Raw genomic sequence first — 271,987 nt, forward strand, 5'->3', positions numbered from 1 at the left:
TTAAGTTGTTCATTATCTGACTGATACAATCAGGTTTTCCCTTATCACTTGAAGTCCCCCTGTAGTCAGGAGGGATTAGGGCTTTGTGACATCACAAATAGTTTTGAGCCAATCATGGTTCAGTAGGCAACCTACACAAGAGCAGTGTTTCTGTTTTATAATATCTGCTATTGCAACATTATTATTACCACAGCTACTTCAAAACTGTATTGTCATGAAGTCACAATAACAGGACTGTGCCATAGATGGTTAAATCAGTGCTTTACATCCAAAACAAATCGCTTCTAAAATAAATAAAGACTTGATGACATCATGTCACATTAAGTCAAAGGTTAGATCTAGGGTCAAGGTCAAATCTATTAAAGTTTTAATGAAATGTAATGTTTCATTAATTTATATATATATATATATATATATATATATATATATATATATATATATATATATATATATAAACCATTTAAAGTGGTTTAGTATATTTCATAATAATTCAAGTATTTAAATACTTTTTAAATGTAGGAAAAAATCTTATGACATGATGGAATATTGACGTGTATATGTGAAATATCAAATTGTGAGTTGAGTCGTTACATTGATTTAAATCAGGCGAATATTGTGTTTTCTAAAAGTCTTTTTTTTTTGCCTTCAAAGCAAATTGGCACATAATTAACTATGTTTACTGGAGTCAAACTACTGGTCTGTTGCTCTCTGTCAGCTTTAAGGCAGAGCAGTTGGAGCAGTGACAGGATGTCATAACAACCACAACAAAAACAAAAGGTTAAATCCTTTATGTCTGAGCTAAAAAAGAAAAATAAGTTTGTACATCTTGTAATAGCTAAATAAATACACAGTGCATGAGTGTATATTCAGAGTTTATCCATTAACATCAGATGTAGACCTGCCCTCTTTAACTGAATATGTTGCAGAGGATTAATTATTTATGAATTATTGCTCTTTTTTATGTTTTCCCCAATGATTATGGAACTGGGGTTGTACTGTAATTTGATTATCAGGTGTAAATAATAAGAGCATTCAATTTTACATATAGTTTTATTCCACACTAACAGTGTATTCAGTGGTGGTGGAATGTAACTAAGTACATTTACTCAAGTACTGTACTTAAGTATAGTTTTGAGGTATGTGTACTTAACTTGAGTATTTCCATTTTATGTGACTCTATACTTCTACTTCAATACATTTTGAGGTAAGTACTGCACTTTTTACTCCACTACATTTAGCTGACAGCTTTAGTTACTTTTCAGGTCGAGATTTAACATAAAACATGATACATTTAAATTAAACCGCATACCAGTATATTAAGTTGTTAAAATGAGCCCTGTCTACTAAATAAAAACACTGTTTATATGTTTATATACATGCATCAAAACAAATCTGATAATATATTTGGAATAGCCTATAAAACAATCTAAGCGGTGACATGCAGCACAGCGTGTACTTTTACTTTTGACACTAAGTAGTTAACTACATTTTGATGCAGATACTTTTGTACTTTTACTTCAGTAAGTTTTGAATGACAAAAGACTTTTACCTACTTGTAGTGGAGTAATTTCACAGTGTGGCATTAGTACTTTTACTGAAGTAAAGGATCTGAATACTTCTTCCACCACTGAGTATTGGTAGTATTGATCAATATGAAACTCATTAAACCCCTTAACTGTTAACTCAAAATGCACATGATGAAGCAGCTGGTGGGATTGTGTTTCCCCGGAGAGGTGTCTTGTTCGATTTCATATGACAAACAAAATTGATTGATTGATTGATTGATTGATTGATTAAGTCTATTTGTGGAGGGTGGGGGGCTTGGACCAGCCATGAACACACATAATTCCACGTCTTAATACGCACAGAAAATGCCAAGACTGCAACAAAAATCACGAATTTGCTTTGAAGACAAACGTGAGTTAGAGCAGGAAGACTACTGCAAAGTGTTTTATTTTGAAACAGCCTGGCGACGTGTTGGCTACGTAGTCTTGTTTGTGTTGCAGGCACAGCGTGACACTTTAACACTTAAAGCAAAAAAATAGTTTTTCTATAGCAATGTTCTCGTGACACACCGTTGTGTGTCGGGAGGCTACCGCAGTATAATATCTAGATATCTAGCAGGACAGCCGGCCGGACCGCAGGCCGCACATGGAGCACCACACGTCGCGTGAAATTGCCAGCGGCGCGAGGCTCCCTGCAGCGGCCGGTGAGCGCGAGGAGACCCCGGGGGAAGAGGCGACGGGAGCAGAGGGCAGCACCGGGATGCTGAGGCGGAGAGGAGAGGACGGAGGCACCGCGGAGGAGGAGGAGGAGGAGGAGGCGCAGTGTGGAGATGAACCGGAGGACCAGATCACCATCCGAGGGGAAGGAGACGCCGGCAAGCACGAGGAGGAATTGGACCCACGAATTCAGGAATGTTACAAATATATTATTATTATTGTAATTATTATTATTATTATTATTATTATTATTCTTATTCTTATTATAACCGACGAAGCCGAATAGACCTGATATGTGGTTTTACACAAATAGGTTAATATGGTTTTATATAAATATGTATAAGGTATTTACTAAGCGATATGACGTCACTCGGCACCAGGCTCCTTCCCAGACCAGTACCAGGCACGGCCAGCCCCGTGCTGCCAGCACCGCTGGGCTGCTATAGTCACCCTGCAGGGCCGGCTCTAGCCCATTTGGTGCCCTCGGCGAGATCCACCCACCACACTTCAGCACCTTTGTGTTGAACAGCTCCGCTTGCTGTTTCACGGAGGGGGGAACTCTGTGCCAACCAGGCTATATAATATAATAACTGTCTGTTTATATAATTATTAACTTACAAATAAATTTGCAAAGAAGCTCAGCTGGAGACCGCTAACAAAGTTAGAGACAAGAGAGACAATAAAAGTGCAAACTGCACGAAAAATGTGCGTTACTGTGTTAAGCTAGCGTTGCTTTATTTCAACCTAGCTAGCAAGCTAATACAAATGAAACGTCTTCACACAAAACGGCATTTAAAAAAAAATTGGGACTTCTCCTCCTCCTCTTTTCTTCTCTTCCGATACTGCGCACCGGAGAGATTTGACGGCTGTTTCATCTTGCAAGAAAAAATAAAATATCAAAACATAACGTGTCTGTCGCTTGACGTGACCTGACCTCTGTGACAGCGGTCTGACTGTCTAAAGGGGGGCAAGGCAATGACCACACGTCACGTGACTCAGCACCACGAGTGACAAAATGTCATTGTTTATCTGTTTCTTTATTTTTTCAATATTTATTATATTAATAATAATAATAATAATAATAATTATTATTATTATTATTATAATAATGCATTTTATTCATAGGTGCCTTTCAGGACTCTCAAGGTCACCTTACAATAAACAATTAAAAACAAAACAATAATAATACTAAAACAGCAATGGCAGTAATAATAAACAACAATAAAACAATTACAAATTAGAACAATAAACAACAATGACAGTAATAATGAACAACACTAAAACAGTACAGAGAAAAAATTGTAATTTTAAATTATGAATATATTAGGGGTAGGCATGTCTAAACAGGTGCGTTTTGAGATGTGACTTGAAGGTTGACAGTGTTGTTAGAGAGCTGATGTACTGAGGGAGTTTGTTCCAGAGTCGGGGGGAAGACTCTTCATGTTCAAGACAGAACACGAAGGTAGGGCGACAATGGGCATCGAAAATTATTATTGTTTTGTTTTTTTCTCCCTCGATGGTGACTGGCGGCGCCCCTCCAGCAGATGGCGCTCTATGCCTCAAGCCGGCCCTGAGTCACCCACTGACACTTGATCAGTGCTTTCCCAGCTTCTCTCCAGCATTCCTGTTCCTAATCTGCTTTTAATACCGATCATCTCCCCTCTGTGTCTCCAGGAGGAGCTGGAGCAGCTCAACCAGGCCAGCGATGAGATCAACAAGCTGGAGCTGCAGCTGGATGTGAGTAGCTCTCACAATGAATGACAGTCACGCCACAGCTCACTGATGGTGACATGCGATCTGTGGTCGTGTGTGCTCCCCTCAGGACGCCAGGTCCAGCTACAGGAGGATCCTTACGGATTCTGCCAGGAAGCTGAACGCTCAGGGCTCCCAGCTCGGTGCCTGCATTGAGAAAGCAAGGCCCTACTATGAAGCGCGCAGACTCGCCAAAGAGGTGTGTGTTGTAGCTGCAGGACTCCACAGTGAATGTGCATGGATACACTCAGTCTAAACAGTGATGCAATAGATCCTCCATTTATGAAGGTTCTCATGTTTGGTTTGTGTCTAAGCAGAGAGCCAGTGGTGGAAGAAGTATTCAAATCCCTTATTTAAGTAAAAGTACTTATAATACACTGCAGAATTACTCCACTACAGTAAAAGTACATTGTTCAGAACTTACTTGAGTAAAAGTACAAAAGTATCGGCATCAAAATGTACTTAAAGTATCAAAAGTAAAAGTACTCGTTATGCAGAATGGCCCCACTCAGATTGTTTTATATATTCTAAATATATTATTAGATTGTTATTATTGATATTGATTATGTTAGCAGCATTTTACTATTGCTAAGGTACGGCTAATTGTTACTGCTTAACCCTTAATAGGGCAAAGATTCTTTAAGTCAATAAAATGTACAGTTTGGATAGTAGGTAACATCATGGTGATAGGCCCTGGTGCCCCACCCTGCCCTAAACACACACACACACACACACACACACACACACGCACAGCCACTACAGAGAACTGCTATTGGCACCATCAGGGGTTAAAATGCACCTCAGATAAATTAATAAATAAAAAGAATCATTCACATCAACAATTGCATGATGCTGATAAAAACAAAAGTGTATACTGTCAAATTTCGGACTCTCCTCTCTCTTCATTGCATTTTTCATCAAATCAAAACGTAGTGTCATATGATCTTGTGGCCCTTGGCTATCTGACTTCCGTTGTGTTTGCAGTGCTGCTCCTCATATCTGAGTCTGTGTTGATGCCGGTGCTTGGTGGTTGTGTTCCATAGCAGCCATCAGCATTTCCTTTACAACAGGCCCCGAGCTATTCCTACACTAAACAGACCCGTGGCAATTCTGGTTGCTGCTTTTTTTCTTCCTTCATGGGCCCCTGACGATGCCTGGATCCCGGTTGCACCCTCGATATTTACGCACTGGTTTGGATAGTAGTTCTGGGTCGCAGCCTGATACTGAAAGAAATATTTCTACTCTGTTTGCACCGTTTTAATCTTTTTTTTTTTGCAGTAATTATTGTGATTGCTTAGAGTGTTGTTTTAAGCTGCCTCTGTCTGTTCCCCCAGGCACAGCAGGAGACCCAGAAGGCAGCTCTGAGATATGAGAGGGCCGTGTCCATGCACACTGCTGCCAGAGAGATGGTTTATGTGGCAGAACAGGGTCTTCTGGCTGACAGGAACACCATGGACCCAACCTGGCAGGAGATGCTGAACCATGCCACTGCTAAGGTACACAGCCAGACTTCTCCCTGACCCAACACATTGTATGTATTCTACTCAGGCCAAAATTAGTGCAACCTGTGAGAACATTAGCTTCAAGTTTACCTTCAAGACAAGAATGTATTTTCCAACTCGTTTAACCATCAATTTCAAAAGGTGGTGACTTGATTCCAGTTGGCATGGACACTTCTTCTTGTTCACTAGAGATACAGGTGAAAACCTCAAGGGTAGAGTAAGAAGTGAAACCAGAACTTAAGTTTCATTAGAATAAAAGTAATGCAGAACCTGACCAACTGAAGCAAGCCCAGATCCTAACTTTGCACAGCGCCCGCTGCAAATTGTAAACAAAGCCGCATGCTAACGGTACATGTGGTGTCCACCGCTAATCGTAAACAAACCGGTATCACTAACTGTGCACTCAGTGTCTGTCCAACACATGCTGCTGCAGCACTTACATTCTTTAGCCTGTAGCCTGTTAGCACTGTGCTACTCTGCAGCACTGCTGCTGCTCTTACGATCGTCTCCTTCCACCTCGTTTCGTGATGCCGGACTGCACTATGAAAGGGCAGAATATCACGCCTCCGCAGGATCACTGTGAGCGCCCGATGGTGAAAAGCCGGCACAGATCTTTCCGGCAATATATATATATATATATATATATATATATATATATATATATATATATATATATCTACTTGCACTAATGTACAGTTAAATCTGCATTTATTAATCTTATTTATTATATAATCTATACATATATATATATATACTGCATTTTTATACAATTCATTCCTGTATATATTGCAATATGATTCACAATTACTGCTTAATGCACTTCTGGTTAGATGCTATCTGCATTTCGTTGCTTTGTACTTGTGACATGTGCAATGACAATAAAGTTGAATCTAATCTAATCTAATCAATATAGCGGGACATTTACGGGATGGCACTATGAAAGGGGCTTCTGTTTTATTTAGACAGCATCTGAACGTGTGTGTGTGTGTGTGTGTGTGTGTGTGCGTGCATGCTGTGGGACACTTGAATAGAACAGAGCCATCGTTATGTTAATACTGAGAGTGGTGGTGGGGGATGCTTTACTTCCTGTGCTGCTCAGGTGAACGAGGCAGAGGAGGAGCGCCTCCGCAGTGAGCGGGAGCACCAGCACGTCACACAGCTCTGCCAGGAAGCCGAGGCTCGAGTCCAGACCCTCCAGAAAGCCCTAAAGAAGGTCATCCTCAAATCCAAACCTTACTTTGAACTCAAGGCTCAATTCAATCACATTCTGGAGGTGTGTACCAGCAGTTAACCTTTTTTTCTGTTTTTACAATATCACAAATAGACTTTTCTGACCATGATCAATCTCATGATACTCCACATGATTTAGCGGCTTTTGGGCTGATGTACTTTACCTGTGGCTAGTTTTAGCTGCAGTGTTTGTGTGTGTGTGTGTTGTCATGTATGTGAATTACCAAACATACACACAGAGATATGGGGCTGGATTCACAAAGCATTCTTAAGAAAAAAATGCTTCTTAAGTGCCACTTTTTTCTTAACTTGGTTCTTAAGCCAAAATTGAAGAAGATTTGGTATTCATGAAGAAATTATTTTCTTGTTTTGAGTTTTTTCTTAACTTTCTTCTAAGTATTTTCCTAAGATAGAACTTGAGAACAAATGAGATTCTCGAAAAAAAAGTTCTTAGATTCCTTCTCATATTTCTTCACAACTTTAAGAGAAACCATCACCAGTCTTAAAACAGCTACACTGAAAATATGTATTTACTTGAACAAATTTGTATGAAATTTATTTGATTTATTTAATTTTTTTTGTGAATGTATCACATAAAGCTTGTTTTGGCAGTTGATATATAATTGAAATGTCCTTTCAGTCTGTGTGACATGTTGACCTATTCCTAGATTATATTACAATGTTCTCTTAGTAAATCACGGGGGCAGTTCTTGTATTTGATACCACTTAATTAATCACTATGAATCACGCAAATGATCTGAAGTTAAAAATCTAAGAACGTCCTAAGTGAAAAAAATAAGAAGTTCCTAAGACATACGACAGTTCTTAAGAAAAAAAATGGTGAAATAGCATTTAAGAACAATCTTAGGAACATCCTATTTTTTTCTTAAGAATTTTCATACCCTGAGGGAGATGCCTAACAGAGTAGATCAGTGATTTTTGGAGAGATTTAATGTTGTTATGTGCTGATGTATAGTTTGCTGTGGTAGTTCTGTGGAGGCCTGTGACATCATCAGTCAAATTGATGCAATTTGTGTCACAGCTGCTATTCGTTAACTTCCTGGCTGCTAGTGTTTCCTTACACCAACCTGCTCCTGATCGTGGATCATGGTTAGGAGTAGCAGTTGGGATAAAGTCGTGACTGATGATAATGCTTTGACTTTATGAATTTTTCTGAAAAATTTTTTTTTTCAAGTTGTGTGTACTTAATTTGATTACTCAAACCAAACCATAATTATTAGAAATGCTGTGGAGAGAAATTTGAATGTGTCACTGTGAGCTTTTCTAACTTGCTGTGAACTTTTTTTTTCAGGAACATAAGTCTAGAGTAGTACAGCTGGAGGAGCGGGTGGCCAAAGTAAAAACCCGTTACTCCGTGGCCCTGCGGAACCTGGAGCAGATCAGCGAGCAGATCCACGCACAGAGGGGACGAATCAGGGCCAGTAGGGGGTGTCCTGCAGTCTGCGGGGGGCGGAGCTCCCCAGTAGGGGCCGAGGCTGAGGTCAGGGCCACCGTTGGGATTAATATCGGGAGTAGCCTCAGGAGCAGCTGTGCGGGAGTCGGTGGAATAGAGAGCAACTGGGTGGACAGTGAGAAAACACGGCTGTGGGTGGAGAGGCACAGAGAGAGCGGCTGGGGCCAGAGGGACCAGCTGGAGGTGGAGCAGGCCGGCTCAGACTGCATGTCAGTCATCAGCCTGCAGACCATCGCCTCCGACCTGGAAAAGTGTGACTCGGTGGAGCACCTGGGGGACCTGAGCGACACTGGGAGCGTGCTGGGTCAGGAGTGGGAACGTGGCAGGAAAGCTAACGAGAGGCCAGTCAGCAAGGAGGTGGTGACCGAGGGCCCCCAGCAGAAGAGGGCCCACCAGGAGAAGGCAGCAGTTACTAAAGAGAAGCAGGAGAGCTTCATCAAGCAGCACCACAGAAGTGTTAGTCTATGATAGTCAGCAGGAGGAGGAAGCTGGTGAGTGATGAGGAGGAAGGATCATGGCAGGCTTATGAGAGGAGAGAGACAGCACTCTGACTGACAAGCTGGCAGGAATCAGAGAGGCTGACACACACTGCAGCTAGGAACAGCAGGCAGGGTCAGCAGGTACATCTGACACACTGAGGAATCACTACATGACAGCAATGAAGAGACAGAGCAGTCCTGCAGAGAGCACTGACACCCCCGCACACTCTCACCCAGTCTGTTGCTACACACACGAAGACACGAATGAAAGTGCATGAAACAGCTGGCAGAAAGAAAATCCCTGAGTGTAGAAACAATTAGAGCTGTGCATTGGCACTTCCCTCACAATTCGATTCAATTCGATTCTACGATGCATTGCGATGCATCACAATTATACTGCACACAACAAGGGACATTTTTCGTCAGTCATGAGGCAATACAAGCAGTCAGATAGGCCTAATAACAGTAGATTTTATTGGCTATATTTTGAAAAGATGGCAAAATGAATCTCCTGCCTGAGTTCATCTTAAAGTAAGGAAAGAGAAATGCCTCCTCCTGCCATAAAAAAATCGATTATGGCACTTTGCCGCATCGATGCTGAATCGTGCATGCTCCGCATTGCGATGCATCGCCAAATCGATTATTGTTGACACCACTAGAAACAATGCAAACACACGCTAGTATTCAATGAATATATCTGGTGTTTAATGACCCGCCGGCCATTTGATTCCAGTCTGTTTGATCATGTGTCTTAATCTGTCAGACTGCATTTTAGTGATGTCACCGAATCTCAGTATTAGCATCATCTTGATAGTGGTATAAAAAGGTACACACCTTATCTCCTATCAAAGTATTTCTATTTATCATAATATGGTCAAATACTGCTTTTCCATTGCCTTATAAAGTGACGTGGCCTCAGCTTTACTGATATGTAAATATTACAGTAGCTGATTAGATCATTAACTAAGTGCAGTTTGATGGAGGGTTATTAACCATCAGCAGAAGTTGACACAAAGTGAATTTTAACGGTTGTTGTTCGGCCTTAAAATATACACACAGCTTTATTGTTGCTCTTGATTGATTTGGTTTTGTGCTTCAGTACCAGTGTTGGACAGAGTTCATAACTCTGTTACTTGACACAAAGTCTAAATAATCAATACAGTTAAATATTACTCCACTACAAATTAAACTTGTTCAGTTGGAGTTAAAGAAAAGAATATTTGCTCGTCAGAGTATATTTCTGTTTAATGTTAACGCATGGCTGTATTGTTGCCACCATACACTCACAGAACCTAATGACTCTGAACCCACCTAGTAAACACACTTGTTGCTTGTAGAAACTGTAAAATGACTTTTACTCACAAAGGTTTTGTTGTATTTGTAATGAGCACTGTTGTCATCAAGTAATGTTTGACTTATCTTCACTTCACTGTCTCCATCACGGCCTCTCTGCTTCTTGCTCTGTGTGTAGATGTGGAGCTCAGTCCCAAAACAGAACAGAGGAGATGCTGCAGTGTGATAATGAATTACACCAAAACTTAAAAATGTACCATAAAAAAGAACTAGTAATGTCAGAGCCTATCAATACTATAAAGCAGGGGTGTCAAACTCAAATACACAATGGGCCAAAATTTAAAACTTGAATAAAATCGCAGGCCAACATTGAACAAATAAACCTTTTAATATATACCAAACATGTTTTGCTTTAACATTAAATATGGAACCAGCAACGCTTATAAACATACAATATATAACTAAATAGTGCAGACATGCAAAATCAAATTTCAAATAAAAAACACATCAATGTCATTCATTTATTAAATAAAAATTAAATAAAAATCGTATGCCTCTTTTCTATTTGCATCCTTGTGATTTAAATATCAAAATAAACTTTTACAACAGGTTAATAAATTCTGCCTTTCTTTTCGCCATTTTTGGGAAGGGGTAGCTTGGAGACAGCTCTAGCTTGAGGTTGCTATGACGACTGTCACAGAGGAGCGCGTTTCTGGGTCCTGTCCTGATTGACGCGCCAAAACAAGAGCAGGGCATTGTGGGATTTGTAATATTAGCTGTAAATGAGCCGTATAATACCGGCGGGTCAGCTTTTATAGTACAATAATAATATAATAATTTGGTATTGCCTCGCGGGCCAAATAAAATTAAACTGCGGGCCAAATTTGGCCCGCGGGCCAGAGTTTGACACCCCTGCTATAAAGCATAATATGGCCAGAAATGAAAGAACACACCATATTTTGGGCTGTCCAAAAATTACCCCTCAAAAAAAAAAAAGTCATACAATAGCATGTCAATTTTGGTCAAAAATGGTCAAATTTTAAAAGACTTAAAATTGCCTAAAATGGGTCCATTTTAGTATGTTGATACATATTATTGTTTTAGGTGCGGGGACAGTTTGATACCAGCTTTCATGCCTTTTAGAAAAGAAATGAAAATTAATCTGCTTTGCCTCAAAGTACCATATACTGTGGAACCTTCATAGAACTATAGTGGAGCCAGAATTACAACATTTGTCTTCCAAATGTCATGGACATAAGTCCCCCAGAAGTTTTCCAAAATGTAATACTCATGTAAAGTTCTGATACTCTAAAGCTGCTTAGATGAGAATGTAACTAATAATCTTAATGCGAGATATTTGTATGAAAAAATATTTTGCTAGTTTCATGACAGCAGTGTGTTTTGGCAGAAAAAAACAGTGGTATGCATGTGTCAAGCTGTCGGTAAAGACAATATTAATTATAGTGAGCTGTGTGGGCGGTCATAATTTACCACAAGTGTACCTTTGAAATGTCAGTTCACCACTGAGATCCATCAGCCTCCAGACAAACTTATACTGACATATTGTGATTCAATATTATGATTTTTTTGCTGTTATGTTTGAGACCATGGAACAAGTTGAATTATACACTTCTAGAGACTTTATATGAGGCGTGTTTCCAAAACCAATGCAAATCGCGTATTTCACCAGAAAACTAGAGGCCTACATTTCTGGTTATTATAGGTATTTTTAGCTATCTCTTATAATTGGTATTGCACAGATGGCCATATCTTAATATCTGAGGTTATGCCTAGGGAAATAGCCAAATGTTTGATAAGATGGTGATTGATTGTGTTTAAGTGTCTGTGAACCCTAGAATGGTTTGGTTTTCCATAATGATCCTACTTAATACATCCAAGAGATGGATGCTATGGTTACATTGAATTTGAATATAAAATGATTTAACGGAGTGATTAAGTGAAACTAATATTAATGTTCTTCAATTGGAGAGAGCTAATAGTCTTTCTTAAAAGTTTACAGTGGATTTAAGCTCTATGCTCTATTGCCCTCAGGTTAGTCCTTGTCTACTTAGGAAATTCTTAAAGAGTTCAGTGTTTGTTATTGAAGATTGATATGACTTTCATTTCTGAAGTTGTTCCATCACATAACTTCCTGTTAAGCCACAAGTTTTTACATTTTTGTTTGTGTATGAATTACTTCTGTACACCATGTCATATGGTATTTGGTGTTTTGAAGTTCGAGTTTGACTTTTAACTAGAGTCTATTATCAGCCTGTCATAATGGGGAACTCATGTATGATTTAAATTCTAATTTAATTACATTTGTACTAATACATTCTTAGTAACATACTTTGTTTTAGCAACATCATATTTGTTCTAATTCAAAAAAAGAAAAAACATTTGTATTGTGTCTTTCTCTCATGTCCATTATGTAGAGCATGCAGAGGCAATGATCCATACAGTGTTGTTTCTATACTTGGTTTTGAAAAGCTGTGCTGTGATTTCCTGCACATTTGCACTTGATTTCTTTGTTACATTATATTTGAGGACTTCATTCTAAAGCCTGGTTTACAACTCTCCTGTAGAAAAAATGTATTAACTGTTGAGTGAACTTCCGAGAATAAGACATGTATAAAAGTGGTGCAACTTATATGTATGTACTTTATTCAACATGCACATTTAGATGTATGTAACTTGATTATTAAAAGGCTTTATTGTAAAGTCATAGAAGGGGTATTGGGTTATTTATAGGATACCAACAACACTTTCATTATTGGGTATATAAGTTAATTCATGAGGTTGGACATTTCCATTTGACAAATAATTAATAAAAACTCAAAAACTTTCATGTGACTTTTCACTGATGATTTTTCGTGTTCTAAAGAAATGTGTTTTTGGTCTAAAAAGCTGCTCAAACAAGAACAGAACCAGTTCCATGTTGGTGGAGAAGAGAGGAGACTTAAGGCCTGCTGGCAGCAGAACTATTTGTAGTTTTAATGGTATTAACAGAATATAATTCTGGATTAAGTTTAAGGTCAGTGGATGAATGAAATCATTTTGAAATGGTGTTTTAATTGCACCTTTATGCGGGGATAGCCCCACCCACTGTCACTCACTGTCAAGTGCCCCAAGTGGGAAAACTGCATTAGCTCTTGACAACGAGAGTGAATTTGATATTTTGCATTTGAAGATAATTTGTAAACATAAAAATGTGGATTATATTCTACACATTAAACATCTTGGTGCCCACCAGCTGTGGGATATTTTTAAGGTAAAACAGACATTGTTGCTGGTAAAAAATAATTGAAGATTTCGGGTGGAGTGGTTCTTTAGTAATAAACTGACTGCTAACCGAGCGTCAAACGTCCTTTGTTTGCTTATCAGTTCCATCTCTTAACAATTCTGGATTTCAATTATTTTAGGCATTTACTCAAGTACTGTACTTAAGTACAATTTTGAGGTACTTGTACTTTACTTAAGTATGTCCATTTGGTTATGTTCATATTCACCTAAAGCACTTCAAACTATAGGCATAGTCAAAACATTTCCTTCATTTATTTATTTAGTCTTTACAAGTACTAAATCTAGACAGGCACTGACTTTCAAGCATGACGGGAAACAAGCCTGATAAGATCAATGTATTGAACTATGTATGAACTACACCGTGGCTTTTTTTTTTTTTTAATAGAGCCCTTTCTTTTCGGGGGGGGGGGGGGCACGCGACGTTACTGTACACATGCACACTCATGCATTAATATGCCTGAAACAGAAAAATCATTCAACATTTGCAGTTGTTAATGCAAATCGGACCACGGGGAGAAAACAAAGTATATTAGTGCTACATTACTTCTACAGCTACAAACAAGTATTATTATGTTACATTAGGTGGAAAGTCATCCACAGAAGATTATTTCATTAATCACTTCTCCAAAACAAACAAACAAAAAATAAGAATTCTACAAGTCATTCCATGACTTTTCCAAGATCATGGGAACACTGAAAGATCAAGATTGAGATTAAACTTGACTGAGGTTCAATTATCATCACTGTTATCAGTCTCAGGTTCAGAAAAGTTTTTAGTCTTGTCATCAGTATCAGGTTGTAAATGTTGATCTGGATCTGAGTTCCTGTCTGGTCCTGGTCCTCAACAGTCCTCTCCACCAGCTTCTGTTTCCATTGGTTCAGTCCGTGTTTGATGAAGCTGTGAGGACTGAGGACAGACACGCCGATGGTTTTTGAGACTGGTGTACCAGGTGAATCTTCTGTCACAAACACTGCAGCTGAATCGTTTGTCTCCTGTGTGGTTGCTCAAATGTTGTGCCAGACTTCCTGCTTGTGTGAAAGCTTTACTACAAAATGAGCAGCTGAATGGTTTCTCTCCTGTGTGCGTTATCATGTGTCTCTTCAGATTTGACTTTTTCAATATCCGTTTACCACACACTGAGCAATTGAATGGTTTTTCTCCTGTATGAGTTATCATATGACTCTTCAGATCATCCTTCCGTGAAAAACATTTTTCACAAACTGAGCAGGTGAAAGGTTTCTCCCCTGTGTGGATTCTCATGTGTCTCTGTAAAAGTCCCCTCAGTGCAAAAGATTTCTCACAGACGGAGCAGCTGAATGGTTTCTCTCCTGTGTGATGTGCCATGTGTAACTGTAAATGTGCTCTCTGTGTAAAAGATTTCTCACAAACAGAGCAGATGAAAGGTCTCATTCCTGTGTGGATTCTCATGTGTGTCTGTAAACTTCCACTCTGTGCAAAAGACTTCTTACAAACAGAGCAGCTGAATGGTTTCTCTCCTGTATGAGATCTCATGTGTATTTTAAGATCTGCCATGCACAACAATCTTTTATCACAAACTGAACAATTGAAAAGTTTTTCTCCTGTGTGCATTCTCATGTGCCTCTTCAGATGTCCGATGGTGCCAAACCTTTTCCCACACTCAGAGCAGCGGAATGGTTTCACACCAGCACCACATCTGGAATCACTGAGAGGGACTTCATCATTTTTTAGTGGTTCTAAACTTGAGTCCTTCCAATCATCATCACTGACGTCAAACTCAGCTTCATTAGAGTCTCCAGTCTCATCGTCAGTATCAGGTTCTGGATCTGAGATCCAGGTTGGTTCTGATCTTCCACAATCCTTGCCATTAATTTCTGTTTCTATCTGTTCAGTTTGTGTTTGATGAAGCAGTGAGGACTGAGGTTCCTCTTCATCTTCTTCACTCTTCACAGGGACAGGAGTGAATGTGAGCCCTTGAAGCTGCTCTCCCTCCTGACTGCTCCAGAGTTCCTCCTGTTCTTCTTTAATGTGTGGGGGCTCTGGCTCTGGCTCCTCCTGGTCCTGGTCCAGACTGCAGCTCCACTCCTGCTGCTCAGAGAGAACCTCCTCTTTCACCACCAACAGCTGCTGGACGTCTGCAGGAAACACAGAAACACAAACTCATGCTAACCAGGGGTGTAACAGTCTGTGTGTTGATTTCTGTTTGATTTACGCCTGTTAGGTTGACTGCAGGATCAAATTTGTGTTTATGTTCAACACTGGTGAAGATGCAAACAACATTATTTCTTTCTGTCATCAGCCATGGCCAAAATAACCACCACTGTTTGCCAGAAGTGTAAGTCCCAGGAAAATCAAATGCCTTAATGTCTGGATTCATGCTATCATCTGGAGGTGTACATGGCTCATATAACCACGGATACTGTGCTACTAAAGTGGTGTAAACCCAAATTAAACAAATTTGCACTTAAATTTGATTTTATGCCATCCGGCTTTGGTCATTAGCACCATTAGCAACATTCATACCTGAGTGGGCCACTGGAACATTATTTATTTAGTTTTTTTTAAATCTGTCAATGATATCCTCAATGCACTATTAAGACACTGACACATAAAAAGTATTTGCCACAAATCAACTACACAAATAATGTGTCTACTTGTTTGAAAATAAAACTATAAATTTAACTAACCTGCTCTGTGTAACTGATGTAAAGTAACTAACCTGCTCTGTGTAACTGAAGTAAAGTAACTAACCTGCTCTGTGTAACAGAAGTAAAGTAACTAACCTGCTCTGTGTAACTGATGTAAAGGAACTAACCTGCTCTGTGTAACTGAAGTAAAGTAACTAACCTGCTCTGTGTAACTGAAGTAAAGTAACTAACCTGCTCAGTGTAACTGATGTAAAGTAACTAACCTGCTTTGTGTAACTGAAGTAAAGTAACTAACCTGCTCTGTGTAACTGATGTAAAGTAACTAACCTGCTCTGTGTAACTGAAGTAAAGTAACTAACCTGCTCTGTGTAACTGATGTAAAGTAACTAACCTGCTCTGTGTAACTGATGTAAAGTAACTAACCTGCTCTGTGTAACTGAAGTAAAGTAACTAACCTGCTCTGTGTAACTGAAGTAAAGTAACTAACCTGCTCTGTGTAACTGAAGTAAAGTAACTAACCTGCTCTGTGTAACTGAAGTGAAGTAACTAACCTGCTCTGTGTAACTGAAGTAAAGTAACTAACCTGCTCTGTGTAACTGAAGTAAAGTAACTAACCTGCTCTGTGTAACTGATGTAAAGTAACTAACCTGCTCTGTGTAACTAATGTAAAGTAACTAACCTGCTCTGTGTAACTGATGTAAAGTAACTAACCTGCTCTGTGTAACTGAAGTAAAGTAACTAACCTGCTCTGTGTAACTGATGTAAAGTAACTAACCTGCTCTGTGTAACTGATGTAAAGTAACTAACCTGCTCTGTGTAACTGAAGTAAAGTAACTAACTTACTCTGTGTAACTGAAGTAGTGTACCTGCTCTGTGTAACTGAAGCTGAGGGTTGTAAACAGCGTCCAGTAGTTTCTGTTGTCGCTCGTTCTTCTCTTTTGAACGACAAAGTTGCTCCTCGTACTCTGCTATCGTTCTTTCAAACAGACCAAATATCTCTTCAGCAGCCGCAGTCAGTCGCTGCTCCACCAGCGCTCTCACCGTTTCGACTTTGGTCATTTTTTTTACACAGTGACAATAACTTTTTCTCCACACAAACACAGTTTGCTCTCCACCAAACAGTCAGTTTGTTTCTGACTAGCGCCGCGGTGCTAACCAGCTAACATGAATGTATTTGTATTCTACCGGGAGATGAGTCAGAAGTAAAACATCCAGAAAGAAAAGGTGAACAGCACAAGGTCCATTCAGACAGGTTTATCTGGACATACAGAGGCTCCGATGGAGCACAACACACACTTTCTTAACACAAAGAAAGAGACTCCGCTGCGTCTACGGACTTCAGACGCCATTTTGGTAAAAGAACAACATCCGGTTCTTCTTCGTCTTCTTCTTCTGAGCAGTTTAAGGGCAGCTGCCATCAGTTATGTCGCATTGCTGCCACCGTGTGGTATTTTCCTATGTCATTGTCTTTCCTTTTCATATTATAACACAACCATTATTTACTTAAATCAGTCAATTATGAATAAAATGAATTACAGCCATGAGCTTCTTACACCTCAGTCCTACCTGTTTGAAATATGTTCTTATATTTCATTTTCAGCTGATCCACGTCTGTCTTTCGCCGGCAAGAACACAACTAAATGAAATAAAGTTTAGGTTCAATATAATTTCACAAGTTTTCACCTATACTATTATACTATTAAATCATATTCTTTGTCTTTGTACAATTTAGACAACATCCCAACAGAAGAGAGCAGGCAAAAATAACGGAACCTTTCCAAATAATAATGAGTCCAAACAGGCAGAAAACTGAAGGAACTGCAGAAGAAAAGGAGAAGCAGCAACCACATGGTAACATTTCTAGTCAACCTTTAATATGACAAGTCTGAATAATATGTTGTCACATAATCATAATAACTACCATAAAACAATTTCACACAAGCAGAGGCAAATTTTAGATTTTGATTGATATAAATAAAATTAAACTCCACTGGAGTTACACTCAGCAGAAAACACTTTTTCACAAGTACTTCATCTAGAATCACTTCCTGGGACTTTATTCAATCACTACTGTCATCAGTCTCAGGTTCAGAAATGTCTCCAGTACCAGGTTGTAAATGTGGATCTGGATGAGAGGTCCTGTCTTTTTCTGGTCCGCCACTGTCCTCTCCATCAGCTTCTGTTTCTATCTGTTCAGTTTGTGTTTGATGAAGCTGTGAGGACTGAGGTTTCTCCTCATCTTCTTCACCCTCCACAGAGACAGGAGTGAGAGTGAGCCCTTGAAGCTGCTCTCCCTCCTGATGATGGCCGACACACTTATGTGTTTTGACCTGAAGATGCCAGGCAAATTTTTTGTGACAAACACTACACCCAAAACGTTTCTCCCCTGTGTGGACCGTCATGTGGTACGACAGGTTTGTTCTGTTTGCAAACATTTTAGTGCAAAACAAACAACTAAAGGGTTTGTCTCCTGTGTGAGTTATCATGTGTCTCTTTAGGTGTGTCTTAGATGAAAAGCTTTTCTCACACTCTGAGCAGCTGAATGGTTTCTCTCCTGTGTGAATCCTCATGTGTTTCTGCAAATTTCCACTCCGTGCAAAAGATTTATCACAAAATGAGCAGATGAATGGTTTCTCTCCTGTGTGGATTCTCATATGTGTGAGTAAACTTCCACCCTGTGCAAAATATTTCTTACAAACAGAGCAACTAAACGGTTTCTCTCCTGTGTGGATTCTCATATGCAACTGTAACCCTCCACTCTGTGTGAAAGATTTTTTGCAAACTGAGCAGCTGAAAGGTTTCTCTCCTGTATGAGATCTCAAGTGTCTCTTCAGATGTGCCTTGCGACCAAAACTTTTCCCACATTCAGAGCAGCTAAATGGTTTCTCTGCAACAGAACAACTCAAATCACTGACAGAAACTTTATTGTTCAGAGAGTTTAAACCTGACTGAGATTCTCTGGTTCCCTTCCAATCAGCACTGTCATCAGTCTCAGCTTCAGAAGAGTCTCCGGTCTGGTCTTCACTAACAGGTTGTAAATGTGGATCTGAGCTCCTGTCTGGTCCTGGTCCTTCACAGTCCTCTCCATCAGCTTCTGTTTCTATCTGTTCAGTTTGTGTTTGATGAGGCTGTGAGGACTGAGGTTTCTCTTCATCTTCTTCAATCTTCACAGGGACAGGAGTGAATGTGAGCCCTTGAAGCTGCTCTCCCTCCTGACTGCTCCAGAGCTCCTCCTGTTCCTCTTTAATGTGTACGGGCTCTGGCTGCTCCTGGTCCTGGTCCAGACTCGAGCTCCTCTCCTGCTGCTCAGAAGGAACCTCTTCTTTTCTCACCAACAGCAGCTGGACGTCTGCAGGAAACAGGAAAAAACACACAGAGAAAAACTGTGATTTCATCCTAACTGGGAGTGTAACAGTATGTATATTAGGGATGCAGCAGAACGCTGTAAAATACCGAACCGCTCTGTCTGCTCTGCAGACATATTTGACTGGAGAAAACCAGGTTGATATGACTGTTTTTACTAACAGGTGTCGCACTTGACTCAGTGAAGTGACCCGAGTTCACTTTGTGTCGTTAATGCTACTGAGCTGTTTGCCAACGGAAAATAAACAGAAAAAGAAAAGAGCAAGGCTCATCTTTCATCCAAAATGTTTCCAAGACAGCAGTTTTAGTTCCGTCCTCACCTCTCTGTCCTCTCTCTCCTCACCTTTGTCCTCACCCCTCTGTCCTAACCTCTCTGTCCTCACCTCTCTCTCCTCTCTGTCCTTGTGGAGAAATAAAAAATAAACTAGCAACAGAACAGCGTTTCCTTGTAAATCCGTTTTTACCTCAGACTGGTTCATAAAAACAAAGCAGAATGAGATGTTTAAATAGAATATTAATAAAAGTTTTAGCGCTGTGAATCTAGAAACGATTTAAACGTTTGAAGGAAGCAGCAGCGGGCTGAAGAGTGGTGACCTCTGACCCGGCGCTCTCAGGTTACTGTTTACAGATATAATAATATATATAATCAGAAGAAGAATTTAGCTGTGAAAAACAGAATAATCATAACAAACCTGCTCTGTGAGACTGAAGCTCAGCGGAGCTTCTGCTCGACGCCATCTTGCTTTGTGTAAAGTGAACTTTACTGAGGAACAGCTTCCGGGGCAGATGGGTTTCAGAATAAAAGTCCGAAGTGTAACCGAAAGACGGGCTTCTTCGGGAAAACACGGGAAGATAAATGATCAAAAGGAATTTTTTTTTTTTTTTTAACAGAATAACAATTATTTCAAGTTTCAAAACATTTCTCAACACAAGGTCCAGGTCAGTGTTCTCTGAAGCTTTCTACTCCTCAGACTGTTGAATGTAATTAGTGTTGTTGTGGCACATTGTAGTGTGAAAAAATAAACCTAAATGAAATTAATAAAGCAGCTCTTTCACTTCTTGTGATGCCTTCATCGATTCACTGCATCAGTGTGGAGAAAGACACTTTCACATTTTCAGAGCTCAGGAAAAAACAATGGACCACATTTTTGAAACGAGTAAGATGTCTGTTGCAGTTTGTAGGCACAAAGCTGAGCTCCCTGACTCACCTGACCACAGATGCCAGCAGGTGAAATGCAGCCCAGGTTTCATTCGTTTTTTAACAACCTTTGTCCTTTTTTAGGCTGTTTTTTCCATTTTCATCACTTCCTCTTGGATGCATGGTGACAATCTGACACCTGTTCCATGAAGCCAGTTTTTTTTACCAAATAATCCAGGCTTGTCGGATAGTCTGACTGATTTTTACTTGATTCACTTCCATTAAATTAACACATTTCCCAGTAAAAGCTGCCAAAGTCACTAAGCTCTATTTGCTTATGGAATGCAAAGACTAACAGATTTAAGCCATGCTTATTTAATAAACTCACTTTATGAAACAAGCACTTGGCGGCTCTGTTTTAATGGAGTCCAGCTGCTGGCTGGGAGCTCCACACCCACATCCCCACATTATTATGTGAACCAAACACATGTAGACATATTATCAATAAAACGGCAGTAAATAAAAGTATTAAAATCAAACAATTTATGTATCAAGTCTGGTTATTGAGGTGTGACAACAATATGACGCATCCACAAACAGCACACGTACAAAGTCACTATAAGGGATGAAAATGAATATACATGCAAAGATATATATATAGACATAAAGTATAAACATGTGCAGATACATTACATACTGTACACAGCCACACAGCTCAGTGTCTGAAGGTCAAGTTATGTATGTTTATTTTCTTTAGACAGTCTAATAATGTTGAAAAAGAGGAGATCTATACAGACAGGGTTGTTAGTATCTCAACACATTTCAATAAACATTATAACTATATATATATATATATATATATATATATATATGTATATATATATATATATATATATATATATATATATATATAAATATATGTGTGTGTGCGTCTGTATATCTGTGTTGTAATTATTATATATGGTTATGTTAGGTTGAACATCATGACGACTTTTGAACTAGAACTACTTCTGGCACCGATTGTTTGAGAAGTATTTGCAAACCTGCCGAACAATTCCTCACACAGACTGCTGTCCCTTGGCTCCACAGGAACGATCCCACCTGCTGGTCTCCCAGAGGACGTGAAAGTTCAACTGTCAAGGTTTTTTCTCTCACACAGGCGGACAGAGCAGAACTGTTGAGGAAGTGCCGGAGCAGCAGGATCCATCACACCGCCATTAAGGTGATGAGGAGAAATAAATATCAGCCTCTCCAGTGTGTTCTTAGACCATCGCTGTCGGGTAGCGACTGACCATCACACATCTTCCACACAGAAGATGACCCTCTGCCCTCTGACAGATGACAGAGTCCTTCACTATGGACTCAACTGTTTTTTTTAAAAAACACTTTGTTCCTACTTCCATCAAACTTTTAATCAATGCTGCTTGAGGCTGTTGAGATTGTGCAATAGTTTCATGGTGTTTTACTACGGGATATGTGCAATACTTTTGTTATGTGAAATGTATTGTTGCTGGAAAGGTTTTCTCCTGTGTGGATTCTCATGTGTGTCACAGCATGGTCACTCCGTGTGAAAAGTTTGTTACAAAACAGACAGCTGAAAGGTTTCTCTCCTGAATGAAATCTCATGTGACGAACTAAGGTTTCTTTCCGAGGGAATCTTTTACCACAGACTGAGCAGCTGAACGGTTTCTCTCCTGTGTGGCATCTCATGTGTCTCTTCAAATGCGTCATGCGGACAAAGTTTTTATTACAAATCGAGCAGTGAGGCTCTGGATCAGAGCTCCTGTCTGGTTCTGGTCCTCCACAGTCCTCTCCATCAGCTTCTGTTACCATCTGTTGAGTTAAGCTGCTGGCTGGAGGCCCTGCCTCTCTGTTTTCCGCAGCTTGACTCTTATGAAGCTGTGAGGACTGACTACTAACACATTTATGGATTTTAAGCTGTTTAGACCAAGTGAATCTTTGCTCACAGATGCTGCAGCTGAATCGTTTGTCTCCTGTGTGGATTCTCATGTGTTGTGTCAGATTTCCAGCTTGTGTGAAACTTTTACTACAAACTGAACAACTGAAAGGTTTTTCTCCAGTGTGTGTTATCACGTGTCTCTTCAAATCTTCCTTCTTCAAAAATCTTTTCCCACAAACGGAGCAGCTGAAAGGTTTTTCTCCCATGTGGATTATCATGTGTCTCTGTAAATGTTGTCTACACGCAAAAGCTTTGTTACAGACCGAGCAGCTGAAAGGTTTTTCTCCTGTGTGATGTGTCATGTGTTGTGTAAGTTGCACCTTTCGTATAAATCTTTTACCACACAATGAGCAATGGAAGGTTTTTTCTCCAGTGTGATTAATCATGTGTCTGTTCAGATTTCCTCTGCCAATGAAACTTTTACCACAAACTGAACAGCTGAATGGTTTCTCTCCTGTATGGATTCTCATGTGTTTCTTCAGGTTTCCACTTCCAATGAAAGCTTTTCCACACACCGAACATGTGAAAGGTTTTTCTCCTGTATGGATTTTCAAGTGTGATTGTAAACTTCCACTCTGCGTAAAAGATTTCATACAGACTGAACAACTAAATGGTTTCTCTCCTGTGTGGATTTTTATGTGCAACTGTAAATATCCACTCTGTCGAAACGATTTCTTGCAAACTGAACAACTAAACGGTTTCTCTCCTGTGTGGACTCTCATGTGTCTCTTCAGATGTTCCTTACGGTTAAATCTTTTCCAACACTCAGAGCAGCTGAATGGTTTCTCTTTTTTACCACTTGTTGAATCACTGAAGGGAACTTCATCGTTACTCAGAGAGTTTAAACCTGACTGAGGTTCTCTGGTCTCCTTCCAATCAGCACTGTCATCAGTCTCAGCTTCAGAAGAGTCTGCAGGCTCCTCGCCTGTATCAGGCTGTAAACGAGAGTTCCTGTCTGGATCTGGTCCTTCACAGTCCTCTCCATCAGCTTCTGTTTCTTTCTGTTCAGTTTGTGTTTGATGAAGCTGTGAGGACTGAGGTTTCTCTTCATCTTCTTCACTCTTCACAGGGACAGGAGTGAATGTGACCCCTTGAAGCTGCTCTCCCTCCTTACTGCTCCAGAGTTCCTCCTGTTCTTCTTTAATGTGTGGGGGCTCTGGCTGCTCCTGGTCCTGGTCCAGACTGGTGCTCCTCTCCTGCTGCTCCTCTTTAATAGTCCATGTGTTGGCTCCTGAAGTGACATCTGAAAGACAAAAAGCCATTTACCATCTATACATTCTGAAATGTTGTTTTTGACTGAAATACCTTTAACAATAACAATACAGTATGCAATAATTCTGGGTTATGATTTTTCTCATGTTGTTTATTTTATACATTTAATATTAAACACAGTCAGCAAATAGGCTGCATTAAATACAGTTGCCTTGCTGTAACATCTGACAATTGAATGGCATTTTTAATAAAGTGGGGAAAGCTTGACTTGGTTAAAAATGTGAAGACACAAAACATCTGTAATTATCATTTTCAACTGAGATTAGTAAAACCACATTTGGAAAGTTAAAAAAAAGCTGTTTTATGTCTATTCTTCTTCTCTCATCCAATATTAACTATTTTACTGGCATAAATGTGTGAAAGCCATCCACCCTCTGAATGATTCAAGCTTAATATAACAGCCACTTCTTTTGATTTGCTTTTCCAGTCCAGGAAAGTTTCAGTGACCCTTGATTATCACTGAACCACAGTGTTGCAAACTGAGTTCTAGAGAATCACCAAATCACTGTTTAGGTTAGAATAAATGCAGTCCAATATGCCACCAGAGAGCAGTCCAGTCTGTAAGATTAATCTGTGTATGGGTCAAAGTTTCTAACAAATAATAATAATCTAAGGGATCCATATGAATGTGTATGAATGAATATGTTTGTTATTTGTGTTTTTAAACATTTAATTCCATTGCATTATTCTTAATGCCTGTCACAGTGTCTGATTCAGACAAAACCATGCAGGTTATTCAGCTCAGTCTCCAGATCAAGATCCAGCCTCACTGCAGTGTTTGACCTGCAGTCTGACTCCAGCGGGAGGCAGAACACTCTAAGGCCAGCAGAGCTGTCCCTTTATTGCTTCCTGTGCTGGAGGGAAGGGGGGCATGGGAGAACCTGAATCAGGACTGAGCTGGACAGACTCGAAGAGTCTGCTTTAGTAAAATTAGAGGATTTCTAAAAGTAGTCTGGTGCTGTTTTAACATCAGTGCACAAATGTAAAAATTTTCACTGTTCAGTGTTCATTTTGCACTAAAGCTTTAAACCCTTAAAGATCAAGACAGCCATCCATGGCTAAAATAGCGCTTGTTCTTAAATGTGTCATAACTTTTGAATCGCTAATCTCATCCACATGCAAGAAATGTATGTTAAAGTTGACATATTCAGCTTTTTAGAGGTCCTTCAGGGGCTCTGTAGTGACCCGAGTTCTTCAGTGAAAAAGCTGTCAAACAGATCTGTAAAAAAAAAAAAAAACAATGCAGAAAAGGGGAAGAGCTGATGGTGTGCTCATGGACATAATTTTTTTCCCCTCTATAACCGTATCATCAAAATTGATGATTGTTACACCGCAAATTGGCACACTGTTCATGTTATGCATCAATATAATTTTGTCGGGCGACGGATAGTAGAGATGCAGAAGGAGATACAGGAGGAGAGGCTGGAGGAGGTAGAGGAGGAGAAGTAGGAGTAGGAGAGGCTGGAGGAGGTAGAGGAGGAGAAGTAGGAGGAGGAGAGGCTGGAGGAGGTAGAGGAGGAGAAGTAGGAGGAGGAGAGGCTGGAGGAGGTAGAGGAGGAGAAGTTGGAGGAGGAGAGGCTGGAGGCTACATGCTTTACAAAAGGTAAAACCAAAAATGGAACAATAACCTTAAAAGTAACAATAGAAAACTAGAATAACTACTAGAAAACACAGTGAACTGATATAGTTTGAGTTTTATTAAAGATACTTGTGTGTCCCCCACCTCTGAAATCAAAATTTCGTCCGTGGGTGTGCCAGACGGTTTATATGGCTGAAAGTGAAAGAATAAAAGACAAAGACAGGTCCGAGTCAATCAGTAGAACCGCTACATGACACACATGACAGAGAGAGAGTTCCTCCTCTGAGGCAGGCTGCCATCAGCTAGCAGCTAGCTGCGGCTAACACGCTAACATTAGCTTAGCACGGACTTCCGGAGACTTGAAAATGTTTGAGCGGAAAAAACAAACAAACCTGCGGCTTTGAAAAGCTCCATCTCTCCTTTGCTCACCACAACAACAAACAGCGACTTTAACGACTCTTAACTGGCGGAAACATAATCACATCCGGGATCACGTTTCACAATAAAAGTTTTTTCGATTACACCGGAAGTACAAACTTTAAACAGCAGAGTAAACATTTCTTTCCTTTAAAATGTTTAAAGATACATATTTAAAGATGTATTTATATGTCACTGAAAACCTAAAACTCAATCATTGTTAATTGACAAAACATTAAGATTAGTTAGACTTTTTCAATGTATTTCAACCCAAGTTTTATTTTGTTGACATTGTTGTATTGTTTTTGTCTGTTAATTCATAGTAGGGATTGATAATAAAGTAATAATAATAAAAATAATTACCCGGCTGAGAAGTTTTTTCCCCCCTTTATCAATGTATTATGATTATTATTGTATTATTAGGAACCCACATAAACACATTAAACATGGAGCACAAGTTAAACGTTTTTACAGCTTTCTTAATTTTAGTTTCAGAAATGGATTTAATGTTTGGTTTCCTTTTCAAAAACTAAGAAAAGAGGTTTGGAGTGGCTTAATTTAGATATGTGGACATTTAAACTTCCCAGAATGATCAGCAATTTACTAAATATAATTCCTTATTTCTCCTATTATTATCGTTGTGGAAACCAAACAGTACATGTTTCCAGTGTAAAGAAAAAATGTTGCCAATGCAGTCAATCAGAAAACGGGATACATCTTTCCAAAAGTTCTTGGTGTAAGGACAATGTCAAAACAGGCGAAGCACAAATGTCTTTTTTAAATTTGAGAAGGTTTTGGCTGGTTGGGTAGCATCTATGTATAACTTTAAATGACACATCCCTTGCTTTATTTGTTATCATGTATTTTTATGGAAATTTCCAGGTGTTTCCCCAGTTTAAATTGTCAACAAACTAAGACCAGTATAAAATGAAAGAAAGGGTAATGGTAATTTCTTTTTTAAATAAAGCCCATATGCAGAGGTTATTGTTTCTTGATGAAGTAAACAGAAAGGTATTACCCAGTGAGGTCATCAAGAGACAGCAAAAAATCTTGTTTACAGCTTTTTAAAGGGTTAAAATCTCAAAAGAGATGACATTCATAACTGTGGTAACCTCTCACAGACTGACACTTCCCCTCTGAGCAGTCTGAAGCAGGCATTAGGCTGTTCATACGTCTTGCATTACACTGTGTACCTGCATGCATTGTGATTGGAACTTCCTGCCTCGTATATGAATGACTGTTTTTGACTATTTATGACTATTTATTACCATCCATTCGTATACCTGCACTGCTGCTTTACTGTACATTCTTTACTGTATATATTTCTATAACATATTCATTCACTGTATATGTCCTATAGCATATTCAATTCATACCTGCACTATATTTATACTCTGTGTTCATATGTAAATACCTTGCACTTTACTACTCTGCACTTCTGGTTAGATGCTAAACTACATTTTGTTGTCCTACTTGTACTCTGTTCAATGACAATAAAGTTGAATCTAATCTTATCTAATCTAATCTAATAAACAGAGAATAAACAATAGATGCGACATAAAGGAATATCTGCAGTAATATCATACACAAACATGAATTCTGGTACATTTTATGAACCTGAAACCATAAGGTAATCGTCTACCGGTGGTCCCTGCAATGTCCGACCATTTTTACACTGTGATTGGAGAAATAGGAACGTTTGATGAATCACATGTGAACCCTGTCGTAATACCAAATATATGCTCAGATCTGCGGTGGTTTCTATGTTCATTTTATAAATGAGGGCTTGAGTCTACGCCTGTCATATGAAATGTGCTATATAAATAACTTGACTTGACTACCAATTATAGAAAAAAGTGTATTGTTAGATGAAGTCAAAGTCAGAAAAACAATAAACAATTGTTTATTGCCTAAGACTTTTGCACAGTATTGTATATTGACACTTTTTTCTCTTCATAGGTACCATATAATCAGAACTATACACTGTTTTACTGGATGTTGGTACATGTGGTTTCTTTGATGTCAGTAGCAGAAACTAAATAATTTGTTTGTAATGGAACCTAATTGATAACGAAAAATATAACCCTTGAAGGATTGGGACTGAGTGGCAGTCATGTTTAATCAACATGCTGAGGTGTGATTTGAAACTGTAATTGAACTAATGAAAATTGTGTGGGGAAAAAGAGCAGAGGTCTTATTGAAGGCAATTAGACATATAATGGATTGCTAATCTGAATTGTTAAGCACCGTCATTTGTAGTTTAAAAAAATGCAAATTAGAAACAGAGGAATGAATGAATGCATTTTGTTAGTATCACATCAAACATGTTCACATGTAGGTTTCAGTACATAGCCGTAGCATTTTAAAAACTTAGATAGATAGATAGATAGATAGATAGATAGATAGATAGATAGATAGATAGATAGATAGATAGATAGATAGATAGATAGATAGATAGATAGATAGATAGATAGATAGATAGATAGATAGATAGATAGATAGATAGATAGATAGATAGATAGATAGATAGATAGATAGATAGATTACTTTATTCATCCCCGAAGGGAAATTTGGTTGTCACAGCAGTCCGGTATTCAAGTACAATAAAATACAACAGAATAAAATACTGAGGTAGCATAAATAAAAACAACAATAGAAAAAAAACACAGAATAGAACAAGAACACTTAAGAAGTTAAAAAAAGAACATCAGTTGGTAGGATGGTTGGTAAGATGATGGTAATAATTAAACTGGTGATATGATGCAACAATGCTATAGTGACTAGACGGTATATAATAATAATAGTACAGTATATAATATATATAATATAATATGTAATAATAGATAATAAACAATATAAAAATAAAATGAAAAATATAGATAAAGTTTAATCCAAAACATGGCTGTTATGTAGAGATTTCATTTGATTAAAAAAAAAAAAAAACATCATCACAGATGTCCCTCTTCCCAGCAATGTTTTCCAGCTCTTCCTGGGGGACTCCGAGGTGTTCCAAGGCGAGGCGAGATATATAATCTCTCCAGCGTGATCTAGGTCTTTCCTGGGACCTCTAACCAGTTGGACATGCCTGGAACACCTCTTATGGGAGAGGCCCAGGAGGCATCCTGATCAGATGCCTGAACCACCTCAACTGTAAGATGTAAAGGAGCAGTGGCTCTACTCTGAGCCCCCTAACCCTTCCCCAATGGGTGGGCCCAGCCACCCAACGGAGAAAGCTAATTTCAGCTGCTTGTATCCACAATCTCATAATTTCAGTCACTACCCAAAGCTCATGGTAATAGGTGAGAGTTGGAATAAGGGATGGAAATAATCTTAGATGACCGATTAATGGCTGTTAAGAATTTGATTGATCACATAGAATTTTATCGATGTTGACATTAATAATGAGACAAAACACGTCGTAGTCTGCTCTGCACAACAATATCAACCGGCATGACATTGTGAGTGGATTTTACAAAGCACAAGGCATAATCTCATATCATTTTGTAGTGGTGGGAACGGCAGTTCTTTTCAGTGTACTGAATCACTAGAATCTGTTCTTTAAAAAGATAAGTACAAAAGATTTGTTCTCTGAATCATTCAGTGCTTTACCGGAGCTCTGACTGTGTATCAGTACTCACTGGACTGAAACACGGCCGAGTGCTCCGTTCTGCTCGCTAAGTGAACTGACAACTGCCGTATGTGAATAAGCCAATGAGCTGAGAATTATGTTGGATAAAGCTACAGTTTGCAAACGGAGAGGCATGACCAGATATTCATAGTGTCCAGTGGGAGTCTTCCACTCATCCCCCTCCCTGATTCTAACCAGGTGGTAAGCATTGTGGAGACCGAGTTTGGTAAAAAACCCTGGCCCCCTCCAACAACCCGAAAACTGTGGAGATGAGTGGAAGAGGATACCTGTTCTTAACAGTCATTGATACCATGGAAGTCGATGCAGAGTCTGAGAGTCTTGTCCTTTTTCTCCACGAAGAAGAATCCTGCTCCTGTGGGTGAGGAGTGAAGGATGATACTGGAGGCGAAGGAATCCCTTATGCAGTCCTCCATAGCTTGATGTTCTGGAGCAGAGAGAGAAACAGACTACCCTGTGGAGGGGTGCTACCTGGCAACAAGTCAATGGCACAACCATAAGGACGGTGATGGGGAAAGGTGGCTCGTGCATGTTTTTTTAATTTATTTTATTTGATAGGGACAATGCAGTTAGCATAGATACAGGGCATGCATCTGTGCGGGGAAAAGAGCTGATGAGTCATCAAATCGAAAACTTGGAAACTTAACTGTTCTGAGTGAGAGTCTGGGAACAGGGGCTTAACAGACTATACAGAATGTGGTGAGTAATTCTGCCGGGGGACTTGCCATCTATGGCACTCACCTCAAGGGGACATTGAAGGGTGAATTTTTTCAGTCCCAATCTCCTGACAAGAGAAGAGTTCAAGGGGTTACTCTTCCTTTTTACCCTGGGTTATTTAACATCAAATTGAGGACGTAAAATATTGACTTGTCCCGGATATTTATAAAAAGGTCATCAGTCATCAGAGTCATTGTGTACCTTCTTCGTAAATATTAATATTATAAATATATAAGATATTATTTAAATTTGGTTGTCAGTTGTCCAGCCTTGGTCTGATTAAAAGCTGCCTTGGTCTAGACAGGTGAATGTCCTGCTCGGCTGTTTTCAGCCTCCCACATTCTATCTATTGGGGTGCATCTGATGCTGTTGTACTCTGTAGAGACTGGAAAGCCCTTTGGGACAAATTAGTAATTTGTTATTTTGGACTATATACATATGAGTCTTGAATCTTGCTTGTTTGTGTGAAACATGGTCTGCCCTTCAAGTGCAATAGTTTGATCAGGGATGTCGTGGTGGAGCCAGGTCAGTAAAGATTTGGAGAAAACTGTCTTTAAATGAGCCATTGCTAAGTTAGCTTGGATGTTATTTTTATCATATTTTTTTCCTACAATGGCACATTACCTAGAAGTAATTATTTAATTAGGTTCAAGCTGGAACATGCTTGCTCTTCAAATGTTGATACATTTTTTTTGTCATAGGTAATAAATGCTTCAATAATGAAAGCAAAAAATAACAAATTATAACATAAATGTACCAAGGCTGGCTTAACTTACACTGTAAAAAAAAATCTGTTTAATTTACGGTAAAATACCGGCAGCTGTGGTTGCCAGAACTTCACCGTAAAAAAATACAGTGAGCGTATGGAAATGTTAATATCAGCAAAAACTGTAATTTATACTGAATAATCCCATTACTTTTAGGATAATTGTTTCATCGTGGTATTTCTCCATTAACTTTACATGAAAAATGTATAGTTTTACAGCAAAACTGTGTTTTCTACAGTTTATGACGGTAGAATTTAAAGTTTTATGCTATTCTTTGATTTACAGTAATTTAAAGTATCTACTACGGTGATGTACAATGTTTAATTTTATGACCTATTTCTGATGCAATTTGACAGTTTTTTACTGTAATTTCTACAAACGTTTTTCACAGTGTAGCATTAAAACTGCAAGCAGGTGGAGACAAATAGCCTGGCTCTGAAAAGGGTATTTACAAAATGTTGAACTATTTCTGACATGAGTCTTTTCCAGCTTCAACTCAACTTCCGCTAAATGTTTTGGATAAACAATCCTGAGAGAGCTGTGATGTACAAATTACAGTGAAGCCATTACATCAGTGTTGTTTAGTCAGCAGAGGAAAGGTTATAAGTCAGAAATCAGAGAGGCAACAAACAATTATCTTCAATGAGCTTCAGCTATTCAGCAGTGATATAAATACATCCAGACAGCCCAGAGAGAGATGAGGGCTGAAAAGTGAAAGGGGAGGGCAAATGTGATAATTGATTGTGATAATGAGAGAGCTGAAAAGCGATAGTGTGAGGGCAAGTCAAGATGGGAAATACTGCCCATGGACTGTCATTTAGTGACTATAGAGGATGAAGGTGACACATGATGAGGGTCACACAGGAACTGATGGAAAATGGAGCGGAGACTGATGACAGCTCTGAAGATATAGAATCGCTAGGATGTCCTCTGTCAAGCTCACCTCCTCAGTCATTTTACACTTCAACAAGGTGGAAAAGCAGCTTCTATTGGCATAACAACGAAACTGCTCATTTATAATCTGTTTATAATCGCAGCATGAAAATGGAAATCTTGGGGAGCCTGATAGTGAAACATTGCAGAGCGAAGAGGAACCAGCAGCAACTCCATGCTGTGTGTTTAGTGTGTCAGTGTATGTACATTCAACTTTAGAAATGTCCAACTCATTTAGAATATATGTGCTTTGTGATCCAGCTTTCTGAATGTCTCTATACTGTTGTCTTTGTCTATTATATTCCACTGTAATGAATGTTTTAGTAATATAGACCTATGTGTCTGAAGTTAAGCTTGCATGTTGTCCGCGACCCCCGCTCACTGAACAGAATCTCACAGTTCAGATCATACAAAAAAGAAACAAAATGACCAAAAGAAGACACAAAATGACTAAAAAAAGACACAAAATGACCAAAAAAAGGAAACAAAATGACCAAAAAAGACACAAATTGACCATAAAATGATCAAAAAGACACAAAATGACTAAAAGAGACACAAATTGACCACAAATTGATCAAAAAAAGACACAAAATGACCAAAAAAGACACAAAATGACCATAAAGCACACAAAATGACCAAAAAAAGACACAAAATTACCAAAAAAAGACACAAAATGACTTAAAAAAAAGACACAAAATTACAAAAAAAAGGAAACAAAATGACCAAAAAAGACACAAACTGACCACAAAATGATAAAAAAAAAAAAGACATTAAATGGCCAAAAAGTCTAAAACACATTAACACATGAACACTTTAACACAGTGGAGACAGAGCTGACTTCCAAAATGATTTGACGACCCCCAGAAATCATCTTGCGACCCCAACTGGGGTCAGGACCCCAAGTTTGAGAATAGCTGAGCTAGAATATGCTATTCTACACGGTTAAGAATAAAGATTGTGTCAACACTATGCATGTATCTAATTTTCTATCTGTAAGTATTGATAGCTCCTCTCTGGCTCAGTCAGGTGATTTTAGCTGGCATGTTAAGTGACTATTGACACAATGGTGAGATGCAGCAGAACAAAATGAGCAGCATTTGATGATGAATTGGACTTTGGACTCATGAATATGACTGTGTGCCTGTAAAAGAACAAATGTTAAACAAATGATGAACCTGATCATCCCATCATACAGACTGGCTGCTGCTGCTGCTGTCACAGTGGAGCTGCAGAGGTTACAGTAGTCTTGCAGCAGAATCACTGTATGACGGCTATGAGGAGACAACAGACATCATAGTGGGACAAGTAGCTGACAGGTCAGCTGTTAGATGTCTGAGGAGCCACACAGAAAAGTCAGAAAGTATTGAGAGATGGACTAACACATTGGTGGGTTTTGTGTGAGTTGTTGATGATGAGGAAAATATGGGTTAACCCTTTATCAGGTAAAGAACTATATTTGGTAACTTCAGGTAATATTTCGAGAAAAAAGTAGCAAATTTACTAGATTCAAGTGGCAAATCTACAAGAAAAAAGTCGCAGATTTAAGAGATTTAAAGTGGCAAATCTTTGTGAAAAAATTAGCAGATTTACGGGGAAAAAGTGGAAAAAAAACTACTTTTTTTCTCCCAGATTCACCACTTTAAATCTCACAAATCTACGCATTTTTTCTCATAGATTTGCCACTTTAATCTCGTAAACTTTTTTCTCAAAATATTATTTTCGTATGTTGTTTTTTTTTTTACACATTCTGACTGTATGTAATATTCTCCAATATTCTCTAGGGTTGAAATTTGGAGTTTGCAAGTATTTCAATGAGTGTCCTATTAAGGGTTAAAGTGGTGAATCTGGGAGAAAAAAGTTGCTTTTTTCCCCACTTTTTTCCTCGTAAATCTGCGAATTTTTTCTTGTAGATTTGCCACTTTTATCTAGTAAATTTACAACTTTTTTTCTCAAAATATTACCTGAAGTTACCAAATATAGCTCTTTGCCTGATAAAGGGTTAATGCCGGCCTTATCTTTTCAGAAAGACATTTGTACTTTTTGTACAATTGGTAACATTTTTAAGAAAATAAATAAAAAGCTAAAGATGAGCCCTTTCAGTGCAAAGGAAAAGTAAGACGTAGTAGTAGTAGTAATAGATACATGCATCGTTTCTGGAGGCTCTTGAGGGATCCTGTGGAATAGGAGACGTTTTTACTATTTATCACTGGACTGGGACAGGATGGGAAAAATTGTCAGTGGGAGCAGGAAGGACAGAAATGATAATAGCAACAGGTCAGTTTTTAAAAATATAAATATAGACCCTCTCCAAGAATCGCCACTTTAACACGCTGGAGGGGTTTATGGTCCTGGTTAAGCGGATGTAAGTAGATGGATGGATGGATGGATGGATGGAAAGATAAATATAGACTCCAGCCCTCCAAAAGTATTAGAAACAGGGATCGTGATCCAGCAAAGGGATCCGAGGATAGAAACCCATGTCCAATTTGTTTTTTATGTTTTTGTGCTCTTTGGTGAAGGCATTTTGGGTCTCAATGCGGCAACGAGCTGGGACTGGAGTGATTCTTTCGGGATTGCGACAGAACAGTGTTTTTCGTCTCTTTCTTGGGAGTGAGATAGGACAGGATTGATAATTCACTCTCCTGCATAAGCAGTCCAGCACACACCTTCACTGTGGAAGTAAAGTCAGTCACCTGACTCATGTCCTGCACATTATAGTGGTTTGTCAACAATATCCTACATTGTTTTCCTTCACCTGCAGTGCAACATGCCAACCTAACTTTCATGTTAGAACCAGCACTATATGCTACAGGCAGTATCAAGATAATGACAATGATTAATAGAAGGTGTAAATGCAAATGTCAGATTAAATGTTAGTTCAAATTCCACGTCATCACAGTAAATACAGAGAACACACGCACATGCAAGAATGTATTAAGAAACCTTTGATATGGAAAATTGCATTTTCAGCTTTTGCTGTGACTACAACAATGCAAACAATCATACTGAATTACTAAAAATGTAATTTTATGTTGCGTACAAAAGGTTTTATTCATAAGCTACAATTCCTTAGAGCTGAAATGAAATTTCATGTATTTTAAATTAACCTCAAACTCTCAGTACAATTTATTTGAGCAATTGGACACAACACACAATAGATTCTTCACAAATTTGCAAGACTGGAATCTCTCAATTAATGGATGAATTGCCACAAAACTTTGTACAAACATCTGTGGTAATCATGGGATAAACTGGAAAAACTTTGGCTGTCTGATTTTTCACATCACGCCATCATCAAGTCAAATTTGACATTTATTCAGCACCGGTTTATCATTAAATACATGCAAAACTAATAACATGGCCTCATCTGCACCTTGTGTTTAGTGTTAATTAGCAAATGTCATAATACTTCAGCTCCACAGAGCCTCTAGTGTGTTTTTATTTACTCATGATGAAGTTTTATTCCCACGGGAACAGACCCTTTTGCAGAGTTGATATTATGTTCTATATTGCCTTTTGTTTTTTCATTATTCATTACAAATAGATAAAATCAATTACCATCTCACAGCCTGGTATGTATTAATATTTACCATCTGACATCCAAGACAAAGTGTAAAATTAAAATAATGTTGAAGTCCTATACAAATGAAGTGAATGCAGCACCTCAAACGGCATCTCTCAGTGACGTCACTAGAGAGCGAGTGAGTGTGGCGAAAGAGGGAGGGAGCTACACCGTGAAAAGCCGCTAGTGTGTGTTAAGTGTGTGTGCGTGGTTGTGTGTGCGTGTATGTGTGTGCGTGCTCGCGCGCGCGTGTGTGTGTGTGTGTGTAAGAGAGAGAGAGTACATAGTGCCGTGCTTTTCGAAACAGCTCTACAATCAGCACTGAGCTGACAGGATTTAATTTGGGCCACGGAACAGGCGTGTTATAAGCCTAGTGGATCGCTTTCTGGACTAATTGTCTACAGAAATCACTTTTCCAGCCATTGCTGCAGACAGGAGCTTTATTTCCTGCCCTAGCAGCAGTCGATGGGAACCTGCGTGTTGCCTACAGCTGTGTGAGTATGATGTGATTCATGTGTAACATGTTGAACTTTGCTTTCAGTGGTGTAGTTTAAATGAAGTGACATGCCAGGGTTATTGTGGCTCCAAACGGACTTCACAACACGCAACTGTACACATTGGAGCATAATTCGCAGCTGGTCAGAATTGAATATTGCTACACTGTTTGCTCATCATAGGACAGTGTCAGGCTGCCATGTTTTCATGCTTCCCATATCGCTGTTAAGGGATTTTAATTCAATTTAACACCATACATTGGCTAGCAGGGTAGCCTTGCCTTTGCAGCAGTTGCTCGTGGTTATAATTCTGCGCTTGCACGTGCGCTCTCATCAACCGCGCACGCAAACTCCGGCGCGCAGTCACGCACGCACGCAGCATCTTGTATCTGTGTGTGTGTGTGTGTGTGTGATCCTGAGACTTCAAAGCTCCACAGTACAGTAGGTGCAAACGGCGCGGTGTTGCTCCACCGTGATGCAGTGTGGTGATCAGTAACAGGCTGGAGGTGTGCAGCTCGCGGCTCTGATGCCAGCAGTTTTGCGGATGAGGTGAAGCAATGAGTGCCGAGGTATGGCTGTGTCAGTGTGGTAGATTAGCGGATAAACAGCCAGGCTGCCAGGGTAACCTAATGATTCACTGCTAGAAATAAAAATGGATGTCACCTGGTGATGTCACATTGGCATTAATCAACAGATAGCCTATTCCACTTTTGATGACAGCATCTGTGAATTACGCATTGATAATCCCCAGTCTGAACACAGAATGCTCGGTGGTAGGCTGTGCATTTTAAAATGTTCTCCTTCCTCACATAGAGGAGGGTATCTTTTAGATCTGATTAATACTGCTTATGAAATTCCCGTTTTGATTCTCAGCATGGGAAGTAAAAAGAAACAAACAAACAAAAAAAAAGGAGCCAAGCTTTGTTCCCAGGTGGTTCATTCATTGTACACTAGCCAGTTTCCAGTTTATGATCATAACAGGCACACAGAACCATTTTAGGAAATGAGGAACCTCACCTGGACTCCAACTGAGGGACAAGATCTTAATTATGTCACTTTGTCATAGCTCCTGCTGTGAAGATGCTTCTAAATGGCTCAGGAACTATTGGTGCATAGTTTGCAGAGCTGATTGTCTCAAACACAAACCTCAACCATAACTTGTATAGCAGCCAAAATGATGCTATGAACCAATAGAACCATTATAAGGATACGCCGTTGACATGTCATGTCTATTTATTGTTAAAACAACATATTTGACTAGACCTAAAAAAGAGAGATGGAGACATAGTGTGAATGTGGCTGTAATGTTCAAAAGCAGAAATAATGAACCATCAAGCACTCAGCTGGTGGTTTACTCTGAAGACAGTCTCATTCAAACAATGTGCTCAATCCAGCATTCTGCACAGGCTGCATGGATGCAACCCAAAGCATCGTTTTATTCTTCAAGTCTATGTAGGTACCGATTTAGCTCCTGACTTTAGTTCTTCTGCTTCCTTACTCCCTGCAGCCTTTTGTTTGAAAACAGGTATTATCTTCTTATTTGTGCCTGTGCAAATTGAATGGTGTTTGTTTTAAATGTTGTGTTACTTGCTCAGAAATGGTTTGGTCTCACTTTGAACTGGAGAATCTGCAGGAAGTTTAACATGAGATGCAGCTCAGCACTGTATGTCAAGTTGTTCTTGTAATAAAACTGTAACATTATTTAATTAATTATTATTAGATTATCCCATGCTCAATTATGTCTCATAAGTTGTTGCAGCAAATTTTGTGTTAAGACCATTTGCTACACAGATTTAGTGCAAAATGTTTTTTTTTTTACTCAAGAACTGATGAACATTGTTAAGAAATCCATCCAAAATACCTCATTAAGACCTTGAGGAACAACTTTGAAAAATCCATTGTGATTTGGTATCAAAAGGTAGAGACGTTTTGGAGATTTGGGAGAGCTGGCGGTCCGCCCCCAAGAAAATTCAACATCATTTGTTGTCTAGGGTTGTGCTGGTAAAAATGTTTGAACTACTTTTCTCCTGGGTGGATGAAAAAGGAAACACTAGTCTCTGTGTGGAAAACTGTGAATACAGTTAGATTGAGTGCTGTGATGCTGTCGGCACTAGTTGCTGATGTAATTTGCCAGAATGTGTCATAATGACTAGAGGTTTACAAAATTTACAGTTTCATCCGATTCACGGTTTGGTACGTTTTCCATACAGCCAAAAAGTAGAAATGCCAGAAAAATGTACTATATTTTTTAATGATTAATTTTATTTAAAGTTAAAAGTTGAAGCCTGACCATCTTCTTGGCTATCCTCTGAGCAGCTTTCATAGATAAAACAAAAACTATAAAACAAAAAACAGCTTCTTATAAATGGTATTACAGCAGCTAACAATCTTGATGTCAACCTTTATATAATTAATAACTAACTTTCAAGTTTTTTTCAGAAAGATGAGTATGTAGAAAGCACAGATGTGCTTGATGTGGTGCTGACATGGCAACATGAGAGTATCAGTGCTCAAGGGTTCACTACTTCAGTTTAACAGACTCTAGTGGAATGTAATCCACTTCCCTGAACAGGTTGGGCCCCTTTATAGCCATTTTGGCTACAGATTGGTGCCTGCCTCTATGGTGCCTGTGGCTTGGCCCTTAAGAAATATATAAAACAATATTTTTATTTCATATTATATATTTTTTGTCACATCAGTTGATTTGAAAAATCTTACTCTAGTAAAATAAAATGACCAGATATGCAAACAATTGATAAAAAGTATAGTAACTAGGGGTGGGCGATATGCCTCTAGACAATATTAGGAAATCCTTAAAAAGATATAGAAAATATGATTTTTTTTTTAGTCTGTATAAATAAATACAAATCTAAAATGTAGTTTGAAGTGCAAATCTCAACAGTTGCCAAATAAAAAAAAATACTCTTGACTCTTAATAATAATATAATTTTATATTTATAATAAAAATAACCATTTAGGTGTTCCGGGGGCATATTTTAATGCAATTTTGTAAATGAGAATAAAGGTTCTTGTATGTTTTATTTAAGGCATCTTATTTTGACAGTCTTCTTGTAAATTATGTGGTGGATTCTCTTAACACACTGTGCTCTTATTTTGAAAGCTTGACTGACTGGTGACAGAAACTCAACCTTATGCCGCTACACTGTCAAAAATGTTTGTAGAAAATACAGTAAAACACTGTCAAATTGCATCAGAAATACGGTGTAAAAATAAAAACTGAACATCACCGTAGTAGACGGTTTTAATTACCGTTAATTTAAGGAACAGTGCAATTTTTTTCATGTAAAATTAAAAGAGTAATACCATAATGTCACAAGGTCCCTAAAAATTAAGGTACTTTTCAGTCTAAATTAAAGTTTTTGCTAATATTTAGATTTAAATTTACAGTTGAAAACCCACTCACTGTATTTTTTACGGTGAAGTTCTGGCAACCACAGTTGCCGGTATTTTACCGTAAATTAAACAGATTTTTTTTTACAGTGTACATCAAAAAGTAGGAACGTTGCCAATATCATGATATGGATTTTTTTTAACCATTAAAAAATAAAATACCGATATTATCATGAACGATACGATATGGCACACCCCTAATAGTAACCATCAAAATGGTAAATCATTTGTGTTGTCCAGTGCTCACAATCTGTGCAGTGACAGCATCATAAAGTGTCAGCGAGTGGCAGCACTGTGGATCCAAATGGGAGCTATTGTATCTGTAATCCTGTGTATCACTTCTCCAGGTTGGTGGTTTAACATCCCTTACTGCTGGGCTGTCAGCATTAGACAGCACCATAGTTTTCAGGTAATGTCTGGCTCTCATTTATCAAAGGAACGTAGAAACCAGCGCAGATCTGATCTCATATATCGTCTTACGACAGGGTTCACGTGTCATTCATCAAACGTTCGTAGAGGATTTTTTTTCCTTCTATTTTTTTAAGTCACCTTTTTTAGCAAAGCGCATCGTTACAAATAACAACACAGAAGAGCAAAACAGATGTTTAAAGCAAGTACAGGAATTTGCAGCGAAGGGAGTTTATGTAATAAAAAGTATTTATTCAAGTTCAGTGAATATTTTAAGTTTTCACAGCTTTTTGGTTGAAGGAGGTAAATAGTGTTTTAAAGTAAGTTTTAATCCCAAAAGAAGAAGAATTTCTCAGAGTCAGAAAGTGAAACACTGACGTCCAACAGCTGCAACAACAAACTGGTTTTGTTTGGCAGCATAAAAAGTGAAAAGGAAGGAAATCAGTGGTGCTGTCAGCAGAGTAGCAGTGGAGCATTAAACTCCTAGTGAGGTTGGAATATTTCATTTTTACATTGTGATATATAAAGCCTAATAGCCTATATAATATCCAAATATTGTTATTATTATGATGGAGAGATATTATTCACTTCTTTACATTTAATAGAATTATGTCCCAGTCAGAGGAGCGTGTGGCAGCGCTGATTGGGAATGTTTCTATTCAGGCAGAACCGCTGGTGAAGGAGACGCTGATGCTCCGGTGTCCAGCCGAATAACGATAAATGGCAGAAAACAACAACATTTAATAGCCTCGCCTAGTATTCTGGTTAAAGAATTTCATGGTTGCAGGGTGTATTTATCATTAATGAGGTTTTAGTGATAAATGATGCAGCCTAAACATGCTTTGGTTTGTCACCATTAAAAACAAAACACCACAGAGTTTTATCAGCTCCAGGCATCGATACAATAGTCTAAGATCAATTCTCAGACTTGTGTGGACTTCACACTGACTCAAATTTGCGTGCACGAGCAGAGAGCAGACGTGAGATCTGATCGTACCCTCCGCTCACGTCCAGACTGATAAATGCAGAGCCTTGTAGAAATGATCGTACGCCCACTTTATACTCACTTTATGGCGTATGCTGGTTTGATAAAGGAGGGCCAGTGTGTCAGAGGAAACAGCCTCCAAACCTTCTTGGCCACTGTCACATTTTACTCATCATCATCCAGATGCTGTCTTAATGGCTTTTATGTTCATATGGATTATGGTACATGCCTACATGACCAAAGTAGGGACAAGATTGGCTCCCATTTGCTTTTTTATTATATGGAAAGAAATAATTGATTTGCCGATTGGATGGAAAGCACTATTTTCTAGAAAAAAACTGCTGAGAAACCCCCTTATTGTCAATATACATATGGAAGCCATCCATCCTCTGACTGCTCCAGGTCTCTAGTTTGTGGTTGTGAAGTTTCACGAGGCTGTTATTATCCTAGAGGTCACAGCAGCTCATTTTATACAGTTTTAAAATAATAAAATCGGGCTTATTGAATCTACAACTGTATCAGCTCTTACTATCCAATATATGCAAATCCAACGCCAAGCGTTTAGGGACCCCAGTGTGCAGAAATATTCAGATAAAATAGGCGAAAAATAAAACAATCTACTGCATGAGAAAAACTGGATCGTTGACTCCATGTTTTTTGCCTTAAACTACATGGATTATATGGATATATGTACACACATTCTGAGGTTTTCAATCTATATTGAAAATAGCTTCTAATATTAGTTAGGTTTCAATCTTTAAGAAGAGACTGAAGACCCACACTGACACTTGATCTATACAAATGACAATGATAAGTATCGCACTGCCGACCCCCGAGAGATAAAGAGAACCTCTTGCCCAGCAACAGCTAATCTCTCAATCCCCTGACACTTAGTGTCATATAGTGTTAGTACCAATGTAACAAAAATGCTACTACTACTACACTACTCAATGAACTTCAAGACAAAGCTTATCCGCACTCTGGTCGTGGGGGGCTGAAGCCGATCCCAGCTGACATTGGGTGAGAGGCGGGGTACACCCTGGACAGGTCACCAGACTATCACAGGACTTACACATAGGGCATAGGACAGACTATAATGCTTTCATTCGCTCCTACAGGCAATTTAGAGTCACCAGTTAAACCTAAGTGCATGTTTTAGTACCTGGTGAGAACCCACGCTGACACAGGGAGAACATGCAAACTCCACACAGAAGAGCTGCAGGCCGGAGTTGAACCGACGACCCTCTTGCGAGAGTGCTATCCACTACACCACCGTGTAACCCATTAGAACCTTTTCTGTGGAAGTCACACAAAGTACAGCTTACCAATGTGACGTAACCATCTGGTAAACACAGAAAAACAAACCAAAAGTTAAATAAAATACCATACCATTTGGCTCTAATCCCAATTTCATCCAAGTTCTTGCCATGAAACACAGCCAATCTTTCTTGCTCTAATGCCATTAGAACTTTGCTCATCTTTGCAAGCGGTATAGGGTCTTCTCAGGGAGTCGCTAGAACTCCTGATGGATTCTTATGTCATTGTAAATGGCAAATGGACTGCACTTACAGTACAGGCCAAAAGTTTGGACACACCTTCTCATTCAATGCGTTTCCTTTATTTTCATGACTATTGACATTGTAAATTCATCAAAACTATTAATGAACACATGTGGAATTATGTACTTAACAAAAAAGTGTGAAATAACTGAAAACATGTCTTATATTCTAGTAAGCAAAGGGTGGTTACTTTGAGGAATCTAAAATACAAGACATGTTTTCAGTTATTTCACACTTTTTTTGTTAAGTACATAATTACATATGTGTTCATTCATAGTTTTGATGACTTCAGTGAGAATCTACAATGTAAATAGTCATGAAAATAAAGAAAAATGCATTGAATGAGAAGGTGTGTGTCCAAACTTTTGGCCTGTACTGTATATAGCACACACATTCATACTGGTGGCCGAGGCTGTCCTAAACGGTGCTACCTGCCACCATTGGGAATTCATTAACACACTGATGAAAGCAGTATCAGTATGTGAATGAATTCCCAACTGAGCCACAGCTGCCCCATACCCAAGAAACTTTGCCAGCTGGTCTATCTCTGTGTCTGTCATGTTCAGCACCAGTGAAAGGGTTGCGTCAGGCTTTAGCAGTCTGCTATATGACAGTGACTAAGGATACTTGGCACCACAGCCCTCAGGAATGTGCCAGAGCTCCTCGTTTAGCAAGCATATACCATCGTCTTTGAGAACCCCACAAGCCTCTGTCTGCTTAACAAGGAGTTCTAACACACACAGCATTTTTTGAGACAGAAGAACTGGAATCAGCTGACCACGTTTTCCCCTGATGACAATCCTTGAGAAGTGTCTGCAGATTTTTTTTTCTTCGACTTAGCAGTGCCCAGTCCACAGCCTCATGTGGATCAGTGGAGTCCCTTAATGAAAAAAAATAGCTTCCCTGGTGTTCCTTTAACCTCCTGAGACCCAAGCTTTAGTTTGGTAAGTATTGTTAGTTTCTCCTAGATATTTAGGATTAGTAGGACATGATAAGTACAAAAACAAAGCATTATTAAAAACTAAGCGTTATTTTACTGTAGAACACAATTAATTCAAACCTGGTCTCACAGAAATCCGTGAAATAGCCACGGATTTCGCTTAACTCAAAATCCGTGGAATAGCCACGGAATCGCTCAAATTTCCGTGAAACTGACACGGATTTCGCTACAATGCAAGTTAAAGACAGTTAATAAGTTTTCCTATTGGTTTGTTCCAAGTCACGTGACTTTCAAGGTTCCGGCGGTCAGAACAAAAAACATGGCGGACGGTTCTCGCATTTTTAGTGAAAAAATTATGACTTTGTTTCTGCATAAAAATGGATTTTGATCACATTTCTAGCGAGAAATATGTTTTATTTTCTAAATATTCACTCAGTGAATGTACATAATCACTTTGTGGTGAAGATCTCGCCAGAAAAATATGACTGTCATTAACTTGCATTGTAGCGAAATCTGTGTCAGTTTCACGGAAATTTGAGCGATTCCGTGGCTATTCCACGGATTTTGAGTTAAGCGAAATCCGTGGCTATTTCACGGATTTCTGTGAGACCACGTTGATTAATTCATCAGTGTGTAAATATGTTCATTTCCATACATTTACAGCTTCTCTTTGAAAGAACGATAGCAAAATCTATTTGTTGTCAAATGAATACTTCCTGATTAGCAGTCGTAGCTTGTTGCTATTGCTAAAAATAGTCAAATTTGTACAGAATCTCAAACTACAAACATTATTAAGCACAAATAAACACGTTTTAACCATAAAATCTGATCAGGTTTTGTACCTGGTCCACTTTTTTCTGGGGATAAGCTGTTGATTGACTTTACCAAGATGCTGCCATCTGATTTTTACACTCCTTGATGTATTTTCTAGAGTGTGTACTACTGAGAACAACATGTCATAGTTAAGCAGAATGAAGTATAAAGGTCCAGCAAACCTAAAATGTAATGTCCACATATGAGGACGCAGGTTCTCAGGAGGTTAAAGCTGTAGCTGAGATCATCTTATTCCACTTTTCATGATTGGCGTCTTTAAACCCAGTAGCATTCTTTACAAGGTCTTTGTTGTTTGAGATTAAACCCTGAGCTTTTAATAGTTTGCTTTAACCAGGGCATTCTCAAGTTTATTTGCAAGTGATGGAATAAAGAACTTGTTTATGTCACTTTCATACCCACATGTAAACTTGACAGCTTTGACAGTCTCCATGTACTTCTTTGGATAAATGAGATCCTCCGTTGTTTTTAAGTTGGTGACTCTCCCAGCATTGTGATTCAGCCTTCCAAATTCTCACATCTTCTCTCACACATTCTGTTTGTACTTGTCGGATGAGCCACCTTTATTTAACAAATGCTGCCCAATATCAATCATGTTTTTATGATGTCAGTGATTAGGTCAGGATTCATGCCACAGATTACTCCCCAAAGTTCTTTTTTATTGTGCAAAGGCACAGGCCCTGTGTATTTACACATGGACTTGGCACGGTTCTTTCCTGGTTTAAGGGCGACTGATACAGGTCTAAGTTTACAACTACTCATATGTCACCACCAAGGTTATAATAGTTTTGGATTTTTCATTAGTTTTAGTTTTAATTTCGTTGTGAATTTTTGTTTTCAAATTCAGTTAGTTTTAGTTAGTTTTTAGAGTGAGTTTGCTAGTTTTAGTTTAGTTTATATTTTTTGAAAATGCTTAGTTTTAGTTTAGTTTTTATTAGTTTTAGTGTTAGTTTTCGTTTTTTTTGTAATGGGCTATATGTTGGGTGTGACATTCAAAGTGGTCATAATAAATTTTGCCTTTATTTCCTTTGGTTTATCCATCTTAGCCCCAATAAGGTTATTAACTCTTACAGTTCTGGGTGTTTTGAATTTTGGTTCTAGTGTAGACATCCCAGTCTCAGTAAACATATTTACCATGTGTTGCATGTTCAAATAGAAACACTGAATTATGAATGAAAAAAAGTTGACAAAAACGAAAACTAAGGACATTTTCACTATAATTTTAGTTAGTTTTAGTTAGTTTTGTAACCACGCAATACAGTTTCAGTTAGTTATCGTTTTTTTTTAAAAACTCTAGTTTTTATTTTTATTTCAGTTAACGAAAATGTTTTTTCAATTCTAGTTTTCGTTATTTCGTTAGTTTTCGTTAACTATAATAACCTTGGTCACAACAGGACCTTTCTTGTGAAAAGTATTGACAACATGCACAGTGCATGAACTCCTTTTACCTGTGCTTCTTCAATTGGCCGTTTGGATGCCACTAGTTTCCCGGTTCCAGACTCCATAAGAGCATTATGTGCAATGTTTCTTTTGTTGTGAATATAATCTAGTTGTATTTTTCTCTCCTTGGAACCTCTGGAAGGCATAGAGCTTTATCCACATCAAGTTTGTTTTCATGTGCACTTCGTCTTACACTGTTTTTTTGTACACTCTCTTAGTAATGAAGATGAATGTACCCGTTGAGGAGTGTTGTTTGGACCAGTGGCATCATCCATCTGAGTCTGGCTGTCAGTAAACACACATTTTATAATGACACATTTCTGATAAATATTTGGCTCTATTTTCTCGTTTAAAGTGTATGAAATTGAACATTTGATGAGAACTTTTCACTGGGTGCCTAGTTCTACACAGTGTACCTTCTGGTGAGTTTTTCTGTTGTGCTTATATCCATCTGAGCCTTAAAATGAAGGGACTGGCAGGATTTTCCATGAATAATTATTTTTCTTTAAGAAGTCTTTTTATTGTTTTTTGATTGCATTAACTTCATTGTATACCTCACATGATTTAGGCTGAAAACGGCCTTAGATGACATCTTCTAAGAGATTTAAAAACAGATTCAGATACGTTCTGAATCACCATGAGCCTTTCTAAGTGCAACATACTTTTGTTCTCCATTGGGAGGCATCACTTCCATGGTCATAGGTCATTTCTTCTCCTTCTTTAATGTCGTACAGCGCAAACAAACCAAGATGTGAGTTTCCATTCACCTCAACCTTACAGTGAGGAGATCTTTGTATATCACTGATTTTTCGCCCAAATGATCATTTCTTGACTTAAAAAAACATAAAACAAGGGGAAAAACAAATATCACCTCAAATTCAAAGCCTCACTGAGATAGTATAGTAATATAGTAAAGTATAGCCACCTGAATTAAACATAAATGCAACAAATGATGGGTGGTACATTTTCCTTCTGCTCTGATATTGTGCATCAGTTGTCAGATCTCCCCATAAATTTCAGGCTTTTGCAAATACCACCATTGTATGATATTAGTCTAGACCTCAATAGGGCTGGGCGATATATCGATATAAAAAATGTATCGATACATTTTTAAATGTGATGTGGAATTAGACCATTTCGCATATATCGATATAGTTCAAATTTGCGCTGTGATCCTTGCTCCAGGCAGTAGAAATATGAAATAGCAATAAAAAATAGTATAAATACTAAGACCTACAACAAAAATGAAACATGAGTAAATGTACATACCGTATAGTCATCATTTGACTCATAAAATCAACAAATATAATATTTGATATTTATGATTGGGACTGGTGTTGATTAAAAAAATAAACCATGAAACGAGAAAATAATACAAATGTAGAATATTTCTAAAGCTTGATTTTGGAAAGCACTTGGTTTTATGAGTGTGTTTAAGTGAAACCAGAGTCAAATTTATTTTTATTTAATATATTTTTACTATTTCAATGTGCACTTTACGGAGCTTTGATTTTGCTTTGATTTATTTACAGTAGGCATGTGTATTTAAACAAACGGTTTCAATAAAACTACTTGTGACATGTCATATTTGGCTTTGACTTTGACTGAACATTTGCTCTCACTTTGCGATAAAAATATCAAAATATATATCTTACATCAATATTCAGCGTAAATATATGGGGATATGACTTTTGGTCCATATCGCCCAGCCCTAGACCTCAACAGATAGTAGCTGATTTGAGATTAACTGCAGTTTACAGTGTAGAAGTTGTCCGTTATTTGCCACAGTCCACTTCCATTTAGGTGGGGTCACTTTCCTTTGAAGTTCCTTCCTTAGGACATTAGAGAGACATGAACTCTGAGCAAGTAGTCGGCTGAACTTATTTATCCTTCCATCGTTGGGAAAGGTCCACTGACAGAGGATTGGATTTTCAGCTTGCCAAGTTTGTTAAAAAGTCATTTTTCATTTTGTAAATATTTTTTCAAAACTTGTGATTCTCCTTTCCCTGTGTCAATGAGGGCAATAGTTTGATCCCAGGATGGTTTGACCATGGTGCTTGGATAGCTGCATGTGATGATCCTTTCATTGTTTACATCACTGATAGCACTTTCTCTCCTTCACATCTGGCACAGATTATTTGTCCCTCTGTGCCTTGTGCTTCTTCTGTATCCAAGTGTTAATTTCATGTTTCTCCTCGTGAAAAACACTTTTTTTACTCCTTGTTTGCTGTTTAATAAATTGTTTTCCAGCTCTTTCACACTTAGTTCAGGCAGTGATTGATATTTATTTTTTTAACCATATACCCGGTGATGGTGTATTTCTTACAGGGGGTCCAGAAGTTGTTGCTGATCCTGCTCCGTTTTGGTTCAGCACCAAGTTTTTACCAGATGTCAGCGTTATTAGCCTGTTTAGGTGCTTCTTTAACAAGTCTTGGGAAAGATACTGTAGCCACAATATTTTATCCTGTTAAATATTACATATTGCTTCTGCCAGTATTAAAATAACAGCACAGTTTTAAAGGGACAAACCAGTAGTTTTGCACAATCATCCCAGAAATTCCTTTGTTTGCAACTTACATTAGATAGATAGATAGATAGATAGATAGATAGATAGATAGATAGATAGATAGATAGATAGATAGACTGACTTTATTTATCCCAAGCTGGGAAATTACAGAAAATATTTCCCCATTTGTGCAATTCCCCAGTTCTGTAATTATTACATTTGTTTTGATGGTGGTTTCACTTTATTTTAGAATGCTTTTATATCAAATGACTGTTGTACCGTATCAGTCTGAACCAGAGCTGGATCAGCTGTAACACATATTTTACTGCTATAAATAGGACTTTATGGTACTGCTGTTAAGTCAGAGCAAGGCAGATAAGCATTGGACAAATCCACACGTGTGACAAGCCCGACTGATTTCTGTGCTTTCTCGTAGGTTCACAGTAAAGCTGATAAAGTTGTTCATTCTCCTAGATCAATGTTTTGACTGGAATGAATCTCCACCATGGAAATTAGTTTCATAGGCAAAATGACAGTGAGTTATAAATGGTCTGAATTTTAGACACAGATATTTGAAAGGCTCAAATATGGCTGCTGTTGGGAAATAGGATTGAGGAAACCTTTAGAATTAATTTATCTGACTCCAACACAAAAACCTTTCACTTATTTCACTTATCTGGGTTTAATTTACGTTTCCCTGACAACACATAGGCTGGTCAGTTTGCGAAGTCTGTATGCAGTTTATTTTCCCTAAACCCAGTTTTATAGCCTAACAAAAGTTTACGAAGAATGTCATCATCATCATCTGCCTTACACCCTACTGGGGTATAGGCCGTCGACAAGGGACCTCCAGAGTTCACGGTCACTGGCGTTCTTTTCTATCTGCGACCAGGTGCCTCCCAGTCTCTTTGTGTCTGCCTGTAGGTCCCGGCGCCAGGTGTTTTTAGGACGTCCTCTGCTTCTCTTCCCTTGAGGGTTCCAGGTCAGAGCCTGTCTGGTGGTGTTTGGCACTGGTTTGCGTAATGTGTGCCCGATCCATCTCCATCTTCTTCGTCCAATTTCGTCTGCTGCTGGGGGTTGTTTTGTTCTTGTCCACAGATCGTTGTTGCTGATCTTGTTCGGCCAGTAGATTTTCAGGATTCTTCTGAGACATTTGTTTAGGAAGGTTTGCACTTTATTTATTGTGATCTTATTGATTCTCCATGTCTCTGCCCCATAGAGCAGGACGGATTTTACATTGGAGTTAAAGATTCTGATTTTAGTCATTTCCCGTATCTCTCTAGAGTTCCAGATGTTCTTGAGAAGTAGAAATGATGTCCTTGCCTTACCTAGCCTAGCTTTTACATCTGCATCTGTACCACCCTGACTGCTGATGATACTCCCCAAGTAGGTGAAGGACTCTACCTCTTCTAACATGATGTCACCAAGGGTGATCGGTTCCGTACTAGTTCTATTTATCCTTATGTTTTTCTTTTGTTTTTTTTTTTACTAAGAATGTAGGTTGATCTTTATGCAGACGTTGCCTCCTTAAGATCTGCTGATTTGTCAGTTTATTCAATACGTGTACACAAGTCATGCCGCTGGGTAGAGCTGTCTTGTATCCCTCTGCTCAACAGACATGTCCCGCAACTTTGGTTTGCAACAAACTGTCAAATCACCAACTCCTGCCTTGAGATAAACCACCTGCAGGGAAGATAACTGGAAACACAGATTTTGCGACAGACACATACAAAATATATCTTTTTGTGGTAATAGAATCTTACTCTAAATAAGGCAGAGGAATTTTCTCACACAGCATTTCATTGTTTGCATGCAGTAAGCAGAGGGAGTAAATGCATTTTGTTTAACCATAGTTTAACAACTCATTTTAATATTAGCACATGAGCATTGTAGCAAAGCAGCTTACGTGATTAATCTATCACCACAGAGAGAGGGAGTACACACACACACACACACACACAGACACACATACAGAGAGAGGGAACACACACACATCACACAGAGACGCACACACACACACCCACACACACACACACAGACAGAGACACAGACATACATGGTTATTCTAACACTGCCTGAATTAATTAAGTGAAGTAAAATGATAATTCTGTGATTTAATTTTGGACAGCCTCACCAACAGCAAATTTCAATAAAAGTTGTTCAGCGCAAAGGGAGACATCTAACTTGAAAATTAGTATAAAGATATACTTCAGAAAACATACGACATTAGAAATGAAACCCTGACTTTCATTTATTTTAACTCTATTTTAACTAGCTTTACTAACTTATGCTATTCTAATTTTATATTTTACTTCCTACTGCTGCTGAACAGATTCACCCAAATCAATCTATGTATTGTCTGTTATTGTAATGAAATGCCAGTCCTGTGCATAACTGGTCAAGCCTGGTGCTTCCCTTTCCATTGGACTACACAGGGCTGATTGCCTTGCAGGACTCAGAGACAATTGTTAATGGGCTGGTTATTTACACTCACTGGCCACTACATTAGGTACACCTTGCTAGAACCGGCTTGGAACCTTTTTTGCTTTCAGAACTGCCTTAATTCTTTGTGGCATAGATTCAACAAGGTGCTGGAAACATTCCTCTTTTTTTCCAATTTTTTTTCAATTCAATTCAATTCAATTGGCTTTATTGGCATGACGTAACAATGTATATATTGCCAAAGCAAGCATCAGAAAAAAAAAGATAACAAGATAAGGAAAGTAATATTTACAATAAATTATTATAATTCTATTTTTCATTTTAAAAGAAAAGAAAAACTAATAACAATAAAAGAAAGCAATATTTACAATCAACATATAATTTATACAATCTAACTGTCCCAGCAAAAAAAAGAAAAAAGAAAATAAAATAAAAACTAAAAACAAAACAACTAACAGCTGTGTGTCACTCGCTGTCCCTCAGTGTGTGACAGGCAGAAACATAGACTGCTGCTAATCTACAGCTCTGTGACTCTTCCCCGAGGAGGAGCGGCAGTTTTTCCTCATCTGACCATTTTAAAAAACCTTTTTTGACGGATTCAAATTTTTGGAAATATGTTTCTCTAATTAGTTCATATTTTTTACATTTGGTGAGGAAGTGTAACTCTGTTTCTCAGCTTTTTTCTTTATGTTTATGCCAAATTCTAACCCTACCAGCTAAATGTTGCAGAAATCGAGATTCATCAGACCAGGCAATGTTTTTCCAATCTGCTATTGTCAAAATTTTGGTGAGCCTGTGTGAACTGTAGCCTCCGTTTCCTGTTCTTGTGTGGTCTTGTGCTGCTGTAGCCCATATGCTTCAAGGTTGGGACTGCATACGGTATGTGGCTACTAAAGAGGCTGGACTAATATGAGTCACACAATGACCAAACAAGTGTCTTATTCCCACCTGAGTCCATACCTTCCACTCTGTCTCTGTGAAGCCCAGAGTCACAAATGTAAACACCATCTAAACCTTTCAAGCCCTCGTAGGTATGGCTTCTCTCTTTAGAGAGGAAACGTTGAGCCCTTTCTTCCTGCTGTTTAAAAAAACCCGCTGCATCCACTCAATGCTGCTGTTTTACCACCATGAAGGTTCTTATCTCTTGTCCCAGTTCTGTGTGTAGGGACAGCACTGGTTTTGTTGGACCTTGCCTGCTCAGGCCCAGTGACCTGCAGAGACTGCCGTGGCTTTAAAGTCCATATAAATGATTATATTCAAGCCCTTTAGCAGCCACAAAGCTTGTTCCTGTGTCTGTTTTACTCATTCAGTAACAGTGTGAATGAACAGCTGTTCATTGAATAGCTTGTCATTCAAAAATAGTGTCTGCTTTCTTCTACACACACCCTCTTGTCATACTTTTGTCAACTGCTAATTTGCCTTATAATGTTTGATTAGGTGGCAAAATTTACTTCATCATATGCACACACTGGTTATTCTTGTTGAGATGTTGGGGGAACAGAGTCTGAGGGAGAACAAAGAAATATTAATAAGGCTAGTGAGTTTCTCTGTTTTTGATATAGACTGTATATAAATAATGGACGTAGTCACCGTGACGTCACCCATTTGTGGCCCGTTGAAAGCATCGAGTTTAGCGTTTCACTAGTCGCCATCTTGTTTCCGATACGGGGAGCAGACCATATTTGGACTGTGGAGGAGGAGAGGGATCTGATCACTGACTACAGCCTCTCTACACCTCAACCTGACTGAGAGAAGTCACTGCTAATTCATGTTAGCATTAACTGGAGCATTAGCTGGGATGTTCGCTTTGGCTAGCAAAAAACAAAAACAAACTGTATGTTACTTACCGAAGAAAACTGAACAGTGACTCCTTGGAGTGTCTGTTAGTCCAACCAAATGCCGAACAAGATATTTTTACTGAACAAAATGTTCAAATAAAGTCATTAAGTGAAAATACAGTGAAAGGGTCAAAGTTATGAGACCAAACCGCTAAACGTCCTTTTTTATACCTATATAACGTTATATATAACTTTAACACTTTACCGCGGATACACATTGTTCTGCTCACCTTGTTTGCCACCTGTCAATCAAAGGAAGCCACGCCCCAAATCATACGATTCTTTATCTTCTATTTTCTTCTAAATGGGGCCATTATTTGAACTATTAACATCAAATTGTCTTGAAGATTTTTTTCTAGCGATTGAGACCATATTGTTGTCATAAAAAATAATTCTGAGTTAATAAATCAAGTGAGAAGTTTTCTCATTTTGCATTGAAATGAATGGACAGAAATCTTTCTGCAGCCAAACTTAGCATCCCCTGTTGGAATTTTTGGTAGAATGCAGCTTAAGGCACTTCCTGGTTTGCCTCCCTGCTCAGGTTGCCGCCTGGTTTTTGACAAATGTCTGCTGCACAGAGAGGCTGAGATCAGAGATCTGATCAGGACGTTCATGTGATTAACTGGCATCAGAATAGTTTTTCAGCCCACTAGCTCTCATTCAGTCCATGTAAAACAGCATCTTTTTCTTTCTGCTCTTTATCTTTTTAATTTCCCAGCATCCTCTCTTTTTTTGGAGTCCTCTCTCTTGCTGTTTCCCTGTCTGCCTGCCATCCTCTGATGTGTACTAGAGTTGATGGCAGCAGCCTTAATGTGAGATCTCCTGCTATCGGTCATAATTGACGAGCCTCCCTCCAACTACAACCTGCACTCTTCTTTTCCTCTGTGCAGTGGGACAAGCACTCATTTATTTTCCATACTGCTCAGTATTATTACTGTGTCTCCATCATTTCCTTCCTTTTCTTCTCTCTATCTCTCTGGCAACCCTCTCCTTTTCCCTTTCTTTCACTTGCTCTCATTTGCATAACATTGTTGCACAGGATGTCTTTCATCTTTTCAGTATCAGATTGGAAGGAGGGAAAATGACTTTACCTTCCCTGCCGTATAATAAAGTACTCTATCTTAGAGTTCAGATCAGGAGTGCTGAGCCCCCATACAGCAGTGTGAAGGGATATGGAAACCATTTAAAAGTCGGGAAGTTAATTGTAGAAACGTCAAGGGTCAATGATAACATATTTAGTCACATTTATCAGCTGTTATGCAGATTTCTATGAGTGGGAGCAAAGAATCTCTTTCAAAGGGCTTGTCTGTGGTTCAGAATGCAGTGTACAAGTCTGGTGTGGGTGGACAGTGAGAGCTGAATCTGTGTGAACACGTTATCGTCTGGCAAATGTGTGGAGTCTTATTGGATTCATGTTGAGGCCTTTTCCCCGTCAATGCCTAATGTCTAGTCACGTCCTGAAGCTGCTCCTTCCCTCCAAATTCAGACATCCCTGTGGATTTTTGGCAGAATGAAAACTGGCATTTTGGATTTTTCCTCAGAATCCAGAGATCTATCGTCAGTGAAAAAGGATGGAAGCTTTTTCAACAGGGATCCAGATAAATGGCGTGTTGATAAGGAAGGCGAGGTGTTGCCTGCTCTGAATATTTAAAGCTGTTCAGGGCTCTGTATGCAGGTCAGCTCTCCATGTGGCTTCTTTTTAAGACGAGAGTCAACACAGAACTCTATTTAATGGTCAATTAATTCATATTTTTTTTATATTTATGCATTGTAATGGAGATACTTGTTTCAGGGTTTAAAGACACAATACATATTTTAAAGAAAGAGTCTTAAATCATGGCTATAGCCAGCATACAAATAAAAAGCTGGTCACTAATAAAACTTGTTAACATTGGGGGGGAGAAGATTACCTGAAATAAATAACAGCTCACTTGATAAATTCAGCATGATTTAGTACATTCAACAGCCATATCATACTCACCCTACAGATAGTTTTATGCCTCTCTCTTTTATCTCTCTTTATATATAAATATATATATATACACTACTGGTCAAAAGTTTTAGAACACACCAACTTTTCCAGAATTTAATTGAAAATGATGCAGTTTAATGTCTCAGTCTACTCTGAAATTAATGCACATTTGCAACATTTAAAATTCTTTATTGAGCATGATAGTGTTTTGAAAATAAAAAAAAGATTCAAAATCACATTTTATGTTGAACTAAAGGACTAAAAAAAGACACAAAATGACTTACAAAGACACCAAAAGACACAAAATGACCAAAAAAAGACACAAAATGACTTACAAAGACATGAAAAGAATTCAAAAAATGGACAAAATAGCCCAAGACTCCATAGAGTTAAGTTGTTAACCCATTTCTTGTTCCCTGAAAAAGGCCTACTTGCATAATTCTGAAATGTACATTATTTTTCAGTTTTGGTTAAGCTTACCTTTTTTTATTTACCTCTGGCAGTTCACCACTTACCTTCGTACCCTTTCAAGCTGTTCATTTGACTTGAACTGCATTTGAATTTCAATAAAAAATGGAAAAATTGGGGTGTTCTAAAACTTTTGACCGGTAGTGTATATATATATATATATATATATATATATATATATATATATATATATATATATATATATATATATATATATATATATATATTTCTAAGCTTATGTTACCAGCACCAGACCTGGACTAGCAGCAAAGGTTACACAGGCTGGTGAGCCTTAAGTTATGATTTCTTTTACTAAGATAAAGTTAAAGTAAGAAAAGTAAGATAAGTTAAAGTGTTTAACATTAATGCTTAAAGTGTTGAGTTGTATCGATAACTTAACAGCAATCAAAGAAACATGAAGACAGTAATTCAAGCCTCCAGCACCACCTATTCCAATTTTGCTCAGCCACTTTCTGGTTCGATCAGCGGCTTCATGTAAATGCTGCGTAAAAACATTGCTTGTGCTGTTTGTCACGCCACATGTATGAAAAGTGAACTTGTTGTGAGGATGTGAGGATGTGCGGACTGCGGACCAAGTGCTAAATGCCTTATTTAAATACATAAATCAAAAATACACCCAGGAAAAAAAAAACGTTTTTCCACCTTCCAAAACCTCTTTTAAATATGAGGGGGGTAGATAATATTTCTTAGGATTAATATGGAGAGCAATATAAACCGAGCGAAACAAATTTTCCACAGATAACCTGCCTTAATCACTGTGTCTAATCGCCGACTGTTTATTCTTTTTGTTTAACTTGGAGATGTTGACGATAGATGTACACAGCAATCCATGGCGCACAGGTGGCAAATCGCACAGATCCCTCTCTCCGCAGAGAAAAAAAAATCAGCGTGGGTGGAAAAATGCATTTGTAAATAAGTCAGGAGTGGTGCATAATTAGTCCATATGTGCTGATAAATTAGGTCAATAAGGTGTAGACAGAAGGTGTAGGCCGCCCTCGGGCACATTGAGCAGTCAAGGTGGACGCAGCCGATCCCTCACAGTCACCCCCTCTCTGTAATGTCCACCTTGAAGGGGTTAAGCAAGAGATCACATGAATGTAAAACTTCTTAATACTTAATGTAAGACCACGCTCAAGTTCACATTGATTGGGACTCCACAGGGTTAAAATATTTGCATTTGCATTTTCTCAGAATTTCTGTAATTGTCTAAAGGAAGAAATCCCCCAACCCATGTCAGTGTCAGTCAGTGTCAGATTTTGGATTGGGAGGTGATCCACAAAAGCCTGTAGCTTGGTTGGACCAATGGGATGTCGAAGCAAAGAGTTTATTTGTTTCTAAACAAAGAAACGTCCAACTAGTGGGCTGTAGGATCAAAGGGAATTATTATTATTATTATTATTATTATTGAGAGGTCGGAAAAATGGAGCGTTGGAGGAATGGGCAGTCCCCCCAAGCACACGGATAGGAAAAACATCCAGTAATCTGTTGTGATATACAGCTGGCCAAACATAAATTACATTGGTATAGACAGCCATCTTGCTGCCATAGCGATCTGTTCTGATGTCACCTAATATGCTTTCATTTTAATTGATCAACTGCTGAAAAGGCTTTGAAGCCCTTACTTGTATACTCTGTATTCTATAAGGATGTGATGCCATCCAGAAAGGACTTCTGTAACATCCTTTTTGCTGAGGTTGTCATGGTCTATTCTTTTTGAAAAGACCTGTTTACACCTTAAACTTAAACTGCGTAATCCACAGATCACACCTGTTTCTCTTGGCATATCAAACCAAAATCCCATAATACCTTGCCGTTGGTTCTTAATAATCTCTAATGGCATGTTAATGTTTCCACAAATAGTGTTACTAACAGGTCACCCACTGACAGTGTGTGTCAGCAAGTGATGCAAGCAGACTGGATTTAAGGACATCTGCTGTTTTAACCATCAGTGGTTATGGTAGCTGAAGATGTCTTTACATGGATATTATATAGAATCCCATAGGAAACCATCAAAGATGATGCAGGCAGGATTTATAACCAAATAAAATGATAGTATTCAGATATGAACAGATGATGCGCTCTGAACAAACGCAAACAGAAAAAAAACTGAGCTTAGCTGCCACCTGACTGACACTGTAGACCAGGGGTCTCAAACTCGCGGCCCGCGGGCCAATTGCGGCCCTCGTGGCGATATTTTGTGGCCCCCACCTTGACATGAAAGTTTAATGTGAGTTTTATGTGAATGTCACTTTACCGTGTTGTGTGTGTGGAAGGTCCCTTTAACTACTTTTTTTGGTAATATTGTGTCTTTTTTTAATAAGTTTGTGTCTTTTTTTGGTAATTTTGTGTCTTTTTAAAATAATTTTGTCTTTTTTTTAAATAAAAAAAACTTTAAAAAAAATGTTTTAAGTAATTTAGTTTTTTTCTGTCATTTTGTGTCTTTTTTTAAATAATTTTGTGTCTTTTCTGGTCATTTTTGTGTCTTTTTTTAGTAATTGTGTCTTTTTTTTTGTCATTTTGATACTGCCTCCAGCGGCCCCCAGGTAATTTGAGTTTGAGACACCTGCTGTAGACGCTAAGTCTGGCGCTTAGTAACTGAGTGAGACCTAATTGACATGCTTCATACTGGTTATGATGGTCCTCATTGCGATGTTTCGTGCAGTAATGTAGTTAGAGGAATAGACTGTTGTTCTTTGTATGATGCTCCATTTATTGTTCTTATTGTTCTTATGATGCTCCATTTATTGTTCTTAGAAGGTTTTTTTCATGATCATATACAGCATGCTACTGTTTGATTCAGCACAAGCATAATACTTAGCCATGTGTGTATTTCAGGGACAGACTTGAGTAAGTGGTTACTCACACAGTAACGTTGTGTTGTAACGAGTGTGAATCTCTGAATATCACAACTGTGTATCACAACTGTGTGCAGCAATCCGGCACTGGGAGCGAATAATAACGAGCGCGCAGAGCCGACCACTGTGTTAGCTGAAGCCGGCCAGCTGGACAACAAGGTTTTGCACATGAGATCAAGACAGGACTACACAATAGATAATTAATATGCACATTAATGTGCACCTTGTCGGGAGCCGCTCCACTGAAAGCAAAACCCAAAGACATATGCATGGTTGCATTTTGGAAACCACAAATCTTGGCATACTATTGTTAATGCAAAAATGTATATATTTGATAATGCAGAGGGTTCCTTTCCACAGTTAATAGATTTAAAGTTCTGCAAATCTCTTTCATATACAAGAAAAATTGGTATTGTCACTGATATATATATGACATTGAATTGATGTCAAATGAAATCATAAAATCAAATCGAATCTGGACCTTCACAATCGGAATTGAATCGATGAAAAAAAAAAAACAATACTCAGCAATAGCCCCAAGATGATAAGAGTTTATACTAACATTAGTACTAGTAATATTGACCATGAGTGCCTGAAAAAATCCCCAGGCAGTATGATAGTTTTTGAGAAATTCCAATATGGACCAAAGCGTCAACATTACAAAGCGTCAGCCGTGCTTCAAGGTGTGTGTGTGTGTGTGTGTGTGTGTGTGTGTGTGCGCATGTTGGACTGTGCCCTCTGATATTCAGTTCTGTTATCGAACAAGCAGTAAGGAAGTGGTGACTGTTGTTTTTTTCAGCCTGTCAGTGCAGAGAGACAGTGATGTGATGGTAACCAGAGGAGACATCCCATCATCGGTGCTTAGATGTGGAGAGGCGTCCACGTACAGGAGCGATTGTGTGAATGGTTGCTAGGCAACACAATCCTCCAGCTTGATGGAGGAGGAGACCGCCTCCTGCTGTATGTATGCACATCCATGTGTGATTTTTACAAGTCAGCCGTGCAGACACACATGCATGCATACGTATGTGCACAACCTGCAACTGCAAATGACTCCATACATTTCCGATTACAGCACAAAACAGTTGGTAGACTGTCCCTTAAACATTAATAAAGGGAGCAATCATTTGCTAGATCATTTTTTAACATGTATTCAACTGAAAACTGTATAAAGACAATATATGTAATGTTCAAACTGATCAACTTTATAGTTTATTGTAAAAATACATGTGTTTAGGTACTGAGGAACTTCATCAACTGTTGTAAGTTTTTTACTGTTCCTTTAAGTCAAACAATGGCTGTGTAAAAATTCTTTACAGCTAAATCCAGATAAAACTGAAACCCTGGTTGTTGCCCCAGAGGACCTAATTTCAGGAATAAACAAGTACTTGGGTGATTTAAGCCAGTCAACTAAACCCACCCTGAGAAATCTGGGCGTCATATTTGACAAAGAAATGTCCTTAGTGCAGCATTGCAAACAGCTCTCGAGAAATTGCTTTTTTCAACTGAGAAAAATCTCCAAGCTCAGGAAAATGGTGTCGCATAATGACTTAGAAACCATTATTCATGCATTTGTGTCTTCTCGGCTAGACTACTGCAATAGTTTGTTTTCATGTCTTAACAAAAAAGAGCTGTCGCGTCTGCAATTAGTACAGAACAGAACTCTGCAGCAAGAATTCTGACCTGCACACATAGGTGGTCTCACATATCCCCTGTTCTTAAAGCCTTACATTGGCTCCCTGTCTCCTTTAGAATCAATTTTAAAATTCTGGTTTTAACATTCAGAGCCTTACATGGCCAGGCTCCACCCTACATATGCAACCTGTTACAGCCCTACACCCCCACTCTGGCTCTGAGGTCTGCAGATCAGAATCTGCTCCTGGTTCCACGCACCCGTTTTCAAACCAGAGGTGATTGAGCTTTCCAGGCTTTTGCTCCCATGCTTTGGAACAGTCTCCCTCCCTCACTGCGCTCAGTAGATTCTGTTGTCACTTTTAGAAGCCAACTGAAGACATTTTTATTTGTTCAGGCTTTTGATTAATTGTTTTGGGACTGCTATGGTTGTTTAAATTGCTGTTGCTTTTAAAACTTGTATGTATATTTTTATGTTATGTGTATGATTTTTATGTGAAGCACTTTGTGACTTCTGTCTGTGAAACGTGCTATATAAATAAAGTTTACTTACTTACTTACTTACTTACTTACTAAAACAAATAATTTCCCATTCTTGCTTGATATACAACTTCAGATGCTCAAGAGTCCAGGGTCTGCGTTGTTGTATTTTGCACTTCAAAATACATGTTGTACTCTGCACCACCAGAGTTCAGTGGGAGAAAGGTCTGAACTGCAGTTAGGCCAGTCTAGTATCCACTCTCTTTTCCTTTGAAGCCATGCTGTTGGAACACGTGCAGAATGTGGCTTTGCATTGTCTTGTTGTAATAAGAAGGGACGTCCCTGGAAAAGATGTTGTCTGGATGGCAGCAATTGTTGCCCTAAAATCTGTATGTAACTTTTAGCATTAATGGCGCCTCCACAGATGTGCAAGTTACCTCTGCCAAGGACACTAACAGACCCCCATATTGCCACAGATGTTGCTTTTGAACTGCACCTGTATCAATTTGGATAGTCCTTTTTCTATTCAGCCTCAACAGTTCAGAAAATTCGCAATTCGGTTCACATCACATTATGGGGTAATTCAGTTTGATACAGTATGTTATTGGCACATAATATGCTTTCATTCATGTATTTAAGAACATAAGGGCAAATTGTCCTTTCATTGTTAAAAGAATAGCTCTTCTAATTTACTACAAGCAAAAAAAGCAGCTTTGTTATTTTTTAATAAAAATTGCCAGATAGACAGACAACTCCCTGTCATGTCTCATTTTGGTTTAGGAATTACTGTGTTGCTGAAGTGACAGCAGGAGAGGATATGATAATGGTGCTCAAGTACTATCATTTAAAATCCCTTATCTGCCACGGCTGCTGTCCTGGAAACCAGATGATTCTGCCGAACTCATTAGTATTTGCTTTGGCAGACATGTCTGGTCACTCTCCCATTCAGAATGATTTCCAGCTGAAGCTACAGGAGAGCAGGTGTTAGGAATTTAGGATGCCTCTTTTATGAATTAATGATACCTTGCAAATATGCAAAAAGAAGGGCGTTATCATAATGCTATACCTCCCATAAGGATATCAAATATGTAGGGATGAACCTGAGCAACACTTAGATGGTGTAGATCTCAACATTCAAAAGTGTGGTTAGATGGCTATCAGAATTATTATTAATTATAATAAATTATATCACCTCGAAAAGGGGGCACCACTATGTAAAACAGAGAAAAATATAGCCAATTAACATAAATCAGTCCCATAAAGTTACTAAACTATCAATTTGGAACACTGATTAATAATGAACTTAATAAATATGATCAAATTACCATATTTATATTTAATAATGGTTGAAGGAACTTGAAATTATTTTTCATAGAAGAGGCTGACATATTGCACAGTATAAAACATTAAATGGACAGCACGTGTATTCCAAAAAGGTATTTATACTTAAACAAAGCAAAGCTATCTATGGAGTATAGAGAGCCACAAGGTTCTCACAAAATTGAAAAAAGTGTGTGTGTGTGTGTGTGTGTGTGTGTGTGGCTACGTCTCAAGTCATAGTCATAAAATCCACAAGATAGTGGTTTGGGTAAAAATTGGCCTTTTCCTGCCTTGGAGGACAATGGCAATGTGCTGCTGTGTGAGCTGCTACAGACTGTTTGTTTAAAGCCAATTGAAAGTATATTGTATGTAAATCAATTTCTTCTAATTATAATGATTATGGCTTACATTTTATGAAGACCTAAAATTCAGTGTTTCAAAAAATGTGAATATTACAAAGGACCAATTTTAAAGAATATATACACTCAAGATTTTGGTTGGGGCTGTTTGTCTTGACCTACTGGAAATACACTTTTCCATTATATTCTAATGTAATGAGATCCACCTGTATTAGCAAGGTGTAGGATGCAAGCTGGCTCTTTCTAAAACCTTCTAAAACGGAAAGGTGTCAAAAACATATCAGTAGTCTAGGAGGACTCTCTGAGGGAGGATCTACAGGATCTAAGGGAGTAGAACAAAGATTAGACCTAATGGATAGGATCTTGTTGATAAAAATGTGGGATATATACATATTTTTCTCATAGAGTAGGTGATGGCACAATATCTGGAGATTCTCTGGAATTTACAAAATAATCACAAGTGTTTACGACAACATAGGGCCTGTGACTGTTGCTGGACACAAGGTTGGAAACATACTGTGATTTAGCAGATTTAACAGCCTTCTGCTACTTTTAAAATCCATAATGAAACTTTGAGCTTGTCCTGTTTCCTCTACATGCACGCCTGAGAGTGCAAGTGATGTCAGACACAGGTTTAGGGCATCTGACCGTGAAGGGAGCAACCCAGTCCAATATCTCAGAGCAAGTCTAGAAAATCTCCTCAGTGCTGATTTTGCAACAGTTTTTCAAGTTGGGGTACACACAAGGTCATTAACCCTTTATCAGGCAAAGAGCTATATTTGGTAACTTCAGGTAATATTTTGAGAAAAAAGTTGCAAATTTACTAGATTAAAGTGACAAATCTACAAGAAAAAAATTGCAGATTTAAGAGTTTTAAAGTGGCAAATCTGTGCGAAAAAAGTCGCAGATTTACGAGAAAAAAGTGGGGAAAAAGCAACTTTTTTCTCCCAGAGTCACCACTTTAAGAGGGCACTCACTGAAATACTTGCAAATTCCAAATTTCAACCCCAGAGAATTTTGGAGGATATTACATACAGCCAGAATGTGTAAAAACAAACATACGAAAATAATATTTTGAGAAAAAGTTGGCAAGATTAAAGTGGCAAATCTACGAGAAAAAAATGTGCAGATTTATGAGATTTAAAGTGGTGAATCTGGGAGAAAAAAGTTGCTTTTTTCTCACTTTTTTCTTGTGAATCTGCGACTCTTTTCGTGCAGATTTGCCACTTTAAATCGTTTAAATCTGCCACTTTTTTTTCTCGTAGGTTTGCCACTTTAATCTAGTAAATTTGCAACTTTTTCTAGAAATATTCCCTGACTCTAACTACCAAATATAGTTCTTTGCCTGATAAAGGGTTAAAAGCAACTGTGACGTATGGTTAATTGCAGTCGCTGCTCCAGAGCGCTAGATTTCACCTGAGAGATTTCACCAATAGATATATCCAAACCATGAGGCAACACAAGGTCCAGCGTGTGACCCTTCTCAAGCATTGGACCAACTGAGTAAAGTTAAGAGTCAATAAGGTTCAAGAAGTCTTTAGCTAACCCAAATGGTCTGGTTTCACAGTAGACATGGACATTAAAATCACCAAAAGTCAGAAAAATGGTGAAACAAATATAATCCCTGCCACAAAGTCTGCAAAATCCTGAATAAAATCCTTATTAAAATGGCTTTCCAGTTGCTGGAGCTCAAAGCTGGAGAAAGCAAACCAGTGTGCAATATTCTTGACCGCTTGGGCTGTCACGATAAATACTATTTTGACATATCATTCTATATATAAAATGGACACTATGTCAGTCTGTGGGAGGCGGCCCCCCCCCCACACATACACACACTAGCCAGCTGAAGCATAGTGAGTGTGTTACTCGAAGTTGAGTTTCCCGACGGCTGCACAACTCCAGAAAGTTTGGTGGAATAAATGGAATTGGTGCCAAAGCCAGAGTGGTGTGGGAACATTTTCAGATTACAGCGGTATGAGTGAGGAGAACTCTACCTGTTGCTATGACAACAGTGACATCACACACTGGCAATACAACCAACCTGGAAGTGCTTTTATGATGACCATCCCTCCCAGTTTACTCAGCCCCACACTGCATTTACTGTCAATCTTCCTGCCCGTCCACACACACTCATCAGATGCGCAAGTGGACACGTTGTGGTTGTAATGCAGACTTTATGTACGTTTTTGTGTTGTGTTTAAAGTAATGCTGCAAATGTTAGATTGGCAGTATGAATGAATGAAAAAAACTATATTTGCCAAACAGCCATTCCAGCTGTTTATATATTATTTACAATGTAAAATAATATAATTCAAAATATTTATCTCAGTGCATTTTTTTGTTAACAGAGCCTGAGAGACTATTTGATTTGTTTTGATTGTAATTTTTTAATTTATGTTTTATTTATCTAGGATTTTTTAATGTTTCTTTTCCACAATTCAATTCCAATGTGTAATATTCTTGAGATTAAAAATGAATTGCTGTTGAAAAGGATGTACTTGGATTTATATGCTCTAATATCATTATATCAGGGGCATAAAATGGTCCTTAAACGACATCAATGATACTGTCGTTTATCATGATAGTTCGTGGGAAAATATATCGTCCTAAAAATGTGTTATGGTGACAGGCCTATTGGCCGATGCTTTTATTTATTTTATCTTGCTATACTTCAAGTGCATTTATGTTTTACTATTATAGCTGCATGCATGTCGTGTTTTTATTTAAGCTTTCTATTCTTTTCTTTGATAAATTTATAATAGAACATTTTTCTTTCTTTTTTTGCTTGGGATATACGGACTATGAATTACAATATACATTATTATATATGTGTTATTCTTCTTACCTGAAAAAACGGCTGCTGAAGAGATTATTCCTTTTAGTTCATGCTACTGCTGGCAGATCTTTCTGGTTACTGTAATTCCACCAGTCAGAGGGCCGGCTGGTATAAAAGTCACTCACTGCTGCTTGTAAAGCTTCTTTACTGTGAACTCAAAGCATCAACATGTTTTCAACTTCGGAGGATTTTTAAGCATTTGCGGGAAAATCAAAGTTAACTTTAAAATAAAAAAGGATTTTTAATAATACCTTGAAACAGAAACTGAAACTCCATGTAAATGTAGACATCCAAGTGTGTCAGTAAACAAAATAAACATTCAGCAACTAAAATTGGCTTGTATATTACATCCAACAGTGTTTTAGGGACTATTTTCCCTCGAGCAGATAGCTGTCTTCTTACCTGTCAGCCTCCTCTTCTCAGTGTCCTCTCCTCTGTGTTTTGTTTTCAGGTGGAGGGATGGCGCGGCCCTTTCTTCTCTTCCTGTCTGCCGTGTTGCCTTTACTCAGAGCGTCTGCCTATAACACATCGGCTGGTAATGGCTTTGCTGTCTCAAACGTTTTCTCTGATGCAATGTCTCCAAATGACTGCTGTCTTTTTTGTGTCTTATTTCGTGAATGTATGATGGCGTGCACACAATTTGACAAGTGACAACAAAATGTCTCCTTATGTTTATCCAAGAGCCATACTCTTTCTCCTATTTAAGAGAACTAATGGCCTCAGTATTATTTCATAGGAATGTTTGTTTTGTCCTTTAAAAATAAGTTTTTACAGTTTGGTTCTAAACCTTTGAAACACCCCACAAATCTTAGATTTGTTCAGTGATACACCTAACCAGGAAGTTTTAAACATAACCACTTTGCCCTCACTGAACAACCACTGAACGGTGGAACGGGCTGATAACAACCTCCTCAACTTGCCATCAGAAACCACGATCACAGTCACCATCCAACGTGAATATTAAGTAGCCATGTGGAACACGCAGTCTCTTCACAATATGATTCCATCAGACTTTATATCTACACTGTTTAACCCAAGTCGGCACGTATGCATGCTCCCATTATGTTTTACAGACATTTGTAGATTACTAATAAGGTAAAACATTTAACATTTATGCTGCATTTTGCTGAACTTTCATTCCCTTTGTATAATGCATCAGGCACTTTCCCCAGAACGCCTAATTAAGCCTCAAAGTTATTCCTGCAAAAACCTAAGTTTATCCTGTGAGATACAAAGCCCTGAAAGGCAAGGTGAAAGAATTTTTTTTGTTATCGTGTACGAGATATTATCTTGTATGTACGAGATAATAACACACTACACTTTTGGTCTACACTGCCCCCCCCAAAAAAACATTTTCACCATGTATTTCAGGGCTTCTGTAGAATGTTAATCAAGAAGAAACCAACTGCTCCAGATGCTGCGTTCATCGGTGTGTGAATGAATTCCCGATGGTGGAAGGTGGCATAGTTTAGGGTAGCCGCTGCCACCAGCATGAATGTGTGTGTGAATGGGTGAATGAGCGCAGTCTGTAGTGTAACACGCTTTGAGTGGTCGCAAATCGACTAGAAAAGCGCTATATAAGTGCAGGTCCATTTACCATCCATTTTGGTCGGTACTGAGGCTACGTTTACACGAGGACGGTCTGAACAGAAGACGCAAAAGTGACGTCGCGTCTTCACTTTTTATTCCTCGTTTAGACGAGCGTTTTCGGGAGGAAATCTGCTGCATACGGTGACGCAAAAGTGTGTGAAATTCGATTGTATGCATGCCAGGCGGCATCACTTAAAGCGATAAGAGCATCTTTGGGCATGCAGAAGTTTTCACACCACACATTTTCATCAGCTACTCCTTCCACAAAGTTATCCACCATCACTAGATCTCCCAGGTCTCGTTCACAGCCGTCTGGCTCTCCTCCGACGAATTGCTGCATCCAGAATGTGATGGAGGTAATTCCAGATCCTTCTCTGTTCACTAATACTATCTGTACATATCCTGTACATTTGGTGGAAAGACTCCTGTAAGTTTATTAGAGCTGCCAGAGCAGCTTGAAGGTCCGGCGCATGGAAATAATCCCATGTTTATTTATTTTCCTGTACTGGAGCATGTATGTGACGTAAACACATACGTGACGTGAGCAGATCTGAGCAGAGTTTTGCGTCTTGGCCGTGTAGACGACACGCTACGGAGGAGAGGATTTAACTTTTCCACTTTGGAAGGTGGTTTCAGATTTTTGCGTCTTTAAGCCCCAAAAACGCCGTCACCGTCTAAACGAAAGGCACTTCCGATAAAATATTTTGTCGTTTTTACCCGCGAGCGTCCTCGTGTAAACGGGGCCTCAATCAGCATTTTTTTTAGGTTTTCACTACAGTTATGTCTCCGTCCCTTTTCCCCATGCCACAGCGGACAGGCTCTGAGCATGAAAATGCTGTCACAGCTCATACTTGACAAGCACCATTTTCCACCTCTAACAGCCCAGCTTGGCAGGCAGGCCGAGCCCCTCATTTATAAAACAGTCTGCAACCAGTAGGAACTGAAACCACTAGTGAATAGTTGCTGTAAACATGTAGTGCTTATTAAAGTCCTTTTTTATACGAGCTCCTGCTTTGACACTAATGCTCTGTGGCAGATGTCAGATCTCTGTAATACAGACATAAAGCTGTCGTCACATTAGTGAGCTGTCATTTCCTCTTTTTGCTGAGTGCTGGGGGTGGTGGGGGTGTTTGCTATGGGAGTCACGTCTGGTGGTCTTTCCTGGCCCCTAGTGACAAATTTCAATGATTGTTTAGTAATTCTGGTATGACACTGTGGGTGAACCTGAGTTGAACAGAAGACTCCAGATTAATTATTCCCAGTGAAGGAAAGACCGTAAGAGATGGAGAGACTGAGAAAAGTCAGATACACAGAAAATACTTGGTGTTGCTTGGGAGAAACCAAGCTTGCAGGAAATACAGAATGCCAGCACACCCAGGAGGCTCCGAAGAGCTGGTTTCCCTACACTGATTGATTTCTTGTGCTTTAATGGCCACAGTGTGAAGTAAAATGGTGGGAGGTGTGTATCAAGGGCACTTCCCATCTACATCAAAGCTAGGCTGACATCTTCATCAAAGAGGCTATTACCATTCTTCCCGTTTATTTCTCCCCCTCTGTTGTGTGTCATCTTTTTTTCAGCCCTTTTCTCCCACACCAACCTGAGAGGCTGATGTCTCCTCAGTGGAGTTAGTCTAATGTGTTGGTCTAATCTGCCCATAACTATTTAATTGTTTGTTGTTTAAAGCAGTAGTTCTCAACCTTTTTGAGTCCAGACCCCCAATTTAACATGCATGTTGCCCGCGAACCCCGCTCACTGAACAGAATCTCACACGCACAGTTCAGATCATGCAAAAAAAGAAACAAAATGACCAAAAAACACTCAAAATGACCACAAAATGACCAAAAAAGACAAAATGACCAGAAAAGACACAAAATGACCAAGAAGACACTAAATGACCAAAAAAAAGACACAAAATGACACAAAAAAGAAAAAAAATTACCAAAAAAGACACAAAATGACTAAAAAATGACACAAAATGACAAAAAAAAAGACACAAAATGACACAAAAAAGGAAAAAAATTACCAAAAAAGACACAAAATGACTAAAAAAAAAGACACAACTATTAATAATTATTTAAGCAACAGCTTTTCTTTTTTACAATAGATTTTTTGTTAAAGTTACCTTTAATGCCAAACATTACCCAGTTATACACTTTCTGATTTTCAGTGCTCCAGAACTGGGTAAGTTTCCCAATTCTGGAGCACTGAATATCAGAAATTGCAATTAGAATATATCAAATTGGGCTTTAGATTCATTTAAAATTAAGGAACCATTTAAAAAAAATGTTCCGACATTCTCCCAATAACACACCAGGTTTTACTGCATAAAGCTCAATGCCAGGGCTTTTTATAGAAGTCTGTTTGTCCCACAACAGCTACTCACATACCAAACAACTATATAGAACTTTCTAGTACCTATAAAAAGTACCTATAACTTGCAGTTTAGCCAAAATGCAGGTGGAGAAGAGCTGGAACAAATTTAGGTTAAATAAGATAAAATAACATAAAAATATGTTATTTGAATAAACTAAAACTTTAAAATTCTCAATAAGTCTAGAAGTTTAAAGCTCTGTTTGTAATGTTGGTCAGAATGGGCTTATAGCATGAGATTCTGATACCTCTTGTATAGAAATGACATATTGTCATAGTAATGGTGCAACAGTCCCAAACAGCAGTAATTCTTGAGGAATTATTCTTTGAGGAACATGCATTTTTGCGAAGAATATCACGAAGGCAGTGGTTAGTTAACATCTTGCTTGAAAAATGACTAATTTGAATTTTGTGGGTTGAATTAAGATGAGCAAGTCACTGAAATCATTAGAGCCATGATTTATCATCACACAGAAACTGAACCAGTTGATTTAGCTCAGAATTTATCAGAGAAAAGTGCAAGCCGCTTTAAAACAACCAGAAGCACAAGGAGAGTTTTTGCTTTTTTTTTTGCTTGTGACCTTATAATTAAATATTCTCTGATAAAAGCACATTGAAAAACACAAAGCATGTAAACATTTTTTAAAGCAGAAAGTATTGAGCGGCTTCTATATCGCTATAAAAACACACCCTAGTCTAAAACAGTCTAAACATGCAAATTGTGTCCTCCCCACTATGCAGGCCCCAAATGTAGATTAATTCTCTTATCAAAATATATGGTAACACTTTACAATAACCAACTAAATTATGTTTATAGATGGTTTTTAAACCAATTATTAACCATTTACAAAGTGCTATACATATTTAATCTTTAAATGTTTGCAACCAATTTCTTAAAGGGATATGAATCATTAACATACTTAATATGGTGTTAAAAATGTTATAATGAGTGCAACCAAAACTATTAATAAACTATTAATTATAATTTAATTGTTTGTTAATGGTAAAGTAACTATAAACTTATATTAAAATACCATCTATTTGTCATTTATAAATGGTGTACTTAGATAAACATTAATACATTATGTATTTACCATTCTAAATGGCCTATATAATTTACCAAATATACCAAATACATTAGTTATTCAGGAATTTCTTATACTACTTTACCTCATCACCACTAACTTAAGTTGCCCTCTTTTCTGCTAAAGATGTATATCTGTAAAACCATAAATCTAAAAAAAAACATATTAAGAAACTGTATAGTTAAATAGTTTTAAACAGTAATTTCCCAAAGGTTACACAGGTTTAATTCCACATAGCCCAAACAGCATTAAATAGTGCATTTCTTTCTAAGTATTTTCAGTGCTTAATTAATCCACGTTGGTGCTTTAGTGAGTATTTTGGGAAAGCTATGTGGGATTGAGTCAAGATAAACTCCAGTGTGTTCCAGAGAATATGTCACCTCATGCAACAGTGTGATCATTGATGTGTTTTTGGACAAAAATGGAGCTGGTTGGCGTTCTCAGTGGATACACACACACAATGTTTGCTAGAAGATCACTTCATTGTTGGTTTGCCCTTTTCATGGTATTTTTTGGTCATAAGAAAAATACCTTGATCATTTTTAAAATGTTGGGTTCAAACTCTTTAATTTAGCTGAAATCAGTGAAGCTATCATTATCCAACATCAGGAGTGATTTGCAGAGCAGTCTGTCTTTCAGCTTATTAAGAGCCTGCATATTGAAACAGATTGAAACGGGGCTGGAGGGAGGGCTGTGTGTTTCCCTGCTCCACCTGATGGTGTGTCTCTCTTTCAGGTTGTGCTATCATCCGTCCTCCCAGAGATGGAGGTATAAGGTACAGAGGTCTGACACAGGAGCAGGTAGGAATGACTGCTGCCACATTGTAATTACGAGACATTTCATGCTAGTATGCTTGAAAAAGCACACTATATGTTATCCACCGGGCTTAATCCTAGATTTTATTCTTCAGTTTCTTCCGTGGTTTTTTTTTGGTCAGAGTTTTGGTCACACATACACTAAAAAGGTATCAAATCGACTGGCTCAGCCATTACAAGTCCCTTTTCTAAGGGTTTCGGCAAATGGTTTTCAAATTATTCAGCAAAAACATACCAAAAAATCCCCCCAATGTTACCCTATGGAGAGGCTAGAGTGGATGACATCATCGCTAGAGTGTAGAGGGAGACTAAATTTGTTAAAAAATACATTTGGAAACTGCGCTTGAGCCAGCAGATACCACTCTACAGAAATAATTTATACATTGAAACGTAGGATAATTCGTCTTCTCACTCACATTCGTTTGCTAAAGCTGTCAGAGTTATAGTTTGAGCGTAGGACGCACAGATGATCCACCAACACGTCCACAGCCTCAATGACTGCCATGTGAAAAAGGAGGGAACATTTCTAGAAGACAGCAGAGGTACCAGTTTCTTCTGATCGCTCTAAAAAGCCAATTTCTTCATTTTTCTTCACAAAACACACATGTAGACGTTCAGAAAGAACTCAGGATGCTCAAAGTGAAGTTCAATCATAGGAGCTACGGTTTGGCCAAAAATGCTTTTTGTTCGAGGGGACCTGTTTTTGTCTCTCTCTCAGTGGCGTCAAATGTCACAGGAGCAGTTTGATTGCTCTGCTCTGATTGGTGGCCACCACCTGGCCCTGGTTGCTTGGCTACCAAAGCTTGCAACGGTAGAGATAATATACTGTAAACTACTCGGCAGTGTCAATAATGTATGGGTGAGAGTCACGGGCCAGTCAAGCTCACTCTAAATTTCTTTAGAAATTTGAATATAATACCTTATAATACCTATTTGCATTGTCATGATTCCTCTTTTTTTCCTTTGTTTTATATTATTGTCTGAGAATTTTAGAATCTAAAAAATATGCTTTCACTCATGTTAATATAATTGATAAAGAGAGTTTGTCAGTCTGATCAGTAAATACATCAAATCAATGTTATGGGATGTTTCAACTGGTGTAATGATTCTGATTCTTTGTGTGTGTGTGTGTGTGTGTGTGTGTGTGTGTGTGTGTGTGTGTGTGTGTGTGTGTTTAGATCCGCAGTGTGCAGGTGCTCCCTGTAGACTATGAGATAGAGTACATCTGCAGGGGACACAGGGTGATTGTGGGGCCCAAGGTCAGGAAGTGTTTGCCCAACGGCACGTGGACTGATCTAAGCCAGCGCAGCAGATGCTGTGAGTTTGACCTCATCCGACTCTCCACTCTATCATCGATCACTTTCACTCAAGACACCTGAATTTCATGTTGAAGAGGGCTCACCTCAACTCCCTCTGTCATCTGTGTTTCACTTTAGCGGCACAGGAAATTACAACTCTGATTCCAAAAAAAGTTAGGGAGCTGTGAAAAGCTCTGCCTCCACCTATCAAACAAGTTGCAGTTTGTGTCTGAATTTATGTCTGATGCATACAAAGCCATGACATGATTTTAATCTTGATTTTAATCTCATAGGATGGATCTCACATTTTTTGACAGACATATCACAATGTATGAGAGTAAATGGAGTCCTTTCAAAGAAGCTTCACACTTCTCCAGGGTCACCTCAGTTACATACACACAAATAATTGTCAAAGTCATTTGCAGATAACTCTAAGTAAGCAGGTGATGGGCCAGTAGCTGATGACTTTACATCATGGTGCAGGCAGTCTTTTCTTGAACTTAACATGCTTAATACAAAGGACATGATAATTGATTTTAGGAAGTCGGGTCCGGGTGCCGTTATTTGGTTTTTGCAATTTCCTTTTTTCCTTTCTCATTTATTGATATGACGTCGGACACATCGGAAGCGGGAAAATAAAAGTCCCGTCAAAATAAAAGTCCCGTATTCATAAGTACTTATTATCAAGCATAAAAAAGAAAAAAAAAGTATCATCATACACAGTATAGGCTACTGTTCTCTGAACCATGCATGGTTCAAATTTATAAGCATAATTATTATTGATTATTAATTCTAATCATAACTAATGCCGGCGGGTGAGCCTGATGTTTGGGAAGGCTATCTGACCACATGTTATACAGCCCGGTTTTCTAAATTTTTCATTTTTACGTTGGAGGTCAAAGTCAATAAAGTTGATATCCACTGAAGTTACCAAATATAGTTATTCGCCCGATAAAGGGTTAAAGTTCCCGAAAAACATTTAAACTAACCCATGTCAGTTTAAAATGAAAGATTCAGACTCTTTATGGCTTATGTTTTCAGACACACATTTCAGAGAATCATTTTTATAATATAAGGGAAAGTTTTTTAACGAACCCCCACATTGGTCCGGTGAAATCTGTAAAGCAGAGCCCACACAGTCCTGATGAATATTAGTGGGGGCTGTCTAAATCAAACAAACAGGTCATGGTTGAGGTTCCAATGTTGCCTTTATATTGTGTGATATGGTTTGAGAAAAGAAAAGAAAGAAAGATCAGTGAACACACACCATTCTTAGGAGCAGTGGGCAGCACATTAATGAGCAGTGGGTGGTGATGTGCCTTGCTCAAGGGCCTGTCAGTCCTGGGATTTGAGACTTTGTTATCGTATAGGGCATTGAGGGCGTTGAACATTTAATCTTGACACTCATACCTTTCTGCTGTATGTCTCTAAGTTGTAACAAACTACAGATTTACTGTTAAGTTGGTATTTAATGTTTTTTTCAAGAAATGCTTTTGTGATTCTAAATCAAATGTCCTATTCATTTTAAATTGCGAAGCATAGGACTTTTGATGTGAATTTTTTAAATATATATATGACATAATTAGGGCTTCACTCTTGACACTTTTGTTCTCCCCGTGTCAGCGTGGGTCTCTTCAGGTACTCCAGCCTCCTCCCACAGTCCAAAAACATGCAGTTTGATGACTCTAAATTGCCCGTAGGAGTGAATGAGAGCATGATTGTCTGTCTCTATGTGTCAGCCCTGTGATAGTCTGGAGACCTGTCCAGGGTGTACCCCGCCTCTCACCCAATGTCACTTCTTGTTACTTAAACTTAATGTTACTTCACACACATCATACAATTTATTATTTTAATGATCTGTGCACATCTTTAAAAATATGTACTAAAATGCCCTTTCATAGTGACTTTAAAGAAAAGAAAAGGCAGAATAGGGATGAGGATATGGCGCATTTATGTAATATTTTTAATCAATACACAAACATACACACACACATATATATATATATCCCGTGGCAGGGGAAATGGAGAACTACGCTACCGCTATGAAGTAGATTAGATTCTTGTCCAGTTGAACAGCCATTCTGTGGGCATGCCTGAACACAACAAAGAAATCTTTCAGGCTACCCTGAATTACCTCAAGATGTCACTGTTGTTCTTTTATATGAACTTGACTCTTCAGTCTCATCATGACACTGTTCAAAAATTCCAAGCTGGTAGCTGGCAGTACAGTTGTAAAGTGGAACAAAACAGTTGTATTTATTTATTTACACTAGAAGTCACTCAAAGCTAGCTTTGATTGCATTCTTTAATTTGAATTAAAGCCCTATTTTAGAGTGTAAAAATGTTTGCACTGGCTGTATTAAATCAATCTTCAGAAAGTATATAAAGTAAAGCCTCTTGTGTCTTTCTGTTCTAGTGTTGTTGTGCCCTCGGGTGTGGACGTCTTTGGAAAATGGCCGGGTGTCTTCTTGGCCCCTGGGGCCCCCGGTGGAGGGGACTGTGCTACATTACAGCTGCCTGCCTGCCTTCATCCTCATGGGCCGAAACTCAACACAATGCAATAAGATGGGCAAGTGGGACACACCTAAACCTGTGTGCCACTGTGAGTCACTTGCATTGGTTACCTTTACATTGGCTGATTAACACAGTCTTCAGGGACAAACACCTTTTAACAGTAGAATGTCTCTACATGACTATAGTAACGTTTATACAGCCTTTTAGTTTGGCTCTCGTGTATTTTAACATTGTACGTGTGATAAACTACTAATGCTGCCTCCAAATAAGGTCTCATTATATTTTCTAATTATCACCATTCTCCAGAAGATAAGTTACTACTGTACACATCTCAGACTGGACTTAGTTGTTCTTACGCTTATTCAGATAATCTTTAACCCTTTATCGGGCGAAGAACCGTATTTGGTTACTTCAGTGGGGGGAGGTAATATTTCGAGAAAAAAGTAGCAAATTTACTAGATTAAAGTGGCAAATCTACAAGAAAAAAAGTTGCAGATTTAAGAGATTTAAAGTGGGAAAAAGCATTTTTTTTCCTGGCAAATTCACCACTTTAAATCACGTAAATCTGCAACTTTTTTTGTTGTAGATTTGCCACTTTAATCTCGTAAAAAATGTTCTCAAAATATGACCCCCCTCCCCTGGGTCCGTAGGTTTTTTTTTTTTTTTTTTTTTTTTACATATTCTTGCAGTATGTAATATTCTCTAGGGTTGAAATTTGGAATTTGCAAGTATTTCAATGAGTGGGGTTAAAACTAAACTGTGCTTTGTCTCCTCTTTTGTGTTCCCAAAGATGATCGTCACTACAAAGGTAAGAACACTTTCTCTCTTCTCACTCTTCTTCTTTACATCTTTAAACTTGTCTGACTTTTGCTGTGCAGTAGTATTTGTAACTACCCCTACATATTATGGTGCATTTGAGCATTAATACACCTTCAAAGAATTTAAACACAGCTGCTGTGAGGAATAGATTTAAAGCATGATGTGCTATGGTCACATATGATTCACTTGTTAAGTGGTGTGGTTGGGAGGAATGGGAGGAAAAAAGACCTTGAACTGGAAATAAAAACCAATGTCGTACATGCCTAAGTGGAGATGTTCTAAATTTACTGTGATTTTAGAAATCCTTAGTTTTCACTTCCAGACAGTGTTTACTTGCTGAGCACATTGCTCAGACCATTGAAGCCTCATATTAGCTTCTTGCTGGAGTTACACACTGTCTGTAAGATACAACACAGTGTTAATTGATGACCTGCCATGAGAACAGGCTTGTTTTGTGTATTTTTACGTGCTTTTGTACAGACTGTGAAGCCATTCGAGGCAAATTTGTGATTCAGGGCTACATAAATAAAATCACATGAGATTGAATTGAATTAAGTGTTTTCCAGGCTCTTTTGATGCTGTGTGCTTTAGTTGAATGAATTCACATAAAATCAAGCAATTTGGTACCTTCCCGCAATATTGTGATTAGTTACCCTGCAGGATTGTGATTAGTAGGTGAGTCATCCTTCAGTGACAGTACTCCAATTTTACCTCATGGTGGCGTTATTGTGCTGCTTCAACATGCTAAAGCTGTTTCCAACCCAGAAGAAGAGTGGGTGGTAGTTTTTAAGCCTTTCAAACCTCACAAGTCTTTGTTCAGAGTAGAGGTCATTGAGCCACCATTGTGGCTGTGTGCGGGTGGTAATATCCTGTGAATAAGCAAACAGTAAACAGCTGCTGTGGTAATAGTATTATTTTTTGACAGGCATGTTCTAAAATTAGGACTTTATATCCCCAGAGCCGGATAACAGCAAGACTGCTTGTCTGTGGAAAAACAAACAGGATTAAAAACATCCTTGTAGCTCATTGGTCCTTACTGTAGTTTTCTCATCTATTCTGGTTTAAATATACAGTTAGTCTTTCTATTCCAATACTATTTTTTTTTTAATTCAGCAAATATTGTAAAAATATCATCTTCGTGATATCAGTGTGCAAAATGCTGTTCATGATGTAAGTTTAAAGTGTTTCTGACTGCTCAACACTTTCAAGAAATCCTTGATTTCCATTTATGTGTGTGTGATTTGCTGATAAATGTAACCTTCACCGCTCTAAAGGACTTCACTTTTAAATTATCATTAACTTCATTATCATGAAGTTAATGTTAATTGAAGAATGTGTTTTATAAAAATGAAACAGTCAGCATTTAGTTTGTTACATATGTTTCCTATGGACAGCAGCCAGGCTGGCAGCCTCTTCTCTTATTCGCCTCCTCTAACAACGTCCTCTCCGGTTTCATTGCCTCTGCCTGGATGTCTGTAGAGGCGTCTGGTTCAGAAACTAACATTGATGCATCTTCACATAATCTGGAATCAAATGAAGTGTGTCCTGTGTTGTGTCTAGGCTATAGGCTCTGAGGAAAGATGGCCAAAGGTGCCAATAACATTACTGCTTGTGTGCTTCTGTGTGCATGCTTTCTGCTCAAAGGAGAAACTGAGGATGTAGCTTTTCATCTTTGAAATCACCGTGGACATCTTGCCCATGGAGATGCGAGTTGAGGAGACAAGGAGGAGACATGAGGAGGGAGGAGTCGAGGCAACAGACATTTAACAAAAACACAAGTAGTTGTGTCAGAGTTGTCATTTCAAAGCAACATCAATTAAATATGATGTGGGGCACAGCTGCATTAGATTGATTGTTTTGTTGAAACCTACTATATTAGAGCAATGCTCATGACAACTTATCTGTAACTCAAACATCTCTAACACTCTGTAACATCTGTAACTGTAACATCTTAAATAACTAATACAACATATACTCCAGCTGTAGTTTTGTATATTGTAGCCTCTTGTATACATCATGACTCTTATCATTCACAAATCCAATTTCTAACGCCTTAAAAGGAATTTAAAATTTCCAGGTCAAAATCCGGAGGAGAGAGGAGCCACAAATTTGGAAATTTGAAACTAAACTGGTCAAAAAATGTTTAGTGCTGTGTTTAACAGTGGAGGTTAATAATAAAGTCCTTAAAGGTCAGAAAAGGGCTTTTAAATATTTTCTACCAGAATTTCATGGCCTTGTTTTGTGTAACAGCACTAACAGCGGAAAATAGGAACAAGACAAGACTAGTTGTTTGACCCCTGATTCATTTGAAAAGGTTTTAGAGAAAAGAAGTGAGAGTTCAAACCAGACTTTAGTTTGAGGATCACATCTATCTATCTATCTATCTATCTATCTATCTATCCATCTATCCATCTATCCATCTATCCATCTATCCATCCATCCATCCATCCATCTATCTATCTATCTATCTATCTATCTATCTATCTATCGATCTATCGATCTATCGATCTATCGATCTATCTATCTATCTATCTATCTATCTATCTATCTATCTATCTATCCATCTATCCATCTATCCATCCATCCATCCATCCATCTATCCATCTATCCATCTATCCATCCATCCATCCATCCATCCATCCATCTATCTATCTATCTATCTAAAATAATGTATCAAATATAAAATATGTATAAAACACTCCAGCTAGAATTGATGCACTAGTACCAGTAGGTGGTAATGGACACTGCCTTCACTAGTAGTACTAGAATACTGTAGAATAAGACGAGGATATATGACAATAGCATCAGTTGGATATGATTTCCTTTTAAATCCGTGTCAGATCTGCCAGAGTGCCTGAGTGCTGGTGCTAATGTGTTAGGATGTGAATGAGCTCCCCCTAGACATCCCTCTGCAGGATTATCCCACAGTGTGCTGTGCAGTGATAAATGGCATGTCAATGCCTCAATCTGCCCTCCAACTGTAGAAGAGGGCTGGTGAGACACCGAGACAAACAGTGTGGACAGAGGAGATAGGAAAAGGAGGCGATAGTAATTATATAGGTTGAAGTAAAGCAGAGGGAGAACAGTGAGATCAGGGAAAGAGACAGGAGAGAACAGGAGATTTATGTTTCGTATCTCTTCAGCAAATGGTATTGTGTAGATGTTTCGAATAAGGAGGGAGAAAGCTTTTTGCACTTTTATTACAGTCCAACTGACTCCAGCTGGGTCCTCTCTGCTCCAGGCTTTGGGGACACACTGTCCTCCATTCTCCTCTTGAACAGCCCGAGAAAGGCAGGGCCATATTTATGAGAGAAAAAGTGGAATTGAGTAGCCAAGGCCCCAACATAGCCTGAAAAAACAGTGCAATTTTGACGTTAAAAAAGGCGGCAACCTCTGGGTCTGAGCAGGGAGGCAAACCAGGAAATGCCTTAAGCTGCATTCTACCGAAAAAAAATCCAGCAGGGGGCGCTAAGTTTGGCTCCAAAAACATTTCTGTCAATTCATTTAGGACAACACTATGGTCTCAATCACTAGTAAAAAAAATCTTCAAGACAATTTGATGTTAAAAGTTCAAATAATGGTCCCATTTAAAAGATAATAGAAGATAAAGAATCGTATGATTTGGACCGTGGCTACCTTTGATTGACAGGTCACTAACAAGGTGAGTCATCATCAGGAGACAAGCAGAACAATGCGTATCCATGGCAACATGTCAATAAAGTTATATATATAAGGACGTTTACCGGTTTGGTCTCATAACTTTGACCCTTTCACACTATATTTTCACTTAATGACAGTTTATTTGAACGTTTTGTTCAGTACAAATGTCTTGTTCAGCGTTTGGTTGGACTAACAGACACTCCAAGGAGTCGCTGTTCAATTTTCTGAGGTCAGTAACGTACATTTTGTTTTTGTTTTTTGCTAGCCAAAATGAACATCCCAGTTAATGGTCCAGTTAATGCTAACATGAATTAGCAGTAACTTCTCTCAGGCAGGTTGAGGTGTAGAGAGGCTGTAGTCAGTGATCAGATCCCTCTCCTCCTCCACAGTCCAAATATGGTCTGCTTCCTGTATCAGAAACAAGATGGCGACGAGTGTAACGCTGAACTCGATGCTTCCAACGGGCCACAAACCAATGGGTGACGTCACAGTGACTACGTCCATTATTTATACAGTCTATGGTATAAAAACAACAAATGAATAGTTTGACAGAATATTTCCTGTATCAAACCCCCCTCTCAGAAAGGACCACTCCTGCGGTAGGGTCGGGCCGTAGGGGCAAAAATGGTATTTCACTCAGGAAGACTCTCGTCATAGATTTAACCATTTATTGCAAGAACGGTTTGTACAGTTGTATATGGCGGTATTGGTTCATCTGTTGACAGCTCTCAGCAGTAATGGTGTAGCATGCTATAGATCCCCCAGGACATGCAGATTACAACCTGAATGTACATGTAATGATACTGACATCTTGCAGACATTACAGCAAATATTTCATCCTAGAGCTAGGGACGTAATGCTGTAAATTGCACAAGGAACTCTCTGCATTATAAAACATTTTTGCATTACAGTTTTTCTCAGTCGCGTTGGTGCATTTCTCACATCACTATTAACATTTGCACAACAGTTAATGCATTTCTCAAAACAATTAGGACAAACTGCAAAACCTGCATGATAACCTGCAAAAGTGTGTCACTTGCTCAAAATGGATCATAGCTCATTCCTCAAAAGCAAGTATTCATGTCAATGAAAGTGTCATCAAGATGAAAAGGCCTGACACCATGTTTATGAACAAGATAGTCAAATGTCTCTGTCATGTTTTCATTATGACAGTTTACTCTGGAAATGTTTTCCAATGCAAAAAAAGTCATATCTTGATGACGCTACCTGAAAATGCTCCAGACAGCAATATATACTATTTACACAGCCATTTGAAAACTACAGTAAAGTTACACATTACTGTATTTAGTGAGGTAACTGAGTACAACACATTGAATATTTATGTTTCATATTTGTACTGCATATGCTCTTTGCAATTGTAATTTGTTCACAGCATTGTGCAATAGAAAAAATACACCCTTGTTTACAACAAATATAAAGTCCCTTTGGGTAGAGCTGTGCAAAACTGTAAACAATATTGTAGCACATAACGGAACTGAACATACAACAAACATAGTACTGTAAAAATCATTCATGCACATCCAGATATTCCTCTCTGTCTGGCCACATAGTTTCATCTACATCACAGCCAATATCATCTCTGGCACTGCAGCGAGGAAAGTATCTCCTCGATTTACGAATCCACCCTCTGCAGGAATCAGCTGTGATGTCATCAAATCAAAATCAAATCAAATCAAATGGTCTTTATTGTCATTATAAAGTTCACTATACAACGAAATTGAAAGTGCCACTGCATAAGGTGCATAGTTATGATAATCATAACACAAAACAACATGAGTAAAAAACATTTTAAGAAATACCGAGCTAAACAAGGACAAGAACAAGGACATGTGATGTAATAAATAAGTATAAAAATAAATAAATGGCTACTTAAAATGCTATAATTTATACATGAGGTAAATTGAGTGTTTTGCACATGTCATCTACTTCCTCCCAGCACCATCACCCCTCTTCCACGAGGCTGACCTTCCATTTCTGTGTCACAGTATTGTAGAAATGGTCCACACTATGTCCTGCTTGGTTCATATATGTTGTAAAGTGTTTATGGGTTTATGGCATTCAGCTCTGAGTGATTGTAGAGAAGTGGCTTATCATCGGCTGCAACTACTGTAATGCTTCACACAGCCTTTCTTATCAGTGAAAGCTGAGGTTCACCTGAGAGACATTTTCAGGAAAAAAAAAAGATTTTAAAAAATGTATAAAATTTGCTTGACAGATTTTGACAACTAGTTCAACATTTTTGTGTGTAATGACTCAAGCAATGTAATGAGGACTATTCGTTTTATATGGAATGACTATCCAGCATTCACAAGTATAGTTAATTTTGACTGACATGACATAAGCAAATAATACAGTTATAAAACAGCAGAGTTGTATGAAAACAATTGAGGCATGTCCAAAAGCATTTGCAATTTGTTGTAAGGAATGAGAAACTGCTACATTTACTAGACAGCTCAGCAGCTTGTCAATCCATGTCTACTACAGCTACGTACTGATACTCTGATGTTGTTATTAATGCTGTGATTTATTGGCCTGTCAGATGTGTCTTCCTCATTTAGATCAGTTTGGAGCGGGTCAGTGCAGGTGAGGTGCCCTGTGGGACGTTATGTGAGCTGATGGTAGCTGCCCTGTTGAACCGGGATGGACACACTGTGTCTTTGCCCTGTGGAAGAATAACACATGCTGCTGTTAGATCAAGTGTGAGTGCTGATTAGCAGCAGGTGAAGAATAATTTACTGTTGTGTACACTAGGGCTGGATTTAAAAATAATGATATTTTATATTATTTTTTATATATTAATAACTTTGATATCAATTAATAAATTCCAAGCTCAATCTTTATATTCACCATATATATACTGTATATGTATTTTCCCATTGTTTGTGTGAAGCTTGAATCTGGCTTGTTAGTCTTTTCTAACCTTTATTCCCCTAGATGCATGACCTTTAACCCTGCTAGTCCTCGTTAGTCTTGTGTGACTCTCCAGGCCGACATCATTTAAATCATACAGTTTAAAGGGCACAGACAGAAAAGACAAACAGATAGGGACCGATAACAGATAACTTTTTGGTATCGCTTTATAATAAGGTCCCTAATAACCATTAATTAACAAGTAATAAGGCATTGTTCTCGCTTTAGATCCGGTAGTTGCAAAAAGCATAGTTAACTTATAGTTAACTTATAATAGATGAGCAATAAAGTATATTTTAATATCAATAAGCAAACAAAATAAGACTAATAAAGGCATGGCAAAGACATAATGGGTGGGTCATGGGTGTTTGTAATGCCATTATTAACACTTATATAAGCTTATAAACACACAATAATGTCAATAAGCATCTTGTAAGGACTTACAAGGGCCTTATTACTTGCTAATTAATGGTTATAACAAGGACCTTAATATAAAGCGTTACCAACTTTTTTAACGTCAACATCACAATGCTGTCATCACAATACCAAACAGAAAACAGTTGAAACAGGCTTATCCTTCATAGGCCACTGTACCAATCCCAAAGGAAAAATTAGTTGCTCATGTGTTGCTTAATCTCGTCTCTTGAGGTCAGTTTGAGCTTCTCATATTCGTATCATTCTGTGATCATTTGTTTCTGAATGAGGAACTGAGGAGATCTCATAGGTGTATGCCCCTGGTCTCAATTATGTCTCAGTTCAATTCTCCTTCAAAATGATAATGACATCATTGAGATCAGGGGCATAAACCTATGAGATCTCCTCAGTTCATCCCACTTCTCGAGTATTGCTCAAATGGTTTTCTCAAATCAAACTTCTTTATCTTAGTTGTCTCTTTTTAGCTTATCTCTTGCTCCTAAGGGTCCCTTAGGAGAAGTAATTCAGAAACAAATGATCACAGAATGATACGAATATGAGAAGCTAAAACTGATCTCAAGAGACGAGATTAAGCAAAACATGAGCAACTCATTTTTCCTATGGGATCCCTCGTTTATCAGCGCCATCACAATTACTGTGCTGTTAAAGACACTCAGCTGCCAGGACATTTAGCTATTGTATGCTACCAACTAAAGGTAGTTAGCTTCAGTTCCAGCAGTATATTTTAATCTCTGCTGCTCCAGCTGCTCAGACAGAGAGCCCACAGTAACGTGTGGAGCTCTGAATTTCACAACAGTGTATTCACAGTCACAGTTCAACAGTGTTAGCTGAAGCCGGCCAGCTGGACAACAAGGTTTTTGCACATGAGATCAAGAGAAGACTACACAATGGATAATTAACATACACATGCCACCTGCTGGAAAGGGGTGTGAATCATTTTAATGATGGTAGCTCACCTCAGTTTTTCTAATTTGTCAAAATGACGGACGGCCTTCAGAAGTTTCTGCCATTATTAAAAATAATGGTGGAAAACATGTGGTAAAGGCAACCCCTGGTCAGGAGCTGCTCTACTGAAAGCACCACAAAACCCAAAGGCATTTTGGATACCACAGATCTCTGAATACTATTGTTAATGCAAAAATGCAACATGGTCTCACAGGAATCCGTGAAATAGCCACGGATTTGCTTGATTCAAAATCCGTGGAATAGCCACGGAATCACTCAAATTTCCGTGAAACTGACACGGATTTCGCTACAATGCAAGTTAATGACAGTCATATCCCGTGGCTATTCCAACATACAAAGTGATTATGTACATTCACTGAGTGAATATTTAGAAAATAAAACATATATTTCTCGCTAGAAATGTAATCAAAATCCATTTTTATGCAGAAACAAAGTCAAAATATTGTTTTTTTTCACTAAAAATGAGAGAACTGTCCGCCATGTTTTTTATTCTGACTGCCGGGACCTTGAAAGTCACATGACTTGGAACAAACCAATAGGAAAAAATATCCATGGAATAGCCACGGGATATGACTGTCATTAACTAGTTTCACAGAAATTTGAGTGATTCCGTGGCTATTCCACGGATTTTGAGTTAAGCAAATCCGTGGCTATTTCACGGATTTCTGTGAGACCAGGTTCCAAAAATGTTATATGATGCAGATTTTATAATCTCTTTCATTTACAAGAAAAGTTGGTATTGTAACTGAAATATATGCAATCAAATTGGATCGGATCGTAAATCAAATGGAATCGAGACCTTGTGAATCTGAATTGGATTGTTTCAAAGAGTCAGTGAGATAAACAGGCCTAGTGTCCATGCATATTAGAGACAGACTGGTATTGTGTTTACTGCTGTAAGGAATTGCCAAATAATGTTCGAGACGACTACTCAGATGATTCTGTGTAACAAACCATCTGTCAGCATCAGATTAGCAGATCATTGCTTCCTCAGTTAATATTCTGCTAATCTGAGTGAAATGACTTGTGTCATATTGGTGGTATTGTTCCATAACAGACTAGAGTTGAAATGTGCACTGAATCAGTTTTTGGCATGTTAGAATCACTGTGTTTATTGATGGGCTGAATTGCTGCGGGTATGGTTATATTAAAGGTCAAATACTCATGATCTTCCAGTAAAAAAGTGCTGGTAATTTGTTTATTTCACATATAGAATATAAAGACATCATAATAGCCTAGATTTTGCAATTCAAGGTACCAATTTATTTATTTACACACTATCAAAATGAAGGCAGGCACTGGCATGTAAATGTGTACTTCCATCTAATAAGTTAGTCTAAGAATACTAAACACTATTTGCTTGCTCTCCATAGCAACAGTGGCATTCAAAGCGATGCATGCTACAGCAGAGAAATAAGCTCTTCAGTGATAACACAGTCACGATAACTATGAGAAATAGAGGAGCCAAAAATAGCTGAACAGGTTCAGCCGCGTGCCCCTAGACAGCCAGGGAGATTAGAGTGTGTTTTATGGATGCACTCTAGATCACATTAACGTTATTACATTCAAAGGGAATGAGCAGAGAGAACAATGGAAGAGAATCGAGCTGAAGGGAAGGAATGGAGATGGAAATGGGCGAGTGGGCAAACAGGACAGAGGATGGATAGGGAAATTGGAGGAGTGAAATAGAGCAGAATGAGCAATGCACAAGTGTGAAAAAAAGAAGGGGAAAATCAGCGTAAAGGGTAATGTTTGACTGTCTGAGATGTTGATCAAAGAAGTGGAATACTAGGAGGAAGTGGAGGATGGCACATTCTGTTTCTGGACTGATCCCAAGTACCTGGAGACCAAGTGCAGAAGGCTGAGTGTGCAGAGAGGCTGGCCATCATCCAGAGCAGTCAGCTGGTGGTCAGCGAGGAAATGAGCCGCATGGATGGACTTCTGACTCTTATTATACTTAACTAGCCATAATGGCTAAGTTAAAGGTTCAGCGTTTATATACAGTACAGGCCAAAAGTTTGGACACACACCTACTCATTCAATGCGTTTTTCTTTATTTTCATGACTATTTACATTGTAGATTCTCACTGAAGGCATCAAAACTATGAATGAACACATATGGAATTATGTACTTAACAAAAAAAGTGTGAAATAACTGAAAACATGTCTTGTATTTTAGATTCCTCAAAGTAACCACCCTTTGCTTACTAGAATATAACACATGTTTTCAGTTATTTCACACTTTTTTGTTAAGTACATAATTCCACATGTGTTCATTAATAGTTTTGATGAATCACAATGTCAATAGTCATGAAAATAAAGGAAACACATTGAATGTGAAGGCGTGTCCAAACTTTTGGCCTGTACTGTATACATAAAAGAACTGATAAAGTGATCAAAATCTCTGATGCATTCAATTTGAAGAAGTTCGACTTATGAGTGTGGATAAGACCATAATATATGCACTCTGAGACATATTTTTTTTATTTAATTTATTCACACATACTGAATTACTTTTTTTCTAAGTAAATAAAAGCACATGGCTATTAATGCACGATGATCGTCCGGTGCAGGAAGTGGCCTTTAGATATTTGATATTTTATTCAAATATACCTTTGCATGCATAAATGTAATTTATTTCATTCGTTTATCACACACTGAATCACCATTGTTTCATAGGGTGTGTGTGTGTGTGTGTGTGTGTGTGTGTGTGTGTGTGTATGTCCAGCATTAGTGAATGTTCCCAGAGGAAGTGAACAGCTATATACTGTTGTAACAGGCAATGTTTGAGTTATTCATCATTAGTGTTTCATGCAGCATTAATATTGCGATATTAATTTGATGCTTGAGAACAAGCTGCTGTAATTGGTGTAATTGGATGTGTTCATGCTTTAATGCAATTTTGCAAAGTTTTAAATGAGAATCGTACTGTTTGTCATGAGTATTATAGATTTTTTTTTTAATTGTGTTTGGCATTTGTAAATAAAAAACAAGTGTTCCAGTGTCTATACTCTAGTTACCATGCAGAGATACTGTAGAAGTGAAGACATGGTTGTTTTAAAAGGCTTGGGGCTTGAATTAATTCACAGAAATCTTTAAATGCATTGTTGCTCTCCAACTCTCTGGAGCCGCATTGCTAAATTGACAATTTCACATGGTGTTATCCTTCAAAATTAAATCTTGCGTCACCAATATGGGTAGCAGACCATATCTGGACTGTGGAGGAGGAGAGGGATCTGATGACACTGACTACAGCCTCTCTAAACCTCAACCTGACTGAGCGAAGCTGCTGCTAATTCATGTTAGCATTAACTTTAGCTTTAACTGGGATGTTAATGTTGGCTAGCAAAAAACAAAAACAAAATGTTACATACCTCAGAAAAATGAACAGTGACTCTTTGGAGTGTCTGTTAGTCCAACCAAACACTGATCAAGACATTTTGTGTGAAAATATAGTTAAGGGTCAAAGTTATGAGACCAAATCGGTAAACATACTTTTTTCTATCTATATAACGTTACATATAACTTTATTCACACGTTGCCGTGGATGCGCATTGTTCTGCTTCTCTCCTGATGACAGCTTGCCTTGTTAGCCACCTGTCAATCAAAGGTAGCCCCACCCCAAATCATATGATTCTTTATCTTCTATTTTCTTCTAACTGGGGCCATTATTTACACTATTAACAACAAATGTCTTGAAGAAGATTTTTACTCATGATTGAGACCATAGTGTTGTCTTAAAAAAATTCTGAGGGAATAAATCAAGTGAGAAGTTTTCTCATTTTGCATTGAAATGAATGGACAGAAATGTTTTTGTAGTCAAACTTAGCGCCCCCTGCTGGAATTTTTGGTAGAATGCAGTTTAAGGCACTTCTAATGCTATCTTATATCTTACACTAAATATGTTAAACTTTCAGTAAGTTCCACACAAATTAATTTTCTCACTTTATTCAAAATTGAAATACGGAATAAAAGCATTTCATCCACTGGATTTGCCAGCTCTTGGTTTTTAAAAATGTTTAAATCTGACTTCACTCTAAATTAAAATTGACATAGTGTTATCTTTTATTATATATTCACTTGACTTTTCTGGTTTTGTAAAATTCCCTTGGGTGATTCGAAATTGACTTAATGTTATGAAATGTATAATTATTATTAAATCCTGTGGGGAAATCCTGAAATGAGAGCATGGGAATGTGTTGGCTGATGTGTGCTTGAGGACGATGAGAGGGAGGAGATGATAGGAGACAAAGAGGGAACTGAGGAGCTGATCAGGATTTGGAGGGACAGACGGTTTAAACAGCAGGTGTGTTAGAAAGCAGCGGCTGTTCATATTTCACACTCTAGTTCAACAGAGCAGATTGGGGGTGGGGTGATGCTGAGGGGGGTAGCAGCCATGATTCCATCAGTGACTGTGTTATTTTAAAATCTGCAACAAGAACACAGCTATAATCTTTCTCAAGGGAATCAGCTGACTGATGACATAGAGCAGGGATGGGCAACTGGAGGCCCGGGGGCCGCATACGGCCCGCACCCTCACTTGAAGTGGCCCTCAGTACAACTACATGCATTTGAGCATGAAATCTTAAAAGTGCAGTGTAAAAATTACTTCTTGCAATTAATGTTAGTCTGCTGTTCTTGCACTGAAAAAAAAAGAAATCACAGTAAGTGGTTATTTTTTATTTGCTTCAAAGCTTTTGAATTTGAGTATTTGAGCATGAAATATATTAAGTTACTGCACTGTAAACAAATAGACACAAAATAAACAAAAAAGACACAAAATGAACAAAAAAAGACACAAAATGAACAAAAAAACACAAAATGAACAAAAAAAGACACAAAATTAAGAAAAAAAGACACAAAATTAAGAAAAAAAGACACAAAATGAACAAAAAAAAGACACAAAATGAACAAAAAAGAGACAAAATGAACAAAAAAAGACAAAATGAACAAAAGCATGAAATGTTAAAAGTGCAGTGTAAAAATGCACAAATATGCACAGTGTAAAAATGCACAAATGCACTGTTCTTGCACTGAAAAAATAAAGAGATCACAGTAAGTGGTTATTTATTATTTGCTTCAAACCTTTTGTATTCCTATGTATACTGTTAATTATGCATTTGAGCATGAAATATGTTACGTTACTGCACTGTAAACATATTTAAAATTGCAGTTTCATCATATCTGGTTGTGCACGGTCCTATATGTGGCCCTGTGGTAGTGAACATGAAACATTGTGGCCCCCTGCAGCATTTAAGTTGCCCATCCCTGACATCGAGTGTTGTCTCAGGCTTTTACTTTGCCTCCCACCACAGTGGATGTGATTAAACAGGTTCTGCTTGCCATTGGGAGAGATGGAGACTGGTGCTGATGTAATTGTGTTCTGAAATATATGAACAAATCAATTGGTGTCAAATTGACCAGGAGTGTCTTGGGACTGGGCTCCATGGTGGAGTGATAAAAGGATTACTGCGCTGATGAAATGAGAAGGCTGAATTCACCACAGAAATGATGAGGGAGGTGGGGACAAGCTTCATGGGGATTATTGTTTCTTGTCTTCCATACCTTTTGATATTTTTGATAAACAAATCTATCCATTATATAAAGTTTCCATGGGAATTAACAGTCATTTATGGAAATTAATGTGAATAAACCAGGAATTTACAAAATTGAAGGTTGGCTCTTAACGGGAAACTTGGGAAAATATATTTTAGCATAATCTTGACTAAGGACGCTTTCACAACCCAATGTTTAGACTGTTTAATCCAACTCTGGTGCAGTTAAATCTGGTGCTTGTGAATGCTCCAATCATATTCTGGTGCAGACCAAAACCAGAGGTCCCAGACCACTTGCAGAGAGGTCTCAGTCCGTTTCCAAATGGACCAGACAAAACATACATAACGAACCAAATGCATCAATTTAATTCTGATTCAGAATAACTAAACAGACTTGGGTTGTTCAATAAAATATAAATGGCTGCTTATGACAAAACAAAATGTTTATATTTGATATTTGTGTTTGGATATGATAAAGTTTGTTTAAATTACCCCCATTTTCAATGAATTCCCATACATTCTCATACATTTCCATAATTCTCATGGAAAGTTTCTGATTTGGAATATTTTCGAAATTCCTTGGAAAGTTTCCCTTTGCTGCCCTATGCAGAATACACATCGCTGCCTGAAAATGTTTAGCTTTACGCTGTTGGCAACAGGTTCTGAGGTTAGCATAACAAGTGGTAAAAGAAGGTAAATGTTGCATTGCTAAACTGAATATCAAGCTTTAAGAGTTGTCTGTGTCTTTTAACGCTGACATCTTTTTGTTCCTGGGGTGAAATCTGTAGAGGTTATACAGTATTTGTAGAGGGATCATTTTTAGCTCACCCTCTCTGCCATCAGGGTGTCTTTGCCTGCAGTAATCTTGGCAGCCTGTTGAGCCAATTGTAGTCTGTGCAGTGATCTAGCAACTTGTGCAGCCAAACATGCTCCCTTGTGTGACCTGGCAACCAGCGCAGCCAATCGCAGCATTGTGAGGAATCGATTGCTGAAGTCCTGCCTTCAAAGACGCCCGCAGTGCCTTTCAGCAGCACAATGCCTGTGAAAAATATGTCTTAAGACCAGATTTGTCTGCGTTAATATGATGCAGATGGTGCAAAATGGCAATGAGTCATGCTGGGCATTTTTGGCTGCCAAAAAAAAGAGACGTGCTGACATCAGTAAAGGACACAACTGGTTCTTCCTGGTTCAATTCATACTTATTTGGATTGCGTTTTTCCTGCAGGGTAGTTCTCTTACGACAATGTTATTGTGTAATGATAATTAACAGCTGTTTTAATTAAGTGCAGTTCATTAAGTGAGGTTGGTGATAAATGTGATGATGTATTATCTGACTGGAAATGAAACTCCATGCCCTGGATGTTTCCCTCTCATCTCATCTGCACTTTGAGCCTGTTTTATTTTAGAACTACCCTTAAGGCTTACTGCTGAGCCAGGGACAGAAAGCCCATGAATATCAGATGTAGCCTGCAGCTCCCAGAGTCCTATCAGGACCATCGCACAAGCAAGCACTTAAACATCTATTCTCTTCTATTCACCCTCAACACACTGACTGCGTCTGTTTAAAATCCTCGGTCGTAACAATCCCAGCCACTTTCATTATTGTCATTAACAGATGTCAGCCACAGCCAGCATATGTGAGGCTTGAGGCTCCATCAGAAGGATAAAAAACACCTCCTGTCCTCAGGAAGTCGCTGTGTAAAGCCATCACACTCCAGTGATTAAGGCTTACCTTAAATTCACATCCCTGGTTAGAGTTGCTAAGTTTAATGGCTGTGTCACTGGAACATGTCCCACTTGGAAGAGGACAGACTCCAGTAACATTTACTGCATATTATCACCTGATTCTAATAGTATCAGTCAATTAAATGGGCATTATCAGTGGTATGGGTGAGTAGGGCCTGCTCCACCTGCTGGTAGGCCAGCAGACCATTATCATCCCATTGAATATTTATGCATAAACTCTGCCAACTGTACGTACACACTCTGTTTTCTGTTTGTCTGTTATATTCAGATTTTAATCATGGGATGTCAACCTGTAAGTAGAACCCCTGGCACACCCCTATAAACTAGGGGTGTGCCATATCGTATCGTTCACCATTATACCGGTATTTTTTTTTTTTATGGGTAAAAAAAATGCATATCATGAAATTGGCAACATTCCTACTTCTTGACGTAGTGGCGTAAGGCTCCCGATTAATAACCTAGACTGTGGCGACCCGCCAGAGTCTCATGTGCTGCGCTAACGTCACATTTCAAGCTACTGAAAGTATATCTACAATATTCATAATATAAAGTTATTTTGCGTTGTGTTGCTCAGCAGAGTGGCTGTCACCTGTCAGTCAGTCTAAACCCCGCCCCACCTGTCCGTCCTCCGAGACATGCGCGCGCATTTACACACATGCACTGAATTTACCGAGCTGCCCTCCCACTGCGCTTCAAAACAAGAACCTGTCTGTATCAGTCCTGTCCCCACATGCTCTCTTTATGCGCGTCTGCGTGTAGTATCAAACTAAATACTATCAACCTGTCCGGGCCTGTCAGAGGTCTAAATGGTCCAAACACATTATGCCGTTTGTTAGCGGTGAGCTAACATTAGCTAACAACAGTTGTGTTAATCACAAAAAGCTACTATTACTGCCTGTCGCTAAACAAATGCAGTTTTCAAAATAGGAGCACAGAATCCACCACGGAATTTACAAGACTGTCAAAATAAGATGCCTTAAATAAAACATACAAGAACCCTTATTCTCCTTTACTGGAAACGGGAGGAATAATTGACAGTGAATGAGCAAAAAGTTAGGTATTCCTGCTTAAACTTTCTCTGAGCTGAATTTGGAACAAGAGCCCAAGGCTAAAATGATCTTTCCTTCAGTTAGACTTCAGTTATGTTCTCCTTCTTTAAAAGACTCCCCTCCAGTCTGAGTAGAATTACAGACTCTGTTCAATCAGACAGTACATGTTCTCATCCAAAGTGAAAGCTCGAAAAAAGATGCAAGTAACCTTACTGTACTGAATATAATATATATGTGTGGTACGGCATTCACATAAAAAAAAAAAAAAGAATTCCCAGCCTTTGTAATTTTTCAGTCCCATCTGGGGCAAAACTGAGTTTAAACCATTTATATACAGTCTATGGTTTAAACCTGGAGGAGCAGATGGGGCGTCCACACAGCAGCAGAAGGGGGCTGCGGAACATTGGAGATCTATACAAAGAGTGAAAGCTTATGTCGTTGCAGCAGATAACAGAACATTTTGAACAACCAAGAAAAAAGTCCTTTTGATATTTGCAATTATGCAGCTTTATCCAAGCAAATGACATTTGTCATTCCAGCCCTCTCCTCATTGGACGGACAGATCACAAGAGACTTTTACAGTCAAGGCTTGATTTCTTCTTTCTGTGTTTCAATCATTTCTGGTTCCCAAATATCCTGGGAAATTATAAGCATGGAGTTAATAAGGAAATATAGTTGAGAAATTGGAACATAGTTTCTGAAGATGCTCAGAAATGATCAGTAATTGCCTAAGAATATAGCAGTATGACTGGCTCATGTGTGTATACGTTGTATGTGACACCAGTAAAAAGACATAATTTTGACATTAATGTATTACAGATACTTGTACTAAGTGTAATGAATGTAAAAGAAACCTGTATCATTGTATAGGAATGCAGGTCCCTCTAAAGATTTACATTATAAACTTGTACTGTTCAAATTTAAAACTACAAGGAAAGAAAGAATAAACTTACAGACATGAATACATTGTTAGCTTATTGCAGGCCAAAGCTCATTAGTCTTTATGGAATAGAATAAATATTATAAAATAAACGTGTATGGCATTAGAAGACAACGTACACATTGAGAAATAGACATAATGTGTTTGAGGAAATCTGGAAAGCTTTATTACTTTCCTGAGTAATGCAAGCCTTAGGGACATTCTAACATAAGGCAATAATCTTAAAAATTCCTAATAACAACTACTCTGTAGGCAAGAATACCAATGAACCGACAGTCTAGAGTACAAGAGGACCTTTTTATGTAGTTTTACTTTTGAAAAAAAAATTTTTTGTTTGTATACTTATTTTGGAACTGCTGGGTTGTTGCGTCCCTTTTCTTTTTACTCATCTTTTGTTAACATGTTTTTGTTAGTGCACTGTCTTTGTCAGGCGTTGTTGTGAAGGGACTGGGGACGTGTGGTGAAGGCTTTGGGAACATTGTTTGTCCTTATAATTTGTACTGATAAAGGAAATAAAAAAAAAAAAACAGTACTACAGACCGATCTCTGTTGAAGATAGTTTTCATACATTCTTTGTGTATTCAGCAAGGCTAGAACAGCCACCAGGCAGAGCAGCCACTGCAGCGTGGCCCCAGACCCTCAGGGGCCCCAGGTGGACTGTGTGTGGGACATTTCATAAATGTCAATAAAAAAATATCGCCTAAAATAAGTATTCCAAAAATTAAAGGTACAAAAGTGAAATTCCAACATGGTCTCACAGGAATCCGTGAAATAGCCACGGATTTTATTAACTCAAAATCCGTGGAATAGCCACGGAATCACTCAAATTTCCGTGAAACTGACACGGATTTCGCTACAATGCAAGTTAATGCCAGTCATATCCCGTGGCTATTCCAACATACAAAGTGATTATGTACATTCACTGAGTGAATATTTAGAAAATAAAACATATATTTCTCGCTAGAAATGTGATCAAAATCCTTTTTTATGCAGAAACTCAAAAGTCAAAATATTGATTTTTTCACTAAAAATGAGAGAACTGTCCGCCATGTTTTTTGTTCTGACCGCCGGGACCTTGAAAGTCACGTGATTTGGAACAAACCAATAGCCACGGGATATGACTGTCATTAACTTGCATTGTAGCGAAATCCGTGTCAGTTTCACGGAAATTTGAGTAATTCCGTGCTATTCCACGGATTTTGAGTTAAGCGAATCCGTGGCTATTTCACGGATTCCTGTGAGACCAGGTTCTGAAATTCAAACATGTCTTGCATGTTTATGTGATCTTCATTGTGTGTCTTGAAGATGGGTCATGAGCATCTTAATATTTTCATTACTTTAGAAACAGTCATTTTTTAAAAACCTCATTAAGGTGATAGGAGACATACACATGGCCAATAGAGATAATGGTGATGATTGGAACGATCCACAGCTAATTTTTGCCCCTAGGGCCCCCTAGTGGGTAAATGTGGCCATGCTGCCGTGGACCTTTTTACCCTGGAATCAGTCTTGACTCGCTCTTCTTTGGACCTTATGTTGACTCTCATTCAGCTGACCTGTCATGGATTTGAGATGAGAGAGTTAGATATGTGCGATCCTTATTGCTGCCATGCATATATGCTGTGTATGTTACATTACAACGACTAGAATGTAGCTTCAAATGCACTGAAAAGAAACTGGAACACAGCAGCAGCACAACTAACAACATGTCCCATTTGATATTGTATGAAGCTACCCTGCAGGGCTTTGGTGGTTGGGAGAACGTAGTTAGAGAGGAGAGAAATAAGAAATAGAGACAGTGAGGAGAAGACAGCCGAAGAGAACAAAACAAATAAAGGATTAAGGGTGGGAGAGAACTAAATGAAGCATCACAGCAGCTCTCTGTTTGATCCATTGTTCTACTTAACAAGTAGAGTAGAGGGATTTATGGAAAATATTATTTGTTAGTTTTACATTAATCAGGAGGTAAAAGGGGTTATACTGTCAAGCTTACCTTTATCATAAACATTATGATTAATGTAGAACAAAGCTGAACTGCTAACCTGGTAAAGTGAGCCTCTACTTAAGGCCCTAAAGTGGCTCCTGCAATTTTTACAAACCTTTCTTCTAGAGATTACCTTGATGCTTCTGATATGTTCTGCCTCATGCATTTTGGAATAATTAATTAAAGTAATGAATAAATATTGGAAAAGATTATTGCTGTCTGGATTATGGTCACGTTGTCACATCATCTTGCTTTGTTTTAGTTACTCAAGGATGAGCCATGTTCATGAACTGCACAGAAAATGTAGAAAGGAAGTGATAGGGAGTGCAAAGCTCAAACCTGAGACACTATGGAGACTGGGGTTCACATCCTGCCGCTTCTGTCTCTTTGATTTTTTTAAAATTCAACTAAGATGAGTTGCTAGGTCAGCCAGCTAGCTGAGTTGCAGAAAAGGGCACCCAGCAAATACAACAAGCTGTCCATACCAGAGGCACTCAGTACTGCCAAACAAAGCTCTGGCGACCTGACTGAACAGATTCACTAAAGAAGTAGAAGCTAGGATAGTTAAGAGAATTCTCCTCTGAACCATCCATCCATCAGAGTGTACTTTCAGTGGCAGGGAAGTAACACCAGGTCAAATCCACCAAGAACTGAGATGGAAGAACACTGGAAGAACATATGGAAGAAAAGAACATCACATAACATCGATGCTCAATGGCTAGTGGACCTAAGAGCTCACCACAGGAACAATGAACCATCTCAGACATCCAAGAAGAGGATGATCCGAGTATTTCAAGATGGCCTCGAATATCTTGATGGTGCATCTCTCCACCACCTCCTCCAGTGTGTCCAACCTGGCTCCAACCACAGAACCAGCTCTTTAGACCAGTCTGATCATCTCTGTGTGTGATGCTGCCTCCCCAGCAGACTGCAGCATAAAACAACACACTACCACCACAGACTGATAAAACATCTGCAACATCTCACTACAGATGTCCAGAGATCTGAGCTTCAAGAAGAAAAAGAGCCTGCAGAAATCCATGATCATTTCCTTAGTCTTTGAGGTGTTCAGTAGGAGATAGTTCTTGTGACTCCAGTCACTGAAGGCTTTCATCAGATCCCTTTATTCAGATTCCTGTCCATCCCTGAAACACACCACAATAGCAGTGTCGTCCGAGTACTTCTGGATGTGGAAGCTCTTTTCAGGCATCATAGCGGCAAAGATGAGTATGCACATACACACGTGGACAAAATTGTTGGTACCCCTCGGTTAATAAAAGAAAAACTGGTCACAGAAATAACTTGATTCTGACAAAAGTAATAATAAATAAAAATTCTATGAAAATTACCCAATGAAAGTCAGACATTGCTTTTGAACCATGCTTCAACAGAATTATTTAAAAAAATAAACTCATGAAACAGGCTTGGACAAAAATGATGGTACCCTTAACTTAATATTTTGTTGCACAATCTTTTGAGGCAATCACTGCAATCAAATGATCCCTGTAACTGTCAATGAGACTTCTGCACCTCTCGGCAGGTATTTTGGCCCACTCCTCATGAGCAAACTGCTCCAGTTGTCTCAGATTTGAAGGATGCCTTTTCCAGACGGCATGTTTCAGCTCCTTCCAAAGATGCTCAATAGGATTTAGGTCGGGGCTCATAGAAGGCCACTTTAGAATGGTCCAATGTTTTCCTCTTAGCCATTCTTGGGTGTTTCTAGCTGTGTTTTGGGTCATTATCCTGTTGCAAGACCCATGACCTGTGACTGAGACCAAGCTTTCCGACACTGGCCAGCACATTTCTCTCTAGAATCCCTTGATTGTCTTGAGATTTCCTACCCTGTGCAGATTCAAGACATCCTATGCCAGATGCAGCAAAGCAGCCCCAGGCCAGAACATAACAGAGCCTCCACTATGTTTCACAGTAGGGACAGTGTTCTTTTCTTAACATGCTTCATTTTTTCGTCTGTGAACATAGAGCTGATGTGCCTTGGCAAAAATTGCCATTTTTGTCTCATCTTTCCATAGAAAATTCTTCCAGAAGCTTTGTGGCTTGTCAACAAATTCCAGTCTGGCTTTTTTAGGATTTGTTTTCAACAATGGTGTCCTCCATGGTCGTCGCCCATCAAGTCCACTTCGGCTCAAACAATGACGGATGGTGCGATCTGACACTGATGTTCCTTGAGCTTGAAGTTCACCTTTAATCCCTTTATAAGTTTTTCTGGGCTCTTTTGTTACCATTCATATTATCCGTCTCTTTGATTTGTCATCAATTTTCCTCCTGCGGCCACGTCCAGGGAGGTTGGCTACAGTCCCATGGATCTTAAATTTCTGAATATTATGTGCAACTGTAGTCACATGAACATCAAGCTGCTTGGAGATGGTCTTATAGCCTTTACCTTTAACATGATTGTCTATATATATTTTTTAAATCTACTGAGACAACTCTTTCCTTCGCTTCTTCTGGTCCATGTTGAGTGTGGTACACACCATGTCACCAAACAGCACAGTGACTACCTGTACCCCTATATATAGGCCCACTGACTGATTACAATATTGTAGAGATGTCTGATGCTAATAAGTGGACACACCTTGATTTAACATGTCCCTTTGGTCACATTATTTTCAGTCTTTTCTAGGGGTGCCATCATTTTTGTCCAAGCCTGTTAAAATAATTCTGTTGAACCGCGGTTCAAAATCAGTGTTGGATTTTCATTGGTTAATTGTCATAGAATTTTTATTTATTATTACTATTGTCAGATTCAAGTTATTTCTGTGACCATTGTGGGTTTTTCTTTCATTAACTAAGGGGGACCAACAATTTTGTCCACGTGTGTAGGTCAATACATGAATGGGGCACAGATTGGAATTGGCAGTAACACCAGAGGAGCCAAGCACCAGCTAACGGTCAACAGAGCAGTCAGTCGAGACTATAAGAACAGAAAGACCAACCTGTGCACCACCTGGACAGACTACAGAAAGCCTATGACTCAATGTCACACACAAGGATACTGGAATGCCTGTATAACATCAACAAGACACAAAGGACCTTCATCAAGAACTCGATGGGACTGTGGAAGACGAACATGGAGGCCAACTGAAAGCCAAGTGCACAAGTCAACATCAGGTGTTGAATATACCAATGAGATCTCTGTCCCCACTGCTGTTCTGAATAGGCCTGAACCCCCCCAGCCAGATCGTCCCAAAGAGTGGATAAGGATACCGATTCCAATAAATGGGAAAACGATAAGCCACCTGCTCTACATGGATGATATCAAGCTGTGTGCCAGGAATGAATGAGAAATCATCTCCCTGATCCCACAGGCAAAAGGCAATCATGAGGAGAAGAAGAAGTCAACCACAGTGAAATACCTCCTGAGGGTCTGGCAAGTCCTGAAAAGTCAGTTAAAGGGCAAGAACAAGATCCGAGCCATCAACATGTACGATCTACCAGGCATCAGACACCCCGCTGGTATCATAAACTGGCCAAAGGAGGAGATAGAAGCCACAGACATCAAGACAAGGAAGCTCCTCACCATACATGGAGGGTTTCACCTAAAGTCCAGCACCCTGAGGCTATACACTAAGCAGAAAGTTGGGAGAGTTGGTTGGCCCCCAACCGAAGGGTTGGTGGTTCGATCCCTGACCGTCGCAGCCTACATGTCGAAGTATCCTTGAGCAAGATACTGAACCCCAAATTGCTCCCGATGTGCTGTGTTCATCGGTGTGTGAATGAATTCCCAATGGTGGCAGGTGGGACCATTTAGGGTAGCCTCTGCCACCAGTATGAATGTGTGTGTGAAAGGGTGAATGAGCGCAGTCTGTATTGTAAAGCAATTTGAGTGGTCGCAAAGCGACTAGAAAAGCGCTATATAAGTGCAGGTCCATTTACCATCTACCAGAGCCACTATGCAGGATGAGACATCGAAGATCCATGAATATATCAAGAAATGGCCCCAAATGATAAGCTGCTCTGTGAATGCCTCAGACAGCAGAAACCCGACAAAGATGAAGACGATGAGGAACAAACAACATGGAGGGACAAGCCCTACATGGCAGTACCAGCGCCAGAAAGAGGCTCTGCTTTTATCCACTTCATTATGAGTGTTCCATTTTACAAAATTAGACTATTACTTTTAAAGCAGAATCACTCACCATCTCTCCTCAAAGTGTTATTCAAATTTTTGGGGGTTACTCCAAAAAGATCAGGAGACATAACTGCACCACTTCTTCTTTCCAATTTCATGTCCATGGAAACTGGTTTAATAGGTTGTCTGTGCTGAGCTTTCTGCTCTGAAGTCACAGTAAATGACAGCACAGTTTGTTGACAGAAATGAGCTGAAGCTTAGGGATGTGGGAGGCAGAGATACATGCCGCTCTTCTCTAGCAGCATGGATAATCCCAGAGAGATGACGAGGCAGATAGGAGAGAGATACGTATCAACCAACCCAAGAAAATGAGAGCTGGTCAGGTAGAGAGCTATGCCGGGAAACAGAAATAGGATGGAGCAGAGAGAGATAGACGATAATACGCTGTAGCACCAGATATCAGGGCAAGAACAGCAACGGCTCTGCAGCTGCTTGAAATGAGAAGAAAGAATGAAAATAAATGAGAATGAAGAGAGAGGGATCGGTGTCATCCCATCACTGTGCTGATACATTATTAAAGATACACACACACACACACACACACTCACACACACACAGGGACAAAATGGAAGGCATCACTGCTCCCAGGAAGATTCAGTTATAAAGAAATGTGCAAATGTAGGAGTGTGTGGGGGAGAGGCAGAGCATGATTCATTGTGCTCAATAAGATCTCTGAAATGTGCTTTACTAAATTAAAAGATTTTATTGGTTTATGAGCAAGACAACAATTAATTCAATAGATGAACTGAAATGGAACAGATACAAATTTTAGAAAGTGGAGGTTTTTGACATAATAATATATGAATAAAAACATTAACGTACCTATTTTCAGAATTATCATGTTCCACCTTTTTAGGATGACATCCATATTTTGCAAAAACCAAAGGCTACATCAAAAATATACATAAACATACCATACACAGTTTAGTATATAATTTAGTATATTTAAAATGTTTAAACTCATGTTAGTTGTAATAGCATAAATATTTTAGTAATACTTTGATGTAAAATTTAATAACATATGATATTTTTTCCTCTTTTTGGCATCTCTTTACCTTGGAAAAAGTAGTTTGAATAGAATAACATGACTAATAAAAAAGTAATTAATTTTACTAATAAAAAAATATTGATAACAGTAGTGCTTTTACTAATAGTAGTAGTAAAATTAGTCAATTAAGAAAACTCCATTCTTTGATGGAGATCTTAAGATGCACTTGCAAGCTCTGTAAAAAGTGGACTTTGAGTTTTTTTAAATTTTATTTGTGTTCATTGGAGGTCAATGGTTACTTCAAAATACTGTTATCAGCCTTACTGAGTTTTTAAAAAATCACTTCACAAATTATCGGCCAGCCTATTTTTTTTTAAATGGAAACACATCACATAAACAAACATTTTTACAAGGATCCCCTTCCCAGGAGCATTCACGTGGTGACAGGAACAACACACTGATAGCTGCTTTCCAACTATGTGAGACGGTTTGAAGCTTTGCTTGTTCCTGCGGCCACTAAAACCCCTAAAATGTTGCTTTACCTGACTTGTGATCAGGATTAATGCTAATAATTAACATTTCTAAATAATCCAGGTCACTCTACAGGGAGAGCAAAAAACAGTTTGAACCTAATACTATTCAAACTACATGTGAGCAAAAATATTAATAGAACTTGTATTACAGTCAACATCAAATTTACTTTCTTTTGCCATGTTTCTACTTAATATGTCAACTCAGCAAGTTGTTATTTTCTCCCTGAGTTCAGACTTGAGGGGGCGTTCATGTTAATTCTCCCAGTTGGGAACTGATTTTGCCAACTATTTCAACACTACATGAATGCATCATGGGTATATATGCAAATGGTGCATATTCCTAATTTAAATCTGTAGCATGGTTGTTGTTTTTTTCTTGGATTCTGAGGTAAAAAAAAAAAAAAATGAAGCTTCCATGTGTGTGCTGTGTGCATTGCACCTAATGTGAAAAGACAGCTTATGTAGCTCAAGCAGCCCCTGGCCTTAAGTGACCATTAACAGGATAATGGTAATTGCTAAACATAGTGTCACATTAGCACAAGAGCAGCAGAAAAGTCAGCAAGCGGACTCAATAATGTCACAGCAATATCAAACTAAAGTGTGCCAATGTTAGCTAATGATAGCCAGTAACTATTGGCCATACCAGAACAAGTAAGACTGTAGCAGCAAAACCTGAAGAGCAATATGCTTTATTTCTTAAAAAGTGTAATTATGTATGTGTAAGAGGCACATGTTCACAAGTGACAGTGTCCCTTTAAAGGCAACAGGTTGGGTACAATGCCAGAGGAGTTGGGGGAACCAGGGGGATCAATAGACCTTTTTTAACAGCAGACATTTACTCATTTAGCTGAAAAAACAACCATCACTCAGTTCCATCAAGTGGTTTAGAAAGTTATGCCAGCATGCACATACTATAGAACCATAGCTAGCTCACATAATGGAACGGGGCCGTTTTAAATGTTACAAATCACACCTGTGCTTTTCCTACAACTAGTGCAGTGCCCGTAGGAAGTATGTATTCGTAAAGTGGGAGATTAAGTAGATTTTTCAATTATGGCCAAATGAGGTTGTGTGTGAAAGTGGGATGTACAATGAGGTGTAAAACTCTTGCATAGTGTTAATATACAAAGTGTATATTGGGTCATACATGGATGTACATTGAGTTATAAAGAGAAATAGTTATTTTAAAAAAAAGAAACTTAATCATTCAACATGGGTTGACATGTATACAGACACAGATATAGGAGGGAATAAGTTTACATGCAGCACAAACAGATGGATGTGAATAATGTGAGTAAGGGTTATTAGGTGTGTTGTGGAATGTGTAGATTGATTGATAACTATTGTGTTTCATATATTGTGGCTATGCAGACCACTACAACGTCTGCAACTCCATAAAACACTTACTTTTCATAAGGTATGCACACCATCCAGCACATACACATTGAACATTGATATTAGCTGGAAACTATTAGAATATTATTAGAAAATCGAACCTTGTAGCCACTTTAAAACTCCTAAAGATAGGTAGGCTAAATAGACTAACAGATGAGATGAGTCAGGGTGGAAATCCAGAGTGAGTTGTGTTACTGACCAGGTGTACGCCTATCACACAATGGGGCGGAGCTCCCCTAAAAAGGGGGCGGAGCTCCACTAAAAGGCGTCCGATCGGAAACAGTGCAATGCTGCAACACGTCCTACATAAATTTTCTAATATATATATATAATATTTTGACAAATGCATTAAAAAATCGAGGATGCACACCTTCGTGCCATGCGCAAGCCAAATACAAAATCTGAGGTCAGTCTGACTAACGGTCAGAGAGATATGCCCTAGACACACACACACACACACACACAGATGCTTCTTGCTTTTATAGATAGATGACAAGCCAAATTGTCTGCTGTGACAAAGGCCTATCAAGGCCTCGGGCAAATGTTTGCCTTGGGGCTCCATAATCTGACCCTGCTCTCTGCACAATGATTTGATTGAAAACAATAAATTTTTCAGTTCTAGTCTCCCATAATGACCTTAATGAGGTTATTCCACGCTGGCAAAAATATAATTTGCTGCATCAGAATTGTTATGGTTGATAAATAATGATTAAATTGTGATCTTGAAGGAACATCAGACAAATACAAGAAGTCAAAACTCTGAGGAAGGGACAGGTGTTGAGCAGCAGAAAGTCCATCAGGTGTATTTAACATGTGTCCGTGTCAGCTGGAGGAGCTCTGAGAGATGGAGAGGAGCAGGGGGGAGGAAAGCTGGTTGTCGGAGGAGGAGGAGAAGCGGCGGAGGGAGGGGAGATAGATGTGCGGGGCTGTGTTCAGGGATTGTAAATTCAAAGTGGTTTGTGAAACGGAGACTGAACATCCCTCCTCCTTCCCCTCCTCCTCCTCCTCCTCCTCTTCCTCCTCCTCCTCTCTCTCTCTCTCCCTCACACGCTGCTGCAGTCAGTCACAATGTAACGCGCAGACCTGCGAGCTGATCACTGCTCCGTCATTTTCCTCTTCCTCCACCTGAGGGGCTAACCGCATTCCAGCAACGCTGTGGCGACATTTCTTCTTGAGATCGACCTTGCTTCCATTAGACTCCACTGGATTATTAAAAACAGACATTTCTCGTGCTTTGTGGCGTTCCGATACAGCATGCAGTAATGAGCTTTTTGCACAGAAGAAGCGTGAGTAGCCTTGTATAGATAGAAGAGGACGAGCAGATACATAACGAGAGGATCCGGACAGACTAAAGCCCTTCGCGTGTTTCCTCGTCAGCTCAGTGTAGACTTTATCATTACCGAGGAAAGGAAAGATTTTTTTTTTCTGCGGCTGAACCTCACAGAGCCTCTGTGAGTTTAGTTTCAGCGTCTTGGACGACGGAAGAAGCTTAACACCGGATTTATTCACGAATGTCGGATTCATATTCTAGTTCAGTTAACAAACAGCGTCACCCTGCTCTGATGTGAATCACCTGTCTGGTTATAATTGCTTGCATGGTTTGGTAGAATTAATTTCCACAGTGTTCATTTAGTTGGTGAAGAGCAGGGGTTCAACTTGTTTTATATGCATTGCATTTGTCAGCTGTTCGAGGCTATTTTGCAGTTGCAGCAACAACAAAAGCAATCCAAATAAAACTGTGTCTTTCATGTAAATTAATATTCTAAATGTGGTCCCATCTCTGAGGAAAATCAACTTGTGCCGCTGATGGGAAGTGATTCCTCCTGACCCACAGTCAAGGCACAGTAAACCCTGCAGACTCAAAGTTGCACAATACTGGAGGAACCAGCTGACTAGACTGACTGAGCCTTGAGCATCCAGCAGTTATGGCTGGGCTCTGCCAAAGCCTCCTCAGCAGGACTGTACTCCGCTACTCTCTGACCGTTACCTTCACTGTCCTCCTCTCCTGCTCCTGCTCGGCTCTAGGCAAGAAGAAGCTCTACATTGGAGCCCTCTTCCCCATGAGTGGAGGCTGGCCTGGCGGACAAGCCTGCCTCCCTGCTGCTCAGATGGCTCTGGACCTGGTGAATAAGAGGACCGACATACTGCCGGACTACGAGCTGGAGCTGATATACTATGACAGTATGGTGAGTAACTTACAACCAGTGGGATACTACACAGTCTATTTCACTTACAGCATAGACACATTTCTTTGCAGCTGTGACTACATTGCAATATATGTTAATCATAATAATAATTGGTTGGATTTGTTGCATGAGACTGACTGCATGTGGTACAGCAGGAATTTAATTTAATTCAACAGAAAAAGAAGACACCAAATTCTTGTAGACTATTATTATTATTAGTTTATTTAAAAGGGGACAGTGCAATTTCATAAAACACATGATTATACATAGTTAAAAAAGCCAGAGTTAGCCAGAAGGCTAGTTTTCATCTGTAGTACCCTGGCCATGATGTAAAAAAGCAGAGAATTACGAAACAAAAAACAAACAAACAAAAAAAACAAAAAACAAACAAAAAATAAAAATAAAAAATACGTACAATATACAAAATACATATACAAACACTTACGATACGATTAAGAAAAAAACTATGCAACATTCATGCCGTTATTAACCTTTTATTAATTACATTAAAGGATAAAAACCCGCCAGTTGGATTGGATAACACCAAATTTGTATCTCTGAAGGACTTATAACTTATCAACAAGAAGTTTGTGAATTATTAATTGTTTGTTGTTAAACCATAAGTTACAACAAAAGGTGCAGAAAAAGCTCATCTTTTATATATCTTTGAAGTAAACAGAGCAGACTGTTTTTTTACACTGGGTGTTTTATTTATATCTCCACACTGTGATTACTTTCCCTACATCATGTTAAGCCATCATTAGGATAATTGGAAGTCCTCTGTGTGTTGTATGTTTTAAAATGCAGCATTCAGGTCATAAAATAGGTCGCAGCCCCAGAGAAATGTTCTACCTACTGTATGATGGCATAACAACTGCGTCTGTATGTTTGTTTAGCAGCTATACAACCTGCACACATTCACACAGCACCACTCTGCTAATGGCTTCCTATTTCTGTTTGCTTTCGCTCAACCTGAACTCCAAAGGTTATGAAAGTAACACAACATATACAATTCTGATGTGATCTGTGCAGGAAAAAGGTTTGAGGAAACACAATTGGAAACAAAGTAAAATAAAGGAGGAGGGAAATAAAAATGTTAAGGTTCAGACAATTGATAATGAAAAAAGAATAGTGTTTTAAGTACCTTCACATTATTTATAAGTCCACAGCCTGATATCTAAATGTTTTCCCATATGTGCCAAAGTCTTCTGCATGTTGGTTATAAACAACATTAAATATACATGTGACACTTGATAGGCTTTCCATTATTTTTCTTTGCTCACACTGTTACATTTCAAAATCTAGAAGTGCACTTGGGGAATACAGGTGTCTTCTATATCTGCATTCATTAAGTGCATTGAAATAGAAAGTATATGACATAATTAATAGACATAAAATGCATTGACTGAAATACCACAACTCATTATACAGCACAACCTAATAACAAATGTAGGATGACAAATAGCAGACCTGTGCAGGGTCCTTCACAATTCACACAATAATAGGTGACAAGGAAAGTCTGATTCAAGGTTCTCCAGGCTTTGACTTTATTTTAAAAAAGCAGTAAGATCACAACAGCTTTAGTTTGAAGGCCAAAAAATATGAAATCTGACAAAATAATAATTATTACCAGATGAAACAGTAGTCAGGAACACTATAAAACCGATGGTGCATAACTGATACATGACTTGCTAAGGCTATAAAAAAATACAACATGATAATCAATCACACAAACAATAACACCATCTGAACTTTGCCTGTGTGTCCTGGGCTGCAGCTACAAATGATGGCACAACAGAGGGAGACATTGCATGGCTTGGCAGCATTTGATCTAATCCAGGAAGTGTGTTATCCTTACACAGAAGCCTATGGACCTACAAATCACAGGACTTTGACACCCAAGAAAAGGGTTTGTGTCCTGCATATTAAGTGCTGTTGTTTTGGGCTACCAGAAGAAACTTTACACTTTCATATATTTAAAAAAAATATTCCAACTCCACATTCCTCACCACTCACCCATGTTTTTCAGCTGCCTGTCTCAGGTTGAATCAATAAATCTGTCTACTCTGGTCACAACTGTGATCCAACTACTGTCGACCTCTTTTCAAATTACAATTTCTGTTTGTTTCTTGTTAACCCTTTATCAGGCAAAGAACTATATTTGGTAGTTAGAGTCAGGTAATATTTCGAGAAAAAAGTTGCAAATTTACTAGATTAAAGTGGCAAACCTACGAGAAAAAAAGTTGCAGATTTAAGAGATTTAAAGTGGCAAATCTGCGCGAAAAAAGTCGGAGATTTACGAGAAAAAAGTGAGAAAAAAAAGCAACTTTTTTCTCGTAGATTTGCCACTTTAATCTCGTAAACTTTTTTCTCAAAATATTATTCTCATATGTTTTTTTTTACACATTCTGGCAGTATGTAATATCCTCCAATATTCTCTAGGGTTGAAATTTGCAAGTATTTCTATGAGTGCCCTATTAAGGGTTAAAGTGGTGAATCTGGGAGAAAAAAGTTGCTTTTTTCCCACTTTTTTCTTGTAAATCTGCGACTTTTTTCGCGCAGATTTGCCACTTTAAATCTCTTAAATCTTCAACTTTTTGTCATGTAGATTTGCCACTTTAATCTAGTAAATTAGCAACTTTTTTCTCAAAATATTACCTGAAGTTACCAAATATAGTTCTTTATAATCATATTAACTCATGAATTCACACTTGTTATTATCTGCCAAAAAGCATAGCACATCTTGTGAAGAGCAATTAATGATCCATCACATTTCTCTTTCTTAGAGTCAATGATATCGGAAAATAAATTATCCCCCCCGACCGAGTACTATATTTTAATAGAGATATCCATAGCAATTTAGCAGTTTTTAAGAGGACAAGAAAGAAAAGGGACACTCCATGACAGCAGCAAGTTGCTTCAGGATCAGTGAGAGGGAGGAGACGGGAAAAGATGATGGGTTTTTATAGAAAACCTGCATATTAATTTGCAGAGTGTAAAAAGAGCCCGAGTCAGAGTGGAGGGTTCATATACATGACACATGCATAAAAGCGGAAACCTTACACAGTCACTGAGGATTGTGATTCTGTGATACAGTAACCTGCTGATAATATGCTAGCATGTTCCAGTGAATGCTTAGAATCAATGAGGAAATGAAACGGCGTGTCTGTCTCTGACAGAGGGAGGAGAGACTGAGAGAAACCCAAAGTTTGTTGAAGAAAACCTACTCGCGAGCAGGTTAGGTTCTCAGAGTCAGTTACCATAGCAACTTTCCCTCAAGACCTGCTTTCTGGAACAGACCCTTGGCATTGAAAGAGAAAAATATAACCAGGGTAATGGTGGAAGGAGGGACTGTATTACATTTTATGTGCTGCCTGTTGTTTATGAGATCCTGCTTAAAGTGGATGAGTAACTCTATGTCCTACAACCGTCTTAATAGGGGCTGGGGACAGTGTTGAGGATTGAGAAGTACAGAAAGTGGAGCTCATACCAGGTCAGTAAGTTGAAGTATAACCAAAGAAGAGTAGTCTATATGTGATGTAAACAGTCAACCACATGGCTGAGACAGTATTGTGTGCTTCATGTTAGTGTCTGTGTGTGTGATGTGTTTGGGTGGATACCGTACGTGTTAAAAAAAACCCCAGACGATTACAAAAGAGGTTAAAATTGTCGACAAAACCCATGTTGTGAGCTTCAGAGGCAGACTTAAGCCATGTTTGAAGACTAAAAAGTCTGCTAAAAAGCCCGGTTCCCACCAGGATTTACATTTACATTACATTTAGTCATTTAGCTTTTATCCAAAGCGACTTACAGAAGAAAAAAAAAAGGGAGACAATCAAGGTATAGTGCAATAAGAGCTATTAGTGCAGCATTAAGTGCTAATGAGGATTCTTTAAGGAGTAGAGTTGTGGTGTGGTGCTAGGAGAGAAGGTGCTCTCTGAAGAGCTGAAGGTCTTCAGGAGGTTTTTAAAGGTAGAGAGGGACGCCCCTGCTCTGGTAGGAACTGGTTGTGCGTTCCACCAACGAGGAACAACAAACGACGTGACATGTGACCTTTTTGGCTGGTTGTAGACCAGGTGCGCCACCGTGTTCTGGATCATCTGAAGGGGTTTTACTGTGCAGGCTGGCAGGCCGGTCAGGAGGGAACTACAGTAGGCAAGTTTAGAGATGACGACAGCTTGTGTCAGGAGTTGAGTGGCATGTTGAATTAGGTAGGTGTTGTAAAGTGCAAAGCTGCAAGACCGGGCAACTGAGGCAACGTGATTGGAAAAGGTGAGTTGGTCATCAATCAGCAGTTCAGTTTTTGTGAGGTTCAGCTGGAGGATAACTACTCTTGGGGCTGGGCTGGGCTGCAGAAAACAGTCCACAGTAGAGATTGGCAGCGTGGATCAGACTCTGAAGCAACATGGTCTCACAGGAATCCGTGGAATAGCCACGGAATCACTCAAATTTCCGTAAAACTGACACGGATTTCGCTACAATGCAAGTTAATGACAGTCGTATCCCGTAGCTATTCCAACATACAAAGTGATTATGTACATTCACTGAGTGGATATTTAGAAAATAAAACATATGTTTCTCGCTAGAAATGTGATCAAAATCCATTTTTATGCAGAAACAAAGTCAAAATATTAATTTTTTCACTAAAAATGAGAGAGCTGTCCGCCATGTTTTTTGTTCTGACCGCCGGAACCTTGAAAGTCACGTGACTTGGAACAAACCAATAGGAACAAATATCCATGGAATAACCACGGGATATGACTGTCATTAACTTGCATTGTAGCGAAATCCGTGTCAGTTTCACGGAAATTTGAGCGATTCCGTGGCTATTCCACGGATTTTGAGTTAAGCGAAATCCGTGGCTATTTCACGGATTTCTGTGAGACCAGGTTCGATGTTTTGCTCCTAGCTAGTTCCACCATATCAACTTCATTCAAATGGGTCAGAATGGCCTCAAGATGTTGATGATGCATTGTTGTGTTTTCATCAAATGGTATGGCTCTGGTGGTGTGGTGAATTTTTTACTTTGTGCAATCTGCCCCAAATTTCTTATGCATGATGAGTGTCCAGACCTGAGCCCTGTACTATGAACGGTTTTTGAGTTAAGCGAATCCGTGGCTATTTCACGGATTCCTGTGAGACCAGGTTCTTCTGAAGACAATGGGGGAATGCAGTGATGGGCCAGTGGGGGTAAATCCTGCCTGTCCAGAATGGAAAACTTTGTCAACTAGTGGGTTTGAGGTGGGCAGGGGAGCTTCTCACCATGTTAACCATTTTGGGAAGGTTCTTCCCAACCAGACAGTGGGCTGGGTGGAGCCATGACATATGCTGTAGATTAGTGCAGTTGTTTTCTTTGGCTTTTATGCATTTTCAAAGATGAAAAAAGGCTGCTACTCAATAAAGCCTGACACTTGGAAATAGTGGAGGAACAGTTTTAGTTGTTCAGAACTTAATTGTACGTCTCTATCAAGGTAACTAGCTAGATATGTAGCAAGTAGGATGTCCCTATTTTACAGTATGTCCAAAACCAGACCTACAGTATATGACTCATTGAACTAATCAGACATATGCGCTCAACAATTCTTTGATAACATGAGCTTTCAAAGCAACATTAAACAATAGTCATGACAACATGCTTTATAACAAACAAACAAACTGCATTAGCAAAGATTAGCATTTGTCAAATGGATCTAACTAACAGGGACATGCTTCTAATGCGAGCTGTAGTACTGTTTGCAATACTGCTTTAGCTACTTCAAAATCAAGTACAAAAAAAAATCTTTCAGTGACATAACCCAGGGTTTAACATAATTACACATTGTTCTTCTCTTAAGAACAACTGACCTGATTAGAAATAATATAAATAACAGGTATTTCTTTTCCTCCACATCATTCTTTTGACTAGTCAGTATTAACGTGTGTTTCTTCTCATTCGCTATAAATGTTTATTTATAGCTTTTTGAACTCCTCATGGAGCACAATTGTCAAATTATTTTCTATCTGAGCTAGGGTTCTGTCTCCAAACAATTGTGAGAGGTGAATATGGAAGCTTTTATCTTGAGTATCACCATTGTGCAGTGTGAGCAGAGAGGTATATATCATTCATATTTAATTGGCAAGATGTGGTTTAAGATCTCTCTCTCTCTCTCTCTCTCTCTCTCTCTCTCTCTCTCTCTCTCACTATATATATATATAGGTGTTTAAAAGCATCACTCTGATTGGTTTTAGCTGCTCTGTGTTGGATCTCAATTCAAAAGCATGGAGTCGGCATGACAACAGTAACCAGGACAACTGTAGTTCAAACAAACATAGATTTGGCTGCAAGTTAAAGGCAAGATCATGCACCTAGTATCATTGCACAAACAGGAGCAGATGGCTGAATGATTTTAGCTTGTCTCTGTGAGAAAGCCATATTGAGCACAGTTAGCCAAATGTAAGAAGTGCTGGCCAGAGCACCCGCAGATCACAGACCTCTACACCACTCCTCCTCTCTACCAGGCCAGCTGCACATCACACTGAACATACTCTGATAGATCTCCCGCTGATCACAGTCCAGCACTGCAGGCTGCAATGCCTAAGAGGCCAAAAAAAGAAAAACCTGCCTTATCGTATTTCTCAAGCTTTCTCCTGAGATCTGGTGAAAAGATGACTGAATGTCTGCATGGGCCCTGCACTGCCAAAGATGAGGGCAGGTCCCAGAGGTTCAGAGTGGGATGAGGAAGGGGTGTGTTGGGATGGAGAGTGGAGGTTGGGGCTATCTCATTTGAATGTGATGGTGATTTCCCCCGAGTGCCAGGGTTAATCAATTAGTCAACTGGAAAGAATGCAGCTCTGGATTACCGTGGACTTGCATTACAGACCAATCTATTTGATTCAGGACTGAAGTGGGCAGCTCTCTCTAGGCCGCATGTTAGTGAGCCTGTTAACTCTGTGTCATTAGGTGAAGAGAGGAAATCCAGCTCCTGCCTCAACAGCCTCCTTTCACTTCTCAGAAATGCATTTTACCCTCACAGACAGGATGTAGACCATTTCCAGAGATGGTTGCTAGGAAACAGCTTGGGTCCAAGCTTACATCCTGCCAACCAATGGCGTAGCCCAAAAAAATTGCCGTCAGATGATGCGTTGCGACACCTGGGCAGGTGTGCACCCATCAGGAGTGATTCTGATTTGCGCTCCTTGTTGATTATGATCCTTGACAGACAGCTGGTCGAACTGAACAACCATTTTCAGAGTGACTCTAATGGAATAATGAAGGCTGCTGCCTCCCTGCTGGCTGCGTCTGATGCGTTTTGCCAGCTGGACGCATTGCGCGCACCGAGCCGGCATTATGGACTTCATTTGGAGGTCTCTGAACTCACTGTGTTTGGGCAACTCATCATGAGTAAAGTTGACGGGGGACATCAGTTCCTGTCCCTTATTGAAGTCTTGGATTCATGTGACAAAGATGTTTTTCCCAACATGAACTGTTTACTGCGTATTCTGTTGTCACTGCCTGTCACAAGTTGCTCTGTGGAGCGCCTGTTTTCGGTTGTGATTAAATCCACCAGCAGAGCTACAATGTTCACAGAGAGCATTTCGTTGCTCATGTTTGAAAAAGAGCTCGCGGAGAAACTGGACTCCGATGAAATAATAAATGCGTTCAAGGCCAAGCCACGCCGTCTCGCCCTATAAATTGAGTGCTGCGCAGTGCGCACAGGTGAGCGTAGCATCGTTGTGTCCTTTACTCTGCTGCTAAGTGTTCAGGTGGTTAACCTTCAGGTGTTTTTTTTGATCACGCGTAATGTGGATACGTTATGGCTTCGTGCATGAGTACGCGCATGAATGTTATATTTCACTATGTTCATCTCATTGGGCACGCATGTCTCTGTGTGTATGTCTTTGTGGTGTTATTTTGAGAACACAAAGTGTGCTTTTTCTATTACTTTGTTATTGATTTATTTGAGAGCAGGTCACATGTGAATGTTTAGACCTGCTGTGAACTAACTGTTGACTATTACTGATGAGAATGTGTGGATATGTTGTTGATGTTGTGTTAATAATGAGGTATTTGAGAGACACATTCTTTTGAATGTTTGTGGAGATGTAATACTCTGTTGAAAATAAATTTGGCACCCAGTATTGCTGCTGCACACCCAATGTCTTTTTTCTGGCTACGCCAGTGCTGTCAACTATTGATGTTGGCAAACACTGCAGCATTAAATTATGATATGCCCCTGTTAAATGTTTATGGCTGTAACTGAAATGGTATCTCACCTTCATCACAATCTTGCAGAGCTGCTCCAAACAAACAATTCACTGAGCCATGTTGCAGCATTTTCAGTTTTTTAGAACTAAAAAATGTCGGAACCAGTCAGTCAGTCAGTCACATACAGACCTGTGTGTAGGGCTGACCTCTGACTGTCAAAAAGGGCAAAAAGTAATCTGAGAAAACTTCACTAATGGGTTGGTTACTCCGTTATTTAGCATCACATTTTTGTTGTAACTAGTAATGTAATGCATTCATTTTTTAATTCAAGTTTTATGTTTATGTTATGTAATGTTTATGTTACCGTTACTCCTTTTGAAGACAGAAAAGGAAAGCCTTTATGTTGTGAAAGCCAAGTTTGCTGTCAGATTGTTAGCAGCTAAAGGGTGCTCAGGTACCCCTGCTTTCTATTTAGGCCTACTTCATGGACTTCAAATAATCTACTTTTTTCTATTGCAGTTGAATTGCAAAAGAACAAACACATTTTCTTGCCCATCCACTCAGATTTTGGTCCAATCAAATTACAGCCCAGACATCCTAAGGTGGTAACAAAAATTTATGCCCAAGACTTCTTTGTGATAATTTAAATTTTGACCAAATAATGAGCAGAGAGACATATTGTTTTAAAAATTATTATAGTAATAATAATAATTTCAACTTGGCACTGATTGTTGTGAGTGTTTAGTGTGTGGGTTGGACTCATGTGTTCAGCTGCAGTCCCAGCTGGTAGCCCGATGAGATCTTTAAAGACAGAAATAGACAAGCACAGGGTCAGTGTAGATGTCAGAGGGTCTCCAGTGGAGGCCATTGCCAGTACAGGCTGAAGTGCCCACACTTTCTTGTGTGGAATTATTTCTCTGCTGCTGCAGGCATTGTTGTTGTAACATTCCTCCCTGTGAGCAGCAAAAGTAATGCACCCACAAAAGCTGCCAAAAATGGTTGTGTAGCAGTCTACTATCAAAGACTTAATTTACATACATTTTGTCCATAAGAAATGATCACAATTTATCTACTGTACACCACCCTTACACACACTCTCCAGGTCAGAGCTGCACAGTCTGTTGAGCACTTTAAAACATTATTAAAAACCTATTTATTCTCCTTGGCGTTCAATCCCAGCTATAGGCAAGAATCCTTGGCTTTCTTTTTTACTTTTTTTACCCTTTTATTTGTCTTTTTTTAAATCTCTAACTCTGTTTTGGATTGAGTTTTTATTACTATTTTATTGTTTTACTGTTTTTAGTATTTTATTGCTTCATTGTTTTTATTTATACTGATTTGTGTTTATGATTTATTCTATTTTAATAACTGTATAGCACTTTGGTCAACTGAGGTTGTTTTTAAATGTGCTCTATAAATAAACTTTGACTTGACTTGACACTACACACACACACACACACACACACACACACACCAATTTCTGTGCTACTCCAGTATACTGGCCTCAGCCTGGCTACTTGCCACTGCAGACTTACAGCAATGATCTTTGCTTGTAGCCATTTTATCATGATGATGTAGCCAGCTAGGTAGCTAGGTTGATGATGTGCTCATTATTAAACCTGCCTACAGTGGTTTTAGCCTTTGAGCAATAGGCCACAATACATCTATTTTTAAATAAGTAATTTACAGGTGTTAGTTATTTCACAAATTTGTCTGACTAAACCCATGTTTGCTGTAGATTTGTGCACCTGCATCATTAATCATTATGTAACAAAATGTGAACCCTATTCTTATTAGGTGCCTGGCAGCTTTGCTATTGGTCCCTCTTGTTATTTTCTAATGTTATTATTAGTGTTGGGTCCCTCTTGTTTTCTCATTTGTTCTCGCTCTTCTTCCTACCATGAAATCTTCCAATGCATGACAATAAACCAAACTTTGCAGATCGATCCAGTCCTATGGCAAATGCTCTGATTGTCTTGATAGTGGCACTACTGTCTGAAGTTTAAAACTTTGAAAATTCACAAAAGACGCCTCTTGACTGTGTTTTTGATCGTCACTCCTGCACAAAACCTCACCGCAGTGTGTTCACGATTTGCCTCTGAAACTTACTAAATACTGAAACAGATTATTATGACAATGGGCCACATCAAATGGCACGCTATGTTCTTCTACCTCAAGAATCCTTTATTATTATTATTTTTTATTTATTTATATCTCCTTCAAAAGTATTCAACATCTGAAATATTCCTCCTTTTCCCCATTCAAGCAAATGAATGGAATGTTCCTACTTTCTAATACATTTCAACTCCTGACTCATTCATACATTCATGTAGAAACTGATTTTAAAATATTAAATTTTTTTAGACATTGTGAATATTATTCATCTTTCAAATCCCATCAGAACTTTTTAAAATACTCAACTTTGTTAGAAAGGTTAGTAAAAAATCACGTCAGATCAGAATCAGTAGTTCAGATAATATTCTACTACGGGTGACTTTCTAAACTTTACAACCTATCTCCTCCCACATACAGTAGTCTCAAGACTCCATTTAAGCATTAAAAAATTCAGCTTAAGGGGACATGCCAGCTACTATTTATATTCTGGATACCTTTTAAATTATTAAACACTTTAACCCCCCACAGCCTGTTCTCGCTCCTGCTGACTGAGAAGAGGTACAGCTGCTGCAGATCCAGCAAGTCGCTGAACAGCTTCCGCAAGCTGTCCCCTCCCTGCACATTAATGCACTTCATATGGTCACTATCATATTTTTAATGTGTCAGGTTTGCTTCTTAACTGTGTGTCTGGAATGTTTTAAAGTTTTTATTCAATGGACACCTTTTAAATATGTGTTACTATCTTTTAATGCATTGATCGGAGGTGGGGAGAACCAGTATTTTGTTTCTTCTGTGTGTGAAAACACTCAATAAAGTGCAATAGAGTGAATCTTGAATCGTATTGTCTAATGGGAGAATAGTGTGCCTCTGTGGGAATGTTCAGAGAGAGAAGGGGACTCAGCTCGTAGAGTAAAGAGGAGCTGTAAAATATTCTGTAAAGTAGAAAATGGAAAAATCAAGTTATTTGACATTCCTGTCCTAACTCATACTTTTAAAAACATTCCACGTATTTTAAACATTAATGGTGTCATTCAACCCATTTTATCCAACTATTCCTACTACTTTAGCTTCTTATGGCATATTCCAGCAGAGAACTTCTCTAGTTCGAATTATATGCTCTTGTATGTCTCATTTGTCTTCCCTTTCTTATTCATCTGGTCTTCTTCTTCTTCATCTGGTTCTTCTTCTTCTTCATCTGGTTCTTCTTATTCATCTGGTTCTTCTTCTTCTTATTCATCTGGTTCTTCTTCTTCTTATTATTCATCTGGTTCTTCTTCTTCTTCTTCTTATTCATCTGGTTCTTCTTCTTCTTCATCTGGTTCTTCTTCTTCTTCTTCTTCTTCTTCTTCTTCTTCTTCTTCTTCTTCTTCTTCTTCTTCTTCTTCTTCTTCTTCTTCTTCTTCTTCTTCTTCTTCTTCTTCTTCTTCTTCTTCTTCTTCTTCTTCTTCTTCTTCTTCTTCTTCTTCTTCTTCTTCTTCTTCTTCTTCTTCTTCTTCTTCTTCTTCTTCTTCTTCTTCTTCTTCTTCTTCTTCTTCTTCTTCTTCTTCCCCCTTAAAAAGCCCAGCAGCTTTATTTAGACTTTTCATATGTTATAAATAGATTTCTACAATTGCTTTTTAAAAATTTTTTATCGACAGATACTATCACAGGGATGATATATAGATACAAACAATCATGCTCTCATTCACACCTACAGGCAATTTAGAGTCACCAATTAAACCTAAGCTGCATGCAAACTCCTCACTGAAAGATCTGCAGGTGGGAGGCAAAAGTGCTAACCATTACACCACCGTGTAGCCCCATTTTTATTCATAAATAGGGAAAAGAGTTTTATATCATACTTTGCGTTGAAAGTGATCATTGGCAGAATGACAAATGTTAATGACATTATGACAAAAAATACAATCCAATTACCAACAGTCATCCGACCATGACTGTGGAGCAATTAATGGATAACACCTTCATCATTATCATATAAATAGCTTATTGATTTTTCATTGACTATAGGCTGCAAATAGAAAGCAAGGAATACTGCGGTGTGGATCAAGATAATGGGGCTTGACTGGTGGGTAAATGTTTACCCCGGCATTACACAGAGGAATCCTGTCTCAGGTTGAGGTGTCCTTGGAACGTGCCTCTCTGTGCCCCTCTGGCTGCTGCTCATGCCTCGGCTCTGTGTAAGGTTATATGTGGCATGTGCACTTAGTTGAACAAAGGACAATGTAAAGCATTCATCTTTATTGGAGATATTTTTCCTTGTAAGCTAATATCCAAAGAACTTCATTTGTCTAAGTCTTTTGGTGCCTTCAAAATAAGTTTTCATTATCTTGGATAATGACAGCTGAATATTAATATTTAAATAAGAAGCCTAAAAGGAGAGGATCAATAGGGGTCTGTTTAAACTGCTGCTGTAGCATTATATAAAGACCTTTTACCATTTTGATAATATTTCCCCAAATCCAAATCCATCCATGAATATTTCCGTTCTACCAAATCAAAGGCTTTCTTTGCACCAGCTGAGAGAATTGCACATGATTCCATAATTGTGTCGCCTATAGTATCTATGATGTGAGGTAAACAACACATGTAATCAGCTGTGGTGCCCCTTTATATGCTCTTCATTTATTATACCATGTATTCCATTCTCATTGCTAACAATTTAGCATTTCTTGAATTTAAGATCCCTGCTGATTGAAGAAAATTGGGCGGTAATTACCACACTTCAAAGGATTTTTTGTATTTTTAAAAAGCAGAGAGATAACAGATATTGTCTGATCTGAAATGCCCCATATGTACCTGAAAAGTAAAGCCATTAAGCGTTTATGGACTAACAATATCCCAAATTTCTACATAAAAACTTCTGGGGGTAAACTCTGCTGGGGACATTTTTATGACATAGTGGTGGCATCTGCCATCTTCTACGCAGACCTGAGGGGAGAGGGCCTTCTTCACTGCTGCCCCCTCCCTCTGAAAGTCTCTCCTCCAACACAGCAGACATTCTTCCCTCTTTTAAAGCTGCTCTCAAAGCCAACCTATTTAAATCTGCTTTATTCTGAGATCTGTTAGTCCCCAGTTCTCCTTTCTTCTTATTGTTGTTTCTGTTTTTTCTTACTGTTCTAAGTAGTTACATTCAAAAAGGTTGACATCACAAGCTAGGCTTGTAGACTCAGAAGGTATGAAGAAACAGATACTGCAGCTGTTTCTTCATACCTTTTGAGTATATGATGGTATTTTTTGTGTTTCTGTGTACCAACCAAGACTAGGTTACTTGCGAGTTTGACTAATCTAAAACACACTTGAATCATTAAGAAGAAAAAAAACTCACAAAATCTTTCTTATTTAAGTCTTTCCACTAATCAAATATTTAACAACTCTTGTGTGGTTGAAACAAATCCATAATTTGTAGTATTATTTAACAATATACTGCTGGATTCATGTTGTCTGTCACAGTTCTGCATCACCCAGGTCATCCATTCTTCTCAGTCAGCCTCACTACTACCTCTACTTCTTAGAGTTTGTCATTTGTAGTTCTTTTATAATGTTTGTTATTCTTTTCTCATATAAATATATTTATTTCAGAAAAACATTAGCCTATTTTATTTCAAAGGCTATTTTTATTTAAGACATTTTTTTATTTAAATGTGCACTTTATGGAGGTTTGATTTAAAAAATTTAAAAAAAGGTACTCCTGTTGTTATATAGTATTTATGTTTGCTTAAATAAACGGTTTCAATAAAACTACTTCTTGTATTTGGCTTTGACTTTGAACATTTGCTCTCACTTTGCGATAAAAATATTGGGATATATATCGTATATAGATATTCAGCCTAAATATATTGGGTTATGACTTTTTTCTCCAGCCCAGAGAAAGAACTGAACTGTCTGTCTGCATGCACTTTTCCGTTGTTTGCTGATAACCATAAAGGTCATTACCGACTGTTTCTGCTGTGCTGTGTGCTGCACACTCTTGGTCCTACACACAGCTGTTTCAGTTGTCCTTCCTTTCCCTTTTGACATATTCTTGTTCTGACTGCCCTGCTGTCTGTGCCTGTGTGTCCACAGTGTGATCCAGGTGAGGCCACCAAGCTGCTGTATGACCTCCTGTACACTGAGCCCATTAAAATTGTGCTGATGCCTGGATGCAGCTCTGTCTCTACACTGGTGGCCGAGGCTGCTCGCATGTGGAACCTCATAGTGGTAAGAACTTTCACCTTTCTGTTTGTGTTATAAGACAGTGTTACAATTTCATTGAGCGAATGCTTTTATCTAAAGTGACGTGCGTTTGAGCCTTCATACAACACAAGCAAAGATCTAGTCAGGAGACACCATATAGTAAGTGCCATGGGTTAAGTTTGAGTCCAATAGGATGTAGGCACCATCAGGCAGTGTGAGAACTGTGCAAATAGTGCTTTTTTTTGTTTTTCATCCATGTAGATTTTGTGTGAAGGTGTTCACGAAAGAGGCGGGTCTATAGTCTCTCTTAAAGATCAAGGAGGACTCAGCAGATCAGATGGAACTACAGAGGAGAGTCTAAGACATAGCCTTTCACTGGAAGATCATACTGAACAGGAGGGTGTGAGAAGGGAGACAGGAGCTGTACCAGTTGCTGTTTTGTAGGCAAAAGAAAAGAGTTTTGAATTTCATGCAGGCTGCAACTGTGAGCCAATGCAGAGATATGTATAATCGAGTGACACGTGCTCTTTTGGGCTGGTTAACAGCAGAGAGGCTGCCGCGTTCTGGATCATCTGCTGCAGCTTGAAGGTGCATGCAGAGAGACCTGCCAGTAGAAAGATGCAGTATTCTATACATGATATCACAAGGTCATGTACCCTTGAGTTGTGTTGCATGCTCTGCCAGGTAGGGTCTAATCTTCCTGATGTTGTACAGGACAATTGTTGTATAGGGTACAATCCGGCGATTGTGGCCACATGAAATTGGCACACCAAATTTCCCTTCGGGGATGAATAAAGTAATCTATCTATCTATGAACCTTAAAGGTCAGCTGGTCGGCTGTTCGTCAGTCATGACACCCAAGTTTTGGGCAGAACTTTTGGGCACAAGTTGGATTGATCTGAGCTGAATATTTATTGGCTGATATAGAGCGGGATGGGTCTGGATGACAAGAAGCTCTGTCTTAGAGAGGTTGAGCTGAAGGTGGTGTTCTGTCATCCATGTAGAAATATTGGCAAGGCATGAAGAGATACAAGCTGAGACTGTGGGGACGTTTGGTGGGAAAAGCAGGAATAGCTGGTTGGTGTATACAGAAAAGAGAAGGGGACCGAGCTCTGACCCTTGAGGCACCCCTGTGGATAAAATGTGTTGTATGAGCTCAGTGAGTGTAGAGAGTAGGGTTTGGTGGTTAACTGTGTCAGAGGCTGGTGTAGTTGTTAGCCCTCTTGCCTCACAGCAAGAGGGTCGCTGGTTCGACTCCAGTCCGAAAACATGCAGTTTAGGTTGAATTGGTGACTCTAAATTGCCCGTAGGTGTGAACGAGAGTGTGATTGTCTGAGTGTGTGATTGTCTGCCCTGTGATCGTCGACCTGTCCAGGTTGTACTCCGCCTCTCGCCCAATGTCAGCTGAACCCCTGCGACCTGAGTGCGGATAAGCGGTTAAAGATAATGAATGAATGTGTCAGAGGCTGCAGCCACCAGTAGCATGTTCAAAACGAGTCGAAGTGGTAAATATACTCACAACCACATGCTAAGTGAAGCCCATCGTCAGAACCATTCAGTCCCCTGAGTGGCCTTTAGCTGGAGTGGTTTGCTGTCCTCTTCAGGGAAAGAAGCAAGGATAGCCTTTGTGTCCTTCAGCACTAAGGTCCAGGAGCTATTTTAGCAAGGACATTGTCATTTTCAAATCGACCCTCCGACCTCAAGATATCTGAATGAAAATGGGCTCTATCAGTACTCACAAGTCTCTTCTTGACATACATGCCTGCTTTGTGACAACATCATGCAGTTTAATGCCAAAAACACAGTTTTTAATATGCATTAAAATGTGTTCTCGCCTACTTAAATATTTCTGCATATTGGGGTCCCTAAACAGTCTGTGAATTGTAAAATTGATATCACTGGAAAGCTGAGACTCTTGTAGATTCAATCCCAATTTTATTCATGTTAGTCTCCATAGTAGCCATTTCATTGCAGTGAGGGCATTTCTTGAAACTAGACCTCACTGTATTTCAGTCAGACATCACGTTTAAAATGTTTATTGCAACAGCAATAGTTAGATGTTGGTGTCTAGACTCCAACCTCATCACTGCCTCACAGGCAATTTACTCGAGGTGTTTAGGAGTGATGGATATGTATTTCCCCCAATCGGCGCCTGCTGAGAGAGCAGGTGGCAATAGAGATGCAGGGCAGCAGCAGCATTGACAGGCAGAGGGAGAGCTTCTATGTGTGTGTGTGTGCCTGGCACCAGCCACCAAGAGGACATTACCCAGGAGCTTGTTGGCCATGAATGGAATATATTACCAAGTGAAAAGCAGTCTCCTGTAAGCACATTAATGACAAAAGCGCAAATATAAATACATACCGTATCCAGCAAACCACCTGATATGCAATAATAGAATTAGGCAGGGGAGAAGTTAGAAATATTTATGCTTTAAATTAAGTAAGGGGTGAAGGAACTCACAAGCCTTTGTGCAGATGAGAGAAAGCAGCAGCTACACAATTCTGGTGACCAGAAATGAGAGTAGCTTGCAAAATGTTTTTTGAAACATCCAAGTTTAACATTGCATGAGACTGTTTATTATGGCTGTTTTAGAGCAACCTGAATTAAATATTTCCTGTAGCAGCATTGTCACAAAACACCATAATTTGTTTCCTTGTCCAGGGGCTGCATCAGTAAAGAACAGGAGAAAATCTGAGCACTCGACATAGTCATTATAAACAAACAAAATATTGTTCCATTCATCGCATAGAAAGGACCAGAACGGCAGATCTGAGCAACAGCCTTCATCTAAGATTACAGTGCCTTTAAGATTTTGAACAGAATTAGCCGACGCTAACGAGAATGAGGAATGATGCGCATGGCAAAGTAAAAGTGACCTAGTAGAGATAAGACATTTCTTTCAGAGAAGATTGTACCGGCAGACCAGGATTTGATATCTTGAAGCCTGCAATAGGGTAATGCCGAGAAATTTCAAACATGTGGAGGGACCTACTGTTTTCTCTTCTGAAAGCAGGACACATAACTCATAGAATAGGCTTGTCACTGCTGATATGCTGAGAGAAAGTGGAGACGAGGGAAAATCGACGACTAGAAGAAAATCTAAAAGATGAGGGACAAACAGGAGTTTACATGTGTTGGAAAGGATCCAGCATAACCCTTCTGACAAGGTGTTGAAAATGCGGGGGCTAGTGAGGTAATCAAATGTCAATTTTAAAGAGAAGTACAATTTGGATTCTCATTTCACGCTGAAAAGATGCGATTGCAAGGGGTGGAGTGGCATGACTTTGAAGGCATCAGTAATGTCTGCTTTCCCTAGTGATGTACCAGTGCTTTAATCATGGGGAGCCGATAGATCAATGATGGATGGACAGATGTTTCAAGAAACATTTTATTTATTTATTGTTTTTAATTTTTTTAATTTAACCTTTATTTAACCAGGGAATATCCCATTGAGATTAAGAACCTCTTTTCAAGGGAGCCCTGGCCAAGAGGCAGCAAACACAGAATACAGTTATACTGTACAGGCCAAAAGTTTGGACACACACCTTCTCATTCAATGCGTTTTCTTTATTTTCATGACTATTTACATTGTAGATTCATCAAAACTATGAATGAACACATATGGAATTATGTACTTAACAAAAAAGTGTGAAATAACTGAAAACATGTCTTGTATTTTAGATTCCTCAAAGTAGCCACCCTTTGCTTACTAGAATATAAGACATGTTTTCAGTTATTTCACACTTTTTTGTTAAGTACATAATTCCACATGTGTTCATTAATAGTTTTGATGAATCTACAATGTAAATAGTCATGAAAATAAAGGAAACACATTGAATGAGAAGGTGTGTCCAAACTTTTGGCCTGTACTGTATGTTATGTAAATATGTAACTGTATTCTGTGTTTGCTGCTTCTTGGCCAGGGCTCCCTTGAAAAAGAGGTTCTTAATCTCAATGGGATATTCCCTGGTTAAATAAAGGTTAAATAAAAAAAAATGTTTCTTGTTGGGCAGTTATTAAAAAGCTTTTCATGGTTAACCCATTTAAGCCGGGAAAGCAGATACGTCGTTTTGTTGTATTTGTAGTTTTTCCACCTATTTTCGGTCTCTTGGCCAATGAAGTGCATCAGAATACATGTGGGAGTGTCGCAATGCAACACGTTGATTTAAAAGAAAAAAAAAAACTTAATTGAAGGTTTGGACAAATAAACTCAACTTCTTATAAAAGCCACATGTATAAGCTCTCAAATATAGGTTTTACAGGCATTTTTTCCAGGCGTTTTAGGCCTAAAAGGGTTAAGACCAGATAGAACTGGAATATTATGGTCAAAAAGGCGATTCTGCTTCATTCTCGAAGTGAACCTCAGCAGCCTGAGCCTGAGTGTCAGGAGTAAAGCCACCTTCTTCCCCAGAGGCTGAGACTTACTCTCTGAATCAGACGTGGCGAGAGACATAGCGACCAACAGAGCCACAGGGGAAGGTAGCAATCGCATGAGAAACGAACACAGCCTATGAACTTAGAGAGCTGAGAGAGCAGGTGGCAATACAGATGCAGGGCAGCAGCAGCACTGACAGGCAGAGGGAGAGCTGCAGGATTTTCTCTCAGCTTGAATAGACCGCCAAATTGGGATGGTGTGTTTTGGCAGTGGATGTATGAGGAGCGAGGTATGTCATGTGTATTTCACAGAGCGGTTTTAGTGGCTTAACTGAACTAGCTTGCAGGCATTGCTACATGACCTGCTGTGTCATCTTGACACAGTGCTGAGCTGCATCTCAACTAATCTCCAGGTCCCCAGCCTTCACATGGTTTACAACACTTCTATGCTGCGTTTATTATTCACCTGCTATTGCCCCCAAATAATCCACTGCCACTGCCCAATTTCTCTTCAAATGGGGGGCTAACGTTAAGGGGAAACACAAAAAACAAACCAGAATCTGAAAGAGTAGCATAAAATGTAAATGTAAAATGCAAGTGGACGGCTCCTCTCTCTCTGTTGCAGGATGGAGAGATTCAAAAGATCCTTCTCTCCTACAGACATCAGGCTGTCTCATTCTTCCCCTTGGGGATGAATAAAGTCATTTTGTCTTTAATTTGGATTTGATTGATTAAAAACTAGACAATTGCATTCACAGATACAGTACAGGCCAAAAGTTTGGACACACCTTCTCATTCAATGCGTTTTTCTTTATTTTCATGACTATTTACATTGTAGATTCTCACTGAAGGCATCAAAACTATGAATGAACACATATGGAATTATGTACTTAACAAAAAAAGTGTGAAATAACTGAAAACATGTCTTGTATTTTAGATTCCTCAAAGTAACCACCCTTTGCTTACTAGAATATAAGACATGTTTTCAGTTATTTCACACTTTTTTGTTAAGTACATAATTCCACATGTGTTCATTAATAGTTTTGATGAATTTACAATGTCAATAGTCATGAAAATAAAGGAAACGCATTGAATGAGAAGGTGTGTCCAAACTTTTGGCCTGTACTGTATGTGCCCCTGCACTTCTGTGAGTGCCCATGCAGCAGACAAGCCCTTAAAACAACTCTTTGTCCAATGACAAAAATCCTATGTCCAGGTAAAACATATGGTTGAAACGAAAGAAATCCCAGATCTAAAAGTGCGTCATGAAGATGTGACCCCCCAAAAATGGATACAAAATGGATAAAATATCATGACAGAATCTCTGACAGGTAGACATAAACATGCTTACAAATGCAGAGTAAAACAACATAAAATAAATAACCTTCACAAGCACCTAACCATTTGGCTGTCATGGAAGACATCCTGCATGAACTTCAGAGTCAACGGAGTCTTTAAGCTACAGAGAAGAGAAATAATACTTGTGGAATGAAGGCTCCACATCCAGACAACCATCAATGTTTTAACAGTCATGAAGATATCTGATGCAAAATCAATGACAACCTGGTCTCACAGGAATCCGTGAAATAGCCACGGATTCGCTTAACTCAAAATCCGTGGAATAGCAACGGAATAACTCAAATTTCCGTGAAACTGACACGGATTTCGCTACAATGCAAGTTAATGACAGTCATATCCCGTGGCTATTCCAACATACAAAGTGATTATGTACATTCACTGAGTGAATATTTAGAAAATAAAACATATATTTCTCGCTAGAAATGTGATCAAAATCCATTTTTATGCAGAAACGTCAAAATATTGATTTTTTTCACTAAAAATGAGAGAACTGTCCGCTATGTTTTTTCTTCTGACCGCCGGAACCTTGAAAATCATGTGACTTGGAACAAACCAATAGGAAAACATATCCATGGAATAGCCACGGGATATGACTGTCATTAACTTGCATTGTAGCAAAATCCGTGTCAGTTTCACGGAAATTTGAGTGATTCCGTGGCTATTCCACGGATTTTGAGTTAAGCGAATCTGTGGCTATTTCATGGATTCCTGTGAGACCATGTTCATCAATGAAGAAGGCTGAACATCAGGCCTGATACAGCTGACAGAAGGCAATGAACAACTGTTTTTATGAATCTATGGCCAACATGTTTGCTGCATTATAACATGGTAGGGATTTAGACATTGAGCCATCTTACAGCTGCCTCCGTCTAAAAGATAGATAGATTCCTTATTCGTCCACATGGAGAGATTCAGCTATCCAGCAGTAGCTAACAATACAGTGCAGACAAGCAACACAACCAACAGGTAACAAATAAAATAGACAAACAATAAAAAGTCAGTTTTAAATAAAAGTCAGTCAAACAGATCATTCACACATTATTGTGGCTGTAAATGGCTCATGACTAACATCTGTGAGCTCAGAGCAAAGTAAAGCATTAATGTCATTCTCCTCTTTGGGGGATGAAGTAAAGTGCACTCACACTAAAAACCAACATTTCAGACGTTCTTCATTTTTTATATGCACTGCTATTTTTATGTTAGAAAGAGCTTTCCCCCCAGTTCCTACACTGAGACTGTGGCCAGTATTTCTTTGTCATTGACCACTTCATAATGTACATGTAATTACAGGAGTGAGCGCATGCACTGTAAAACCCAACTTATTGTTTCAACTTAAATATTTGAGTGTCAATGCTGCAAAATAATTTTATGTCAAGACAACAAGGGAAAAGAAGTAACCTCAAATGATTCTTGCTATTTGACTCAATATTTTAGGTTAAAATGACTTTTTGCACAAATCATGTTGTATTGAAAAGGAAAATTTTGTTATAACAACAAACAAGCAACATTGGGTTTTACAGTGTGGAAACGCTCCGGCACAGAGCTAACAAACAGACCGGCACAGAGAAGAGAACGTAACCGCTACCTGCTGACTCTGAGAAAACAATTTAGGATCAAAAACACACTGGGAAAAATTATTTTACGATCTATGAGGTTGTCAGCACTACCGAATGTCACTGAATTATCTGGCACTGACGGGTCTAGATTAGGACATGAGGAACCTGGAGGGCTAGCATGTAACAGTTGGTAGAAATTGAAGAACTTTTATTTTGAAGAGGTGACTTTTATTTTGGTGACTCTCCGGTCTGCTTAAGGTTAGAGTCCTGTTTTGTTATCCGGTAGAGCAACAATCCTCATCCTTCTTTATTATTGTGGCATTGCCAGTGAGTATGTTTATTTGTATTTGTATATTTGTTTAGGAGGATTTAACATGTTGTAAGGTATATTTGACTCATGCAAATGGTTAATATTGTCTGTATTATTTGTTTATTTTCAGTTTTTACCTTTTCTTCATTAAAATCCTGCCAAGTACTTCAAACAGCCTGATCATTGGAGGAGATTTTTGGAGAAATGAGTTTAGCTGAGTGTTTCATAACTCTGATGAGAACAGTACAACAAATATTTATATATTTTTTCTTTTGCTTGTTTTGATTTATCATGTGCTGTATATTGTTCCTTTCAACAATAGTTCCTATTGTTACAAGCTCCAGCTCTATGCCCATTTTTGGATTATTCAGAAGTAAGGCGGAGTCAGCTTTGCCAAGTTGGCTTCACGGATACTACTTCCATTATTTGTACAGTCTATTCTTTGATGTATACGTGTTCATTCAATCTTTAAGCACTCTGCTGCCACCTAGCATCTCCAGCTATCACACAGGCCCCCACAGCCCCTTCTTTTGCTGCTCAACGGTGGCGGTAAGGTTTGAAAATTAAAGTAAAAACCTCAGATCTCACAAGGCATCAAAGGCATTTAAACTGGAACAGCTTACTAATAATATTTCCAACCTTCTGCTCTTGCTACTACCACCAGGAGCCCCAACAAAACCCATCTAATCAATACAGCTTATGGGATTCTTGTGCTAGTGGTTAGGTCTCCTGCATAAATACTAAGTCACACTTTAATTAAAGTGAGTACTTTCTTCCTCCTAACCATAAACTACAAGCTTATGAGCTTCAAACCTTTTATTTTTTACTATTGATCAAGGTAATGTTGAGTAAGTTTTAGAGTTAGTTTTTACTGTAATTTCATTAATGACTTATCAGTGCCTGACATCAAATAATGATAAGTTACAAAATACATAGTAAATCTCTGTAATATAAGCCACAAAATAAATATGCAAAGCCAGATGCAAACTAAACTCAGTTTGGTTTGTGAAGCTGACTTAAAGAGCACAAGACTGACTTCCCCACATCACCCCTCCATATTAAAAGCCCAGTGATGATCTTTTTATGTGTCCAACAGTGCTGTTATTGTTGACTGTTGATTATGACAGGCAGCTTTGGAGGAGATATTAGAGATAAATATTGATAGAAATGAATGTATTTGAAACTTTTGTTGACAGAAGGAACTAAATTTGAATGTAGCTACATTTTGAAATATCAGTATGTTTGGTAGGCTACTGAATTAGTATGTTTTATTAGGATTGTAGTTGTAGCCTATAAAATAATAATGATGATGATAATAATGATAATAATAGTAATAATGGATAGCAATAGGTTTTTTTTAATTGATATTAGTATAGAAGTAGTAATACTGCCAGTATTAGTGGTTGTAGTTTGCATTATAATGGATTATAGTAGATACTACTAATACAGTATACATATTATATGTATTATATTTGTAACAGAAGAATTTTTTTCGCTTAGGGCCCTATTTTGGTCAGGGGCAGCACTGGTGTCCAACCTACGTAAACAGGAATATACGAAGTGTGTGTACATCTCTATAGCTGAGGCGAAAAAAATGCAGTTAAACCATCGTGCAGGAAAGACAAGTTGTCCCTGGTAGTGAATGGAAGCCAGGACGTTTTTATGCTCCAGGTGACTTTACATACACTACTGGTCAAAAGTTTTAGAAAACACCAACTTTTTCAGAATTTAATTGAAAATGATGCAGTTTAATGTCTCAGTGTACTCTGAAATTAATGCACATTTGCAACATTTAAAATTCTTTATTGAGCATGATAGTGTTTTGAAAGTTAAAAAAAGATTCAAAATCATATTTTATGTTGGACTAAAGGACAAAAAAAGACACAAAATGACAAAAAAGACACCAAAAGACACAAAATGACTAAAAAAAAGACACAAAATGACAAAAAAAAGACACAAAATGACTTACAAAGACATGGAAAGAATTCAAAAATGGACAAAATAGCCCAAGACTCCATAGAGTTAAGTTGGTAACCCATTTCTTGTTCCCTGAAAAAAGGCCTACTTGTATAATTCTGAAATGTACATTATATTTTACCTTTTTTTATTTACCTCTGGCCGTTCACCACTTACCTTTGTACCCTTTCAAGCTGTTGATTTGACTTGAACTGCTTGATTTTCAATAAAAAACTGGAAAAATTGGGGCGTGACCGGTAGTGTATCTCTGCATGCAGTCTGTGGATGTGGATGCCCTGGAATCTCAAGAAACGCGCTGTTGCAGGTCATTGAGGATCTGGGCTTTGTGCAATATGTCACAAGCCTGTGCGTTCTGTAAATTCTCAGTCCCCCTCGCAAGTCAGTGTTGAGAAGCACTTCTAAAATGTCCTGAAGGAATGATACGATATTGTTTTCCTTGCTGGCCTCATAGTTCTAAATATTATCAATGTCTGGTGCATCATGAGGCAGCAATATCCTCTGATTAGCTTAGCTAGCATTAGCCTCTTTATTGGCCTTCACTCTGCTGGAACCAGGTTTTAAAGAATTTCATGGATTTCTTGTAGCGTGAGGCATTATTGCTCCATACTGCCAACTATTGCATGACAAATCAATTGAAATTGGACTCTTTGTTGGGTTTCAAAGCTAATTATGAGGGATGGGTACAGCTCCCTCTCACACTGCATTTTTGTCAACCACGTTATGTGACTCTCCGTGACTAGTCACAGTTCACACAAAGCACTTGCACACCAATTTGCAAATGCCAAGATAACTTTTTGTTAGGGTCCCCAGAAACTCAAGCTGAAGCCAGTTCACTTAAGATAAATCACAGCATGAAGCCATCTATAGTTTCTCAGGAAGGTCAACAAGATTACAACTTGTGTCTATATCCACTTTATATAGCACAATTTTAGCAAACACAAGGTTTCCCAAAGTGCTGCACAAACAATAAATAGATAACACAATACAAAGAGATGTAGTAAACAATAGAAAATGCAATAAGATAAAATATATTTTAAAAATGGAATAAAAATAAATAAAATAAAATGTAAAATGTACTGCCTGCACAAAATAAAATATACATCTATACAGATAAAAACAAAACATATAGGTGTGTATTCAAACATGCTAATGCCGACTCAAGCATTGTTTTCTGTGGATTTGAGATAAATTATTTCGAAGATATTTTGAATTAAGCTTTGATTAAATAATGGGCAGTTCTGCTGACTGACACTCCTGTTTATCTCATTTACCTTCCTTTTTTTTCTCTTTTCCTTTTCCCTTATCATCTTCTTTTCCTTAAAATACCCGGTCCAACCCAGTGGAGACAACTGGAGAGGCTATATTTTTGTATTATTTCTATTTGTTTTGTTCTTTCTTTTTTTAGTCGTCAGTTTGATTAATCAGGATAACACTAGCGTTAACATGCTTGTTTTTTGTCTCCCCGTTCCCCAGTTGTCCTATGGCTCCAGTTCTCCGGCTCTGTCCAACCGCCAGCGTTTTCCCACCTTCTTTCGCACTCATCCATCTGCCACGCTGCACAACCCTACTCGTGTGCAACTCTTTCAGAAGTGGAAATGGACCAAGATTGCTACCATTCAGCAAACAACAGAAGTTTTTACATCAGTGAGTCTTGTATTGGTAACACTTTACAATAACCATCATTTATAAATGGTAAACAGATTATATTAATGTTTAATCAGCATTTATAAACTGTATATAGACCATTTAGAATGGTAAATACGTAATTTATTAATGTTTAACTAACTACATCATTCATAAATGACACATAGATGGTATATTAATGTAAGTATATAGTTACTTTCCCATTAAGAAACCAATAAATTATAATTAATAGTTTATCAATAGTTTTAGTTGCACTCATTTTAACATTTTTAACACCATATTAAGTATGTTAATGATTTTGAAATGACTCATATACCTTTAAGAAATTGGTTGAAAACATTTAAAGATTAAATATGTATAGCACTTTGTAGGTATAGCACTTTGTAAATGGTTAATAATTGGTTTATAAACCATCTATAAACATCACTTATATTATTATTTTTTTTTAAAGTGTTACCCTTGTATTTAGCTAATTTCATTTCATTACATGCTCATTGTCACCTACCTGTAGTAGTTTCATTCAAAGAAGTTGTTAGAGAATCGAGAATCGCTTCAGATCTCTGCTTCACATAGGGCCCCAGTAAGACAGATGCACAGCATTTCAGTTTTTTACCAAGTTATCTTGAGTTATGTTTCAAAAGCATATTTGCATATTTTCCCCATCCTCTATCACAGGGGTGGCCAACCTGTGGCTCCAGAGCCTCATGTGGCTCTTTAGGCCGCCTGCAGGGGCTCCCCGTGGCTGAGACAAAAAAAATGATATACATATTTTTACATTAAAATGTTCATTTATCAATGGTGTAGACCAAAAGCTATTTGTATTACTCAAATGTAAAATTGTATAGCCTTTTTACAGCATATTAAAAAACAACAATTTTGACATTTAAGTCAACTAAAATATGTTTCATAGCTTACGAAAGTCTTTAAGTCTTTAAGTTTTGCCAACTTTGAGTTAAGTTTTCAGTTCCCCGATATAGACTAGTTTTTAAAAATCATATTAATAAATGCTTAATATGACTATCAATAATGTTGGTAGGCTAATTTAGACTTATTAAGCTGTTTGATTTTCATTTTAGGCTCAATATAAGGTTTTCCATTCCGCGATTTTCTCTTTTTTTTTGGCCAACAGTGGCTCTTTAGTTAGTAAAGGTAAAGGAAAAGTGATATAGTGATTGGAGTATTTGCTACTTTTTACTGCTATATTTGATTTACTCCACATTAACAGTCTTATCATAACATGTATTCCTATCAGTAGCAGCTCAAAACCAGATAATTTACTGTATTTGATAAAGCGACTAAATTAATATTTAGCAGAATTTAGTTCAGAGTTTTGGTCCGGCCCCCGCAACATTTGTGGTATTGGTCATGTGGCCCCTTGGGGAAATTAATTGCCCACCCCTGCTCTAAACCACCAGCTCATCTTCCCCTCGCTACTCTGCTCCTACTTTAATTACTGTTTACTCTTCTTCAGATTTGTTTCCCTAACACTATTATTCCACCATCCCTCCCACTCCAGTTTTGGTTGCTGTCTCTCTCATTCTGTCATCCACTGCGTGCTCATTATTGTGTCCATGTCTCTCTTTGTTTCACAGACTCTGGATGATCTGGAGGAGAGGGTGAAGGAGGCGGGGATTGAAATCAGTGTTCGTCAGAGCTTCCTCACCGACCCTGCTGTGGCTGTCAAAAACCTCAAGGTGCCAAATCCCCCCATTTTTATTACACATAGCAGGAAGCTGAACACATATCATTCAGGCCTTGTCTGTCCTGTCGACCGCAGGAAGCTCCTGTAAGCTTGGCTACGATAGCTCAGAAATTGCAGAAGCAGTCTTATAACCAGAATGTCGAGTCATTCATCAAAATGCTGCGTCTCTGGAGCTCCAGCTGCCCACTGGTCCCAACTGTGGCCAAAGGCTGTAGCCAAGATTGAAGTGCTGTCAGAAACAGCAGCGTTAATGATCACCAAAACATGTCTATCTTCACTGAGATCCATCCACACAGGAAGTTCTCTTTTGAAATACACACTAAATGAACTGTCAAGTTATTCTAGTAGTAATAGTAATAATAATAATAATGAGGGGCTGAATTCTAGGGGGCGCTAGTAGGTCATTTTGCCACGCCCATTGCCGAAAGCAATAAAATACGTAAAATTTCAACACGATTGAATTTTGTGCTGAGTTTGGTGAGTTTTTGAATATGATAAAGGGCTCAAAAAGGCGATTCATTTGCCGTTATAATAAACGGGCCAATTACAATAGGGTCCTCGCACCGTTAGTGCTCGGTCCCTAATAATGATAATAATAATAATAATAATAACAATACTGAATAGAAATAGATTTGGAGGATATTTAAAAACAAATTCAAACTGATAATAACAAAATGAATAACAAAATTGCACTGACCAAAAGAATTGCTTGGAAATGGAAACATATTTGGACCTGCTGGACTTTGATGTAGTATCATTATCACGTTTATCTTTACAGATCTCAGCTAGCTGTAGTCAAGTGATAGAAATCAAAACAACCACAACTAAAGGGACATTACTTAGCTTTTTATTAACTTATAGTTTTTGCTCAGTAGTCATGGAGATTGACCTGTTAACATGTGAGCTCAGTCCCACTTTAAAACTTTTAATCCATTTTGGTTTAAAGGTCCATTTACTAGCTCACTGCTCTTTCAATGCTTTCAACCATATTGTATGGTCTTCTTCATGCTTACCACAGTTACTACAGTATAATGGGATACAAGTTGAAATAAAAAGAAAGGTAGCATTTAGAGAAGCCGGCTGTGATTGTTACTATTTCATTTACCAAGATGACAGGAAGCATTTAACCAAGATTTAACCTCCAAAACATCAGATATAAAATATAATAAAATATAGAATATAGTATACTGGATAGCAGTATCAGCATGATCCTTTGTGTTCAGGATAAGATGATGAATTGAGCAAATATAAGCAGGAGCTTTATGAACATACAGCACTCACTACCCACAAATGACAGGAAGGCATATACCATTAAAGCTAATGTTGGTGCACTATGTAACCAACTACAACTATGAAAATCAAAGAAACACTCACATTGACCAGGCATTGGAAAACATGCCTAGACTTCATCTACCAGTGTTTAATTCATGTTCACATCTGTTAACCCCCAGAGGAGACCAGGAGCATGTTCAATATTAGAACCGTGTGCTGTTTGCAGTGATTTTTGGGTTGAACGACATGTTTCCTCGAAAACTGTGTGGAACGGGCTTCGAGAAAGATTTGGTCTTATTTGGGTCAACCAATCAGCATCCACGTGTATATTAACATCATTATTAAACTCTTCTAAAAAGGTATTTGCCACCTTACTGATTTATAAAGCTTAAACTTAAGCTTTGATTTCATAATAATAATAATAATAATAAAAAATGTTTTAATTGTTATTAATACTACTACTACTACTAATAATAATAATAATAGTAATAACAATAATAATAATAAAGAGAGGCACTGTGCTTGCATAACACAACTCGACAGCAATTGCCTCGTGTTGAAAACAGTGATGTAACATGTTTACATTGTGTTACCATGTGACATGTCACAATGCGAATTGGTTCAGCCGTTCAGAAACGAGACATACATACATACATAATGTCAACATTGGTTCTGCCGACTGCATGGGTGTGCAGAGCGACCTTGTCTGCTCACATACAGATGTTTCTTTGATGAATATTCAAACCTAATAACCACTACATGTACTGCTTTAGTACAGAGGTAAGAACAGTTAAAAGTCATCACAGAGTGTTGTTCTGTTACGGCTCTCTTGACATGTGATACAAACATACAGTTGGTATGAGACACAGCTGGGAGTCCATTCACTGTGAAGTAAACAAACAACCCGGACCGTTATCACACAGCAAAGGTGTGTTGGTATCAGACGCTGAGGGCTGTGACGAAACGTTGGGATGTGACAAGAGATAAGAACATGTTGGTCAGACTCATCACTGAAAATGTCAAATGTCTGCACAAAGGTTTTAATCAAAGGGGCGATACTTTGATTGATTGATTGTCTTTATTTCGAACATGCAAGCAAATAAAAAAAAACAAGTTTAAATAGATTAATAAATAAAAAACAAAACAAAAAAGCAAAAAAAATTGAGAAAACAAACACTTTGTGCAAGCTCAAAAGGGGGTAGGAAGAAGTAAAAAAACATATCGAGTCCTACCCCTTAACAGGTCTCTATATCTATATACATATATATATATATATGAATAATCAATATAGTCACATACAAATATTATAAACAATTATATATATATATATATATATATATATATATATAACTTACTGAATCTACCTTTCCTCCATGCTTCCCTTCCTCTGTCCTCTCCTTCTTCTTCTTCTTCTTGTGTCCGTCTTGCTTCCTTCCTGGGACTGTATGCACACACTTTACAGTGACCTTGCCCAACATGTCAGCCTAGTTTTGGTGTGCAAGATTAATTGGCAAGAAACCATGGTAACAGCATGAGTAAAGCCCAGTGGAGAGGACGTCTGCTGCTGTGTGGTTGTGGAGCAGCGAAGAGGCTCCTGTGCTCCGTTCCACACTGCAAGCTTTGTTTTTAAATTGATCACCATTGTGTGTGTAACTCTGTCCTTTTCTTTTTCACTTCCAAGCGCCAAGATGCCAGAATTATTGTTGGCCTGTTTTATGAGACGGAGGCCAGGAAAGTCTTCTGTGAGGTAACGTGTTCTCCTATTCAAATTTATTTGTGACCGACTTAGTTGACATTAATTAATGTCTTCAAGTCCTTGAGGTATGTTCTCGGCTGACTTTCTATCTTTCTGCTCATTATCATATGACCTGCTAGCTTCTGAGTGAAGACGGGTTCTATGGCTTTATAGACATGCCCACTTTATGCAAATACCATGCAGTTTTTTGCATGCAGTATAAATTTACTATTTTTGTTTATTGCATTTGAATGTTTCCACATATTTGGGTTCCTAAATGTATGATTACATTGCACTCTTTTATACTCTGACACATGATCAAAGTGTTCTTCCAACTGAGTTGCAACATTGCACATTGCAGGTGCAACATGAGTGCAACTGATTGCTGAGACCAGTTTTTCTGGTGACCAAAGTTTGCTCAATAATGCAATTTGTGTTCAGAGATTTGAAAAACTGCGATTTAGAATGATCATTGAGTGAGAACAATGGGACTGTGCGTAGAGTTTAACAGTTTAATGTCATGTTGTTGGTACATGAGCTTCAAGTATTCAGAGTTATGTGCATAGTTCCATTTTTTATGTGTAAAAAAATGTTAAATTTAGTTTTATTGTTTTTTTAAAGCTATGTTTACATCAAGTTTGGCTCACTTAAATCCACTGTAGGTATCACTAAAAGTCTGACAGACTTGTATGCATTTCTTTGTGCATTTCTTTGTGAAAACCAGAAAACACGTTATTATCATGTACCTATGTACAAATATCAATAGCTTAGACTGAAAGGACATTGAAACAGGATGAACACAAGTCATTATACAGCGCAACACAAATGTCCTCAAAGTTTCTAGCAGACCTGCACAGGATTCATTCACAACTCACACACACAAAAATGGTGACTGATAAAAAACGAGAAATGCAAAGTCCTGATTCAGATTTCATGAAAATCTGGTCAGTAGTTTATCCATAATTCTCCAGACAGACCACCCCAAATCATGAGTTCCTTGAGGTAACAATCCGACACGGGGTGGATCTCGACGATATCACACAGGCTCTCAAGATCCTGCTTTAGCTCAGACACTAGCAGGGCCTCCGGCAGCAACCAGCCGCCATGGACAGACCCAAATTCAGCTTCACTGCCTCTTTCAGCCTTCAGTCACAGTTTTGGTGCGAGACATCAGGTTTCCACGGGGAGGCAGAGAGCTCTGTGCCCTGGCCAGCAGCGGAGATAAGCCATGTTGTTTTGCCTGCTTCCTGGAAGCCAACACCACGCTGCTGGAGGCTCAGGCCATTGTGCTGGGCCTGCTGGAAGGAAGAGAGGCATGTAGGACTAGAAACAGGGCTGAGTGGGGCAGACTGTCAAACCCTGCTGCAGTAAATACACTGCAGAAAAAGAAAAGTTGGGTGAACTCAAAATTTTAAGGCAACAAACTTCCATAAAATTTTAAGTTGGACAATTAAACTAAATATTTTAAGTTTGGTTTTTGAGTTTGCTCAACTCTGAATTTAGATTTTTGTCAACTGAACTGTAAGTTGTACTAACTTATAATTTAACATTGTAATAACTTTTAATCCTTACTTCTGCTAACTTCAGCAATGTGCTGAATTGGCATGATGTCAGCTAATGTTGCGACCACAATTTTGAGTTAGCTTTGATACGCTCATGGCTACTTTTGTAGTTGTAACAAGCAGCACTGCTAGCATCAGTTAGCCGCTAGCTTTCGCTAATGACCGAATTTCATCGCTTTCCCGCATTTCACAACAAAGAAATAAGAGTTAGCAGAACTAACTCAAACTTGTTTTTGAGCAGACAACTGGCTTCCTTTGTTGTGCTAACTTACATTATTGCCCTAAATGTCAATAATTTATATTTCCAAGTTTTACCAACTTAAATCACTGTTTTAGGCCAAAAAATACAAGTTGGCTTTTTTGCAGTGTGTGAGGTTTTCTAATGCAGTGTGGTCACCATGTAAACACTAGTTTTTGTCCAAAGAGTCTGCCAAACTTAACACAAAATGAAAGTTCCTTTTAGTTGCTTGCAATGTACCAAATATAAATCTTGTTGTACAGGTACATCTCAAAAAATTTGAATATCGTGAAAAAGTATATAAAGTATTTTTTGTCAGTTATTTCAGAAAGTGAAACTCGTATATTATATAGATTCATTAAAAATAGAGTGAAATATTTCAAGCTTGTATTTCTTGTAATATTGATGATTATGGCTTAGAGATAATGAAAACACAAAACTCAGTGTCTCAGAAAAAAAGTCCTTCCTTTCAATAGGTGTTGGTGCATCACATTCTCCTCTCTTCTCTCATTGGGTGATTGTCCTCCTGCAGGTGTACAAAGAGAAGCTGTATGGGAAGAAGTATGTGTGGTTCCTCATCGGCTGGTATGCAGACAACTGGTTTAAGATCAAGGATCCATCCATTAACTGCACTGTGGAGCAGATGACAGAGGCTGTGGAGGGCCATGTGACAACTGAGATTGTAATGCTCAACCCAGAGACTGTTCGAGGAGCCTCCAACCTGGTAAGAGAGGCATTATCACATAATGTTGTTGGTGCGTCAGCTAGTTCATGCGAGTCTATGATGAATGCACTTATTCTGTTTTTGTAAAATAATAAAAAAGCATTGCTCTATAGAAAGACTAAATGTTTTCTTAACCCTTTATCAGGCGAATAACTATATTTGGTAACTTCAGTGGATATCAAAATGGGGTCGAGAAAAAAGTTTACTATTTATGAGATTTAAAGTGGTGAATCTGCGAGAAAAGTTGCTTTTTCCCCCATTTCTTTCTAATAAATCTGTGACTTTTTTCCATGCAGATTTGCTACTTTAAATCTCTTAAATCTGCGACTTTTTTTCTTTGAGATCTGCCACTTTAATCTAGTAAATTTGCAACTTTTTTCTCAAAATATTTTTATTTTTTATTTTGGATATCAGCTGAAGTTACCAAATACGGTTCTTCGCCTGATAAAGGGTTAATTTGAGTGTGATTCCTCCAAAGCTAGATCATATCTTATTATTAAAGGGATAGTTTTTAAAGTGGGCTTTTATGAGGTATTTTATCCTGAGCGGCAAATTCACAAAAGGATTGTGTGACTTTGTCAGCTGTTTAACCTACTCAAAAAATATAAAAGGAAACCATTGTAATTCTCAAAGAAGTTGCAAAGGGTGAAATGCAAGTGCTCCTGTGCTATCTGCACATATTTGAATTAGGTTATATGTGGAGCCTAGATGGGATTTTTGAGACAGATGTCGTGAATACAGTGAATTTTTGAGCTGGAATGAAAATAGACCTTTTCTTTGTAGATAGATTTATTTTTTTTAATGACCAAAATATGTTTATAGAAGGCTGTATTCTTAAACACATAACTTAATAAAATAATTAATAATATTTAACATAATATAACATTAACATAGATTTCATTGTATTGTATACAATGTACTACTTTGTCAACCAAATTATAATGGCAAAAATAAAGAATAAATAGATATAAAGAAGCTAAATAAACATACTCTCAACTCAACTCAACTTTATTTGTAAAGCACTTTAAACCAACCACAGCCGCAACAAAGTGCTATACATAAACAAACAGAACAAGAGACAATAAAATAATTAAAACAGGTATAAACACTAAAATAAATAGATTCATTGCTTTTTAAAAAACACTATATACAAATATATTATCAAACACTAAAAACAAGAGATGAGTCTCATGCGTGGTTAAAAGCCAAGGAATAAAAATAGGTTTTAAGATGAGTTTTAAAAATGGACAGTGAGGATACTGTACTACTGCTATAATTCAGCACATTCAGTGTCAATTACTGACCATTTAAATAAATATTATATATTGTGCCTTTGATAAGCTGTCGGGCTCTACTCTCCCTCCTTCTCTCAAATCCTGCTCACATTTTTCCCTTTCCTCTCTTGTAATTGCCTTTGGGAGCTTTGGATCAAAGTGGCACTCTTACAGGCTCCTCCTGACAACATATCTGACTCGATCTGACTCTAGTGGTGTTCACAGCTGTGTGTATGCATGAATAAGAGCCCTGCAGGGCCTATAACTCCCGCCCTAGCCTAACCCTGCTCCGACAAAGTATGAAACTCTTCAGTGGAGCCCGAACCAAAACCTCAGACTGACACTATCGCTTTAAGCTCTCTTTGACGTGTGCTGTCTGTGATTGGCCTTATCTGGTACAGCGTTGTTGTGGAAAACCTTAATAGACGACAAGAGTTTCTTAGAAAAACAGCCCTGTGCGGCATTTAATGACTAGATCAAAAACAGATACAATATTCAAGACACACAAACCGGTCCTTGGTCCGACCAGCAACTGGGCAGTTTTTCTGAGCCTTTTGCTATTAAACCTAATGTTCGTGCGTAAGGTCTCATGATTTCCTGTTTTGTCCCAAATGGTGCAGTGGGATCTCCTGAATCAGAGCTGCTCTTATCTTTATCAAGCAGCTTTCCTGCACAGAGAGACTGTGACTAACGCTGGCTAGCGTGGGATTAGCTTGTTTCTGTAAGCGTACTGTGTTGTCAGCCTTATTTAACATTTTTGTAAATAACTATTGAAAGGACATGGGTCTAAAAGGTGCTGAGATGATGAGTTCAGAGGTCAGGTTGGTTATTTATTGTTATTTACTGTTAATGCTGTTCAGTGGCGGGAAAGTTCAGTGTCTGGAATGTATATTTATTTATATTTGTTTAATCCTTCATATTTGAGCCATGGAAAACGTTTTGCACACTGGACAGAGGAAGCAAAACTCTCAATGGCTGTCATTACTGAGGTCAGGTTTTTTTTTTGCAATCGTTTTTTCTTATTCGGTTAGTTTACCCCTATGTCAATGTTTGAGTTTGTCCACCGTTAGGTCTTCAAATAATGTTTACTATTGCAATGTTTAGGGAACCTGTTCTTCATTGGTAGATCTTGGTTATTTTTGGCTAAAATGAGGGTGGTTTGTAACACTGGAATCTTCTTTCAGCGTTAACTCATGTTGTCCAGTGACTGTCATCCTTTAAAGATTTAAAGACTTTTTTTTTTTTTTTTCACATCTTTTTATTGAGGTTTTCCAACAAAATGACATATAGTGGTATCTAACAGCGTGGGGAAAAGACATTCAGTATGACAATGTATTGTATAACAGTATGACGACAAGATTTAAAGACCTTTTTAATTTAAAGACTGTGGGTTCTTTCTGGGTTCTCTCCGGGTACTCCGGCTTCCTATCACAGTTCAGAAAAATGCATAGCCCAGTCTGGAGAACAGGGTTGTGCATGGCTACAAAAAAGCAGCAGAGTGGATTCATGCAAACCTGTATTTATTCCAGCCAGAGTGGGGTTGGCAGATGCTATGAACATGGGGGAAGATGAACTCAGAGAGATTTGTGAGATTCTCAATGAGGGAATGAGTGAGGGCCTTGATAAAGAAGGGAGAGAGTCAGTCACTGAGCCATTCATGTTTTTGTCCAGTAATATTGCATACGTGGAAATGTTCAGAGGAGTTTCTGGATGTCAGAGGCTATTAGCAGACTGTCAGTGCAAAATAGATGGAAAATAGTGAGAGGAAAAGCTCAGTGTGCTTCATAACAGCACCTCTTGTATCTCTTTCTCAGTTTGTGTGTCTTCTTTTTCTGTGAAGAGCTTAACAATGGACACATATTTTATTCATTAGTTTTTATATTCATTCATTTATTCATTCACAACTATATATATATATGAAGCATTAATCTATTCATTCACAAGATATACCCCAGAGCCAAAAGCTGTGTAAATGGCACTTAGGGCACATGGGCTTATTGTGCATGAAACATTCTTTGGATAAAATATAGTTAAACGCTGCTTTTGTACTCTAGTTCTAAGCTCCTCAGTGTTAAATGCATTCAATTTGAAATTGTGTGCAGGTGAATGAGCACTTGCACCTTTCCCACTGAGTCTCACAGTTATGAATGGTCAATAAAAACCTTTTCTATGAATTCTTTTGTGATTGTTCTCTCTCTGGTAAAAGGGGGAAAATAAGCAGGTGTTCAGCCTTAAACTGTATCACAGCTTAAATGAAAGGAATAAGTGGGTGGTGGGTGCCTGTTTTTTCAGATAGCAGTAAAGAGATTATTATCCAGGAAGGCTGGTTTAGTTCCAAGTTTGAAGGCGCATCAGATGCTAAAACATAGCTCACAGGTTTAATACTATGAAACAGGATTTTCTGAAAAACTTTAATTTTATCTGTAGCCTCGACAATTGCAATGCAAACCATATAATATGTGAGTTTCCTTACAATGTACTTTAAGAATGTGCACTGCACATTTTTGTTTTACAAATTCAGAACATTTTCTGAATGGCATTGCATGACTTTGTGTTTTTCTTTTGATTGCTTGTTTTTATGAAAGATATCTCATTTGTGTCACTGAAATGAGTGGCGAATCCAAATCCAGTATCAAATCCACTTCTTGATTCCAAATCCCATATTGAATCTAGTGATTAACAAGGTTTATTGAACACTAAAACACTCCACAGCCTTTTATAATAGATGAGACAGGAAAACTGTTGTTATCACAGTCCTTTTGTCTGCTGTCTTGGGAATGGAGGTAAAACATTTAATTACATGTTTAAAAACAAATATCAGGTAAATGGCTGGAACATAATTAATATGGCAAATACTATGCCCTGCTGGGCAGAGTCATCTTGGTCTAGATTGTTTTGGGGTACAAGGGTCTTGTAATAAAGAAAGTGTGAGCAGCTGACAGGTCAGTGTGGCTGATTAGACATGACAGGAACAGTCTCAGGGCAGACACAACTGGACAGGTAGACAATGATTCATCACTTTGTAACAACAGGGGAGTTAACCTGTAGTTGCCAATGTGATGCATTTATTTAAATGTGAATGTGTGTGACACCATGACTGAGCCCTAGCCTCATCCCCAAGTCTGTTGTCTGGAGCAGCTATTCTCAACCTTGGGGTCCCGACCCCAATTGGGTTCGTGAGATGATTTCTGGGGGTCGCCATATCATTTTAGATGTCAGCTCTGTCTCCACTGTGTTTTAGTCTTTTGGGTCATTAAATGTCTTTTTTTTGGGTCATTTTGTGTTTTTTTAGTCATTTTGTGTCTTTTTTGGTCAATTTCTGTCTTTTGTGGTAATTTTGTGTCTTTTTTGGTCATTTTGTGTCTTTTGTGGTCATTTTGTGTCTTTTTTTGGTCATTTTGGTCATTTTGTGTCTTTTTTTGGTCATTTTGTGTCTTTTTGGTCATTTTGTGTCTTTTTTGGATCATTTTGTGTCTTTTTTTTTTCATTTTGTGGTCAATTTGTGTCTTTTTTTTGGTAATTTTGTGTCTTTTTGGTAATTTTGTGTCTTTTTTTGGTCATTTTGTGTCATTTTGTCTCTTTTTTTTTGTCATTTTGTGTCTTTTTTTGGTCATTTTGTGATCTTAACTGTGCGTGTGAGATTCTGTTCAGTGAGCGGGGGTCGCGGACAACATGCATATTAAATTGGGGGTCGCGACTCAAAAAGGTTGAGAACTACTGGTCTGGAGGATTTCCCATAGCATCATTGTGAATCCTGACTCCAGTCGATGCCTTGAGGAGACACTGTTGTAAAGTGTTCGCCAAATGTTCCAATTTGAACAATAAGTGCTTCTCGTCCTTCTTTATGTCTACAGGTTTTTCACTACAACTTGGGTTTTATTTCTGTAGTAAAGTCAATGCTGTAGTTGACTGTTGGTCCAACAGACCAATAAAAAACAAGCAGTTTAATGATCAGACAGGTTGTAAACAAACCTCCAGGTTAGCTATACTTATTTTAAAAAGGAAACAAAGGTAAACTTTTAATTATTATCCAAGCTGTCTTTTGTAAAGATACATCACAGTTTAAAAGTCTTATATGGGTCAATTTTACTGAGAAAGTGTGGTTTATGACAGCTCTGCCCATCGTGTCAATCATCTCAGGCAGCCTTATGGGGCTTTGGACAGCTGTCACCATTTTCTGTGTATCTCGATAAACCAGAGCAAAACCTAATCCAATCAGCAAAAGCCCTGTTATCAAGGTTCCGAATATCTTTGATATCCTTCACGGAAAGAGCTACCAGGGACACGACACGCCACCTCTCCCACGCGTCCATCATGTAGCCAGCTGCTAACGTCCCGTCAGGGCAGGTGAGCTCCCCCGAGCCCCGGCTTCTCGTCGAGAAGATTGCATCAATTGTGTTGAGGGACCAAATCCATGATTTTTTTGTTTTGAGAGCAGTGTAGAGAGAGTCTTCCAAAGTAAGACAGAAGACAAGACGAGACAAGTGGAGCGAAGCAGGAAAACACACACACACTGCAAAAAAAGAAAAGTTGGGTGAACTCAAAATTTCAAGGCAACAAACTTCGATAACATTTTTAGTTGGACAATTAAACTAAATATTTTAAGTTTTGTTTTTGAGTTTGCTCAACTCTGAATTCAGATTTTTGTCAACTCAACTGTAAATTGTACTAACTTATAATTTTACATTGTAATAACTTTTAATCCTTACTTCTGCTAACTTCTGCAATGTGCTGAATTGGCCCGATTGTAACGGCGCTATGAAATGTCAGCTAATGTTGCGACCACAATTTTGAGTAAGCATTGATACGCTAATGGCTACTCTTGTAGCTGTAACAAGCAGCGCCGCTAGCATCAGTTAGCCACTAGCATCAGTTAGCCGCTAGCTTTCAATAATGACCGAATTTCACCTCATTTCACAACAAAGAAATAAGAGTTATCAGAACTATTGTCCCTTGTTGTGAACCCCAACTTAAAGATATAAGTAACAACAACTCACAAACTTGTTTTTGAGCAGACAACTGGCTTCCTTTGTTGTGCTAACTTACATTATTGCCCTAAATGTCAATAATTTATATTTCCAAGTTTTAACAACTGAAATCACTGTTTTAGGCCAAAAAATACAAGTTGGCTTTTTTGCAGTGCAGAGGAAAAGAGGAAAGAATAGTGCGACCGCCTCTTAACAGAGGCAGAATGATGTCACCATTTTACATACTTGCACAGCATGAATAATCAACACATTCACACAACTGACCCAGATGTTCTGATTTAAGGGCCTGTGTAACTAGGCACTATTTCTCAACCGATTGTTTTCTCTCCAGACCTCTCAGGAATTTCTAGGCCAGCTGATGTCTAAACTTGGTGGAAAAAATCCAGAGGAGACAGGTGGTTTCCAGGAGGCTCCGCTGGCCTACGATGCTGTATGGGCCCTCGCCCTGGCCCTCAACAAGACCACGGGACCCCTAAAGGCCAAAGGTCACCGGCTGGAAGATTTCAACTACAACAACCGAGATATCACAGCTGAGATCTACCGAGCTCTGAACACCAGCTCCTTCGAAGGAGTTTCAGTAAGTACAAAACCCAGAGGAGGGAGGGAGAGGGAGAGAATGGATGGGGTTGAAAAATACTAAAATCCTGTCTGTTTCTTTCAGGGTCATGTTGTATTTGATGCTCAAGGTTCTCGAATGGCCTGGACTCTCATTGAACAGCTTCAAGGTATGTCATGTCTGCTTTTAAATTAAATTTGTTTTTACAATCAACTCATTGGATACATTGTGCAGTGAGCTTGTTTTTTTTTTCAGACTTAAAGCATTTCTCAATTCAAATATGTATACTGTTGACAATATTTGAAGCATATGTCATGTAAGGTTTTCAAACATATTCTCAGACATTGTTAACAGTCTTTATTGTCCAATAAATAACATATTTTTGAATAGGCCACATGAACTATAGAAAAATAGCGTATTGCCTGCTGGGGCTTTTCTGTCTGCATGTGTACATCTGCCCACTGTCCAAAGACATGTTGGTGGGAATATTAGCAGCAAATGGTTGTCTGTCCTCGTCAGTTCTGTGACCACTGTGGCAATTTGTCCAGGGTGTGTCCCACATTTGATGAATGGAGGTTGATAAATTTGAGAAAAGCTGGTCTTACACAACTGCCAATTAGCTGTTATGAAATAGCCATTTTTGAGCATTCTGCCCTCTTTTAAAATGGCTGGAGGACAGGGGATCTTTAGGGGGACTTGATGCCACATAGAAGTGGTGTACATCATCTGAAAGGTTGGAACCTGAAGATTAAATTGAGATGAACTACAAAGACTTGCAGTTTTGATACATTATACCTAGGTAAACCATACATCCTCTGAAGGCAGAATATATGCCGTATATGCTGATGAATACAACAGCACACAGGAAGGTCAGAATAAAAAAATGCTCTTAACTTGATGTGCAAACACCTGGTGTCTAAATCGGGTTGCATATTCAGTGAAGTTGTTTAAATGGTGAGGAAATTAAGTCTCGCTGCCATGTGGGACGAGCTAGCAGTTAGTTAGCAACACATTTGAGCTGGTAACTGATCCAGCTGTGCTGCAGCCTCTGGGGATCTGTTGGCTGGTGCAGTGATAATAATACTATTCTTTCATGACTTTTCTGAAGATCCTTGTCCAGCATATAAAATAGTATCTTATAGCAATATCTTTGGTTGTGAAACTTTTGAGGTTTAAGATTTGGGTCCTCAGACGAAATCATTTGGGCACTCCGAGATAATCACATTGCAGTTTTCAAGAATTGTAGTTCATGTAATTTTCATGCAGGAGAACACAGTCTTTTCACACTGTAACTGCCATAAGCAGATATTGTAGAGAGAGTTTTAACATAGGCACTGGATGTAAAAAATGAAGAAGGACAAAAAAAACATTGTCATTAAGTATAATCCAGTTTTTTGCACAATAGTTTAACAGTCAACAGTCCAGAAATAGGGTTGATGTACTGGCCGTGCAGCTAGCACAAGTACAAGCATTCTTTTGTTTTAATCCACTCAGTTGCAAGTAAGTTTGTACTTTAGGCCAGCCAGTCAGAAGGTAATGTTATTATTTGGAGCTTAGTGTACATGCATTGTCATAAATCAAAAATATTAGGATTATTTTATTCATTTGAAAGGTCGCCAGTCCTCCAATTCATTCGCCCATGGGTAATGTGTTAAGGCTGTAGCAGGGATCACAGGGGACTCAGCCCTGCACTGAAAAGCTGAAGCAGTATCTAACTTGTAGAATTGATTACAAACTTACTTAAGTGTAACCAGGAAGCAGACTAGACACAGCACAAGTCTTTTGATAGGCCTGGCATCCCAGTTATTCATGACAAATAAGTGTAATTTTTAATTTTTTAATCTGTCGGTGCAGACAGACATCATAACATACAGCATGGCTAAATGCTAGTAACATAGAGCAGCTATTCTCAACCTTGGGGTCGGGACCCCAATCAGGGTCGCAAGATGATTTCTGGGGGTCGCCAAATCATTTTGGAAGTCAGCTTTGTCCCCACTGTGTTAAAGTGTTCGTGTGTTAATGTGTTTTAGTCTTTTTGGTCACTTAATGTCTTTTTTTGGTCATTTTGTGTCTTTTTTTGGTCATTTTGTTTCCTTTCTTGGGTGATCTGAACTGTGCGTGTGAGATTCTGTTCAGTGAGCGGGGGTCGCAGACAACATGCATGTTAAATTGGGGGTCGCAACTCAAAAAGGTTGAGAACTACTGCCATAGAGAAAACAAAGAAGACACCAACGGGTCAAAGTGAAACTCCCTCGCCACCACAGTTACCTACACGATTTCTTGCAATGCTAATCTGGTGCAAATGCAGCTTAACTGTACTTAATTTACTGGCACAAAAAGTGGATTTAGAGGTGAGACTCTGAGACTCTGGAGATTTTATGATTATGTTTCTCTCTTTTATATCAGGAAACAAAAGTGAACTGTCTTTATTGTTCAGTAGTAGTTCACAGCCATCTTCTCAACAATCAAATAACCATTACAATAGTCTAAATGACCCACAGGCCAGCCAGTTTTCATGTTGGATGGTTGCATCATTGTGTTTTTCATGGAATAGGAGAGATGTGAGAGGGGAGATGTGTAATCACATGGTGATGCCAGCGTCTTATCTGTAGTGGAATGAGGTTCTGGTTGGCTGTCTGCCTTTTGATCACTGAGCCTGTGTTCTCCAATTCTGTCTGTCTGTGCTTTGTGTTTCTCTGACAGTGCTGAGATCTGTGCCTACTGGAAGCTGTGTTCTCGGGACTGATTAAAAATTAAGCGTGTTTTGTCGAATGTCTTTGTTGATTGCTGGCCTCTGTCATCTCACTAGGAGACGGTCAGTGGTGAGCTGCAATTTGTTTGATGGTAATTGGAAGTGTGCTGGCCATGGGCAGTTCTTTGGCTGGAGTCTAAGCTAAGGCAAATGATAGATGTGGAAATGAAATGCTCATACTAGCCCCCGCTAGTCAGCTTCTCAACATAAAAGTTCATTGTCTTTTATAAAGTCTGCGGGTCCAGAGTTGTAGTAGTCAGTAGATGTAAGGCTTTGAAAAGGACCAGGAAATAGTTTAAGTTAATGTTCCTCTAAAGCAGACCTGGGCATTGGGCGGCCCGCGGGCCACATCCGGCCCGTTGGCTGTCCTTGTCCTTAACCTCGCGTGAGGTTACCCAGAAATTAGAAATCAATATAACCGCAGTGCTTTTATTTTGAAAAAAATAGCAAACATTAGCATTAGCACTAGAGCTAACAAGTACTTTTACTATAGTTAAGACAACACATATAGCCACTAATATATATGACAGAAGAAAATAAACTTTAACAAACCTTGTGTCCTGTCAGCCAGCTACTATAGAAGCCTTTTTGATACTTTATATCAACTTTATATGAATTACGACGCACTCGTTATTATTTACCGTTCGTTTTTTCATTTAACCGTCTACCGGTTATTTCCTGTTATTCTCCCTAAGTAGGCAAAGTAGGGTTGTCAAAAGTATCGATACTCAAAAAAGTATCGATACTTTTGACAACCCTACTTTGCAGGGAGAATCTGTATTTATAGGGGATCCTGCTGTGACTAAGAGGGCTGGCATGGACACCACAAGAACTGTTAACTTCAGCTGCTCTGTTATAGTATTTGTAGTGTGCAATTTTGTGCACAAGTGTGTAAATAAAAGCATAGGTATTTCCAGTGCCAGCCGTCTTCTCACTCCACCACCTTTTACAAAATGATTACAGTATCTGTTGTGAAAGTCTAGAGATCGGCCTGGCTGATGTTTGATATCCAGCCTTATTATTTCCGTCGGGCCCTGTCACAGTGGGCAGCCTTGTGTTGCTAAAATTGCGATGAAAAGAATAAAAACTGAAAGCAGAAGTCTCTAACCGGTACTGTGTTAGCACGGCTGTCTTATGACAACAGGCGGGTGACTTCCAGTCCAACAGTACAGTTTGCTTAAAGGGGTAACATAACAAAAAGATGTCCAATACAGTAGGTCATTTGTTTGTTTGTTTGTGAGCCTAACTTTACTTTCAACAGAAATGACTCTGTCCAGCTAGCATGGTGCCACAGTGACATCATGTTGTGCCGTTCCTCATCGTTTGGAGCCCTAACACCCTCTTGTCCTCTGGCATTTAAGCCGCATTTACATCATATGGACAGATGGTAAAGATGGGAATGATTCCCACATTTATGATTTAGGAGCGTTCATGTCATGGGAAAACTCAAGGTTGTTGCATGACTGCAAAGTTAGTGAATTGATTGACTTTTGTAGCTTTCAGAAAAAGACTTTTCCAACAAAACAATGTCTTGAATATTGATGGGAACTGAATAACAGGTATTCAAAATGTTTACACCAGTGAAACCCTGTTAATCCTGGGCAGTTTAGGTTAAAAGCCATTCTGTTTTTCTTATGCAATACAAGTGTTTTATTTCCTCCTGTTTGAATATTTCTGCATACTCGGGTCATAAACAGCCTTGGATTTCCATTGGGTGCAATTTGGTGTGACTGGAAAGCTGAGACTTGTGGATTAATTGAGCCAAATTGTAATAATGTGTGATCATGTTAGATCCTGTAGTAGACATTTAATTGCAGTGAGAGCATTAAAAAAAAAAAAAACATGACCTCAATGCATAAAATGAGCTGCTGTGGGACAGGATAATCAGAGCCTCGTGGAACTTTACCACCACAAACTAAATGCCTTGGGCATTCAGTGGATGTATGTTTTTTTAATGATGTTCCTCAAATTCTTCATAGAATAGAATAGAATAGTCTTTATTGTTATTGCAGTGTAGGACAAAATTATGGGTGCTTGACCCAACCAGTGCATAGGACATTAAAAAGAGATAAAACAAGAAAAAGGACACATGGAATATATACATGACAATACTGTAATAGGTAAGATTACTGTAATAAATAAGAGATAAGTATTGCACAGCAATAAGTGGTAGTGATGATAAATATGAGACATTAGCTTATGGCAGGGCTGGCATGGACACCACAAGAACTGTGGTTAACTTCAGCTGGCACTGAATCTGTGTAACACATGGTATAAAGCAACATAATGGAATGGGAATGACCTTCATATACTCATATCATAATGTTCTAAGCCCATATACACTTGATTATTTTAATGAATGAATCGATTGATTAATGATCAAAGTGCTGAGTTGAATCTTCGGGTTCCCAGATGGTGTTTAATACCATTCTCTAAAAAGGGGTCTGGATTGTTAAAACTGTGAAATAGTTAGACATATATTAGCATGGATTACACTGGTGGACAGAGCAACATTGCCATTCCTGGTGTTGTTGCATAATTATAACCCTGAAATTAATAAATAAATTAAGCGATGACAAGAGACAAGGCCATGTCTGAATGTCTTGCCAGTAGGGTAAATATCAGCCCTTCCACAAAGGTTGTTTTGCCCTTTAATGACGATTATTCCTGTCTGAGAGTTGGTGTAAAAGCCTTACAGTATATTTATCAGTCTAACCCTTTGCTATAGAGCATAATAAGTACTTCTGAGAAGGGTCATGTTTGTTGACTGTAGGAATAATGCCTAATGATTACTAACAGTAGGAGTGGAGTACAGTGGGTGGTGTATTGATGACTGGGCTATGCCTCCCTGTGTTACTGCACTGGGATGTTAAAGTGTTGCTATAGCAACCACACGGATATGCCACAGCTCATGGCCTGTTATCAGCTGTTTTTCTTTTTTATTGTTAAAGAGGCTTGCATTGACCCCTTTCTCTTTACAGTCAATTCAGACAATAAGACACATGATTTTCAGAACCTGGTCTCACAGGAATCCGTGAAATAGACACGGATTCGCGTAACTCAAAATCCGTGGAATAGCCACGGAATCACCCAAATTTCCGTGAAACTGACACGGATTTCGCTACAATGCAAGTTAATATTTTTTCCTTTTGGTTTGTTCCAAGTCACATGACTTTCAAGGTCCCAGGGGTCAGAACAAAAAACATGGCGGACAGTTCTCTCATTTTTAGTGAAAAAAATCAATATTTTCAATATAATATCTATTTTTTTTAAATGGATTTTGATCACATATATGTTTTATTTTCTAAATCTTCACTCAGTGAATGTACACAATCACTTTGTATGTTGGAATAGCCACGGGATATGACTGTCATTAACTTGCATTGTAGCGAAATCCGTGTCAGTTTCGCGGAAATTTGAGTGATTCCGTGGTTATTCCACGGATTTTGAGTTAAGAAAATCCGTGGCTATTTCACGGATTCCAGTGAGACCATGTTGGATTTTCATGACTAATAGCACTTTGAGAAATAGAACGGTGTTATAATAACATAATATAACCCTCTCCTAATAACACAAAAGGCCACATTCTCAAATGTTCTCAGATGTTAAATGTGTGTTGTCTTAACTAACCTGTACGATACGTTTGTTTAAATAAAATACAGTCTAAAAACTGTAATGTCCTTGACAGCTTTAAATATCAATGCACACATTTTGGTTTGTATTAAGGTTGGATACCAAGCCCTAACAGGAGGAACATTCCTTAAAATTATAGGGACTTTAGAGCCCAGTCTGACTCTCTCTCTCTCTCTCTCTCTCTCTCTCTCTCTCTCTCTCTCTCTCTCTCTGTCTCTCTCTTTCTCCTCTTGCACAGGAGGGAGCTATAAGAAGATTGGATACTACGACAGCTCTAAAGGCAATCTCTCCTGGTATGGGAATGACAAGTGGATAGGTGAGGAACATTCACCTTGTGTACTCGTTGTCTTTATTTTCCTCTTATTCACTGTTAAACTCCTTCCTTCTAATTTCCTGTTTTCTCTGAGCAGGTTTACCTCTAATTCTCTTGTATACTTCCTTTATGGTACTCTTCTCTCTCCCTTCTGTTCTTTACAAATAAGGTTGGCTGTGAATGTTCAATCAATCCATTAGTTTTTATTTAACATCTTGCTAACTTCTGTGACACAGCAGCGAATCCACAGTTAAGAGCTGTGGGCTATGGGCCTATGCGCTATAGAGCAAAAATATATTCCATTTACTAATTAGATAGATAGATAGATAGATAGATAGATAGATAGATAGATAGATAGATAGATAGATAGATAGATAGATAGATAGATAGGGATACAATAGAATAAAATACTGAGGTAGCATAAATAAAAACAACAATAGAAAAAAACACAGAATAGAACAAGGACACTTAAGAAGTTAAAAAAAGAAGATCATTTGGTAGGATGGCAAGATGATGGTAATTAAACTGATGATATGATGGCAACAACGCTATAGTGACTAGACGGTATATAATTGTAATAATAGTACGGTATGTAATATATAATATAATATGTAATAATAAATAGTAATAAAATAAATATAAATAAAATAAGTATAAATTAAATAATATGATATATATTATAATATATAAATATATAATAATAGAAATAGTAAATTCAACATGAGAAAAACTTCAAAGCCATGACAACAATGACATAAACAGAAGATTCTAGTTGACAGTTTAAACAAAACAGGAGAAAGCAATCTGGGCGGCGGTGTAATGGGATTGGGCCCCATGACCTTGACTTTGAGGAATGAAATTGTGTTCCCTAATCAGCACACAGGGCAGCTCTCTGTGTGTGTGTGTGTGTGTGTGTGTGTGTGTGTTTGTGTGTGTGTGTGTGTGTGTGTGTGTGTGTGTGTGTGTGTGTGTGTGTGTGTGTGTGTGTGTGTGTGTGTGTGTGTGTGTGTGTGTGTGTGTGTGTGTGTGTGTGTGTGTGTGTGTGTGCGTGTGTGTGTGTGTGTGCCCATTTCAGTTCTGCCTCCCTGAACACTGACAAGATGCAGATCTTAAAGTGGTTAATGCTCTGAAGACTGTGGAGGATGCTACAAGTCTCTGAAATGAAAAACAAAACTGATTGATGCAATGGTCAATAGTATTGAAGGGGAGGCACATAAAGATTGATCAGTTCAGTTATTTATTCTGTTTGCTTTTTTGTCTGTGACAAGTGTTTTAAGATGGGGAGCTCGCTGTGGGCTGGGACAAATATTATAAACCTAAACAAAGTCAAACATCCTGACTGGCTTGAAGCATATTTTAGGAAAATATAGTGTATTGTCCTTGTTGTCAGCTGTTTTTTTTTCAGTCAGCTGTTACAAACAGTGGATTGTCCATTTACTCCCTTCATTACAAATAATGTTTATATTCTGTAAATTATCAAATGATGTCCACAATTGATCTGAATAGAAGAGAAAGCCAGGCTTTTATTTTTATGTCCTGATATTTATAAGTGTATTTTGTTATATTTTGTTAAGTCTTCAGATATGCTCCATGTTTATCTGGTGTATTGATAAATTTAGTATGAATTCCATTAATTAATAGTTTCTACTTTGTTTTGTGTTGAGCAATCCTAAGGAAACTAAGCTGCTGATTCCTAAGTGTTTGTTGTTGAAGAGAGGAGCCAAGACACTTAAAAAAAGGGGTAACACTTTACAGTAACCATCATTTATAAATGGTAAACAGATTTATTAATGTGTAATCATCATTTATAAACCGTATATAGGCCATTTATAACGGCAAATACATAATTTATTAATGTTTAACTAACTAAATAATTTATTAATGCCAAATAGATGGTATATTAATGTAAGTTTATAGTTGCTTTACCATTAACAAACAATTAAATTATAATTAATAGTTTATTAATAGTGTTAGTTGTACTGATTTCAACATTTTAAACACCATATTAAGTATGTTAATGATTTAGAAATTATTCACATACCTTTAAGAAATTGGTTGAAAACATTTAAAGATTAAATATATATAGCACTTTGTAAATGGTTAATAATTGCTCTATAAACATCACTTAGATGGTTATTGTAAAGTGTTACCAAAAAAGGCTGTGAGCACTGACTTTGTGTCAGAAACTACTTTTTGTAGCCAAGCCAACAGATAGCAAGGTCATTCAAGTGGCCTCCTGCTCTGCTCTGACAGGAGCAGAGGGACGGCTGCAGGAAGTGTTGACCTTCTGTGATTTTCACCCTGTGGTCATTCTGCCCAGTGTTATACTGCCTGGGCCGTGTGGACTGTGTTTGGAAGTTAGCTAATGCTATTCGACAGAGGACAAGCTGAGTAACACAGAACAAGAAGCCAATTTTATGTGTGTGACAAACAGTCACCTCAAGGCACTCGTCAAGATGTCCTCCCCTCTCCCTGCCAGGACGGATCCTTGCTGGCAATGAACACCAAAAATAGTAAGGATGGTGACATGACAGAATTAGGCCTCAAGGTGACCATGACTTGGTTGTTGATTGTTGTCACGTGCTGATGTGACACTGCTTTTCCTTTTTTCCTTTCTTTACAATCCAATCTTCCGTAATTCTTTCTTTGTCTTTCTTCTCTTTGTATCTTTCTCATCCCTCTCATGTCTTTCGTCCCACTTTGATGTATCAGTATTTGTCCACAATTTTCGCACTTCTCCTTTCTCATTCTTTTGGTCTCCTTGACAACCACTGCTGCATCACTGCCTCTCATATTGCCTTGGTAACCATTATGGGGGCCAGTCGCCATGGCAACATACTGTCCCGATTCCACCATCAAGGGCAGGGGGAGGTATTAGTGTTGGAGAACACATTTTCCCAAAGGACTTTTACTTCACACACACACACACACACACACACACACACACACACACACACTCTCTTTCTCTGAAACCCACGCACTTGCACAGGTATACTCTGTATCTGCCCTCAGCAAACACTTAAACCCACTCACATGGTCGGTGCATAATCTTTATGAATTATAATTCTGGATCCTTACTGCAGAACTGAATTGATAAGGCATTAATGCGAGGCATGGTGAAAAAAACATGTCATGGAAAATTTTGATTGATCCAGAGGCTTTTTTTGGTTCTCACAATAGGAAAATGTTATGATGGTATCCTTCAAGGTTACAGGAATAAGAGTCTACAGCAGTGCTAATGGTTCTGTGACGCTGTACTGGGGAGCAGTGCTTTGAGCAAAATGCAAACATCTGTTTTTCAACAGTCTCGTAATGTGAATCCTAACATACTGACATTTACCATTTTTTCAACAACTTAGTTTAGCTTGGGCCATGCAGACATCTTTATTGGGATAGGTGCCCCAAAATATTGAAAAGGGGGAACACGGAATAACATTTTAAAACTTTCCAGAAATCTCAAATTCTTGCATAATTGTAAAAAAAAATATAATCTTCTCCAGTTCAAGACTCGAAGATAAATAAATAAAATATATTACGAAAGTAACACAAGAAAAGCACAGCTTATGAAGTTAAAATTTTGGATAATAATGCATACATTTCTTAACCTCCATTCAATACCCACACATAAAAGATGCAGTACACCAAATATGGGATAATATTAGTCACTGGTAAAATGTGCGTAATTTAATTGTTCATTTTGAAAGATATCCTGAACTTAAAACATCATCTGGATGTATCTAACATTAACTGCAGCTAATGACTCATTATACAGCACAACTTAATTTAAATCCAAGATGACTGAATTCCTCAAAGCTACTAGCAGACCAGCACGGACAAACCATAATATGACCTTCATAATATCAATAAAACTATGTTGCATCATGCATGATTTGAAAATGATGCATTGGAATGCAACACTATAACGTGGTAATCAATCACACAAAGTAAACTCACCTTCTAAAGGTTGCTGTTTTGTGCCTGCAGTCTGCAGCGTCCTGGGTAACAGCTGCATGTTAGCGTAGCAGTGGGCGCGTCACACTTGACTTTTAACCTGCTGCAGGTCATCATGTGATGACTGACTAACTGACAGGAGTCAGTTCTTGGGAATGTCCTTCATAAACTCATATCAAATGCAGTGGTACAATTTGCACTTGTCACAAAGATGTTATTCAGTGTCTTTACACAGTCATATATTTATTTTTTATACCTGGATGAACAGGTACATAGATCATGATCTGGAAAATGTACAGCACATGAGACCTGCAGTGATAAGAAACCTGATAAATGTGAATATGCATTAACATAACTAGAAAAACTATTCTGACTCATCCACATAAAATATCCTCTACTTGTGCAATACTTCTGCCGAAACATAAGTTATTTTAGCCTACAGTTTGATGGAAAATTAAAGGGAAAGTCAGCTCAAATAACATTGTAACACAATGACAATTTCCTCATTTAAACTGTTATAAAATGAAAAAAAAACATTTAAAAAATGTTGCAGCAGACAATGTTGGATATCTTTTGGTCTGATCCAGAAACAATCATGGTAGAAATGTAGAGAAAGAAGGAGAAATACACACCGTTTTTTATGTTTTTTACTTTGTGTTCCCTGAATGACATGAATCAAAAATAGCTGCATATGAATAACAAGCACTAAGCTTTTGAAGTAAGATATCTGAAGTAATCCCGGGCATCAGACTCTGAAGTGTGACACACAAGAGCCCCAACTGCATACGAACCAGCAGCCTCCCCAGCAACATACTTGTGAGGCAAATGAATGAACTGCACTTGTATAATCCACTCAAAATGCTTTTACACAACAGCATTCACTCACTTGTGCACACATTCATACAGGGGTGGCTGAGGCTGCAAGGCGCCACTTATACATCAGTGACTAACCACAAAATGTCATGTCCCTGTCAAGTTACCCTGTATGTTGTATTTCCTGTTTTATTTTGTAATGCTAGTGTTTCCATATTTCTATTTTCCATACTTTTTCACACAGGGCCATGTAGGTCTGGATTTTGTTTTAATACTAAAACCTGTGTTATCTTTGACTAATATTTAATTTTGTTTGATGATCTGAAACATTTAAGTGTGACAAACGTGCAAAAAAAAAAAAGAAATCAGGAAGGGAGCCAACACTTTTTCACACCATTGTAAGAGAGAGTTGTAATGATTGTAATCCACTGAGAAAAAGTAATCCAGAGCAGGAAAGCGAGGCAAAATGAACAAAGCAGAACAGAACAAAGCTATAATGGAGGCTGGAGCCATATCAGCACCCCATGCTGTCTACCTCTCTACATGACATAGATGAGTTATAAAGTTTTATTGCCACAAAAGAAAGGATTTCCTGTGCTTTTTGAACGGGGCCTTGGAACTGGCTCTCCTAATCGAATGCAGCTATCAATACTGCACCTGTGATTTACAGGCTTTGACAAGATAAAATGTGTGCCATGAAAGGGGTCTATTAAACAGCACAGGGAGCCAGATGAATGATCAGGAGGTAAATGAAGCATGGAAAATAATTCAGCCTCAATCAGAGCAGGCATTTTTAATGTCTTCCTCTAGACACTCCAGCCTGGTAAACCACACCCATGTCTATCAAACTCCACAATTTGTAATGCAAACTGTTTCAGAAATAAATAGCCTTTAGAAAATGTCATCTTAGGTAGTATCTCAGATTTTGGTTTTTGCCTCCAGAGCCATAGAAGATGTGCGTTCTTACTGTGTTTTATCCTCCTCAGGTTGTGTGTTGCAGTGCTGCTCTACAGTGCAGCATTTTGACTTGCACACTGCAAAAAAAGTTGGGTGAACTCAAAATTTCAAGGCAACAAACTTCCATAAAATTTTAAGTTGGACAATTAAACTAAATATTTTAAGTTTAGTTTTTGAGTTTGCTCAACTCTGAATTTCTCTGGCACGATTGTAACGCCGCTATGAAATGTCAGCTAATGTTGTGACCACAATTTTGAGTTAGCATTGATACGCTAATGGCTACTCTTGTAGCTGTAACAAGTAGCGCCGCTCACATCAGTTAGCCGCTCGCATCCGTTAGCCGTTAGCTTTCGCTACTGACCAAATTTCACAACAAAGAAATAAGAGTTAGCAGAACTATTGTCCCTTGTTGTGAACCCCAACTTAAAGATATAAGTAACAACAACTCACAGACTTGTTTTTGAGCAGACAACTGGCTTCCTTTGTTGTGCTAACTTACATTATTGCCCTAAATGTCAATTTATATTTCCAAGTTTTACCAAATTAAATCACTGTTTTAGGCCAAAAAATACAAGTTGGCTTTTTTGCAGTGCAGTTAAGTCATTTTGTCCCCAATGCTATCAGTAAAACTCCCAAATCTAAACAAAACAGAGACTGAAGTTATAATTAGCTGGTTGGTCCAATCTCTGCTGCAGTCTGTGCTGTACACTGAAATATTGTGATGATCTCATTCAGATGATAGATTGATAGGAAGACGATTCAGAAGGAAACTTGTATCTTTGGGGGTTTTTTCACCCAATGGACTGCAAGATATTATTTTGTAACAACCCCTTTCATTTACCATTCTTACACTATATTTCCCTGGTATTTACCCGGAACTTCACAGGAGGAGGAATGGTTACCCTCTCTTGTGTTGTAATGTTTTGTATTGGAGTCAATCCAATTGACTAATTGGACTCCAATAGGGGACTACAGATGAAAACTAGCCTTCTGGCTAACTCTGGCTTTTTTAACCATGTATAATCATGTGTTTTATGAAATTGCACTGTCCCCTTTTAAATAAACTAATAATAATACAATCCTTCTTGCATGTTTCCCATGGAGCTATTCTGATCTACTAATTCTTAAGATTATCTGCACCTGTGTCACTCAGCTCCTTTGTACTTTACACTCTCTTCATCCTTCTCATGATCTCTTGTCTTTTTTCTAGGCCTAGGACCCCCTGCAGACCAGACTGTGGTCATTGAGGAGTTTCGCTACCTGTCCCAGAAGATCTTTGTGTCTGTGTCAGTGTTTGCTGGGTTGGGAATCCTGCTGGGAATTGTCTGCCTCACATTCAACATCTACAACAGCAATGTCAGGTACAAAAGCTCACCTTTACTAGGGATGTCTATTGAAACTGGCCGTGGAGCAAAATAATTAAAGACCATACACTGCAAAAAAAGAAAAGTTGGGTGAACTCAAAATTTCAAGGCAACAAACTTCGATAAAATTTTAAGTTGGACAATTAAACTAAATATTTTAAGTTTTGTTTTTGAGTTTGCTCAACTCTGAATTTCTCTGGCACGATTGTAAAGCCGCTATTAAATGTCAGCTAATGTTGTGACCACAATTTTGAGTTAGCATTGATACGCTAATGGCTACTCTTGTAGCTGTAACAAGCAGCGCCGCTAGCGTCAGTTAGCCACTAGCGTCAGTTAGCCGCTAGCATCAGTTAGCCGCTAGCTTTCGCTAATGACAGAATTTCACAACAAAGAAATAAGAGTTATCAGAACTATTGTCCCTTGTTTTGAACCCCAACTTAAAGATATAAGTAACAACAACTCACAAACTTGTTTTTGAGCAGACAACTGGCTTCCTTTGTTGTGCTAACTTACATTATTGCCCTAAATGTCAGTAATTTATATTTCCAAGTTGTACCAAATTAAATCACTGTTTTAGGCCATAAAATACAAGTTGGCTTTTTTTGCAGTGTACCAAGCTGTTTTGGTCAGTCAGGCCTAGGAGTAGGCCTGGGTGGTATCTGTTTTTTCATACAAAGTCACAAGTTTATGGTAAAAACCAGTTCAAACTGGAGGTTTTAAAGCTGTAAGCCTTGGTTTTCTTTTTGTTTTGGGGCCTACTGTGCCAGACTTGATCTATGTAATCATTATAGAGCTCAGTCTGAATGTTGATAGTGACTCCTAAAAAGACATGTGTGAAGTAGACAGTTGAATCCAGACTTCCTTACAATCAGAAAATATGCTAGGCTGGGTGACAGTCACCCTGACAGCAGAAGGATGACAGTGATGAGCTCTGAGTGTCTGTGTGTCTGTGTACTGGGAGATAGAGCCTTTGACAGACACATCCATTTCTGCACTTAGGAGGATCAAATGAAATGCTGCTCAGTGTAAATTCATCAGGAAGACCTAACTTTATGCTTCATTTAAAATGAAGTCACTAAAATTAGATGATCGTGAGCATTCACTCTTATTGTTAAACCAACCAAATATTGCCACAGTCTTCATCAGCCAAAAATGTTGCTGCTGTAACTTAAAATCTGTTCTCCTCTCTGCTGCTGTCAGCTGTCATTGTAGGCAAAATGTTGCAGCCCTCACCCACCCCATTCGCCTCCAGCCATCAACCATCATATCAGTGCCTGAGTTGACCTCATCAGAAGTCAACTCTTCATCTCATCTGGTCAAGGTCATCAGGAGTCAGTCTTCATCACATCCAGATCATCAGCATTCTCTTCATCTCATGACCGCCACCAGTGTTGAGACTCCATAGGGGGGTTTCCCATTCTTCCTTTTGCTTCACCACCCCTTAACCCTTTATCAGGCAAAGAACTACATTTGATAACTTCAGGTAATATTTTGAGAAAAAAGTTGCAAATTTACTAGATTAAAGTGGCAAATCTACAAGAAAAAAAGTCGCAGATTTAAGAGATTTAAAGTGGCAAATCTGCGCGGAAAAAGTCGCAGATTTACGAGAAAAAAGTGGGAAATAGCAACTTTTTTCTCCCAGATTCACCACTTTCAATCTCATTAATCTGCGCTTTTTTTTCTCATAGATTTGCCACTTTAATCTCTTTTCTCAAAATATTATTTTCGTATGTTTTTTTTTTTACACATTCTGGCTGTATGTAATATCCTCCAATTTTCTCTAGGGTTGAAATTTGGAATTTACAAGTATTTCAATGAGTGCCCTATTAAGGGTTAAAGTGGTGAATCTGGGAGAAAAAAGTTGCTTTTTTCACACTTTTTTACTCGTAAATCTGCGATTTTTTCGCGCAGATTTGCCACTTTAAATCTCTTAAATCTGCAACTTTTTTTCTTGTAGATTTGCCACTTTAATCTAGCAAATTTGCAACTTTTTTCTCGAAATATTACCTGAAGTTACCAAATATAATTATTTGCCTGATAAAGGGTTAACCCTTTGATGCACAACATGGGTCAAAAATGACCTGCATTCATTTACCATCGTATTTAATGCTTGCTCTGTGTTTCTGTGCTCTTTGATATCAACTTATTTTATGATTGAATATTCCAAGTATTCTTTAAATATCTTGTTTTTGATAACAACAGATCATTATTTCCATTTTGAAGAAAAAACGTTTTTGTATTATTACATAGCTAACTACTTGGCTAAGTAGCTTGCTAAGCTAATTACTTAGCCAAGAAGTTAGCTAAGTATTTAGCTTAACAAGCTACTTAGCTAAATACTTAGCCAAGAAGTTAGCTAAGTATTTAGCTTAACAAGCTACTTAGCTAAATACTTAGCCAAGAAGTTAGCTAAGTAGTTAGCTTAACAAGCTACTTAGCTAAAAAATGGATATGGGTCATTTTTGACCCATGTTGTGCATTAGAAGGGTAGTGACACAAAAAGGGATTTTATTGAAAATGTATAAAGGAAAACATAGAAATTAGGATGTATGATGATCAAAAACAAACTAATTGAGGAAAACCTGGAATACTGAATGATGAAAATAATTTATTGCAAAGATCTAGATTAGAACGTAAAATCTCTGTCGGGTCACTTTAGACCCATGTTGTGCATCAAAGGGTTAAAATCGAATTGTTACAAATGAAGTCTAATCGCCAAAGACTATTTTTCTATTTTTCTATACATTAACTCAAAATGCAAAGTCTCTCCTTATGATACTTGTCTCCACCAGCATATAATAACAAGGTAAAGTGCCACTTGGTGTGTAATTACTGAAAGAAGTTGAAGGCTCAATAATTAAAGCAGTTGAGCAGCAGCAGATGTGCAAGTGACCACCCTCAAGTGTCTCCACTGTGAGTATAGCAAGTGTCAAATTCAATGTAAGCATTGACCGCAGTTGAGATGTCAGTTGAAGAGTAAGAGATGAAAGCGGTTACAAATTTGATGAGTAACTTCTGAAGGACTTACAGTTGTCAGTTAAAGCATTACTCTGACTGTGTGCACTAAGTTGTCCAAGTGTCAGTTGTAATGTAAGTACTGACACTATTTAAAATGCAGGTGTATGTGTAAGACCTGGAAGTATTTAACCCTTTATCAGGCAAAGAACTATATTTGGTAACTTCAGGTAATATTTCGAGAAAACAGTTGCAAATTTACTAGGTTAAAGTGGCAAATCTACAAGAAAAAAAGTCGCAGATTTAAGAGATTTAAAGTGACAAATCTGCGCGAAAAAAGTTGTAGATTTACGAGAAAAAAGTGGGAAAAAAGCATCTTTTTTCTCGCAGATTCACCACTTTAACCTTTAATAGGGCACTCATTGAAATACTTACAAATTCCAAAATTCTAACCTAGAGAATATTGGAGGATATTACATAATGCCAGAATGTGTAAAAAAAAAACATATGAAAATAATATTTTGAGAAAAACGTTTACAAGATTAAAGTGGCAAATCTACGAGAAAAAAATGTGTAGATTTATGAGATTTAAAGTGGTGAATCTGGGAGAAAAAAGTTGCTTTTTTCCCACTTTTTCCTCGTAAATCTGCGACTTTTCTCGCACAGATTTGCCACTTTAAATCTCTTAAATCTGCAACTTTTTCCTTGTAGATATGCCACTTTAATCTAGTAAATTTGCAACTTTTTTCTCGAAATATTACCTGAAGTTACCAAATACAGTTCTTTGCCTGATAAAGGGTTAAACTCTAAGTTAAAAAATAAAATATTTGTCAGTTGACATTTGAAAAGAGGTAAAGCGGCAGTAAAGTGTAAGTGATGAACAGTGATGACCACTAAACACTCCATTTGTAGTGTAAGACAATGAGCCTACAGCTTACTAATATTTCCTTTGTTGCTTTGTGGACCAAAGTTAAGAAACAATAAAAACTGCCTAAAATATACTTGTATTTCTGCTTTTGCTCCAGGTACATTCAGAACTCTCAGCCCTACCTCAACAACATGACAGCAGTGGGCTGCATGATGGCTCTGGCTGCTGTCTTCCCTCTAGGCATTGATGGCCTTCATGTCCACAGAAAGCAGTTCCCCGTCGTCTGCCAGGTACACTTTGATTGATAGTTGTTCCAAATAAATACTTGATTTTATGTTACTTAATTTTCCAATTTTATTTACAGTGGCAGTTCTAGACCAGTTTTACTGAGCGGGCCGAGCAGGGGCCAGTGTTTAATCAGAGGGGCACATTAAAAAAGGGCAAAGATTATATTTAGGCATTCAAAACCTTTATTTTAGTTCATTTAAAAATCTGATTTAAGTATATTTGGAAGATACAAAGACACTGATTGGAACAATGAGACTTACCAACAATAATTATTTTTGCACGACAATGACATTTCTAATTTTTGTGCACAATTACTTTTTTGTATATATATATATACATATATATATATATATATATACACACACACACACACAAGCTGTTATTGCACAATTAAACTAGTGTACAATAGACACATTCTGGGTTCATTTTGTGCACAATGAGATATTGATTGAACAAAAAATAGGTAAGAATTGTTCCATTGTTCATCGTTATAAATTGATCATTTTATTATTAATTTAACACAGGAGCCACTTGCTATTGTCAATCATTGATTGTCATTGTCCTTGTTCATATAATGCCAATCATGATAAACCACATTTTTCTGTTAACTGATTTTTTTAAAAATCAATTCAAATTGTTCTCAGAGCTGTGCAGATACCCCAATAAACATGATTTATAAACGGTGCTCTCTATTAAAATTAAGTGGATGGAAACACATCACATTAAGCCCTTAAAATAATACAAATTCCACTCCATCTTTTCTGGTGGGTGTGATGTACTGTTTAGAGGTGTGACAGCCTGTCATCTAACTGAATGTCCCAGCTACAATATCCACATGAGAAAACACCAATGAAACATTTGTTGTTTAGCTTGTTAAATGGAAGGTTGAATTAACAAAATGCTAATGCTCCTTGTGACGAATTTGAAAGAGACACACAGCTATTAAACATATCTTAAAGTCATGAAACATTTCCAATAGAAAATCTAATTTTCACGTTATGGGAGACTAAAGGGCATTAGGTATTGGTACCGTGTTATCCTGGTTGTGGTTAAAAGGTATTATGGGTAGAACCCATTTAAGCCGATTTAAGGTCATGACCGAATGAGCTATGATAAGGAAGCTCCAGTGTGTCAGCCATGATTTTAGACACGCCCAAAAGATCCTGAACACAGAAATGAAGAAAAACTGTTTCATGGTCTAACTCCAAAATATATATCATATCACATCATATATATCAATATATATACAGTGCTTAACAAATGTATAAGACAGGTCGGTTTATGCCTCAGCTTTCCTAATTGGTAATTACCAAAATAATTTTTTGTGGATTTATGGTTAATACACCAGTATGTAGACGCTCTTTAACCAAAATTATATTTTTAATGCTAAATATGTAATTATTATTGTTATCCATGAACTTTCAAATTTAATGTTTTACAAAAAAACTGTAAAAATAGCAAAGCACATTATTATTTCTTCATTAAGATGTCAAATTATAGTTTTTTTACTTGCATTCCTGAACAGAAAAAATTGTTTTAGTGGTTGAATGCTTGAATATTTTCTGTACATTTAAATATGTTTTCGCGTTTTTATGACAGGTTGTGTTGCACATGTTTTCAGCTTTTATTTTGTATCTTTTAAAATATGTTTTCATACAAATCCCTGATTTTACTTTACCCCGAATTGATAGAGGAATGGTTAGTGATAGCCAGCTTTAGAGAAAGTCATTTTCATTTCAAGGTCATCCCTGAAAGGCTAAATGACTTAATGATGGAAAACGACTGAGGAGATGATTTGATTCATCTATGTGATATATCATGTTAATTATGAAACCTTTAATTTATTTTGTTCTATGCTAGTTTCGCCTGTGGCTGCTCGGTCTGGGTTTCAGCATCGCATACGGCAGCATGTTCACCAAGATCTGGTGGGTCCACACCGTCTTCACCAAGAAGGATGAGAAGAAGGACAAAAGGAAGGTAAATGTGGAGGGATTTGTGAAGGCAAGGCAAGGCAAGTTTATTTATATAGCACAATTCGGACACAGGGCCATTCAAAGTGCTTTACAGGGGCAAGATTAAAATACAGAAAACACATTAGAAGACATTTAAAAGCGAATTTTTTAAAAAAAGTGAATGAATAAAACATTTAAAAGCGAATGAATACAAATTACAGGTTAAAATGGAAACAGAAAAGTCTTCAGACTTGATTTAAAAGAGCTGAGAGTTGCAGCAGACCTCAAGTTCTCTGGGAGTTTGTTCCAGAGATTTGGTGCATAAAAACTAAACGCTGCTTCTCCTTGTTTAGTCCTAACTCTGGGAAGCTATGGATTTACGTTCCAGTAATGAACAATACCAGAGCTTTTCTGCCAAGCAAAGCGGGGTTAAACTAATCATCTAGCCCTTCAAGGGCAAGCTGCTCTGCCAGAGATGATGTATTCCCCAATCATGCATTATCTTTTTACATTTACTCTCTTCCCTGCTTCTATAGTTGGCCCACTGCTGACCTTGAGCTATTTCTATTTGCCGTGCTGCTCGGCCTGTGTACTCATCCAGCTGGTCCCAGGCCTCCACTAATTCTCCATCTTTTACCCTGTTTTTATATGCAAATGGGAATGTCAGATAGAAACTCTTAGAGCACACAGTCCTGCTGTGGATGTTCTTCGTTGGAGAAAGTCTATCAGGCAGGATTAGTTTTTTGAGGGCTATGTCAAAACTGATTGAGTTTACATAACGCCCATGCTGCTGCTGCTGCTGCAGGAATTTCTGTATCTATGCCATATTTACATGGCAAAACACTAAACATGGTCCACGCTCACAAAATATTGTACAGATGCTGGTGCCAAGAGTGAGAACTGAGTTAGGTAAGACAGCTTTTAGTTATCATGGAATAATCTGAAAAATGAATTGAAATTGTCTCAGTTGATCACAATCGGTGAATTTAAATTCGATTCTAAAGGATAAAGAAATACTTTTTCTTGGTCAGTGTGACTGCTCCATATAAGTGTCTACTGACGCTCCTTCAGTGTTGTTGTGATGGCTGTACTTGTATTTAATTGTATTAAATTGTTATGTTAACTGTGTTTAAATGTCTGCTGCTTTCTTGGCCAGGACTCTCTTGGAAAAGAGATTTTTTTTAATCTCAACGAGACTTTTACCTGGTTAAATAAAGGATCTCTCTCTCTCTCTCTCTCTCTCTCTCTCTCTATATATATATATATATATATATATATATATATATATAGATAGATAGATAGATAGATAGATAGATACCAGCGAATAAACAATGACTGATCAGTTTTCCATAGACGTGTAAATGAATGCAACATTAACACACACACACTGTAGTCTCTATTACAATCAGTGAAATAATGTAAAGAAAACAATTGCATGGCAATAATCTCCTGTTCAGCAATTTGAGGCTAAATAGAAGTTACATGATTTCAACTCCAGTTCTACAAGTGAGTGCATAAACCTCATGCTCTACATCAAGAATGAAATGAAAGAACTAAGGCACAGCATGACCTGATCAGGATCCCTAATCAGGATTACCATGCTGGTAAAATGGATAGGATTCTGTAAAAATATGAATATTCACTCTAGCTGAATAACCAGTAAGCTTTGAGCTTATACAATAAAAATCAATAACCTGTTCCAACAAAATAGTTCTTTCTTTAAGGGAACACCTTTATTCATTGAGTGAGTCAGGGAGCTATGCATTCTCATCATAATGGCCACTTTGTCTCCCTTCCTGTCACGGCCCAGTGCTTTGACGGCAGATTGAATTGGCTTCAGTTAGTGATGGATCGTTGTTTTCTCATCCAGCTTAGGCTGCTCTATTCATGGATTCGTTAATCCCTTCCTCACAAAATCAGGAAGAAAAGATTTGTGTATTTTCCTGATCCTTTGCTCCGTCCCAGCAGCACCTGGAACCATGGAAACTGTACGCCACTGTTGGTGTTCTGCTGGGCATCGACATCCTGTCTCTCATGATCTGGCAGATTGTGGATCCTTTACATATCACAGTGGAGGTATGATCATCCATTGTTTTTGTTATTTATCTATAACTGGGCAAAATCACTTTTAGTTCTTCTTGAAACTGAATGCATTTGTGAGGGGAACCTTATGTCAAGGGATGTGCAGAGACATTTAAAGGGGGAGGTGCTCGAATTAAAAAGATTTCATGGAACAATATTTTAAAGAAAATGATACACAAGTTGAATCAACATAATCAATTATGAAAATAACTTAAGTAACATAGGCCATGATGTCATATGTTACCAGCTTGCCAACTTAATATTTTGGACAACAACTGTTAAGGATATTTGTTGTCCTGATCCTGATTTGGTAAATATCTGTTAACTGTGTCCGAGTGATGGTTCTGGTCCATTTAAACCACAGGAGCCATTATTTTTTTCCCAATAATGGTAACACTTATGGGCACATAAGTGTTACCATTATTGGGAAAAAAATAATGGCTAAAATTGTTATTTTATTTTTGGCAATTTTTAAAATGGAAAAGTATTTTATGTATCTTTAAATTCTATTTTATTCCCATTTCTATTAAATAAACCATCCCAAGACTAGGACTGCAGCTAACAATATTTCTCACTATCAAATAATCTGTTAATTGCTTTTGTGATTAATAGATCAATCAGATCAAATTTAAGAATCTGGAATCCAGAAAATATTTGTCATTCTTGCACAAGAAATTACTGACTGACATTTTCTGTCATGTAATCATTAGATTATGACACATTTTGACATTCTTTTTAAAATGTGCAGTCATATACTTCCATAAAAATAGACTCACATGAGTAAAATAAACATATCTTGCATATTTACTGCTGGAATTCTAGTTCCCCTGTGTTTTCAATGTTGTATGTGTGTAATCAGAAATTCACCAGAGAAGCCCCCAAGGGAGACCAAGATGTTTTGATCCAGCCTTTACTAGAGCACTGCAGCTCAGAAAAGATGAACACCTGGCTGGGTAAGTGGAACAGTTAGACATATGATATGATTTGAAAAATATTTGTTACACGTACTAAGAGTTCTTCTGTCATCCTGTCCTCTCTCTGCAGGTGTGGTCTATGGTTATAAGGGCTTGTTGCTGCTGCTCGGCATTTTCCTGGCCTACGAGACCAAGTCCATCTCCACAGAGAAGATCAATGACCACCGAGCCGTGGGCATGGCCATCTATAATGTTGCTGTGAGTTCACGTTGTGTTTGTGTTTATTTGCTAAAACCTATGACTGAAGCCGAGCCAAAATTTGAAAAAAAAACTAAACAGGTTTTGACCTTCCACAATTGATTTCTCTTAACAATGGACACATGTTGAGGAAAAAATCTTGAAAACCAATGTTGACAAAGGAGTGTCAGCTCGCCAACTTTAAACCTTTAAACTTTAAACCCCGGGTACTTAAATTTACTTTGTAAAATCAAGCTTAGCCAAACGACCTTAGAAAACCAATTTAGACTATAAGATGTTCCACACAGATCTTTTGTAAATTCATACGAATACGAATGTAAGGTCATTCTTGCAATAAAGCAATTAAGAAGGGGTTATTAAATAATTGTGATCAAGGTATGTAGTGAGCAGAATATTTTACAGTGTGAAAAGAAACTTGTCAGTGCTCTCTGACAAACTTTGTGATGGAGACACAAACATATGTCCTGTTATAGTTGGCCAACACAGTATATCTGTGATAAGCAAAAAAAAAAAAAAAACCTTTGCGTTCTCCTTGAGTTTAGGCAGGAAAAGATAAAACTGTCAGCAGGTTTCTGAAGGATTTCAAGTGTTCTGGAAAAACAGCACTGCTCTCTGGATCTACAACTGCCTGGGACTTTTTGCTAGTAGTCAGTTACAGTACAACTCAATTATTTTTTTTAAAAAGGGAAATTGTCAAAGACATAAATTAAAAACTGTAAAGACAAAGACAGTATTATGTTAAAACCAATCAAACCAAATGTTGTTTTTGTAAATTTTCACAGCATTCTCAATTTGATACATTCTCTTTTTACACAGCATTCCCAATTTTTTTTAAATAAGGTTTTATAGCCATGAACAAGGAGTCCTTTCACTCAACAAATCTAGTATTCCAATCTGCATCACACTCTGCATTTAGACAAGACAATTGAAGCATCTGCTGCTGGGTTAAAATCCCATTCTATATCTCACACACACACACACACACACACACACACACACACACACACGCACACACACGCACACACACGCACACACATACACACACACACTCACACACAGGCTTTTTAATCAATCAGCAGCATCTCCAGCATGGCTCATTTTGTGATTTTCATTCCCATCGTCGTATTTTAATTAATCTCTGAGGATTATCCATTATGCGCTGAACCCAATTTAAGCCTAAACTGAGTGAATAAAATGCAAATTGGTAAAGGGAAAGAATAATGTTTTTATTGCGTGTTTTCTCTCTTGCTCATGATAAAACAGATTTTCATGAACAAGTAGCCGGTCGGCCCCTCTCTCTCTCTCTCTTTCTTAAACGAATGTGTTTGATCATAGAACTGCTGTGTGCAAGTGTTGTTAGCTCTAGTATCTATTTCTGGGATCTTCTACATGTTTTAGATTTAAGAAAGTGGCTGCTCTTTTTAGAGCACTAAAAAAGGCATAATCTCTATAATTCATAGAGACTTTTTCCTTCTGGGGGAAAGAAGTTACTGTCTGTGTCTGAAGATATCGCTCTTGCTCTAATTTTTCAGTATTTGAGCACCATCTAACTGTTAACCTCCTATATTGTATGTGAGTGGACATCAGAAGAATTAGAAATACATCTAACATCCTAGACAAACAACACCAAAAATATCTGCATGGCTAGATACCACTCCAAGGAAGTGAAAAAATGTTTGTTATTGTAAATTTGAACACTTAAAATAAGAAATTAACTCTTAAAACAAGATAAATTATCTAACACTTCTAAATTAAAGTTCTTGTTTAAACCCTTAATCGGGCGAAGAACCGTATTTGGTCACTTCAGCGTATATCCAAAATAAAAAAATAAAAATATTTCGAGAAAAAAGTTGCAAATTTACTAGATTAAAGTGGCAGATCTACAAGAAAAAAAGTCGCAGATTTAAGAGATTTAAAGTGGCAAATCTGCGTGGAAAAAAGTCACAGATTTACGAGAAAAAAGCAACTTTTTTTCACATTTATACATTCTGGCAGTATGTAATATCCTCCAATATTCTCTAGGGTTGAAATTTGGAATTTGCAAGTATTTCAATGAGTGCCCTATTAAGGGTTAAGAGTTAATTTCATATTTTAAGCGTACAACATGCTTATTTCTAGATTTAACAATCTTAATTTAAGAAATCTTGTCAAGTGAAATTATCTGTTCATGCAGCAAGATAATTTCCCTCAGATTTAGTGTTTTTAGACACACCTTTTTTGCAGTGTAGATAGATCGATGACCTTCAACTTTGTAAAGGCTGCAGACTGGATAAAAAAAGTCTGTCAGGAGATGAATGGCAGCGGTTAGCTCTCTCCCAGGACTCCGCCATGTGCAGTTGCTCTTGGTGCCAGTGGAGGTGGGGAGATGAATTGTGTGAGTCGAGCAAGATTGTGTTTGTGCATCGCTGTCTGTGAGTAATGACAGCAGAGAAAACATGATTGTTGGTGTTTCAGCTGCTGCCATTTCCAACCTCACCTCCATCTCTCACGGTACATTTGATGTTATGCTTTTTCTCTTTTTCTTCTCTTTTTTGACACCTCTTCCTCCCATTCTCTTTCTGATTCAGATTAACTTTGGTATGACAGAAATGAGACTTGCATTGCCAAATTGATCATTAGTAGCACAAAACCTGATCAGTTATCTGTTTTCTGTCAGTCACGGTTACATTAGAGCAGTAGTTCTCAACGTTGGGGTTTCTGGGGGTCGCCGAATCCTTTTGGAAGTCAGCTCTGTCTCCACTGTGTTAAAGTGTTCATGTGTTAATGTGTTTTAGTCTTTTTGGTCATTTAATGTCTTTTTTTTTTGGTCATATTGTGTCTTTTTTGGTCATTTTGTGTCTTTTTTGGTCATTTTGTTTCCTTTTTTTTGTAATTTTGTGTCTTTTTTTGTCACTTTGTGGGTTTTTTTGGTAATTTTGTTTCTTTTTTAGGTCATTTTGTGTCTTTTTTGGACATTTTGTTTCCTTTTTTTGTAATTTTCTGTCTTTTGTAGTCATTTTGTATCTTTTTTTGTCACTTTGTGGGTTTTTTGGTAATTTTGTTTCTTTTTTGGGTCATTTTGTGTCTTTTTTTGGTCATTTTGTGATCAATTTGTGTCTTTTTTGGTCATTTTGTTTCCTTTTTTTGGTCATTTTGTGATCAATTTGTGTCTTTTTGGTCATTTTGTTTCTTTTTTGGGTGATCTGAACTGTGCGTATGAGATTCTGTTCAGTGAGCGGGGGTCGCGGACAACATGCATGTTAAATTGGGGGTCGCGACTCAAAAAGGTTGAGAACTACTGCATTAGAGGAGCAACACTACAGTAAAGTGAGCAAAAAATGTGGTGTTTTTTAATTATTTGAACAAAACATACTCAAGTAAAGATTACCTAATAAGAAAAAGAAAAGAAGAAAAGAAATGCAGAAGCTGTATGCAATGTTAAGAAATGGTATAATTGAAATGCTTACAAAAAATAAACACTAGATGGCAACATTATTTAAGCTTATAGCTTTTAGATCATGTGTAGGTCATTTGATATTGATAAAGAATTATGCCTCAGGCTTTAATGTTAAATGACAATTCAACAAAGATAATTCAGCAAAGAGTTTTTAAATTATATTTTTAACAGTGCTCTGCTCACCAAAAGACTGGTCAGAGGATGAGAACATTCAGGAGCTAGGTAAATGTCTGCCATTTCTGCTTTAAAAACAAACAATTGATTCTCAAAATAATTTTTGTTGATTGACTAAACAACATATTGTTTTGGCAATGTAACTTTGTTCCCATCTCTTAGAAATTTTCATCTAAAAGGTTGTTAAAATTACTTACAGTCTCCAAATGTTCCAGAAATTCATCCCAGAAGCAGAGTGTTTGACACAAACACATTATGTTATCAGTCTTCAATCTATGTATCAATTTTTAATTGTACAAATAATAGTATAATATTTTAAGGAAATAATGAGACAAGGGCTGAAACTCTTTCCCCAGATTCAGCACTTCAGACACCTTTCAGTTCACTGTATTAGGAACCTTTAACCCTTTATCAGGCAAAGAAGTATATTTGGTAACTTCAGGTAATATTTAAAGAAAAAGGTTGCAAATTTACTAGATTAAAGTGGGAAATCTGCGCGAAAAAAGTTGCAGATTTACGAGAAAAAAGTGGGAAAAAAGCCACTTTTTTCTCCCAGATTCACCACTTTAACCCTTAATAGGGCACTCATTGAAATACTTGCAAATTCCAAATTTCAACCCTAGAGAATATTAGAGGATATTACATACAGCCAGAATGTGTAAAAAAAAAACATACGAAAAATTATATTTTGAGAAAAAAGTTTACGAGATTAAAGTGGCAAATCTACGAGAAAAAAATGCGCAGATTTATGAGATTTAAAGTGGTGAATCTGGGAGAAAAAAATTGCTTTTTTCCCACTTTTTTCTCGTAAATCTGCAACTTTTTTCACACAGATTATCCACTTTAAATCTCTTAAATCTGCAACTTTACTTCTTGTAGGTTTGCCACTTTAGTAAATTTGCAACTTTTTTCTCGAAATATTACCTGACTCTAACTACCAAATATAGTTCTTTGCCTGATAAAGGGTAAATTATTCATTTATTGGGAGAATGAAGTCGACGTATTTTTGCCCTGTAGTGGCTGTAGAACCTGCTGCGCCATTTTGACTTACAAGCACCCAGTAACCTGACAAATAAGGGGCATCATTTTTCTGTAATAAAAGAGCTAAGCATGTTGTTTCTATCTCCTGTTTTCCTCAGGTGCTGTGTATGATTACAGCTCCAGTCACCATGATCCTGTCCTCTCAACAGGACGCCTCCTTCGCCTTCGCCTCCTTGGCCATAGTCTTCTCCGTCTACATAACCCTGGTGGTTCTGTTCGTCCCCAAGGTAAAAGCCTGTATTTGACTGTTAAACCGGAGCTATCACAGGTATTACTTATTGCTTTAGAGTAGAAAGAAAGCATTGCACTATACTGCCCTACAAAGCAAAAAGGCAGTAACTGCATTTTTGGTCAAAAATGAGTTATTATCATTTTCATGACATTCAAGGCATCCTTTGTTATGTGACAAAACATCTTATCTCAAATGTGTGTCCTTTTGGAGAAAAATGGTAGTCGTTTGTACAGTAACTGCAAAAAGCCCTAGAGAAGTACAGCTTAGCAATGTGAGACTTTAAGCAGCCGTTTCAGCACCAGAACAGTTTCCGGGTGAAAAAAAATATTGACCTAAAATGGTCAAATTAGTTTGGGTTTGGTATATCCATAAATGGTTCCAATTATTTAAAATACAGTGTATCTAACGCACCCAGAGCCCAAGTTGTGGCAAAATAGTTTTTGGAGAATCTATACTGCCTTTTTCCTTGGTATGGTGCCACGTTTTTTGGTAAGTAATACAAAGCAAGAATACAGTAACTGCAAAATAGGGGTAAAATATAAAATTAAATATGAGGATTGATAGGTACAAATAATAAGCTAATATAAAGTAACAAAACAGCCACATGTCCAATAATCTACCTACAACTACTGGATTACAGGATAACTTTAAAGTCATTTTTCTCAGTTCTGCACTCTGCGTAGTTACTGCCTTTTTGCTTTGTCGGGCAGAATAAACATGTCTCTTTTTAATTAGCTGTGCATTCCAATAGCATATACTACTGTACTATTAAGTGTGCCAACGAGATTTAGTACATCCCAATGTATAGTATGTGAAAAAAGTACCAGGATGTCCTACTACATCCAGTAGAATTTGCAGTATGCAAGCCAACATGTTTTTCTGGCTAGTCTTCCTCACAATCATCAGCAAACCATGAGCATGAGGGTCAAAGTTCAAGGCGCCAATTAAAGATGAAGTAGTGTTTTGCAATTGTATGCAAGTTACATACTAAAAATAAAAATAAAAAGAATTACATTTTAAATGCAGTGTTGGAGCTATTTAGTTCTTGTTAGTATTTAGTTGTCTGTTTAGTTTATTATTAACAATGAGTATTGTTTGATTATTCTAGACGTTTGTTTATTTTGATAATATTTTGTTTTGTTATTAGTTCCTTTTGGAACTAATAATCATGCATGAACATCACCTTCTTTGCCTGCATACACCACACGCTCATGGTGCATCAGTGGCATCTTGATTAAGTTTGTTTTTAGTTTAATTTTGTTATTTTTTTCGGACAAAATTGCCACTATATGAAGCTTTAGGATAAACAATTCAAGGGAATTGTTAAATATAGACCACGCCCCTTTTGCACATCTCATGGTGATTGGCCAGTCATGAGAAGAAAAAAAAAAGATAAGCGCACACTTGGTCTTATAGCATAATATAGAAATATACATTTTATAACACAAATACACAACATTAGTTAGTCCGGAAGAACATCACAAGCAAATGTATCTAAAAATCAGACAGTGTTCCCTTCTGGAGAGTAGTATCACTGAAGGCCTCTTGGGTTTTTTTTTTTCTCACCTTGGTGGAAAATGAGTCCTTATTACCATTTTCTATTTACCCACTGGTAAGATTAGAAAAGTCTAAATCAGGGGTGTCAAACTCTGGCCCGCGGGCCAAATTTGGCCCGCAGTGTAATTTTATTTGGCCCGCGAGCCAATGTCAAATTATTATATTATTATTGTAATATAAAAGCTGACCCGCCGGTATTATACGGCGCATTTACTGCTAATACTAGATTTATTATTGTTATTTTATTTTTAAATGTAAAAAAACTTTATTTTGATATTTAAATCAGAAGGATGCAAATAGAAAAGAGACATACGATTTTTATTTAATTTTTATTTAATAAATTAATGACATTGATGTGTTTTTTATTAGAAATTTGATTTTGCATATCTGCACTATTTAAACATATATTGTATGTTTATAAGCGTTGCTGGTTCCATATTTAATGTTAAAGCAAAACATGTTTGGTATATATTAAAAGGTTTATTTGTTCAATGTTGGCCCGCGATTTTATTCAAGTTTAAAATTTTGGCCCATTGTGTATTTGAGTTTGACACCCCTGGTCTAAATGTATTTTTTGTAGATTTTTGTGTTATTTCTTGTGGTTATGATTACAGTTCACTCAATACTGCTGAGCTGAGACACAACTAGATAGAGTACATCACGATTAAAGATGGATTGATGGTTAAATGGTAAGATCTAAACTCCTGATTAACTGATAAATTATTAGTGAAAGTTACCACTCCACTACCTTTCTAAACATACTGTATAAATAACCAATATAGAAGATGTGTCTCTGAAGGAAAAATGCAGATCCTAAGTAGACTCACCTTTAGACAGAAAGCTGCTCACTAAAATCAGAAAAATAAATCAGTGATGGTCATGTCTTGGTCAGGCTGATACATTATTTTATTGCTATTCAGCATTTAAAATGCACTCACCAGCCACTTTATTAGGTACACCTGTACACACCTAACTGCTCATTAACACAAATATCTGATCAGCTGATCACGTGGCAGCAACTCAATGCATTTATCATGTAGACATGAACTCTTTGTGTCACTGTTGAACACTCCTGGTGAGTCTTAATATGTATAGTAAGGAAAAACCTGTGCATGATTTACAGATGCGACGTCTGATCACACGGGGTGAGTGGCAGACAGACGCCCAGGAAACCATGAAGACTGGCTCGTCCACTAACAACAATGACGAGGAGAAGTCTAGACAGCTGGAGAGAGAGAACAAGGAGCTACAGAAGATCATCCAGGAGGTCAGCCAGGCCTTTTCTCTTTTCCACAGAATGCTTGATTTTAGAACTATATTTGGTAACTTCAGGTAATATTTCGAGAAAAAAGTTGCAAATTTACTGGATTAAAGTGGCAAATCTACAAGAAAAAAAGTTGCAGATTTAAGAGATTTAAAGTGGCAAATCTGCGTGAAAAAAGTCGCAGATTTACGAAAAAAAAGTGGGAAAACACACTGAACACAATCTCACAAGCACAGTTCAGATCACCCAAAAAAGACACAAAATGACCCAAAAAAGAAACAAAATTACCAAAAAAGACACAAAATGACTAAAAAAAGACACAAAATTACCAAAAAAAGGAAACAAAATTACCAAAAAAGACACAAATTGACCACAAAATTATCAAAAAAGACACAAATTGACCACAAAATGACATAAAAAGAGACAAAATGACCAGAAAAGACACAAAATGACTAAAAAAAGACACAAAATTACCAGAAAAGACACAAAATGACTAAAAAAAGACACAAAATGACCAAAAAAAGGAAACAAAATGACCAAAAAAGACACAAATTGACCACAAAATGACCAAAAAAGACACAAATTGACCACACAATTATCAAAAAAGATATAAAATGACCAAAAAAGACACAAATTGATCACAAAATTATCAAAAAAAGACACAAAATGACCAAAAAAAAGACATTAAGACGAAAACACTAACACATGAACACTTTAACACAGTGGAGACAGAGCTGACTTCCAAATTGATTTTGCGACCCCCAGAAATCATCTCGCGACCCCAATTGGGGTCCCGACCCCAAGGTTGAGAATAGCTGCCCTAGAGCAGATTGCTGAGTCATTGTTACCTTTTGTCCTCTCAGAAAGAAGAGCGGGTGTCTGAGCTGAGGAACCAGCTGTCAGAGCGACAGGCCCTGCGATCAAGAAGAAGAGCGTCCACCGTCACCAACATGAACCACAGCTCTCCGTCTCCTGCCATCGCCCAGAGCGACCCCAGGTCCTTGGCCCCTCCTCCGGGGTATCCCACCACCATTTCCGACCTCCACCCTGTCCCACCGCCCTTCGGCAACTCGTCCAGCCTCTACCAGCCAGACAGCAAGATAAGCCGGAATAACTGCCACACCAGCCGGCTGCAGCTGCTTTACAAGTAAGGTGGTGGTTAACGTTGGAGGTATAAGGACAGTAAAGACATTCATAGCCACATTGAGATGGAGAAAATATCTCCAACAGAAAATTTAGTAGAGGCTGGAGGTTTTCCAAGCTGATGTGTTATCTTTTTCTTTACTTTTTTTCTTTTTTTTCCCTCTGAGAAAAAAAAATGTACATACATCTTGTTTATCATACAATTTTGTATCTAATCTGACAGTGATTTATCATGTGCCATGTAGTTGCATCCAGGGTCGGCTCCTACACTGTGGATCTCTCAGTCCAGAACAGGACTTTGAATGGTACCTGTAAACCCTCAAAATAATGACGTAAAACAAATGACTCTTGGCCTTGGACTTAATGTGAAAATACAACTGTATGTAGTAAGCTAGTTAGGCAAACATGCTTACCTTTGCAGCTTAAGTTCTAACAGATAAACGTGTTTATTGGGCTCTATTAGGAGCGTTACTTGGTCTCCAATGATATTGTGTATGTAGCCTTTTAGTGCATATGTAAGATCCCTTTAAACATGGTTCTCATTTAACAACGAGTCAGTTAGAAACAATAAAAAGTTTTCTGTCATCACTGTGTGGGTGTGAATTAACAAACTACAGCTGATTAAAATATGTTGGCAACAGTCTCTGAGAGTCCCTGACTTGACTTTACAAGGTGTTGAGGTCAATGTTTTTCAAAAATTACCAAGAATTTTGATGGTAAATCCAAAAAATGCTAACTTTTCTCATTAAAAACTGCAGTGCTAGAACGGAAAGCCCAACAGAAGTAACAACTGATGGGGGGTGGGGCTCAGCCAAGGTTTCCTTTGAGACCAACATTTTATCCCAAAGCATTTATCATATCTGTACCTTACAATAATGACTGCGAATGAGTTTAGATAGTGCTATGTACTGGATAAAGAGGCTAGAAAAGAGGGTAGACTTTGTGATGATGTCCATATTGTGATAAAGTAAATTCTTGCATCAAAACATAAGTTTTGTAATTTTAGTTCCTCATGTTTAATGTTTGAAGGAGGTTTCTGTTCTTTTTGTGGTCTCTGTTCAAAGAGACTGCTGAGTCATTGTACATAGTTGTGTGTTGATGCTAAACCCCTCCCTGTGGATGAACTCACCCACCACTGCTGTCTTCTGTCAGGTATTTACTGTATCAGGTGATGTGACTGCCACACTGAAGAGCTGAAGGAGCATTACACGAGGCTAGAAGCAGCAATTCAAACACTGAATGTGTTTAATTTTAGGCTGCAGCTGTGTCTGGGTGTACATTTTTTTTCTGGGACACGACAGAAAAATACCAGAAATGAAATTACAATGGACCAGCTGTCAACTGGCTTATGTCAAAGCTAAAGATAATGCAGTCAGATGTTGCTGTTGGTATTTAATATAAGCTTTCTGAAGTTGAAGTTGTGACAAAAACAAAGCAGTGCTGTTTCAATAGACAGATCCATCAAAGGCTTTTTGTGACTTTTATTTTGAAGCCCAAACCGAGACTCCACAGTTTTTTTTTTATCTAGTAAAAGATAATTCTGGCATGTCTGGTCATTAAATTGTATAATGCACTGACAACATGAGTCCAGTGGTAATCAGTGTTGTTGTTAATCAAATCTGGTCCAACAAGAGCATGTTTAGATTCATGAGAAGGGCGACATGTGTTGACTCTTGTGGTGCTTCACGGGTCATACTGACCCACTTGGAAGAAAATAGTAAATCCAAAATAAAATATGATTTTTCTTTTCCATGTCCGGTTTGCTCTCTTGCCAAAAGTGTTACATTAAACTCCCTACACTGCAAAAAAAGAAAAGTTGGGTGAACTCAAAATTTCAAGGCAACAAACTTCGATAAAATTTTAAGTTGGACAATTAAATTAAATATTTTAAGTTTTGTTTTTGAGTTTGCTCAACTCTGAATTCAGATTTTTGTCAACTCAACTGTAAGTTGTACTAACTTATAATTTAACATTGTAATAACTTTTAATCCTTACTTCTGCTAACTTCTGCAATGTGCTGTATTGGCAAGATTGTAATGCCGCTATGAAATGTCAGCTAATGTTGTGACCACAATTTTGAGTTAGCATTGATACGCTAATGGCTACTCTTGTAGCTGTAACAAGCAGCGCCGCTAGCATCAGTTAGCCGCTAGTATCAGTTAGCCGCTAGCATCAGTTAGCAGCTAGCTTTCGCTAATGAACGAATTTCACCGCTTTCCCGCATTTCACAACAAAGAAATAAGAGTTAGGAGAACTATTGTCCCTTGTTGTGAACCTCAACTTAAAGATATAAGTAACAACAACTCACAAACTTGTTTTTGAGCAGACAACTGGCTTCCTTTGTTGTGCTAACTTACATTATTGCCCTAAATATCAATAATTTATATTTCCAAGTTTTAACAACTTAAATCACTGTTTTAGGCCAAAAAATACAAGTTGGCTTTTTTTGCAGTGCAGTTAGTTAGTAGCAGAGGCCACATGTTGGCTGCTTTTACAAGATGTCACTGTCACATGTCACATTTCCTCAACAGCACGAAATAAACATGGAGTTTCATATTCTTCAAAATAAAACCAAAAGGCTTGATCAGATTTCCCCTGGAGACCGCTGCAACATTTCTGATCTTGTGTTTCTTCTGCTTTTTCGGACTCACTTCCAAATTTAGCTTTTTTTGTGGTGATTTTTAGGAACAAACAGAGAAACTCGCTGATACAAATTTAATGAAAAGGTTTTCACGCCAGAAAGTGAAATTATAATTTGTGCTTTACATCTGTACACCTAATAATAGAGAGAGTAACCCCAGGAATACAATACGAGTACACTGCAAAAAAGCCAACTTGTATTTTTTGGCCTAAAACAGTGATTTAAGTTGGTAAAACTTGGAAATATAAATTACTGACATTTAGGGCAATAATGTAAGTTAGCACAACAAAGAAAGCCAGTTGTCTGCTCAAAAACAAGTTGGTGAGTTGTTGTTACTTATATTTTAAGTTGGGGTATATTTCACTTTAAAACTCATAAATTTGCACATTTTTTTCTTATAGATTTGCCACTTTGATCTTGTCAACTTTTTTTCTCAATATTATTTTCGTATGTTTCTTTTTACACATTCCGGCTGTATGTAATATCCTCCAATATTCTCTAGGGTTGAAATGAGTGCCCTATTAAGGGTTAAAGTGGTGAATCTGGGAGAAAAAAGTTGCTTTTTTCCCACTTTTTTCTCGTAAATCTGCAACTTTTTTCGGGCAGATTTGCCACTTTAAATCTCTTAAATCTGCAACTTTTTTTCTTGTAGATTTGCCACTTTAATCTAGTAAATTTGCAACTTTTTTCTCAAAATATTACCTGAAGTTACCAAATATAGTTCTTTGCCTGATAAAAGGTTAAAACGCATGTGAAGATGGCCTACAGTTATGCACCCTTCTATCTGATGCCAACGTGGTGATAGTTATGGGGACCTGAATAGTTTCTGGGGACCTGAAACTATGGCTCTGTGTTGAAACCCAACAGCAACTCACTTCACTTTTTTGACCTGTACGGGATCACTTTTGTTAGATTGTGAAATGAAAGAGCGATACAGAAATGCTGCAATGACATCTATTTAATAAACAGTTTTTATTTCTTGCTTTTAAAAGTTGCATTTATTTCTTTGAAGGTGTAATTAATTTGTGAAAAAGTGGTTGACATATGCCGAAGAGTCTCTTTTCTCAACAAAATTTCATTAAGGCGCCTTAAAGTTTCTATCTCTGCAAAATATTTTTTATTTTTACAGCTGTTGAGCTTACCTGTCAAATGTCAGTGGCTGTTAGTTTGTGGTTTGGCATCTAAATCTGCTGCCCTTACGAGTTAATTGGGGCATTTCCCTATGCTAATTCCACTTATTCCAAATTGACTAGCACACACATCCAGTTTACCTTTCCATTGTGAGAATCACACATATGAATGTTGTTATTTTCCTCTTATTGCTGTGTGCGAGGACAAATATCTGACAAAAAATAAATAAAAACACTCCTGCATGAAGCCCATTGTGAGGTGCTCTAGCTAGGGTTGAACCAAAGATAAATAGAGCGTCAAGTACAGATAATAAGCAGGAATATAATGCAAATAATCATGAAATGTGTCATTATCTGTCCTCGTGATGAAGGCAAACTTCACTGGGTAGCTGTGAATAGTTCTCTTACTTTTTGTGATAAAAAGAACTAATAGGAAGCTTACATCAATATAAAAATGTTAATATTGTCCCATATAATTCTGAGTCTCTTCTGTAAATAGTTTTCTCCTAATCGCAACTTCTGATCAACCCATATCAATTTCAGACTCTAATATTAATTTCTAGTGTGAGCCCTACCCATTTCCAGTTTAAACTAAGTGCTGATGCAGATAGGGATCATTTAGTTGGTTTAACAGCTACAGATAAATATTCCACTGACAGTGTACTCACTCATGCCTGATGTGAATCATGATGATATTTCACTTTGCATATACAAGATGTATTTCATGTGGAACAGTAATCCAAATATATTTCTATATTATGTAATGCTTGGTATCAGAGATGATCTGAAATGCAAAAATGAAAATAAAAGTAGTTGTTTTTTTCTCAAACTATTGTCTGTGTGCAATGTAGAGGACATTTAGCCACAAGGGTAGCACAGTCCCCAGACCCAGCTAAATATTTCGGTAACGCTTTATAATAAGGTCCTTAATAACCATTAATTAACAAGTAATAAGGCATTGTTCTTGCTTTAGATCCGGTAGTTGTAAAAAGCATACACTGTAAACAATTGTCTTGTAAATTAACAGTAAAATACTGGCAGCAGGGTTGCCAGCATTCTACTTTTAATTTTAAAGTTCCCTTACTGTTATCTACTTTACAGTACATGTTACATGTGATAAAACCACATACTGAATTAAAGTAAAATCCTGCATTTAATTGATTTTTACAGTAGACTAAATAGTATAGTGCTGAAGCTATAGTTGCAATATTGTTGCAGTATACGATGCATTTGTAAATAGAGCATATTATCATATATTTTATGGGAAACGGCAAGTTACCTACAAATATTACCCAGAATGCATTGTTTTCTACAGTATAATACCTTTTTAATGGAAAACAGTATGTTACTATGTTAAACAATTTGGCTGTTTTCTTACAGCAATTTGTTACAGTGTAGTTAACTTATAGTTAACTTATAATAGATGAGCAATAAAGTATATTTTAATATCAATAAGCAAACAAAATAAGATTAACAAAGGCATGGCAAAGACATAATGGGTGGGTCATGGGTGTTTGTAATGCCATTATTAACACTTATATAAGCTTATAAACACACAATAATGTTAATAAGCATCTTGTAAGGACTTACAAGGGCCTTATTACTTGTTAATTAATGGTTATTACAAGGACCTTAATATAAAGCGTTACCAATATTTCTACATCTACTTGTTGGCTGACACCAAGTTTGATACAACTGGACACATAGTTCAACTTACAGCATCTCTAAATGGAGTGTTGCAGCTAACACCAGCAGCAGCCTGACATTTGTGAAAAGTACTTTTTTTTTTCTTAAATGGCTGATTTCCTGCTGAGTTTGGAGCACGGCCCCAAGACGATTTAGATTTAGATTTAGACTTTGTATCAAAACAAAATTAATAACATAAAATAATAATAATAATAATAATTTAGAGACTAATTTTAAAAAAAACTACAAAAACAATACCTCTCCTGTCCCAATGTTTGAGTCACAAAGCATGTGGAATAATAATGTCTAATGTCAAATGATAATAGATGAATGCTATTGATAAGCTCTTTTTTTTAGTGTACACAACAACTGCAAGGAGATACAAAAGATATGACACACACACACACATTCTTGTACTTCTGTCTTTGTGGGGACCCTCATCGGAACAGTGAATTCCCTTGCAAGGTTATAATAGAAAGATAGAAAGATTTTTCATTAGTTTTAGTTTTAATTTCATTGGGATTTTTTGGTTTCAAATTCAGTTAGTTCTACATAGTTTTTAGAGTGAGCTTTCTAGTTTTAGTTGTTGTTTTTTTAAAATGCTTTAGTTTTAGTTTAGTTTTTATTAGTTTTAGTTTTTTGTAATGGGGTATTTGTTGGGTGGGAGATTAAAAGAGGTCACAGTAAATTTAGCCTTTATTTCCTTTGTCTGATCCATCTTCATTATGTATGAAAAAAGTTGATAAAGACGAAAAAGAAGGACATTATCACTATAATTTTAGTTAGTTTTAGTAACCTTAACCCTTGAAACAAAGGGTCGAAAGGGCCGAAATGTCCTCACTTTGCAAAAATGTCCTCACTCTGTTGGTTAAAAACGTGTTCCGGTCCTCACTATATAGGAAGACAAACACACACACACAAACACACACACACACACACACACACACACACACACACTTTTTACACACACATATAGAAATGCACACAGCCAGGTTTATCAGTGGAGATAAGTTGGATGATGAGGCAGAATGATCTTTCATTTACTGAATTATTTTGCATCCAGCACCTTCTTGAAGTGATTATAGAGATAGTATTTCTGTGAAAAGGCAAATATGAAATAATTGAGTGGGAAACGAAAAAAGAAAGGCCAGTATAATCCCACCCGAGACAGATACTTTCCCCTGCTGGTGTGTGCTGCTCTGATGTAGGAAGCAGGGGGATTACCACACGACGAGGGAGTTCCCCTCCTCCTTCCACTGTAGAGCTGTGAAGCTCTTGCGAAACTAGTACTCCCCTGGAAACTCTCTCACTGCACTGTAGGAGTTACGTTTGAAATCACAGGAATAAAGAGCCACTACCTGAATGTCATGGTATGTTCTGAACAATGCTGATTTCCAAAGAGTTTGGAAGCTGTGAAAAACGTAATAAAAACGACACTTACATTCAATTGAAAGACAAGAAGAATAAGAGATAAGAGAAATAATGCTTAAATTAGGAAACATTTGTTTTTTGTAAATGCATACACTCACTCTTAATTTGATGCATTCTGTTTTCATTCACGTTTTACACAATATCTCAGCGGTTTTGGAATCAGGATTGTAAATATCAAGGCTATAACCTGGTGATGAAATGACAGGAGTGCTCTTTTGGCTTTTTCTTGAAAATATTGGTGAAGCCAGATGAATAAGTGAATACTCAGGGACCAGTCCTTTAGATTCAAGCTATTATTATTATTAGTTTATTTAAAAGGGGACAGTGCAATTTCATAAAACACATTTTTTTATTTTTTTATTTAACCTTTATTTAACCAGGTCGGTCCCACTGAGACACAATGACCTCTTTTTCAGGGGAAGCCTGGCCAAGACAGCAGCAGGGTAAAAAGTTGCAACAATAAGACAGACAGTGCATCATGACAGAACAGACAATAAAACATGGACGTACAGTAAAATACAAGCAAGCCAGACAACACAGTAAGATGGGCATGGACAGTACAAGATCATGACATCATAAAAAACAAGTGCAAAGGCGATACGAGTCTGCTTCCAGATCTCTCAAAAGTTTTTTAAAGGATGTGAGCGTAATAAGGTCCTGCAGATTGAGAGCCTGTTTACTGAGTACGGTGCGGACTTTGGGAACAGTCAACCGGTATGTATCGTTGGAATGAAGACTGTAGGTGCTATGGGTCCTGATAATGTAGTCACACAGGTATGTGGGGAGTAAACCCAGAATGGCCTTATACCCAGAATGGCCTTATTCATGATTACACATGGTTAAAAAAGCCAGAGTTAGCCAGAGGGCTAGTTTTCATCTGTAGTCCTCTGGCCATGATGTAAAAAAGCAGAGAATCACAAAACAAAAAACAAACAAAAAATAAAAAAATACATACAATATACAAAATACATATACAAACACTTGCAATACAATTAAGAAAAAATACAACATCACAAACATCACAACGTAACATTTTATCATAACATCAAAGCAACACAATAGGCTTATCTTTTAGTGTTAGCAGCTGTAGGTGTTCATAAGCCACAATTTCACAACTGTAGCTCTCTTTACATGAAAGAGGCATCATGTGGCTTCAAAGGCAAACTGAGTCAGCGGAGCAGTAGACCACACTACCACAGGACATGAGAAAGATCAGAAGTGGAGCATTGAGCAAACTGCTCTTTATCTTGTCAGTGTCAATGAGCAGATTCACGCTATTCACCCAAATTAAACTCCACTCGTGATGGGAATTTGGGCTCTTTTTTAGAGCATGAGACGGCTCTTTTGGCTTCATTTTACCACTTACACCTTTTATAATTCAGCCAAATTTGGCGCTGTTTTAACTTGTGATTTGTATCTGAACACATATATCACTTACATTTCAATAAATTGCTGTAGCCAATTGCATTTACAGTTGTAAAATCCCTTGTTGACTCTAACTTGCTTGAACAGTGGTGGTTCTAGACCAGTTTTACTGAGGGGGCCAAGCAGGGGCCAGTGTTTAATCACAGGGGCACATTAAAAAAAATGCCAAAGATGATATTTAAGCATTCAAACCCTTTATTTTAGGTTATTTAAAAATCTAATTTAAGTATATTTGGAAGATACAAATACATTGATTGAAACAATGAGACTTACCAATAATAACAACTATTTTTGTACGACAATGACATTTCTCATTTTTGTGCACAATTACTTTTTTTTATTTTGAAAGTGCAGTACAGTGAGAATTAACCTTTATATATATATATATATATATATATATATATATATATATATATATATATATATATATATATATATATATATATATATATATATATATATATATATATATATACAAGCTTTTATTGCACAATTCAATTATTATACAATGTACACATTCTGGATTCATTTTGTGTACAATGAGATATTGTTTGAACAAAAAATATATAAGAATTGTTCCGTCATTCATTGTTATTAATTGATCATTTTATTATTAATTTGACACAGGGGCCACAGCAGGGGCCAAGGGCTTCTTCACAGTGGCAGTGGCCCCTGGAGGGCCCTGTGTTGAACCGCCACTGTGCTTGAAGAACCACTCTGCTACACAAAGCAGAAAGAAAAGGCCTATAAAAAAACCTAAATTAAAAAAAGAAATTAAGAAATTAAAAAAGGACAGCTATTGACTTTTTTTTATTATTGAAACACACACACCTAATAAAAAAAAGTAAAGTACTGAAAAAATAGAAATTAAATACAGCAATCAAGTAAATGTGCTTTCTTAATGCTAACTACTGACATCTGAAGAGTAAAAAATAATAATAAATACACAATATAATACAAAGAAATATAATAAAATGTGCAAAACAGCAGCATCCAACAGTTTTGGTTGTGTCAGCGTTGCCTCCCTGCCTGGTGGATCCTTGTCAATCCTCATATGATCGGTTCACACAGCATGCATGTGACACCCGTAGTCAGCGTCCACAGCACCCACAGGGTACTTCTCCTAACGAAAGTTTTTTAAAAAAAGAGAGAGAGAGAGAGAGAGAGAGAGAGACAGAGAGAGAAGAAGAAAGGCTCGCTAACGGATGTGAGCCGGCTCCCATCGTTCATTTAAAAGAGGCTCTTTAAACCGGCTCGTTTGCAACTGATTTAAGATTAAGATTAAGAATTCTTTATTGTCATACCAACAACACATGCATGCACATGATGAGGCACAAAATTAAGCCAAAATTCAATTTAAGCCAAACATACAAGTAAAAAGAAACACAATACAATACAACACAGTGAAATATAAAATCTGTAGCTACATATACTTAATATAGTATATGTATATAGTAAATATAGTGCACAGAGTCAGCTAATCAAACCACATCACTAAACTCCAGTAATATATGCAGACTAAAAGTCTAAACTCTTTCTCAACAGCTGCCAGCCAAAGGTCTTTCCAAAGAGTTTAACAGCATTATTGTTTTTACCTAAGGTATGCACTGGTAAATATGGTGTGTTGTATTGTTTGCTCACAATAATCACTGCACAGAATGTTGTGGTATCTAACCATGCAGATAGTTTTGGTTTCTGATCAACTTGAGCCACAACTTTTTTTTTTTTTTTTAACATATGTTTATTGATTTTTGGTTCAGAATGTACATATATACAAGGCATATATAAACATACACCGTGAACGATGATAAACCCACCCCGAGCCCACCCACCAGTTTCTCATCTCTCAATAGTTACCGAAAGAAAGATTACAGATCAATATAAGTCTCAGAACACAGTACATAGTGCAATTCCATGCAAATAAAATAAAATAAGAACAGCAAGTGTCCAGACATCAGAGCAGTATTACCAGAGTATCAAATCACTGTAGAGCAAGGCATATATGTATTATTATTCTAGTAGCAGATAGATTTGTAGAATGAATAAGTAACAGAGTTTCCAGATTTTTCCTGTGCGACTATGCATGTATGTCTGGGTGTGTTTATCTAAACTGGGTATTTTGAATTGTACATATTTTTTTCTTTTTATATTTATATTTTTAGAAACTCTTAAATGTTGCACTTACTGGAGAGCACTTTGAATTTCGTTGTACATGTGACAATGACAAATAAAGACCTATTCCTATTCCTAATATGAATATAGAGCACCCTTACAGGATGTGTCAGGAGGAAGGTAAAGAGTCAAGGCTCTGTTGCAGATAGCCACAACTTCTAATAGCACAAATTAAATTCATTATTTGACTGGTGACAAAATCCTCATAGACAAAGTATATCTATAAATGTATGCAGTTACAACCTAATCTGCTTTGCACGATACTACTGGAGGGAATATAAATGAAGTGTCATTCATACGTCATACTGGTGTGCAGTTTATTTTAAGGAAATATGCTTCAGTTTCTTCCTCTGTGCACTTCCTCTGGGGACAGAACACTGTAGTTATTTTTATACAAGTCAACCATCATGCTTCTGCTTCCTCCCAACCAGCATCACATACTTTCTTCTGTCGAAAGTTGTTGTATTTAACACCTAACTGTTTAAAAAAAACCTTTCATTTATTTATTTCGATTTTTTTAAATTCTAGTTCTAATATAATAGTATAAAAGCCTTGCAGACATACTTTTTTTTCTCAAAATAACACTTTATTCAAACACTTTTGAAGCACCACAGGCACCATGACATTTTTTTTTAAATGTCAGTGAAATTGACAAACAGCTTATCAAACTGAATATCAGTTTCGATTGATATTAAAATAAATTATGTTTAAAATTCAGTACAAAATATTTTGCAAATTAAATCACACACAGAGTAAATAAATACATAAATAGTATAAATATAATAATGTCATGTTGAATAAATACTTTCAAAATCATCTTTAAAAAAATCTTAAGTTTAAAAACTTTCATTTATTAATTTAGATGTTTTTAAATTCTAGTTCTAATATAATAGTATAAAAGCCTTGCAGACATACTTTTTTTTCTCAAAATAACACTTTATTCAAACACTTTTGAAGCACCACAGGCACCATGACATTTTTTGAAAAATGTCAGTGAAATTGACAAACAGCTTATCAAACTGAATATCTGTTTCAATTGATATTAAAATAAATTATGTTTAAAATCCAGTACAAAATATTTTGCGAATGAAAACACACAGAGTAAATAAATAAATAAATACATAAATAAATACATAAATAGTATAAATATAAAAATGTCATGTTGAATAAATACTTTTAAAATCATCTTAAGCCTGTAGTGAAACAATAAATACACAGTAGTCATCATTCACTTGTACAAGCAACAGATCGAGCATGGTAGTGCAGCAAATAATATAAATAATAATAATAATAATAATAGTACAATTGATTTAAATAACACTTTTAAAGGAACTCAAATGTACTGACACTAATAGCACAGTATAGTACATAACATCAAAGAGCCACAGAGATATCTATGATAATAAATTACTTTCATTGATACAGTTAACATAGCTTGGTTTACTTTAAATGGCTTAGTAACAGTTTGGGTGTAAACTGTGCATGTAGAAAGTTGCATTGACTGTTTAGTGCATTGTCGACCTTCAACATTGAACAGATTAGATGAAGCCCGGCTCGAGGCCTCACAGTGAAGCCTCCAGGCCCTCGGTCACCTGTCCTCACAAGGCAAACACCCCAAAGAAGGTCTTCCCTGGCTCGTCCTCCAGGCCCAGCAGCATCTTTTCTTCCATCACCGTCTTCAGCCTGTCCTTTGCCTTCAGGTCGAACACAGCTCCCATGTACACGGCAGAGAACCAGCTCCCGTCCTCATCCGCATCACTGCTGGCTTTCACCTGGCATGCAGTGCGGACAGAGTGCAGGATGGTGTGGTAGGACTTCTTGGCGTCATTGTCCCCATAAATGCTGGACCAGCGTTTGACGGTGTGGCTCAGGTGGACCAGGGGCAGCGCGGTGGGGTCGACATCGTTGCTGCTGCAGTTCACCCGGAAAGACGCCTGGCTGTAAACAAAGTAAAGGCCGTTTCGAGGAATCACAATTTCGTTGTTTTCAAGTTTCAGGCCGCCTCGAGCGTGGTACTGGTCCTGGTGCGGTTTCCATTCTACTGACGTCTTCATAGTTCGGTTGTATTCTCCTGTTGAAGAGATGGTGATGGAGAAAATATGAATTGATTATTTAGGCAACTTATAAACATTTTTCAATAAGGACAGTGCTCCAAGTTTACAAAGAATGTTATTATCCATCATAATGAAATGGATATGTCTTTGATATGGCCCAGGAATAAAAAGTAAGACTAATATCTGATAATCTATGAAACTAGAATTTAATAAACAGTCCACAGAATTTCTTCAAGAATCCCATGAACAAGCTCAAGAAGCTGCAGAATGTCCTTAATAACCCAAATAACTTTCCCAAGAAGCACTTAAGCATCCTCAAGAACTTCCTAAAGAAGCTTTAGAGCTAGAAACCCTAATGCCTTTTAAGACTAGTGGATTCAGAAGCACTGGACTGAGTTTAGATTCTACATAAAGCGTGCTTGACCAAGTGTACTAAAAATGTTAACATTTTATCACGTTTTGCTTATATGTATCAAACAGCTACAAGTATTATTAGATTCAATGCTGGGGCTCTTTACCTTCTAAGTGAATAGCCGCTCTCACTTCAGCGTCATTTGAAATTTGCCTCAATGTGTGACGAAGATCTGCAAAGAAGAGAAAACAGGTTTATAGAACGACCCACAACAGCCTTCTCAAGAAGGATCATCACATGATTAGTTATGTAAGCCATCAATATTAATTAAAAGTACAAGTTTTTGTGTGAATTAAGAGAAAGATTCTCACCGAAATTGTCTTCATCTTGTCGTAGTGCCTGTTTCAAGTAGAAAAGAATAAAGAGAGTGTCAAAGAATTGCTGGTTTAGGTGAGTTGGTTCCACTAGCAGTGAGAAACATTGACCTTTCAGTAGTTCAGAGACCAGTCTAAGATTTATGTTCTTACCTTAGTTTGCCTGTTGAAGACAAGGAGAGCAGCAGCAGCAGCAGCAAGGCAGAGTGTGAACACCAGCAGCGCCGTGGTAACCTTGGAGCTAGGTTTGGGCAGCGATGTTTGTTTCCTGGCTTCTGTGTCAACGTTGTCCATCTGTACCTTGTGTTCTCCTTCCATTGTTTTCAATGAGTTCCTTCTATCACTTAGAGTCAAGCTGAACTTTTAGGTCAGTTATTGAGAGCTGTCTGTCTTTTTGTGCTGTCGCTCAGAAGCGAGGGCTTCTTTTTAACAAAACCTCCTGGGAAACTCCAGTGATGTCACTCATTGTGAGTGAGTGGAGGTTTGATGAGGAAGAGACCCATTGCCGTGGCGGAGCTTACACACCACATACTCCTACACACAGGGAGTCTATGTGACTGTGTTATCCCATTAGCACACACACACACACACACACACACCTGTAGAAACCCAGTATTCATCTCAGTGTGCACACACACACACACACACACACACACACACACACACACACACACACACACACACACACACACACACACACACACACACACACACACACACACACACACACACACACACACACACACACAGAAACTGAAACAAGTTCTTCCAAAAACGCATTGTACTGTACAGATACCACATTAACTTACAGAGACTATAGAAAAATCATAAAGTAATTACAGAGTCAAGTAGTTTAAACTAAAAAATGCACATCACAAAATCTGTCACCACATGTTGAGTGTTTACGTATGTTGTTGTGTGCTGGCCATCTCTATGTGGGTCAAGTGGAAACTGAGTTAGCAGCATTTTTTTCAGTGATAAATGTTAGCCAGCTTTGCCAAAAATGTGTCACACTAAGTATAAGATATTGCGCTATGTGCAATAGACTAAAGTATTGCTCAGATCTACAGTAGAGCGTGTCACTTCTCCTTTGTTTAAAAATAGAAAGAGGGCATTCAAGTTGAAGTGTTTTAATAACCATGTCAAAATAAAATGATGCAGTCTAGAGCAGTAGTTCACAACCTTTTTGAGTCGCGACCCCCAATTTAACATGCATGTTGTCCACGACCCTCGCTCACTGAACAGAATCTCACAAGCACAGTTCAGATCACCCAAAAAAGAAACAAACTGACCAAATAAGACACAAATTGACCACAAAATGATCAAAAAAGACACAAAATGATCAAAAAAGACACAAAATGACCAGAAAAGACACAAAATGACCCAAAGAAGAAACAAAATGACCAAAAAAAGACACAAAATGAACAAAGAAAGGAAGCAAAATGACCAAAAAAAAGACACAAATTGACCACAAAATTATCAAAAAAGACACAAAATGACCAAAAAAAAGACATTAAGACTAAAACACATGAACACTTTAACACAGTGGAGACAGAGCTGACTTCCAAAATGATTTGGCGACCCCCAGAAATCATCTCGCGACCCCAGTTGGGGTCCCGACCCCAAGGTTGAGAATAGCTGGTCTATAGAACCAGAACATTGGATAGAGAGGTATATTATATTTAATTCAGGAATTACAATTTAAATGTGAAAGCTGACCAGAAAAAGAGATAACAGCAAGCAACAGCAAAACAAATAGGAGAATAAAAATACCGTACAATGTAAAAAGGAAACCTGATACAACTTTTTTAATGATAAATTAGAATTAAGTAGATTATAATATAGATTATATAGATTATAATAAGGTCCTTAATAACCATTAATTAACAAGTAATAAGGCATTGTTCTCGCTTTAGAGCCGGTAGTTGCAAAAAGCATAGTTAACTTATAGTTAACTTATAATAGATGAGCAATAAAGTATATTTTAATATCAATAAGCAAACAAAATAAGATTAATAAAGGCATGGCAAAGACATAATGGGTGGGTCATGGGTGTTTGTAATGCCATTATTAACACTTATATAAGCTTATAAACACACAATAATGTTAATAAGCATCTTGTAAGGACTTACAAGGGCCTTATTACTTGTTAATTAACGGTTATTACAAGGACCTTAATATAAAGCGTTACCGATAAAGCTTATTATATATGTACATTATTTAACATGTGTTTCATAGGTATTTACATTTTATATGTAATATACAACTAAACACTCTGTTTGTGATTACCTGAAACTTCAAAAGCTTCATAGTGTCTATGACAACATCACAGAGCAGCCAGAGCAGTCACAACTTCTGAGTAAGAATGAGTGTGGATGTTTCATGTTTATTAGGAGATGGGATTATTATGAGTGGGATAGTTAGTCAGCAATCGACTCAGGTCAATGAACATTAACACCAGCTTGGACATCAGCTTGAGAAAAAAAGTTGTAGGAAGATTAACATAACTGCAGATTTTTTAAAATGTAGTTGCGTCATATCTGGGTGTTCATCATCACAGACCACCCACAGCCTACAAAGAGGAACATCCTCCTACGTCTGCTGCCATAACAGTAACATGCAAACACGCTATGCTACAAATCAGACATATATATATCATATGATGTAAGAGTTTATACAAGTAACCTAATCAACATTTCAACCACAGCACTTCAGAACATTGGACTAGATGTCTGCTGTAGATAAAGCAAAGTCATGGTCACCTAACAGATATATAAAAAAAAAACTAAAAAAAAACTCTTATTCTTTTCTCTTCGTTTCTTCTTTAACATATAGCACTCCTTTAGCGATGACAGTTAGCTCTTAAAGTTCTGTACTTACTTGATTCCTATGGTCTATGTCTAGTACCATCAGGTTGAATGCACTTATTGTAAGTCGCTTTGGACAAAAGCGTCTGCTAAATGACATGTAATGTAATGTAATGTAAAGCAAAAATAACCTACAGTAACATATGGGTCAATGACGTGATCTAACCCAGTGCCAGTTGGTGTAACCAGTAATTTTCTTTTCTTAAAAATCTGATTTTATACAGGAAAATAAATGTGAACTAAAATGAGAAAAAAAAATACAATCCACGTTTACATTGCAACACTATGGTATACAACAAATTTTACATAATTTGTCAAAACTTATACTCTACTATATTTAGAATATGTTCTGCTCAATATTGACAAAAATAGAAATGGTAAAAAAATAATAATAATAATAATTTGATGTTTTTAAAATGAAGTAATTATATGTATAAGTCCACTAATATATACAAAATAATATAAAATACAATGTAGGTATTGGTAGTATTAGTATAATAGTTAATGTTTCTGTTTCTCTGCTTTTTTGCCTCCCTATATATTATTATAATACTATGTTTTTTGTTTTGTTTTGTTTTGTTTTGTATTTATTTTTCTTTTGTGGTTCTTTGTTCTAATGTACCCTTTAAAAAACAAAAATGTGGAAAACAGCTGTGGAATAAGTTATGTCTTGTACTGATGCTTATGAATGCTAATTTCCAATAAAAAAAAAAAAAGAAATACAATGTAGGTGGATGAAGTATTTAATATTTATCATTTTTCTGTGGTTACACCATTTGACAAATGAAATCAAGCTGTACATGGTTTTGTATCAATAAAAAAATGATAATAGCTTGACAGAAATATCACATTTGGGTCACCGCCAAAGTGTAAAATCAGTAGAAAATAATTGTTTCTATCCCACAATAAGCAGGAAAACCAAACCTTCTTGGCAGAGATGATTTAGAATAAAGGTGGTAATATAAATCATAGTTTACATTCATTCCTTTGCTCATTTATGCCTCATAAGTTCTTGCAGTAATATTTGGGTTGATACCATTTGTACACATTTGTTTAACCTTTGACCTTTAAAACCTTTTTTACTCAAATTTGACAAGAGTAGCACATTAAGACACCAAGACCATAGAAAAATCCATTGTGTTTCAGAAACTGCAGACATTTAGGAGATTATTTTCTGGAAACTGCTGAGAAACCTGTGACATGTCAGTATACCTAGGAAAGCTACACATCCTCTGAAAGGTGTCTAGCTTGTGGTTGTAATGAGGATGTGAATATTATAGAGGTCACGGCAGCTTGTTGTATCCGGTGAGTTTTTCATAGAATGCTCTCACTGAAAAGTAATGCTACTATGGGGACTGACACCACCCCACTTATATACAATTTGGCTCGTTGAATCAAAAAATGTGGCTTGGCTATAAATAAGAAGTTAGTCACTTTAACACAAGGTCTGTCTGCTAACTTTGAAAGCACTGGGTTCAACACAAGTTCCTCCAGTCTGCAACGAGACCCAGCAAACAACTGCACCAGCAACAAGAAACCACATTTCCCCGCCTTATGCTGCTTTTCTTCACCGAAGGCTTCAAATCCTGCTGTAACAGAGCCTGCCTTTACATAGCATCACATGGCTAGGCTAGATTTGACTAAATCAACAGACATGATTGATTAGGGTTATTTATTATTGTTCTGATATCTGTTTTCAGTTAGTTTGTTTGTACACTGCAAAAAAAAGAAAAGTTGGGTGAATTCAAAATTTCAAGGCAACAAACTTTGATCAAATTTTAAGTTGGACAATTAAACTAAATATTTTAAGTTTTGTTTTTGAGTTTGCCCAACTCTGAATTCAGATTTTTGTCAACTCAACTGTAAGTTGTACTAACTTACAATTTTACATTGTAATTACTTTTAATCCTTACTTCTGCTAACTTCTGCAATGTGCTGAATTGGCACGATTGTAACGCCGCTATGAAATGTCAGCTAATGTTGCGACCACAATTTTGAGTTAGCATTGATACGCTAATGGCTACTCTTGTAGCTGTAACAAGCAGTGCCGCTAGCATCAGTTAGCCGCTAACTTTTGCTAATGACTGAATTTCACAACAAAGAAATAAGAGTTAGCAGAACTATTGTCCCTTGTTGTGAACCCCAACTTAAAGATATAAGTAACAACAACTCACAAACTTGCTTTTGAGCGTACAACTGTCTTCCTTTGTTGTGCTAACTTACATTATTGCCCTAAATGTCAATCCTTTATATTTCCAAGTTTTACCAACTTAAATCACTGTTTTAGGCCAAAAAATACAAGTTGGCTTTTTTTGCAGTGTAGGATTGGCCACACATTAAATTGAATGAGTGTTTTTTTTTTTTTTTTTGATAAACCAAATCATCTCTGTGGTATCAATGTTCTGCTCTTTGTGAAACCAGAAGTCAACTATTATTTAAAGAAAAAGACTCAAAAGAAAGAGATATAGATCTATAGCTAACCACGATATTTTACAAGATGGATTTGCTTCAATAAATAGTGGGTGTTGAAAGTTTGGTGTCAGATTCCGTTCGGATGCTCGAATTTGCTCATGAACAATCTGATATTATTATTATATTAGGATTATATTATAAGTATTGTATTTATCTGTAAGAACAAACAAGCCACTATTGACCACTAACCTCGTTTTGTTATAATTTCCAAAGATTAAAAAAAATAATCAAGCAAAATTTTAGTAAAATTTCTGTTTAATTATTCTGCTTCACTGCAATAACCAAATCTATTTTCAAACTGCAATTACTGGCTTCTCTAACAATCAAACCTGAAGTCTCAACGCTTTCTTATAGACCTACAAACTCCTTAGAAAATGTTGTTACATTGTAGAAGTTAGTAGTAGCAGTGAAAATATGGGCAAACATACACACATTAGACTTTATTATGATGAAAAAAAGTGTTTATGAATATAAAGTATACTGTAGCAATTTAGACAGGAAGAGCAAACAGACATTTACTGAACATGTAAAACATAATGTAGGAAAAGGGGAAATCATATCTTTGACCACAAACACTTTTATACTGTTAAGTACCACTTAACATCTCATTCAGTGAAAATGACTAAGCTAGTGTTCCAGTGAGGGTGACAACTGTAGGAAGAAGACAGGCAGGATGTATAAAAAAAACAAAAAAAACTGTCCCCTCCTCATGTGGTCTACAGGGAACTTTCACATTCATTTAGAAAGTCTTCACAAATAATTCTGCATTAGAATATGAAAAGAATTGCTGAGGAAAAAAACTCCCCTTACGTTGCAGTACATCACTCTCTGGATGTTTCTTTCTGTCTCTGTATCTGCCACAAGAATCTATTTCCCTTTATTTAAAAATACCTTTGACTCTCCCCAAAGCCACAGAGGAATACACAGTGGTTTTTCTCTATTTCCCCACTGCTTAGCTTCCTCATTACAAGCTTGAGTGTTTAATATAGACAACCACATTTCCCTGGTTCATCCTAAGCTCACTGAAGGATGACAAACGCTTTATATTAAGGTCCTTGTAAGAACCATTAATTAACAAGTAATAAGGCCCTTGTAAGTCCTTACAAGATGCTTATTAACATTATTGTGCATTTAAAGCTTATATAAGTGCTAATGGCATTATAATACAGCTAATAGCAGGCTATAAGAGATTTATAAGCATTAATAAAAAACTTGTTAACAGTTTGCAAATGCTTAAGAACATAAATAAAAGCCTCATGAGTATCTTATAATTGTTCATAATAGCATTACAAACACCCATGACCCACCCATTATGTCTTTGCCATGCCTTTATTAATCTTCTTTTGTTTGCTTATTGATATTAAAATATGCTTTATTGCTCATCTATTATAAGTTAACTATAAGTTAACTATGCTTTCTGCAACTACCGGATCTAAAGCTTTGTATTTTAATAAACAAAATATGCTAGATTTTAACTAAATTAAAAGTTACAAATAACATGGCTTTAAGCAATACTTAAACATACAATTATTTAAGATAAATAAAGTAATCAGAATATGCACATTTCTACATATTTTAACGAACTGAAACCCAAACAAACAAAATTAAACTCTGCCACAAACAACATGAGCTCACCGGTAGTCCGTTAGAGTCCTTTCCCATGCGTTATTTCAGTCTATTGTCTGTGAACGTTTCTGCTGCCTTCCTCAGCTCTGTTGTGCATCCAACTAAATGTTTGCCGTCGGTCTTTTATCACCTTGGCACTGATTTGGGATTGTGCTCACCTGCTGGAGCAGCGCACCTGCTGAGGCGCGCCGCGGAGAAACACACACGCCGGCGCGCGCATGCAGCAGCACGGCCGCTGTCACACACACGCAGCTTAATTTCCAGGCAGATCGCCGCAACAATGCCTTATTACTTGTTAGTTAATGGTTATTAAGGACCTTATTATAACGCGTTACCAAATAATATTATGGGTTGTTTGTTCCTACCGTCTAATACGATCAACTTATTTCCATGTGGATCTTGGTCTTAAGGTATTGGTGCCCTACTAGTGGCCAGAGATCAACCAGCTCCAAGGCCGCTTTAATGCACGGGCTTACCTGGGCTGAAGCCCAGGGGCCTCCCAAGTTAAGGGGCCTCCCATGATGAGCTGAAAAGGTCACATTGTTTTGTAACTTGTCAGGTTTTCTGTCAATCACTCTAATCGCACGTTACGTCACGCAATGTAACGTAACTTACGTGGCTGCTGATTGATCTAAATAAGGGGTGACCCACGTGCCCCCATAGCCTATGGCGGGTGGGCTTACCTATCAGAATGTCTATAGTTAGTTCTGGGGCATGTCCCTCTATGACTGTCAATCAAAGATTGAGTGGAAAAATTAAGCACCGGAGGTAGGTCGCTGTCCCACACACCGGGGGGAGCGGAGGAAGACGTGCAGGCCGGGAAGGCCGTGCAGGTGGATGTAGCGAGAGAGGAGCAGGGGACCGCCCGCAGCAGTGGAGGGGAGGAGGAGGGGGGAGCACACGAGCCCCAGAGAGAGGACCAGGCTGCAAACCAGTCAGGGGGAGACCGAGACGAGTCAGATGACCCGTACAACAGTGACCCGGGCCGCTGGGGAAACAACAATGACCCAAAAGTGAGCGCTTTTAGGGCGAAAATGAGACCGGAGTCCTGTCAAAATAAAGACGCTAACGTGTCAGCATCGGAACGCCAGTATAAACAGCAGAAGATTTTTCTCAAAAATGCATTTTAAACGCAAACTGAGTAACGGAGAGTGTGTGCCCAGAGAATGGCTCTGTTATTCAACATCAGCAGGTACTGCGTTTTATAGCTTGTGCAGGTTTTAAACTGTTGTGGTTGTCAGTGGTGGAAAAAGTATTCAGATCCCTTACTTAAGTAAAAGTACTAATACCACACTGTGAAATTACTCCGCTACAAGTAAAAGTTCTGCATCCAAATCTTACTGAAGTAAAAGTAGAAAAGTATCAACATCAAAATCTACTTAAAGTATGAAAAGTAAAAGTACTCGGGTTATGCAGAATGGACCCACTATGATTGTTTTATATAGGCCTATTCTAAATATATTATTACATTATTTGTATTGGTGATTTAAAGTATGCAGTGTTTTAATTTTGTAAAGATTGGGCTCACTTAATTACTTAATATACTGTTAAAAGATTTAATTAAGAAAACGTCTTTACATTGATCATATTATGTTAAATCTCGACCTGAAAAGTAACTAAAGCTGGCAGCTAAATCCTAGAGTAAAAAGTACAATATTTGCCTAAAAATGTAGTGGAGTAGAAGTAAAAAGTTACATAAAATGGAAATACTCAAGTAAAGTACAAATACCTAAAAATTGTACTTAAGTACAGTACTTGAGTAAATGTACTTAGTTACATTCCACCACTGGTGGTTGTGCATTGTTTTTGAAATGCATATTTGCTTAGATGTTTGTCTAGATTATACTGCAAATCTTCTATTAATGTTGCTCAGTTTAATCCTTTTGGTACCTGGCATTAGGCCATGGTGCTGAATGGAGTGTGTTTGTGTGTCTTTGTGGGTGCATGTGATTGTTCACAGGGCCCACTGAGGCCAGAGAAGAGGCTCCTACTTTGATCTGTTGCTTTTCTTATGCTTATGCTGTTGTTATTAAGTTAATAAGTTATTGTTTGTTTGATTGTATGTTTGTGCAGACAGGTGATGGATGGTGATATTTTTCATAACATTGTTTAAAATCATCCTTTCATACATTTTGGTTTTATTATCACCATAAGTTGCTGTGTGTGGTTGTTAAATAAAGTGTCTTGTGTTTATTCTCAAGTGGGCTCAGTGATATGTTAATAACAATATTATTGTGTTTTCTGACTCAAAGAGGGGAAACTCACTGTTGTATGTCTCGAAAGAAACTAATGCATTTTGTGATGTAGATTACCTAGATATCACACTTTTTTAAAAATGAGACTCTATAAATCGAAGGGATGGGGGGCCTACAAATCTCTCAGCCCCGGGGCCTAACATTAGGTTAAGGTGGCCCTGACCAGCTCTCATGCCAAACATTCACAGTCACAGTCAGTTTTTCAACACGTTTTATTTGAAACTGTGGCAGTCTGGTTAGGTTTAGGCACCTACAATTCTTGGTGAGGTATAGGAAAAGATCATGGTTTCAGTTAAAATAAATACACCTGTTATGTTACCTCACTTCTACACAACGTAACTATGCACCTAAATGTTTCGCATAAGACACCAACAATGGTGTCCAGGTCAAATCCCTGTGTTTGTTGGACAAATCCAGCCATTGTAGCTTTTGTCAGTCTTTATACTAAGATACTTTCGAACTTCCTTTGCTCCTGTTTCACTCATAATTTCTATGGCCACGAGGTTGTCACCTAATAAAATATTGTTATAAAAAGTTGCTATGGTGTTATTTTTTTGGGGTGGAGAGTCTCTGGTTACATAAATATGTGCTTGCTCACACATAACAACTTTTGTAAAGTTACATTTTAAGGGTTATTTTGCTCATTTCAACTTTTTACCTCCTAGTATTTTTCAGCTGTATTATTGTTGGTGCTGCTGTTGCAAAGAAGACAACTTGATGCTTTATGTTTTCCTTGAGCATACATCCTAGCAACTGGCAAAACCATATGACACACTGTATTTGTCCACAAATGTTATGAAGAAATAAATATGTTTTATTTATTTTTGGACTGCTGGATGATGGGGGTTGTAGTGCCTGAACCACTTGTTGGACTAGTGGACTTGCTTGCAGGTACCTGGAGCGAGACCTGACCCCACACTGCAAAAAAAGGCAAGTTGTATTTTTTGGCCTAAAACAATGATTTAAGTTGGTAAAACTTGGAAATATAAATTATTGACATTTAGGGCAATAATGTAAGTTAGCACAACGAAGAAAGCCAGTTGTCTGCTCAAAAACAAGTTTGTGAGTTGTTGTTACTTATATCTTTAAGTTGGGGTTCAAAACAAGGGACAATAGTTCTGCTAACTCTTATTTCTTTGTTGTGAAATGCGGGAAAGTGGTGAAATTCATTAGCGAAAGCTAGCGGCTAACTGATGCTAGCGGCTAATTGATGCTAGCGGCTAACTGATGCTGCCCGGTGCTTGTTACAGCTACAAGAGTAGCCATTAGTGTATCAATGCTAACTCAAAATTGTGGTAGCAACATTAGCTGACATTTCATAGCGGCGTTACAATCGTGCCAATTCAACACATTACAGAAGTTAGCAGAAGTAAGGATTAAAAGTTATTACAATGTAAAATTGTAAGTTAGTACAACTTACAGTTGAGTTGACGAAAATCTGAATTTAGAGTTGAGCAAACTCAAAAACAAAACTTAAAATATTTAGTTTAATTGTCCAACTTAAAATTTTATGGAAGTTTGTTGCCTTGAAATTTTGAGTTCACCCAACTTTTCTGTTTTTTTGCAGTGTAGTCAAATCCAAAAAAACACCATGGGTTGGCTAGTGAATGGCCAGCCACTGAGCAGGCAAAGGCCTTGGCCCTCCAGCTGAAAAAATAACTTGCAATTAGTACCCTACATGAAAGGAAAGGATGTCACTGCATGCGTGTTGAAGGGTGAAAGGATTTGACTGTTGGAAATTCACACCAAACAGCAATTCAGAGATCCCTTTACAGTTGCAAGGAAAAGTATGTGAACCCTCTGAAATTACCTGGTTGTCTGCATTAATTTGTCATAAAATGTGATCTGATCTGCATCTAAGTCCTAAGTATAGACAAACACAACATGCTTAACCTAACACCACACAAAAAATTATAATATTTAATGTTTTACTCACTTTTCCACCATCACTTTGAATGTTTAATGAAAATGTTCAGTAAAGACATTCAATATTATAATTGTTTGTGTGGTATTAGGTTAATCACATTGAGTTTGTCTATACTTGAGACTTAGATGCAAATAAGATCACGTTTTTATGACTAATTAATGCAGAAAACTAGGGTTCACATACTTTTTCTTGCAACTGTAGAATAAGAATCAGGATCAAAATAATGTTTATAGCTGAGAAGGTTTCAGTTCATTTCAATTCAATTTTATTTATTTAGCCCGATATCACAAATTAAAAAATTCCCTTACAGGACTTTTCAATCTCTACAGCTCACCTCACTCTAGATACTCCCCCACAACACATTAGAAAAACTGAAAGAAAAGAAGGGATAAGCAACTGAGAAAGGACCCTCTGACAGACAGACTGTTGTTAGTGCAAAAGAGAATAAAAGCATCAGGTCAGGATTTTTTTGTGTGCTGTGAGGTGTTGGTCCCAATAAGCCTACTGCCAGTGGGGAGTGACTCAAAAAGTCTGTCACCAGGGTCAGACGGCTCGAAAACGATCTTTTCCGTCTTCCGCCTCTGCGTTCTTCCAAAAATCCGCAACCATCTCCGTTCCACTCGACTGTTTGAATCTAAGTTGTTGTATCAACACCAGGTCACCACGTAGCTAACTGACTTACCAACCGTAACCAACATTTTCATTACATTTAAACTCTTGTGAATAGACGATTAGAAATAGAAAGTAAAACAAAAGTAAAAAACATCTTGCTTCATACAAATGAGGCAAGTGGATATGACAGTATATACAATGTACATGTACAGCAGTAATGTTTGTTATGATGATCAATTGATCAATGCTTACAGAATAGAAATACCTGTTAAATTGTATGTATTGCTGTTACCAGTGGTGGAAAGTAACTAAGTACATTTACTCAAGTATTGTACTTAAGTACAATTTTGAGGTACTTGTACTTCATTGAGTATTTCTATTTCATGTAACTTTACACTTCCATTTCACTACATTTTGAGGCAAATATTGTACTTTTTACTCCATTAATCCACTACATTTAGCTGACAGCTTTAATTACTTTTCAAGTCAGGATTTAACATAAAAACATGATACATTTTAAGTGATCAGACATTTTTTTAATTAAACCACATAACAGTATATTTAGTATTTAATATGAGCCCTACCAAGAGAAAATTAAAACGCTGTTTACATAATTGCATCAATAATAATAATAATATAATAATATAATTGGAATATATTTAACAATCTGATTGGGTCCGTTCTGCATAACGAGTACTTTTGATACTTTAAGTACATTTTGATGCTGATACTTTTGTACTTTTACTTCAGTAAGTTTTGAATGCAGGCCTTTTACTTGTAATTTCACGGTGTAACATTAGTACTTTTACTGCAGTAATGGGTCTGAATACTTTTTTCCAGCACTGGCTGTCACACTAAAGCAAAACAAACAAACAAACAAAAAGGCCGGCTTTTTGAATAAAACATAAAAGAGTGCACATAACTTACAGTTCTAAAGAGCTCATATCCACGCTAGACATTCAGTGTTTCCGTCCAGCTACACACGCTTTCTCCCCAGACACAGATAATTACGTTTCAGTCATAAAACTATGCCAACCACATGAAACGGTGGTGATGTGGGGGAAGGTTTCAGGTTCATGATGCTGTGTAGAAAAGAGGTTTTTTGAGGACAGTAGGGGGAAAACCCCATATATTACCTTCTCAGTTTCACTCACTTTATTTAACTCCTTAAAGGTAAGAATCATTTCACCAGATTGACCAAGAATGTTGGGACCAAAGTTCCCTGTGTCAGTAATAGGTTCAGGCACATAGTCAAGTTCTTTCAAATTCAAAGTAAACATGTATACAAATACATCATCCATCTGCACTACATAGCCAGTTGTACTGTAAGTGTCTGGATAACATTACAGCCTTATGTGATAGCTGAATATTTTTTTAATTTATCATCTAGTTTTACTCTGAACAAAGTTGAAATAAAACGCTTGATATTAAGGTCCTTGTAATAACCATTAATTAACAAGTAATAAGGCCCTTGTAAGTCCTTACAAGATGCTTATTAACATTATTGTGTGTTTATAAGCTTATATAAGTGTTAATAATGGCATTACAAACACCCATGACCCACCCATTATGACTTTGCCATGCCTTTATTAACCTTATTTTGTTTGCTTATTGATATTAAAATATACTTTATTGTTCATCTATTATAAGTTAACCGTAAGTTAATTATGCTTTTTGCAACTACCGGATCTAAAGCGAGAACAATGCCTTATTACTTGTTAATTAATGGTTATTAAGGACCTTATTATAAAGTGTTACTGTATATTTTAATATCAATAAGCAAACAAAAGATTAATAAAGGCATGGCAAAGACATAATGGGTGGGTTATGGGTGTTTGTAATGCTATTATGAAGAATTATAAGATACTCATGAGGCTTTTATTAATGTTCTTATTATAAATCTCTTATAGCCTGCTATTAGCTGTATTAACACTTATAAAAGGCCATTATTAACACTTATAAAGGCTTATAAACACACAGTAATGTTAATAAGCATTGTAAGGACTTACAAGGGCCTTATTACTTGTTAATTAATGGTTATTACAAGGACCTTAATATAAAGCATTACCCAAAGTTTTTCACAGTATGGCATTAAAAATAAAACACAATAGCGGAAAAAAATACCAAGATAAAACCATTGATAGAAAAATGCCAACAGCAAGATGAAAGCTGGCATTGTCACTTTTCGTGCATATTTATAGTTTGCTCTTATCATAACTATTATTCCTTAGTAGATTCTTTTCACTGATGAGCCTCTTCTTCCCTTTCTGGACTGAATGGGCTTTCATTTGGTTTTCATTTTAGCCAGTTTTTGTTTCCCTATTCATATATTTATAAATATAAAATCAACATAGTTGATTTTTTGTAATTTCACAATTTCACAACTCATATACAGCTCCTACACTTGGCTGTAAGTAGGAGTAAGACACTTGGAAGCATGTGTCTTATTTATCACACACATTCTTACGTGTAATTCTTAGAAGTATGATTCATATGGGCTCATGACTCTGTGTTGGCCTGTCTGGTTTTTTCACATGAAATAGGGTAGAGTGTGTCTAAATACATTTGGTCAAATATGTTAACACATAACTCCAGCGAAAAGTGTATATTTCAGAACCTTATTGAGACTTCTGCAATGTCACACATGCACAGTGGGTGACAAAACACGTAACAACTCCTCTTCCTCAAAGCCTTTAACAGCTTTAAAGCCACAACCACCAAAGCCATCCGACCTCTGCAACTCATCCACAATGCAGCTGCTCGACTGGTCTTCAATCTTCTCCAAATTTCAAATCAAATCAATTTTATTTATATAGCCCAAAATCACAAATCACAGATTTGCCTCAAAGGGCTTCACAGACTGTACATGGTACGACACCCTCTGTCCTTAGACCCTCACATCGGCCAGGGAAAAACTCCTTAAAAAACCCTTTTAGCAGGGGAAAAAGAAGAAGAAACCTCAGGGAGAGAGACAGAGGAGGGATCCATCTCCCAGGACGGACAGACGTGCAATAGATGTCATTGTACACTGCAAAAAAAGAAAAGTTGGGTGAACTCAAAATTTCAAGACAACAAACTTCGATAAAATTTTAAGTTGGACAATTAAACTAAATATTTTAAGCTTTGTTTTTGAGTTTGCTCAACTCTATGTCAGCTAATGTTGCGACCACAATTTTGAGTTAGCATTGATACGCTAATGGCTACTCTTGTAGCTGTAACAAGCAGCGCTGCTGGCATCCGTTAGCCGCTAGCATCAGTTAGCCGCTAGGTTTCGCTAATGACCGAATTTTACAACAAAGAAATAAGAGTTAGCAGAACTACTGTCTCTTGTTTTGAACCCCAACTTAAAGATATAAGTAACAACAACTCACAAACTTGTTTTTGAGCAGATACCTGGCTTCCTTTGTTGTGCTAACTTACATTATTGCCCTAAATGTCAGTAATTTATATTTCCAAGTTTTACCAAATAAAATCACTGTTTTAGGCCAAAAAATACAAGTTGGCTTTTTTGCAGTGTACAGGGCAGATCAACAGAGTAGAATAGAGTAGATAGAGGTTATGGGGGGAGAGGAGGGAAGATAGAGAGACGGTTGAGAGGGAGACTGTAGCTCTGGCGTACATAACACTCCTCCCTCCCTCCACTGGTTACCGGTGGCTGATACACTTCAAGACTCTAGCTCTGGCGTACCCCGCTGCTAAAGGTTCAGGCCCTGCTTACATCCAGGACCTTGTCAAACTCTACACCCCTGCCCGTCCTCTCCGCTCTGCATCAGCCAAACAGCTGGCGACTCCCACCCTGCGTGGGTCAAGTGCCTCAAAACCTCCTCCAGACTTTTCTCTGTCCTGGCCATCAGGACCTCAGACAGCCTGGACATCTTCCGCCGCAGGCTGAAGACCTACCTCTTCCAACAATACCTCGGTTAAGTCATGGTCACCTGACAAAAACGAAATAATTTTTTTAAAATGCCAGTGTGCCACTGGGCGTTCCCAGTGGCACACCTGGTAGAGCGCATACCACAGAGGCCCAGTCCTTGTAAGCGGGCGGCCCGGGTTCGAATCCGGCTCTGAGCCCTTTCCCGCATGTCTTCCCCTCTGTCTCCCCCTTTCACTCTCTACATCTCTCTACATCTCTCAATGTCAGTAAAGCTACAAAATGCCCCAATTTTTTTTTTTTTTTAAATGCTCTTCTTCTTTAACCCATTGAGGCCTAAAATGCCTGTAAAAAAATGCCTGTAAAACCTATGGGTGATTTTAAAACAACCCCCTAAAACCTGATTTTTTTCCTGGAAATTCAACAGAAGTGTCAACGTTTCTACTAAATAATAGATTTTTCAGCCTCTGTAGCAGATAGAAATGAAATTCAAAAAGTATTTGATAGCTTATACAAATACTACAAAACGACATATCCGATTTCCCGGCTTTAATGGGTTAACGTACAGCACTCCTTTAGCGATTACAGTTGGCTCTTAAAGTTATGTACTCACTTGATTCCTGTGGTCTGAGGCTAGAACCTTCAGCTTGAATGCACTTATTGTAAATCGCTTTGGACAAAAGCGTCAGCTAAATGACACGTAATGTAATAATGTAACTTAAATAAATACAGTTTGGCAAAAGCAATGTCTTTGTTGTCTCGTGCGTTTCACCTTTAGGTTGCCATATACCTTCACTGAGAGCCCTCAGGGCAACGATTGCAGATGTCCTCTTCTTTGTCAAGTAGTCAGCAGGCTGCAGCCAAGTGACTGACAGATGCTCTGCTGGATAACTCCAGAGTGGATGAGCTCTTTGATGCTACTGACTCTGACAGGGAGTCTCACAGCATGAACCTCCACTCTAATGTAGCTGGAGCTCTTGTGTTCTTCACGTCCAGCTTGAAAAGTTGCTTTTAGTTAAACACTTCTGACCCACCCAAGATGAAATCATCCACATGACTCGGCTAAAACTCCCATCACACTGCAGGAGTCATCTAGCGGGAGAACACTCCTTGATTAAGTTGCAACACAGTAGCTCCTGACTGTGACATGGTGTATTTCACTCTTTTACACCAATACAGAGCAAGTCTCTTAATCCTCTATAGTACGGTGTTGCAACATACCCATTTTTGGCGTGTCAAATTTCTACAGTGTATGTTTTTCAGTGATGCAATACTTTTAAAAAGAGGGAAGAGTATAGGGAACCACTAGCAATGCTTTAATTTGACACAAGACCTCCAGGAGCAGTGGCGGTTCTAGACCAGTTTTACTGTGGGGGCCAAGGAGGGGCCAGTGTTTAATCAGAGGGCACATTAAAAAACGGCAAAGGTGATATTTAAGCATTCAAAACCTTTATTTTAGCTTCTTTTTTTTTCTTCAAAAAATCAATATTTTGACTTAGTTTCTGCATAAAAATGGATTTTGATCACATTTTTTTGCGAGAAATATATGTTTTATTTTCTAAATATTCACTCAGTGAATGTACATAATCACTTTGTATGTTGGAATAGCCACGGGATATGTCTGTCATAAACTTGCATTGTAGCGAAATCCGTGTCAGTTTCACGGAAATTTGAGTGATTCCGTGGCTATTCCACGGATTTTGAGTTAAGCGAATCCGTGGCTATTTCACGGATTCCTGTGAGACCAGGTTGATAATTCCATATGTGTTCATTCATAGTTTTGATGCCTTCAGTGAGAATCTACAATGTAAATAGTCATGAAAATAAAGAAAACGCATTGAATGAGAAGGTGTGTGTCCAAACTTTTGGCCTGTACTGTATATTACTATTTCTGTATTTTGTTGCATGAGAAGGTCATTTGATCCAGACAGAAGCAGTGAATCAGCTGAACTCTCTCCAGAGAGGAAATGAAAATACAAACTATTACAGAGGATTAGAAATAATTCCAGTCACATGGGGGATCAGTTAGAACATGCATTTGAGTTAATGTGATATGAGGATTTTGAGAAAACACCCAAGTTATGCAACAGTGGCTGACTAATGAGGCAATGCAGGATTCTCTCTAAACTTTCTACCTGCCTGGGCACGGCTGGAGGAGGCTCGGTGATGCTGGAGGAGGGATGAGGGGGGCGGAGAGGTCGAGAGTTTTGTAGAGACGAATGAAACCAGGTAGAAACTCTTTGTTGAAACCTGTGGTTTCTGTCTAATCACCTAAAGTGAACCGCTGAGCTGTTTGTTCCTGTTGTCAGGCTTATTGCAACACAAAAGCTTAGGCAAGCAGTTTAATATTTGGACTGTTGCTGTAAATAGATTCTGTATTCAACTTGTAGGCGTATTCAATATTTAATTCACTATTTTTGGGGTTTTTTTGAACATTCTTTTTATTAAAAAATTTCAATATAACAGTCCAGCACAGTACACATACAGATAGTATAAAATATGTACAGTACAGGCCAAAAGTTTGGACACGCCTTCTCATTCAATGCGTTTCTTTTTTTCATGACTATTGACATTGTGATTCATCAAAACTATAAATGAACACATGTGGAATTATGTACTTAACAAAAAAGTGTGAAATCACTGAAAACATGTCTTATGTTCTAGTGAGCAAAGGGTGGCTACTTTGAGGAATCTAAAATACAAGACATGTTTTCAGTTATTTCACACTTTTTTTGTTAAGTACATAATTCCATATGTGTTCATTCATAGTTTTGATGCATTCAGTGAGAATCTACAATGTAAATAATCATGAAAATAAAGAAAAACGCATTGAATGAGAAGGTGTGTGTCCAAACTTTTGGCCTGTACTGTAGCAAATCCTAAAAACGTCCACAGCAATGATCTCAAAAGTCCTTATTAGGTCTTTCATTTCAGGCAGTTGCACTCGGAGTTCCAAGATAGCCCAACACTATGCCAAAAATGTACTGTAAAGAGATCCTTCTTATCATTAATACAAGATCTTAGTCTTTCCAAAGAAATATAGTCTGATAACAAGGACTTCCAGAGATGTATTGAAGGAGGTTCATCTCCTACCCATTTGGTCATAACAGCCTTCCGGCCCAACATAAGCAAAACTGTTGGTAAAGGAGAAGAATAGTCTCAGCAGCATTGTTAATGTCTGCTCTAAGATATTTGGAGTTTGACTGTCAGACCTGAACTCCCTCTGGCAAAAACGTGTAGTCCAGAAAGCCAGACAGGTCATGGGCAATCCTGACCATATTCTTAGCCAGGAGTTTCGCTTAATGCCTACCGGACGGCGGTATCTTGCCCCTCCAAGGAGAACAAATAGATACGCCAGTTCTTTTATTCCCTCAGCTATTAAGCTGCTAAATGCTACCGATAGCAGTAATTAGTCATTTATTTATTTATTCCAGCCATAAGGTGGAAATGTATTTATTTATTTATTACTCTTCCCCTCATTTTGTCCTGAGATTGTTTGCACTGTGGTCCATTGGGGACTGGATATTGCTGCTACCCTCACACTGATTTGTTGCCACTGACAGAGGGAATTGTTTGGTTTATGTGCTGTTCTGCTTTTTTTTGTTTGTTTGTTTGTTTTGTTTGTTGTTTTGTTTTTGCTTTGTCTCGTGCGCTGTCTGACTGGAGACTGCAAACTGAATTGCCCTATTTGGGATAAATAAAGTTGTTTGAATTGAATTGAATTGAAAACTGAGCAATGTTCTTATGTGACCCTAATGATTCAGGCATACGTCCCAATAGACATGATAATGGATTGGGCTCCACTCGCTGTTTGACTATCACACTAACTTCCGCACATATGAATTGCCAAAATTCACTATGTTTTTATTTGTCCATTTACAAAAAGAAAGCAATACAGAAAAAACTATTCTGTAGAAAATCTTTAAAAAAAAATGAAGGCTGTCATGGCACTAATTCCCCTGAAAACCCAGGAATATTCCATTACTATTTACATTAAACACTGCTGCTTTCAATAAGTCAACAGCTGCTACGTGTCTGTTAGACCTTCTGGATTGGCAGCTTAGACATTTCACTTAATATACTGTTATGAGCACACTGTAAGATTACTCCACTACAAGTAAAAGTCCTGCATTCAAAACTTACTGAAGTAAAAGTACAAAAGTATCAGCATCAAAATGTACTTAAAGTATCAAAAATAAAAGTACTTGACTTTGGCAGAATTAACCCACTCAGATTGTTTTACATAATCTAACCATATTATTGGATTATTATTATTATTATTGATGCATTTATGTAAGGAGCATTTTCATTTCCTCAAGATAGTGCTCAATTTAACTACTTAATATACTGCTATGAGGTTTAAAAAACAACACTTTATCACTTTAAATCATGATTTTCATGTCAAAAGTAACTAAAGCTGTCAGCTAAATGTAGTGGAGCAGAAGTATAAAGTTACATAAAATGGAAATATTCAAGTAGTGTACAGTACCCCAAAATTTTACTCAAGTACAGAACTTGAGTAAATGTACTTCCACCACTGAGGGCAACCCACACCTTGTTATAGAAGTGTAAGAGGAAACAATATTAATCCAACTGTATAAACACTACAAGTATATTTTGGAATAGTTTTTAATGACAAAAAGATGACAACAAAAGCCACCATAGATTAAAAGGCAGTGGTGGAATGTAGCTAAGTACATTTACTGATTGTAGTTCTATGCTGAGATAGCATATTGTCCCTGTGTCAGTGTTGGTCCTCCCACTGTCCAAAGACATGCAGTCAATTCATTCATTCGTTATCCTTAACTGCTTATCCGAACTCGGGTCGCGGGTTGCACCCTGGACAGGGTGTCACTAGAGACATAGAGACAACCATTCAGGCTCTCATTCTTTTTTTTTTTGTAAATATGTTTTATTGGTTTTTTACGATTTTATCCCACAGAGATGAAAAATACAGAACATATGCATATTACTTCAATTACTACATCTCCAAAAATGTACAAGTGTAGTTTTTAGCAAATATGTTGATACAGCGAGTTCCCTATTCCCATCCCCTCCCACCCACCCACCCTCCCATAGGTTCATAGGATATAAAGCACATTTAGGTAATAGGAAAGCAAAAGTAGATAGAGAAGAGAGAAACAAAACAGGAGCAAACACAACAACAACAAAAGCAACCTTACTAATAAAGATATATATAAATAAAAATAAATTAACAGAAATTGTAACAAAAAATTAAAAAAAGGGGAAAAGAGGAGTGTTAACTGCTGCGATCAGTCGTGTATGAGTCCTACCCTAATCATTGTCAAAGGGCTCCTGCAAGGAGTCATAAAAGTTGAGAAAGGGCCTCCATATTTTGAAAAAAGATTGAGAGGAACCTTTGAGTGTGTATTTGATTTTTTCTAGCTTTAAGAAATACATAACATCCTTGATCCAATGAGAAAAGGATGGTGGAGCTTGTTGTATCCATCTGAAAAGTATTAAACGTCTGGCAAGGAGTGTGGTGAAGGATATAACTACATAGGCTTTAGCTGGTAAAACAGCCCGAGATTTCTCTGATGTTAAACCAAAGAGAGCACAGATCAGATCAAGGCTCTCATTCTTTTCTACAGCAACATAACAAACTGTGAAAACGGTAAAGGGGTCTGAAAGCACTGTACGTGTATGTACTTTGTGTTTTCTTTTTTAAGAGACTGATGAAGAAAGTTTTCAAATGGAATTCAATAGTTAATTATTATTATTATTATTATTATTATTCACTCATGGTTCATCTGATTGCCCCTAAATAGTTTCAGATCGATAATTCTGCTACCGTGATCCGAATTAATCTGGAGTTTAAATTGTGATTAAACCATGGACGCAATTCAGGTAGCAGCCAGTTCAGCAGTTACACCACTAGATGGCGGTGTAGGACATGTTTGTGATGAGAAGGCAGTTTAAATCATCATTCTTTTAGGAGAAGAATAAGTGTTGGTTTTTTGTTGTCCTTCTGACCCCAATGAATTTCTTCACATTAACTTCAAACTAAGAGATACATCATTTTTTACATACATTTTTGCATGGGAAAAAGAAAATATATTATAGAGAATTTCTCACTCAGCTCATGAATTGCTGGGATATGCAGAAACTTCAATTAACAAGTTTCAGTTGTTTAAATTATTTCCTGATTTAATTTATTTCTGACAATATTTGATTCATGGAGAGAAATGTGAGCATAACTTCAGTAAGTTAAAAAAATAACTGGTGATATATAAGGTTTACAACTTAAAAATCTCCAAAGCCAATCTCATTCAGTGTCATATTATGGCTCTTTCTTTTTTAAAAGGGAGATTATTTTCAGTAGTAAAGCAGGACTGTGCGTCTGTTTCCAACAGGAAAAAGGTGTTTTACATTTGCATTGATGAAATCAACATAAAGTGAATTTGCAAGCAGCATCAGATATTAAAGCGTGGGTTGCAAAAGCATGGCTAGTTTATGCATCTGGTATTTTTCGAGCAGGATTCTGAGACGCTTTCCTTTAGAGAGGAGAATGTCAGGTTGTTAATGGAAGACTTTACTTTGGATGCTTGCAGTGCCTTAGTAGCCTCACCATTGCAACTTCCTCGTATTGGCAGTTGACTCAAGCTTGTTCCAAGGTGTTTTTTAAGGGGAGTCAGGAGAATTATTTCCTTGAAGGAGATTACGAGGGACTCCCCCCAGTGACAAGCACAGACATTTCGTCTCTAAATGCATCTTCCTGGCTAAGTTCAGTGGTAGAAAAGCTATTCAGATCCCTTACTTAAGTAAAAGTACACTGTAAAAAAAAGATAAACAATAGCTACTCAATAAAATTGAGGCAACAGATTGCATGCAATATTATTAATTAAATCTAACTACGTTACAAGTTGAGTTAATAACAACTCAACAGGAAGTGCCTGTTATTTAAAAACGGACTGATTCTATTGTGTTGGATTCATTCAAAATTCTCCTTTTTTCTCGACCCCATTTTGATATCCACTGAAGTTACCAAATATAGTTCTTCGCCTGATAAAGTGTTAAATGTAGCTAAAATTCATAATCTGTTCTGGTCTCTGAAATTGAAAATTAATATAAATACATCTGGTATGGAATTGCAGCTTTATAAATAGGCTTATACTGTAATAATAGCTAGGAGGTAGTGCCATAGATATAAAACTTTCAACAATCAAAACTTCAATGTAAAGTAATAATGTCAGTAAGAGAATAGTTCATAGAATGGCAACACTTGCAAATTGTATAATCATAAAAATAAAAGCTGATATACTAAGAGTGGACATTAGTGTCGGTCCATTAGGATGTACATTTGTATCTCTGCAAGACAACATGGATGAAAATACCCACAAGTTACAAAATGTAAAGTCTAATATTATCACTTCTCCATGATTCATCATGACTCCAGATGAACAGGCCCAGCAGCTAGTGAAGCTGTCATCAAAGTTTAAAATCAAAGCTCCTACGAGCTTCTTGAATTTACCGTAACTCTGGAACAATATGTTCCCTAAGAGTTGTGGTAAAATCATATCAGGGAGTAAACGTTGGCTATACAACGCAAAACAAGTAGATCCATACATAACCTCCATCCGTTTTCTGTATCTGTCACGTCTTGTTCTGTTACGTGTTATGTGCAATTACCACTCCAGTGCAATATTGTTCACTTACTGTCCACCATGTGCAATTACCGTCCAAGTGCAATAATATTTATAATGCAATGATATTTGTATTCATATTATCTAATAACATTACCCCTGTACGCTACCTCCTCATTCTCCTCCTTTTGCATTGCTATTTATTCTATATTCCAATATTTTCATGCCATTTCAATTATTTGTTCTTGTTTGTGATATTTTTATACCTCTAATACCTTTATACCTTTATTATCCTGAAGTTGTTTTTTTGTATTGTTGTTTTTAATTTCGTTGTTTTATGTCATCACACTGTTAAAATAAAGTCAGTTTTTGTCTTTTTTTTTTTTGCCTAAATCATCTCCTCATTGCCACCTATGGTAAAATCGCCTACATCCTCAGTTGATCTTTGAAGACTTTGAAGTAACATTAATGCTCATGATACTTGTCATGTCATGTTTCTGACAGGCTTGTGTCACTCTTATGTAGACACCTTCAAAATAAAGTGTTGCCATATCTAGCTTAAGTCACAAAGGCATGTTCAAAATATTGCCTAAGTCATTTATTTCTCTTAAGTTACATAATTTACACACTGTGTTATTACTCTGCCAATAGCCATCCTTTGTTACATCCTTTTTGAGTGAAACTTGAAAAAACGAGTTAGTTATTTTAACAGGGTGAGGATATACAATGACAATAAAGGCTATTCTATTCGCAGCAGTTACACTGTAAAGACTGTAAAGAGCAGCTCTAGCAGATTGACAGTACCTTTTTTTACACACATTACAGATTGACAGTACCTTTTTTTACACACATTACAGATTGACAGTACCTTCTTTTACACACATTACAGATTGAGAGTACCTTCTTTTACACACATTACGGTTCACGTTGCCAGGGAGTGCCTCACCACCACACAGGCACAATGGAGCCGTAGCTACAATGTAAATAGCAGGTCCCTGTTCTTGCAGCTCACGCAGAGCACAAAGCTGTTGTAGTGTCTCTCCACCCCGGACAGCTCTCTGTTGAAATGATGTTGTCTTCGGGGTGTTAGCAGCTAGATAACTGTTGTATTTGCGCAAACAAACCAGCTTTGTAAAAGAGGAAACAACCCTGTAGTAGGCTAAAGCTAGCTAGCTAATGCTAAGCACCTGCCTGAGCCCTGCTACTGGCATTTGCTGCATCTCTTCTGCTAATCAGGATATTGTGTATGTGCAGCTGTTCTGGTTATAATGGAGTTTCCTTTTGATATAAACCATGCATTCCCCGAGAGGGTCTCCATTTTGGACCATACTCTTATTGCAAGTCGTAAATCAGCAGGAAGGTGAGTCAGAATAACAGATTTATTTTCTCTTTTTAGTTAATGTGAGCGTGCTACATTGTTCCTAGACTTATCAACAGACACCACCGCTGCAATCTGGATCTCTAAATTATGAGTAATTGTCCATTTAGATAGATAGATAGATAGATAGATAGATAGATAAATAGATAGATATACTTTATTTATCCCAAGCTGGGAAATTACAGTGTAGCAGCAGCATTACACACAGAGACAATTACAACACAATTAAATAAAAAGAACAACCTAGGCATACTTTAAGCAATAAAATATAAAAATACAATAAAATACAATAAAAAATAAAGTGTCTAAAGAAGGAGTATGTATTAAGGAGTAGAATAGAATTCCAGTGCAGAATAAATATGAATATACAGTATAAAAATGTTGGTGCTATGAAACAAATAAGGTGCAATGAACAGTGTGCATAAAAAACACAAAGTGCATAGACAGTATGTAATGAACCAGGTTATTATTTGTTATTGTACAGTGTGATGGCATGTGGAAGGAAAGATTTTTTGTATTAGCAGCCTTTAAGCGGATATACTTAAATAAAATGCTATCCAGATGTTTATTTTTGTCTTTTTTCAAATACATGTTGAAAGAAAACCTGGATAAAGACTTCAGGGTGTGTGTCACAAACAGAGGAGGCAGGGACAAACCAGCTACTCAGTTCTATACAGGGTTCACACAGAGACATAGATGGACACATTGATGCTCAGGGACATCTCGACTTCTGCATGCAATTGTGCTGGGAGAAAGAGGTGGAGCATCCAGAGGAAACCCTTGCAAACATAGGAAAGACCTATCCAATCCAATCCAATCCACTTTATTTATATAGCACAATTTTAGCAAACACAAGGTTTCCAAAGTGCTGCACAAACAATAAATACATAACACAATACAAAGAGATGTAGTAAACAATAGAACAGTAAGATGCAATAAGATAAAATAAATAAAAAATGGGATAAAAATAAATAAAATGGAAAATGTACTGCCCGCACAAAATATGCATGAATACAATAAAAACAAAAAAATCATAAAATCAACATAAAATCAACACTGTACGTGGTGTTAAAAGCCAACGAGAAGAGGTGGGTTTTAAGAAGAGATTTAAAATGAGACAGTGAGGAGGCCTGTCTGATGTGCAGCGGCAATTCATTCCACAGTTTTGAAGCTGCAATGGCAAAAGCTTGTTCCCCTCTGAGCTTCAGCCTAGCTCTTGGCACTCTCAGGAGAAGCTGGTCAGCTGACCTGAGAGAGCGGGTAGGAGAGTAGGGGTGCAGCAGCTCAGAGAGGTAAGGAGGAGCAAGACCATTTAAAGCTTTAAAAGCAAATAAAATAATTTTAAAATGAATCCTAAAATGAACGGGCAGCCAGTGCAGTGAAGCTAAAACAGGTGAAATGTGCTCATATGGCATCACTCCTCATTCAGCCACTGCCTTTTCAATCATATTCTACACCTTTGTATTTGTTTTTGTAGACCAGATCTTCAAGCCAACATAGCCACTGTTATAGATGAACTTGGGAGAGCTTCAGCAAAGGTGAGTCTCTTTAGGTATTGGGTAATGATTGTGACTTTATATGTTTAGTTGTGTATTGTGATTTTTGTACACATTTACATGTCTAGTACTAGTCCCCACTTGTCAATGATTCAGTATTTATTATCTTTCAGTGGAATCGTATGATAAAGTCACGTGTCAAGATATTATGCAACAATCACATCTTCTGATTTTTAAATAAAAAATGTTTCCACATGTTTCTGCCTGTAAAAAGTTTATGTTGTCCAATTACAGCACCTGAACAAACCTCAGAGTGTAAAACCAACCACCAGGAAGTCTGTTATTCTCTGAATCGCCAGACTCATGAGAAGCGGGTGGCTGTGAATTTGTTCTTTTATTCTTGTAAACAAAAATGTTGATCTGAATCTTTTTAGTCTCTTCCGTAAATAGTTTTTTAAGGAGTAATAAATATAGCAACTTCTGATCAATCTTGTGGTTAGTCCTCACCTACTACAGGGTTAAACCCAGCCTCTTTCAGAGTACGGATTCAGGCAATTTAGTTGGTTGAGCAGCTACAAATATTGATGCTTGCCCGTCCCTAGTCAAAATGATTATTTTGGTACCAAAAAAAATCTAATTATACTCCTCCATTTCTGATAATACTATTTATACACATTTTCAAAAGTGTTCTTGCTTGCACTTCACAGGCCCAACAGCTCCCAGCATCTATAACAAGTGCTTCTAAGCTGCAGACCCAGAAGCATCAGCTCTACCTGCTGAAGGACGGGGAGAGAAACGGGTACATCTCATTATACACTAGTGCTAAGCAATATGGACCACTAATCATATCTCTATATTTTTAGGCTATATGTCTTGATATTTTATACAAATCTGGCCTACATTTTCAGTTGTAGGTCAGAGCCACATTTGAGACATCACAAGTCCTATTATTAAAACAGGCTGTGACAGAAATATGCTGCAGACAGGAGGGCTAGATGAAAAGTTATATAATAAATAGCCTGTATTAGTTAAAGATAGGCCTATCTCTGATAATGCTGCTTCTCTTACTCATAAGCCCCTTTCATAGTGCTGTTTCATGCCGGGACGTTTACAGCTCTGTAACGTCTCGCCTCCACTATTAACGTACCAGAAGCGGGATGCCGGGATCAAATGATCCAACAATTTTCCACCACCAGTGGTTGTCACGGAGGCGGAAATTTGGTGGGATTGTTGGAAGCAGGACCACTATGAACGGGAAGTCCCGGCAAGCCGGAATATTTTATGTCTCGCATGACGTCTAACACACGCCTCCCCCTTGGTCCGACAGTCACCCAATCACTGCTAACTTGGCACAAATTGGCATGCTAACTGTACACGTGGTGTTGCCCCTGATCGTAAACAAACCGACATCACTAACTGTGCACACAGTGTCTGGTGCTTATTGTAAACAAACAGAGGTCACTTATAGGGTTTTTCCACCACTTGCGGCCAGTGCACAATTGTGAACGGTTCTTTGATTTTCCACCGCCAAAGAGCTGGCTCCCAGCCGAGAAAACTGGTTCCATAGCGGCACCAACTCTTTGCTGGTCTTGAACCGCAAAAGCTACGTTAGGGGCTGGGAGCGGGGGTGGGGTTATCTGACCAACAAGACCAACTCGGTGCCATTGAAAAAGACAAACTGAAACGTGTATCATTCATTTATTTGATTAGTTTAACTGCAATGTGATTGATGCGGGCTAGCAGGCTAACCCGCTAGCGGGCTATCGGACCAGTGTTAGCCCGCTAGCGTAAGCGCACAACAAAGTCCAACATTAACATCTTATATTCAGTGTTAATAAGAATGTATTCAGCGTCCATAGTGATCAAGATGAGCAGCACAGATGTGTTGTAGAGACATGTAGTCTGCTGTTGTTATTATACTTGCAGAGAGGGCGAGGCATATGCAGACAGGTTCGGAGCTAGTTCACAAGTTGAACTTGCTGCGAACCACACGAGCACCGGCTCCGAACTGGCCGGGCACAGGCTCCCAGTCGAAAAACCCTATAACTGAACACCTGCTGCAGCAGCACATACACACTGTACTGCTACAGAGCTAACTGTTAGCCTATTAGCACTGTGCTACTACGAAGCACTGCTGCTCCGGACTGCACCATGAAAGGGCAGGAATATCACGCCTTTGCGGGATCGCTATGAACGCCCTAAGGCGAAAAAAGCCGGCACAGATCTTCCTGGCAATATAGCGGCACATTTGCGGGACCGCACTATGAAAGGGGCTAATGAAACACACTATCCCTCCTCCACCTCACTGGCCCTCCTTTCCCCTACAAACAGAGGACGTGGTGTGGTTGTGGGATTCCTCAAGGTCGGCTACAAGAAGTTATTTCTGCTCGTGAGTTAATAATTTTCTTTAATTCTCTACATTCCCGACTATGAGTCTATTTGCACTTGCTCCATCAGCTTTTACTGACATGCTGGTTGTATTTCCTTCACAGGACCAACAGGGTGCTCACGTAGAGGCAGAGCCGCTGTGTGTCTTGGATTTCTACATAGCAGAGAACTTGCAGCGACACGGCTATGGGCAGGAGCTGTTTAATTTCATGTTGCAGGTGAAACATTTCTCTTTCTAGGGGAAAATGACTAGAAACCAGACTCGGCGTAATGGAAGATGTTTAATACAGTCACCACTTCAGGTTCTTGTCGTGAAAACCATGAGTAATGTGTGATTGATACAGATATGAAGAATCTGTATTTTTGATGCAAGCAATGCTCAGTGTAAGAGTTTTTAAACTATATACTGTAGATATATTACTTGTTAATTAATGGTTATTACAAGGACCTTAATATAAAGCGTTACCAGATAACTTCTCCCACCTCATAACTTTATCAAGAGAAACATTAAATAATTGAATAATGTAATTTCTGTAATCTGTGACCTACAGTACAGACGATGATCACAGTTCATTGTTGTGTACTGTTTATCAATGACTGCATGTTTTGTCTTTCTCTACTATAGCACAAGAACTTGGAGCCGGTTCTGATGGCCTACGACAGGCCCTCACCCAAATTCCTGTCTTTTCTGGTAAAGCACTACTGCTTGACACCAAGTGTTCCTCAGGTACAGTCTGCACTCTACTATCACAGTCTCAGTGTGTGTATATGACACGGCAGTATTGTTGGAGTCACTCTGGAGCTCATATGAGCATATTGTTATCAGTCCTCCTGAGTGCTCTGTGTCGACAAGTTACAAATTCCCTCTTTGTCTTCCTGTCCCTCTCTCCCTCCACTCCAGCTCAATGTGGTAACACTGTCAGGGGTAACACAAAGAGAGACTTTTGCCTTTTTGCTAAGAAAGACTGCTGAAGCCTCATTATTACAGAAGAGGATTAGGGCCAGACAGAGAAACAATGAATCAGAGAAGGACATTTTTCTTTCATTATGCACATTAAGTGGAAATGTCGAGAAAAAAGTTGAAATACAATGTCAAGAAAAAAGAAATAAATGTTCAGTATACATGGAAGTACAACGTTGAAAAAAACTTTGATATGTTGAGAATAAATTGTTTATCAATTCTTACCAAAAGGCAAATTTATGCACCAAATGTGTAGGAAATGGCATCACCCCAAACATTTATGCACACAACTTAACAACTTTTGTATATATATATATATATATATATATATATATATATATATATATATAAAAGACACTGAGCCTCCACTATATCCTTGCTCTGACCCTAGACTATAGATCCAGAAACTTAATTTCCTCATCTTGATTGCCTACTTACCAAAAAACTAAGGGGAAATGGTCTAACAACTGAGCAAGATGGGCAATTTGGTGGCCATTCGATATACAAATTAGAAGGTCAGAAACTCAAAATTTCGCTTGGGAACCTTTTTTTTGGACTCGGCACCCTTGAAATATGTAAAGTAGGCCGGTTCCTGACTTGTACCCATAAATGCTCCTCACTTCTTATTGAAGGCCTTTTTTCCTCATCGGCTAGACTAATATACCTCGTGCTCTGCCTCAAAAGGGCTAATGGCTTTCCTATTTTGTGGTTTCTAGCCTTGATCATGTTGTACACCAGAGGAAGCAAACAGCTAGCCACATCCGTACAACAAGCTCAGTGAATTGTACACTAAACTATCCAACAAGAAAGGGAGACTTAGACTGAACACACAGAATTACAGACAGATTCAAAATGACAAAAAACTAAACTAATCGGTGTGATTGTAACACAACTACTGGTATCTGCCTTGAAATGACTGATATCGATTACAGTTTTTATTTTCTTCCTTTCCTTTTGTCCAGGCCAATAACTTTGTGGTGTTTGAGGGCTTCTTCCTCAACAGATCAGGTAAAAAAAAATTCCTATTCTGATCCAATTGCTTTGTTTTGTGTTGTTGTGAAAGGGGTGATGTCATAGTTGTTCTTCTTGATGGTAATATGAGCGTTGAGGTGTGAGTGAGTACGTGCCTTCAAGCACGGCAACCATACCAGCTTAACTTTGTGTTTTAGTAGCATTCTTGGTATTTCCATCTCATCCCCAAAACTGTATTGTTTTGCAAAGATAACAACATACTTGGAATACATGTTATCAAGTTCAGTTACATAACATATTTTGCATGCTACAGCTTTTAAGTGAATTCTTGCTTTGGCACCACAGTATTTTTTTGTTGCACATGTTTGTGTTAAAGAGAAATCTCCCTTATTAGACAGTCTGGTAGTCTAAAAATATGGGCACTTGACCCAAGAATGCTAATATTCTTTTATTCCAGTTCCAAAATCTTTTGTTTCATCAAATTCTCCCAGGCCCACCCTCCTCTCCTCTGATGGATCAGGGGATGTACAGCTTTTTGTAAGGACTTTTAAATCTCTTTCCTTTTCTCATATGTCCCCAGCATCTTGTCCTCCTTCCTTTGTCCCATAATTAGGTCTATCTTGTTCTATAATGTATAAAGATTTTGTTCTTACTTATTTCATGCCCTACAATTTTTTCAGCAAGTTTCAGTTATTGTTTCCCAGCACTTGCACCCCATTCAGGTACAATACATGTCATGTGTTTTGCATCATGCCATATATTGAACCTAAAGAGCCGCAACTTGTAGACCAGCTGAAACCCCAACAGCACCCCTGACTGACAGGAGAGTACCTGCTTGCGTCCTGACCCTTCACTGTCTTTTAATGTCTTTGATTTTGTTTAAAAATCCATTTAAATGTGCTTTTTGTGACACTCTGCCATCATAAACCATCACTGTAAACTGTAAGACCATTGTTAAGAGGATAGGTGGGTTCTAAACCAGCATGCAATGTATGCCAAATAATTGGAGGTGAAGTAGAAAGAATACAAAAAATACAGAAGGGTCTATCTGCAGCTGGCAGTCTACAAAATGAAGACCAATACAAGGTAGGGCTGTGCCATATCGTATCGTTCACGATAATATCGGTATATTTTTTTTATGGTTAAAAAAATTGCATATCATGATATTGGCAACGTTCTTACTTCTTGATGTAGTGGTAAAAGTTGTTTTAATCACAAAAAGCTACTTATTCCCTGTCGCTAAACACATGCAGCTTTCAAAATAAGAGCACAGTGTGTTAAGAGAATCCACCACAGAACCTACAAGAAGACTGTCAAAATAAGATGCCTTAAATAAAACATACAAGAACCTTTATTCTCCTTTACAAAATGTCATTAAAATATGCCCCCGTATTTTCTCATACTCTAGAGTCAAGAGTACATTTTTTTTTATTTGGCAACTGTTGAGATTTGCACTTCACACTACATTTTAGATTTTTATTTATTTATACAGACTAAAAAAATCATATTTTCTATATCTTTTTAAGTATTTGGTAATATCGTCAAGAATATTGTTATCGCAAAATTGGCCTGAAATATCGTGATATTCTTTTAGGGCCATATTGCCCACCCCTAATACAAGGCCAATGGTACAACACCACATCCACCATTTTCTAGTCTAAGAAGTGCTGGAATATGAGCTTCTTTCTGAAGCAGCAAATGGGATTGACTGTACAGAAAAGGTATGCGGTATTTGTTTATAATTTTAGTATATTTTTCTAGAAGGGAATGGCTAGCTAAAGAGAACTGACAACTTTTGTTCCAGTTATACAAACAAGTAATAATAAGCTAAATGATATAATAAAACCCACGGCCATTACTGGCACATCATAAGGAGCAAATGGGACCTCATTCTATTAAATGTGTCCACACTGAGGACGTGAGGCGCATCTCATGGAGAACCCCTGGGTTTTTTTTACACATCAGGTCTATTTTTGTGGCGTTATGTGAATGTTTTTTTTGCACAGACAGCTGCTTCAATCACAGTAATATCCCACTGTATGTGTGTTTTGAACTGAATTTGTGTGATTTAAACATTTGTCTATGCAGATTAACCCTTTATCAGGCGAAGAACAGTATTTGGTAACTTCAGCTGATATCCAAAATAAAAAATAAAAATATTTTGAGAAAAAAGTTGCAAATGTACTAGATTAAAGCGGCACATCTACAAGAAAAAAAGTCGCAGATTTAAGAGATTTAAGATAGCAAATCTGCGTGGAAAAAAGTCACAGATTTATGGGAAAGAAGTGGGGAAAAAAGCAACTTTTCTCGCAGATTTGCCACTTTAAATCTCTTAAATCTGCAACTTTTTTTCTTGTAGATTTGCCACTTTAATCAAGTAAATTTGCAACTTTTTTCTCGACCCCATTTTGATGTCCACTGAAGTTACCAAATATAGTTATTCGCCTGATAAAGGGTTAAGCTTCACTAAACGTGACGGCAGAAAGAGTCAGTGTGGACTGCACTATAGAACGTATACACACCACTCATGTCTCATTCCCAGGGGAAAAATTGCACTTTTTCATCACTCAGTGTTAAGGCCCCAATAATTACCTATGAGTGAAATAAAATCACTGTTCTTATGATGCCAATAACTGCATGTTTGAGAACAGGATCCAACTGCGGACATAGAAGTAGACAGCTGTCAGTCACATACAGACAGATGTTTATGGCTGACCTCTGGTGGTTGGCCAAAGTATTATAAATGACAATAATATTGTAATTTAGATCCCATGCAGTCATTCATTCATACAATATCCTCAACCACTTATCCGCACTCGGGTCGCGGGGGGCTGGAGCCGATCTCAGCTATTTAGATCCCATTATATCATATAATTGTATAATTGAAGAAAATCGGAAAATTTACGTTATTTTGCACAAGCATGCCAGCACTCAAATATGCATAAGTGTATGCAAAAAGTGCATTATATAGTGTGCATAGAATGTGTTCATGCCTTGGAACAAATCCCAAATAAGTAAGCTTTAGTGAATGTCATAATATTTGTATAGCTGTGTAAGTGGATTTTAAAAAGGTATTTCTTCCTAAGAATGGTTTGTGAATGAGGCCCATTGTTAATAACATGATGGCTGGTGTCAGATTGCAGCTGCCAGTCATTTTAACCCTTTGTGTCAGACACACCTAAGCGAATTAGATAAAAATGATTGAAGCCTGGAAAGCGGATACGTCGTTTTGTAGTATTTGTATAAGCTCTCAAATACTTTTTGATTTCATTTCTATCTGCTACAGAGGCTGAAAAATCTATTATTTAGTAGAAGCGTTGACACTTCTGTTGAATTTCCAGAAAAACTTCAGGTTTTAGGGGCTTATTTTAAAATCGGCCAGAGGTTTTACAGACGTTTTAGGCCTCAATGGGTTAAAACAGCATCTTTGGGCTAACAATACCAACTATTTTGCCTGGCTAAATAGAGGATTCCATTTTTTGGCAGTAGTCGTTGAGCAGAAATGAAAAAGGCTGATGACACTTAGTCCAGTAATTAGTCCAATGTTGCTCATGTTCTCAAATCATCAAGTTGTTGAAGACCTCAGAACCAATACGTTCTGTGTTTATGTTTTAGGGTACTTTGACAAGCAATATTACAGCCAAACACCAGATCATTTTAAAGTACTGGCTTTATTTCAGAGTGAGGGAGATCCCGTTTTGTTCTGTTTTTGACTCTGCTCCACATGTTCTTTCCTCCACAGCGGCCCAGTTGAGAAAGGTTCCCCTCAAAAAGCCAGACGGAGAGATCAAACCCTACTCCTTAATGGAGAGAGAAGGTAAACATTCATTTCAGCTGGCTATAGACAGACAATGTGACTACAATAGGTTTTTTGACTGACTGACTTGAAATCACAGTTATGTGCAAACAATTGGATTTATAAAATCCAAAATATTCTGTCATGTTTATATTTTATTAAGTCAATTATATTAAGCTTTTAAGCCATTAGATGGGAAGTGTGCTGTATTATATTTAGGCTTAGTTGTCCTGCCTCTACTCCTATTATGTCATTACATACAAGCATGTCTTACAAGATCCAGTTCAGGGGTCAGCTTAGGTCTAACCACTCAACAGTCACTGTCAAAATAAAATGAATGCACAAAGGTACATACAGTTTTTAGAGCAACATACAGTACAGGCCAAAAGTTTGGACACACCCATCTCATTCAATGCGTTTTTCTTTATTTTCATGACTATTTACATTGTAGATTCTCACTGAAGGCATCAAAACTATGAATGAACACATATGGAATTATGTACGTAACAAAAAAAAGTGTGAAATAACTGAAAACATGTCTTGTATTTTAGATTCCTAAAAAGTAACCACCCTTTGCTTACTAGAATATAAGACATGTTTTCAGTTATTTCACACTTTTTTGTTAAGTACATAATTCCACATGTGTTCATTAATAGTTTTGATGAATTTACAATGTCAATAGTCATGAAAATAAAGGAAACGCATTGAATGAGAAGGTGTGTCCAAACTTTTGGCCTGTACTGTATGCTGCCATCCAGACAACGTCTTCTTATTACAGCAAAACAATGCAAAGCTACATTCTGCACATGTTCCAACAGCATGGCTTCAAAGGAAAAGAGACCCATTGAAAATCAGAAGCACAACATACAGGAACAGAGACTGTTGAGCTGCTAAGAACAGGAAAAAATGTCACTCTCAAAACTTCAACAGTTAGTGTCTTCAGTTGCTAATTGCTTGATTTTGATTTTTGATGTAACTCAGGGGTTAACATGCCCCTGTCCCAACTTTTTGGGAAAAGTGTTGCGGGCATTAAATTCAGAATGTGTATTTTACAATAAACATAGTTAATCTGTTTGAACAATTAATAAATACATAAATAGTCTTTGGACAGTTTTTTAACTGGATATGTGTCAAAAAGAATTCATAGATTGAGAAAGTGTTGATTGTTTGAAAGGTGCTTAAGGAATATTTAGGGCTATGCCTTAAGAGCACAATTATAAATGACACTGCTAGATGGAATGTTTATGATAAGATATATGTATGTAAGTAACGGGATAAATCAAGTGAAATAAAATGGCTTCAATTCACCACTTAACCATCTGATTTGCCAATTTCCACTGTGTTCATATGCATATGCATGGGCCAAAGTTTTGTGATTTAGGCACATTTCCTCACCAAGTTCTTTTTATAAATCACTATTTATGCTTAGAAATAGGTGCATGCACATTTCAACCCTCTTTTTGTGTACACAATGGTTATAAATGAGGCCCCAGTTTACTGTCTTCTGTGGCTCTGGGGAGCTTTCTGAAGCATTTAATAGGCATAGAGGGTAGAACAGAAGACATGGACATACCATTCCAGCTTCCAGTATCTTTAGAGTTTGGACCATACCAAGGTCTAAAAATCTGTCTCTTAAAATTTAATTTTATTTATTTAACCTTTATTTAACCAGGAAAGTCTTATTGAGATTAAAAACCTCTTTTACAAAAGAGTCCTGGCCAAGACAGGCAGCAGCACAGTTAGTTACAGACAATCATTTAAAAACAACAGAGAACATAAAAATAGAGTCACAGTCAGAACGTCATCAAACAAAGCATGTACAGACAGAAGAGCCAGCTTCAACATCATGAAGTAAGGATTTAAACATGTTTAGAGAAACCAGATCCTTAAGTTTTAGCGCATTTTGCAGCTGGTTCCATGAAAAAGGAGCAGCATAACTAAATGCCCTTTTCCCCAGTTCAGTACGGACTCTAGGCACAGTCAGTAAAAACAAGTCCTCAGAGTGGAACTGATACTTTCCTGTGCTTTTCTGAAGTACATACTTACATAAAAGTCCAACTATATAGTAATGCACTTAATCAACGGAGTAAGTCTGACTTACACTGTGCACACAACTTCCCCTGTGGACTAGTTTGGCAGTTTTTCTAGTTAGTTTAGACAAAAAGCTCTTTCAAGTTTGAATCTAAATATTTATTTGACTGTCCAGTGGTACGTCAGGAACAGCGGGTTCGTCCCTGGCCGTTTGCTCCTCCTCACTCCCCCCAGCGGTCGGTATCCTCCCAGTACTCCCACTCCCTCAGTGTGGGATCCTCCCCCAGCAGGGCGCCCCCGCGAGCCGCCCTAGCTTCTGTCCCTGGGGGCAACAGGGACCAGAGCCCACAGTCCCCTCTGATCGAGCGCTGCAGGGCAAGACGCACAAGGTAAGAAATGAAACATTAAGTCCTTCTGACCAGACTTCAATAAAAACATTTTATTTAACTGCAGGATGGAAACGCACATCTTACACATTTGATGAGTCTGCTGGGATATATCAGTCAGTCAAGTCCAAAGGGAATGTTTTTTTAATTTTTTTAATTTTACAACATATAATACAAACACTTACAAACAGCCGAGACAGACACCAAAAACAGACAGGAAAAATAAAAATAAATAAATTAATGAATTAAAAAAAAAAAAAAAAAATTAAATTAAATTAAAAAATAAATAAATAAATAAATAAAATTTAAAAAAAACCAGGCAGTCAACCCAAAACGAGGACAACAACATATGCTTACTGTGACAAGTCCTTAATGTATTGAACAAAATAATCCCATACTAAATGGAAATTCCCTTTAACTTTGTTTTTCCTGGCAATCATATATTCAAAAGATGCAGAAGGAATGTGAGTCTGTGTGTTAGTCTAAGAAAGAGGAGAAATGTCACTACAGTACCAAATGTCATTTGGCCAGGGTAGGTGTCCTGTCAAAGCTAGTCGAGCCATTATCAATATTTACAATTTGTAAAGTCTACCCCAGTGTACTTGTCTCTGCACTGCAGCTTCTGTCATTAAGTCGTTTTATTTAAACCCCTGCAGTTATTGTGGATTCCAATAGCTTCATAACATTTTTCTCAACATGCAATCCTTGTACAGGAGAACAAAATTGTGTTCCTTCAGTGTTACAGTGTACACAATAATAACAAGTACCAGACAAAACAAAACAAGTACCAATTCCTTACCAAGTCACTTGTGAGCCACATTAAACTGAGCAAAGTGCAATGAACGGACATTAACACCACACATCAAGATAATAATAATAATAATACATTTTATTTGGAGGCGCCTTTCTTGGCACTCAAGGACACCGTACAAAAGGATAGAAAAGAAACAGCAATAAAATACAATAAAATACACAGAATTAATAACAATAAAATACAATACAATAGATATATTGGACAGGGTAAAAGTAATCAAAGGGAATAAGCAGTTTTAAGAAGATGTACATGTTTTTGATCTTTGGAGAGATACAAATAGTGCAAGATGAAAAGCCAGAAGATAACCAAAGTTATTAGTACAGGCTATGCTATTATATTTCATTGGATAATTCAAAACTTTGATCTGATAGTGGCCCTAGATGGAAAGCTAGGGCACCAGTAAATGCAGTAGGATTATGAATTTAAAATTCCATGAGAATTTATGAAATCGTTTTTTTTTTTTTTAGATATTTCAGTCTGGACCAAAGTTGTGGATTGAGCGACCCACATTACTATCAGCTGAGCCAGCAGTGATTTCTAGTAATCCTAGATTTTGCATATTTTGAAAAATTGGAGGTTGCAGTAAAGCAATTCAGTGTTGCTGTGCTGAAACACATTTCAGTTCTGTATGATGTACAAGTGATTTATTCAATTTTTTTTATTCTGTACCACAACCCAGTACGACACATTATTAAAACAGGAGTGTTGTCCTCTTTTGTGGTAAGAGAAATTCCAATACTGCCTTTGCCTCCAAAAGAAAATCCTCTCAAATCCAAAAAGCACTCCTAAACAAAATGTGCACAATTCAAAAGGGCATTTTGATCCTTAAAACAAAACTACTCTATATGATGAGTCACATTTTCATCTTCCAAAAAAGAGAGCTGCTTAAAACAAAGGTCTATTATTGCAGCTGATGTTTATCATCAGTCAGTGTGTTTAGGTTCCTACATACGATCAATTTCTGATTAGTGTATTTTCACGTTGTGTAACATGGCCATCATCATCTATAATGGCCAGGTGGTGTCTTTGCCAGTTTGCCAGCATACATAGGTATTGTTGTTGTGACAGTAGCTCAGTGGGGGTCATGAGGGACTTTTAGCACATGTGTGATGCCCTCAGCCACATTCCACCATGCTGCAGAAAGATCCAGTGTGCTGCACTTGTTCTATTGGCTATTTGGGTCAAATAGACTGTTAGTTGTTTTTCTCTCGCTAGGTTTTTGCTGTACGTCCCTTTTTAAAATGTCTCATTCTGCGGCTGTGCCTCGACTGCTAGAGTGGTCACTCATTGATCGGAAGGTTGGTAGTTTGATCCCTGAACATGGCAGCCTACATGTCAAAGTATCCTTGGGCAAGATACTGAACCCCAAATGGCTCCCGATGCTGCGTTCATCTGTGTGTGAATGAATTCCCAATGGTGGCAGGTGGCACCGTAAAGGGTAGCCTCTGCCACCAGTATGAATGAACGGGTGAATGAGTAGTATAGTGTAAATTGCTTTGGATAAAAGTGCTATATAAGTGCAGTCCATTTACCATTTACCATGTATTTGGCACAGCAGCCACAGTGAGACAAATCAGGCCTTGTACAAAGGTGCAAGGTGTGCCCAGCACACCTGACTGCACATCTGCTATTTATCTGATTCCTCTCGGCTGTGTTCAAACATTGGCATATCCACATTGTATCCAGATTGATAGTGAATAGTGGTTGCACTAAACCCAGCACGGAATATAGCAACATAAGGCTATTGTCTACTGTTGGTCCCTGGGGACCTCCATGCCAACGACACCACTACCTTGACTGGCCAATGGCAGCATAGTGCAGAAGATCAAAGTGCCATGGTAGCCATATTGTCACTCAACGGAAAATTTGTTTGTTCCTGGAATTCCAAAGTTATCTGCAACTTCAACTGCTTAGTCTCAAGAACAAGTCTGTAAATTCCACTCTTTGTCACACGCGATTTACACCACAGACTGCGTTCATTCACCCGTACACACACACATTCATACTGGTGGCAGAGGCTACCCTAAAAGGTGCCACCTGCCACCATTGGGAATTCATTCACAGACCGCTGAAGGCATCATCAGGAGCAATTTGGGGTTCAGTATCTTGCTCAAGGATACTTCTACATGTAGGCTGCCATGGTCAGGGATCGAACCGCCAACCTTCCAACCAGTAGGTGACCGATCTACCAAGTCATCACAGCCACCCAATGCAATAATACAAGGTACAACTCCAGTGCAATGCGATCCCACCAACTATTCAGTCCGTGGCCTAGAGGTTAGGAATCGGGCTTGTAACTGGAGAGTCACCGGTTCGGATCCCGGTACTGACAGGTCTAGGACTGAAGTGCCCTTGAGCAAGGCACCTAACCCCCCTGCACAGCTCCCCGGGCGCAGTAATGTGCTGCCCACTGCTCCCTGCATGGTGTGTTCACTTGTGTGTAAAAAAGGATGGGTTAAATTCAGAGGTTGGATTTCCCCATTGTGGGATTAATAAAGTAATCTTCTTCTTCTTCTATTCTCAACTCGTCCAATGTGTTCATCCTTCCCCATTCTGGGACATTAACCCATAAGAACCCAGACCTATTTATTCTTAAAGGAAAATTATGCGGGATATACCACAGACCCAGTGGACCACATAGAACACATTTCTAATGTTTTTAAAAAAATTCTACCCCTAAATATCAAAGATCTGTGATATGACATATGTTACATTGGGCGTTTATGGAAGTTATGTTTATGATATTTCTTATTTTTTTAAAAATAAACTAGGCACCTTTTCTGCTTACAGGAACACAAATTTGCCTTTTTCTTTGCATCTCCACAACATTTATCAAAATTGTGACAGGCTAGGATTACTTTTTGTTTATATTTGGTCAAATGTACTTAGATTAGAATTAGAATTGTTAAATTGGTTTAAACTTAGCCGAGTAACAAAAAATAAGGTTTTTGAAATTAGCTCTTTTTTTTCATTTCTGTTTCCAGTCACACACATATTTTGGAGAAGTCACTTCTTGTCACAGTCAAACAGTCTTGCTGAGGGACTTAATGAGTTAAGGTGAAGCATAAAGCTGAATATGGGAGATTCTAGAACATTTAAAGTGTTTGTTACACAGGTGTCACCATGGGTTCTTATGGGTTAAGCCTGGACTCCTAAAATCCCTCTTAGTCATCACTTATGACCCACTAGAAGTGTATCTACAGAGAACATGCCCTCTGCCTGTATTTTGTCTTTGTATTTGCTGTTTGGGGCATGGCCTGTCTGACACTGCAATGTTGTGTTTGCAAACAGCAATAGATAAAACTCTTTTTCATTGTGCCTCTAACAAAGTAGGAAGTGTTTTGCATAGAAGCCTGCATGACACCTTAAGTGTGCAGAAGGCAGCTGTAAGTGCTTGCCAGAGGGATGCTACATTCCTCCTGTACACACTGTCTGTTCTACTAAACCATGGCTTTCTAAACACTGTCTCTTTCTCTCTCTCTCTCTTTCTCTTCACCTTCATTTTTGGTTCTTTCATTCCACCCCATTTATCTTCACTGTCATCATCATCTGGCAATACTTAAATAGTTCCCTTAATAGATCTCATCTGGGCCTCCATTGACCACCCTCTGAATGGCTCTGTTGCCATGAATGGCTGTGGTGTTTTAGCTTGATAGATAGTCTGTTTCTGTTATTTGGAGTGTGTTTACATGTGCACTAGTACGCTGGTTATGAGTCTTATTCAAGATGTGGTGTTTACACAGAACATGACATCCTGGTTATTCATATCCCTGTATACATACAGCATTAATAACAGTATTCAGGTCAACCTGCAGTTGGGTCATTTTCATTCATCTTCTCCATCAGGATAGTCCAAAAGCCCAATCATATTCAGGCTACTAGTGCACATGTAAACACGCTTGTGGAGTCTGTTGTTGAAATGGTTATTGACTGACAGAAGGAGAGAACAACAGGCTCCTTTAGGCCTTTTAAAACATGGTCATTATCCACCCAGCAGAGGGAAACACAATGACTTGCCTTTTTGTAGAACCCATTAAACTATCTACCACAAAACTCCACACGTGAGCTTGTTTTTTAACATACAATGGGTTGGTATTAGACAAGGCTGCACCTTCTTCACCAAGGTTTTATTTCCATTCTGTGGCTTTACATTTTTATGAGTTTGATTTTTATTAATGTACCATGTATGCATGTTTACTCTCAATTATGTTTTGTTATATTTTGGGTTCTACTCAGTTTTGTGATTATGTCCTTTTCTTTTTGTTCTTTTGTTTTCCCTTCTGGTCCTTACTGTCCTTTGACTCTCACTTCCATCCCTTTTTGTACTCCTGTCCTCTCTTTTTTACCTTGCGTTGTATGTTTTTGGATTTCTTTCCATCCTCCTTGCTGGCTGTCACCATCTCCCTCAGCCAGCAGGGTCTAGTGGCCAGATGCAGCCTGTACACTCGGCACATGGACAGCAGAGCTGTTGGACTGCTGGACAGATCCTTGCCAGGTAAGCTCTGTTAATAATGTTAATGAAACCAGATCTTAAGCTTGTTTTGGAACCATTGTCTTTTGTAAGAACTGAGATCCTGACTGTTTGTAAAAAAAAAAAAAAAAGAAAAAACCAATAAAGAAAGTCTGGATTAAAAAAAAAAAATGTTAATGACAGTTAAAAACATTGTTAAAGTCACACATGGAAGTTAGAGTTGTCATATTGGAAACTCTTGATTCCTGTGTTAATATTACACAGTCAAAATGCACAATGGGCCTTTCCATGTTCTATTTCCACGCCCAGATTAAAACCAATCACATCATTAGTTAAATTATTTTGTTTAAAACTAGTCCAATTTAAAGATTTAGTGAATATGTGTGAAAAGAGTCCTGTACACTGTTGGTCACATGAACACTTTGTTAACGCTTCTGTCCTTGAATTTTACCTGATGAATATCTGAGGACCCAAATGATATCAAAAAAGTGTGAAAAGATGATGGACAGTGTGCAGGATTTTTTGATTTCTTAATAAGAATTTATGGTGTGATTGACTTTGACCTGGTGTGATGTATTTGGATGACAAAGTCATTTGAATTCAGGGACCAGTGTGCATTTCACAGTCGTCACCAGGTCTAATCAGTCACATGAGGAGTTCTTTTCATTGATGAAGAGTGTGACATGTAGTTGAAAACTGTTGAAGAAAGATATCAACCTGTTTGTGTTTAAAGCCAAAAACAACTGTTTCATCAGGCAACTTTACAAGTCCAATATTTGCTTCTCCAAGATTGTCTTTAACCCTTTATCAGGCAAAGAACTATATTTGGTAACTTCAGGTAATATTTCTAGAGAAAAAAGTCACAGATTTACGAGAATAAAATGGGAAAAAAGCAACTTTTTTCTCCCAGATTCAACACTTTAAATCTCATAAATCTGCACATTTTTCTCTCGTAGATTTGCCACTTTAATCTTGTAAACTTTTTTCTCAAAATAGTATTTTCGTATGTTTTTTTTTTACACATTCTGGCTGTATGCTGAATTTGCAAGTATTTCAATGAGTGCCCTATTAAGGGTTAAAGTCGTGAATCTGGGAGAAAAAAGTAGTTTTTTTCCACTTTAAATCTCTTTAATCTGCGACTTTTTTCCTTGTAGATTTGCCACTTTAATCTAGTAAATTTGCAACTTTTTTCTCGAAATATTACCTGAAGTTACCAAATATAGTTCTTTGCCTGATAAATAGTAGGTTAATAGCAGTCAGTCCTCAGAATACTGCAGATTAAGTATGGTCACATAAGAAAATGTGATTGCTATTTAAGTTATAACACAGTCGTAAAAAAAAGACACAAGGTTTTATGTTTCTGCTAAAGTGTAAATAACAAGACACAGTCATCCATTTAATGAGCTGTCATGAGTAATACTGACCTTGGTTCCAGTGGGAAGTGTTTTTCATGGAAAAGTGTGACGATGCTGAAAGTTCCTGTTAGTGTCTTACATTCAAAGCAGCTGTGAATTCCCAGAGTCAGGAGCTCTCTCACCTTCCTCATGTAGCAGTACCTTGTGCCTCCTCAGGTCTGAGAGCAGTGGGGGATCAGTCATACGCACTGGGACACACAGACACATACAGGTTGGCCAGTATTCACACACCACAAAGCAGGTATTTACACCACTGCACTTCTGTCTACTCCACTTCTGTCCACTCCACTTTGTGTTCAAGTCTTTGAGGGGAGAATTGCAACTGAAGAGAACATTTGTTATCGTTCAGTACAGCTTCCAGCGAATCATCCGCATGGACACCTCTGAATGACACCTGTGCACATTTGTTTGCTTAATCCAGCCTGGATTTGCATGTTCCAGCCTGAATCGACATATTATCTCCATGTTTTTATGTCAAGCAATAAGGCGGAAAGTAGTATCCTATAACAAACTCCTCAAGCCAGGATCAGCTCAATAATGACCCGATGCAACAAATGTGGGGCATCTTGCACAGTTGCTTGGTTATTTTTCCACCTGTTATGTCTTATAATGCAAGACAATATCTGGGGCGCCTCAACCCCTGAAAAGACTAGCATTGGTGGACATCGGACCCTAAACTTCTCTACCATAAATGAACCACGTCTTGTCCTGCTCCTCAGCTTGTTGGAGGAGCCACCGACAAAATATTCATACCTGCAAATATCAAATGATCTGTTTGTTCTGGTGTGGTTCTTACTCTTTAATGTCGTGAACAACTTGATGTCTTCCCAGGCATGTAGGCTACAGAGTGAGTTGGTTTACACACACACCTCCAGCTATTATTAACACTTATATAAGCGTATAAACACACAATTATGTTTAAGCATCTTGTAAGGACTTACAAGGGCCTTATTACTTGTTAATTAATGGTTATTACAAGGACCTTAATATAAAGCGTTACCGAATATTTGTATAATGTTGTATTGATGACACAGCAAATTTACTATTTTGGTGTTTTAGTAGGAAGATGTTGGGTTCTGCATTGTGTTGCCTGCACATAGAGTTATGATGCAGTACATTTTAATCTCATGTTAGCCAACATGTTATCCCTCTGTAGGGCAGTAGTTCTCAACCTTTTTGAGTCGCGACCCCCAATTTAACATGCATGTTGTCCGCGACCCCCGCTCACTCAACAGAATCTCACACGCACAGTTCAGATCACCCAAAAAAGAAACAAAATGACCAAAAAAAGGAAACAAAATGACCAAAAAAGACACAAATTGACCACAAAATGATCAAAAAAGGCACAAAATGACCCAAAAAAGACACAAAATGACCAAAAAAGACACAAATTGACCACAAAATGATCAAAAAAGACACAAAATGACACAAAAAAGACACAAAATGACCAAAAAAGGAAACAAAATGACCAAAAAAGACACAAATTGACTACAAAATAATCAAAGAAGACACAAAATGACCAAAAAAGACACAAATTGACCACAAAATGATCAAAAAAAGACACAAAATGACATGAAAATGAAATTAAGTGACCAAATAGACACTTTATCACAGTGGAGACAGAGCTGACTTCCAAAATGATTTGGAGACCCCCAGAAATCATCTTGCGACCCCGAATAGGCGTCCCGACCCCAAGGTTGAGAATAGCTGCTGTAGGGATTAATCCCCACCTCTTCTTCCACTTACCCTGTCTTTCATGCCCCTTGGCCCAGGTCCCAACCTCTCTCACTTCCTCCTCTGTTTGCACCAAAGAAGGGGGACCTCTGCAGCCAGGCAAGCAAAGAGACACACGTGGGTTCAGTTGCAGAAGCCTGTGGTGCTGAAGAAGAGATCAAGGTGTTGGTCAACCAGAGACACACGTCAGAGACACAGAGCGACAGAAGCAGGCGAGGCTGGTCGTGGACCGTAGGAGAGAACTGCTGCACCGCCCAGTGGGTGAAGCAGAAGCAGGAACACAGGAGCACCCGGCCCTGGTAACCAGGAACCGGTTCTTATCAAAGTACTGAGAGATTATTCAAATGTTGCTGCAGAAAAATACTTCTCTGTTTAATTTTGAAAGCATGCTTTCAAAACAAATGTATGCAAAAGCAGTGGCATTGATGTGGCATTGATGTTTAGCATTGATATCTCCTGCTGAGAGCTCTATCAAACTTCACTTCAAGGTTTAAACTGTGACACTGCCAATCTTTGTGGTTTAAAAGAAGAATGTCCGTCTTCGTAGGTCTACAAGATGAAGTCATTTTACTGTCATCGGGTAGTCTTAACTGACAAACTGGTGCTCAGAGAGATATATGGAGGTGTTTAACCCTTAAATGGGCACTCATTGAAATACTTGCAAATTCCAAATTTCAACCCTAGAGAATATTGGAGGATATTACATACAGCCAGAATGTGTAAAAATACGGACCCAGGGGAGGGGGGTTATATTTTGAAAAAAAAAAGTAAGATATTTAAGTGGCAAATCTACGAGAGAAAAAAATGTGCAGATTTATGAGATTTAAAGTGGTGAATCTGCGAGAAAAAAATGTGTTTTTTTCCCCACTTTTTTCTCTTAAATCTGCAACTTTTTTCGCCCATATTTGCCACTTTAAATCTCGTAAATCTGCAACTTTTTTCGTGCAGATTTGCACCTTTAAATCTCTTAAATCTGATACTTTTTTTCTTGTCGATTTGCTACTTTAATCTAATAAATTTGCAACTTTTTTCTCTAAATATTACAAATCCATGTGGTTCTACAACCTCACAGAGAGACACGGGGACCCCATTTTGATATCCACTGAAGTTACCAAATATAGTTCTTCGCCCGATAAAGGGTTAACTACAAGAACCATCAGACACCTTGCGGCGCAGGTGGATTCCCACTAGATCACGTGAGAATCGTGATAACAGTAAATTCCATCTCGTCAAGCTTCAAGTCAGCCAATAAGTAACTCAGTACATGAGTGACATACCTTTGTGTCAACAGCAGTCTTACCTTCTGGGGAAATGCTAACCTCTATTTTTAGACAATTTTGCAATGCCTTCGCTTGTTATGCAAGCTCAGCAGTTTTTGAGCGAGCCAAAATATTGTGGAAACTTTTTCAGAGCCGAGTGGAAAGTGTCTATTTTCACATCAGTAATCTGATCTTTAAGAAAGGAACAATGGTGTGTATGATGGACTCTTGAGAAGTAAAGTTGACATAATTATGAACGTCCCTTCTCACTCACTGTACAGTCAATTTGACCTTTGACCTTCAGGGAGCGTTATATATATATATATATATTCCTGACAGCTAATACAAATATCAAAGTGCTGTTCAGGTAATAATTGAAGCTAGAGTCTGACAGACAGGATACAGGGAGGTGCTGCTGACCTTTTTTTTAATGAATGTATTATTGAGACAATGTGTTGTATGTTTCATGACATGTTTTATGGTAAAACTGAAGGCCAAGTTCCACATTGGACAATAAAGTTTTTGTATTTGTATTCATCTTCGCTTTGTGTCAATGTTTACCTTAAGGTGTGTGTGGGTGTGGTTCTTTTAAAGCCATCCAAAGTCATCACCAACTAAAATCCAAAAGTGAAACATCACTCCAAAGCCGAATTGAAGAAGCAGCATTAAAATAGAGTATAATAAATACAGCAGCAACCACTTCAGTCGCTTTTTGAGGTTAACAAACTGAAAAACAAAGGATTTTCATTCATTGTCCAAGACGCCACTGTCTTTTATTTTTCCTTTGCTCTCGCTTTCCAGGGGCAGTTGCAAAAACTTTTTTTTTTTTTTTCGTTTTTTTGGCCTGCTGCAATCATAGCACAGACCTTGACGTTGGCCAAAAACAGATAAATGAATGGAAATGCAAAGCCAACCTGTGAGATTTCTCCTCCAGTATGATGTCTGGATCAAATAAATGATGGACACCAGAATTAACTGTCTATATAAGAACAATAACAGTTTAAATCAGGGCTGTCAAACTCATTTCAGGGGCCACATGAGACTAATTAGATGTCAAGTGGACCAGACCAGTAAAATCATAGCATAATTACTTATAAATAACAATAAGTCCATGTTTTCCCTTTGTTTTAGTGCAAAGAAGTACAAGAACATCAGGAAAATCTTTATATTTCATGAATATACAGTACCAGTAGAAAATTTGGACACAATTTCTTAGAATGTTTTATATTTCAGATTCCTCAGAGTGACCTTTAACCTTTTGCTTTGCTGTCTCAAACACATTTAAAAGGCAAGAAATCCCACAAATTAACAAATTAACAGCTCATGAATCTGACTGGGAGAATAACAGAAGTGTGTAGAGCTGTTATCAAAGCAAAAGGTGGATAGTGTGAAGAATCTAAAATATAAAACATATTCTGGTTTGTTTAACACTTCTTTTTTTACTACATACTTTTATAGTTTTGATGTTTTCAGTATTAATCTACAATGTTGAAAATAATAAATAAATAACACTGGATGAGAAAACTCCCAAACTTTTGACTGGTACTGTATGTTTTACAAAACATCATGAATAAGCTCAGATTTCTTCAGATAAACATGTACAATCTGCTTCTGTTTATCATTTATCATGTTTGCATTACAACTGATCAGTGGTTGTACAAAGGAACAGAACGTTAGGTCACAGGTATTTGGAACAGAAAAACAGTATTGCACTTATCAACATCTAGGAATTATTTTAACGTGCGTATAACATCTCAAAACCTAAATTGATTCCCCACACCTTCAAACTAAACAGGTTGCTATTAAATGTATTAGGAAGAAAGTAATAAACATTGCATTGCTACCATCTGCTTGTGCAGCGTCTTCTACTTTGACTAAATTGCATTTATTTAAAATAAATCATACTGCATGTCTTTTATGCATTTTTTTTAACTTTCAAATTCCTCCTGCGGGCAGTGGTGGAATGTAACTAAGTACATTTACTCAAGGATTGTACTTAAGTACATTTTTAAGGTACTTGTACATGCTGCTTAAATAAATGCATCAAAAAAGTCCATTCTGCATAACGAGTACTTTTACTTTTGATATTTTAAGTACATTTTGATGCTGATACTTTTGTACTTTTACTTCGGTAAGTTTTGAATGCAGGACTTTTACTGTAGTGGAGTAATTTCATAGTGTGGTATTAGTGGAGTCCAACAGCAGCTGTGAGTCCCCTGCTGAATGCTGCTCCACCTCTGCATGACTGAACAATCAACAGACACCAGCTACAGGAACTTGATTTTATTTATTTCTCTTGAAAACTTAAAAAAAAAAAAACCTCTTCGCACAATCTGGCTCTTTCAAATGTTTTCCCCATATGAGGGTGTTTCCATTTTTAGGGTGGCAGTCATGGAAAGACAACTCAACACTCATTACAAGCAGCCTACTTAAATACGTGTTTCCTTAAGTTAACCCTTTATCAGGCAAAGAACTATTTTTGGTAACTTCAGGTTATATGTTGAGAAAATAGTAGCAAATTTGCCAGATTAAAGTGGCAAATCTACAAGAAAAAAGGCCCAGATTTACGAGAAAAAAGTGGGAAAAAGCAGCTTTTTCCCCCCAGATTCCCCACTTTAAATCTCATAAATCTGCACATTTTTTTCTCATAGATTTGCCACTTTAATCTTTTTTCTCAAAATATTTTCGTATGTTTTCTTTACACATTCTAGCTGTCTGTAATATCCTCCAATATTCTCTCGGACTGAAACTTGGAATTTGCAAGTATTTCAATGAGTGCCCTATTAAGGGTTAAAGTGGTGAATTTGGGAGAAAAAAAGTTGCTTTTTCACACTTTTTGTCTCGTAAATCTTTAATCTTAATTTTTCGCGCAGATTTGCCACTTTAAATCTCTTAAATCTGTGACTTTTTTCTTGTAGATTTGCCACTTTAATCTAGTAAATTTGCAACTTTATTTCTCGAAATATTACCTGAAGTTACCAAATATAGTTCTTTGCCCGATAAAAGGTTAATGTATTTAAATCACAGTTTGCCTTGTTTGAACACAATAAGCACAGTATTGAGAAACAGATGGAAAACAACTTCCTCGTTCATTTACTCAGGTTTCCCACCTTTGCCATACAAGTAACTCACATAGTACTTGACCTTTTCCAGCTCTTTCTTGCTGAACTTGTTTTTCCTTTGCGTCAGCAGAGAACTCGGACTGGGCTTACTCAACCTTGGAAACATTAGCCGCTCACAAGGAGGACGTTTAATGATTAAAATGAGAGCTGCATAGTTTCACAGCCCGTGTGAAAGTGAGGGCAACAATAAACTCCCTGTCTATGTTCCCAAAACTCAATCCAACAAGCAGGCAAAAGGTTGTTAAACCTTTTTTTTTTTTTTTTCAAAAGTGGGATGAAATGATGGATATTTATCTCATGTCTGTGTCTTAGGTTAGTCTAGCATAAAGACAGGAAGCAGAAGCAAACACACAGACATATATGATATATTAACATTAATCTGATAATCTGACTCAGTGTTCCTACTATTGGCATTACACACACACTTTAAACAAACTTCCCACACAGCAGCTCATAGTTTTATGGTCTACAATGTTTGTGAGTCCAAGTGTGTCATCAACATGAGCTTCTAGTCGGCCTCTCGGAGGAGGGAGAGGTAGATGTTGGACTGGAGGAAGCGGGGATAACAGTCTGTGTCCAGTAGGGAGTAGATGCGTTTCTGTGCGTGAGACAGAGAGGTGTGAGAGGGGGCCTGCAGCAGCTGGAGGGTCAGGTCCCGGGTCTTACTGTCCAGGTTCACCTACAACAAGACGCCACAGTAACTATGTGCAACATTTAAGGCTCAGTTGCAGTGTCTTTTGCACGTTTTGTAACACAAAATACGTATATGCATTAATAAAATGCTTAAAAGTCTACGGCCCAACACCTTAACCTTAAGTTTGCCAACTTCAAGGCTAGTTTTGAGTTTCCATAGCTTTCTATTCAAATCTCCTTATTTAGTTGTTCATCACATCATTTGTATTTTCTTTCCCGTTGTATTTTAGTTCTTATCCATCCCTGTTGTCATTTAGTCTTTTAGTCTTTATCCTGTCCTGTTGTCTTTTAGTCTTTTAGTTTTTATCCTGTCCTGTTGTCTTTTAGTCTTTTTTAGTTTTTATCCTGTCCTGTTGTCTTTTAGTCTTTTAGTTTTTATCCTGTCCTGTTGTCTTTTAGTCTTTTAGTTTTTGTCCTGTCCTGTTGTATTTTAGTCTTTTAGTTTTTGTCCTGTCCTGTTGTCTTTTAGTCTTTTAGTTTTTATCCTGTCCTGTTGTATTTTAGTCTTTTAGTTCTTATCCTGTCCTGTTGTCTTTTAGTCTTTTAGTTTTTGTCCTGTCCTGTTGTCTTTAGTCTTTCAGTTTTTATCCTGTCCTGTTGTCTTTTAGTCTTTTTTAGTTTTTATCCTGTCCTGTTGTCTATTAGTCTTTTAGTTTTTATCCTGTACTGTTGTCTTTTAGTCTTTTTCAGTTTTTATCCTGTCCTGTTGTCTTTTAGTCTTTTAGTTTTTATCCTGTCCTGTTGTCTTTTAGTCTTTTAGTTTTTATCCTGTCCTGTTGTCTTTTAGTCTTTTTCAGTTTTTATCCTGTCCTGTTGTCTTTTAGTCTTTTAGTTTTTATCCTGTCCTGTTGTCTTTTAGTCTTTTAGTTTTTATCCTGTCCTGTTGTCTTTTAGTCTTTATCCTGTCCTGTTGTCTTTTTGTCTTTTAGTTTTTATCCTGTCCTGTTGTCTTTTAGTCTTTTAGTTTTTATCCTGTCCTGTTTTTTTTTTTAGTCTTTCAGTTTTTATCCTGTACTGTTGTCTTTTAGTTTTTGTCCTGTCCTGTCGTATTTTAGTCTTTAAATTTTTATCCTGTCCTGTTGTCTTTTAGTCTTTTAGCTTTTAGCTCCAGTGTTCCCTCATGGGGGCCTCCACACTGGAGTGTGTGTTCAGTCTGCCCGTGGGAATGTGGTCTTGGAGACTCCCTGGGCCCGGGGGACTAGGCGGCTCTGCACCATGCATCTGTTTTTATTCTTATTTTTTGTAAAGCACTTTGTGTTGCATTTACATGTATGAAAAGTGCTATATAAATAAAGTTTGCTTGATTGATTGAAATGATTGATTGATTTTTATTCTAGTCAAAGCCTTGCTCTGTGGAGAGGCTTTTCAGGGATGCAGCTACTGATAAAATGCTGTGACATTTAACTCCAACTGCCCCACAAGCTCCCAAAAACACAGGGAGCATCCAAAACACACAGTGTTTGAAGGGAGATGCATAGCTTTTGGTGTGTGCAGCTAGCTTCACTGTAAAAGCAGGTGTCTACCTCCCGCGGAGCCCCTGGTGTGATGTAGGTGGAACAGATATCCTTGGCCCTCCTCTGCAGACTGAAGTTGTTAGACGAGAGTCGGTACTGCTCACAGGCCAGATAAAACTGCAAATTCTCCTCGCTGAACTCAGAGCGCAGGAATGCTCCAAACACTGAAACACCAGCTGTCAGAGAAGAAGGAAGGAAAAGAAGATGTGACGTCACATTACGCATGTTACAAAAGTACACCCACAGAGCACTGGCACAGCAAATAAAGACAGACACGTAGCAGCAAAGATTCACAGAGTCATTGTAACACCTAGCTCTAGCTTGCTTTTAGTTTGAGCTATCAAACATGACTGACTTCTTAAAAAAGAGGCTGGTTTCTAACTGCTGCCACGATTTACACGACAGCTGCAGAGGAGAGAACTCTGATAAGAAGCCAAGTCACACAGAGTGGTTCTCAGCCCAGCTGTGTACAGTACAGCTAAAGCAAATAGTTACCAAAACATATGGCAGTACTTAAGCATGAGTAAACCAATCGACTCCCTACAACTCTGTTTCAATAGGAAAAACTGCCAAACAAAATTATGTTAATGTGAGGAAGTCAGAGGAGAGGTCCCACAGATTCCCTATTCAGCAATGTTATGAAACTTCCAAAAGCAGAAATAACACTTTCTTTCTCTTACAAGTTAAAAGTCTAAATTGTGAACAATAAAACACACGTATGATTCTGTACGCTTCTACACATGTACTTGGTCTGCTATGACCAAGTGCTTATGGTGGCTAATGTTAGCTAATGTTACTAAACTTAGATATTGCTCTTTTTAGAGTTGTTTTAGGTGAAAAAATGTGAGGCAACATCCAGTTTGCACAGATGTGAAGCCAGTGAAGGGCAGTCTACTTCACCTCTCCCACACAGTTTAACACAAGTGATGATCTGACTGGGCGCATGCCATATTTGCACACCGCGTTTAATCTTGTTGTCCTGTAGCTTTCATGTTTGGCAATTCTCTCAGAATGATGCTTAAGATACTGAAAACCTGTTTTCAAACTGCGATTTTATCTGGCCTCAAAGGCCAAGTTGCACCACCCCTTTTGTGTGTAGCAGTGGCGGTTCTAGACCAATTTTACTGTGGGGGCCAAGGAGAGGCCAGTGTTTAATCAGAGGGGCACATTAAAAATAGTCAAAAATTATATTTAAGCATTCAAAACCTTTATTTTAACTAAAAGTCTCATATTTGGAAGAACTCCATTGATTGAAACAATGAGACTTACCAACATTAACAGTTATTTTTGTACGACAATGACATTTCAAAGTTTTGTGCACAATTACTTTTTTTTATTTTGAAAGTGCAGTACAGTGAGAATGATCTTTATATTTAGCTTTTATTGCACAATTAAACTATTATACAATGTACACATTATGGGTTCCTTTTGTGTACAATGAGATATTGTTTGAACAAAAAATAGGTAAGAATTGTTCTGTTGTTCATCGTTAATTTATCATATTATTATTAATTTCACACAGGGGCCACAGCAGGGGCCAAGGGCTTCTTCACAGGGGCAGTGGCCCCTGGAGGCCCCTGTGTAGAACCGCCACTGGTGTGTAGAGAGGCCGATTCCAGCAAGAATGTCAAATAAAACAATGATTTCAAGTCCATAGACTAGTGTCACCAAGCTAATAAAGTCACAGTAAAGTAAGACAGTGGAAGGGGAAAAGACAGTTTCAACAACAAACTGAATTATTTGGATCTCTCTCTCGAAAATCCTAGAACTGTCAAAATGATAACATGATAAAATACATATTGAGAGCCATTCAACAGCTTTGAGAAAGAGAACTAGAGAGTCTTGGAGGACTGATCTGATATCTCAGAATGAGACTTACTCTGGCTGAGCAGCAGGGCGTTCAGGGACTCGGCCCATTTCTCCAGCTCTTCTCGACTGAACTTCCTCTTCTTACTGTGGCCCACCTGACTCCACTGACGCATGAAGAGCAGACGAGACCTCCTCTCTGTAGCGCTGTGGACCAGGACCACAAAGAACATGGAGTCAGCAGATGTATATCCAGAGGAGTTCATACCAAAAGAAACTGCCATCATCACATCTCACCACAGGACAATCTTATACACTGCAAAAAAGCCAACTTGTGTTTTTTGGCCTAAAACAGTGATTTAAGTTGGTAAAACTTGGAAATATAAATTATTGATATTTAGGGCAATAATGTAAGTTAACAAAGGAAGCCAGTTGTCTGCTCAAAAACAAGTTGGTGAGTTGTTGTTACTTATATCTTTAAGTTGGGGTTCAAAACAAGGGACAATAGTTCTGCTAACTCTTATTTCTTTGTTGTGAGATGCGGGAAATCGGTGAAATTCGGTCATTAGCGAAAGCTAGCGGCTAACTGATGCTAGCGGCTAACTGACGCTAGCGGCGCTGCTTGTTACAGCTACAAGAGTAGCCGTTAGCATATCAATGCTAACTCAAAATTGTGGTCACAACATTAGCTGACATTTCATAGCGGCGTTACAATCGTGCCAATTCAGCACATTGCAGAAGTTAGCAGAAGTAAGGATTAAAAGTTATTACAATGTAAAATTATAAGTTAGTACAATTTACAGTTGAGTTGACAAAAATCTGAATTCAGAGTTGAGCAAACTCAAAAACAAAACTTAAAATATTTAGTTTAATTGTCCAACTTAAAATTTTATCGAAGTTTGTTGCCTTGAAATTTTGAGTTCACCCAACTTTTCTGTTTTTGCAGTGTAGTGACTCAGGATCAAATGGATTTCATTTTAAGACAGCCATTGTTTCTCTAAGGACAGTAAATTACATGTCTTGTGTTTGGTGAAGGAATATTAACAGTTTTCACTTTATATAAAATAATATCCATGTCAATTTGCAACAATAACTGACAATAGGATTCTTACCTGTCTTTTTGTTCTGTGTTGGACAAGTTGGAGTTGGAGGAATGAGGACTCTGAAATACAAAAATCATAGTTAACAGATCTTAACAGACATGGAATTAGACCATATTACATATATTGAAATAGTTAAATTAATTTGCACTGTGACCCTTGCTCCAGGCAAGCTGTGGCTTTTATTTAAGATATTTTTTTATTTATTTAAATGTACACTTTAACCCTTAATAGGGCACTCATTGAAATACTTGCAAATTCCAAATTTCAACCCTAGAGAATATTGGAGGATATTACATACAGCCAGAATGTGAAAAAAAAAAACATACGAAAATAATATTTTGAGAAAAAAGTTTGTGAGATTAAAGTGGCAAATCTACGAGAAAAATTTTGCAGATTCATGAGATTTAAAGTGTTGAATCTGCAAGAAAAAAAATTGCTTTTATCCCACTTTTTTTTCCGTAAATCTGCGACTTTTTTCACACAGATTCACCACTTTAAATCTCTTAAATCTGCTACTTTTTTTCTTGAAAAAAGTTGCAGATTTACGTGAAAAAAGTGGGAAAAAAGCAACTTTTTTCTCCCAGATTCACCACTTTAATCTCACAAAATCTGCGCATTTATTTCTTTAACTTTTTTCTCAAAATATTATTTTCGTATGTTGTTTTTTTTTTTTTTTCACATTCTGGCTGTATGTAATATTCTCCAATATTCTCTAGGGTTGAAATTTGGAATTTGCAAGTATATCAATGAGTGTCCTATTAAGGGTTAAAGCGGTGAATCTGAGAGAAAAAAGTTGCTTTTTTCCCCACTTTTTTCTCGTAAATCTCAACTTTTTTTCACGCAGATTTGCAATCTTTAAATCTCTTAAATCTGCTACTTTTTTTCTTGTAGATTTGACACTTTAACCTAGTAAATTTGCAACTTGTTTCTCAAAATATTACCTGAAGTTACCAAATATAGTTCTTTGCCTGATAAAGGGTTAAAAAAAACTATCCAGCAGAAATGTAATGTTGGTAAGATTTCTAATTTATTGGGCTACAATTTGCCAACCCTTTAAAAGGATAATGCCTAAATGCTGCTCTACAGTGTAAAATGAAGCTGAACTGGTGTCCCACCTGCCCAAATAGACTCCTGAGGTGCAGTTTGAGTTTATTGTGGTGCCTATGCTGCTGGGGCTTGAAGGAGAAGGGGTTGGAGGAGGAAGTAGGAGACATAGGAGGCAGATCGTCTCTCTCCATGCTCTCTGTGCTGCCCTGGGCTGCAGGGGCCAGCTGGCCATCACTGTAGGCCCTGCAGCCTTCATTGAGGACACACACCCCGAGGTGGCGCTTGTCCTGTTTCGCCAGCTCGATCAGGTCCTCTACACTGACGCTCTTCTCCTTGGTCAGCTCCTTCTTTCCCCCCGTACTGGGATAATCCCCAGGCTCCAGGATGATGGGGGTCCGGACAGCTGTGTTCCCATAGAGCCCATGTTCCTCTGTGTGAGGTGTGTAGGTGCAAGACTGTCGTTTATTCTCATAATCTGGGTCCTTCAGGGCTACCCTCCTCCACGGGAGGAAATCAAGATCCAGGAGGTTTCCCTCAGAGCTGAATCTGCGCATGGTAGCTGTAGAAGAAGTGATGGAATAGGGTGGGGAAAAGAAGTGCTGCAAAAACATAAAAGACAAAAAAAGACAAGACCAGAATTAGAAAAAAGGGTTAATCCTTTATCAGACAAAGAACTATATTTGGTAACTTCAGGTAATATTTCGAGAAAAAAGTTGCTAATTTGCTAGATTAAAGTGGCAAATCTACAAGAAAAAAAGTCGCAGATTTAAGAGATTTAAAGTGGCAAATCTGCGCGAAAAAAGTCGAAGATTTACGTGAAAAAAGTGGGAAAAAAGCAATTTTTTTCTCCCACATTCACCACTTTAATCTCATAAATCTGCGCATTTTTTCCCCTTTGATTTGTCACTTTAATCTCATAAACACAAAATATTATTTTCGTATGTTTTTTTTTTTTTTTTTTTTTACACATTCTAGCAGTATGTAATATACTCCAATATTCTCTAGGGTTGAAATTTGGAATTTGCAAGCATTTCAATGAGTGTCCTATTAAGGGTTAAAGTGGTGAATCTGGGAGAAAAAAGTTGCTTTTTTCCCATTTTTTTCTCGTAAATCTGCGACTTTTTTCGCGCAGATTTGCCACTTTAAATCTCTTAAATCTGCAACTTTTTGTCTTGTAGATTTGCCACTTTAATCTAGTAAATTTGCAACTTTTTTCTCAAAATATTACCTGAAGGTACCAAATATAGTTATTTTCCTGATAAAGGGTTGAGAAGAGATCAGAGCTGCAGTAAAGCTCAGCCTGACAGAATTGGGGAAGGCAATAAAATTGGTCAAACAGAAACATATGGACAACGAGACAATGAATCACTCCACCTTAATGTTTGTACTCACTGAACGACAGCAAACGCAGGAAACAACTTCCCTTATATTGTGAGTGTTAACAATTTTCGGATCATACATACCTCAGACAAATTACATAAAATGAAATAATTACTGGTTAGTCAAATTAATGAGACATTATGTCATGTTTTACTTACTATAATATAGGCTGAGTTAGAATTTTTACCTGCAAAACATAATTTTAGCTTATTATTTCATGACTGTGACTGGCTATGTCTATAGTATGACTTAATTTTAAGTTAACTAAAGTCTGGTCAAAATTCAGACTTAGTTTTTGATTCACATTTTGTACAGTAAAACGTTTTATTTACCTACAAAGTCAGAAATGTGACAAAATATTCATGATACTGTAAGTCAGAATTTTGACACTTTAGACTCAAATGTTGCCTATCTATGAATATTTATATATTTTTATTTTTCTGGTGGAACTAGCTTTTTGTAAATAGAAAAGTGAAAAAATATTATTTAGGTTTAGAGTAGCATACAAACAATTTGTCCATAATTATATACATATATGTGTAAGTGTAAATAATTTGATTTCAATCGATATTTTGTGATTTTTCTCTGAGAAATTAGTTGTTAATTGTTATTTTAATTAATTAATTGGTTAATTTAGAAGTTTAACCAGTTTCATACACAGCTACTGGCTGAAAAGGAGAAAATAAACCAGGCTATTGTTATCACTCGACTTCAGATCTAAACTGTTGGTGCTAAATGCAACCACTGGACCATTTTACTGCTTGATGATAGTTTCAATTGGTTTTATGCAGTGGTGGAAGAAGTATTCAGATCCCTTACTGCAGTAAAAGTACTAATAGCACACTGTGACATTTCTCCACTAAAGTAAAAGTTCTGCATTCAAAACTGACTGAAGTAAAAGTACAAAAGTATCAGCATCAAAATGTACTTAAAGCATCAAAAGTAAAAGTACTCGTTATGCAGATTGAACCCACTCAGATTGTTTTATATATCCCATATATGTTATTTGATGATTATTTCTGATGCATTATGTAAGCATAAAAACATTAAATTATTAACATACTGTTAAGAGGTTTAACCCTTAATAGGACACTCATTGAAATACTTGCAAATTCCAAATTTTAACCCTAGAGAATATTGGAGGATATTACATACAGCCAGAATGTGTAAAAAAAACCCATAAATAATATTTTGAGAAAAGAGTTTACGAGATTAAAGGGGCAAATCTACGAGGAAAAAAATGCGCAGATTTATGAAATTTAAAGAGGTGAATCTGTGAGAAAAAAGTTGTTTTTCCCACTTTTTTTTCTCGTAGATCTGCACAGATTTGCCACTTTAAATCTCTTAAATTTGCGACTTTTTTCTTGTAGATTTGCTACTTTAATCTAGTAAATTTGACATTTTTTCTCGAAATATTACCTGAAGTTACCAAATATAGTTCTTTGCCTGATAAAGGGTTAATTTAAACAAATGTCACTTTAATCCCTTCACTATCACGTTTTTAATGTTAAATCTTGACCTGAAAAGTAACTAATGCTGAAAGCTAAATGTAGAGGAGTCAAAGTACAACATGTACATCAAAACAGTACAGTACTTGAGTAAATGTACTTAGTTACTTTCCATCACTAGTTTTATGGCATTATCCCTTAAAGACCTTTGATCATCACTTAACTAGGAAAACAAGCGGCTGATAAATAAACTCACTGAGACATTCAGAGTGCCAACGCTGAAGTATATTCACCTCTTCGTCCAGCAGGTACTAATCTCTCTCCATGGCAGATTATATGATAATTATATTCCTCCAGATCACATAAGCAACATGTGTAGCCTCAGTAATCACAAGGTTCGGGTCCAGCCGATCTTAGGTCCCCAAAGACGGCGAAATCCACCGTGCGGATCAGACAAACTAATTTGTTTTCGGCTCACAAAAGACTCGTGGAATGAAGACAGACATTAGGAACAGTGTGTTAAAGTTTCCACCCGTGACACTTGAACGGTACAATCAGACCTCCTCCTCATGACATGACTGCGCCACACCTTCACTTTTGTCTGAACTTGTCGAGACTTCTTGAGGACAACCTCCTACAGCCTGGTGTGTGTGTGTGTGTGTGCGTGTATGTGTGTGTGTGTGTGTGAGAGAGAGAGAGAGAGAGAGTTTGAACATCAAACAAATACATTAGGAAATACAATCATCCCACCTTAAATAGCCATGACGTGTTAGGTTACTACGAACATAATCAGATGTGGAGCAACTCCAGCCACATCAAAACATTTACGCCCAAAGTAGAAAGACGCTCAGGCATGAGACAAACACTCCTAATCACGTCATTAGGGTCCTTTGGTGTCGCGATATTTTTTTATTCCTAGGTTACTGAAGGCATGACCCGCCCTCCGCCGCCTCTCATTGGCTGAACTATGAAACGCCGATGGAGCAATGGCAAGATTATTATTTTTTTTTTTAAATAGTCATTTATTCTTACTTCACTCATCTGGTCTCCCATTTTCATTGGTTGCAGAGGATTGCACAGCAAAATACAACACATGTCATTTAAGGGAATTTCCAAAAATGTGGCCAGGTATATAAATTAGGTAGTTTCTTATAAAAATTAAATAAAAATGTAAAAAATAAAAAAAAAGCAAGAAGGAACACCTTTGCAAGTCAAAGTCAAATATTACATGTCACAAGTAGTTTCATTGAAACCATTTATTTAAGTTAACATAAATACTGTAGCCTATAACAACAGGAGTACCTTTAAAAAATCAAAGCCTAGGAAATAAAATAGGCCAATCTTTTTCTGAAATAAATATATTTATATGAGAAAAGAATAATGATCATTACAAGAGAACTAAATATGACAAACCCTAGTAAGGGCAGCATTTATATATGAAGAATTTAAAAAAAAATTGATATATGCGAGGCACACCTACATTCAATATGATGTATTTTGTGGTAGTATAAAACAATGAAGCCAGCCGATCTCAAATGAAAAATCCAACTTTTTGTAAAAAAGTTTTGGAGGCTTCATATAAAACTGTCACATACTCGATGTTAAGTCTGTAATATTTTGTAAATGGACATATTTTGTAAATGGACATTTAGCAAAACCAACAACAATCAGGATCACACCATTATTTTTAATCAAGTCATATTAAAGGGAAATGCAATTGCAAGATGACAACATGTATTTCTTTGTTTAAGATTTAACCAGTGGTGGGGAAAGTATTCAGATCTCTTTCTTAAGTAAAAGTACTAATACCACATTGGGAAATTACTCCACTACAAGTAAAAGTGCTGCATTCAAAACTTACTGAAGTAAAAGTACAAAAGTATCAGCATCCTACTTAAAGCATCAAAAGTACTTGTTATGCAGAAGGGACCCATACAGATTGTTTGATATGTTCCAGATATATAATTACATTATTTGTATTGATGCTTTTATGTAAGCAGTGTTTTAATTTTGTAAAGATAGGGCTAATTTAATTACTTAATATACTGTTAAAAATCTAATCACTTTAAATGTATGTGTGTGTTTTATGTTAAATCCTGACCAGAAAAGTAACTAAAGCTGTCACCTAAATGTAGTCGTGTAAAAAGTAAAATATTTGCCTCAAAATGTAGTGGAGTAAAAAGTATTAAGTCACATAAAATGGAAATACTCAAGTACAAGTACCTCATAATTGTACTTAAGTACAATACTTGAGTAAATTTACTTTCCACCACTGGCTATCATATGCTGTCAATCGTAGCCTCGCTGTGATTGGATGAACGTTTAATGGCTCAGCCAATGAGAGGCGGCGGGGCGGGTCATGTCTTCACATATGACTTCACCAACCTAAGAATCGTCTCCTGGCAACTGGCTAGGATCCGTTTATGACCAGAGAAGCGGGTTAACGGAATATATTTAGTCTGTTATAAGTCGATTGTGGCTCTCTTTTAACCTGCTCGATCCCCATTCATGCTGCTAATTGATCGGGATACGTTTTGTTTGGAGTTTCACTGGTCAATTCCTTTGGAAATAGCGTCACTCTTGTCAATATTGAAACGCGAATAGTGATCGATACAGATTATCAGCGCGTGGAAACAACATACAAACCTGTTGCTTGGTAACGTTACATTTGCCAGTGAAGGAAGCCGTCAACCCACTCTGCTGTGTGTGGAGTAGCACCTGAGGTAAACAGAGTTAAGTACCATGGAGCAAGTTCAACAGAGTTGTGTTGGTAATAAAAATGATTGTGAAGTAGGGCTGGGCGATATGGACAAAAAGTCATATCCCGATACATTTAGGCTGAATATCGATGTACGATATATTTCCTGATATTTTTATCACAAAGTGAGAGCAAATGTTCAGTCAAAGTCAAATATGACATCTCACAAATAGTTTAATTCAGGGGTGTCAAACTCAAATTTGGCCCGCAGTGTAATTTTATTTGGCCCACGAGGCAATACCAAATTATTATATTATTATTGTAAATTAATGACATTGATGTGTTTTTTTTTTAAATTTGATTTTGCATGTCTGCACTATTTAGTTATATATTGTATGTTTATAAGCATTGCTGGTTCCATATTTAATGTTAAAACAAAACATGTTTGGTATATATTAAAAGGTTTATTTGTTCAATGTTGGCCCGCGATTTTATGCAAGTTTTAAATTTTGGCCCATTGTGTATTTGAGTTTGACACCCCTGGTTTAATTGAAACTGTCAGTAACAAAAAATATTGATTTGTTTGATTTGCTTCATTTATTGCATAACCATAATGTTAAATAAAAATTCTAAAATTTGACATGGGGCGTTTATATTTTTGTTCAGTGTATATAGAAACAAAATAAAACTCACAAAACCCATTGTTTATTATCGTTAACCTTACCACTGTTCCAACAACCATCAACCTTGGTTTGATTGAAACAAATCCTTTAGTGTGAGTATGATGTGGCTGACTTATCTTTATCGTTCAGATTAAACCCAAAAAACTCCCAAACTGAGCCTGAGGCATTTTCATCAGTTCAGTAATGCTATTCACCCATAGACTGTATATGAAGAACCCCTCTCAGTCACCATCTTCCTCCAGTAGAGACTGACCCCTGCTGGTGCTACTCTGCACCACATTAGTGCAGTTCAGCACACAGCTGACACTGATAATGGTTTATATCAGTTTACCCTCCATTCACCCTCATGTGGACTGACAGATCTAGAAACAGTCAGGCTTTTTCTTTGCCTTGTCAGCATTTATATTTGCTGATATAGTTCAGAGAGGACAAGGTAGCAGTTAGCAATCTAGTGTTAGCTCTGTGTTAGCAAGCTTGTAAACATAATACTGCACAACTTTGATTTATTTCAAAATGCCACCACAACACAAGTTACATCTTGTCAGAAAGCCTTGTCTTAACTTACAGTAATGGAGTTAGCCTGGATTTATAGAATATATGGATTGAATTTAAGCATTATAAAATACTAATAATTATATAAGTATTGTGTTTGCGAGTGCTTTTGCGTGCTAACATGAACTTAAGCTAACATTAGCTTTTTCTAAATGTATTTATCACACAGTGTACTATGAACAACACCCACATGAGTCAAACAATCTCAGGTATAATTATGCTTCTTAGCCCAAAACAAGACTTTGAAGTCGTTTAGCTCAAATAAACAAATTTATTTGAAATATGAACTCCATTCCACAGTCATGAACACTGAAGGGATATTGCTGTCAGGAATTTTAATGGAGTTTAACAGTTATGGACTTAAACTGAATTACTTAATTGGTTGAAGTTCATTGACTGGAACAGCAACATTCTGCCTTCTCATAATTACATGTTGATCAGTCCTTGAAGTGTTGAGACATGGGATTGTCCCCGGAGCCATTAGGATCATTCTATGATAATTATGAATGTCAGAAACAAATGGCATGGCAATCCATCTAATAGTTTAAGTCTGAACCAAAGTGAACCGAACAATATTTTACAAAGGATTGCTAAACACTGTGCTGTACTTATTATACGTAGTACTTAGTAGAGTACGTATTTTTATTAAGAAGGCTAAGCTGACCTGTAAGATAAATGATACAATACTCAACAGAACTACTTACACAATTTATAGTTATTCTGAATTTTATTTTAATCACACAGGAGTTATTGCACCAGTACATGTGGACATTAAAATCTGGGTAAAGTAAAATCAGAGAATTGTATGTAAACACATTTTACAAGGTACAAAATAATAGCTGAAAACATGCAAAATAAATAAATACATTTTTTTAAAAACCTATAAACATGACTGAGTTTTGGAGTTGGGGAAATGGGGAAACAGGTTTTCTTCATTTCTGAGTTGGATTTTTGGGGCGTGTCTAAAATCATGGCTCGATGAAGCACTGGAGCTTCCTTATCATAACTCCGCCCCCTCACACTCTATAAGTATCTTTACCAACGGTGGCTGACATTGATTTACTGAGCTAACGTTAACTTGTGTCAGCGGTCATAGCGAGGGAACATCCCGTCACAATGTCTGAAGTAATATCCTACATACGTGCTAATTCTGGAGCGTTTTATGAACCTAAAATAAACCGTCTTTGTGGCACAGAGACCCGACATGAGAGCAGATCTCTGGACTGCAGAACAGCCAGACAGAAACACCAGATTTATTGTCCATAGATTGTTTTGGCATGAACATTTAGAGAGAGACAGAGAGCCAGTGTGACAGCAGCAGAAAGTTACCAGAGAAGATATAAACCAGATATCAGGTTACATAGTTTCAGAACAGAGAATACTGCTCATTTTTTCACTATTTTAAAACCACATTTTTTACACTTGACGATTTTTTTTCTGATTAGAATTGGCTGGGTGTTTAATAACACATTTTTCTGTGGAAAACTCAGATCTCATATAGCCTATATATTTTTGCTTTACCGGACTTTAAGGATATAGAACCTGACATATGAGAAACACATGTTTTATTGCTCGGCTTTCAAAAGCACTTATAGCACTATATTATCAGGCCATGTGAAATGGTTATATGAAGTCTGAATGTTGGAGAACCCAGTCAAAGTATTTAAAGCTACTCATTTAGATCCGACTTCACAACCAAATAAAAAGTTCAATAGAAATTGCTCCTATGCAGAAAGGTATAATTAACTAATTGGAAGGTTGGTGGTTTGATCCTGGTTGTATATGAACGGGTGAATGATCATCTGTAGTGTAAAAGTAATTTGAGTGGTCGCTATGACTAGAAAAGCAGCTATATAAATGTGCAGTCCATTTACCATTTTTCTAAGTTCAGGTTTAGGAAAGTTCAGGTCTCTTCTAAGGGACAGTTCGAGGCATTCAACACATTGTCTAATCCAGTAGTTCTCAACCTTTTTGAGTCGCGACCCCCAATTTAATATGCATGTTGTCCACGACCCCCGCTCACTGAACAGAATCTCACAAGCACAGTTCAGATCACCCAAAAAAGAAACAAAATGACCAAAAGAGACACAAAATGACAAGACACAAAATGACAGAAAAGACACAAAATGACCAAAAAAAGACACAAAATGACCTAAAAAAAATGACACAAAATGACCAAAAAAGACACAAAATGACCAAAAAAAGTGGAGACAGAGCTGACTTCCAAAATGATTTGGCGACCCCCAGAAATCATCTCGCGACCCCAATTGGGGTCGGGACCCCAAGGTTGAGAATAGCTGGTCTAATCTAATCTACAACCATGTATTGTACTAAGTAACTCAGCAAGTCTCAGATTATTGTTGTCATCTGCCAAATTGGCAATTCAATAATGCATTAGCTTCCTCAGCATTTCACAAAGCAGATTGTCTCTGTGGTTCCCAGCTACTGAACTACTGCTGTCCGTCAAACTGATAGAGATTATTGATGAATATCTCGTTAAGTGTCAAGTATTTTGTTTTTAGGATTGTTTTCTCTCCTGATCTGGTGTAAAAGTGAAGGGACGGAGAGTGTTGTATGCTTTACAAACTGTAAAGTCCTCTGAGGCTGGTTTGTAATTTTGGGCGATGTATCACTTGAAATTTTTGTTGTGAAATTTGGGAGCATATGATGTCAAACAAACAAGGCTCCATGAATCTGCTAACATGCTGATGAAAGAAGAATGAAAGATTAAAATCGTATGCATATTCATAATCTTTAGGGGTGGGCGATATGGCCCAAAAAGAATATCACGATATTTCAGGGTATTTTTGCGATAATGGTATTGTTATTACCAAATACTAAAAAATATATATAGAAAATATGATTCTTTTAGTCTGTATAAATAAAAACCGTACAACACAAAAATCAATCATTTGCCAAATGCAAAAAATACTCTTGACTTCAGTGCAAAATAGAAGTATTAGCAAATAATAAAAATAACCATCTGGGGGAAGATACCGTATGATAGAATCTTTAATGTTATATCATTTTTAATTACTGTCAACATGCTTTCCACTAGGACATGAAATAGTCATGCAATGTGAAAAAATAGCGGCATGCCCCCTCCCCCGCAGAATTAATTTTCCCTCAAAAAGTCCAAATTAGGTGGCCTCTCACACAATCTAATGCCACTATTCCATCATATACACTAATCTTAATCATTGCATATTTTGATGAAATATTGTAAAGGAGAATAAGGGTTCTTATATGTTTTATTTAAGGCATATTATTTTCACAGTCTTCTTTAAATCCATCCATCACTCCCCTGCTCGTCTGCAGGATGAAACCTTCCACCTGTGCCCTGGACCGTTTTCCTACCGCCACCAACTAGTTGAAATTTTCAAATGGACACAGTGCAGCTTATCTTCCCACCTTACCAGTGATATCAACAAATCATCTGCTGGAAATGAAACAAATGATGCCATAGCAATAAGTCCTGATCAGGTGGGAACCTCTCCGTCTGAGAAGTCAAGCAAACCCAGCAGTGCCTTCAGCCTGCATTCTTTCAAAAAATCCAACATGGGTTGCCAGTGGTGGTTGCAAAAGAACTCTGGTGCTATCTATCTCAACACAAGAACTTGTTCTTTCAGTGTTTTAGGTTGAAAGTTATGGGTTCTTCCCCCTGTAGGTAGGGGATTTCATAGGTCAGGGTAGGGCTTAAATGTGGTCTGTCTCTAAGGATGCAACTTCTGGCTGAAGCGAAAGCAGTGTCTTCCATGGTAGTGCGCTAAATATTTCATTGAACGATTAGGAAATAAAATTTGTGAAAACACCATCTCAATGGGATTATATAACCATAGATCTGCCTTCCACTAACCGGGGATAGGAGGAAGACCTGAATAAATGGCTTCAGATAACATGCACTAGCATAATTAGCTACTTTATGGACTCCATTGCAACGACAGTAGATCATTTTACTGCCCTACTTGACAGCCCTTACTGACTGGGAACGAAGCAGTTCTATTCATCTGTGCTGTCTTTAAAGCTACAAGACCCCATTGACACAAATGGATGCGGGTCTCCCAATGCCACAATCTGAGTTAGTTGGTTACTTTTGTTAGTTCCAAAGCCACAAAGTCAAATAATAACACAACCAAACTTATTGATCGTGGTAGCAGAAGACTAGAAACATCTGTGTTCTTCAAGGTAAGGCAGTACATTGTTTAGCTTCCATGTCGATAACGTTACCTACTGGAAAAGGCAGGAGTAATACACTAACTATGGATAACAAAACTTCATACAACCCCACTTCAAAAACGCTAACTATCATTCAATATATCTGTCATAAAAACAAAGCAGTATTTGCATTGGTTATGCACAAGGAGTGTTGAAGGAGGAGATACACATGGTCAAATAGCTTCATATTCTTGGGGTACAGCACATGCAGTTTAGTTGGAGGTGTGATGTTGGAGGTTTACAGCAGGCGCCACCAGACATAAAAGAATGATTTCCGCCCAGGTGCTCATGGGGTGCACTCGGCCTAGTAAAACCATGCGTCTTGTCCTCCATCTACACTCCTTGGTTTTGCAGTCCAATGAATATGCACAGTAGTGTCACCCCACTTTCCTATCCCACATGGAGAGCAATGGTGGAATTAGCAAGGTGGCTAGGTAACTTTGAGGTCTCAAACAGTAAATTCTTCAATGCAGTCGTCAAAGCAGTTGTCATATGAACATGGTCGAAGGTTGGAAAAACAATAAACGAGGTCCAACGTTCAGCCCCACCTTGCCATCTGACCCTGCCCTGTTCTGTATTCCACAGCGTTTTCTTTTTAAAGGCGTTGGCGATCATTGCAAAGAAGGAATTAAGAAAGTTAATTTGTCAAGTTGTAGTTCATATACAGTGTAGGTTTCATAAATGCTGCTGAGACCGTCTGTGATATGCTACCTCATTACACAGCAAATATTACTGGAACCACAACAGATGAACATTAAATATCCAGGAATTCACATTATAGACAGTGCTGCTGACCATCCCTGTAACTATTTGGCCACAGTGAATTTATGGCTAGACAGTGCTTATATTTAAAACCTCGTCTTGTTCAGAAGATTTACATCTTCAGTTGTAAACAATGGGCTTGGAGCTGAAAAACTGATTTCTTACCAAATATACGTTTATATGGTAATTTAGTTATTTTAGTTTACACAATGTCACTGTTACTGTCCTCTAAAGGCACTTTGTTATAGATTCTTATTTCTTTCTGAGTAGTAAACGGTAGACTGTTACTTGAAGGTTGCAGGCCTGCAGTGGACTGAATGTGGCCAATGGTTTTTAAAATATAGGTTAACAGTCACAACTGCTAACGGTTTATAATGGCTTTTTAAAAATAAGCTATTCAGTTGTTTTTACTTCTCCAAACACAACACACACTTGCCAGATCAAAGTGCACACTGATACACAATTGTAAAGTTAAAGATATTCTCTGATTTAGCCCTAATTTGCCCCTCCAGAGAATCACTGGATAGTTCTAATATCCAGCACAGAACATCTGTACATATGTACAGATCACATGTTCACTTCCAGAAATTCTACCTCACATAGTCAAGGGCACCATGGCTGTTTCAATCCTTTTGGTATATATTTGTGAGAATCTTCAATTTGAACTACTTGTACTGGGAAAAAAAACCCTAACCCTAACCATGGGGAAGCTGAGAAAGGCCTGTTGACATGATGAAGCTCTTGTCTACTGTAGGATCTCCAAAACTGAGAACTTGCAGAAACCACTGGAGCAGTTTAACCCATGCTTTTTATGAATAAATACCTTTTTGGAATACACATGCTGTCCATTTAATGTTGTACATGTATGAGTGATGCCAACCTCTTCTATGAAAAGAACTCCAAATTCCTTCAACCATCACTAAATATTAATGTGGTAATTTGGTGAGTTATTAAGCTAATTGTTAATCAGAGTTCCAAATTGATCGTTTCGTAACTTTTAAAGACTGATTCAGTTGAATTGGCTGTCTTTTGTGTGGTGTGGTGTGTATGTGGTACCCCATCTTCAGATGACTTAGAGTAAATCAAGTCCTATCATTTAATATAATCATTTATTTATAATAATAATTAATAATTCTGATAGCCGTCTAAACGCACTTTTGAACTGTTAGACCTACGTAAGTGGTGCTCAGGTTCAAGGCATATGAAAACCCCAACATTAGTCGTTGTTAGTGCGATGTGATAAGCCTAGCTTAACATAATGCCTGGAAGCAGGATAAAACAGTTAGCCTAGCTCTGTTTACATTTCAAAAGCACCTCTATGGACATCTCTAAAGCTCACTGATTAATATGTTGTTCCTCACTAGTGCACGAAACAAAGAAAAATACATATTTACATTATACAATTTGTGTCTTTTGGAGGATTTCTGTGACGAATGACCGCTGGGTGCAGCTTCCTTGAGTGGGGTTGCCAGGTATGGTATCATCAAAAGTCAAAACTAAAAAATGTTCTTACCAAGACGCAAGTCCAGTAGTACTGGGCAAATTTTCCAGCATGCAACACTCCTTGAAACCACACATTGTCTGTTTTTAAAGGTTAAAACAGACAAATACAAGATTAAAGGTGAAAAGATATTGCGAGTTAATTAGTGAGCTTTGGAGTGTTGGTAAGTATATATTTTGGACATAGCCAGGGTTCATACCAAAGGGATAATTTGCTACTACTTTCTCACATACATGTACACACTATGAACATTAAAGTGGGTTTGTCATTAACTAAAAAAACAGCTTGCACAAATTAATAGGCCTCTAGCTGATTATGCAGCAAGGTGCCTTGAAATATTTCTATGCAGTTAGCTACAAAAGCTAATCCTGGGGTCTCTGGGTCAGACTTAGAAAAAAACAATTGAAATTATTTTTGTTTGAATAGAGGTTTATTTGAAAGGCTTTAGGAGTCAAGAATATACCTTATTTATCTGGATGCCATATACCCCATAGCAAAGGTGGTGAGTGCAAGTTAGTATGACACAGTTGGAATGGACACAATTATGACAATAAGTTAACAAATATACCCAAATTTTCTTTTAACATACAGACTACTGTTGATATTAAAGTCCAGATTTGTTTGTGTTTTGCAATAGCTTGAGAAGACATCTAACTATAGCCTTTTGCAATGTTGCACGTCTTGTCTTCAGAACCTGCATCTTTTAGATTTCTGTCATCACAAAGGATGTTCTGATGCTGGATTTTTGTCTATTTAAAGGTATTCAGATTAAAAATGTGTTTAACTGTGTTTTACATTCACAAATTTCAAATTGTTGCATCTGCCAACCAATGCCAGGGGGACTGGGTTTTATGTAGCAGTTTTTCTGCTGGCTGGTAGGGATGACAGCCATGTGACGCCTGTACTGGACAAACTGGTTCTAGTATTCAGGTTAACCATTGTCATTATTACACATAACAGCTAAATTAAAATGGAAAAAAGGCAAAGCAGTGTAATCTCTTGACAGTGTATTTAATTTAGGGGAAACCTTGCAAGACGATAATGTGTTCCTATATTGAGAATGCTAAGAGTCACATGGACCTTGGACACACTGTTGAGTCTTCTGTCCATTGTTCCTCTAATCGTCATCCTGGGGTCAGTTTTTGCTCTGTAGCAGTGAGGACAGAAGGAGTGGCAGCAGGTTGAGAGTAGGCCGATGCTCCTGCACTCCCATGGCCACCAGAGCCCCAGCCAGGACAGTAGTTAGTCTGGGCAGGACAGGGGGTTGGTCGGGCATCACCTGCATCACAGACACGGAGGACAATCATACAGCTCACGCTCAACAAGCTCAGAATGATACACAAAACAGCTGTCCAGCTACCTGATCTATATTAACTACCCTGATTCCAAAGAACTTGGGATGTTTAACAAAAACGGATCAAATTCAGAATTCAGACTATATACAAAAAACAAAATCAGTTTAGGTATAAACCTCATTAAAAAAACCTGGCTGGGTTAGGGGTGGGCGATATGGCCCTAAAAGAATATCACAATATTTTAGGGTACTTTTGAGATAATGATATTCTTGACGATATTACAAAATACTGAAAAATAGAAAGTATGATTTTTTAGTCTGTATAAATGAATAAAAAACTACAACAAAATAAAAATCAATCATAAATCTAAAATGTAGTGTAAAGTGCAAATCTAAACAGCTGCCAAATACAAAAAATTTACTCTTGAGTATTAGCAAATAATAAAAAATAACCATGTGGTCTCGGTCTGTGTTCACATTCAGTTTTCTTCTTACAGCTATTACTTGTTGGAAAATGACATCAAGACTGAAACATGAGTATGCTTAACAGCAGTGGCAGTCCTTTGCCAGTGATAGGATTGGGCACGGCTACACCCAACAATTATTGCACTTTCTAGAACAGGAAAAATTAGTTAAAAAAGGTTGGAAACCCCTGTTCAAAACACACACTCTAGCCAATATGCATATTTGAGCAGGTACTCAGTAGCATAAAACAGTTAGCTGCATACCTTTTCAACTTTATGACAGTGAATGAGTCCATCCTTTCCAATGTAGAAAGTAGAGAATGCATCATATGACCTATAACAAATTAGATTTGGATTGAATTAGATTTGAAACCATAGTGACAAGAGACTTATAATAAAACCGTGACTTATAATTTTGGATACTGCATATTTAATAAAGCTAAGGCTTTGAAAACATAAAAAGTACTATCCCCCTGTTATATTAAATCTAGAAACAGTCTGGGTGATATCCTGCATGAATTTAGAAAAGATTAGATACACTATTCGGGGATCAGAGAATAAATTCTACAAAATATGGAGCCCCTTCTTGGTATTTTATGAGAAACCTTCAACAATAATTTCTGAGTAGCCCCCCCTCCTTTATTTATTTATTTATTTTTTTTTAAGATTTATTTTTAGTATTATTATTTATTTATTCTCCTCAATTACTATTTCTTTATTAATCCTTTATATATTTCTCCTTTCTCTCTAAGCATTGTTGTTAATTAATTTGTTATCTTTATTCTGTCTATTTACAATCTTTTGCCAGTGGCTGTATATGTATATCTATGTTCGGATGTTTGGTCGAGTTGTGTCATGGGTATATGTTGTACAAAAAAATCTAAAATCTTCTCCCTGTACAGTGATTGTTTTATACATATTTTGTCATCAATAAAAAGACCATTGAAAGAAAAGAAACAGTCTGGGTGAACTGTGGATTACCTGTACAGGTGAGATTTGTCTTTGCGATAGAAGCGCAGCAGAAGAGAATATAAGGGGAGGCCCCTGACCCTCCAGCGTGCCTTAATGGTCCCGTCCTCCATGTGCTTAGTGAGCTTCAGCACCTCCAGCCGAGCGTTGGCGTAGTAACATAGACATAGGAGGCGCCACAGGGAGAGGGTGAGCTGGTACACCACACGGCCTCTACACCAACACACGGCAACAGTCAGGTCACATAGGAAGTGACTGATAGTATCACAGAGTGCAGACTTGAACAAAGTATTTGGTCAGAGCACAAGAGTGTCCGTTATAATGTATCACCATTAACCTAAACTGAATGAGCATCATTACCTGGTCTTGGTATTGATGAGGCCATTGACGAATTCCAAATCTCTTGAGTACATGGAGTAATCATGGTTCTTCACAAAAAAACTTGGAAGCTGCATAACAAAAGCGAGGTATAGTTTTAAAATAAATTACCGCTATGGGTAGTAAAATTACAGATAAAGCAATTTAAACAATACATTATCCCTTATTTATTGATTTTACACCAGTAACTGAATTCTGATGGAACACACAAGCAACAATAACATGAACCATAGATTGTTCCAATCAACTCTTAGCCATCTTTTATGTACCCTAAAGAAAAACCTTCCACCCATTTTCTATTTTCCCAATTCTACCGACAAGCTACAAAAATATGTTAAAAAAAAGATAAGGTGCGATAGTTATGATAGATAAAAAGGGAAAAGGGCTAACTTAGATCAAAAGAGTAAGCTATTGTGAAGGGGGAAAATAATGTTTTCAGCACTCATTGAAGTAGAATGGATAAAGTCAAGGATGTAGGCCCATTGGTGGTCATGCATTGGTACACCAATTTCCTGCTTCTGAATCTGTTTCAGATGGGCTATTGGGTTTGGTTTAAGGGAGTCTATGGAATTATGTCAAACTTGAAGAAAACAAAAAAAAAGTGCAATTTGAGGAGTTGAGATTCCATCCTTATAACCCTTTTCAATCAAAGCAGTTTCAGGGCCGGTTCGGAGCCGTTGCTATTGCTGGTTTACAGTTGGTTCAACTTGCAAACCAGCTCTGAACCTGTTTGTTGTTTTTCCACAGGCTCCAGAGCCACGTCCTTACGTCACTGTTAACATCTGTATATGTCTCCGCCCTATTGGCAAGTATAATAACAACGGCAGACTACATGTCTCTACTACACACAGAGTTGGTGCCGCTGTGGAAACAGTTTTCGCGGCCGGGAGCAGGCTCGTTGGCGGTGAAAAACCATAGAACCGTTTGCAATTGGGCACCGGCCGGGAACAGGCTCCGGTGTGGTTCGTAGTTGGTTCAACATGCGAACCAGTTCTGAACCTGTTTGCCATGTTATTATGTCACTGTCAATGTCTGTATATGTCTCCGCCCTCTCGGCAAGTATAACAACAACGGCAGACTACATGTCTCTAAAACACATCTGTGCGGTTCATCTTGATCACTATGGACGGGAAATACATTCTTATTAACACCGAACATAAGATGTTAATGTTGGACTTTAAGCTAACTAGGGCTGGGCGACATGGACCAAAAAAAAACATGTTCCACCAACACAAAATGCAAATACTTGAATTTTTTAACCCGCTCCTTAAGATTTTGTTCAGGAGTGTATCATTATTTATAACAATTTGTAATCAATCACAAGAATCTACACATGAATCTAACTTGTGTAGTGATCAGCTATCTTGTAAAGGCTAGTGTTGCTCGGTTAGCACACTAATAGTATGTTTGAATGGTGTAGGCAGCTTGACCCTATTCACTTTGTCATAGCCAAATCAATAGCTGATAAGCAAACTACTAGGCAGCTAATGCTAGGGCTCTCTTGGAACCATATATATATATATATACACACATTTAATAAAATCCCCTTAGCGTCATATTATTATACACTTGTGAAAACATTGCTATGAATATTAAATTGCATTTTTAATCCTACACACTGCTCCTTTAAATAATGATTTGTAAGGCATAAAGTGCAGCTGTTTTTTATGATAACAATGAAACATGGCTATAGCTATATACAGTTCATCTTGTTTTAAAATGTAACCAGTTAAATAGGCCAATGCTTAATAACTTACTTTACTGACGTAAAGGCTGTCCTCTGCTATCTTTCTAACTGAGCTACACATTAGAACTGACACAACCCTAGGATTGGATACCTTCCACTCATCAGCAGCTAATATTATCCTCTTCACAGAGTAGAAAAGAAACAGAAACAGTGCAGTGCTATTTTTGGCAACAAAAGGAGAAAAAGTAACGATTGCTTATTTGAAAATGTAACTAAATAACTCTTTACTTGCAATGCAAAACTAACTTATGCTTCTTGTTACAACAAAACAGTAATCCGAGTACTGTAATGCAGAACTTTTTAACATGTTACCCCCAACACTGATAATAAAATATAAAATACCATTGCCTTGTTATGTATAATTCATTAACTTGTTATGACGGTAATATGTTACAGGATTATGCAGACACATTGTGCATTCTTACCTCAATTCTCAGTCTTTCATACATCAGGGCCATTTTCTCCTCGTCTTCACTATATCCTTCAGTATGGTCCTTCTTTGCTCCGTCTGCATGGCTACACAGAGAGATGGGAGGCGGCAAAGGAAGCCCCACATATCTGATGTCAAGTCCAGTATCGTGCCTAGATTTTAGCCCACTGCCAGGTATCGGCTCTTTGCCTGGGCAATGAAAACAATAAAACTGAGAGCCGTACATAAACGGTGCAGGACACCTCTCTGCTTCAAACAGGCTTTTGAAACAACCATGTTCTCTTTTTACAGCATCAACACTGTCTCTCTTGAAGCTGTAAACGCTGATGTCATCTTCTCTGCTGCCGTCCACTGTGGTCAACGGGAAGTAGAACTCAGAGGACTTGTGAGCCTCCCGAGTGAGGAGCTCCCCTTTTTTAATGTCTCCAAACAGAGGGAACTCCAGCAGGGTGTGGAGGCCGTCTGACTCGCTCTGTCGCACCAGCACACACACGCTGAGCGAGTCCTCCCAGTCTTCCTCATAGTAACCTCCTGTCTGAGGCTGGCTAGCATGGTGGAATGGGTGGGACAACGCTGGCTGCTTAATGTTGTGATATCTCAAGCTGTTGGGGGGCACCAGGGCCCATGTTGCACAGCTCAGGGGGCGTGTCTTACGGATGGATTGCCAGTCGACTGCCTGAAGGAACAATGAAGACACGGCAAGACTGTATTTAGCATTCAATTCAATGAAAACTCAAACTGTGTTGATGAAAACGTTTCATTACAACAATCACACATTTTATGAAATATTATCATTTGCCATTTTATAGTCATGAAAAAAATATAATTTCATCTCTGGAAATACTAGACTGTAGTAATTTCTTATCATAAAGAAGTGGATTACTAATACCTGGGGAATAGCAACAATAGCATAAAGGAAAGGGGACCTTCAGGTGGGCATAGTCATCTTGGATGGATAAAAATAGCCTGCCATCCAATACAACACTGCCATATTACCATCTTAACCTTCATTTTCTAAAAGACAAGCTAGTTATTTTTATAAGCTAGTCTGCTATCACAACAATAACAGGACTGATTGACATGACATTATGATAAGGAACTCAAATGTGTGCTAAATTAGTAATATAACTAATAAAAGTGTTGGCAAGTTAACTAAATACACTAAAATGAGGGTACTGTCTGTGTAGAGTAGACCTAATGCATTAAACTTTTGTGTTACTTTCAACAAAATAACTGCAGAAATATGACTAGGCATTAAGATGGTAATATTTCATAGTGGGTAGCCTAATCAAAGAACAGAAGCTCAGTTAATTGTAGGTCATTACAAAACCATAATGTTTTCTCTTACAGAGCAACAGCTTTATCAATGGAGTGCTTCATCTGCTGGCTTTTTTCTATGACTACAACATCTTGATAACAGATCACCACTCTGACTGACGTGGTATGATAGACTCAGCACCACCCCTTTGCTTTTTACTATCTAATTTGACTACTATCTGTTAGTTTGACATTATTTTTTCACCATAAGCAACGAAGAGATGTTTGTTCCCCATACTTCATGGATGAGCTTGCCACCGCTCAGTTTGACATGACACATGAACTTGTGACAAGTAAGTAACTTCTGATCTAAAACTGGTCAACAACCTTGTTACATAAAACAAAATAGAGTGGAATCTCACGGTTATTTTTTTATTTTCAAGGGGAGTTATTAACAAGCCTCTAAAAAGACCTACAACCATAGGTGCATCGCATTGCTGACTGACACACTAAGTTGGGATGTTGCTTGGTCCATTTTGAAGCAGGAAAAACATGGTGGCCTGGTCACAAAGTTTCTCTTCTGAACTTCCAGTTTCTTTTCTAATATGCGTTTCCTCAAGCATTTGCATCTGGCCTAGTATTCCTCAGAGCACCCTATTGGTGTTTTCATAAACACATAACTCAAAAGGTAAAATTAAAGAATGGATCTTAAAATAAAAGCAGATTACCTGACTGAGATTCCAGCTCTGTTTTCTGATGGCTTGCCTTCTGCCTTGGCTGCGGACACAACCCACCCAGAAGGTGACGCCGCCTCTGCTCAAAGCCATTCACCACAGGGGCAGGGACAAGCCCAGTTACCAGCTGACCATCACCAGCAAAGACACACAGACTGACACCTTAGGACCTTGTGACCGGATGATCCCAACTACAGCAGGCTCTCTACCTCGACAAACCTGAGACCAAAAAAAAGAAAAAGACCTAGTAACAGTGAATGTTTCCATCAGGATATTGTTAGCGGAGTTTTGAAATGAAGTGGTATTGTTCAAATGCTTCAAATAGAAATTATATTGATATCTGCTGAAAAAGTGTTTGACAAAATTGTTACAAATCAATTTCAATAACTGATTATCATTAATTTATCAATACAAAATGCCAAATAGCTGCTGGCCCCAACTTCTAAATTAGGCAGTCAATTAATCACAAAAAACTGAAAGGAAACATTTTTTTACTATTTTTGTCATTTTCTATAAAAGAAAATAAGGCATCATATTGGCAGATTAGAGCTGCAACAATTATTCGATTAATCGAACAATAATTGATTATTAAATTAATCGTCAACTATTTTGATAATCACATAATTGGTTTCAGTAGTTTTTTTAAACACAATAATTCCAAATTCTCTGATTTCAGCTTCTTCAATGTGAATATTTCTGGTTTCTTTATCCCTTCATGACAATAAACTGAATATCTCTTTGGTTTGTGGACAAAACAAGAGATTTGAGGATGTCATCTTGTGGTTTGGAAAACACTGATTGATATTTTTCAACATTTTATTGACCAAACAACTAATCGATTAATCGTTTAAATAATTGACAGATTAATCGATTAATAAAAATAATCGTTAGTTGCAGCCCTATGGCAGATACTAAATGTTAGGGTTGTTGTACAGATGAAATTAAAAGTTAAAAAAAATCAAGCTGATGGTTTTTTTTCATCTTCTACTGAGGTTTTTAGAGAGTACGCCAAGAGCACATGACATGCAGCAGACCACAAGTTTATAATCAGAGCCTCCATGGTGACAGCCGAGACCGAATTAACCAAACATGAGCAAACTACCAAAGATTTTTTTTTTGTGTTACAGCACTGTATCCTTACAACTTGCAGTGTATATAAATAATAAGTATATATACTTATAAATCCTTACAGTGAATATACGCATGGGTTAATAACAAATGAGCAAAGCTGTTTGAAGACATAACATACGATTATTTGACAAAACAATATATCGAAATGAAACTGCATTGTAAGCAAAAAATACAATACACTAATGTTGCATCATAATGTATGGCATGTAACAGATGACATTACTAAACAGGCTATGCCCTTGATAATAAACTAGTGTTGGTCATTTCTATGCATGGTAAAACTCGTGAATAAAATTTAAATCAAGGATGCATAACGTGACTTAGTGATGGAGCGGTCAACATTAAAGTCATTGTGACGTCAGTTTTGCATGAACTGCAAAAACAAGCAAAGAATAACTCCACCATTTAACCCGTTAGCCTGGTCATTTTTGTCATCATTTAGTGTGGAAACGAGTGCATTTTAAGAAGCTACCGATCCCTGTTTCGTCACATTTGTGGCATGCCGTTTTCTCAACAAATAGCTGCAACACGGGCCTCGACATATCTTTCCTTAAACGTTGACATTACCTTACTGCCAATAATAGCCGGTAGCTTGCTAGGCTAACTAGCTTCCGGCTAGCGGCGACCTAGCTACCGGCTTGGAAACGTCTCTGTAATATTACCTTTTACAAGCAAAACCCGTCAGAGTCAGTCTAAATGCAGTTGTTCTCCAGGTCAAGCAACAGTCATGGACAGAGCAACGTTAGTAACAAGTTACAAACTATTTATTAAGCTAGCTAACTTACACTAATGTCATTACAGCCCTGTGTGTCCTTGCAGAGCCAAACACGCCTCGCGCTGCCTGTTGTCGTAGTGCTGCGTTCGCGGCTGTCGGAAATACTGCGACTGCCTCTACGTATCAGAAACGACCCCAACGTCCCGGTAGTGATATAACACAGAGAAAGAGCAAATATAGGCTATAATGTCCACGAATTAAGTGTGCCGTTTTTTTAGTCACATCAGACATGGGAAAATAATTTCGGACGATCTGTTTTTTTTTTCTTTCTCAAATCGAGCGGAAGAAAATGTGAAAGCTATTTAAAACAACAGAACTTGAAAGTAAATATTTCAAAATAAAGGTCAAACGGAAGAGTGACTGCACAATCGAGCCACCAGTGATAGAAAAAGTATTCAGATCAGGGCCGGGTCTAGACAGGCATGTATGAGGGGGCAGCCACAAATCTTGAGGGGGCATTGTGCTCCAGCACCTTTTACCATGTCTAACTGACAAATTCACTCACTCGGATGCAGGTACACTGAATAAGTGCCTTGTAAAGTACTGTGGTCTCAAATGCTTAACACACTTATTTTATTGTAGTTATTGTTGTTACACTAACCATATATGAACTTGGGTTGCTGTTAGTTGTATGTCCTACCCTCAACCTAAACTGACTGCACTTTGTCAGGCCTCTACCCTAAGACCTGCCCATGAAGACTAGCTTCTGTTGGTATAGCTCTTAGGGTCACTGAGGCACTCAAACCTCCTGACCACGATAAGGTGGCAATCCCTCAGGAGGATGTTTTTGTATTTTTTTTTAAATTAAAATTAAAGAAATAAAACAAAGGCTATTAGCCTAGAAAAAACAAACAACTTAACAGTTACTTAGGCCTACTGGATGATACCATTAGACATTTCAAAAACATAACAAAACAAAGGCCCAGGCATCCTGGTATCCTGTAATCAACTGAAAAAATACCCAGCATTTTGTCAACACCAACAAATAGAACAGATATTGCCTAGGCTAGAATAGCTGGTGAACATTTTTGTTAAGTTGTATATATATATATATATATATATATATATATATATATATATATATATATATATATATATATATATTTATAAGATGAAAATAATAAGACAATAGAACAGAGCAAGTAATCATGAGTAGAGTACGAATAGGACATAGTAAACTGAATAATACACTTAGTATAATAGGAAAACATCCAACGGGTCAGTGTAACTGTGGGGAGAGGGAGACAGTGGAGCATGTGATGATAGCATGTGCTGGATATGAAAGAGAGAGGGAAGAGATGAGGATCGGGCTGCGGGGGGAAGGAATGGGGGGAGATAATTTCAAGAGTTTAGTAGAATGTGGGAAAACTAAGGAAGGGAGGAGAAACATTATGAGATTCCTTATCTCAACTGGATTAATTAGACGATTATAATAGAAGGAAAATGAGAAGGAAATCAAATCCAGCAGATGGCGGTACATGGTGCTCGGAGAGATAAAAAAAAAATATGAAAATGCTGATGCTGTGGGGTTTTGCCTCAAGAGTGATGGGAGCAGGGACAGGTGTAATGTAGAAAACCTGTCAGTTATGATAAGGTTTGTCAGTGCTTTTTTTTTGTACCAAAAAATACAAAAAAAATACAAAAACATCCTCCTGAGGGATTGCCACCTTATCGTGGTCAGGAGGTTTGAGTGCCTCAGTGACCCTAAGAGCTATACCAACAGAAGCTAGTCTTCATAGGGACACCCAAGTAAAGATGGGGCTAATTTAACTTTTTAAGATATTGTTGTAAGATTAATTTTTTAAAAAGTCTAATCTCTTTAAATTAATCATGATGTTTATATTAAATCTCGACCTGAGAAGTGACTAAATCTGGCAGTAAAGTATAATATTTGCCTCAAAATGTAGTACAGTAGAAGTATATAGTCATGTAAAATGGAAATACTTTTTTTTTGTCACGGTTACAACCGGTCACAACCATAACCCTTCTGGGTTTATTGACAATTTAAACTGGGGAAAAATCTGGATTCTTACATATTAATACCTGATAACAAATTAAGCAAGTGAAGTGGCGTTTAAAGTTATACATAGATGCTACCCAACCAGCCAAAACTTTCTGAAATTTGAAAAAGACATTTGTGTGGATTGTTCATTTTGTGGTTTGTATAGGATGTGTCCAGAGATTGTGTCCACTGTATTTTTTATACAGTCTATGAGAGACACACATGTTCTTACACCAAGAACTTTTGGAAAGATGTATCCCTTTTTATCACGGATTGCATTGACAATGATTTTTTCTGAAACTGGAATAATGTACTGTTTGGTTTCCACAACTATAATAATTGACAAAATAAGGGATTATATTTAATTTGCTGATGATTCTTGGAAAATGTCATATTTCATATCACCAATATACATTTTAAATTATTATTTGATTTATTTGAAAGTAAAACCAAACAGTAGGCCTACATTAAATACATCTCTGAATCTAAAAATATGAAAGCTGTAACCCAGTTAAACCACGTAAATCGCAACAACACATCTCTGTCTCTATAGAGACAAAGCCCCACCTTTCAATCAGAGATGACTCATTACAATATGCCTGGGATTAGAAAAGAGCAGACTAACAAATAGAAATACGTGTTATCACCCTTTATTGAGTAGTGATGCATTTATTTTCTTAGTTGTTTTTAAGTTTAAACTTTGTAAAACGTGATTGGGATAGTCACACCGTATGAGATTTTTCATATTTGGTAGGAAATTGTGAAAAACTGACTCATTGATTATTTAAATCAATCAGTATATTAATCATCAATATACACTGCAAAAAAGCCAACTTGTATTTTTGGGCCTAAAACAGTGATTTAAGTGGGTAAAACTTGGAAATATAAATTATTGACATTTAGGGCAATAATGTAAGTTAGCACAACAAAGGAAGCCAGTTGTCTGCTCAAAAACAAGTTGGTGAGTTGTTGTTACTTATATCTTTAAGTTGGGGTTCACAACAAGGGACAATAGTTCTGCTAACTCTTATTTCTTTGTTGTGAAATTCGGTCATTAACGAAAGCTAGCGGCTAACTGATGCTAGCGGCTAACTGATGTTAGCGGCGCTGCTTGTTACAGCTACAAGAGTAGCCATTAGCGTATCAATGCTAACTCAAAATTGTGGTCGCAACATTAGCTGACATTTCATAGCGGCGTTACAATCGTGCCAATTCAGCACATTACAGAAGTTAGCAGAAGTAAGGATTAAAAGTTATTACAATGTAAAATTATAAGTTAGTACAACTTACAGTTGAGTTGACAAAAATCTGAATTCAGAGTTGAGCAAAGTCAAAAACAAAACTTAAAATATTTAGTTTAATTGTCCAACTTAAAATGTTATCAAAGTTTGTTGCCTTGACATTTTGAGTTCACCCAATTTTTCTTTTTTTGCAGTGTAAATGCATAGCCTCATTTAATAAAGAATAGTTTGAATCTGGCTGGAGGCTCTTCTGTGTGGAGTGGGTTGTCTCTGGGTCCTCCACCCTGCAGCATAGGTTGGAGCGGTCTCTAAGTGTCTGTAACAGTGTGGAGACGTGTCCAGGGTATGGCTCCAATAGTTCACTAAATGAGGACACTGCATTCAACTTCTCTCCCATCATCATCTTCACACATATATTTATTATTAAACTCTTTTTTTATTGCACAAATTGAAGGAACTGACATTGTACCTTGTATCATTTCATGTGACAAATAAATTGATTGACAGGTGCAAATTACAGTAGTACATGTGAAGTAGATCCAAATCTAAACTAACCATTGGTCAAAAAACAGTATTTGTCTACACTGCATTTTGCTCTTTTCAGGCTACTGCCAGAGGAGACACTGGACATTACCTCGTTTCTACTAATGACTTCCTGTTGGTTCTAGAACAGGGGTCTCAAAGTCAAATTACCTGGGGGCCGCTGGAGGCAGTATCAAAATGACCAAAAAAAAGACACAAAATTACTAAAAAATGTTTTTTTTAAAAAGACACAAAATTACCAAAAAAGCCCACAAAATGACAAAAAAGACACAAAATGACTGAAAAAGACACAAAATTACTTACAAAAGACACAAAATGACAAAAAATACACATAATTAGCAAAAAAGACACACAATTATTTTTAAAAAGACACAAAATGACCAAAAGAGACACAAAATGACAGAAAAATAACTAAATTACTTAAAAAAGAAACAAACAGGACACAAAATTATTTTAAAATGACACAAAATGAGACAAAAAAAGACACAAAATGACCAAAAGACACAAAAATTACTAAAAAAGACACAAAATTACCCAAAAAAAGACACAATTATTAAAAAACGACACACAATTATTAAAAAAAGACACAAAATTACCTAAAAAACGTAACCAAAGGGACCTTCCACACACAACACGGAAAAGGGCCATTCATTTAAAACTCACATTAAACTTTCATATCAAGGTGAGGGCCACAAAATATCGTCACGAGGGCCGCAATTGCCCCACGGGCCGCGAGTTTGAGACCCCTGTTCTAGAATGATGCTTTTGCTCTTTTTCATTAAGAAAGATTGTCACAAAAACCTACCAACCTTTTTAGATGGATTGGCATGTTCTGCTATAAATGCGACTGTGCCCCTTGGTTTGTGATGTGGAAGCATCAGGCCCAGGACGGTAGGTACACTAACACACAACTGAACGACGTTTTCCATCATTAAGCCATTCTGAACAGCATTTACGTTTTAGGGTAATTGTGCATCCTCTTTGTAATAATCATTACTCTCCATGTAAACATCTTGACTAAACCCCTTTGTGCAACATCAATTCAAAATTCTTGTCCCTAAACTGAAATATGCAGCATTGATTCATTTGATAATCGGCACTAAAATTGGTCCCGGTACTGAATGGTTGATACAGAAATATCGAGAAGCTCCTGAAAAAATAGTGCTGCTGTCGGTATTAATGCAACATTAATTCAGTCTAAGACAGGGGTAGGCAACCTGTGGCTCTGGAGCCACATGCACTGCAAAAAAGCCAACTTGTATTTTTTGGCGTAAAACAGTGATTTAAGTTGGTAAAACTTGGTAATATAAATGATTGACATTTAGGGCAATAATGTAAGTTAGCACAACAAAGGAAGCCAGTTGTCTGCTCAAAAACAAGTTGGTGAGTTGTTGTTACTTATATCTTTAAGTTGGGGTTCACAACAAGGGACAATAGTTCTGCTAACTCTTATTTCTTTGTTGTGAAATTCGGTCATTAGCGAAAGCTAGCGGCTAACTGATGCTAGCGGCTAACTGATGCTAGCGGCGCTGCTTATTACAGCTACAAGAGTAGCCATTAGCGTATCAATGCTAACTCAAAATTGTGGTCGCAACATTAGCTGACATTTCATAGCGGCGTTACAATCATGCCAATTCAGCACATTGCAGAAGTTAGCAGAAGTAAGGATTAAAAGTTATTACAATGTAAAATTATAAGTTAGCACTTAGTTATACGTTTGACAAAAATCTTAATTCAGAGTTGAGCAAACTCAAAAACATAACTTAAAATATTTAGTTTAATTGTCCAACTTAAAATTTTATCGAAGTTTGTTGCCTTGATATTTTGAGTTCACCCAACTTTTCTTTTTTTGCAGTGTGTGGCTCTTCAGGCTGTCTGCAGTGGCTCCATGTGGCTCTGACAAAAAAATTATACGAAATGAAACGTTCATTTCTTTACATTTTCATTTTCATTAGTCATTGGTGTAGGCCCAAAGCAATCTGTATTCTTTATTTTAAAAATGTGTAGCTTATATATGGTATTAACATTTTTTTTTTAACTTTTGTGTCAACTGTGGATCATAGCTTGTGAAAGTCTACGGTCCAGTGTAACCTTTAAATTTTGCCAATTTCAAGTCTAGTTTTAAATTTCCCTAGCTAGGATAGCTTTCGATTCAAATCTCC

The 271,987-nt window shown here is 37.8% G+C and overlaps 10 protein-coding genes across 18 annotated transcripts; 4 read left to right on the forward strand and 6 right to left on the reverse strand.

Moving 5' to 3' along the window:
• The first annotated feature begins 2,151 nt into the window (after positions 1-2,151).
• Positions 2,152-8,648, forward strand: sh3bp5lb (SH3-binding domain protein 5-like, b). Its single transcript, XM_059350395.1, has 6 exons — positions 2,152-2,442; positions 3,900-3,959; positions 4,045-4,173; positions 5,309-5,470; positions 6,576-6,749; positions 8,019-8,648. Exons 1-6 carry the CDS (start codon positions 2,152-2,154, stop codon positions 8,646-8,648), a joined length of 1,446 nt encoding a protein of 481 aa, XP_059206378.1.
• Positions 8,649-13,673: 5,025 nt separating this feature from the next.
• LOC131985480 (gastrula zinc finger protein XlCGF28.1-like) lies at positions 13,674-17,470 on the reverse strand. The gene is made up of 2 exons (XM_059350613.1): positions 16,750-17,470; positions 13,674-15,370 (listed from the first exon to the last, which is right to left on the reverse strand). Exons 1-2 carry the CDS (start codon positions 16,940-16,942, stop codon positions 14,097-14,099), a joined length of 1,467 nt encoding a protein of 488 aa, XP_059206596.1. The 5' UTR covers positions 16,943-17,470; the 3' UTR covers positions 13,674-14,096.
• Positions 17,471-17,653: 183 nt separating this feature from the next.
• LOC131985198 (zinc finger protein 32-like) lies at positions 17,654-19,984 on the reverse strand. Its single transcript, XM_059350263.1, has 2 exons — positions 19,939-19,984; positions 17,654-19,232 (listed from the first exon to the last, which is right to left on the reverse strand). Exons 1-2 carry the CDS (start codon positions 19,982-19,984, stop codon positions 17,944-17,946), a joined length of 1,335 nt encoding a protein of 444 aa, XP_059206246.1. The 3' UTR covers positions 17,654-17,943.
• A 1,297-nt stretch (positions 19,985-21,281) lies between these two features.
• LOC131985201 (gastrula zinc finger protein XlCGF57.1-like) lies at positions 21,282-29,674 on the reverse strand. Its single transcript, XM_059350264.1, has 2 exons — positions 29,551-29,674; positions 21,282-23,587 (listed from the first exon to the last, which is right to left on the reverse strand). Exons 1-2 carry the CDS (start codon positions 29,672-29,674, stop codon positions 21,837-21,839), a joined length of 1,875 nt encoding a protein of 624 aa, XP_059206247.1. The 3' UTR covers positions 21,282-21,836.
• A 5,834-nt stretch (positions 29,675-35,508) lies between these two features.
• gabbr1b (gamma-aminobutyric acid (GABA) B receptor, 1b) lies at positions 35,509-178,706 on the forward strand. 2 transcript variants are annotated; one of them, XM_059350575.1, is made up of 24 exons: positions 35,509-35,731; positions 64,486-64,569; positions 69,816-69,880; positions 71,074-71,212; positions 73,610-73,795; positions 74,498-74,515; positions 102,884-103,044; positions 117,407-117,541; positions 128,568-128,738; positions 130,331-130,432; positions 133,394-133,459; positions 135,780-135,971; positions 142,565-142,810; positions 142,895-142,958; positions 149,413-149,490; positions 156,419-156,569; positions 160,553-160,685; positions 162,544-162,660; positions 164,604-164,711; positions 165,577-165,670; positions 165,762-165,889; positions 170,639-170,767; positions 173,453-173,596; positions 174,457-178,706. In XM_059350575.1, the coding sequence occupies exons 2-24, from the start codon at positions 64,494-64,496 to the stop codon at positions 174,742-174,744; spliced, it is 2,991 nt and encodes a 996-aa protein (XP_059206558.1). In that variant the 5' UTR covers positions 35,509-35,731; positions 64,486-64,493; the 3' UTR covers positions 174,745-178,706. The 2 variants fall into 2 exon arrangements, with proteins under 2 accessions (XP_059206558.1, XP_059206559.1); XM_059350576.1 differs by lacking the exons at positions 35,509-35,731; positions 64,486-64,569; positions 69,816-69,880; positions 102,884-103,044 and having other exon boundaries at positions 71,091-71,212.
• A 7,007-nt stretch (positions 178,707-185,713) lies between these two features.
• tnfa (tumor necrosis factor a (TNF superfamily, member 2)) lies at positions 185,714-194,997 on the reverse strand. Its single transcript, XM_059350580.1, has 5 exons — positions 194,976-194,997; positions 188,155-188,535; positions 187,999-188,026; positions 187,794-187,859; positions 185,714-187,292 (listed from the first exon to the last, which is right to left on the reverse strand). Exons 2-5 carry the CDS (start codon positions 188,317-188,319, stop codon positions 186,820-186,822), a joined length of 732 nt encoding a protein of 243 aa, XP_059206563.1. The 5' UTR covers positions 188,320-188,535; positions 194,976-194,997; the 3' UTR covers positions 185,714-186,819.
• Positions 194,998-212,154: 17,157 nt separating this feature from the next.
• On the forward strand, positions 212,155-229,308 carry LOC131985459 (alpha-tubulin N-acetyltransferase 1-like). 2 transcript variants are annotated; one of them, XM_059350577.1, is made up of 11 exons: positions 212,155-212,595; positions 214,091-214,151; positions 214,817-214,908; positions 216,441-216,498; positions 216,602-216,715; positions 217,123-217,224; positions 218,421-218,466; positions 218,922-218,967; positions 222,173-222,247; positions 224,433-224,646; positions 229,025-229,308. In XM_059350577.1, the coding sequence occupies exons 1-11, from the start codon at positions 212,504-212,506 to the stop codon at positions 229,031-229,033; spliced, it is 909 nt and encodes a 302-aa protein (XP_059206560.1). In that variant the 5' UTR covers positions 212,155-212,503; the 3' UTR covers positions 229,034-229,308. The 2 variants fall into 2 exon arrangements, with proteins under 2 accessions (XP_059206560.1, XP_059206562.1); XM_059350579.1 differs by lacking the exon at positions 218,922-218,967.
• LOC131985461 (uncharacterized) lies at positions 229,307-234,869 on the forward strand. Its single transcript, XM_059350581.1, has 3 exons — positions 229,307-229,952; positions 231,500-231,584; positions 233,116-234,869. Exons 1-3 carry the CDS (start codon positions 229,640-229,642, stop codon positions 233,378-233,380), a joined length of 663 nt encoding a protein of 220 aa, XP_059206564.1. The 5' UTR covers positions 229,307-229,639; the 3' UTR covers positions 233,381-234,869.
• Positions 234,870-237,270: 2,401 nt separating this feature from the next.
• si:ch211-152p11.4 (regulator of G-protein signaling 8) lies at positions 237,271-247,380 on the reverse strand. 4 transcript variants are annotated; one of them, XM_059350236.1, is made up of 6 exons: positions 247,200-247,380; positions 243,690-244,220; positions 242,584-242,633; positions 241,545-241,678; positions 239,675-239,841; positions 237,271-238,137 (listed from the first exon to the last, which is right to left on the reverse strand). In XM_059350236.1, the coding sequence occupies exons 2-6, from the start codon at positions 244,173-244,175 to the stop codon at positions 237,967-237,969; spliced, it is 1,008 nt and encodes a 335-aa protein (XP_059206219.1). In that variant the 5' UTR covers positions 244,176-244,220; positions 247,200-247,380; the 3' UTR covers positions 237,271-237,966. The 4 variants fall into 4 exon arrangements, with proteins under 4 accessions (XP_059206219.1, XP_059206221.1, XP_059206218.1 ...); XM_059350238.1 differs by lacking the exon at positions 247,200-247,380 and adding an exon at positions 246,743-247,088 and having other exon boundaries at positions 237,271-238,056; XM_059350235.1 differs by lacking the exon at positions 247,200-247,380 and adding an exon at positions 246,743-247,088.
• A 9,888-nt stretch (positions 247,381-257,268) lies between these two features.
• On the reverse strand, positions 257,269-266,183 carry c14h6orf136 (chromosome 14 C6orf136 homolog). Of its 4 annotated transcripts, none has more exons than XM_059350029.1 (7): positions 266,050-266,183; positions 264,128-264,352; positions 262,138-262,818; positions 259,948-260,036; positions 259,600-259,800; positions 258,883-258,952; positions 257,269-258,139 (listed from the first exon to the last, which is right to left on the reverse strand). In XM_059350029.1, the coding sequence occupies exons 2-7, from the start codon at positions 264,224-264,226 to the stop codon at positions 257,996-257,998; spliced, it is 1,284 nt and encodes a 427-aa protein (XP_059206012.1). In that variant the 5' UTR covers positions 264,227-264,352; positions 266,050-266,183; the 3' UTR covers positions 257,269-257,995. The 4 variants fall into 4 exon arrangements, with proteins under 4 accessions (XP_059206012.1, XP_059206011.1, XP_059206013.1 ...); XM_059350028.1 differs by having other exon boundaries at positions 265,927-266,118; XM_059350030.1 differs by having other exon boundaries at positions 264,128-264,377; positions 265,927-266,118.
• Positions 266,184-271,987: the final 5,804 nt, after the last annotated feature.

The sequence above is a fragment of the Centropristis striata genome, chromosome 14, assembly GCF_030273125.1.
Source record: "Centropristis striata isolate RG_2023a ecotype Rhode Island chromosome 14, C.striata_1.0, whole genome shotgun sequence".
NCBI classification, from domain to species: Eukaryota; Metazoa; Chordata; class Actinopteri; order Perciformes; family Serranidae; genus Centropristis; species Centropristis striata.

What these genes read in the sequence shown, in the direction of transcription:
- sh3bp5lb (XM_059350395.1), top strand. Translation starts at nt 2,152, where the DNA reads ATGGAGCACCACACGTCGCGTGAAATTGCCAGCGGCGCGAGGCTCCCT. An exon ending in CGCGCAGACTCGCCAAAGAG is followed by an intron (nt 4,174 to 5,308) that starts GTGTGTGTTGTA and finishes CTGTTCCCCCAG; the next exon opens with GCACAGCAGGAGACCCAGAA. An exon ending in TGAACCATGCCACTGCTAAG is followed by an intron (nt 5,471 to 6,575) that starts GTACACAGCCAG and finishes TGTGCTGCTCAG; the next exon opens with GTGAACGAGGCAGAGGAGGA.
- LOC131985480 (XM_059350613.1), bottom strand. Translation starts at nt 16,942, where the DNA reads ATGACCAAAGTCGAAACGGTGAGAGCGCTGGTGGAGCAGCGACTGACT. An exon ending in GCTTCAGTTACACAGAGCAG is followed by an intron (nt 15,371 to 16,749) that starts GTACACTACTTC and finishes TGTTTCCTGCAG; the next exon opens with ACGTCCAGCAGCTGTTGGTG.
- LOC131985198 (XM_059350263.1), bottom strand. Translation starts at nt 19,984, where the DNA reads ATGGCGTCGAGCAGAAGCTCCGCTGAGCTTCAGTCTCACAGAGCAG. An exon ending in GCTTCAGTCTCACAGAGCAG is followed by an intron (nt 19,233 to 19,938) that starts GTTTGTTATGAT and finishes TGTTTCCTGCAG; the next exon opens with ACGTCCAGCTGCTGTTGGTG.
- LOC131985201 (XM_059350264.1), bottom strand. Translation starts at nt 29,674, where the DNA reads ATGGAGGACTGCATAAGGGATTCCTTCGCCTCCAGTATCATCCTTCAC. An exon ending in ACTCTGCATCGACTTCCATG is followed by an intron (nt 23,588 to 29,550) that starts GTATCAATGACT and finishes TTTGTCTTTCAG; the next exon opens with ATGTCACTTCAGGAGCCAAC.
- gabbr1b (XM_059350575.1), top strand. Translation starts at nt 64,494, where the DNA reads ATGGCGCGGCCCTTTCTTCTCTTCCTGTCTGCCGTGTTGCCTTTACTC. An exon ending in GAGGTCTGACACAGGAGCAG is followed by an intron (nt 69,881 to 71,073) that starts GTAGGAATGACT and finishes GTGTGTGTTTAG; the next exon opens with ATCCGCAGTGTGCAGGTGCT. An exon ending in AAGCCAGCGCAGCAGATGCT is followed by an intron (nt 71,213 to 73,609) that starts GTGAGTTTGACC and finishes TTTCTGTTCTAG; the next exon opens with TGTTGTTGTGCCCTCGGGTG.
- tnfa (XM_059350580.1), bottom strand. Translation starts at nt 188,319, where the DNA reads ATGGAAGGAGAACACAAGGTACAGATGGACAACGTTGACACAGAAGCC. An exon ending in TCTTCAACAGGCAAACTAAG is followed by an intron (nt 188,027 to 188,154) that starts GTAAGAACATAA and finishes TACTTGAAACAG; the next exon opens with GCACTACGACAAGATGAAGA. An exon ending in ACAAGATGAAGACAATTTCG is followed by an intron (nt 187,860 to 187,998) that starts GTGAGAATCTTT and finishes TCTTCTTTGCAG; the next exon opens with ATCTTCGTCACACATTGAGG.
- LOC131985459 (XM_059350577.1), top strand. Translation starts at nt 212,504, where the DNA reads ATGGAGTTTCCTTTTGATATAAACCATGCATTCCCCGAGAGGGTCTCC. An exon ending in TGACACCAAGTGTTCCTCAG is followed by an intron (nt 217,225 to 218,420) that starts GTACAGTCTGCA and finishes CCTTTTGTCCAG; the next exon opens with GCCAATAACTTTGTGGTGTT. An exon ending in CAGGGGATGTACAGCTTTTT is followed by an intron (nt 218,968 to 222,172) that starts GTAAGGACTTTT and finishes TTTCCTCCACAG; the next exon opens with CGGCCCAGTTGAGAAAGGTT.
- LOC131985461 (XM_059350581.1), top strand. Translation starts at nt 229,640, where the DNA reads ATGTATGCATGTTTACTCTCAATTATGTTTTGTTATATTTTGGGTTCT. An exon ending in GCTGGACAGATCCTTGCCAG is followed by an intron (nt 229,953 to 231,499) that starts GTAAGCTCTGTT and finishes GTGCCTCCTCAG; the next exon opens with GTCTGAGAGCAGTGGGGGAT. An exon ending in ATTCACACACCACAAAGCAG is followed by an intron (nt 231,585 to 233,115) that starts GTATTTACACCA and finishes CCCTTGGCCCAG; the next exon opens with GTCCCAACCTCTCTCACTTC.
- si:ch211-152p11.4 (XM_059350236.1), bottom strand. Translation starts at nt 244,175, where the DNA reads ATGCGCAGATTCAGCTCTGAGGGAAACCTCCTGGATCTTGATTTCCTC. An exon ending in TCAGGAGTCTATTTGGGCAG is followed by an intron (nt 242,634 to 243,689) that starts GTGGGACACCAG and finishes TTTGTATTTCAG; the next exon opens with AGTCCTCATTCCTCCAACTC. An exon ending in AACACAGAACAAAAAGACAG is followed by an intron (nt 241,679 to 242,583) that starts GTAAGAATCCTA and finishes CCTGGTCCACAG; the next exon opens with CGCTACAGAGAGGAGGTCTC.
- c14h6orf136 (XM_059350029.1), bottom strand. Translation starts at nt 264,226, where the DNA reads ATGGCTTTGAGCAGAGGCGGCGTCACCTTCTGGGTGGGTTGTGTCCGC. An exon ending in CTCATCAATACCAAGACCAG is followed by an intron (nt 259,801 to 259,947) that starts GTAATGATGCTC and finishes GTGTTGGTGTAG; the next exon opens with AGGCCGTGTGGTGTACCAGC. An exon ending in GACAAATCTCACCTGTACAG is followed by an intron (nt 258,953 to 259,599) that starts GTAATCCACAGT and finishes AATTTGTTATAG; the next exon opens with GTCATATGATGCATTCTCTA.